This window comes from Canis lupus, chromosome 18 (genome assembly GCF_011100685.1).
Source record: "Canis lupus familiaris isolate Mischka breed German Shepherd chromosome 18, alternate assembly UU_Cfam_GSD_1.0, whole genome shotgun sequence".
Lineage (NCBI taxonomy): Eukaryota > Metazoa > Chordata > Mammalia > Carnivora > Canidae > Canis > Canis lupus.
The window spans coordinates 44444547-44729674 of record NC_049239.1 but is presented as its reverse complement, the minus strand read 5'-3'; the positions used below and the strand labels follow the sequence as shown (position 1 = coordinate 44729674).

General features: G+C 50.6%; 2 protein-coding genes and 2 long non-coding RNA genes across 17 annotated transcripts; 1 reads left to right on the top strand and 3 right to left on the bottom strand.

The window, feature by feature from the left end:
- Window positions 1-72426: 72426 nt before the first annotated feature.
- LOC111090973 lies at window positions 72427-97874 on the bottom strand. 4 transcript variants are annotated; one of them, XR_005373494.1, is made up of 5 exons: window positions 97674-97874; window positions 93899-94018; window positions 92226-93800; window positions 91532-91636; window positions 72427-75004 (listed from the first exon to the last, which is right to left on the bottom strand). It is a non-coding gene; the product is annotated as an uncharacterized LOC111090973 (long non-coding RNA). The 4 variants fall into 4 exon arrangements; XR_005373495.1 differs by lacking the exon at window positions 97674-97874 and having other exon boundaries at window positions 92226-92449; window positions 92618-93800; window positions 93899-96039; XR_005373493.1 differs by lacking the exon at window positions 97674-97874 and having other exon boundaries at window positions 93899-96040.
- Window positions 97875-98411: 537 nt separating this feature from the next.
- PRDM11 (PR/SET domain 11) lies at window positions 98412-191364 on the top strand. 4 transcript variants are annotated; one of them, XM_038563498.1, is made up of 8 exons: window positions 98412-98491; window positions 132432-132556; window positions 132931-133034; window positions 133606-133868; window positions 162946-163013; window positions 177878-178065; window positions 181896-182522; window positions 183708-185872. In XM_038563498.1, exons 2-8 carry the CDS (start codon window positions 132438-132440, stop codon window positions 185870-185872), a joined length of 3534 nt encoding a protein of 1177 aa, XP_038419426.1. In that variant the 5' UTR covers window positions 98412-98491; window positions 132432-132437. The 4 variants fall into 4 exon arrangements, with proteins under 4 accessions (XP_038419426.1, XP_038419424.1, XP_038419427.1 ...); XM_038563496.1 differs by lacking the exon at window positions 98412-98491 and adding an exon at window positions 104317-104701 and having other exon boundaries at window positions 183708-191364; XM_038563497.1 differs by lacking the exon at window positions 98412-98491 and adding an exon at window positions 131540-131826 and having other exon boundaries at window positions 183708-191364.
- Window positions 114381-130734, bottom strand: LOC102156860. 7 transcript variants are annotated; one of them, XR_005373492.1, is made up of 6 exons: window positions 130268-130734; window positions 130145-130184; window positions 129956-130056; window positions 129730-129820; window positions 117132-117304; window positions 114381-115422 (listed from the first exon to the last, which is right to left on the bottom strand). It is a non-coding gene; the product is annotated as an uncharacterized LOC102156860 (long non-coding RNA). The 7 variants fall into 7 exon arrangements; XR_005373487.1 differs by having other exon boundaries at window positions 129730-130056; XR_005373491.1 differs by having other exon boundaries at window positions 114381-115091; window positions 115349-115422; window positions 117127-117304; window positions 129730-130734.
- Window positions 191365-197677: 6313 nt separating the features above from the next.
- SYT13 (synaptotagmin 13) lies at window positions 197678-242206 on the bottom strand. Of its 2 annotated transcripts, none has more exons than XM_038563494.1 (6): window positions 241957-242206; window positions 212456-212681; window positions 209155-209289; window positions 207360-207661; window positions 203011-203140; window positions 197678-201342 (listed from the first exon to the last, which is right to left on the bottom strand). In XM_038563494.1, the coding sequence occupies exons 1-6, from the start codon at window positions 242137-242139 to the stop codon at window positions 201038-201040; spliced, it is 1281 nt and encodes a 426-aa protein (XP_038419422.1). In that variant the 5' UTR covers window positions 242140-242206; the 3' UTR covers window positions 197678-201037. The 2 variants fall into 2 exon arrangements, with proteins under 2 accessions (XP_038419422.1, XP_038419423.1); XM_038563495.1 differs by lacking the exon at window positions 241957-242206 and adding an exon at window positions 213144-213164.
- Between the last annotated feature and the right edge of the window lie 42922 nt (window positions 242207-285128).

Here is a 285128-nt window from a genome sequence, read left to right as displayed (position 1 = left end):
TTGCCACTTGATGCTGCACTTCAGCTCAGGGCTGCTGAGCTCAACCCTACAGGCCTCTGTCTCCACAGGCTGTGCATTTAGGTTCCTTGGGGTTTGTTTTCCAGCTGGAGTTCAAAGGAATGGAAGTGCTGGACACCAGGCTCCCAGGCAAAACAAAACAGAACAAACCGGTCAGCGTGGAGGAACTTTTATTAACTTACCAGCTGGCACCAGAGTTCCCCATAGGAGGAAATGTAACACTGTTTGGAAAAAAATATTTTGACAAGTGCTGGGGAAGGAGGTAAGAACTTGACCGGGGGTCAAAGCCTCAGAGCAAGGGAGGACACCGCCCTGGGAGTGGAAGGAAGACTTCAGAGCTCCCAGGGCATCCAGGACAGCAGCGGGGAGAAGCTGTGAAGAATAGTGGACTCATAACTAATATTTGTTGATACCTTGATCTGCTTGGACAACTTGAGGAATGTGAACACTTTGCGCTTCCCATACTGCATGCAGCAAGCAAGGTGCTTGATTACAAAACAGAACAGAAAGAAAAGAGAGAGAGAGAAAGAAAAGAGATAAAAGAAATAAAAGGCAAAGGGCAGATGGAAAAGAACGAAAAAGGAGGGACAAGGGAAACGTCTGGGGCTCGCTGAGGCCAAGCAGGCAACCTGCTGGAAGGTGCGTTAGCTATACAGAAGGCATGTAGGGCTTCTGGAAACAGGAGATCGGAAGCAACAGTGGCTCACACAAGACAGGCAACTCTTTTTCCTGGTAAGTAGCTGGAATGTCACAGTGGTTCTGCTGCATGAATTTCTCAGGCCCTCAGCACGTGATGCATGAAGGTACTCGCATCTCGACGTTGCAGCCAGGGGGAAGGGAGGGAAGCAACGTCCAGTCCCTGCAGCCCCGCCCCCCCAGAAGGTGCACACATCACTTCTGCTCACAGCCCATTGTCCAGAACCTGCTGGATCATCATCACACCTGTCTCCAAGGGAGCTGGGCAAAAGGGCTGAATTCTGAGCAACCACTGACCCAACCGAATAGTCTGTGACTAGAGGAGCAGAGGCGATGCTACTGGAGGGAGCCACAGATCTCAGCCACACACAGAGATTAGGGGGCAAATAGGATTGATGGGAAGGACCAGAAAACTGGTAGAAGCCAACAGTGGACATGGGGCAGGACCCACAGCCCCGGTCACACTAAAGCACAGGCTGGCTGGAGCAGGTCCCTGCTGCTGCCGCCGGGAAGGACTGCCCACCCATCTGTTCCTGCATCTTTGCACCAGGATCCAGAGGGGAGGTGTTCAGCTGGCAGAGGCAAAGTCATAAGCCTGGGCTTCAGTTGCCAAGGGCTTTTGTGGAAGGAAAGGGCCACCGGGTCCACCCACACCATGAGATAGAAAACTCCTCCCCATGGAAGATGGGAGTTGGATGCCTGGTAGCGTGCACTCCCAACGGGCCAAAAAAAAAAAAAAAAAAAAAACCCACCACAATGTAATACCAATTCACCATCTTCCGAGCCACCCTTTGAGATGAGCACCATGACCGCCCCAGTCTTTAGTATGAGGGGTAACATTTGTCAGCCACAGCTACAGAACTTCCCACAAGCTAGGCATGGCTCTAAGTACTTTACAACTTATCAACCCTTTTCACTTGTCTTAGTCCCAGAACAACCATCAAGGACAGGTGCCTTAGTACCTCCACCTTACAGAGACACTGGGGGGCAGGGAAGGTGCCCCTGCTCGGGAAGCTAGTAAGGTGCAGCCAAATTGGGATTTGAACCCAGGCAGTCTGACTCCAAATCCAGGCTGGCAACCTCTGCACCACACAGTCAGCGGAAGAGAAAGGCAGCAGAGCAAGGTGTGGGGCTGCGCCCTCTGGGATAAGGCTCATTACACACACACACACACACACTTTTTTCAAACAATTTTCAGTAGAAGATACTGGATTCATGAGTGTTCCGTAAATGTCTGTGGTTGCTGCTGGTTCTCAGATCAAGCCAATTTCATGGCAGGGTGAGTGACAGACCTTTCAGAGGTGGCCCTTCCAGGAAGTGGGGGCCCGGAGGAAGAGCCTCCCAGGCCCTCATGGGGAATTAGCCAAAGTATAAGAGAAGCCCTGGGACTTCATCAGGTTTCAGAACAAAGGGCAGAAAGCCAATCTCATTTAGGCCTCAGAGGCAGGGTGGCCAAAAGCTGCCAGCGGAGCTACCCAAACTCTGAAGCAGCCAGCAAGGGGCACGGCTGCCCGTACGTGCATACACACAACCACCCGGATCTTCAAGCTCGGCTGCTGCCTGTGAACTGGATTCACCCACGTGAATCTCACCTGACCGAGTCCTGACCCCATATTCCAACAGGGGTGCTCTAAGCAGGCCGCAGCCACAAAGCAGAAAGCTGAGAAACGAGAAAATAGCCCTGCATAACCCAACCGTGGACTCTCTGTCCCCAGATTCACCTCGATCATCCCGGGACTGACCCTGGGCTGCTGGGCTCTGGAGCTCTCAGGGACCTCGCTGACCTCAAGAGTAAATGGAATGGCCCTTGGGAAGCCCTGTTTCTGAGCCATTGCTGTAAGCTGCTCCAGGGGCCCACACCCCAGGCCATGGCAGATTTAAGAGCTGGAACGGTGGGAGCTGTAGGCCTGCCGTACACACACACACACACACACACACACACACGAAGGTGTCACTTGACTGCATCACTTACCATGTCCCCAGGCCGGAGGGGGTCCTACCCTTCTGGCAGCAGTAGGAGATTCAACCTCTGGAAATTCATGGGCCAAGGGAGTTTAGTTCTCATCACTACGTTACTAATTGTTATCATTATCATTCTTGTCTTTCAGCCATCAAGTCTTAGCATTCCCAAGACCGTGAACTCTATTAGGCATTTGTTGCCCTTGACCCTCCCCCAGTGCACGAGGTGGGGACCCCACACCCACCCTGCAGGTGGAGAAATGGAACATGGGCAAGATGAACTGACGCTCATGCAGTGCACAAAAGGAAGAGCCCAGTCCGTGCTGGCTGGAGTAGGAATAGGTAACAGGCATAGGTGATGGCTGGCCCTGCCGGGAGCAAAACAGCAATTTCGGAGGTCTTCTGGAAGAAAAGGGAAGGTTAGTGTGCTGACCAGCAAAACCATGTCTCCTCGAGGGCCCCTTAGCTCGGTCTCCAGGAGACACATTGGAGGGTTCTCACTGGGCCCAGGACCCCAGGGTAAGTTGTGCCTGATTTCCAGCAGCCTGCGTCCCCTGGGGGACTACACACCACTGCTCTGTGCACCAGGGGTGCATCTGGGAAGCCCTTTTTGTATTATGTCTTACCTGACATTTGTAATTGATGGAATGAGGAATGGAGAGCTAATCCAGGCAGGGGAGCCAGCTCACGATGGGACCAGAGATCCGTTTTTCTTTCATAAAAATAGGAGCCAAAGAGGCATGAAGTCTCTAGTTAATGAGTGCTGGGCTCTGGGTCTGCAGGGGCCTGTGGGATTGGATCCAGTTTGTACACCACACGAGGCAAAATTGGCGAGGTTATCTTTGGGGTCCCCTCTCCCCGCAGACCGGCAGACTCTTGCTTGCGTGCCTCGGACCAAAATTACAGGGGAAGGAAGAAGCCGCAAGGATGCAGAGCAAGTAAGTAGACCAGAAGAAGAAAAAGGAGAAGGAGGAGGAGAAGAAGGAAAGGAAGACCATGGAGAAGAAGGAGAGAGAAATAAAAAAATATTGTATGGTTCTATGAGGCCCGACACCAGTTCATTTCCATGATATCTGTACCGCCCGGGGCCTCACTTGAGCTATTTTGAGTGATTTCTATTTCTTGCCATGAAACCATCCCTCACAGAAAAATAGGAGCCAAGCACGGACTTGCAATCATAAGGTCTCAGAGGAAACATGAGCCATCTGTGGGATCAAAGCAAAGTGAGAGGCAGGGAAGTTCTATGGTAGCCTGTTTAATGGCCACAAATTCCTCCCATCCCAGCGTGTCCATCCCTCTGCAATATGATCTTGCTGAGTCCCAGCCAGAGGCAGGTCCTGTTTCTCCATCCCCTGGAATCCAGGCTGGCCTCGAGACAACAGAATCTGGCTGGAGTGAGGGTGTCGTATGAGTTTTGGAGCCCAGGCATCGAGAGGTCTTTTGGCTTCTGCTTTTGTCCTCCTGGGCCTCTGCCCTGAGCCTACTGCGTACAGAGGGCTGGGCTGGCCTCCGGGAGGATTAGAGACCACGCAGGGGACCGTGGCACCCAGCCCACAGCCGGCACCACTGCCAGCAGTACGAGTGAGGGCTCAGCCCTTCCAACCCTGCTGATCTTGTAGCGGACTGCAGCTGTATGCAGGAGCCCAGCAGACACAGCAGAGGAGCCCCTCAGACCATCAGAAGATAGCCTAGATCATTGTTTGAAACCATGAAGTAGGAGGCAATGTTTTTTATGTTGATAAACTGACACCAGTTCTAGAAATCCAGCACCTATGCCTGGGCTGTGTCCATAACCCAGAGGTAATCCATGCCCAGGTACTAGGACCCAGGAGAGGGGTGGAGGCTGGAAGGACAGACAGTGATGGAAGGATCGGTGGGAGCTGAAACAACCCAGAGGAAATTGCTCTTGGGGCCTGGAGGAAGGGGACATGTTGCATCGTGGCAGAGTAACTGGCAGGATTGTTACCTCCAGATACTGGGAAGATCGAAAATGTACCAAGTGGGGGTGCCTGGATGGCTCAGGTCATGATCCTGGAGTCCTGGGATGGAGCCCTACATGGGGCTCCCTGCACAGCAGGGAGTCTGCTCCTCCCTCGCCCTCTGTTCCTCCGCAAATTGTGCTCACTTACGCTTTCTCTCTCAAAATAAATGAATGAATCAATAAAATCTTTAAAAATAAAAAAAAAGGAAAAAAAGAAAATGTACCAAATGACCTTATAGGTCCGGCTAAGGAGACTTCCAAGCAAAATGTGGAGGCAGCCAATGAATTTCCTTTGCCATGTGCAATAAGGTATAAGAAGAGAGAAATGAGCTTAAGAGAGCTCTGTTCAGTTTGCAAAGCAGAATTTAGAGGCAATGGAAACCATCAGGATGTACTGAGTTGATAAAAGCCTTTCTTTTTATTTATTTATTTGAAAGGGGGCGGGGCAGAGGGAGAAGCAGACAATCCCAAGCAGGGAGCCAGAGGTGGAGCTTGATCCCACAACCCCGAGATTATGACCCAAGCTGAAATCAAGAGTCAGGGGCTCAACCGACTGAGCCACCGAGGTGCCCCTGTAAGAACCTTTATTAAGACCTCAGAATGGTTTAAGGCAGTGCCATGTAGCCTTCTCAGCTGTAGAAAAGAGTCTTTAAGAATCTTAGCTGTGCTGAAGTCTAGGACACGCAAGGTAGACAGAGAGCTATCTCAAGAAGAATGATGTGGCTCCTGGGGCATTGACGTCCCCAGGTATGGCTCATAAGAAACCCATAACACCGGAGACAGTTGTATTAACCAGACTACTGCTAGGTTGGACTGAAAAGAAATAACACAGTTCAAAACGAAGAGCCCTCTGAATTTTACAAACAGGAAACAGGTCAAGAAAGTGATTCAGTGCAAACAGTTCTTCTGGAAAAGGAAACACTCTCAGACAGCAGAGCCCAGAGCTCAGGGGGTAGGAGCCAAGAGCCGAAGGGCATGATGGACCCAGGGCCACCCCCAGGGGCAGAACCAGGCCCTAATCAAGGAGTGTCTTCTGTCCCCAGAGCAGAGGAACTTGATCAAAAGCACCTGGCTGGATCTCAGAATGGTTACGGACCAGCGATCATCAGGCATCTACTGTCCTTCCCTTTTCAAAACGGAATAGTCGATCTTGTCTCGCCATTGCACCCCGGAAGTGTGAGGTTAGGTAGGTTGCCCGGGGTGAAGAGGAGCACCATCCACATCCGGACCGGACCTCGACCACAAGACTCCAGGGGCTGAACCTGATGCTACCACTGGAGTGAAGCTTTAGGGTCTCGGGAGCTACACATAACCCGCTGAGGGAGGAAAGAGGCCAGAAGACGATGCGGGCGTTCTCTAAAGGCTGCAGATCCCTCCCGTGCCAGGGGACCCACCCCTCTGCACGACTGCACTGTCTCCCAGCAGGGATGGAGTCTGTTAATCCGTCCTCCTGCATGTAAGCTGACCTTGTGACTTGCTCCCACTGACAGAAGTACAGTTGCATGAGTCCCAGGCCTCTAGGCTTCTGCGTGGACCCTCTTGGGACTGTGCCCTGAGCCCATCATGCCGTGAAGAGGTCTGGGCTGAAAGACCACGTGGAGAGAGAAGGATCCTGGCGGGGCCCGGGCCCCAGCTGAGCTTCTGCTGAACACAGACACAGCCAGCAGAAGTACCGCCCGGTCAACTACAGAATGGAGAGGATAAATAAATTCTCGGTCTAAGCTACCAAGATCTGGTGCAGTTTGTTACGCAGCAGAGTCTAACTAAAAAATAGTTGCCCCCACATCCTGGCAGCCAGAGTGGAAAAGCTCCTGACCATGGCCTCACCGGGAGGAGGACCTCAGGGACCGTGATCACTGACGGTCAGGGTGCTGGGGCTCACCGATCACTCTTTCTGGGTTTTCCAGCTGGAACCAGACACTTTTTTTTTTTTTATATGGAGCAATTTGATCATTCTTTGCTTTTATCCAGCCCTCTGAGACAGTCGAGACCTAATCCAAAAAATAATCATGCACCTTGCCAAATTGCCGCAGCTGAATTTTCTGCCATTCTGGGTTTCTATGATTAAAAATAATTCATTTAATAAAAAGAGACTGGCAGAGAAGGAGGAAATTGGGCATTCTAGGCAGAGAAAAAGCTTTGAGCTGAAGTTCAGAGATGTGGTATCAAGGAGACCTGCACTCAGGTGCAAGTAAACAAGCTCCAGATTAACAAGGTGCTTGGCCAGTGGCTCCTAGACATCAGTGTGCATCAGAGTCACTCAGACGGTTTGTCAAAAACCCAGATCTCCTGGGGTTTTTATTGTGCAAGTCTCGGTGGTGGAAGGAAAGGCAAGAATGTGCTTTTCTGCCAAGTTCCTTTGTGATCTGATGATGCTGTTCAAGCTGGTTCCACACTTTGAGAACCATTGGCCTGAACTTCCCCCCTAAAGAAATGGGGGTGGGTAAGGTGACTGAAGCGATAGTTCAGGCCTCAGTAATGCCACCAGGAACCCAGAATCCCATTCTCTCTTTTTGGACATCCTTAGCTTATTGTTTTCCATCCTTAGGTTTAAGATCTCCTTGTCACAAGATAGCTGCTGTCGCGCCTGGACTCACATCTACATTCAGAGAAGGAAGAGAGTAGAAGTTGATCTATGGACTGGTGGAGTTTGAACTCTTTACCAGGAATTCAAAGCTTCAAAGCCCTTCCCACTACTACTTGCCCCAAGTCCCCCAGACCAGATGATCAAATATATCCCTAGCTATAAAAGAGTCTGGGCGATTGCATGTGGAGCCTTTTCACTTCTATGGCAGAGGCATGCATGGAAAAAGGGGTGGGAAACAAAGCTACAGTGCTTGTCATAGAAGTGAAGGTGGCCAAAGAGTCTGGAGGCAAGTCCTTCCCAGACTCAAGCGGGGGACACACTAGGCGCCCCATAAATGTTTATGTGTGGAATGCCAGGAGTAGATGCGGAAGAGCAGTGAGACAGGACGTCTTCTGCTCTCTGGTTGGATGATCTTGAACACGTCACTTTATCTCTGTGAATCCCTGTTTCTCTTGCTGTGAGAGAATCAGATGACCTCACTGAGTTGTTGTGAGCATTAAATAGGATAACATACACGAAAGGGCCCGGATGGAGCCTCTGGAGTGTGCAGCTCTAACAGTAGCCCCCACGGACGGAGGCCTTGCTGCGGGCTGGGCTCTATGCTAAACCTCTATCACCCTTTCTCATTTCCTCCCCACAATAGCATTCCCGTTCTTCAGATGGGAAAACAGAGGACAGGATGAGGCTTTTGAAGTCACAGGCTGGTGAGCGGAGAGCAAGGACCCAAACCCGGCCTGTCGGGCTGCAAGTGTGCACCCTTCACTACTCCTGGAGATTGTTTTACAGAAAAACAGGCCAATCCAGAGCCACCAAGAGCCCTTGCCCATCCTGCCCTCACCAGCCAGACTCGCCCTGGCTGTCCCCGGCCCTCAGTGGGACGTGGCCTGCAAGAGCCAGGCAGGGCCAGCCTCCCACCCGGACCACGGCGCCTGGCGGGAGTGGAGTCCTGCCTGGCTGAGTAGCTTCCAATTAGACTCGGTCTCCGGGCCAGGCAGGAGGCAGAAAGCAGGCGGGGCCCAGCGGGGAGCCCGCAGTTAGAGGGTAATTAGGTGTGGATGTGGAGCAGCTCCCTTAATGAGGAGGTTGTTCTGGGCGAGGGACACGGGAGGAGTGTCACTCCAGGCACCTGCTCCCCACTGGCATCTCACTCCGGGCACATGACAAAGGAAGGAGCGACGGGCATCTTTTGTGGCCCAGGCCCTGTGTGGGCCACAGGTCTCCTTTACACTCGCAATGCCTGGTCCATTGAGGAGAATCGCAGGACTCGAGCGAGGACACCCTCCCCAGGTTACGCAGCTAGGGAAGTGGCAGAGAGGTCGGAGACCCAGGGCTGTGCCCGGTCTCCTCTAGCGCACCGTTGGCCTTAGGCTCTTCATCTGCTCACGTCTTCTTCTCTCTCTCTCTTTTTTTTTTAAGATTTTATTTATTTATTCATGAGTCTCTCAGAGACTCACAGAGAGAGGCAGAGACACAGACAGAGGGAGAAGCAGGCTCCATGTGTGGAACCCGACGTGGGACTCGATCCTGGGACCTGGGGATCACGCCCTGAGCCAAAGGCAGATGCTCAACCGCTGAGCCACCTAGGCGCCCCTTGCTCACGGCTTCTGATGTTAGAGCACCTGACGGGTGCTGAGAGTTGACATCAAGGAGGAAAGCAAATTATTTACCACCTGGTACCCAGGGCTGGGAGATGAAAGAATTTCGATGATAATAACCAACCTGGCTGTAGTGACTGATGTATCACGGCAGAAACTTAGCCACTATTGGGTCTGCCTTTAGAGGGGGCGTTCACTTTCTAGGCCACAGGGGTGTGGCCAGAGAGGCCGCTGGGGCCCTCCCCCTCAACACACCCCTCACAGCACCCCAGAGCTGGCACCCAAAGCCCAAGGATGGGGTGACTCACACCTCCTCCCGAGAGCCGGCAAACAGACTTCCCCGGCGGGAGCAGCCAGCTCAGGGAAGCCCCCATCTGGCAGAGGCAATCTGTCCGTCTGGAAGAGGGTAGAGTATGCCAAACACTAGAGCAGCTGTGCCCAAAGCAAGTTCTGCAAATCAGAAAGATTGTCCTCAGGAAAGAGGGTTCCCTGCAGACGTTTGTTTGGGAATCGGGCAGGCTCTACTTTGCTCTGGAGAGTCACCGCCCGTGTTGCTATGATCCAGGTTCTTGGAAGTCCCCGGGTGGAAGGAGCCCACGCTGGGGCACCCCGACATAGTCTAGGCACTTCTAGCCACGGGGCTACTCACAGAGACCCCAGTAGGGCCTCGGAGGACATGAGTTTTCCTTGGGATACAGCTTTGGAAACACGGTTATGTGCAAATCCCTTCCCTGATCCCAGCAGCCTGGATGCCACCACTGGGCCACAGCTGATGCCGAGGAGCATGGGTAAGCGGATTCAGGGGAAAGGCGGTGATGTCTGGGGGAGCAGGGCCCAGTCTGCCTCCCAAGGGCACCCCCCCCAGGAGCCTTTTGTTCCCCTTGGGTGATCTTGGCCATTAAATAATCAAAGCCCATCCACAGACAAGGGACTCAACCAGGGCCTGGCCCTCCCCTCAAGGTGGAAGGAAGTGGCTTTGTTCTGTTTTGGTTTTTAAAGATTTTATTTATTTATTTGAGAGTGAGAGAGGAGAGAAGGTGCATGAGCAGAAGGGAGGGGCAACAGGAGAGGGAGAAGGAGGGAGCCCAATGTGGGACTCGATCCCAAGACTCTGGGATCATGACCTGAGCGGAAGACAGATGCTTAACCAACTGAGGCACCTCAGTGCCCCAAGATGGAAGAAAGTTTAAAGCTGCAACTCAGTAGTCCGGGAGTAGACTAGTCCCTCGGTGCCAAGGGCTCCGGACTGGAACAGACAGGATTCGAACACCAGCTCCACCTCTGACCAGCTGTGTGACCTACCGCAAGTCAACCTCTCAAACCTCAGTTTCTATCTGAATAATCGGATGGTGACGCTCAGCCCACAGGGTTATAACTTGATAATGACAATAGCCACACTCACATTGTCCCTTGTGCCCTGCGTGGCTCTCAGCACTTGACATGTGTCCACATTACTTCCCTAACAGTTCTACGCGGGAGGTATTGCCCCCCTGTTATAAGTGAGGATGCTGGGGTACAGACTGGTAGTGACGTGCCCAAGGTTGCACAGGTGATAGGTGGCAGGGCCAGGACTCGAACTCGGGGAGTCTGGCTCCTGAAGCCGCACTGTCACAGAGCCTGGCCACAGCAGACACTCGGCGAGTGGGAACAACAATTATGTCATTATCAAGAGATGCTGGGGGTCTGGGGATTGCAGGGTGGGGGAGCTGAGAGGAGCCCAACTAATACAGGATGAGAGAGAACAAGTCGAAGAAAAGGACACGGTAGGGGATCTCACCGCTCCCCGAAAGCGTGGCACTCTATCCCCTTTGGGTCTGATTTCATATCACAGTTACCACCACCCCATGCCCCCACGGCCAGGAGGGGAGGCCTCATGGAGGGCGTCCCGCCTTCCCCAGGACCACCGTGCATTGGTTGTTAGGGCCCTGGGGAGGGCAGCGTGTCTCGCTCCGGGTGTCATCTCTGTCCCGGTAGGAAGTGATGCTCCACGGCTGCATGTGAGCAGGTAACAGGGCATGTCTGAGCCCATGACAAAGACGCGTGAGCACCTAGATGGAGGGTGTGACCCAGTGACCGGGAGTGGGTGTGGGGATGGGCAGGGGGCAAGCCGAGGTGCTCTGTCCCATGGGACTGCCAGGGGCACTCAGCCCAGGAAGGAAGCTCTAGCTCTGCTCCCACGTTGGCCGAGCTCACCCCAAGGGGCAGCGTGCACTTCCAGGCTGTGGGGGTGTTCGTGCCCAAGAAGGCCCAGCCAGGCCAGGAAGGGGGAGCGGCACAGACAGGGCTTGAGGTGAAGCCCGTCGAAACCTACAGGAAAAACAGATATGCCTGGTGTGGAGCTGGGCGTCCGGGCCGTGGCTAGAGTCAGGCAGGGCCAGAAGCCCCGAAGCAGTGCCTGCCCGCAGCTGTCTCATCCCCGGAGCCCGGGAAGCGTCGTGAGCGTGTCCGTGTGTGGAAGCGTTGGCTGGTTTTGAGTGGAGAACACACGGCCTGAAGGATCTGGCAAGGGAGGCCGGCCCGGACTCCGGTGGGGGGGGCTCAGGCCAGCACGGGGGTTGGGGCCCCGTTTCTGCCACGGTTGGGGGCTGCTCCTGCTGCAAGCCCAAGGAGCACTCAGAGAACCACCAGTGCCCTTGTGGGGCCGTGGGAAGGAAAAGGAAGGTTTCCAGTCCCTGGGAGCTCAGAAGGTGGACATAAGAGGAGGCAGGAGACCCAGACTCCAGTCCAGACTGGGATCTCTGGCCTCCGTCTCCCCATCCATAGGGAGTGAGCGCACTGTTCCAGATGATCTCTGCGGGCCTGTCTGCTCTGAGGGCTTGTGAGTCTTGGGGCCCAGGGCGGGGAGGGGGAGTGGGGGAAGTTGTCACCAGCCCGGGATGCCTAGGGAGGGGAGGAGAAGTCTGACTGTCCTGGGGAAAGTGCTGTCTGTCTCCTGGGGCAGAAGGGAACCCGCAGGCTCAGTGCTCCCCCTGCTTACTTCCGAGGAGCTGATTGCAGCTCGCAGGCCCCTCCACCTGCCTGGGCCACCCGCGGCCCCTGGCAGACCCAGACGGCAGGGGACGGCAAAGGGCTGAAAGTCCCATGAGGGTGAGGCCCCGGGGCAGTTGGCCAGGGCCTTGCTGGGAAGTTTCCTTTGTTGGGAAACTTTTTGCCTCTGCATGGGTCTGAGCTCCGAGGCCCGGCCTCCGTGGTCCTCTACATCCAAACCCAGACAACCACTCGGCCCACTCCACTCACAAATCAGAACACGCTACCGCTTTCCTCAGGCCACTGAGGGGATGAAGGCTTTTTTTTTTTTTTTTTGGGGGGGGGGGGGGATGAAGGCTTTGAAACCACAGATTCAGGTCAGATCCTGCGTGACCTTGAAGAACATCCTTAACCTCTCTGAGCCTCCTTTCTCTCGGTTCTGACATGGAAGTAATCATGCTTACGTCTCCGAGGCGATTCAAGGACCGAATAGGACAAGGTCGATACTAGGATGCCTGACATGAAGCAGGACTCGGGAAATGACAGTAATTGCCATTAAGCCCAAAGTCCTATGTGACACTATCCCGGGCGTTATTACCACCTGCAGACTGATAAGGCCACACTCATTTCTCCAGCCCTGGTCTTCGGACTCAGACGACCGCACACGCAGCACCTCCACTCGGGCGTCTGCTGTGTATCTCACACTGGACTTGGCCAGTACGCAACTCTGGCTCCCTCTCGGGCTGCCCCCAGCATCCTCTCCTGCCTGCACGGCCCCGCCGAGTACCTGGGTTCCCTGCCAGAAACCTCTGGATTCTCCCCCAGTCTGCTCTTCTAATCTGTCAGCAAGACTAATGCTCTACTTCGAAGCATTTCCAGAATCCCACCACCTCCGTGGCTACTGTGTGGTGAGAATCATCAGGATTATCAGCCTCCTAACCGGCCCCTGGCTTCCTCCCCCGACCTCTCACCCCACACAGCGGCCCGGAGGACTCGGTTAACTTGGGAGTCAGGCCATGGCGCTCCCCGGCTTGAAGCCTGCTAATGGTTTCCCATCACTTTTTTCTGGGGTTACCTCCCTTCTCCTTCGGTGGGCCCAACTGTACTCCTCGCGGAAGGTCTTCGCATTTGCTGTTCCCTCTGCCGGGAAGAGTGAAGAGTCATCCCTCAGATGTCCACAGGGAGCACTCCTCACCGCGGCCGGACCTGAGCTCACATATTTCCTTCCCTGACTATTGTCTCTCAAAAAGCCCTCGCTCGGTCTGCTGCACCTGCCATCACTCCCTCTGAGGGCACGTGACATGTCAGTCCCCAGCAGGGCCACCCAGCAGAACCCCCTGAGATAGTGGCTGAGCCCCGGCCAACACGACTGAGGGCACAGGCACTGGCCACTTATGGTACTTGTGTGCTTGAAATGTGGCCATTGTAATGGAGTAGCTGAATTTTCTTTCTCCTTTTTAAGATTTATTGATTTAGGGACGCCTGGGTGGCTCAGTCGGTGAAACGTCTGCCTTCAGCCTAGGTCGTGATCTCCGGGTCCTGGGATCGAGCCCCTCATCGAGCTCCCTGCTCAGTGGAGAGTCTGCTTCTCCGTCTCCCTCTGCTTCTTCCCTCCACCACCCCCCTCGCAGGCTCATGCTCTCTCTCAAATAGATGATTTCTTATTTATTTGACAGAGAGAGAGACAGAGAGATCAGGACTGGGGAGAGGGGCAGAGGGAGAGAGACTCTCCAGCAGACTCTGTGCTGAGCAGGGAGCCCGATACGGGACTTGATCTCACCACCCCAAGATCACGACCTGAGCCAAAACCAGGCGTCAGACACAAAAAGCCACCAAAGCCAACAAAGCCACCAAGTGCCCCAGAACTGAATTTTCCATCTTATTTCATTTTATTTACCTTACATTTAAATAGAACCTGTGCTAGTGGTTTGCCCCCTTGTGGGCCCATAGCCTCAGTCCCTTCCAAAAGAATATATGCATAGATGGCATAGCCTTGTCCCTTTTGTTCACGGATATCTCCAGGGCCTAAAACATTTTCTAGCACATGTAGTAAGTGCTTAGAAAAACCTCATGAATGAACGCCTGTGTTATCACAGAATTACACTGTCCCACTCCCATTTACATGAATGAGGAGACAGGCCCAGAGAGGGTAAGTGTTCAGGGGTCACACACAGCAAGTCCATGCCCCCTGAATCAGACTTTCTCCCCTGCCGACCCCCACTCCGCTCCCTGGTGTTTTGTTGGCAGTGGGGGAACCGCTTAAACCCAATCAACCTGGGGATCCCTGGGTGGCTCAGCGGTTTGGAGCCTGCCTTTGGTCCAGGGCGCGATCCTGGAGTCCCAGGATCAAGTCCCGTGTCAGGCTCCCTGCATGGAGCCTGCTTCTCCCTCTGCCTGTGTCTCTGCCTCTCTCTCTCTCTCTCTCTCTCTCTATGTCTATCATGAATAAATAAATAAAATCTTTAAAAAAAATAAAAATAAAAATAAAAATAAAATAAATAAATAAACCCAATCAGCCTGATTAACCCCAGAGCGTATGAGATGCCAAACTCCAGGCAGCAGTTAGCACAGGCTGGGACTGCCCGCGACGCAAGACAGAGGGCCCGGTCGTGGGCTGGGGCAAGAGGACCTGGATCCATGGGGCTGTGCTAGTCACAGGCCAAGCAGCCTGAAATTGCTCAAGATGATAAAAACCCCAAAGTCCAGGAGACGGCTGACTTACCATTTATTTATTTTTTTTAATCAAGAATTCTTTATGGGTCCTGCTGGACCAACCCCGGGAACCAGGAGGCAACAACAACAAAAAAATCAAGTTGGAAATTTTAAAAGGAAACAGGAAAGCTTGCTTCCTGCTGGGTAGAGCAGGAAACTGGGATTTATAATTGGAAATGGAGAGGTGGGGAGGGGGAGCGTGGGGTCTGTGTGACCTGCAAATGCCACTGGCAGGAATAGTCCTCATCGCTGAGGTCAGCACTGCCCGGGGCCCTCTGGGAGCGAGGAGGACCAGGCAGCCCCAAGGCCCCGCTGCCAAGGCCTGCGTCCACGGCCTTGTCACCCCGCCTCGCTGCACCTGGACTTTCCCTTTTGTACAAGGACGAGAAAAGAGCCCACGCCACAGGTGACGACAGGACAATCACACAGGAGGTGGCCAACATGATTGGGGCTTAGCAGATGGCCCTGGATCTTAGTCCTGTCATCGGGGTCCCTCGAGCTGGGCCTTCCACAAGGTTAATCAGCCTGACAGGTGACAGTGACAGCCCTAAGGAGGAGCAGGCGCGTTCTCCACCTCCCCACCCACAGCAGCTTGGCTGCTCACTTCAGCAAAGAAACAACAAACAAAACAGGATACCTGCTGAAATTTCAGATAAGCAGCAAATCATTGTTTTCACATAAACATACTGAAGCTGGGACATATTCGAACTAAAAAACTGTTCATTGTTTCTCTGCAACTCAAGTGTAAGCGGGTTTTGTGCGTGTGTGTAGGCCTGGAGCCGGGTTGACAGTGGGACCTCGGATCCAGGGGCCCAGGAGCTGCCTCTTTGCTCCCCGCAAGGTTCAAGGGCACCCGGCCAGACCCACCCTCTTCCCGGCTCCACCCTGCATCACGCTGCCCCTTGTGATCCAACTCCCTTTGCCCTTGTGGCGCCCGGAGCACAGAGTGCATGGTTCTTCTCACCGCCACCCTCTTCCTCTCCCCCTCTTTCCTCCAGCCCTGCTGCTGGGGCTCCCTGTGCTCCTCATGCCCCACCTCCCACTGGAGTCAGTTGGCTCCACTGCTCTTTCTCACAGCCCTTGGACCTTTCCCTCACGACAGGCAGATACCATTCAATGTTGCCTTGTGAAATGCCTTCCTTTCTGGCTGCGGGGTGGCTTTGGCTCACCGCTGTACCCCAGCGATTGGCCCCCGTCCCCAAGTTAGCGGGTGCTGCAACCATCTGTGCCATGGAGTTGAACAGAAACTATTCCAGGAAGCGGGGAGGAGGCAGAGAAGGAAGGTCTGCAGCACTCATGTGCTCATACCCCCCAACCCCCCCGAGAGAGAAGGCCATTTCTGAACCGGGTCTTCGGCCTCTGGATGGGACAGGAGCCCGTGGTCATGGTCAAGGGGCCAGATGTCCCTCAGGAGCTCTGCACCCTGAGCTGCTCACTTCAGGCAACTCCTCCTCCCCAGGAGGCCCTATTCCCTGCCCCTACCCCTCCCCAAATAGTGCCTGACCCCCCTCCCAGCTCTGTTGCCGGGGCAGGCTTGTCACTGAAGCCTCAGATCCTCCTGAGAGAGATGCTGGACTCTACTCCACCTCCAGGCTGTTGTAGTCGGGGCGCCCAGGACCTGTCCTGTCCCCAGCACCCCGCAGTATCTGCACACACAGTACCAGCTCAGCGATGATCTGTGGGGTGAATGAATGAGTAAATGGCCTGTTTCCTCCAGGCCTCTGTGAGTTTTTCAGGGACTTTGGTGGGGGAGGGGGAAGAGGTGGCAACAAGCAGACGGCTCCTGGGACTAGGAGTGAGGGCTAAAAAGAGAACAGGATGCAGAGAAGGGGGCTGAAGCCACAGGCACGCTTCTCTCTACTGATGTCATCTTGGACCGAACCCAGCGGGCCGGGCTGGGTTATCGCAAATTATGTCTCCCCGGGCTAGTGTTATCATCTGATTTCTAGCAAATTACAGAATTAAGGGTGGGGTTGGCTGGGCCTGTTCTATATTTGGTGCTGGCATATCAGCAGAGCCAGCAAGAGCCTGCTGGGATTGTGCTCAAAAAACCTGATTAAGGTGGGTTTGGGCCAGAACATCACGTGCTCCCCTAGAAGGCAGGCCGAGGATCTCACGGGCAGGACGGGGAGGCTGGAGGGACCAGAGTCACTGGTCAGCCTGGGACCAGTGCACCCCCAGCCACTTATCTCCATTGACTCAAATAATGCAGCTAGCTACGGGCGAGGGTGGGGGGTGGCAGCTGGCAGATGCTGTGTTGCCAGAAGGTGTTGCTGGCACCTCTGATGGGGACGAGATTACGCCCAGCATCCAGGGAGATTGGGAACATGTGCAGAGAGGAACCAACGAGGCGCGAATGAGTACATCTTGTTGGAGCTGCAGGGGGGTGGGGGCAGGAAAAGTTGGGGGGGTGGCAGTGTGAATTAGAGGAGGGCTTATCTTTGCAGCCTTAGCTCTTGCTACCTGTAGAGGATGTGTCTGCTGTTTTTGCCTGCTTAGCAGTCATATCCCTCCTTCTGGAAACATCATCCTGGTTTTCCTTGGAAGAACTGCCCATCCCCCCCACTCTCAGCCTTGTTGTACAGGCAGGGCTGACACCTTCCCACTCTCAAGATGTAGGGGTGTGTCTGACTCCCAGTCCAGACAATAGCCCCAAGCTTGGCCTGGCTCGGAGATGGCTTGGCGTAGAAGCTGCGTTCAATCAGGGTCAGCCCCGGGACTTTGGTTGGGGTTGGTGGGAACAAAATGTTCTTCCCCAACCAAGCCTGAAGCAGGGGGGAAGGAAGCCCTGAGCTATTTATTTATCTCAGAAGGAAGCCAGTGCAAGGGAAGTGGGACCAGGAGATGGAATAAGAAAGAGTGAACCCTGGATCCAGCTGTGCCTGAAGCTCATCTCCCACACTTTTCTGATAACAGGAGCAAAATATTCCCTTTAAGCTGAGTTTCTGCGATTTGCAAATCAGAGAGCCGATTATCTCCTCTATTCCAGCCAGGGGAGCCTAGTTGCAAGTTCTCAGAAGATATCAGATACCAACCCCCCAACCTGCAGATGGTCACTCAAGCTGTAACCTCTTCCAGAAATGCCAGCCACACCTCAAGACCTCCTTTTGAAACCCTTCTCTACCCTTCACACAAACGGCACCTCTTTCGAGGAGCGGCCTGAGATGTCGCAGTCACGTTACTTCCCTTGTCACTCCCACCGTGGAAAGAGTGAGCTCCGGCATCAGGGTCCACGTGGTGGCCCTGAATCTGCATCATTTTTGTCTATAATTAACTCTGCCCTGAAGCCCAGCACCGTGCTGGCAGCATGAGCTCATCTCACCTGCACACCAGCCCCTCGACGTGATAGCTTTACAATCTCCGTCCCGCAGGGCGGCATTGGAGCAGACTGAGGCCTGCCCCGTGTCCACGGTGACAAGCGGGGTCAGGCGCCCAGAGCCCCATCTCTGGCTGGCTCTGCGGTCCTGGCCACCGGCCGGGTTGCCTGCACTCGCCCTGGGCGGGCGCACACCGAAGCTTCACTTCCTAGCAATCGTGTATCTCGGGGCAAAGGACTCCTCTGGCCTTCACCTGCTCTGGTAGGGTTGCTCTGATAAAACACGGCCCATTGTGGATCGTCTCGACCGTTTTTAGGTGTACGGTTCGGTGGCATCAGGTTCACTCACAGCGCCGGGCAGCCGTCACCCCGTCACCACCCCCCATCTCCAGCGCTTTTTCCATCGGGTTCAATGTCAACTCAGAACCCATTAGTCACGAAGTCCCATTGTCTCCTCCTCCCCTGGCAACCACCACTCTCCTTCCTGCCTCTGTGAACCCGACTGCTCTAGGTCGCTTCCTGAAGTGCGCTCATTAAGGATTTGTCCCCTGGCGACTGGCTTCTGTCACCTAGCGTATCGTCCTCAAGGCTCATCCACATTGTAGCACCTGCTGGCATTTCCTTCCTGTTTAAGGCTGGCTAATATTCCATCATCCTACCTGGTCTTTCTTTCTTTCTTTCTTTCTTTCTTTCTTTCTTTCTTTCTTTCTTTCTTTCTTTCTTCTTCCTTTCTTTCCCTCTTTTTTATAGTTTCAAGTTTTTATTGCAATTCCAGTTAGTTAACATACAGCGTGGGACCCCTGGGTGGCTCAGTGGTTGAGCATCTGCCTTCTGCTCAGGTCATGATCCCGGGGTCCTGGGATCGAGTGTCGCAATGGGCTCCCCGCAGGGATCCTGCTTCTCCCTCTGCCTGTGTCTCTGCCTCTCTCTCTGTGTCTCTCATGAATAAATCAATAAAATCTTTTAAAAGATAAAACATACAGTGTAATATTAGTCCGAGGATTCAGGATTCATCCCTTATATACAACACTTGGTGCTCATCTCAACCAGCGGCCTCCTTCATGCCCGTCGCCCATCTAGCCCACCCTCACCCCACCTTATCTTTAAATGGAGACCGGACTCCAAGTCCACATTAGGATTGGGGCTGTGGCCAGCCCACGCCCTCCAGAGCCATCTGGACAGGGAATGGGTAGGATGTCTCAGGTGGGGAGAGGGCACGCTCCTACCTGAGCCTGGAGGAGGACAGGCCCATGCTGAGGCCCCCCTTCTGCACCATCCCCTTCTGAAATCATTGCCTACCATGGCAGTGTCTCCACAACTCCTCCAGCCCGTCATGGGAGCTGGAGCGAGAGACCCTTCTCTCCTCTCCAGCCTGAGGAGCATGCACTCTGCACCAGGGGCTGTGCTGGGAGCCATCACTCCCACCCGCCAGCTCTCATCCCTGCTGCCAAGGAGATGCCCATCAGCAGGACAGCAGAGAGGAGACTGGGCGAGCCAAGTGCCAATCCAGAAACTCTTGGCTGAACTTCCAATGGCAAGATGATGCTTTGCCTTTCCTCAAGGATCTGCAAGGCGTCAATACTGTGGAGCAAGGAGATGAAACACTCAGTGCCAGTTCAGAGAAGCTGCCTGCGAAAACCCTGGGGAAGAATGAAGGCCACCAGCTGGTACTTTGGGCCCAAAAACCAGCTATGCAGAAGGACTCCGTTGGGATGGCGCTGCTTCTCTGCATTCCAGACTCTCCGGGGGGCTGAGCCAGGCTCGGGGCTGGGCACCCTGGAGGGCAGCGGAGGATGATAGGCTCCAAATCACCTTTGACCTCTTGGCAGGGCTTGGGTTTACCAGATTCAGTCCACTAAATACCCAGAGGAGTCTACAGCCTCGAGGACCCTCCAGAAGGCTCCCTCCTTTCTTCCAAAACTCTAAAAACTAGAATCAAAACAATCACTCAGTCCCTAAGCCCAGTGGGAAGTGGAGCTGGGGAAGGACTGGTGGTTTCACGGAGCTGCCTGAGGTGGCGGGAGGACAGCCACTCTCACTGTGAATGAGGACGATGTTGGGGCTACGAAGCTGCTGTCAATGTGACCCACCATGTAGGGGAGCAGACCACTCCCTGCTGTGGAAGATTGGAGGAATGTCTCAGCTCTCCCCTCCCTCCCTGCCCGTTAGAGCCCCACACCCACATCTTCTTTATCCACTGGGATTCAAGAGCTCACACGCTTCCCATGATGAGCACCGAGCACCGTACAGAATTGTTAAAGCCCTAATATTTGTACACCTGAAACTGATATAACATTATGTTAACTACACTGGAATCAAAATAAAAAACTTAATAAAAAGAAGAATTCTGTATCCACACCTTTTGCCATGGGACTTGGCTATAGATTTTCCATAAGGGAAATAAGCATCCCTGACGCAGGAGGTTGGGCCTGGCCCTATCACTTGCTCTGGCCCAGGGACTGGGAATGCGCTTACATGCTTACATAATCCGGCTCGGTCTCCTGTGTTTCTGCCATCTGCCATCCAAAGAACATGCCCCAAGCACTACCAGTCCAAGTAGAAGGAGAAAACCAGTGCATCTGGTGCAAACCCAGTGCCCAGCATAGAGCCACGCCTGGCCAAACTGAGCAGAGAGCTGCTGAACCAGAGCTGGCTGCAAACCCAGAAGTGAGAAAAATAATTATTAGCCTCTGCAGGGCCACAGAATGCTGCTGTTTGACCCTCGGCAGTACCGGAGCATCAGCTGACTAATACACCACACGCACAGATGTGTATGCGCACAACACAAATGCAAGCTCATCCACGCACACACACCGGATGTGCACCACATGCATGTCACAGGGACACAAACACAAACTGAGATCCACATGCAAATGCTCCCCCGGTGGCCGGAGGCCTGGAAGCCCAGTGTATGTGTCACTGATTGTGTGTGCAGCCCTCACTGGCCCTTCCGCTCAGCCCGAGGCTGGGAACCAGTGCTCCCTTCCTTCAAGCAGAAGCCTGGGGGTGGGGTGGGGGAGTGACAGGAGCCTGTCCTCACGTCTGTCCTCACAGTGACCCTTCCAGGGTGTGGCACACCAGCTCAAAGCCCGGTTTGAGTTCGTCCGATAGACACAGTCCAACAGAGTGGTGGGCATTTTCTCTGTGGACTCTGCGGACTCTTGGGGCCCCACCAGCCTGGAATTTTGTTCAGGAGTCTACTGGCCTTGCAAGGCAGGGGAGGGGGAGGGAGCCTGCTGAGCAGAAAGGAGGCCACATGGGGTGTGGGAGGCTGGGACCCCAGACGCTGCCTTGGAGCCTCGCCCTGCGCTGGGTGTGGGGAGCCCCACGGGCCCTCCCTGACATCCCATCTTAGCCTCAGGAAGGCAAGAGCACTTGTGGTGACAAAACAAGGCTCTGGTGTCAGACTGCTTGAGTTCAGCCCCTGCTCCACCCCTGCTTCCTTGCAGCTCCTTGGGTGGGTCCCATCATCTCTCTGGGCCTCAGTTTCTTTCTTTGTAGCCTATTTCAAGCCAACCCCAATTTGAGCCTCAGATTCCACGCCTCTCACACACAAAACAGTGTTCCAGAAATTCTTCCCCCTGAGAGCCCTGTCTTCATCCTTTCTGAGCACACTCACCTCCTTGGGGATCATAAGCACAAATACCATGTGTTACAGTGACAAATACCACCCGGACTTGTGCCCTGGCCCCCAGCCTCGTACCAACTTCGACTGCTTATCTCCACCCCGCCACTGATAGCTATCTAATCTCCATATTTCCTCATCTCAGAAAATAGGAATGCCCCCTTCCCACCATTCACCCCAACTCCTGGACAACTTGACAACTTCCTTCCTCTGGTGTCCCCTCCGGTCCTTCACCACTTCCTGTCTGTTCTACCTCCAGGATGTGTCCCTAATCTGACCACTCCTCACTTCCTCTCTCCCCCTTCCAGAGTGATGCCTGCGTGTCACTCCTCTGCCCCAAATACCAGCCCTCAGAGGTTCCATCTCACAAGGTAAAAGCCCAGGTCCCTGCTCTGAACCATAGGACCCAACATGATCACTGGGCTCTGCCAGAGAAGCTAGCCAGAGGGTCCTGAGCATCACTGATCTGTCACTGCCCCCCTCGCTCACCTACTATAGTCACACTGATCCCATACTGCTCCTCAAACACTTGGAAGGGGCACATCCCACCCTAAGGCCTTGACAGTGGCTGTTCCCTTTGGCAGGAGCACTTGGCTCAGGTACACACAAGGATCCTTCAAGTCTGTGCTCAGATCTGGCCTTCTCCTGATGCCTTTCCTGAGCACCTGATTTTTTTTTTTTTTTTTTAGATTTTATTTATTTATTTATGAGAGACAGAGAGAGAGAAGCAGAGACACAGGCAGAGGGAGAGGCAGGCTCCATGGAGGGAGCCGGATATGGGACTCTATCCCAGGACTCCAGGATCATGCCCAGGACTGAAGGCAGGCACCAAACCTCTGAGCAACCCAGGGATCCCCTGAGCACTTGATTTTCTATTGCAAGCTCCACTATCCTTCTGTTCACCAGCTCCTTCCCCTTGATCTTCCTGTCATGCTTATTTATGATTTTTATTATCGTTACCATTCTACATTGTAAGCTCCATGAGAGCAAGATTGCTATGTTCTTTTGTCACCTAGAACATGATAGGGGCTCAAGAAATACCTGTTAATGAATCAAGTAAAAATGAGGGCAGTTCTGCACATACTTCACTGGGTTTGGGGTTCAATGAGAGAGCACAGGTTGGTTGCTTAAGCTGGGGCATGTGGGTTCACACAGAAAGACTAGTCATAATGTTATTGTCATGGCTACCACCACCACCACCACCATCATCACCATCGCTATCACCATCATCACCATCGCTATCACCACCATCATCATCATCGTCACCACCACCACCATCATCACCACCACCACCGTCATCACCACCACCACCATCATCACCATGATCATCACTACCACCATCGTCACCATCACCATCACCATTGCCACCACCACCATCATCACCATCGCCATCACCACCATCATCATCATCACCATCACTACCATCATCACCACCACCACCACCATCACCATCATCATCATCATCACCACCACCATCACTATCATCATCATCATCACCACCACCATCATCACCATCATTATCACTACCACCATCATCACCATAACCATTACCATCATCATTATCATCATTACCATTATGACTATCATCATTATCACCATCATCACCATCATTATTACCATCATCATCATCACCAGCATCATCAGCAATAGCATCATCTTTTCTTCTCCAAAGCCAAGAGTAGAGTTCAGGATCACAGAGTATGGCCAGAGCTCAGGCCAACTGGACAAAGCCTCTCTTGATGACAGGTAGCGCCCCCCCCCCCCCCCGCCCCCCGCAATAAGACCTCAAGGTGGGATTTGGAAATTCCACACCTGGGATGAACTCTAAATATTCTCTGTCCAGTTTTCAACTTGTTGGTTGTTGTTCAGGGATCCTTGCTCAACTCAGAGTGGATGGCATCAGACTAATATGTAAAACAGGAAAGAGGGAAGAAGCTGTTCTGGCTGACTGGAGGGCATCTGCCTGGAGTCCTGCCCAGCCTCCTGGACCCTCAGAGCTTTGCCAAGTGCCATTTAAGAACCCCCAGCAGAGGTTCCCTCTTCCTCTCTCCATTCTACAAAAGAGGAAACTGGGAGAAGCTAGGTTAAGACCCTTCCCCAAGGTGGCTGGGGAGGATAGACTCCTGGGGAGCCGATCGGAGCCCCCCCTCCTGGTCTGTATCCTAAGACCTCCATTTTCATAAGTTCCACGTTCCTCCAAGTGCCACGCTCCATCCAGCCCATGTAATTGAGGCCAATTATTTAGTACAAAAGAACAGAGAACGTACCAGTTCATGCCTTTGTCCCCACAACAGGGCCTCGAACAAGGAGCTCCAACTGCCTTTGTCTCCAGAGATGCTCATTAAGGACCAGCTGAGCCCAGCCTCCCAGGGCAGGATTGGGCCTGCCAGGGGCAAGTTGTGATGGCCAGAGCAATTCCCTGAGGCCTTCTGGAGCAGGGGCCCTGCTGTGGGTACAGAGTTCCTGACATGAGACAGAGAGCTTCCAGGAAGCTGGCAGTCTGTGGGGTGCAAGAGTCAGAGCATCTGGGAACCTTGAAATGTCATTTTCCCTGCAAGCACTGGGGTCCTGATCCATAGGTGGAGGGGAGCCTTGGAAGTTTTAAGTTATCCCTGTAGAGTACTTAGCACAGTACCTAGAACATGGAGCATGCTAATGTTAGCTGCTTTTATCCATTTGTGATGATTACGAGGCTATTGTCATTAAAACAATAGTGTTAGCTTTGGAGTCAGCAGACCTAGGTTTGAACCTGGCCCTGCCCCTTACACACTACATGACCCTGAACATTTCATACAATCTCTCATCTATAAAATGTTCTATGATGTTGTATAACGTACAGATCTCAACAGTCCATCAGGAGAACAGCAGAATGGAGAGCCCTGGCAGTCTAGGTAAGAGACAGCCAGCCGTGCACCAAGCACTGAGAAAGTAACCGTTGGATCAGCCAAGGGCCTGTGCCTGCCATCACCCAGAGCAGCTCGGGAAAGAGAAGCGTTCACCTCTTTCGGCAGATGGCAGGCAGCACCGCTTCCTAGCTGTGTGACCTTGGCAGGCCACTTACCCTCTCTGGGCCTCGGTTCCTCATCTGGAAAGTGGGGACAAGGATGGCACCCACAGAAAAGACAAAGCTTCGGGAGTAAGGCTCAATCTTTAGTATTTGCATGGTAAGGGTTAGTTCTGATGGTTTATCCATCCCACTGTGTGCCAAGTTCTGCAAATGCATTTTTAAAAATATTTTTTTAAATTTATTTATTCATGAGAGATACAGAGAGAGAGAGAGAGAGAGAGAGGCAGAGACACAGGTAGAGGGAGAAGCAGGCTTCATGCAGGGAGCCCAACGTGGGACTCGATCCTGGGTCTCCAGGATCAGGCCCTGGGCTGAAGGTGGCGCTAAACCGCTGAGCCACCCGGGCTGCCCCTGCAAATGCATTTTAATACATCGAATCTTCCCAGCAACATTGAGGCGCATTTCCGATCTACAGAAGCTGAGTTCCGCACGTTTAAAGCAACGCGTCCAACCCCAACTAAGTAACAAACAGCAAAAACTGGATGCCAGCCCAGTTGCACCAGACCAAAGTGTGTGCATTGAACCCTGGTACCTACTGCACCCTGCCCCGTCCACCCTGGAAGGAATTCCCTACTTCTACCCGATGAAGGAAAAGGACTTATGGATGGTGGTGCAGCGGCATTTACGTCTTAAGGGATGGGTCTGACTATATCAGGGAGAAATTGGGGAAGAAAGGGCCCAGGTACAGCATGAAAAAAGGACTGAGGACCAGAGTGTAGGGCATGCATGGAGGATAGTGCATGGTCCCTCTGGTACAGCAGGTGGAGTGGAATGGGGTAACGGAGGGAGTCACCAAAACTAGGAAGCCCAACAGGCCTTGGCCCTGAAGCCTTATATAGAAGACCTTAGAGAAGTTACCCTTCCAGTTCCCTCCCTGCTCAGTGCCAGCTGTCACTGGCTGCACCTCTGTTTGTGCCAGCCCCCCGCTCCTTATCAGGACCTTGACTGCTATCCTCTGACCTACTGAGACGAACAAAGCCGTCCCTTACTCTCCGGTAGGCTTTCTCAACCTTGGCGCTATCGAAAATCCTCTTCTGTGGAAGGCTCTCTGTCTTGCCCACTTGCAGGATCCTAAACCTCCGCCCACCAGGTGCCAGGAGCACCCCGTCCCCACTGTGACAACCAAACAGGTTTCCAGACTTTACTAAATGTCCTCAGTGGGAGTAAAATCACCCTCCCAGTTAAGACCCACTGCTCTAGGGCCTCTCTCCCTGTGGCCCTCCTGGATCTGGGGTGGGGTGGGGCCCACTAGAGGGCAGCCCTCCTCCCCACTTCCAGCTGCTTCTGGAAAAGAACAGGCAGGGCTTCGTCCTGGGTTAACGACATCACCCAGGACGAGCTGGTCCTCACTAGAAAATGGATCACAATTGCGTTGTTGTAGCCGTGAAAGGACAGACACACTGTCCACACCCGGCACCCACCAGCACCCTCATCCATTACCGTGCAGAACCAGCGTGCACCACATCAGGGCCCGAGGCATCAATTTTTTAATAATGATAAATCTCAGTGATTTTCCAGAAGGTCAGCTGGCCCGGGGCAGAGAGGTAACTCGGCCGTTAAAATCTGATAAATCATCCCCAATCGCCCGTGGAGGGGAACAAAGCATTTTTCTTCTCTCGGTCACAGTTTTTATTATAAAGGCAGCAATAGTACAGAAAGTTGAAGACGTAGAGAAGAAAACATCCCTCGTCCTGCCTTGGGGACTGTTTGTACATCTGCATGTTTGGCGGGCATAGGCCAAATCTTCTGTAATTACAGGAGTAGGGTATACGCCGTGGGGATAGTCTGGCTTCTTTTGTGTTTTTATTTCAAACTGTGTCTAATGCCAAGAACATCTCTTTATGTTGCGCCATGAGGTCCACCATTCCAGGACGGTGGTGTTTATCCAAAGTGCGGCTTTGGATGACAAGGGGCCCATCTTCATGGGTGGGGCCCTTGAAGGTCTGTGGCCTCAAAACATAAGGATGTGGGGTTTATTCCATTGTGGGTCTTCGAAGGGTGATCAGTCCTTGGGTGGACCATGAAATCCTGCAGCTTCATAATTATAAAAATATGGTACTGACCTAAAACAGGGTTTTGGAGGACGAGAGGGTGGTCAGTTCCTTGGGTGGAGCCCTTGAGATGCTAAGATCTCAAAATTATAAGGAAGTGTTATTTGAGATCCCAAAGCCCTGTGGTTTCTAAATTTGAGAATGTGTGTTTTCCCACAGGGAGAGGTCAGCTTCTTGGCTGAAGCCACGGAACCCTGTAGCTGCAAAGGCCTTGGGCACCAGCACTTGGATGTCAAGTATTTTGGGGCAGAAACATGCCTTCCCAGGCCCGAAGAAGGCATGAAGGGTCTGCCACACAAGGGTCAGTGCAGAGCCTGCTCTGGAGGGAGATGCTCTGTGGGAATAGGGCCTACAGGACGCAACAGGCAGCCACGTGGGCAAAGATGAACTCTGGCCCTTGACGTGGGCCTGGCGACACAATTAATCATCTCTGCTTTGTGAGGCGTGAGAACCAGGGAAGAAACTCACAGAGTGGCCCTGCTGGAGAAATAACCGAGGGGTGGGAGACTTACCATGGGAGGTGGGCAGAAGGAGGAGAAGATGCAAGCGCGGTGCCCCCAGGGGAGGGGACGAGGGGAGCGGTGTGACTGGAGAGAGGTGAGGGAGGGATAGGGCACAGGTGACACCTGAGATGTCCTCTGAGGCGGGCCGAGGATGGCCTTGAGGCCATGGTGAGGAATTTGCCCTAGTCCCAGGTGAACCCCAGAATGGGTGGTTTGATGTTTTAGGACGACTCTGGCTCTAAGCAGAGAGCATAGCGTGCAGGGTGGTAGGAACCTCAATCATGCAGACAGGGACACCGGCCAGGAGGAGGCTTCCCTTTCCTCCGGGACAGAGAGGCACCGGCCCAGGGGAAAGAGACAGGGCGAAGATATTTAGCCACTCCTCTCATCGGTCCTGGGTTCTGGATTTGCAAATTCACCTGCTTGCCACAATTTATTTGTAAGGCCCCAAACTAATGCTGGCTGCGCTTTCCTGATCATTCGTGGACATGTGCAGACGGCGACACTGCCGAGTCGCCCTCGTGCCTACTCGCAGGTGAGGGCAAACGGGGCGACGATCCGCCTTCTGGGTTCAGCTCGTACTATAAGCAAGGGTCTTCGGGCGGCCTAGACAGTGCCGCATTTTTTCACCTTTGTGCTTTTTGTTGGTGATCTTGTTCTTTAAAATCATCTCCAGGTGTCATCTGAAGTGCCGTCTACTGTTCCTGAGCACGAGGAGGCTGTGATGTGTCTCAAGGAGAAAACACTTGTGTTAGAAAAGCTTCGTTCAGGCGTAGTGCTGTTGACCAGGAGTTCAATGCTAATGCATCAACATGTATTAGATAAGATGTCTTTAAAGAGAAACACACACGGGGCACCTGGGTGGCTCAGTCGGTGCAGCATCCAACTCTCGGTTTTAGCTCAGGTCATGATCTCGAGGTCGTGAGATCGAGCCCCGCATCGGGCTCCACACTCAGCAGGGAGTCGGCTTGAGATTCTCTCTTCCTCTCCCTCTTCCCCTTGTCCCCCCACCCCAATAAATGAATAAATCTTTAAGGAAACACACATAAAACAAAGTTGTGTACAGAATGTGGTTGAAAATGTGACCAGGAAAAAAATAAAAAGAAAGAAAATGTGACCAGGGGCAACTGGGTGGCTCAGGTGGTTAAGTGTCTCCCTTTGGCTCAGGTCATGATCTCTAGGTCCTGGGTTTGAGCTCCATGTCAGGCTCCCCGAGCCGGGAGTTTGCTTTTCCCCCTCCCTCTGCCTCTCTCCCTGCTTGTGCTCTTTCTCTCTCAAATAATTTTTTTAATCCCCCCCCCCAAAAAAAGGATTGAAGAAAAGAAAATGTTGTGACCAGAGGCTCACAGGACCCTAATCATGTGTTTCTCCTAGGAGCGAGGGTGACAGTATTCCCTAATTCAGCATTTGTGCAACTTTAGAGAACATAGTTAACGTGAATAATAGGCATCAAGGGGGCACCTGGGTGGCTCAGGCAGTTAAACGTCTGCCTTTGGCTCAGGTCCTGATCCCTAGGTCCTTGGATCGAGCCCCACATCAGGCTCCTGGTCCTGCGTCAGGCTCCCTGCCCCACAGAAAGCTTGCTTCTCCCCCTGCTTGTGCTCCTTCACTCTCTCTCTCTGTCAAATAAATAAATAAAATATTTTTCTTCTAAATAATGGGCACATAAATAAACGGCATCAATTGTATTTGAAGGTGGAATCAATGGGACCTGCCAATAGAATGAGAAGTGGGGACAGAAGGAACCAGAGAGGGCTCCCGTGTTCCTGCCCTGGCTTGCAGGCAGGGGTGGTGGCCACCAACACTGGAAGGCCTAGGGCAAGAGTACCAGCCCCTGGATCAAAGCCTCCTGCCACCTTCTCTTCCCACGTTCAGCTCCCTCTCTCATTGTCAAGAGCCCACACACATGCACATCCAAGCAATGTCCACACATCCTACCAGCAGACAGTCATCCTAGGGCTTCCCTGGGCCTAGGGGTGAGCACCAAGTCAGCTGTCTGGAGGGTGGAATTGGGGAGAAGCCAACTGAGCTGATGTCTGGAGTATTCTGGTTCCTGTGTACCTAGAGTCCAGTCTAGAAACAGGGGGTATGAATTCCAAGTGAGTGCACCCTTTTGAATCCATGGACTCCTCACCCCATGAGAGAGGTACAGCTGGAGGAGGGCCAAAGCAGGACCCCGCTTCAGGAGCCACTAGCCATTGATCACTTCAGAAGTGCCTGGTCCAAACTGAGATGGGCTGTATGTGTAAAAAAATACTGAGTCCTGAAGCCTTAGGACATAAAAAAAAAAAAAAACAAAACAAAACAAAAAAAAAACCACACCTCAGTCATAATCTTTATATTGATTTCTTATTGAAGTGATTAATATTTGAGACATATTAAGTAAAAAAATATATTTTTTTAAGATTTTATTTGTATTCATGAGGGATACACAGAGAGAGGCAGACATAGGCAGAGGGAAAAGCAGGCTCCCCATGAGGAGCCAAATGTGGGACTCGATCCCAGGACCCTGGGACCATGACCTGAGCCAAGGGCAGAGGTTCAACCACGAGCCACCCAGGCATCCTGAATAAAATATATTACTGAAATTAATTTCACTTGTCTCTTTTTACTTTTTTTTTTTTTTTAATGTGGCCACTAGAAAATGTAAGACTGCCTCTGTGGCTCACACCAGATTTCTTCCACACGATGCTGCTCTCAAGCGTGGGGCCCAAGGTAGGGGTTACAGCTGCGCAGGAGCTGAAGGCCAGGGTACTGGGGCACACATGTGGGTATGGAGACTCCTGTGGTAATGCTGGCTCTGCGTTCACCATCCTGCTGACAGCTGTCCTCTCGCATTTGATGATTATCAAGATTTTGCCACATTAGCCTCATCTGGGGTTCATTTTAATAATGGTGAAGATTTCCCCAGGTAACCTTTTTTTTTTTTAAGATTTTATTTATTTATTCATGAGACACACACACACACACACAGAGGCAGATACACAGGCAGAGGGAGAAGCAGGCTCCATGCAAGGAGCCTGACATGGGACTCAATCCCAGGTCTCCAGGATCAGGCCCTGGAGTGAAGGCAGCACTAAACCGCTGAGCCACCCGGACTGCCCCCCCCAGGTAACCTTTAGAAGGGCAAAAATGCCTACAAATTCTGCCCCCCTCCATGGAAGCAGGGAGAGAAGCAGGCTTCCTGCAGGGAGCCCCATGCATGACTCGATCACAGGACCCCAGGATCACAACCTGAGCCAAAGGCAGACAATGAACCACTGAGCCACCCAGGTGCCCCAAGATCTGCAAGTTGAGTGCAGAGTAGTGGAACTTCCTAGCCAACCTGCAGACTCATGAGCTATATAAATTCTTGTTGCTTTAAGTTATTAAATTTGGGGTTGTTTGTTATGCAGCATGAGCTAACTGATACAGTGATACAGATACAGATGAGATTTGAACTCCAGTCTGTCAGACTTGATTCCAAAGTCGAAGATATTAACCACCACAGTCTATTAATTGCATCCAAATGTTTCTGCTGTGAGGAGAAGTGGAAAAATACCAGTCTAATGAGGTGGGTGTTGTCACCTTCCCTACGAGCAAGAAGAATGGCTGCCCCATGCTGTGCCACCTTCAAAAAACACACCATCTGAACTTTTGGTCCCAGGATGAAAGACTAATAAGGAGGCTCTGCTGTCCTTGGGGATGACAATTACCCTTTGAGACACCAACTCGAGTTATCTTCCTCATTAGAGATTATTAACCTCATCTTTCTATGCCTATTGTTGGGACCCAGGAAGAGGCTGCTTTGCAGATCCCATTCTGCCTCGATAATTACCCATCATGGGAAAAGAGCACCTGTAATGGAAAGCTTCCTAATTTCCAGCATTTGCCAAGCACTCTATATTTGCAAACTTCTGAAAACCTCTATTCACCCAATTCATTAGATTTGCTTTTTGAATGAATCCAACAGCCACTTTGATGATATAATCACTATATTTTGCATTAGTGCTTTTCTCCAGGATATCTGTAAATTGTTCAATTTACAGCTATTTATCCAATACACCTCACTTGTGAGACCAGTGGCCAGGAGTCATGGAGGGAAGAAAGAAGCCTAGATTTTTATTCTCCAAAACTGGGACTTCCAGAGGGGCTACATTTTCTACTGCTGTGCAACAAACAACCATAAACACAGAGATTTCACATTCTGCACACATTTGTTATCTCAGTTTCTGTAGGTCAGAAGTGTGGACCCAGTTTCGCTGGGCCCTCTGCTCCAGGGTCTCCCCAGGCTGTGATCCAGGTGTGGCCAGGGCTGCAGTCTCATCAGAGGCTCAGCTGGGGAAAGGTCTGCTTCGGGTTCCTTCGGGCCGCTGGCAGAATTCTTCTCTTTGCAGCTCAAGGATTGAGACGGCCGTTTCCTTGCTGGTTGCCAGCCAGGGGCCACTTTCAGCTCTCAAAAGTCACCAACAGTTCTTTGCCAGGTGGCCCTTTCTGTAAGTCCTCACACAACATGCTAGCTTACCTCTTCAAAGCCAGAAAACCCCTCTTTTTTTTTCCTCTGTAGTCTGTTAAGACAGAAATATAATCACAGGGGTGACATCCCATCACCTTTGTCATATTCTATTGTTTAGAAGCAGGTCATAGGTCCTGTTAATGCTCAAGGGGCAAGGATTACACTAAGGTGTGGACACCTGGAGGCAGGATATCATTGGTGGTCACCTTAGGGTCTGTCCATGACAGGAGGCAGAGAACCCAGTGTCATAGTGCTTGGTAATTCAGAGCTCTAGCAAGCGTGCCCAGAATCTCAAACATCTATGCTCATCTCTCATGGTGGTGGCCTTCTACACACACTTGTGCACCCAGGCCCCCTGGCACACGGCACCACCACCGGCATTTCCCATGACCCCTCAGTCTCCTGGTCTTCCACCAGAAGAGGGGTATCTGGCCAGTTGAGGCTTAGTTGGGGGGTCCAGCTTGAAGAGTGGATCTCCCTCATTCAGGTTGACCTTGCACTAAGCAATAGACATTGAGTCAATATGAGTTGAACATTTGGAACAGAATTTGGCATTCTGCAAGAACTTAATCTGTGCTTTCTACCTCTGCCATTCCTTTTTTTTTTTTTTTTTTTTAAGATTCTATTTATTTATTTGAGAGAAAGAGCACAAGCAGGGGAGGGAGAGGGAGGAGCAGACTCCCTACTGTGCAGGGATCCCACAGCAGGGCTTGATCCCAGAACCCCGGGATCATGACCTGAGCCAAAGACAGATGCTTAACCACTGAGCCACCCAGGCACCCCTACCTCTGCCATTCCTGAAAAGGAGCTTGTAAGTCAGAGTTAGACCAACCTGACTTCAAATGCGCACGAGGCTTATATACCAAAGGACTGTGATTATGGGGAGACTTCTCTTAATATAACTATATTTGTAAAAAACAAAAAACAAACAAACAAAAAAAAAACCCTATATTTGTAAAGCAAAGCCTCACTCCTTTATTTTTGTTTCTTTTATATACCTTTTTTTTTTTAAACAGGGCACTGAGCTGAATACTTTTATAGACTATCTTATTTAATTCTCACAGTGACTTTTCTAGAAAATAAGTTTTAGGGGATCCCTGGGTGGCTCAGCGGTTCAGCACCTGCCTTTGGCCCAGGGCATGATTCTGGAGTCCCGGGATCGAGTCCCACGTCAGGCTCCCGGCATGGAGCCTGCTTCTCCCTCTGCCTGTGTCTCTGCCTCTCTCTCTCTCTCTATGTCTATCATGAATAAATAAATAAAATCTTAAAAAAAAAAAAAAGAAAAGAAGTTTTATTTTCTACATTTTGCAAAGGAGGATTTCAAATGACCCAAGAGGTTGAGTGTCTTGCCAAAGCCATACAGCCTGCAGTATGGCCCAGTGTGACCCCTAAATCCATGTTGTGAAACACTCAACTGGCCTGCCTTTTCCTTTCTTCATGATTCTTCAAATTTTGCCTTGACCCATCACACTGGATCCTATGTTCACTCATCCAGCTTTTTACATAGCCTTGCTCTGGGACCAGGGAGGCAACAGTCAGCCCTCAAAGTGCTAGGGTCCAGGCTGTCTCTGTCTCTGTCTCTGTCTCTCTCTCTCACACTCACACATTTATATTTTCAGATATAGCCTCTTTTAAAGAAAACAGATCAAAAAAGTCCATCAAACATTGCTCTGTTGAACAGTCTGAACTAAGTATTTGGACTAATCAGGAACCTGTTGTATTCTTCTCGCACCACTGCTACAGCCTGCTGTCTCCTCTGCATTCAATGCTTCGATGGCATCCAGGCAAGTCTCACAGCCTTCCAGACACTTCACAAAAGCCCAGTCCAGAGTGATACGAGTTTGAACTTCAATGTCTACTCCAGGGTCTGCCCTGGGAGATATGTAGGGAGATAGAAAAGTCACCTCTTCCCTTCTTTCCTGGAAGCAGGAGACCCCTCCCTGGGGATACCTCACCTCTTGCTGCAGGGACCCCCTCACTGGAGGATTCAGCAGGATGGCTCAGGCCCAGGGCTGACTCCAAGGCCCTGAGTCCTTGCCTCCCCAAGTGATGGGCACACATGCACTCACGCAGCTCCCCCATTCCTCCCCCAGCTCCCAATCTCTCTTGCTCTGCAGTCTCTCTGCTTCCCACCCCTGCCTGGATTAGAATAGGCACCGCACTCGCCCAGAGAGGCCAGGTGGATGGCCTCTAGTAGGCCCCCCTGTTCTCGACCTTGTCCTCTTGCATCCTCCTCACTCGACTTGGGGACTGGGACAGCCCCACTCATGCCCTCCTTGGCCAGCAGCTCGCCTCCCAGAACTCCTCCTGCATCCCAAGGCCTCAGCTGACAGAGGCCTCGCCGTGTCTGTGCCTCTGCGTCCGTGAGGGGCACCCTGTTTCTAGCCTCCTCTTTGTACATCTGCAGCTCCGTCTTCTTGAGGGAGCGCTCAGCCCCACTGTTGCCAGCTTTGTCCCAAGAGCGGCACCTCCAAGACAACGGCAGCGCGTGTCACCCGCTGTCACCGTACCTCACTTCCCTGGGCTCAGAGGGCCCCTCGGAGCAGACGAGCGCCTCTCCTCTCACAAGGCAGACGCTAAGCACTGTGATGATTACATGTCGCCCTGGAAGAGGCTGGATCTCGCCAGGCAGGGGACAATTTGCCTCAGGCAAGATTGCGGAGCCCTGCTGCTGGCCTGACACCAGCCTTCTCCAAAATACATCCATCAGCGGCCCCTGGTGAGGGCAGAGCTGGGAAGTCAAGTGAGGGGCAGATGCTAGGCTGCTGCTTTGATCTGCCAGGCTGGTGGCGGTTGCGGGGGGGGTCTGATGCTGCCCTGGGGGGGCCCAGCCCTGCCCCGAACCTCTGGACAGTGTGGGGTTTTGAGCCACTGTTTATTTCTCTCTGCTAAGGTGCCAGGCGGTGCCAGGTCCTCTGCTATGTACCATCTCTTTGAGTCTTGCTGACATCCTCGAGGTAGGACTCCCTTCTCCCCTTTTACAGAAGAAGGGACAGAAATTCAGAGCCACTTCCCCAAAGTCAGGGTGGGTAGGGTGGTAATGACGAAGCCAGGGTCTGAAGCAAGACCAAATTCAAAATCTGTGCCATGAACACTCTGCATGTGACTCCTTGCAGCGAGAGCACAGTGCTAAAGACCCTGACTCTGGAACCGAAGCCTTAAATCGCATCTTGGCCACTACGTCACTGTTCTGACATTGGACTTGTTTCGCGATCTTTCCGAGATACCTCTATTTCCTCATCCATAGAAGAGGCATCCTAATGGATGCCCTCCCAGGGCTGCTGTGAGGAACAAGTGAGACAAAGCAGGCAAAGTGCTTACAGTACCACCGTGTATGGGCGTTCATGCCGGGCACTGTGCAACTCCAGGGAATTGAGCAGTGCACAACTTCACAGCTGTGCTTGACAGCCCTGCTTAGCACAGTGCCTGACAGAGAGTCACCGCTCAGTAAAAGGAGCTCTCAATTTCTGGGAACCACTCACCACGGGCAGAGAAGAGGGTGTCAGAGAATGCCCTCTGGCTCTTCTCTTCTAGATGCCAGGCAGCCTGGAGGCTGACTCCTCAGCAGCACTCCCACAGCTCCCCAAGAGAGCACTGCCCTCGGAGTCTCGAGGAGACAGCTGTGAAGAGGAAGCAGAGGGCACCATGCTCAAGGTGAGCGTGGATGGTCCAGGCCTGCTGCAGAAGCAGTGAGTTCAAAGGTCTGCAGGCTTTGGCCTGTGGTCCCAAGCCCTCTCAGGAAAGCTGGGGGCCAGGGGAGGCCCAGGATGAAGGGGCTCATGGGCACCCTGAGACTTCAGATGAGAGAGCGTCGGGCATATGTTTCCTCTGGAGTCAGGAGCAATCCTTGGCACAGCGCCAGAAGCGGAGGTGAAGCACTTGCTCGCCTACTTGGGGTTCCGCAGCAAGAGCCCCGAGACAGAGCAGGCTCTGAGCACCTCGCATCTCCGAAGGTGTGGGAGGCGCAGAAAGAGTTAGTGAGTTAGTGGGAGTCAGGGTTCAGCTTGCTCAAGAAATACTTTCTATGAGCCACAGGGCTTTCCCAGATGATACATTAGTCCCAGAGGTGGTGAGACCCCCATCCTTGCAGGTATGCTAGCGGGGATACTGCAGAAGGGGTCAAAGTACCAAGTGAGCACCTTGGCCTAGGTGGCTTTCCAAACCTGAGTCTCAACTATCACCCTGACCTCTCCAACCTCCAACCTACCAAGTCAGCCAGTCGGCTGTACTCTGAGCCACGGGTAGACAGCAAGTGACAAGCACCTTGCTTTCAGGATCTGCAAGCAGAGACCACAGAAGATGGCTAAGCAGGCGGACAGAAGGGCAGAGAGGCGGGGATGGCATTTGGTTGCTTCTTGGTGGGGGTGGGGTGGTCAGGGACAGAGGGAGAGGGAGAGAGAGGATCTTAAGCAGGCCCCATGTCCACCCAGCACATGGCCGACACGGGGCTCCATCTCAGGGCCTGGAGATCATGACCTGAGCCAAAATCAAGAGTCCGGTGCTTAGCCGACTGAGTCACCCAGGCGCCCTGTGAAACTGCTTTATTGATATGCATGTTTAGTCTGTCTCCCCAGAGCAAATGCGTTTTGAATCCCAGGCCTGGGTGCTGCTCACCTCTGACTGCAGGTGTGCCAGCCATGTGGAGGGGCTCAGCGAAGACGTTGTGACCAGTTGCCCAGGTGAATGACCTATCGGCCTATATGATCCTCACTGCAACTTTGTGAGGCAGGTCCCCCACCGCACGGATGAGAAAAGCCCAGAAGGGCCTTCATAATGAGCCCAAAGCCAAACAGCTACTAAGTGGCAGAGCAGGTGTGGGATCCCAGGCCTGCTTGCCCTCAATCCGCACTCTGTACCACCAGGCCCCACTGCCCTGGGCCTGTTTTATTTTTTTTTTAAGTTTGTGTCTCTCCCTAGCTGGAGAGGAAGGACGCTGGCACCTGCCGCTCAGAACCAGAGTGATGGAATTGAGTCCATTTCCCGGTGTTGGGCTAGGGCTTGTGCGGGCTTAGCAAAGTGGAGCAAGAGTGTTGTCTGCAGGCCTCTGAGCAAGAAGCTCTTGTCTGAGTGTTTCTGGCAGGCCCTTCTAGAAGGGCTGGGGTGGGGGGTGGGAAGGAGACAGTGTGGAATCAGCATTCTAAGGCACGAAGAGACTAATCACAGATAATCACGGTCCCCAAACTCATCTTGGGTCAGAGGGTAGTTACAGCCCAATTATGGGCCAGAACAACTAATGACAGCTCCTGGCTCAGAAGGATGACATCCTTGACCGCAATTCTTACCCCTACGCCCACCTCCACCCCAGGGGCCCCCTAGATTGCGCTGCTACTTGCAGTGAGGCGAAGACTCACAGGACTCTTTGCACCCTGGGGCTGGAGCCTCTCCTGTCTGCCAGGCAGCCCCGCACCGGAGCCAGCCAGCCCAGCGTCTTCCTCTCCTCCACACCTAGGAAGGGGATGGGGGAGGTGAGCAGACAGGGAGAAGGACTGCCATGGCTTGAGCACTCAGGATGTGTAGGAAGTGGATCTGGTCCATGAGCATGCTAACCCCCAGGAGGACTCTCCAAATCTCCACATTTCAAATGAAGAGACAGAGGCTCAGAGAGGTTGAGTGACTTGCCCAAAGACACACAGCTAGTGAGTTCAAGGAACCAGTTTCAAACCCAGATCTTTCTGACCCCAAACCCATGTTCTTTTCAGGATCCTGGATTCTGCAGCATCCTCAAGGGTTAAGGGACGCTCATAGAGCCCGGAGGGAGCAACGATGTCAGCAGAGCCTGAGCCCCATCTGATGGCTTAAAATGCTCAATTCCTACAGGAGACACTGGAAGTGTAGATGTTGTGGACAAAGTGACCCCTAAGGCCAGGAAGGAAGTGACAGGATGGATGGTCAAGGGACAACCTGGAAGAGGCAGGAGGGCGGGGCAGTCCACTGTCACCTCCCAGCAGCAGAGCCAGGTTCTGAAGTCAAGGAGTGCTTGGGTGCGGGGAAAGGTGGGAGACAAGAAGCAAAGGTGGGGCGAGTGGGGAGCCTCGTCCTTGTGCTGGAGGGCAGGGGGCACACATAAAAAGCCTTTTAAACACATTCCCTACCATTCACTGTTCGGTTGACAGCCATTTGACACCAGGGCCACTTGACACCACTTCCTTCAATGCCTTCTGGAAGGAATCCTAACAAGGAGCATATTTACATGTTACCTTTGAAAACTGTTCCAAAAATAGCACCCACTTTGGCCTACCTCTTCCTCCCCATCCAGCCGCCTTCCCCATATTGTATGAGCTGTTTTCCTCCGAGGAACCAATCGGAACCAATCGCTAGCGTCATGGCTCTGATTGTCTGGCTGGCTCAGAGGACCAGGAAGCCAGCAGATGGGTGCGGATATGAAGACAATGCAGCTTCCCTGCTGGCTGGGCCCGGGGCTCAGCTGGGGGAAGGAAGCTATTAGGAGTGGAAGGAGTCCTCCCAGAGACAGGTGGGGGTGGGGGGCTGCTCAAAGGACAGGCTGCTCCCCTTGCAGTCTGGAGTGTTCTGGAAGCTCCCGGGGATTGGGGGTGCGGGGAGGGGCTTTGCTGTTGGTGTGGTTGGGGGAGGGTTTGGACCCAAAGGGGATGTCTTCTTCGGGCCCCAGTGTGAGTTGTTCTGTTGTCAGAAAGAGCCAGGGAAGGAGCAGGACGCAAAAGCACCCATTGAGGCTGAGCGTGGCTCCCAGAGAATTAAGTTATGACATGTATGTATGATTGGCTTATACTCAGTTTGGGCCTAGAGAGCTTCACACTCAGGATGAAAGAAAGGGAGAGAGGGAGAGAGAAGGAAGGAAGGAAAGAAGGAAGTGGGGAGGCACTGGGTTAAGTACCTGCCGTTTTGTCTTCAAAACAGCCATATTCAAAGGGACCTCCAAGGAGCACTTCGAAGAAAACTTGGCTGACGCTTCCAGCCTGGATAGCGTTGCTGAGATGCGCACATATAGGTAGCGACGCTGTCCAATTGACAACAAGTAGAGGAGAAGATGGGAGGGTCGAGCAGGAACCGCGGACCCACTATAAGGAAGAAGTTCCCACCCCTGCCCAAACTTCCATCCCTGGGTGGGATTGGCCAGGGGTGAGGCCAAGAGCCCCCAGGTAGGTTTTCAGGGAGTCTGAAGGAGCTAAGCTCCAAATACCCAACCCGGAGCTGGAGCAGACGACAGCTAGTTGGGGGTGGCTGTAGGGTAGGGGCATTCCCACCTCAAGGTACGTCTCCCAGCCTCCCCTGTGGCATCCCACTGCTGGGCTTCTCTATTGAACCAACGGAGTCATCCACAAATATTGGACTCACTTCCATAAATACCAGTAACTTCTTATGGGGAGAGGGAGAGGAGAACCCACCCTCTCCTCCCCCACAACCTGGCTGCCTATGGGAAGATACAGCGAAAGCATGTCTCACACCAAATTTGGCCAAACATACACACATTTATTAGTAAGCACACTATATTAACAAGGAGGGGTCCCCAAGGTGCCGGCTGTGTGACTCCACAGATACCCAGGTCCCTGGTTAGATGTTCCTTGCTTGAAAGATTCACCCGAGGCAGACGGAACAGTAGTACTCTAGTGCCCAATTCATGTGAGATTCTAGAAGGAGGCAGGCTACAAATTCTCCACCGATGGGCATGCACACTAGGCTTTCTGTAGGCTGTCGGACCCACTGGTTTCTAAGACCCTGTTCCCACAGGAGGGGCAGTGCCTACGCAGTATCTCCAGCCACTCTACACAGTGTTTACACCACTGCATTCACTGAGAAGTCACGGCTTCACCCATTATGCAAAGGAGCAAGCCCTCTGGTGCTGCCGGCAGGTAAGGCAACTAAATCCCGTACAGTCGACTTTTGAGTAACTCAAGTTTCAACTGCGTGGGTCTACTTATATGTAGAGGTATTTTGGTGTTTTTTTTTTTTTCCAATAAATACAGAAAGGCACAGTAGATGTATTTCCTTATGATTAATAACATTTTCTTTAGCTTATTGTGCGAATACAGTATATATAATACATACAGCACACAAAATGTGTGTTAATCGACTGTTGATGTTAATGGTAGGTAAGGCTTCCTGGTCCACAGCAGGCTATTAATGAAGTGTTTGTGGGGTAGGGGGATTTTTGCCTGTGTGGGGACTGCACCCCTCATGCCCCCTCTCCCGCCCCAGCACCCTCTGTTGTGCAAGAATCAGCTGTGTAGCCCCTATGAACTGTGGGCTTCTGAGGAGTCCTTCAGATGCTAACCATCCATCCCCCGAGTCTGTGCACGGGTTTGCTTTCACTAACTGCCCTCAAGGACAGTTTAAAAGGGAGGGAAACTGAGTGGGGAAAAGATTAGAGAGGAAGACAAACCATGAGAGACTCCTAACTCTGGGAAACAAAGGGTTGCAGAAAGGGAGATGGGGTGACGGGGTGATGGGCATTAAGAAGGGCGCATGATGAGATGAGCACTGGGTGTTATACTATATGTTGGCAAATTGAATTTAAATAAAAATAAATAAATAAAATAAAAGTAACAAAAAAGAGGCATCTGGGTGGTTCAGTCGATTAAGCGGAGGATCGAGCCCCACTTCGGGGTGGGGAGTTCCCTGCTCAAGGGGAGTTTGCTTCTCCCTCTACTGCTCTTTGTCACTATCTCCATCTCTCATGCAAATAAATAAAATCTTCTTAAAAAATTAAAAAAATAAAAGTCTCAGAAAAGATAGATCGCATCGTCTATCTGAAGCACCTGGAAGTTAAGTCGTAGGCAAGCAAGCGTTGGCTGTTGGGGGTGCGCCCTCCACCTAGGGAAAGTCATTAGGCAGGACGGTAATTTAAGGAAAAATCCTTCAGGGCTCGGGCCCATGACTTGGAACCAGATTTTACGGAGTTCATTGAAGTTTTGGCAGGGTTTCACAAGTGGTGGTTGTGCCCAGAAAAGACGACTTACTCATGGGTTTGCTTTGAGTTGAATAACTAGAGTTCAATTTTTTTTTTTTTTAAACTGACATTTCTGAACCCCGGTTCTCTCTGCAACTGGTAAGTCCGCTTGTGAATCTTTTTGTTTGTTTGGAGCAGGTTTTAGCAACCACTTCTGAGAAGTCTTTGAATGACTTAGTCCTGTTTACAAACTTGAGAGATTACACAGGCCTCAAACAATCCACGTTGTATTTATAAACTTAATGTTATGAGTGAGTGGATGGGGAGAGACCAGAGGAGGAGATGGGAGGTGGCGGGTAGGGGTGCTGGGGGTGGGGGGTGGTTCCAACAATGCTGGAATTCTCCATCTCGTCCTTGGTCAGGCTCTCTGGGCTTTGGGGACTTTTCTGAGAGTAGGGGATAACTCCAAAACATTCTTAGACTCATCAGTTAGATTCCCTTTCTAATTCCTTTGCCTGTTTTTAATTTTTAAGGAAATCTCCCTGGGTACTTAATGCTTTTTTACATCTAGTGAATTCAATGAGTGTAGGTGGTGAACCTCAAATTCTCTTAAATACTCTACCGCTGAGCCCAAGCTTAGAAAGATTTCAGCTTAAACTCACGCATTGAAGTTAATTAGGCAATTATATTTTAAATTGGAATGATTAGGCTCTCACTTTAATGGGCCAAATGATCTTGGCGTTGCAAGTAAGCATTTGAGAGAAAATAAAATATCACAGTTTTGATCGCCTTAAGTTGCTCTACATGTAACCCCAAATCGTCCTGGAGTTCGAAGATAGGCACCCATTAAGAAAAACCATTATTCCAGTGAATTGGGGCTGCCTAGCCCCCCCAGGAGGCAGTTACAGGCCGGCTGGTTGAGGTTGATGAGGGTAGAGAATTTCTCCTGGGATGTTACTGGGTTCTTGGTGGCTCCGAGGGCTTCCCTGAACCCTGTTTCCAGGTTCTCTGTCATGGGCTTAAAAAAAAAAAAAAAAAAAAAAAAAAAAAAACCAGCCCGCAAGGGCTTGTCTCCGCAGCTCCTAGCCCAATCTCTGCACTCTGCTAATACATACACTCCTTAATTCATCTGGCTGTGCTTACACAAGGTTGATTGCCTGCTTACATTCGCATGTTTCTCTTCTGACCCTATGTACACATATTTATCCCTCAAGTCAGGAGTCTTGAAGTGGATGGAATCTTCCTTCTTTTGCACTCTTAGGATATAACAACTCTGGAGACATTCTACATAAAACGCGGTCGGGCTGGATTTTCTCTCCTGCTGGGTCAGGGTTAGATCACTTTGGAGGAGGGCAGGGAGACCTCCGGGAGACCACGGGAAGGAGAAAAGGGAGGGAAGAGGGAAGACAGGGGAAGAATTTTAAGTCTCCAGGCTCAGACCACTTTGCTCGCCCTCACGTGGCTTCTTCTTCTCCTGTCTCTGCTGAGGCCAGCTCCACCTGCTTGTGCCCTGCTCATGCCCTGCTCCACCCTTGCTCCTTGGGGGAGCCCTCCCTGCTGAACCCAGTCCCCCCACCCCCACCAACAGGCTCACTGGATGTGGCCGTGCACCTGGGTCCTGGTGTGTGCAAGGTGGCTCCACAGGCCTCAGCGAGCTGCTCCTTCCATGAGAACCTATAGGCGCACCGCGCTGAAGACATCCAGGCAGGCTCTCCCTGGACGCCTCATCTCTCGCCTCGCCACGGCAGCTTCTATTTTGACCACACACTCACATGGATCCTTCTCGTTACTCACTCCTACGGTTTCCGGCACAACTGGTCCAGGCCGGGAGACAGCTCTGTTGAAGAAAACAGATCCGATAGCCCCCTGGCTTTCACCCGAAGCAGAGCAACATGTTGTTTGAGGGCTTAGTCCGTGCTACGTGTTACACACGCATTGGTTCATTTCATCTTTACCAGAGTCCCATGATGTTGGTTCATTAGCACAGAGAGGTTAAGTGACTTGTCCCAGGTCACACAGCCAATGAATAGCAACCAGATTTGGCACACAGGTCTCTAATTTCAGACCCTGTACATGTAGCTCCTAAACTACAGGCAGCACAGTCAGGGGCGGGAGCAGGCTTAGCCCAAGACCAAGCTGCCTGGGGGAGAGGCTCGGCTAGACACCAGGCCACGTGGAAGGCTCCGGTTGTCTCTAGGGTGCAAGTATGGCACGAGAGGAAGGTAAGAAGAGTCAGCTGCAGACGTTCCAGGGGGGGATCAGAGGGATGAGCAGGGTCTCCTGGAAGCGGGGAGGGCTGACTGACGGCCTGTTGGGCGCTGTGCTGGACCCCTCATCCTGGAATCCCTCAGACCCCAGGCTTCATGCTCTTTCAAAGAAGCGAACCTCTTTCCACTTTCGTACTTGTTGAAACTCCCCAAAAGCAGGTATTGCAACTAATAATTACTATACAGGCCCCCGCCCTGTCCTAGAGTCCCCATCCAGCCACCCCTGCCCCAGCCAGGACCGTCTCACCTGATCCTCTCTGCAATGATGCTGAAGACCAGCCCACTCCAGAGTGGGGACATGGGTGTGTCAGTGATGGAGCCGGCTTCCCATGGAAGTCTGTGACCCCCAAATCCCTGGGTTTCTAACCATTACCCTATACATGCCTGTTGGGTCAACATCAGACCTACAGCTGAGAGTTGACTCAGGTGATCAAGAAACCACATCCCTTACTTGGTGTCAGGCAAACTTGGTTTAAGTCTGCCATTTGCCAGGGCCTATATATGGGGGAGAAGATGGGAGTGGGGAAAACAGAGACTCAGAGAGGGTAAGAGACTTACCCAAGGCCACACAGCAAGACCACGGTGGCCCCAGGACTAGAACTCAAGCCCTGTTTGCCCAGGCTTCTTTCCTGCCCCTCCAGCCTAGTGCACCCCCCTATACCTCTGAGACAGCGCCCACCCCCCACCCCCAGTGCGGGCCAGCCGAACAAGCGCGTGCAGCCTGGATTTAGATGAGTGTGTTTCGCTTTGCCTGGCAGGCTGCTCAGTGATTGTTCTAAACCCGCGTGTGGGCTTCTCCACTCCCCCAGTCTTCTATTTCTTTCTACGCCCCCAAACAGTCTCCCCATCCCCCACCCTCCCCCCTCCAGCACCAGCACTGCAAGCCGCACTCAGCAGGTGTTAAGGAACGTTTGCTGCGTGAGTAAGGCATCGGACCATCTGCAGGGGCCAGAGTGGGTGTCAGACTCCTCCGCCCCCACCCCAGCGCCTGCTCCAGGGCCCAGTATGGGTGTCCCTCTGCAGGTGAGCCTGCTGGCACCCAAGCTGCCACGGGGGATGGAGGGAAAAACCAGGACTTCTGAGAGAAAGGGGCTTGGGAGGCGCTCGCTGTGCCTAGAAAGTCGGAGGCACGCTCTAGGCCAGGAAGGCCCGCACCCCTGGCCCGCAGCAGGGCTCCTGGGTGCCTTCCCTGTCTCCTGCCTGCGAGCCCCAGAGAACGGGAGCCCAGACGCCTCCCCAGTGGGCAGCCTCCGAAGGCACGGCGCCCAAGGGAAGGGATTGACACACAGCGAACATGGCCCCATTTTGAATTTAGAAATTGCGGGGACGTGTGAGCAGTGTAGGCAGCTGGGAGAGGAGAAGGCTCGGGCTCAGGCTTGCTCATCGGGCCAAACCGACTCCCTGGCATCTTTCGGGAAGTGGGGCGACGAGGCGCAAACAGTACTAGGATTCCTGATACTCGGGGCTTCCCCAACTCTGTTGCCCCTTGCCCCTGAGCTTCTCCAACTGGAATGTGCAGGATACACTGGGGACCCTGCAGGCTCCCAGGCCCCCAGAGCCCCAGATTCCCCTGCAGGAGGCCTGGTGCAAGGCGGAGGGAACTGGCCTGTGTCAGGAGCCCGCCGCACCCCCAGCCACAGGTGATTCCGGTGCAGGTGGTCTTTGAACCACACCTGGGGTCTTGTCCGCAAGGGCTGGAAGCACCAGGACCTACCTGGAAGAGGTTCTGGCTGCAAAGCTGGCCCCAGGGAATCTGGCCCCAGGGCGGCTCTGACAGCTCATGCAGGCTGCCCGTGAGCCAGAGTTGGTCCCCCCTCCCCAGAGCCCAGAGCTGGTCCCTGAGGGGCCACACCATCTGCCCCAGAAGCCCCAGACCCCTGCCTGGAGCTGGAGCTCCTGAGGAGGGACAGCAGTAAGGGCCCCGGGGAGCATGGGGAGTAGCCCCGCAGCAGAGGGGACGCACTGGGCCCCAGGAGAGGGGAGACTGTGCCGGAGAGGACGGGGTGCTGGCCGTCCCCCATCCCCAGGGCTAACTCTCCTGGGCCAGCCCTGGGGGTGAGGTCACAGGCCGCAGAGCTGGGAGGGCCAGGAGATCAGCGAGCCCCCTCCAGCCCCCAGCCCTCCCCGCCCCCCCGCAGACCCCAACCAGACCTCGCACACCCCACCCACAGTAGGGAGAGCCGGTTAAACTGGACAAAGCAACAATCCACAGGCAGTGGTTGGAGGCACGAGCACTGTATGGAGGCACCCTGGGGTGGGGGTCAGGGTGAGGGGGCCGTGCCTGGTACTAGCTCGCGGAACCCCCACACCAGCACCCTGATAAGTGAGTGCTCATGATATCCCCATGGCGGAGAAAGTTTAGGGACATTGTACCAGGATTCAGTTAGTGTGGGGCACAGCTGGGATTTGTGTTTGTTTGTTTGTTTGTTTGTTTGTTTGTTTGTTTGTTTTTTAAAGACTTTATTTATTTATTCATGAGAGACACACAGAGAGAGGCAGAGACACAGGTGGAGGGAGAAGTGGGCTCCACGCAGGGAGCCTGATGTGGGACTCGATCCTAGGACCCTGGGACCATGACTTGAGCCGAAGGCAGATGCTCAGCTGCTAAGCCACCCAGGTGCCCCCGGAGCTGGGATTTGAACCTGCGTAGTCTGGCTCTAGGCCTGCACCCTCACCCACCACACTGCACCCTCAAACATAACAACACAAAACCTCCCCAGGAGCCAACGGCCAGTGTCTGCGCCCAGGCACAGCGGACAGGGTTGAGAGAGCGCCACACATCTCTGTCTTGGCCTCCATGGTTCGGGTCTATGGTTCTATCACCTGCACACCCGCTAGCACGGAGGAGAGGGGAACAGAGCAAGGCCACACAGCAGGTCACAGAAGACTGAAGCCCAGAGTGGCCACGAGGTGCTCCCATTCGAATTCACCGTTTCATGCCTCCCTGAACTGGCCCATATTTGGGTCCGAAGCCAAAGGGTGCCACTTACTATTGTCTGAAAACTACCCGCCTATTCCCACCTCTGGGCCTTGGAACGTGCTCATCTCTCCCTCAGAAACATCTTTCCTTCAGAGTGCAGCTCAAGTGTCACCTTCTCCATGAAGCCCTTCGAGATTCTCCTCCAACCACGCAGAACCTGCCCTTCCTCTGCGGCAGAATCCTGAATCAAATCCCGGCCCCCCTCTCCCTGCAGGTGCCGCACGGATCCAACTGCATCACAGGTGCTCAGTGAGACAGAGGCACGAGTGGAAGTGAAAGCCTTCAGGATTCTGGTTCATTTACCATCACATTTATTCTATCAAGCTTTTTCTCCTGAAATTAAAAAAAAAAAAAAAAAAAAAGTGAGGGCAGCCAGGGTGGCTAATATCTCTAAAAAAAAAAAAAAAAAAAAAAAAAAAAAAAGGATTGTAGGCCTGCCTACGAATAAGGATTTAAAATCATATCAGCCACAGAAGCCTGATCTTTTCTCTCCCCAAGTCTGGTCTGCAGACCAGCTGCCTTCGTCCACCACACTGGGCTTCTGGTCCAACTCAGGCTGTCGAATTTGCAAGAATGTCCAGCCTGACGGACCCGCCTGAGCCCACCGCCACCCTGGGCCCTGTTGGGGAGGTCGGGGCAAGGGGAGACCAGGACAAATGGTCCTCTGCCTTCCAGGAACCGCCAGGCTAACAGCCAGGCCGGACACGCACAAACACGCCCACAAGCGCGCCCACCGCTCCAGAGATGGGCTCGTGGCCCAAGGCCTGCCGAGGAGAGGAAGTGCCAGGAGCCTTCTCCACTTGCACAGCCCAGGGTTCTCCTTCCTCTCCTTGGTTAGCACAGCCTTCCTCTCTGCAGGGCCTGCTAGGAGGGTGGGTGGTGGGAGTGAGGCAGGTGACAGCAAAGGTGGGGGTTTCAGCACGGTGGCGGGGCGGGGGGACTGGGTGTAGGAAGGGGCAGGGAGCCCTACACCGAGCCCACAGCAGCCCCAGCGTGTCCGGCTGCCCAGGAAAGCCATCCCAGGCCCGACGATTGTCCTGGGATGGCACCTCCTCTGGGAAACTGCTCGGACCTCCCAACTGCATTAAGGGGTCCCTCTGTCATGGTGCTGATGGCGCACTCCTGTGACTGTTTTTTGTCTGTCTTCCCCCCGGAGAACGGGCATTCCCGGGAGGAGGACACTTGTCAGATCCTGAGCAACCAGCACGGAGCCCAGCAGAGTTAGCAGCTGCACAGCCGCGAGTGAGGAACGAATGAATGAATGAATGAATGAATGAATGAATGAATGGAGTCGACGCTGGGGATGGGACTTGCAGGGCCTGCGTGCGAACAGGTCTCCGCTGGGAACACCTGTGCCTTCTTGCTCTTTGCACTTGGCATTTGACAATCACAAGTTCTGTATTTTCTTCTCCCTCCTACTTCGTCTTCTAAACCCTGATGCAACACTACACCTACACACACTCACACATATAGGCACACACCTCCACACAAAGCAGAGACACATGTACAGTTATATACACACAGACTTACCCACAAACTCTAGACGAATGACACGTACACACCATAGTACAACGATGCCCGTACACTGCACAGGGTAACGCGCTCGCACTCGCAGGCAAAGCACGGCTTCGGTCTCGCCTACTTGCACACCCAGCCCCACACCTGACACCCACGTACGCAAATGCAGACACATATTCCCGGACAAGCAGGCAGATAGATATACCCACCCCCTTCAGGGCACACTCTGCACCATGTGTTCGTTCGTGTGCTTTTCCATCTAGGGATTTGTTTCTCTGTCTGTCCCCTAGATCTTGCTCCACAACAATCAAAGCGCTTTCCTATGTTCGCCGACCTGCCAACCCTCGTTGAAGACTTTCTCCGGGGATCCCTGGGTGGTGCAGCGGTTTGGCGCCTGCCTTTGGCCCAGGGCGCGATCCTGGAGACCCGGGATCGAATCCCACGTCGGGCTCCCGGTGCATGGAGCCTGCTTCTCCCTCTGCCTGTGTCTCTGCCTCTCTCTCTCTCTCTCTTTCTGTGACTATCATAAATAAATTAATTAATTAATTAAAAAAAAAAAAGACTTTCTCTGCATCAGACCATGCAGGAGAAGATAAACAGGGCTCAGCCCTGCCCTCAGGAGCCTCCCAGTCTAGTGGAGGAAACAGACACAGGAAACACCAACCGTAAGGCCTGTGTGACCATCTGATTCGAGAACTATTCCGTGAGTAGCTGCCGGATGCTGGGCCTGTGCTGGGCTTTGGGAACACAGAGGTCAAGTAAGGTGCAGTGTCCCTGGCCTCGAGGAAGCTCCAGACCTGAGGGAAGGGGAGAGAGACAGGAGATGTACTATCTTCCTATAACATCGGAGAGGAGAGCCATGACAGCCCAGGGCAGGGAGTGATGAGGTCTGGCGGGAGCGAATCAGGGAGGGCTTCACAGAGAAGGTGGTATCGGGTTTTGTAGGATGCAGAGCAGTTCACTGTTGAGGACTTGAGCCTGGAACGGGGTCGGCACTGGATGCAGAATAAAGGCAGAAACGTCAGAGCCAGAGCCGTGGAGCAACGGTTCTGTGGGTCTGGATTCGGGGTGGGCGGTGGGGTGAGCACAGGGGAGAGGTCCCAGCTCCAGGCGAGGCTTGTGAGGATAAACAGGGGCAGAGAACAGCCTCTCCAGTGAGGTGGAGCAAAAGGGGCAGAGAATAGCCTCTCCAGTGAGGTGGAGGAAGCAGGCTCGGGGAGGCAGACGAGGCTGCCTCTGACCTCCACTGGGCTCTCTGCTGTCCTGAGGCCGCAAACCCCACGGCCCGTTCCCTCCAAATGAGACAAAGCTGCTCGCTGCTCCCCGAAGACATTAACAGCTCAGAGCTGGTGGGAGGCATTATTATCGGTTGTGATGATTATTCTCTGAAGTCCGGCTTGGAAGATAATCAGCAGCTCAGCAGGCCCCGGGGCTGGGGTGATTTGGGCCTTGGAGGAGGAGGGGCCTCCAGCCCTGGCCCAGCCCCCAGCCCCCCACCCTCCGCCCACCCAGCAGCTGGTCGGCGGCAGGTCTTGGTCAGGGGTGGGAGTGGGGGTCCGTGAGCCGGAGCAGGTCCCTGTGGGGCCGCCTCATTGTCCCCCTGCTGGCTCTTACCGGGAGGGTGTCCGCCAGCCACCCTCTCCTCCCGCCCTCCTCCCCGCTCCCCCAGCCAATTAGTCTCCGCCAGGCAATTAGCGGTTCCTGCTCCTCCTGAGTTTCTACTTCCCTCAGCCACGGCTCTGCTGCTGGAAGGGGCTGAGTCATTTTCCTGAAAGGAATGTCGCCTGAGGAAGTGGCCCCGGCTCCCCCTCTCCAGCTCCCACCCCCAGCTGTGCGGCCTCAGGCCAGCTACTTCACCTCTCTGAGACTCAGTTTCCTCACCTGTAAACCAAGGTGTTAACCGAGCTGGATAATGACAAGGGGCCCCCACTTGGACGAGCCTCTTGGCCACTCGGGGCCTCAGTCTCCCCCTTGTGAAATGTGAGGTCAGAGGGGTGAGGTCAGAGCCCAGCGACGACAGAGGGACCAATCTGGCCAGCCATTTCTTTTGACCAACATCTTATTTTCAAAAAAATTGCACCTGGGCAGTCTCTCCTTCTCTGTCCTGCCCTCCGCTCCCATGCAGTGTATTCAATAAACGTTTAAAAACATATTGCCGTTTGAAGTTGTGCTCCCCAGTTTGCCCAGGTCCCCTCATTTTCTACTGTCTCACTCCACCTACCTCCCCGTGACCCCTGAGTTTGTGACCCCCCCTGGACGAGCTGGTCTCAGAGTTTCCAAAGACCTCTTCTCTGGGGCTCTGTGGCTGTGGGCTCTGGGGTGGGCGAGCGAGGGGCACCTGGGTGCCCCAGAGGCCACTTGGCCCAGAGCTGGATTACTCACCCGTGGGAACTCCCTTCCGCCATCCAGACCCAGACCCAGACCCTCCTCCTCTCCCTGAGACCTTTGCCTCCTCTTGGTGTCCCAGCCCCAGGGCCCCCTGCTCTTGCCTGGGCTTGTGTCAGCTGGTTTCTCAGAGAACGCTCACATTTGATCACGCTGTCCTTTTGCTGGACATGGCCACCAACAGGCTTCATTGCCCTGTTCCCCCACCCACGCCGCCCTCACCCTCCATTTTCTGAGTAGCTCTCCTCCCCACGTCCCTGCACCTTGCAGAGGCTGAGCCCTGGGGTTCCTTCCCTGCCCTCTCCACTCGGGGAAAGCCTGCAAGGCTCTCTCCTGAGTCGCCTACTCTGGGAAGCCATCCCTGACTGCCCAGGTAGAGGTCAGGACGGTCTCTTCCGGACCCCCCTCGGCTAGGGCCAATGCCAGGGTTTTTTGTTTTATTATTTTTTTAAGATTTTATTTATTTATTCATGAGAAACACAGAGAGAGGCGAGACACAGGCAGAGGGAGATGCAGGTTCCCGATGTGGGACTCGATCCCAGGACCCTGGGATCACGCCCTGCGCTGAAGGCAGATGCTCAACCTCTGAGCCACCCAGGCGTCCCCAATGCCAGGGTATAGTGGGGGTGGCTGTGTCGGCTTCTCCTCCTGTCAGTGTATTCAGTAGACATTGAACACCCTGACCCCCCTGATGCCGGCCCGGCCCCGAGCAGGAGGGCAGCAACGCTGCCTCCATGGCCTTGTATCTCCAGAGCCCTGGAAGGAGGCTGCGCACGGTTAGGAAGTGGTCAGTAAATGTTTCTGGATCAAGAACAAAGAGGTGAGGGCAGCCTTGCCCACTCCTGCCCCAACTCATTTAAAATGCAAGAGGAGAGAGAGCCAGACAGCAGAAGCCCCACACCTCGGAACAATGATTCCCTCCCAACCGCCTCTGTAAGACATTACTGTTGACAAAGCACTTTGACATCCTCGCCACCAGTCTCTGGCAGGTGGGGGAGTCTGTGATGTGTCTTCCCTGCCCTGCACTTGGGCCCAGAGAAGCTGATGCTTGCTGGGAATCGTAGCCCCGAGCCCCCACCTCCCTGGAGACACCGTCCCCCTCTGCCAAGGGGGGGGGGGGCTGCCTCTTTCTCCTGTCGCTCCAATGGGGATGTAAATCCTTCTATGCGCTTCTCTGCGTCCCTTTGTCTTTATGTGTTTCCCTCAATCTCCTGCCTTTCTGTCTTTTTTTCTCCGGGGGGGGGGGGGGGGGGCACTCTTCTTTTGTGTGGCTGCTCCCAGCCTTTGTGTCTCTGTCCCTGTCTCTCTGCCTCTGTCTCCAGACCTTTTCCCTCCTCCTGAGCTGTCTCTGTCTGCCTTTCACTCTGTCATCAGCCTCACTTCTAGCTTTTACTCTCAGGTCCCATGGGTGGTGGGGGTGAGCAGCAGGACGAGGAGGGAAGAGACGTCTTCCCAGCAAGCGGAAAATGGGCCAATTAAAGCCACAAGGCTGCTCAGGCAGCTGAACAAGGAGGAAGCAGAAATAGCCCCAGGCGGGTCTAGCTGGAAAGATAGAGAAACTGGTTCAAAGGGCAAAATGGATGCAGAGTCCAAAGTCACCAGCGCTCCCTGGCCAGACCCCCAGGGGGTGGCACCTTCCCACCCAGACCCGGAGGGTTGGATTCTAGCCGCTGCCCAGTGAGGGGGCGAGTGTCCGGGCCTCACCCTCTACCCCTGTGGGACCTGGAGGCAGCCTCAGAGCCTGCCAGGCTTCCCAGGCCTCCCTGTGAGGGCACCTGTCCTCCCTCACAATATCAGGCTGGGCTCTGGGCTGGGCTCCCTGGTGGCAGCTGCCCCTCCTCACCCCAGGGCCTCCTCCAGCCTCTGGGGGTGCAGGGAGCTGGGAGAGGAGGGAGGGGGCGCCCCTCCCTACCAGTCTAAGGCCTTCTGTCTCCTGCCCTTGGAGCCCCAAGAGCCTGGGGCCTGCTCCACACCAGGGACTCCTGAGCCACGGAGGGAATGGCCACAGAACAGTGAGCAAGCCCCTCAGTTTGTTCCTAGGAGCTCAAGGTCCAATGGGGGAACCAGATAAACGGGCAACAACAGGTGTGGCCCAATGGGAGGGGGAAAGGGTCCCCAAGGAATCGATATCTGTCCCCAACCTGCAGAATCTGCGGAGGGGCCTGCACAGATTAGAGCAGTGGGAGCTGAAGGCTTTCTCAAGCAGAGGAAAGTGGAGGAGCCATGTAAGGAAATGAAAGCAGCCCCAGGAAGCTTAGGAAGAATGGAGGGAATAAAGATGTGTGTGTGTGTGTGTGTGTGTGTGTGTGTTGGCAGGGGTTGGGGGTGTTTGTAGTCCAAGCCAAGGAGCTTGGAATTTATGCTCGCGACACAAGGGAGCCATGGAGGGCTACAGGCAAGGGAGCAGCACCATGATATACTCCTTTATGGAGCTGCTGCTCCCTACAGGGGAAGAGAGGAGGACGGACAAGCTGGAAGCAGGTGGAGCAGGCCAAGCGCTACCACAGACCATCAGGGAAGGGGCAATGGGCCCTAAAGCGGCAATGCAAGGGGGTGGGGGGAATACTTGTAAGATGAATCAGTTACTCAATGTGTTGTTTTTCAGCTGGCCAAAGAGGCAGGGGCCATGATCCGGCCCAAGCCCCAGCCTGAACCCTCTCCCTGCTCCCCCTCTTCTCCCTCTTCACACTGCCTTCCTCTGAGACTGCCAGATTCCCTTTGACCTGCCTGGATTTATCCCACCTCTGTGCCTTTGCTCCTTTCATTTCTTCCTTCTCACTTATCTTAATCCTACGCATCCATCAAAAAGGTCCCATTCAATGTCCCCTCCTCCATGCAACCTCCCTGCTGGTGCTCAGGAAACATTATCTGGGCCACTCTTAGGACACAGGCCACTTGTGCCTTTTGTACCACTTTTTGTACCTACTCTAGGGTCCCCTATAAATTCAGCGCATCTTTAAAAGGGCTAAAATCTGGGTCTGATTCAACAGTCCTCAGGATAAGGCCTGAACCGGAAAGAGGTCTCCACGAAGGCTTGGGGAAGGAAGGAAGGAAGGAAGGAAGGAAGGAAGGAAGGAAGGAAGGAAGGAAGGAAGGAAGGAAGGAAGGAAGGAAAGGAGGGAGGGAAGGGATGGAGGGAAGGAGGGGGAGAGGAGCAGAGAGGGAGGGAAGGAGGGGCTGGGGGAGGGAGGAGGAGGGGGAGAGAGAGGCGAGTGAGTCTACATTTATGGGCTCCCTGTGCACGTGTGAGACTTGAATCCCTTTAACTGGATAATCCATTTCTCCGGTATTCCCTGCCTAGGTGCACCTGCAATGTTCCAATTTTCTGAGTCTGGTCCACATTCTGGCATTAACATCAGAGATCCTGGCTTTCTTCTTTCCCTAAGACTTACATAACTTTAACCTACTGCTTCTGCCTAGCCATAGAAATATATGGAGGGAGGGATGGAGGGAGAGGGGTAGATAATTGAGTGGATGGATGAAGTGAATGACCAAATTAAAAACTAAGAGAAGGGCAGCTCCGGTGGCACAGCTGTTTAGTGCCTCCTGCAGCCCAGGGTGTGATCCTGGAGACCCGGGATCGAGTCCCACATTGGGCTCCCTGTGTGGAGCCTGCTTCTCCCTCTGCCTGTGTCTCTGCCTCTCTCTCTCTCTGTGTCTCTATGAATAAATAAATAAAATCTTAAAAAAAAAAAACTAAGAGAAAATCATCCAAGAACTATGAATGATAAATTGTAAGAGATGTGAAACCAGCATTTGGTGGTGGCTGTCAGTCAAATTCTGGCCATGCATTCATTCATTCATTCACCTGGCCCCAACTGAGCATCTGCCATGTGTCAAGCATCATAGTCGATCCTGGGGATCCAGCAGTAAGCAGAATTCATGGTGCCTGCCCCCACAGAACTTAGAATCTAGTGAAGGAGACAGAGAAGAAACTGAGGAATTGCCAAGATGATAGAGCAGGACAAGCATTATGGTAGAGAACATGTGGGACCATGTGGGAAGCTGTCTGAGCAAAGAGGAGCAGTGTGCATCACACACTCATTCAGGAGTGTCAGGGAAGGCTTCCTGGAAGAAGTGACCTCTAAGCTGTGCAAGGAAAGACTGATGAGCAGCGAGTCGGGAGGGTAAGCAAGTGGGGCAGAGGGAACAGCATGTGCAAAGGGCCAGGAGGCTGATAGAGCACAGGGCAGATTTTGTTTAGGAAACTAGGAAAATTCGATCAATAGGAGCATAGAGTTCTGGGGTCAGCAGATGAGCAAAGAAGGGTAATGGAAGCCAGAATTTATTTATTTATTTTTTAAAATATTTTATTTATTCATGAAAGACACACAGAGAAAGAGGGGCAGAGACACAGGCAGAGGGAGAAGCAGGCTCCATGCAGGGAGCCTGATGTGGGACTCGATCCCAGGTCTCCAGGATCACACCCCGGGCCAAAGGCAGGCACCAAACCGCTGAGCCACCCAGGGATCCCTGGAAGCCCCAATTTAGAGGGCTCATGGGCTCCCAAGAAGCTCAGGCTCTGTTCTAAGAGCACAGGGTTGGAGTGGAATCCCTGGAAAGGTTCAAGCAGGGAGAAAATCTAATCACAAATGCAGGAAGACTATTCATTCCACGGTGCCTTTCGAAATTCCTTCTGTTAAGGCAGAAAGATTATTTTCTTCTTCTGTTTTCCCATAAATAGTGTTGTTGCCAAATCTATAAATCATCGGGGAAATTAAAAAAGCAGGAAATCTTGTGCTGCTTTTCTTGGCAATGAGAAAAACCAAGGAAATGAAAAGAAAATTAACCTCACACTCCGAATTTTAAGTTCCTTCTTGACCAAGCTGACACTGTTCTATTTCAGTTTTACCATTTCAAACGGTTAAAAAAAGTTTAAAGTTTAAAAGCCCAAGAGGTGAAAAGTTCAGAAATCAAAACTAAGACCTGTTAAAAGTATACTGAGTGTGGCTATAGAAAAAGAACCAGAAAGCCAAAGCCGCTTCTTTCGGTTAAACGGCGTATTTTCTGGCTTGGATACGTTTCAGAGATCCAGTGTTCACCAGGGCGGGGATTAACCTATTTCTGGGAGTGAGGAGTTCACATGCTAAATACAGGACCGCTTCAAATAGTTTAGGTAAATGCATTTTTTTTTTAAAGTACCTTTGGATTTTCTGATGTAGCAGCAAAAAAATAAGTACAAAAAACAGAGTTTGCTGTTTAAAGACAATAGACGCCTGCCCTGGGGAAACCCACCCCTAGGTAGCCAGCCTCCAGCACACCTCACTGATTCAGCAGGACAATGGGGTGACTAATAGGCAGGGGCATGGAGCATGGAGCGGTGGCGGGTCCCTTAGGCCGCAGAGGGTAGGGAAGGCCGCCCTCAAGAGGTGGCTGTCAGACCAGAGGAATGAGGTCGACCTTAGAAGAAACAAAAACAAGGGTGGTCCTAGATGGGAGGCCTATCAGGTGCCAAGCCCAGAGGCAAGAAAATACTTAAGGGAGATGAAAATAGATGAGAAGGTTGGAATCCCCCACAAAGTCACTGGCTGGGTGGATGCCAGCTGCCTGTGTGCTCCTTGTCTCCTGTCTGTGTCCGGCCTCTTTTTTCCTAAAGTCGGGGTGGGGGGTGGGGGGGGAAGAGGTGGTCCCAAGGCAGTTCAGGACCTGCCTCCTTGGTCTTCGGCCCACCTGTTCCCCACCTCCTGTCCAGAATGTCCTCTGGCTGCTAATGCCCCGGGCCATCCCGGGGATGGAATGCTGTAGGCACATACATTTTTTTACAAATCCAGCCATATAAGGGCTTGAAGTCCCTAAATAAACACTCAAAGCTCCCCCCTTCTACTCAAAGGAGATGAAGCCAGGGCTTGGGGCAAAGATTCTGGGTGAGTGGGGAGGGTCTGGAAAGAGGGTGGTAGGGAAGGGGCAGTTTGTTTATAGCTTATCCAGGTCCCCTCCCTCCAGGGTCAAGATCCCAGGCCCCTCCCTCCAGGGTCACTCCCCCCAGGACCCAGCTCAGGGCCTGGAGCTGCCCTGTGGGTCTCAGCCCAACTGGTGCCAGGAATAGGTCCAGAGTCAATCCCCGGGCATTTAGCAAAGATCTGGCTTTGGTTTTCTGTTTTTATATTAACTTTTTATTTTATTTTATTTTTTAAAGATTTTATCCTATTTATTCATAGACACACACAGAGAGAGAGAGAGAGAGAGAGGCAGAGACACAGGCAGAGGGAGAAGCAGGCATCATACAGAGAGCCTGACGTGGGACTCGATCCAGGGTCTCCAGGATCACGCCCTGGGCTGCAGGCGGCGCTAAACCGCTGCGCCACCGGGGCTGCCCTATATTAACTTTTTTAATTGTAAGTTTAAATTGTGAAACATATTTACATTAAAATAATGTATAAAACAGGGGCGCCTGGGAGGCTCAGTGGTTGAGCATCTGCCTTCGGCTCAGGTTGTGATCCCAGGGTCCTGGATCGAGTCCCGCATCGGGCTCTCCGCAGGGAGCCTGCTTCTCCCTCTGCCTGTGTCTCTGCCTCTCTCAAATAAATAAATAAAATCTTTTAAAAATTTATATAACAGGGACGCCTGGGTGGCTCAGTGGTTGAGCATCTGCCTTTGGTTCAGGTGGTGATCCTGGGGTATCCTGGATTGGGCTCCCTGCATGGAGCCTGCTTCTCCCTCTGCCTGTGTCTCTGCCTCTCTCTGTGTCTCTCACGAATAAATAAATAAAATTTTAAAAAATAAAAAATTTATAAAACGGACATTGTAAAGAATAAAAGCTCTATTAAAAAATACTTAAATTTAAGTTCTGATACTACCAGTCTAAGAAGCCACGTTGCCAGAGCTTTCCGAGCTCTGCACATGCTCCCCACCCCTCCCACCCAAGTTAGCCACCCGGCTGGATGCGGTGCTGAAGCCAGCCCACCCAAGACCCAGGAAGACGCTTGCAATAAGAATACGTGAGGTTTCTTAAGCTTGTAGCAACAAGGGGGCACACAGCCCAGGGAAACGCAGGGGTGCCTCGTGAGGGGGATCTGAATAAGCAGCCTGCAGGGTCTGGGCTTGTGCTGGAAGGACCCGAGGAGGGCTGGGGAAATGAGCCCAGGTCTGGCCCGAGTGCTGCCCAGAGATGACCTAGGAGGCTGGATGGTCACAGCAGGGCTGGCCTTGTCACTTCGAGGAGCTGCAGGTGCGCAATAAGGCAGTGAGAGGAGGGAGCCTTATCACTCGGGGGGGGTGCGATGCGCCCGGTCACCGTCTAACTCCGAGCATGAGCTGGGTGGATGGTGTTTTGGAAACACCATCTCTTCATCAGTAACAGAATGTCATTACCCTGCACTGTCTCTCACTCTCTGTGCCCGCCCAGGGGCTGTGACCCACAGGGGCTCAACACTGAGGGTCCCACCTGCCTTGTTCCGGCTCTCGGCCTTTGCTGGGTGGCTTCTAACAACCCTGCCGCTGAGCCTCAGTTACCCCACCTATAAATGGGAATAATAGTCACCAGCCTCAGTCATCTGCAGGGAGGTCAGTAAATTCAAGTGTTGCCCAAGTGGCTAGTATGTAGTGGGAGCTCAGTGAACAGAGATGGGGGGGAGGGCTGGAGAGGTCAGCGGGGTGACCTCCCACCCAAGCTGCTTCTGGATGCACTCTGTCCCAGTCTCTCCCAGCAGCAGGGGAGCCCCCAGAGAGTGGGGCATCCGGCAGTGAAGGGTAGGCAGCCAAGAGGGTGGATAGGGGAGGAGTTCTGACAGGAAAGAAGGATAAAAGGAGGGAAGAAATGAAATGCAGGAAGGAAGGAAAAAATGAAGGGGGGAGGGGAAGACAGAAAGACTCTGGGGAACAGAAAGAAGCAAATGACAGAGAGAGAACAGGGAAGCGGGGGCAGGAGGCTTGGGGGAGAAGTAGAGGCAGGGAGGCTGAGGGGGAGGACAGAAGGAGAGGGTCTCCCAGTGAGGACCACAGGCCAACCCTGCTCCCCATCCCCCTGCAGGCCTAGGGGGCGGGGGGGGGGGGATGCTTGGGGTGGGGGCAGGGCAGGCTGGCTTGCCACCTGCTGCCACAGTGGGATCCCACCAACCTGCCACTCCGTCCACTGGGAACAATGGGGAGCTGTCAGGAGCTGTGTCACCAGCTGCCTCCTCCACAGGAGGGGACAGCAATGTCTCCCTGCCCTGGGCCCCTGGGCCAGCTGCCAGCCCAGTGAAAGCCATGGGGGGGCCCAACAGCTGGGGCTCCCTCTGCCATGGCTCCTCCCCTGCTGGCCCTCCCCTTCCCCTACTTCCTCCAGGCCACCGTCCACAGAGGTTCCCCTATATCTGGCTGCTATGTGCTCATCATGGTGGGGGCTGCCTGGGGCAAAGTGCAGTGCGGAGAACACCAGGGTGTCAGGACACGTGGATTCCAGTCTCACCTGTGGCACTGTCGCAGAGCTGGCCCGCTGGCCTCACTATCTCTTCTCCCCTTCTTCCTGATGAGTGGCAGCCCGAACTCGGGGCTGGGCACATAGCTGTCCCGTGGAAAGACTACATTTCCTGCCTCCTTTGCAGGTAGGTGTGGGCACATGACCGAGTTCTGGCCAATGCAATATAATCACAACACCGAGGACATGTCTTTTTGGGGCAGGGTATGTTCTTTTTCAACTCTTGTGTTTCTCTGGAATGCAGACATGATCACTGCACCTGGGGCAGCCACCTTGGGTCATGAGGTGGAAGTTACGGTTGAAAATGGTAAAGCAAATTAGGAGCACCCTAGGTCCCTGATGATCGTGGAGCTGCTGTACCAGCCTAGAGTGCCTACCTCTCTGTTTACTGGAGAGAGAAATGAGCTTTTTAAGCTACCAATTTGGGGGTTTTCTTGTCACTTGTAGAGGTATATAATCCTAACTGGTAGCATCTGTAACTTATAGTATGACCTTAGGCAAGTCATTTTCTGCCTCTGGGCTTCAGTTGATCCCCTGGAGCAATGAAAGTTTCCAACTTGTAAACTATCTCCAAGGACCTTTCTTGTTCTGAATTTTAAGGTCAGCACCTAGGGCAGAGGTTCATTACTAAGATTAAAGGCCCCCGGGATCCCTGGGTGGCGCAGCGGTTTGGCGCCTGCCTTTGGCCCAGGGCGCGATCCTGGAGACCCGGGATCGAATCCCACGTCGGGCTCCCGGTGCATGGAGCCTGCTTCTCCCTCTGCCTGTGTCTCTGTGCCTCTCTCTCTCTCTGTGACTATCATAAATAAATAAAAAAAATTAAAAAAAAAAAAAGATTAAAGGCCCCCACCCCAACCTCCAGGGTGAACTGATTTTACAGCCTAACAACAGGCTCTGAAAAGTAGAAGTTTCCAAGAACTGAAGGACCGTCAAGACTGGGAGAAGGTAAATATATGTATGTGTCTCACTGGGGCCCAGGAGGTCTTACCTGTTCGGGTCCCTGCCCACCTCTCCCACCTCTTGCTGCCTACACGTGTCATACTGGCCTCCTTTTCAGGGCACCAAATTGGTACCCACCTCAGGACCTTTGCACTGGCTGTTCCCTCTGCCTAGAATGCTCTCCCCTCCAGATCCTCATTGAGGCCTCTGCTCATTGTTATCTCCTCAGAAGGGCCCACCCCAACTCTCTTATCTAAATAGGAGGTATCACCTTCCACTCCCTATCAAAATAAAGCTCAATGTTCTTTTCTGGCACTTACCGATAGCTACCATTTTCTTGATTATTTACTTCTTTTCTTCTGATTTCTCTGGTAAAACGTCAAGTCCATGAGAGCAGGCACCTAGCATGTTGACTGACAGGTCACCAGGACTCAGAATAGCACCCCATACATAGTAAGTGCTCAATAAATACTTGATGAATAAATATCGGTGAGGTTGGAAGGACAAGAAATGACAAGCAAATTAACTGACATTTATTGAGTGCCTACTATGTGCCAGCCACCGTGCAGGATGCTTTACGTGGGTCCTCACATTCATGCCTTCTTGACACTCTTAGGTGTTTCCCATCTGGAAGTGAGGTTCTTAGATCACAGGTGACTCAAACTGTGATCCCCGAGCTCTAAATTGTGAGACTGGATTTGACTCCTGGGTGGAGTCCAGTGGGTTTTCATTATCCTGGTCAGGCCTGGCCACATGGAGATAAGAGGTATCCTCAGATGTCCTTAATGCCTCCTGTTCAGCCCATCCTTTCACCACACTTGCTAAGCAGCAGCCTGTTGCCTTCCAGGCAGCCACTTCACTGGCTTTGCTTTTCATCGTCTTTCCCATTATCTTCTCAGGAGAATGTGCTTGAAGGCTGTGAAATCACAGAGGCGCTGGGTGGCGTGAGCAGAGAGGCTCCTTCCCACTCTGAAATGTGAGGATCCTTTCCTTCAGGAGAAGAAAGAAGATGTGTGATTTCCAAGCACATCCTCTGCCAGGCCTGCTTCAGGAACTCCACTCCTGCCTGCGTGCCTCACACCATCTTCACACCAACCGTGGCAGGGAGGCAGCTGTGTAGCCTCGCAATGGCGGTCTCATCCCTCTGGGCCTCTGTCTTCTCATCTGGAACGTGGGGACAATGGCAATGCCACCCTTGCAGGGCGGTTGGGAGGTCAATGGGTTGAAGGTGGGGCCAGGGGATTTGGTTTCCTTCAGCTTAAACCAAAGACATCTCCTTCAGCTAAATAGAAACACTCTGACCTCCATCCTGTGGGCGACCCCATATGTCTGCCTATAGCATCCTGGCATCATAACATATCAAAAGCTTGTGAATTTGAAGATTCCTGTCCATCCTGAGTTCTCTCCCTTCTTGACGATGTGACCTTAAACAAATCCCCCTCACCGGGCTAAGCCTCAGTTCCCTTGCACATCCACTGAAATTCTAAAATTTTGCTATCAAAGAAAAGTCACATTTCAGTCTCTTTTAATATGGGTCTCTGGGTGATGCATCCAAGTTTGGAGGTGCCTACAGCTGTGGGAGAGGATGGTGGGGAACATCATGACAGTTCTCCAAGGAATTTGGAAGGCAGGGGAAAGAGCCGCACGGGAAACATCACGTCATTGGCAAAGGTGCCAAGGAAATGTCAGAACAAAATGTGCTGGCTGAGATTTGGAGATGAACAATCCATTCCTGGCTGCCCTGAAGCAAATCCCAGCATCCATCTCAGGCAGAAGAATTAGTCACTTGTCAGTTCTCTTCAGCACCGCGGACAGCACCCCCAGAGTCACCTTTCAGGCCCCCCCACCAGGGCCCTGGTGTACCAGGCTCAGTGACTGGCACCGCTGCCAAAGGAAAGGACGGCCTTGCTTCCCTTATCCCCAAGAACTTACCATCTGGTTCAAGGGAGAAGAGTGACATGCAAGGGAAACTCACTCACACAGTGCTGGGTGTTCACTCGTGCTGTGGAAGGACCCTCCCAGCCAATGTGGGACTGGATTTCCATTCATGTGTTTGGCTGCTATTGAGCAGCCGCTGTGTGCCTGCTTCTGTACCAGACATCGTGGAGAAAAAATACAGATGAATGAAGACCGTGCCTGCCCTTGAAAAGCTTGCGGTTAGTGGAGGAGTCTAGAAACCAATAATTATGGGACAGATAAGCAAAATAGCTCCCCCTACTTGGGCGCTTACTATGTGCCAAGCATGGCATGAGGAGTTGCACACAAGATGATGTAAATGAGCTAGCTACTGCTTTTAGTTCTGTTTTACAGCAGGGAAAACCAAGTCAGGTGACTTGCCCAGGGTCACACGGTGATGGAAGAGCAGAGCTGGGACTTGACCGGGTGGTCAGACTCCAGAGTCTGTGACTGAAGCCACTACCGCAGTCCATGAGGCAATGGTGGGGAGGCATTTGGATAAACATAGAAGAGGCCAACGGAGAATGCCAGAGGAGAGGACACCTGGGCTGAATTTTCCCAGGTGAGGAAGTGGGGAAAGAGCAGAGAGAACAACTGGTGTGGAGCCAGAGGAACATAGCCCATTCCAGCACTTCCTTGTAGCTACAGCAAAGGGTATGAGGACAGAAGAGTGGTTAGAAGGGCTAGAGGGGTCCCCAAAGGTGAGCCCTTGAGAAATGTTGTACTAAGCCAGGGAGTTGGATTTCATTCTGAGAAAACAAAGGGTTTCAAGCCTTGAAGGAAGGTGTTCACGTTTGTCTTCTGGAAAGCAGGCAACAGTGAACTGAGGGGTGGACAGGACAGGGACCCTGGGTAGGTGGCATATCCAGCCAGGGGGCTTCTGAAGAACAGGTGAAGGAGGGGAGCTGGGGTGAGGCAATGGAGGGTGTGACCACAAGAGCCCTTGAGGAGGGCATGACCTTGTGGGTAGGACCAATGGCCCTGGCCACACACCTCCAGGGCTCATGCCAAGACCAAGAGAAAGGAAGCCACTGCCTGATTTAAAGCTTGTGCACTTTGCTCGTGGGCCCCTATTGCTCAAGACCTAGTTAATTTTAGTTTACAAATACCTCTGACAGTGTTGAGGGTCTGATTCCCAAATGCACAACAGATTAGAGGTGGGAAGTTTTACAGGATATAAAACTGTAAGTAAGAACTGATAAGAGGCAAGCTGATAGCAGTGAGAGATGCTGGCTGATGTTAAGATACCAAAACTTGAAAGGAAAAAAAAAAAAAGCAAAAAAGCATAACAGGGGTGCCTGGGTGGCTCAGTTAGTTAAGTGGCACACTCTTGATTTCAGCTCAGGTCATGATTTCAGAGCCTTGGGATCAAGCTATGTGATGGGCTCTGTGCTCAGCAGGGAGTCTGCTTGAGATTCACTCCCCCCCCCCCCGCCTCTGCCCCTCTGCCCACCCCCTGCTCGTGCTCTCTCTCTAACTAATAGATAAATCAATCTTTAAGAAAATAAATGAAAGCGGGGAATCCCTGGGTGGCTCAGCGGTTTAGCGCCTGCCTTTGGCCCAGGGCGTGATCCCGGAGACCCGGGATCGAGTCCCGCGTCGGGTCCCTGCATGGAGCCTGCTTCTCCCTCTGCCTGTGTCTCTGCTTCTCTCTCCCTCTCTGTATGTCTCATGAATAAATAAATAAAATCTTTAAAAAAAAAGAAAATAAATGAAAGCATAACAAAGTGGCATCCGTAGATTTCAGAAGCAGCAATACAACTTATATTAAAAGACACTCTGTTTAATAAAGTCGGGAATTAGGTCGTATTTTTTTAAAAATATTTTCATCCTAAGGCTAAAATAGAATTTGAAAGTTTGAGTAATTAAAAGAGCAAACCCTCAGCTCCACAGGTTGGCTAACTGCCCTTAGGATCCAGGGAACGGAAACCTTTTTGTGCCTTGCATTTTCAGGGCACCTTCCAGAACCCTGTCCTGACCCTCAGCTCACCTGATCCTCACAGCTACTCCACGAGGAAGACAGCAGAGGGGCCGTGCCCATGTCACAGGCGGAGAAGCTCACGCTCCTCTGTCCAGAGCTGCCCAAACCGTCCTTCATCCTCAGGGCCAGGCGTGGAGCGCAGGCGTCCGGACCTGCAGCTGGAGCGCCGCGGCCCCGCCCCCTCCCGGGCCAGGCCACACCCCCCGCAGGTGCGCAACACCTGCTCTGCTGCTGATTGGCTGCTGGGACGGCACTGAGCAACGGCCCGCCCCTTCTCGCGTCTACGTGTGGTGACATCATAGGCTTATTTGCATAGCCATCAGCCAATCGTCAGCGCCCCGACCCGGGCGGCCCGGCTGCCTGCTGCAGCGCAGGTGGTGCTCTGGGGCCTTGCGTGCGCTCTCCCACGGAGCGTGCGCCGCTGCCTGAGGTCCCGACGGCTTTTAGTCCCCTTCCTCAGATTAAGGAACTTCCGCGGCTTGGCTTCCCCCGCCTGTTTGTGAGCGTGGTCTGGCCGCGACGTCCGCCGCCCCCCTGATCCGCAGAGTTGACTGGCCGTGAAGGGTGTCCCTTCCCCCTCACCGCTCCCCGTGTGTCCCTCCCCCCGAAGCTGCGCTCGGTCGAAAAGGGGGACCGTACCTGAAAAGAGGAGGACCGTGCTTCCGTCAAGGGAATACAAGTAGCTGGGCTGCCCTGCTGGAGCCTCCAAGGAAGCTCTCGGGGCCCATTTGTAGGGGGACGTAGGGTGGTCACACTGCCAAGACTCCAGACACGGCCAGATGAGGCCCGCATGTAGCAGTCTGCCTTCTGGAAGGAAGGAGGGAAGGGAGGAGGGAGGGAGGGAGGGGGGGAGGGAAGGAAGGAGGGGGAGGGAGGAGGAGGGAAGGAGGGAGGGAAAGAAGGAGAGAGAGGAAGGAGCTTCGGAAGTCTAAGGATTTGGCCAAGGTCACTCAGATAAGTGGTAGAGAAGGAATTTGGATCCAAGAGTGTCTGACTCAAATACTAGGCTCTTAACAGCCCTGGTGTCTTCCAACAGGGGTACAAGGGAGCCCCAAGGACTTCAGCCTGAGGAGGCAGCTTCCCCGGACCCCTTCCCCCACTGCCCGTACAGAGGTGCAGACTCGCTAGCTAAGAGGAGCCCCTCCCCTTCCTGCCCGCATCTTCAAGTGCATCTTTGTCAGAGGAGGGGCCTGGCGAGGAACTTCAGCCAGGGAAGGCAAGCGGCCAGGCCCTTAGACCGTGGTGGGGCCTTCTGGGGAGCCCTGAGCTGAGGGCTCAAGTGGGTGCTGGGCCTCGGTCTGGAGCACCAAGGTACCGTGTGACCTGGGCCGTGTGTGAATCAGGAGCTCTGAAGGCTCTTCCTGGCCCGCCGGCTGCGAGGCTGACTTTCGGGGGGCTGGAGAGGCGCGCTGGCTGGACACAGGTGAGGGAAGACGCCAGACCAGCCTCCCAGCCCTCCCCCTTGCCTGCATAAGGAGAAGCACCCCCGCTGGGGCCCCGGGAGTGCCACTCTCAGGAAGAGAGGTAGAAGACCACCACCAGCCTCGGGCCCAGTCCCTCTCACTGAATCATCACACACGCGGGGACAGCTCTGCAGTCAGGGAAGCCTTCTGGTGGCGGGGGCGGGCAGGGGGCGGTGTTGGTGGCAATGAACTTCTCGAGCTGGCTGGCTGAATGGGCAGGCTGGACGGGAGAGTGTGCCGGGGAAGGGAGAGTAAATGCAGAGGCAGAGGAGGGACCAACTTTACCTCACTGGTAGAGAACACCACCCACTGCGACAGGGCAGGTGGATGACTCAGAGAGCCGGTGACGCAGGGTCCCACTAGAACCTGGGTTTCTTTGCTCCCAGCCCTGCGTTCATCTCAGCCTGAGCCCCAGCCTGCATCTCCACCCTTTTGTCTGTCCGGGTGCCAATGGGTTGGGGCCAGGGTGGGGGTCCCCTCAGCCATCTCTGCTGGCCGGGGCTCAGCATCATCACCAGCAACTTCCCCCTGCCTCGCCCAGACCTGCCCCCCAACCAGGCCTCAGCCTCCGTCTGGGTCCCTAGAGGCCGGCCTCAAGTCTCCACTCAGTCCTTTGGTTCCATCTGGTGGTAAATTTATCAAATGACAGTAGGTGGCCCTTAAGGAGAGGCTGTGGGGCCAAGTGATGGAGGAGAAGTTGGAGGCGGAGGGACAGGAGGAAAGTGAGAGGGGGGTGGAGGACGAAGAAGAAATCACTGCCTTCCAGCTTCCGGGGACCACTGTGGCCTTGGGTGAGAGACAGGCCACTCTTGGTCCTGCCCATCAGCAGCTGTGCACAGCCCCTCCCGGTGCCCCTACTCCTGTGTGAAATGAGCGGACATAACCCCAACTTTATAGGGTCACCTTTGCTTTCATTTGTTTATTTTTTAGTCATTGCTACACTCAGCACAGGACTCGAACTCACGACCTTGAGATCAAGAGTCGCCCGCTCCACCCCCTGAGCTGGCCAGGTGCCCCCGCGGGGTTACGTTTGGTGAGGTAGTGGCTGAAGGAGGGGGCCTTCAGGGTGCTGGCAGTGGTCTCCGTCGCGGTGCCGGCTACACAGGTGTAAATCGTCTCTGAGATGCACACTTCAGGCCTGTGCACTTTAAATGTTATAAACGTGTGTGTCAAATGTGAACAGGGGCACCTGGGTGGCTCAGTCAGTTAAACCTCTGCCTTTGGCTCAGGTCATGATCCCAGGGTCCTGGGATCGAGCCCCACATCAGGCTCCCTGCTCAGCGGGGAGGCTCTTTCTCCCTCTCCCACTGCCTCTCCCCCCACTTGTGCTCTCTGTCTCTCTAATTAAGAAATGAAATCTTAAAAAAATTAAAGCATGAACAATAATGCTACCGACCTTGCAGGGCTTTTGTGAGGACTCAGTGAGACCCCGTAACTCAGGGGCTTAGCTGGGAGCCTGGCACATGGTAAGGATGCCGTGAGGGTGACCACGATCACCGCCATCACCAAGCACTTTCAGAGACATCTTTGCTTCCAGCTTTACAATTCTGTAAATTGACCTACATTTCACAGCTGAGGAATTGAAGCTTGGTGAAACGTGCTCCAGATTGTCTGATTCTGTGTCCTAGACTCTTTCTCCTGGGCCTTGCCCTCAAGCCATCATGAGCCATCTGGGCAGCTCCAGGGGGCACCGCGCAGGGCAAAGCACCCGGTCCAGGTGTTGGCTGCGGGCTCCCAGGAGACCTGGATCATTTGGGTCACAAAGCACAAAAAGGGCCCCTCTCAAGCAGAGCGAGTGGGAAAGGGCCAGGCAGCCCATTGAGCAGAGGGTGACGAGGGCAGCATGGGAGTGTGGGCTGGGCGAGAAGCAGGGCAGATGGGGCTCTGCTGGGTGGCCAGAGACCAGTCGTTTCGCATGGGGGCATGGGTTTCCTCATCCGCACAATGGGGGTGAGGATAATGGGGGTGAGGATACATGCCCTTCCTGCTGCTTCCGTGGATTGCCATGACAGCCAAGTGACATGGGGGTGAAGACACTCCTGCCCTCCCGCTGAGCTGGCAGGTGGGCAAGCGCTGGGGACACTGAGGTTTGAATGCTGCAGACCCTACCCCGCCCCCACCCTAGCCCTCAGCCCCGCCCCGGGGTGAGCTGTGGCATGAACACAGCCCAGGGAAGAAACGGGAACAGAGGTCCAGGAGTGTAGGGTCCTAGGGCCAGACCAGGGACCTGCTGCAGGTGAAATGGGAAGATGTGGCCAAAGACACCGGAGAGCGGGGCATCCTGGAACACACACAGCCCTTTGGTTGGCTCAGATCAGCACCCACAGCCGTGGCTGACCCCATGCCCCCCTCCCCCCAGCCATAGTGACCCTGGGGCTCCGTGGAGGAAACCGGTTCCCAGGGTAGGTCCCTCTAGGTGGCCCTGGTCCGCCATCTAGTGGCCACAGTGAGCATTGCCAGGGCAAGGTAGCGGTGTCTGGTCCCGCCTTCCCCCTCCCGCAGGGGAGCTCCAGCCTCTGCGCCAATCTCCCCTTGAAGCGGCGGGGAGGGGGGAAGGGGGGCTGGGGGCGGGGAGGTCCTCGCTGTCCCCAGAGGCCCTCGGCTCTGGTGGGCAGCGTCTCTGAGCTCCCTGCAAAGTGCCTGTTGCCAGGGTCCAGTGCTACCGAGTGAACTGAACAGAGGTGTCTCCTGGGGGCACGGTTGGGCATCTCTGAGACCTTGAGGTCAGGTTGGCTCAGGACAGAACATTCTAACAGAATTTCCTCTGGGCAGCCCAGATCTTACTCCACGAACTCACAGATGTACAAGAAATCACCCATTTCAAGTCTCCTTCTAAATTTTCTTCTGAGTTCCTCCTCTTCTTGGTCTTAACCCAGGAGTAAATGTTCCCCAGCTGGGATGACACAGAAGTTTCTGTAGCCCCAAGGATGGAGGAAGGGCCTCTGGAGGTCATCGAGGCCCAGGAGCACCTGGTCCATGGAGACAGGGGTCTCTGCCCAGGTTGGCAGCTCCAGCTGCGGCCCAGCCTCCCTTGGCATGCTGTGAAGCCATTCCCCCTTGGAGGCCTTGGCAGCACTTTGGGTGCCCCAATGTGCCAGGATTGCCTTCCAGCTACTCTCTAGTCCTGCAGCCTCTGACTCTTTATTTATTTTAGATTTTTTTTTTTTTAATTCGTGAAACACACAGAGTGAGAGGCAGAGACAGAGGCAGAGTGAGAAGCAGGCTCCCTGTAGGAAGCCCGACAAAGGACTCACTCCTGGGACTCCAGGATGATGCCCTGGGCCAAAGGCAGGCACTCAACTGCTGAGCCACCCAGGTGTCCCGCCTCTGACCCTTTAGCAGGCAGGGGCAACTTTGTCTATGTTGCTCTGTCACTATCCACTTGCTCCAGTTTGTATTGCTGTGTTTCTTAACCAAACCCAACCTGGGGATGCCTGGGTGGCCCAGTGGTTTAGCCCCTGCCTTCAGCCCAGGGTGTGATCCTGGAGTCCTGGGATCGAGTCCCACATCGGGCTCCCTGCATGGAGCCTGCTTCCCCCTCTGCCTGTGTCTCTGCCTCTGTGTGTCTCTCATGAATAAATAAAATCTTAAAAAAAAAAAAAACGGTTTGCATCAGACAGCCACTTAATTTACCCTCATGATTCTAGGGGTTAGAAATTCGGACAGGTCACAGCCTGTCTCCGCTCCCTAATGCCTGGGGCCTTGGCCGAGAGGGGCTGGGAGAGATCTGATGGCAGAGCCGGGGATCATCAGAGGCAGCTTCTTCACTCAGGGATCTTGTGGTCAACGTCGTATATGGGCTAGAGCACTGTGGTGTCCTCTCTGTGAGGTCTGTGTGTGTGTGTTAGTTCCCCGCCCCCCCGCCCCCCCCCCCCCCCCCGCAAGGTGGCTGGATTCCAAGACTTTGTCCAGAGACAGCGAGGCAGGATCAATAGCCCACAAGGTCACACAGCATCTTCTACCGTATTCTCCTGGGTGAGGTGGTCACGAAGTTCCACGCAGGTTGAAGGGAGGGGCCCAGGCCCTACCCCTTGATGGTGGCGGTGTCGGGGTCATACCGTAGGAAGAACATGGGATGGGAAGGCATCTTTGGGAAGTCTGTCTGCCACACCACTGCACCCAGGTGGGTCGCTTGCAGAAAAGAATAGGCAACCTGCCTTCCAGCGTGCAATCCTACACTCGAGAAGCAAGGCAGCTGGAGCTGGGCACCTGCTGGGCTTGCAGAAGGGAAAAACCCGCAGTAAGAGATGGAAAAGTGAGCTCCGAGTGGAAAGCTTTACTGCAAGGAGGGAAGCCTCTCCAGAGCAGAGTCCAAGTTCTGGGAATGAGTTTCCAGGGAGGAGAAATGAAGCAGGATGGTTAAAGCCAAAAGACAGAGCTGTTTCTGTCCTAGAGCAGGAGGGAACAGCCACTGAGGGTGGCTGATGGGCTGGCTGTGCTAAGCTGGCTGAAGGTCATTCCATGAGGGCACCCGCCTGGGGCTCGGGGACCCAGGAGCCTCAGTGGAGCGTGTGATGTACAGACATCAACACCGGTTTGAATTGTGGCGCTCGGTCAGCTCTGCCCCAGAGTCGCCAGGCAACCCCGGCTTTGCGTGGACCCAGACGAGTATGTTGAGGAATGATGGAACTCAAAGTCCAGGCATGCAGAGGTGGCTAGGCTCAAGGTCATGGGGTCACACACCCCTGGTCTGCACCAGCTGTGTGACCTTGGACAGATGACGCCTCCACACCCCACTTTCTCACCTGCAAAGTGGGGCTAATTATAATGCGCAGCGTCGTGTGTTCTAGCCTATTGCGGTACAAGGTCTGAATCAGGTGAGGCGAAACGAGGACAGACACCACGACCCTTGAAAGCCCCTTAATTCCGCCCCCGCCCCCCCCAGCGTGTACCCATGTGTACACACGGTTTTGTGTGTACAACCACGTGGAGCGATTCTAATGAAAACCCAACTTGGAGAACCGATGAACTAGAACGAAGAGGGGCAAAGAGGTGGCCGGGAGCAGATGGCTGGCCTCTCCCGCCATCTGCCCATGAGAGAATGGCCAAGCCCTAGCGGAGTGGGGCACAGGGAGGAGGGTGAATGGGATTCTACTTGGCACCTTTGCCACCTGGCTTCTCCCTCTTCTGTTTCCATATTAACCCTCTGAGGTGGATATGTTAGATCTGCGTGCTCTCCGGAACATTAAACCAGATGACATGCATGGGGGCTCTCAGAGCAGTTGCTGGCACATAACAGGGGCCGGACTTGAGTCTTCATCTTTCTCTCTTGGACCCATGTTACAGGCCCGTTTTCAGCCAGGACAGCTGTCCCGGTTGTTAAGACATCAAAACACGTCCATGCCAGTTGGGAAATAATTGCTGTCCCAATCCCCCTGTGTGCAGCCCCATGTCCCAGTTTCCCAGGCCTCTCACCTGGGACTCCCAAATCTCCCCATGATCCAGAACCTTGAGGGGCGAACCCTGGTCCCACGGGGCCCCCAAAACCTTGTCCAGGCACTAGGCTGAGGTCTGTTCCAAAGAGTTGGTTCCGTGAGCTTCTGGGGTTAAATATTTCAGGGAACGCCCTGCCTATGTGCCCGCCGCTCAGTGAAAAGCTGCAAGAAGGAGCTGGCACCTGCTTCCTGCCCTTCTCAGTTGGCATGTCCTGCCGGGGCCTGCAGATCCCTCACTTGGCCCGGGTTCTGACTCCTGCCCTTGGGTCTGGGTTCTAGAGCCTGTGATGTCCTCCAGATGGGTTTGCACACCCGGGGAACTGGACAGGAGGCTGAGCTGATGCCGGCAGGGGCACAGAGCTGTGCATAGCCAGGGCCCAGCAGGAGCAGTAGTCTCTGAAGCGACCCATCTCCCCTCTGCCCTGCCCTGCAGCTATGGGGAGATCCAGGCCCAGGCCCCAGACCGTGGGTCCCAGGGCCTCTCTTCCAGCACTTTCTTAACTCCCCCCTGAAATGTTAATGCAAGAATGAGCAGGTTTACCTGGCAGGCCTGGCAACCAGCCCAAGGAACCTGACACAAGTGTGACATCTCTTTGAAGTCTTGGGTTTTGACTCAAAATTACATACAGATTCTGTACTCTGCTCCATGATGTTTCCTTTTTTGTTTTATCTAAAAATAGTGCTTTAAATTACTTCCACCGAAGTAAAGCAGTTCTCCGGGAAGGTGCCAGGCTCATCCTGTGACTTCGTTGACACCCCAGGCTCACTGTCACAGACTTCGGGGCACTCGGGGCTACAAATCTGAAACTGTCAGCCCCAGCCTTCAAGTGGGCTGGCTCTCTGACTCTTCATCTCTGACCTGTGCAGAGACACTCTCCGTGAGCCACCTGTAATTTCAATCCCCTCTGAAACTAGCTAACCCTGACCAGTGCCCTAGGGCCATCAGGAGAGACGAGCTCTTTCTGCAGTGGGCAGAATGTGGCCTTGGCAGTGCCTGGGACCATCGTTCCATTCCCACTCTGCCCGGCAGTGAAATCAGGTGGGCCAAGGAAAGGGGAGACCCAGCAAGCACCAGCTTCCTGATGGCACTGTTCGTTCTCTGGGAGCCAGCTGCATTCTGCTCTCCCAGGGGAGATGCCCATCAAGTCCTCTGGTTCTACCTAAGCTGCTAAGAGCTGAGCTTTAGCACTTGCAGCTGAAAGAGTCCTGATTAACCAACTTTCCTAGAGGGGGGGCCTCTCAGGGGATTTGCTCCTTCTCCCCAAATACTTGGAGGCCATCATGGGGTGGAGGAAGCCTAGGCCAGAACCAAGAGTGAGATCTAGGGGGTAGGATGGGCCAGATGAAGGATGGGAGAAAGAAATACTTTGAGTCAGATCCTTCCAGAAAGAGCAGGGCCTGCTTCATCAGATAGTGAGCTTCCTATCACTGGGGGCATGTAGACAGAAGCTGAGGGCCTCCAGGCAGGGAAGGGGTAGAGGGAGGGATGGGCTCTTAGTCCATGAGGTTGCTTCCATTCTTGAATCTCTGAGTCCATGATATATGTATTTTTTAAGATTTTATTGATTTATTCATGAGAGACAGAGAGAGAGAGAGAGGCAGAGACACGAGCAGAGGGAGAAGCAGGCTCCCTGAGGGGAGCCTGATGCAGGACTTGATCCTGGGACTCCAGGATCACACCCTGAGCCAAAGGTGGATGTTCAACCATTGAGCCACCCAGGCATCTCTGAGTCCATGATGTTCTAGGCCCTGGCAAAGGGTGTGACCTTTTTGCTCCAGTGAGGATGCCTGCCTCAAGTGACCATTCGTGTCTCAGCTGGAAGCACCATGTGGTCAGCAGGTGGGCACATGGACCACGTGAGATCTGTTCTCCATAGAGGTGAGGTAGCTGCTGTCCCCGCATCGGGATTCTAGCAAATAGGAAGACTCAGTGGCCCGTGCCTGCAGTTCTCGGCTGCTGCGGTGGTTTAGGCCCGGTGTGTGCAAGCATCCCCGCACCAGCAGTGCATACCAACTTGGCAATGCTAAGCTTAGCCTGAAGAATCTCTCATCCCGTGTCCCTGGTGGGACAACTTCTCCCTCAGGACAGATGAGACCAGAGCCAAAGAGTGGACCAAGGTGTGGTGGCTAGAAAAGTGTGCTTATGGAGGCCTGACTTCCCTGGATCCTACTCCAGCCCTGACTGAAATCACTGGAAAAGCTACCGGCGTTGGGGTGGGGCAGGAAGTGTGGATTGCTGGCGAGTTAGAATAAGGTCAAGAAGCAAGTGCACACCCTGGACTTTGGGGAATTTCGAAACACATCACAGATGAGGCCAGGTTGGAGAAAGAGTCTGAAAGGGACCCACAGCCCCACAGATGCAAACATCTGGTGGGCTGGTAGGGCCAAAGGGCTCTTCCTCAAATGTGGGCACCAGCACCCAAACGGAGGACAGGCTGCTCTGGCCGCCCTGGCACAAGGACCTAAACCACACATCCTGAGGACCAAGGTCCCCATCAGAGTGCCCCCTCACCTCCATCGGTGGCGTGCGCGCGCGTGCACACACACACACACACACACACACACACACACACACCCCAGGCTTCCTAACCAGCGCCTCTAAGCCAGCGGGGCGCCCTCCCACAGGCTTACTTCGGGCTTCCAGCAGAGGGCAGTAAAGTGCTCCCAGAAGAGGCTTCTTCCCCAGATTCGCACAGAAACCCTCCTGCTCTTTAGGCTGCAGGAATCTTGGAAATGACAACTCTCCAGACTCAGACCTAAGGGTAAGATTCCTTCTTATATTTACACAGCTCTAATTTTAGTCAAAGCAATACATCACTTTTTAAAATGTCCAGTGGTTCTTTAAGACAACAAAATCCAGCATTCTCCTCTTCCCACTCATGTCGTCCGCTCCCCACATGCAACCAAGCTCAATTCGTTGTTTCTCATGTTTAATCTCCGTATTTCTTTTTTAAAAAAAACATTTTATTTATTCATGAGAGACACAGAGACAGCGGCAGAGATATAGGCAGAGGGAGAAGCAGATTCCCTGCTGAGCGGGGACTCTGTTGTGGGGCTCGATCCCAGGACCCCGAGATGATGACCTGAGCCGAAGGTAGACTCAGGCGCCCCTAATGTCTGTATTTCTAAATAACCTGCTTATAGTTCTAGTGCTTGAGCTCTTTATTGTAGGCGTCACTTTGACTTAACAATGCTGGAAGGTGAAGATGTCTCTTTCTTACAATCTTCCCCGAGCCCCGAGCTGCCCCTTTGCACGCATGCATGCACACATTCTCCTATCTCTCCCAGGGTAATTATCTCACTATTTTTTTTATTAAATCAATATTCTGCATATGTATAGATTTCTGCAATCTTCAGACAGATGGAATGTTATTATTTGCCATCGTGATTTTCTACCCGATGTTGCTCCTAACCAAGATATTCATCACGTGGCAAAAAAGCGACAATGGATTTGGGCCCATAGAAACCACTACTCTTACCACAAACTCCATCACTTGGAAACCAGCAGCCTAACTGGAAAGTGGAATGGCCTTCAGAAGACTCCGTTGTGCTTCTACTCTAAAGACAACACCCTAGGAAGCTGAGGCTCTGTCTGAGGATGTGCAATATGCTCTCACTCGGCAATCAGTACAAGAATTTCCCTTCCCACATCCATAAGAACAGCACCAGAAAACACGGGCTGGCAGTGGCTTCTCTCTCTCCCTGTTACACCTAATAACCACCTGCACAATTTCTGTTTCTTATCCCCATGACGTTGAACTCTGCTGATTTGGAAATCTCTTTTCCCAGGGGAAAAACACTTCCACTGTGGAACACAGCAATGGGCCCATTTAGTTAGTTGATAAGCCTGGAAATTTCGGGTTCCTCCTGCCATTGAACCAACAGGGACAAGAGGTTACTCTACTGCCTGGTGTGATGGATCATGGTTATCAAATCAGACTGCTTAGATTCTGCAATGAATGGATGGACTGGGTCTGAAGCCCAGAGATGGCTTTCTGGGGACACCTCTTAACTCCCCCATGTCCAATAATAAAAGCCAACGTAAAGCTACCTTAAGCAAAAAAAGGCAGGACCATTGAAACATCAGACTGTTGCACAATTGGACAACACAACCATCTAAAGAATATGGAACATGACATGGATCTCAGAAGAAGGGAATTGTAAGGTCAGCTATGACCTGGTGAACAGCAAGGGAAGCAAGGACGGCTGCAATAATGTGTATTTGCTTCTTGCTTATTACGTGTGTGTGTTTATATTTGTATATATTGCTAATTTTCTCTTTACTGTCTCCACTTTTCCCCTTAGGATTTCATGAAAGGATTGTTGGTGATGGCTGATTTCACAATTTAGTCTTTAGGTCGCAGGATAGTCAGGTGAGAGTGTGATTCAACTTGAGGAGTAATTAATATCACCCACAGATGAGCGCTGTGACTGTCACTCCAGGGCTGGAAACAATGAATGTTAGGATGGTGTCTCCTCTTTTGAGACAGTTCCACGCCCACTCTTCCATGCTCTGCTCCTTGATGCCAGGCTCAATCTGAACATTTCTTTTCTCACTTGCCAGCTGGCTCTCTGCCATTTGAGGGTAACTAGCAGGAGAGCTGAGGCAAGAGAAGGAGAGAAGGAACTTGAATCCCTTCCTTCTTGCTTGCATCCATTCCTGTCTATATAACCCCAGCAAAGGCTGTTGACCTTGGCAGTGGCAGCTGGCTCTGGAGGACGTTGGTTCCTGTTTCCAACTTCCTTTGGCAGCCTCAGAACCAGTCTCATTGCATCCTCTTGGAGGTGCTAGCACCAGCTGGGCAGTGCCCCTTCTTAAGGGTCAGAGTCTCAGCTGCGTGAGACTCTCCTCTGAGAGCTTGAGATGCAACTAGCAGCCAACCCCAGCACACTCGGCCCAGAAGTCTAAGTGACAGCTCTGCAGAGAACCTCCTTTGAGCTCTGGAGATGCTAGCACTGGCATGGAAGCACCCCCTCCGGAGAGGTCTGAGTCCCTAGGGTACACCTCCTCCGAAAACATCTCTTTCCCTCCTCCCATAGCCCTGGGGTGACAGATGTTTCCAAAAGCTACTACCTCTGTGTGTCCTCAGAGTTTCTGTCCTTTCTTTTTGGTCCTCCAGGACCTGTTGAACAATCCCCTATGTACTTCTCTTGCTCTGATAATCAGTGTGCTTTCTGCCTTTATAACTGGGTCCCAGTGGATACAGCCATAGCAGGTCAATATGGTCAATCCCATGTCTAGTGCTTGGGGAAAAAAAGAAGGAAGATTGTGCTCAGATTCTTTATAAAAACTTTTAAATTTAATTTACTTGAGAGAGGGACAGAACATGAACAGGGGGAGGAGCAGAAGATTCCCCACTGAATAAGGAGCCTGACATGGGGCTCAATTCTAGGACCCCTGAGATCATGGCCTGAGCCAAAGTCAGATGCTTAACTGATGGAGGCCACCCAGGTGCCCCACAAAAACTTTTTTTTAATTATCAAATAGTTTGTGAAAAATTATTCAGGGGAGTAACATCTGGAGGAAGAAACCTGTAAAACGTTCATGAGCCACATAAAATAGAACTAATGGAGATGTCTACTGTTAGAGGAAGCAAGTCCTAATATTATAAAGATATCAAGCAATAATTGTCCGTATAAATCTACAAATGGAGGGGCACCTGGATGGCTCAGTCAGTTAAGCATCTGATTCTTGATTTTTGGCTCAGGTCATGATCTCGAGGTCCTGAGATAGAGCCCCATGTCCCGCTCCACACTCAGCAAGGAGTCTTAAGGACTCTCTTCCTATCCCTCTGTTCCTCCCTCTGCTCGCGTGCTCTTTCTCTAAAATAAATAAATCTCTAAAAAAAATCTACAAATGTAATGAAATTCCGTTCAATTTCCCTCAGGGATTTTTTTTTAAAAGCATAACCAAATAAGCCTAAAGTTTATCAGGAGGAATGAATTATCAATAGTCAACAAAGTATTGAAAAGAAGGGTAACCTGCATGTCAGTTAGTAAAGTAAATTACAAAAATACATCTATCAAAATAGTGTAAACTGGTTCCACATCCAGGAATAGTGAATGACTTTCATTGATTTCATTGATACTTTGATACACTGATTTCATTGATACTGCCTTCAGATAGTAATTATACACCCCGAACAAAATATAAAAACACAGCTATTTTGAGATACAGGAGAGTGAACAGAAGTCAGAAATTAGAGATACTGATCAAAAGACAGGAAACATTTTGAAAAATGGTTTTTTTGTTTTTTTGTTTTTTTCACCTGAGAGCGCTCCGTGGTCCATGCAGCCAGCGGGTGGCTGAAACTGACACAGAAGGGGCACCTGGGTGGCTCAGCAGTTGAGCATCTGCTTTTGGCTCAGGTTGTGATCCCAGGGTCCTGGGATCGAGTCTCGCATTGGGCTTCCCACAGGGAGCCTGCTTCTCCCTCTGCCTATGTCTCTGCCTCTCTGTGTGTGTCTCTCATGAATAAATAAATAGAATCTTAAAAAAAAAAAAAAAACTGACACAGAAGACTCCTTGAAACTGTGAGGAGTCATACCATAGAACTTGGGGCAGCAAAAGCAGATAGTATATGAGGGTGAAGGGATGCCTGGGTGGCTCAGTGGTTGAGTGTCTACCTTTGGCTCGGGTTGTGATCCCAGGGTCTCAGGATTGAGTCCCGCATCAGGCTCCCTGCTTCTCCCTCTGCCTGTGTCTCTGCTTCTGTGTGTGTGTGTGTGTGTGTCTCATGAATAAATAAATAAAAATCTTTTTAAAAAAAGAATATGAGGGTAAATCCCAGAAAGGATGACTCCATAAAAGGGGGAACCAACAAACTAGGTATAAACTCTACAAAATCCTAGGCTGATCCCAGAGATTCCAAGGTTACTGGTGAAAAGTGAGAATAGGAAGTCTGAAAGAAATAATGAAGATGGGATCCCTCGGTGGCGCAGTGGTTTAGCGCCTGCCTTTGGCCCAGGGCGCGATCCTGGAGACCCGGGATTGAATCCCACGTCGGGCTCCCGGAGCATGGAGCCTGCTTCTCCCTATGCCTGTGTCTCTGCCTCTCTCTCTCTCTGTGTGACTATCATAAATAAATAAAAATTTAAAAAAAAGAAATAATGAAGATTTCAGCTCCTGCCCCTTGGGGAGGAGACAGTGTGTAGTTTGAGTCCAGCTGAGTGACCTGATTGTTGGAATGAATATCAACATTCTTCATAGAAAGATAACAGATTCTGCATTCTCTCAACATCCCATTCACAGTAGAAAAATAAAAATAAAAAAAATAAAAATAATTACAGGACATGTATGAAGAAATAGGAAAATACGACCCTGAGTTCAGGGGAAAATAATTAACAGAAACCAGAGTTTGGGGGTGCCTGGGTGGCTCAGTCGGTTAAGTGTCTGCCTTTGGCTCAGGCCATCATCTCAGGGTCCTGGGATGAGCCCCACAACGAGGTCCCCACTCAGCAGGGAATCTGCTTCTCCTTCTCCCTCTGCCCCTCCTCCCTACTTGTGCATGTACACTCCCCCCCTTCAAATAAATGAATAAAATCTTAAAAAAAAAAGAAATAATAAAGAAAGTTCTTCAGGCTGTAGAGAAGTTATATCTGAAGGAAACTCAGATTTAGAGGAAGGAAGGAACTCTAGAAATGTCAAACATGGAAGTAGCTATTGAAAAAAAATGTTATTCTCTGAATTCAAAAGATATAAAAGATATAACTGGGATCCCTGGGTGGCTCAGCGGTTTAGCTCCTGCCTTCAGCCCAGGGCGTGATCCTGGAGTCCTGGGATCAAGTCCCACATCAGGCTTCCTGCATGGGGCCTGCTTCTTCCTCTGCCTGTGTCTCTGCCTCTCTCTCACTCTGTGTGTCTGTCATGAATAAATAAATAAAATCTTGAAAAAAAGATATAACTTAAATATCTACTATAATTTAAAATTATAATTTATATATATTATATAAAATATAGTTATATATAATATAAATTGTACTTTATATAATATTTAATTTAAAAGATATAATTGAAGTAAGAAATCATAATATTGTTTTACAGAGTTTATAATGTATATAGTTGTAATATATAGGAAAAAAATAACACAAAGAAATGGGAGATCGTTACAAAGTCTGGTGTGAAGTGATAAAATATCTCTGAGAAGCTAAGGATACATACTGAAAACCCTAGAGCAGTTACTAAAAAATAATGCAAGGAGGTTTAGCTGAAAGGTCAATAGAGAAAAGATTGTTTTTTAAATGTTTGATTATCCAAAATCACAGAGGAAAAAAGGAACAAAAGATGTATGTGACATACGGAAAACGAACAGCAAAATTGCCAGGCCTACATTCAACTATATGAGGAATTATGTTAAATGCAAATGAATTAAACATTTCAGAGCTTATCAGACTGGCTAGAGAGCAAGAACCTTTATGATTTTCTTGACATTTTCTTTCTCCTAGCTTACTTTATTGTGAGAATGCAGTATATAATACATACAACGAAAAATATGAATTAATTGATTTTTTTATTATCAGGTTTCTGGTCAACAGTAGTCAATTAGGGGTTACATTTTTGGGGAGTCAAAAGTTATATGCAGATTTTCGCCTGCATTGGGAATTAACCCACCTCCACATTGTTCAAGGGTCAACTGTACTTTGATCTAATCATTTGTAGAAGACCACACCAAACAACTGCAGAGTACAGTTGGTGCATATGAAACATTCACCAAGAAAGTCCCTGTGGTAGTCCATTAAATAACCCTCAAAATTTTTCAAAAAATTGAAATCTTAAAAAGGCTGTTTTCCATAAATAACAAAATTAAGTTGGATATTAACAATGAGATACATAGAAAATCCTCAAATAATTAGAAGCTGAGCACTCTGTCCTTAACTCATTAGCTAAAGAAGAAATCATAGAAAAAATTAGAAAATATTTTGGACTGAACAATAGTGAAAATACTACAACTCCAGATGTGTGGAAGGCAGCTAACACAGTGCTTAGAAAGAAATGTATGCTATTAACTGCTTATATTAGACAAGGAGAACAATTCAAATTCAATGCTGTAAATTTCCAGCCTAAAGAAATGAGGGAAAGATGACCAACTAAACTCTGCATAAACTACAGACTTCATTAAGAATAAAGTATCAATATTTACTCATTAACTGTATTGTATCATAGTAATTGGAAATGTGATTAACTGGGAAAATGGGGTGAGGGGCATGGGAACTCTATACTGTCTTTTCAATTTTTCTGTAAATTTAAAGCTTCAAAAATAAAATCTATTAAAAGGAAAAAATATTAGCAGATGTAATTCAGCCACACATAAAATGATGACACATCATGATCAAGAAAGGTTCTCTCCAGGAATGTGAATTTGTTTTAATCTTTCAAGATCAATCAGTATAATTCACCTGTTACCAGTTTATTCTATTAATAGAATTTGACAGAATTCAACATCCATTCATGATTTTTCTTAACTTTCAACAAATTAGTAGTGGATGAGAACTTCTTCCACCTGACAAAGGAGTGGATATCTATCTATCTAGTCTTCAGCTAATTTTATACTAATGAATGATTACATGTTTTTCCTCCAAAATCAGCAGTAAGACAAGATACCCACTCTTGTTACTTCTACTGAACACCATACAGATAGATTGAACTAGTACAATAAGGAAAGAAGAGAAGAAATACGTAAAGATTGAAAAAGAAGAAGAAAAGCTGTCAGAGTTTGTGTAGGATTGAAATGATCAATTTTGAGCACAGGCTGAGAATCTGGCTTGGCCCGAGCAGAGGGACTCTGGTGAGGGAAAGAGATATAATCCATTTTGGTAGTTGCCTGGGTCTGGTGCACTGTTTTATAAACTGAAAGAAGTCAAAATCCCAGGTCAGTATTCCCACATGGGAGATTTGCTGTGTTCTGGGAAGGCAGACGAAGCTAAGGTGCTAAACTATAGAGTGAAAACTCTTGGCTTAGGTGCTTAATAGACCAAATCATGCTAGAGGAGGGGCCTGTAAGAACCACACACTACTTTTGGACCTTTATGGAGTGGGAGATGAAAGAGCTAAGTGCAAAACACCCAAAAGGCAGATTTTCGGGGCTGAGGCAACAGAGAGCTTTCAGGCTTTTAATAAAAAATCTTGGAGGATCATAGCTAAAGAACAGAGATGAACCAGAAGTGGGCTGCAGCCTATTAATATAGCAATCCATTCATTACATAACTCATTCCTAGACTGAGGTGATCATCCGCTCCCCCTATTTTCCTAACAGAGAAAAGAAGAAATCCTTGCTACTGAAAGACATAATTTATATAGTCTCCATGGCCCCTTTACTTACAATGTCTGGCAGTGACAATTTAAAAAGTGGTAGACATGGAGGTAGGAAAAAGTCACCAAAAAATAAGAAACCCACTGATGGTCCAGATGGTGGAGTTAGCAGCCAGAACATAAAAATAACTATAATTAATACATGAAAATAAATGGAGAAAAAGATGCACTAATTGGATAAAATGGTAGAGAATTCCAACAGAGTGTTAGAATATTTTTTAAAAAAAATCTAATGACCACTCTGGAATTGAAAAAAAAAAATCAGAATTTAAGAACTTGTTGGATGGATTTAATAGTAGATTGGACACAATAGGTGATCAGATCAGTGAATTCAAATGAACTCAATAGTAAATATCCAAATTGAAGTATGTGAAGAAAAAAATACAGGGGTAGGAAGAACAGAGCAGAGAATAAAGGAAGATAAATATGTAAGACACATTCAAAAGTTCTCACACATGTCATTGGAGTGCCAGAAAGAAGAGAGAGTAATAAGGCACAATCAGTATCTGAGAAATAATGCCTGAGAATTTTCCAAACACCACAGATTCAGTTATATTCAGTTATATAAAGCACAGCAAGATTGAATCAGGATAAATATAAAGTAAATCACATGTAGGCTTATAATAAACTGCTAAAAAGTAAAGACAAACTGTAAAAGCAGTCAGAGGTGAAAGGAACCATTACCTTAAAATAAGTAACAGAAAAACTGACCACTGACTTTTACTAGAAACTATGGAAGCCAGAGGACAGTAGAATAACATTTAAGGTGCTGAAAGAAAAGGTTGCCAATTTAGAATTCTATACCTACCAAAAACTCCTTTAAAATTAGAGGTGGGATCCCTGGGTGGCACAGTGGTTTGGCGCCTGCCTTTGGCCCAGGGTGCGATCCTGGAGACCCGGGATCGAATCCCACGTCGGGCTCCCGGTGCATGGAGCCTGCTTCTCCCTCTGCCTATGTCTCTGTCTCTCTCTCTCTCTCTCTGTATGTGACTATCATAAATAAATAAATTAACTAATAAAAAAAATAAAATTAGAGGTGAAGTAAACATACTTTTTAAAAAGATTTTATTTATTCATTCATGAGAGACACACAGAGAGAGAGAGAGAGAGGCAGAGACACAGGCAGAGGGAGAAGCAGTCTCCATGCAGGGAGCCCAACGTGGGACTCAATCCCAGGTCTCCAAGATCAGGCCCTGAGCTAAAGGCGACGCTAAACCGCTGCCCACCCGGGCTGCCCCAACATACTTTTGTACAAACAAAAACACAGAACCATGACCAGCAAACCAGTACCAAAAAATATCAAAAGGAAGTCCTTCAGAGTGAACAAAATTAATCCCGGAGGGAAGGACAGAACTGCAGGAAGGAATGAATGGTACCAAAACAAGATCAATAGGTAGATGAACATAAAGCAATATTGATTACTTAATTGAGCAATAACAATAATGTATCCTGAGCTTAGAGTAAATGTATGAGCACAAATGAATGACAATGATAAAAGCACAGAAGACAAGAGGAGGTAAAGTTCTTGCTTTGTTCAAGAAGTAAAAGTATAATCTTAAGGTAGGCTACAATAATGCAAAGATGCAATTTAGATCCACCAGAAGAAAAAAAAATATATATCATATGCTGATGGAAATGAAAAATATAAAAGTAGTTGATAAACCAAGAACGGTAGGAATGGAGGAATTCAGGAACAAAGAATAGATGATTCAAATAAAAGTTTTTAAAAAATAAAATAAATAAAAATCAAACCACACGATGGGAGTGCTAAATCCAACCATATTAGTAAGTAGATTAATTATAAATGGAAAACTAGTGCAACTAAAATTTTAAATTGTCAATTTGGACTACAAAAACAAGACCCAACGATCAGTTGTTTATTAGATACACACATGATACATGAGGACAAAGGCTGAGTAAAAAATGAAAAGAGATATTGCCTGAAACTATTAGCAAACATCTGGTGATTATATTACTATCAAAGTAGATTTAAAGGCAACAAGTATTATTAAATGCAAAAAGGAAGAAACTTACAAAATGTGTATGCTCCTAGTTTAAAAGCCTCAAATATTTAAAGCAAAAATAACAAATTTTTTAAAAAGAATGGAAAAATTCAAAATCAGAGTTACAGATTTTAATACATTTATCAGTAAATGATAAAATGAGTAAGTAAGCAATCAAGTAGAAAAATACAGAATAGTTAAACAAAATGATTAACCAGCTTGACGTAATTAATGCATATATAAAAAATATATAAATATATATAAGACAGAGTGAAAACTCTTGGCTTATAAAATATAAAATGCATATATAAAATGTAAAAGGTCAGTAACTTCAGAATGAACAGTCTTTTTAAATACTTATGGAACATTTACCAAAATAGACTATATGATGGACCATAAAGCAAATAACAGAAATTTTCAAAGGACATATTCTGTGTTTCGAATTACACAGAATATGCTCTCTACTGGAGTGAAATTCAATTAAAAATCTATACAAAAAGATAGCTAGAAAATCTACAAATGTTTAGAAATTAAGCAACACATGGCTAAATAGTCCATAGGTCAAAGAAGTATTCACAATAACAGAAAATATTTTGAACTAAGGTCTGTGAAAAGCTTCTGAGATGTATCTAAAAATAGTGATTACAGGGCAGCCTGGGTGGGTCAGCATTTTAGCGCTGCCTTTGGCCCAGGGTGTGATCCTGGAGACCCGGGATCAAGTCCCATGTTGGGCTCCCTTCATGCTGCCTGCTTTTCCCTCTGCCTGTGTCTCTGCCTCTCTCTCTGTGTGTGTCTCTCATGAATAAATAAATAAAATCTTTTTTTTAAAGTAGTGATTACAGAGAGATGTATACCTTTATTGCAATTATTAGAGAAAAAGACACAAGGAAAATAAACTTTTCTAAACTTCCATCTTGGTAAGCTAGAAAAACAATACCAAATTTCATCTAAAGAAAGTAGAAGGAAAGAACAGATAAAGATGAAAGCAGAGATCAAATTGATAGAAAAAATAGACAATAAAATCAATATAGATAAAAGGTAGACTTTTATTTTTATTTTTTTTAAAAAGATTTATTTATTTATTCATGATAGACATAGAGAGAGAGAGAGAGAGAGAAGCAGAGACACAGGAGGAGGGAGAAGCAGGCTCCATGCCGGGAGCCTGACGCAGGACTCGATCCTGAGACTCCAGGATCGCACCCTGGGCCAAAGGCAGGCACTAAACTGCTGAGCCACCCAGGGATCCCAAAGGTAGACTTTTAAATAAGTAAGTAAAATCTATAAGCCCCTAGAAAGATCAAGAAAAGAAAGAGAGAGAGAAGAGAGAAATTACAAATTATATCACTGAGAAAAGAGATCATTACTACAGATCCTACAAACATTAAAAGATATGGTGATCTTAAGTACTATTTATTTATTTATGCCAATAAATTTGACAACTTAGATTAAACGAGCAAATTCCTGAAAACATAACTTACCATACAAGAAAAAGTAGAAATACTGCAGTCTAATATTCATTTAAAAAAACTGAGTCTTTAACTTAAAACTCTCCCTCAAAGAAACCTCCAGGGCTGGATATCTTTACTGATAAATTCCTCCCAATATTTAAGGAAGAAACGATGCCAATCACATACAAATACTTTCAGAAAACAGAGGCAGAGAAAACATTTCCAAACTTGTTTTACAAAACTAACATACTCTGATAACAAAATCTGACATTTTTATTATTATACGTTATAAGAAAGGAAAGGAAAATTATAGGTCAATATCTCTCATAGATGTAAATGTAAAAATCTCAAGCAAAATATTAGTAAATCAAATCTAGTGACATATGAAACAGGGAAATAAATTATGATGAAGTGGGTTAGTCCAAGAATGCAAGGTACTGTAACATTCTTTCAGTGCAATTCACCACCACATTACAAAATGAAGAAAAATTATAAATTACCTCAATAGATATAGATTTATTCTTTGACAAAATTCAATATCTGTTCATAATAAACTACCAGAAAACAGAATAGAAAGGAATTTCCTTAATCGAATAAATGGTACCTACAAAAAGTTAGCTAACAACATTTAATAGTGAAATAGTGAACGCTGCCTGCTGCAATTAGAAACGAGATGAGGAAGGCTACTATCCCTGCTTCTATTCATCGTTATACTGAAGATTCTAGCCAGTGGAATAAAGCAAGAAAAAGGAAAGGTATAAGATTGAAAAGGAAAGGTAAAACTAACATTTATTCATGTATGACATAAGATGGTATATGCCAAAAATTCAAAAAGATTTATGAACAAACTATTAGAATATAATAAACTTGGAAAGGTTGCTTAAACAAAGTGACTTCATAAATCAATTGTACGTAATATTAAGGCAAATTGGAAATAGAACTTTAAAATCTTATTTAGACGTAGATTTTAATTATTTTATTATTTATTTATTTATTTATTTATTTATTTATTTATTTATTTAGACGTGGATTTGTAAAAATCAAATGCCTCAGAAGGAAAGCAATGAAAAATTGCAGGATACACAGAATACTATAAAATATTGTTGAGAGAAGTCAAATAAGACTAAAAGAAATGGAAAGGCATTTCATATTTATTGACTGGAAGACTCAATACTGTTTCTCCCCAGATATCAATGATCTCTCCTACCTGATTTATGGACTTAGTACCACCTCAATCAAATCCCAGAAGGAAGTTGATAAGATGACTCTAAAATATACACAGAAATATAGAGCAACCAAAATAGCCAAAATGGCCTTGAAGGAAAATAAAGCTAGAGGACTGATACTCTCAGATATTAATACTTTAACTATAAAGCTACAATGGTTAAGAAGACTATATGGTTTTGGTGCAAGGATAAACAAATGGAAGAATGAAGTGGAATAGAGTCCAGCAACAGACCCACACTTCTATGGTCACTGATTTTTTTTTTTAATGGTCAACTGATTTTTGACAATAGGCCACTGCAACTCAAGGGATAAAGGATGCTTTTTAAATAAAATGCTCTGTTGTTCTTCCATCAATTGGCTATCCATATAGATAATAAGGAAGCTTGATCCCTACTTCACAACATGCACAAAATTAATTTGAAATGGATTATAGATCTAAATGTGGGAGACAAGAGTCCAAAGCTTTTAGTTGAAAACACAGAAGGATGTGTTTATAACTTTGAGATAGGCAAAAAATTCTCAAACAGGACATCAAAACCATGAGCCATAAAATAAGCTTCATTAAAATTAAGACCTTCTGTTCATTAAAAGACATCAGGAGGGTGAAAAAGCAAGCCCCACACTGGGAGAAGATATTCACAATACATATATGTGAAAAATCAGTAAAACAAAGTCAAACAACTCAACTAAACATTGGGCAAAAAACTTAATCACTCCATAAGAGAGGATGTCCAAATGACCAAAGAACACAGGAGAAGGTTCTCAACATCATTCTTCATCAAGAAAAGGTCAATTGAAACTACAATGAGACATCACTACATACTGTCCAGAATGAGTGAGGATAAAAATCAACAATACTGTTATCAATTATGTGGGCCACTTGGAATTCACTCACCTAATGTTGTGGGGAGTGTAAATTAATATGATTACATTAGGGAACTTTTTGATACTTTTCTATAAAGTGAAACACATACCTATCTTATCACCGAGCAATCTGAATCAAGGTAAGTACCTAAGAGATAGTACTATGCACATGTCCGTCAAAAAGCATACAAAAATTGTTTATAGTAGCTCTGTTCAAAATAGCCAATAATTGGACAAAGCCTAAATGCTCACCACCAGTAGAATGGATCCCTGGTAGTCACACAATGGGATACTACACAGCAATGAAAGTAGCAAAATTCTGCTATTCTCTACAATGGGGGTGAATCTCACAGATACAATGATGATCAAAACAAGTAGATGTTAAAATCCATATATTGTATGATTCCATTTTCATGCAGTTCAAGAATTAGCAAAACTAACTCGGAGTAACAGAATCGAAATAGTGGTTGCCTCTTGGGGCTTTTGTCTGGGTGGCATCTTCTGGAGCTGGAAATGCTCCATTTCTTGACTTGGGTGTCGGTTATATGGGAACATACAATTTGTGAGCATTAAACCTGATTTGTGCAATTTTCTTTATGGATGTTATACTTCAGTGACAAGTTAAAAAAATAGGATGCTAATGAGGAAAGCTGATGACAACAGGGGTGGGCAATGGGTATCTGCATACTTTGCTGGAATAATTATAAATCAATACAAAATATTGGAAGGAAAATTAAAGAAAAACCTTAATAACGGACATACTACCCAGTAATTTCATTCTTAGAAAATCCCTAGAACCCAACAGGCAAAGATGTGCGCACAAGAATGTCATGACACAAAGATGTGTGCACAAGGATGTCACTGTCATTATTACAACAATGTCCAAAAATTTGACAACACCTGAATGTCTCCAGACATGTTGAATACAATGCAGCTATTATAAACCCTATTACAGGGGAAAGGTTATGGATTTGTGAAGATGTTCCTGGTATATTGCAAAATTGAAAAGATCATTTGACTCTTGCTTCTCAATAAGGCATCCCTTCCTCCAGCTGCCTTCCATCTGCTTACATTGTGATCTGAGATTTCTGATGCCTCCTCCTTCTGCCCAAGGCGGGGGTTTGGGGTTCTGTTTCTTTTTTTCTTGTTGTTGCTTGAAGCTAATCTTCAAGAGAGGAGATGGAATTCTCTTCACTTCATCTTAACTTCCTTAACTTGGTAGGCACCCATGACTCTTGGAAGGGAAATCTTGTCCTGTCAGCATCCAATTATTATTCTAGGTAATATTTAGAATAAAGCTGAAAGTTTCCCCTTCAGTCTGCCTCCCTCAAAAATATCCCATTGAGATTTTTCAAATGGGTTTTATTAAAAAAAATTCAGATTTGCAGAAACATTGCAAAGATATTACGGAGTTCCCATATACTCTTCACCTAGCTTCCCCTGTGATCAATGTGTACATTAGTATGATATATTGGTTATAGCTAATGAATGAATATTGATACATTATTATTAACTGAAATCCATCATTTATTCAGATTCCCTTGGTTTTTCACCTGCAGATGTTTTGCTGTGGGATCCCAACCAGGATATAACCTTACTGTAGTTATCATATCTCCTTGGGTTCCTCCTGGCTCTGCCAGTTTCTCAGACTTTCCTTCTTTTTGATGACCTCAATTTTGAGGAGTATTGGTTGGGTATTTACAGACTGCCCCTCTCTTGTAGTTTACCTGATGTTTTTCTCATGGTTAGATTGGGGTCATGGGTTTGAGGGAGAAAGCCATTGAGAGTTTGATGGAATGCCATTACATTTATAGGATAATTGGAGCAGAATGGACATTTCTACAATACTGAGTTTTCCTTCAGGGACGTGGTATATTTCTCTGTCCGACTCAAGTCTTTTTTTTTACGATCGTCAGTGAACTTTTATAGTTTGCTTCTTGTGGACCTAACATATTTCTTGTTAGGTTTATTTCAAGGTATTGTGGCTATTGTGAGTAGGATCTTTCTAAAGATCCTAAATTACATTTATTTCTAAACTGTCCTTGCTGGTCTACTGGAAAGCCATTGATTTTCGTAAATTTATATTCTGACTAGCCATCCTACTAAATTCACCCATAGTTTATGATAGTTCTGACTTGATTCTCATGATTTTTTTATAGAACAAGAATCTCACGCAAATAACTTATTTCCCCCCCTTTTTAAAATATGTATGCATCTTAGTTAATTTTCTTTTCTTATTACATTCGTTAGAAGCTCCAAAGCAATATTGATTAGGAATAGAGACAACAGGGGCATCCCCGGTGGTGCAGCGGTTTAGCGTCGCCTGCAGCCCAGGGTGTGATCCTGGCGACCTAGGATCAAGTCCCACGTCAGGCTCCCTGCATGGAGCCTGCTTCTCCCTCTGCCTGTGTCTCTGCCTCTCTCTCTCTGTCTCTCATGAATAAATAAATAAAATCTTAAAAAAAAAAGTCAAAAAAATTCTTAAAAAAAAGGAATAGAGACAACAGGCATCTTTGTTTGTTACTGACATCAGCTTTTCACTTGTTTTTATGATGTTTCCTATAGGTTTTTGATAATCTCTTACATTTTGGAAATGTTCTTCTATTCTTATTTTAGTAGGAATTTCTATTAGGAATGAAAACTAAATTTTATCAATGCCTTTTTTGACATGAGAATTAGCTTCTTTTTTTTTTTTTTACATTATCTTCTTAGTACAGTGATTATTGCTCTGTTTTGTTTCCCTTCGTGGTGCCAATTTGCTTGCTAGACCAGGCCCCCTCAAGGAAACTTCTCGGCCAGCCTTTGCCCCCTTGCACCTGGGGAAAGCTCACCTAAGACTCCCTATACCTTTGTCCACCTCAGAAATCAAGGCACACATGTAGAGGTCAAACAGTGACCCATCAATGGTCATGGGGGCCATGGGAAAGGAGAAAGCCAGTTTGCTCACCCAGAACCATAGGAAAGGCACAGGGATAGGAGGGACCAGGTCCCTCAGAAGGTTAAGGTGAAGCCTGTGGCTGAAAATACAGCAATCTTTTTTCAAAACCTATGCAAGGAGCATTGAGACCCCCAGAGGGCCCATCCAACCCCCCTCATGGCAATTGAGGGGCTATCCCTCTCCTGTACCTGCAGACCACCAGAGATACCTTCTCTAGAGAAATGGATACAGGGAATCTTCTAACTTGATTTCACGAGGCACGAGGAGGGTGGGAAAGTGCTGAATTAAAAACAGATGCATGGGTGCCTGGGTGGCTCAGTTGGTTAAGTGTCTGACTCTTGATTTTGGCTCATGTCATAATCTCAGGGTTGTGCGATCAAGCCCTGCACTGGGCTATGCAATGGGCATGGAGCCTGCTTAAGATTCTCTCTCTCCCCCTCCCTCTACTTGCCCCCACCTCTCAAAAACAGAACAAAAGCCAAAACACACACACACACACACACACACACACACACACACACAGATGCTTAAGCAGAAGTTGGAGACTTCCAGCTTCCTCCCCACTCAAGTCCAAAATTAGGGGTCCATCTGACCTGGCATCACTTTGAAGTCACCTTGGACTAGACCCATTATCCCAACTCCCACCTCTGTCCCCCACATACATGCACACTGGTAGAGTGGAGGATTGCCGTTTGTCGAAGAAGGGAAGATGTACACCACATGGTCCACATGGGATCAACTCACTGTAGCCTTCCAGTAAGCCCTGTCTACAAATCCACCCACCTAGGCCCCACTCTCAAAAGGAAAAAGGCAGCCAAGTATCCCTGGACATCTGAAGAAAAGCCCAACATGAAAGAGAACACAATAAACAGAGGAGAAATCAGGTTAAGGAAGGAAAGAAGCAGGTAAAACAGAACGGTGGGATGGGGCAATATTCCTAGAGAAGAGAAAATGTTGCCTCCATTAAAAATAAAGGAAGCTGTAAGAACAGGTTTCTTACTCCTCTGTTTCTTAATAAAAATTTAAAAATATGAGAACTAAAACATTTTAAAAAAGAGCTTAAATGTTGAAAGATAAGGTCCTGGACATCTCCCAGAAAGTACAGTAAAAAGGCAGGAATTGTGGTATATTGATGGAATGAAATGTTACCCAATACTAAAAATTAACAGACTGCTGGTTCAAGCAATGGCATGCATTAATCTCTAAATATGCTGGACAAAGGGTTGTAAAACAAAACAAAACAAAAAACAAAAAAAACACAGAAACCAGAAACCAAAATAACAAGAATATGTGACAGAGGGGCGCATGGGTAGCTCAATTAAGCATCTGACTCTTGATCTCAGCTCAGGTCTTTTTTTTTTTTTTTTTAAGATTTTATTTATTTATTCATGAGAGACACACACACAAGAGAGAGGCAGAGACATAGGCAGAGGGAGAAGCCGGCTCCATGCAGGGACTCCAGGATCACGCCCTGGGCCAAAGGCAGGCGCTAAACCACTGAGCCACCCAGGGATCCCCTCAGCTCAGGTCTTGATCTCAGGGTCCTGAGTTAAGCCCTGCGTTGGGCTCCATGCTGGGTGTGGAGAGTACTTAGAAGCAGGAGGAGGAGGAGAAGGAGGAGGAGGAGGAGGAGGAGGAGGAGGAGGAGGAGGAGGAGGAGGAGGAGGGGAAGGGGAAGGGGAAGGGGAAAAATATGTGACAGAGGCCACAGGTATCCCACGAAGCCTAGAGGATTCACTATCTGACTCTTTTCTGAAGGTTTGCTGATCCCTATTAGAAGAAAAAAATGTCTCTAGGAAAAAACAAAGCTCTCTGCTCTATAATCTAACAAGTTTGAGGATGTTGAAAATTATAGTGAAAGGCATTCTCTACAGTGTTGGAGGGTGTATAAAATCTAGGCTGTTAAAAAAAACAAATAAAAAAAGATGAGCCTATTATGATCTGTTATGAACTCTAGGAAAAACAAAAAGCTGTAAAATAAAGGAAATTTAATTATAGTGTGTCTTTGACTCAGCAGCTCACAATACTCATGTGGTCATTACAGTGAAAACACAGAGTAGGAACACAACCCAACACTGAGATTTGACCAAATTGAGCCTGTGGCAGTGGTAGGTGGCGGGCATCAGGGAAAAGAAAATGAATTTAAAGTAGTGAATGAACTAAAGACTCGCATCTACCATGTCAGAAAAACCAACAGATAATGTCTAAAATTGATCCATCAACAGCTAGCAATATAAGCACAAAATTTAAGAATTTGGAGGCAAGTGTGAGCTGCGCCAAAATAAATTCCAGATGGGTCGAATATTTACACAGAATATTAAAAGTAAATTAGAAGAAAATTGAGGACAATGTCTTCACAGTTTCCTTCAGGAGAAGGTCTTTCTAACTATGCCCACGAAGCCATAAACAAAAGGAAAAACAAAACATTTGAATTTCCATATAGTGAAGAACATCATAAATAAGCTTACAAAAATTTTCTGAACTGGGAAAATAAGTTGCATTATATATTTCAAACAAAGGTTTTTGCTATCCTTAATACGCAAACTACATTTATAAATCAATAAAAAGACACAAGGTTACGAATTTAAAATAGACAAAGGATATGATCAAGCAATTCACAAAAGTCCAAGAGATTTGTAAACATGTAAAAATATGCTCATTTTGCTAACGAAATCATGTCCCTTAAAACAACAATGGAGCATATCACTTGCGCATCAAACTCTTGAAGATTAAGCATATTGGTGACATTTCAGGGTGTAGAGAAACCAGCCCCCTCATCCTGAGTCAAGGAGAACTGACACTGGTTCAATCTTCGGAGGGTAGTTTGGCAAAATTGCTTCAGAATGTACAGCTGGGCATACGCTTTGACCCTAAAACTCCACTTCTGGAACTTATTCCAAGGGAATAATGAGAGATGCACACAAAATAGACATGTAAGGACATTTACTGCAGCATGTTTACAAGAGAAGAATATGAACCAACCTAAATATCCATTTGTTTGTGTGTCTTTATGTTCGTCTTGCCTGGGTCCCTGTGAGCTTCATGTGACAAGTGGCTCTCTTGGGTACTATCCGGTGTGCAGTAGGTCTTAATGTTTTAGGAACGGATGGGTGGATGAGTGAGTCCATGAAAGAAGAGAGGGAAAGAGGAAAAACTATGTTGAAGGTTATTTGCAGTTATCTACTCTACTGATTCTCGCATTTCTTAATTTCATGTATTAGTAGACATTCCAAAAAATTGAGGAAACTAATTGCTATATGTTTGATCACTTTTTATTTTGCCAAGTAGGGTCACTGGGGGAAAAAAAAACCCCACGAAGCTACCTCCATCATTTGCATGTGAGATTACAATCAGTTCATAAAGGGAAAAACATTAACACCAAAATAATAGGGAATGCATAATCGCAAATATAAGATCCTTGTAGTTGAATAGATTTGCTTTAAGAAATGATCTACAGGGATCACTGGGTGGCGCAGCAGTGTGGTGCCTGCCTTTGGCCCAGGGCGCGATCCTGGAGACCCAGGATCGAATACCACGTCGGGCTCCCGGGGCATGGAGCCTGCTTCTCCCTCTGCCTGTGTCTCTGCTCTCTCTCTCTCTCTCTCTCTCTCTCTCTCTGTGTGACTATCATAAATAATAAATAAAAATTAAAAAAAAAAGAAATTATCTACATTACCTTATGGTTTTCGTCTCCTCCACAATCAGGGAGAAGTTCTTCTCTGGCAGAGGTGTCTCCATGGACCGGCATGTGAAAGCTGGTCTTTCATTTCACAGACTGCTCCACTGAGGCTCGGAGCAGATGTAGGACCCAGCTCTAGTCCCCCAGCAGCCAGATAGCAGGAGGAGGACCAGAACCCACATCTCTTGACTCCTGGCCTGGAGCTGTCTTCACGACAGTACCTACGACCAAGCAACGTGCCTGCACTTGCCTAGAATGGAGAATAATTCCCATATTCCCCTATGGTGGGCACTTTGGAACTCATTAAACCTGAGACCTGACCTGGGCATAAATTCTCTCCACAAGAGCCCCAGCCCTGACTTACATACCTCCAGTGGCGGGAAACTCACTATTTGCACCCTTTGGCTGTGGGAGTGGTTCCATTTCTTTGGCAGTTCTCCCCTCCTGCTTTGGCCTCGGCTGAAATCTGTCTGGCTGTGGTTGCACCCAGCAGTCTTGAATCTGCTCCCCCATCTCCATGGGGTCCTGCAGGTTTAGGAATGTGTGGCATTCAGGAGTCTTATCCTAGAGTTGGCAGGGACTGGAGAACAGCCTCTCAAGACCTCAGTCTCCACCTCTCCTTCCTTCCCGTTCCCTAGTGCACTAGAAGAAAAGAGCAATACCGGGAACATCTTTTATCAGTTGATGATTGAATGCAACATTCCCAACCCAATTTAGGGATGAGGAGACAGAGACTTAGGGATAGATAGAGGGTACAGAAGAAGTCCCCTGAGATGCAGGGATTTGCCCAGATTCTCAAATTTGGGAACAAGGCTCCACAGCTAGCCCTCAGTTCAAAGTCTCCCCCTTATCTGCTTTTTCTGCTTTTACCGATCTCCCAAGGCGCTGTGGGTTACAAACATCAGAAAATTATCTCTCAAAAAAAAAAAAAAAAAGAAAAAAGAAAAAAAGAAAATTATCTCTCACAGCTCTGGAGGCAGAAGTCCAGGATTGGGTGGCATCTGGTGAGAACCCACTTCCTGGTTCAAAGATGACCATCTTCCGTCCATCCCCTCACATGGTGCACGGGGCGGGGGATCTCTCTGGAGCCTCCTTTGGATGGGCGCTGGTCCCATTCGGGGGGAGCCCCACCCTCAGGACCTAACCACCTCCCAGAGGCCCCACATTCCTGATACCAGCACATTGGGGATTAGGTTTCAACATATGAACCAAGGAGGGGGGCACAGACATTTCACCCACAGCACCGGGAAAGGGAGTTTGGGTGTTTTGAGCTTCTCCAGTGGGCAGAGCGGAGGGCACACCCTGCCTCCCCACCGAGCCCCGGAAGGTGGGTAGTTCCCCAGTCCCTGGAAGGGACGTCAGATGGGCAACCAGAAAAAGAGAGATGCGTCCCACATCAGCCTCCTCTCTAAGGAGGGGTGGATTAAACGAGATGCCAACCTTGTCACCTGGCACTCCGTAGATGTCAGTCGTCACATGGCAGCCTAGGTGATTGTGTGAAACACAAACCCGTTCCCACGTCTCCCTGGCTTGAAGGTTGCCAGTGGTTTCTGTGCCTCAAATCAATCCACACTGTGGGAAAGCATGGTCCACATCCCTGCCCTTCCCCACTCATCTCCCTCCCTATGTGCCCCCCACCCCCACCCAGGCCACATTCTGGGCACACTGACCTGCTGCCACCTCGGCAAGGTCCTGCTTCGGACCCCTGCATGGGCAACTCTTCTCAGCTCTTGGTGGGCCTGGTCCCTTCATCTGTCCAGACCCCTCTGCTCCGCGTGGCCTTCCCAGTCCTGAGGGGGTGAAGTGGCTCCTTTGCCGCCACCCCACGAAGCCCCACCTCCACCCCAATCACCTGGAGGCTTCCTAAGCAGTTGTGAGTGGTGCTGGCTTCTGCAGAAAAGAGGGGTCTGTTTCCTGCCATGTCGTGACAGGAGGAAATAATGGGGGCTACTTTCGGGGAGGGAATAGGTAGGGGATAGCGGTTTGGGCTTCCTGGGGAGCTGGCAGGAGAGAGGCAAGCTGTTTGTCAGTTGAGCAAAAAATAGCAATGCTCATCTGACCCAGGGCATTAGGTCTTAGCCACCATCAGCAGCTGGGCGAGGAATCCCTTGGTCTTAAGCCAGTCCCTCCTTCCTTCCAAGAGAGGGATCCCTCAGCTGTTGGGCAAGTGGACAAGACCAGACCAGAAGAGGACCGTGTCTGGCTCAACACGAGGCCCGTGGAATGCTGGTCCCTTGAGAAACTCTTCCAGACGCAGATTTATTTTAAATGTTGATTTCTTGCAATTAAAATGGAGGGGGGCACATCTTTAATAGAGGACAGACGAAATAAAGCTGAGTCAGTTGGATTAGAAGTGGGAAAGAGTGAATGAGGAGGAAGCAACAGCCAAAGTTGTTGGGAAGAGGGGTGGAGTTTGGCTCTGAGCTTCCTGGCAGCCAGTGCAAAAAGGGAAACCTGATCAGTTATGGAGCTCTTCTTATTAGCAAAGGACATGCTTGCCAGTTCCACGGGTGAAATGCAGTTGATTTTCAGGTTTTGATTTTTCCAGGCACTAAATCTGAATGAAATTTCTCCCTTGAGGGCTTAGAAGGGATTATCAGTATATGCCATGAACAACATCCTTGTTTTATAGCAAATGTGGAAGTGAATCGCTAATGATCCAGGGGGCATTTAGCTAGCTAGTATCACTGGATGTATATTTTGCAGTATCATTATTAGCAGTGGGTAAGGAAAGTCTCAGATTAGCTTTTCTTTCCCAAGAGCTGAACTTGGTTCACTTAGAGGATCTCAGTCTCAGCTTGTTAGTACATATTTTGCGAGGGGAGGTCATGGGGTACCTACCTGCCTTCACATCACAAAGTTCTGGTCACTTCTTTTTGTGCGATAGACCCAAGAGAGAAATTTGGGAACTATTTTTACCAACCATTAGGTTGAAAAGCTGCATTATGGGAAAGGACAATGAATGAGAAGTGTCCAAGAGTGGAAGGCATTGAGCAACGGAGTCAAGCAGACCCAGGTTTGAATCTTATCCTACCTCGAACTAGCTGTGTGGCCTTGGGCAATTTTCTTAACCTCTCTGAGCATGGTTTTCCTGTCTGTAAAAATAGTGATGATCAGATCTGCCTTGGATTGTTGGGTCAAATGGAAATGTCCCAAAAGTGTGTGCAGTGTTCCCTTCACTTCAATCTCTTTCTCTCCCTCCTCTGCTGGTTTCAGGGAATTCAGGTGAAGCTCCCACCCTACCCCTGTTTCTTTGTTTCAGGCCCAACTCAGCCACAGAGGGAAGCTGAGGCCCAGCTTCACAAGATCTGCCTTGTTCACACCACGTGTGAACACCACTTGTCTGTGGCAATTACCTTCAGACCCCAGAGCCACTTTCTGCCCACACTCATCCAGAGCACCTGCGCCAACCCTTGAGTTGCCATGGGTTCCCTTGGGAGATGGTTCCAGCAACTATCTCAGCTTTGTTTCAGATTCCTTCCTGTGCATTGGTCTTGATTATGTCTCTATGGGGCAACTTCTTGCCGGCAGAACTTTTTGTGGGACCCCTGGTCCAAACTCTTCATGCCCTGCAGAAAGAAACTAGAGCCCACATAGGAAGAGTCTGAGCTCCAGGTTACATGGTCTGGGCAGGGGGCTACGCTCTCCGAGTATGACACTTGAAGCATCAGCTCCCCAGCCTGCAACGCTCTAGGTTCCACTTCACAGATGCAGCCTTGGGACTAAGTATTCCTGGCAAAGGGAAGCCAGATTGGGCCAAATGGCTGGACAGATTTAAATAGAAAACTGGCACCACAAGATAAAATTCCCTCCTTGCCTCACTTACCAGCTCATTCTCTTACAGGACCTTTTTTTTTTTTTTTTTTTTTTTTTTTGGCTTTCTGGCCTCATCTGCAGTTCCTCTGCCCACCACCCACTCTCTACTCTGGTCACAGAGGACCACATGTCAGACACCGTGGGCACTTCACCGCCTCTGGGTCTCTGCTTGTGCTATTCACCTTCTGGAAATGCCACCCTACTGCTGCTGGGAATTCCAGGTCCCTCGAACGGCATGCCTCTGACATCACTTCTCTGGCCGACCCTGCTCCTCAAGGGGAATGAACGGCTCCTTCCTCAGTGCTCTTCCCCTGCCTAAGCACTTGGCCTCCAGGATAATGCTTAGGGAAGCTGGGTGTGCGTTCACCACGGAACTGTTTCCAGTTAGCTGTGAGACCTCCATCTCCTGGCCAGATGGAGACCTCCTTGAAGGACCCGCTTCGCTATCTTGGTACTCCCCTGTACCCAATACCCTGCCTGGTGTGGAACAGATATACACTCTGGGAACTTTTATATTTGTATTGAATGTCATATGATGGTGGCATTCGCTACTGTTACTTGAGCATCTACTATGAGCAGCTTGGTGTTGGATGGGCCCCTTAAATACACTCTCATGGCCCCTCACACAGAGCCCGCAGGCAGCAAGGGCAATTCCGGTGCCTCCCTTTGCAGAGGAGGGACCTGAGGCTCAGAGAGGGAAGTCACTTACTCAAGATCACACAGCTAGTAAACAGCCATTGGATCCCAAGAAGCTGTGTTTTTGATGTCAAAGTTAAGGGGGGGGAAGGATGATGTGGTGCCTAAAGTTTTTTGCACACCCCACCCCCATCCCCAACATCCAGACTCCGGGACCTGACCGTGGACGCCCATCTTAGGGCCAGGGCTCCCAGCCAGCAGCGAGCTTGAGTGGGAACCTCATTCCCCCGGGGGGAGGCCTCCCTGGGGTGGTACCCAGCGGAGGCCGCCTGTGCCAGCTCTTGCAAGGGCTGCGATGGATTTTTTGAGGGGGCGGGGAGGGGGCGCCCTCACTGGGCAGCGCCCCACCTCGGCGCCTTCGTGGGACCGAACCCCTCCAAGCACCTCCGACTGGGGGCGCGCGGGGGGTGGGGTGCGGTTAGGCTCCCGAGTTCCAGCCGGCGTCGCACAGCCTCCCGGGGCAGGAGACCTTGCCGTTCCGCCACCAACCAGCCTTGCAGACAATGCCAGGAGCACGGGGTTATTTTGGGAATGGTTGTCCTGGTTACGCCATCCCGCGGTGTCCTCTGCCCCCATCGCCACCCCTCCGGCTTCGTGGGCGCCGAAGGCAGCGTCTCCGCCTCCCCAACACTTTTGTGTCTGTGAACGTTCCGCCCCACCTTTCCCTGGCTACCTGGTGTCTCCGTGACACTGAGTCCCATTCACAGATGGAGAAACTGAGGAACCGAGCCACCGCGCGCGGCTTCAACAAACGTCTTTCCCAAGTCGGCCGGGGGGGACCAGCCGGGCCCGATTCTCAGAATCTCAAAGCCTCCAACGAATTTCGATGTGAAGCTCACGTGCGAATGAGCTTTCCCACTGGAAACCGCAGCCCCACCGAAACGGTTAACATTTCGAGCGAACCCCCCCCCCCCCCCCCAGTCCCTTCCATACCCTGGGCTCACAGCGGGTCTCCCGCTTTACAACTTTAGTTCGTGTCTGCAAACTGCTGGGCATTCAAAGGGTTAAAAGGGACCCGGCGGGGGCCCGCTGCGCTGGGCGGGGTGTCCCGAAAGGGTTAAAATTATCAACGCCTTCATTCCCCGGGACCATCCTGTTCAGCGCGGGCAGCCTCGGGGCCAGGAGAGCCGGGGAGCCCCCCCCGCCCCCCCACGGAATGACTTCTTAAAATTCTAGAACTTTTAATTCCAACCAACCAAAAAAAAAAAAAAAGAAAGAAAGAAAAAAAGTGTCCCAGTTCGAAAGTTCTTTTAACCTTTTCTTTTTTCATTTATTTTATTATTTTTTTCTCTCGGTTTCTCCGCGGGCTAGATTATAAAACTCGCCGCCTCCGTGTGGGTTCGAGGAGCCAGGTTCCCCCCTCCGGGCCAGCGCGCGGGGCGGGGGCCGAGGGGGGCCCCGGGACTTCTCTCCGGGGCCGGGTTGGGACGCGGCTGCTGAGTCCCGGCTCCGGCCCCTGAATTGGGGGGTCCGCGTCTGCCCCAAACGCCGCTTTCTTCCGTTTTCCATGTCATTTCCTGTACTAATAAGATGGTGGTCAAAGCAGGGGAGGAGAGCAGCAGCGAGTCGCCGCCGCCGCCGCCGCGCCGAGGCTGGCGCTGAAACTTTGCCTCGCCGGGGACCAGCGCGCCCGCAGCGCGGCCGCTCCCGCCGCGGGGGCCGCCAGCCGGGGCCGCGCCGCCTCCGCCGAGCCGCCCGCCGGGCCGCCCGCGCCGCCCGGGCCCCGCGGCTGCCGCAGCATTCCCGGGAAGGTGAGTCAGCCCCGGTAGCCAATGTGGCCATTGAAAATGGCTTCGGAAAGCGCTCGGCAGTTTGCCAGCGAGCGCGGGGGCCGCCGGTGCAGGGGCTGCGAGCGGCTGCGGGGGGCGCGGGCGGCCGGGGGCCCGGCGCGGGCGGCGCGGGGGGCGCGGGCGGCGCGGGCGCGGGGGGCCCGGGGGTGGGGGGGGCGGCTCGTCCCGGCCCGGAGGTGGGTTAACCCTCGGCAGGTAGCTGCCGCCGCCGCCGCCGCCGCCGCTGCGGGACTCGGGGGCCGCCCCTCCGCCTCCTTCCTCCCCGCTCGCTCCTCGCTCGCTCGCCTTGTTACAATGTAGCCTTTTCTCTGCGCCGGCGTCCCGCCCGCTGACGGACGTGGCCGCCGACCAATGGGAGCGGCGGCCCGGGCCGGGCGTTCGGAATGAGAACGCGGTGACACGGGCGGGGCGGGGCGCGAGGGCGCGAGGGCGCGAGGGCGCGGGGCGGCCGCTGGCCTAGTTCTCGGGGCGCCTTCGGCTCGGCGCCCGCGGCGGGCGTGGGGGGCTCGGGCCCTTCGGGAGGCGGCGGGGCCGCTGCCGGCGCAGCCCTCGGTTTCCCGCGAAACGCGGCGGGGCCGGAGGCCGGCTCTTTGATGTATTTTAAGTCTTAGTTGCGGTGTCGACTCCCCGGAGTGTGGCCTCCCTCCCCCACTCGCCGTCCCCAAGGTGCTCTCGCCTGCAGAAACTGCAGAAACTTAGCGGCCAGTGACCTTTCTCCGGTCAAGGCCAGCTCGCCCTTAAGGCAAGTCGCTGCTAGGAGAATACACGTTCCCGGAGCGTTGGGCGATGCTGGCTGGAAAGTTGCACTGTGTCTTGGACGGGGTTGGGCCATAGGGGCTTGACCCCTGGGTTGGGCCGGGACTTAGAAGGGGAAAGATGTTAAATCTCTCTTCTTAGACGTTTGCTTCGTGTGGAGAGAGGCTGTGGTATATAATTTAGAGTGGCTCAGAGGATACACACCCAGTTCTTTGTGCTCAGGGACAGGAGGCAATAATGAGAGATTGCGCTCGATGCCTGGAAACCCGATAAACTTAGGGGTTTTTTGGTCTGGGCTGGAGCAAAAGAATTTTCCACCGAGCCTGATGCCTTGGACACCCAAGCTTGCCTTTGACCATAGGACCCTTGAGAGGAAGGGAGGTGTTGGGGGTGTGAGGTCTGCTGGCTGGAGTCTGGAACAGGCTGTGGTCTCCCTACCTGTGAGGCAGGGGCATGGTCTTCACCCACCAGCTCTCTGAGAGGTGGGCAGAGTGCTGTGTGGGCACGGGTCTGAACACCTGCTGGGAAGAGCCTGAGCTGGTCAGTTTAGTTTACTGAGGGGTTTCTCTACTGGAGTCCTTTCCCCTCTACTGCATACCTGCATGGCTTTGGGTTTGGCACAATTATCTTTGACCTCTCTGAACCTTGCTTGTCCATCCCGAAAATGGGACCAACACAGTCTGTCTGGCAAGGCAGTTGTGAGATTAAAAGCGATAGAGAGAAAATGCCTGGTGCATGCTCCACACATGATTTGAGAAGTGTTGTCTGTCTGGGATTATTGGGAACATGCTATCCCCCGGGGAATATCAGAATTGCCTGCCGGGCCCCACCCGGGACCGTCCGATTCCAAACTGACAGGGCCTCCAAGGAGCAGCTGGGGCAGGAGCTAGTTCTCTTCCCTAATGACATTCTCCATCATGAGGGCTCCCCTCCCTTGTCCCAAGAGCCCTGATCAGCTACTACAACCATCACTCAGATACCATGTTGGCATGAGTTAGAGTTCTGTCCTCTAGGCCCCTTGGATTCCTGTGTTGCATAAATGTGTTCTTGGTGTTGAGTATGACTTCAATTATCTGAGTCTTTCCTCACAGGGACTTGGATGGGGAAGCAGGGTTTCCCTGGTTCTAGGTCACTGGCAAGTATGAAGGAAGTAAAGACCACTGGACTAGGAGTCACAAGTCATACGTGCTTCTACAGCTGCCTCCTTGGCCTGTCCTCTTGGCTATATCGTTGTCATGACCAATACATGGCATCCAAGGCTGTCCCTTGCCTCCTAGCTCTCCTCCAGGACAACATTCAGAGTCTCCTCTAACTGTCCACCTGTAGCCTCTCCTCCGTGCCAGTCTCCACATCACAGAGTGATCTGTTCCAAAAGAGATCACATCAGGACTCATATTTCTCACTTAAAACACCAACAAGTCTTCCCAGTCGCTTTTGGGATAAAGAACCAAAATGCCACCCTGATCTAAAAGCCCTGGAGTGATCTGGCCCCGGCCGCTTCCTTGGCCTCATCTCGTACCCTCTTCTGGATCTCGCTGTACTCCCTGTCTTATTCTTTCCTGCCTGTACCGGCCTTCCTTCTGGAATACTGAAACAGTCGCCACCTAATGAATGAGTTAAGGCTAGCAAAGGGCGAGGCGGAGTGGGAGAGTGTCCGTCCGATGGTCCTTTAACCTATCCTTAGACATTTCCAGCTCACCCAGGCACAGGGTAGGATTGGATCTAGGTGCCCTTGTACTTGGGTGGGGCCATGTGGTGGGCCTGTGAGTTGTGAGCTACAGGGACACAAATCACTCTGGGCCAAAGCACTTAGTGGCTGGTGCAAGACCCTCCAGAGTGTTCTTTTCCTGTGGTGTGGCAACTAGCGGTCAGTGGGATGGTGGTGTTTTTGCTAGCCTGGGTCCCTGTGTCACCGCGTGGGATGGAGCCCCCTGGTGCCCCACAATGGACGTGCAGCTCTAGTGATATTTCAACTTTTGCTGTTTCAACCACTGAGATTTGGGGGTTGTTTGTTACCACAGCATAGCCTGGCCTCACCTGACTGGTACAAGGACTGGAGGAGCATTCCGGGCAGAGACAAGTACACACACAGGGACTCGGGAAGGCTCATCCTTAGCAGCCATGGTGACCCTTTTGACAAACAGATGTGAATCTATCAACCCCTGCCTGAAAAACCTTCGGGGACTCCCATTGCTGTTAGGAGAAAGACAGAAAAACTGGGGCTGCCCTCCAGACCCCGTGGGGACACTGTTTTGCATAATTCCATTTGCCGTGTCCCATCTGACATGGTGCTTTCCTCATGTTGTTCCCCTAGGCCCTGACCATGCCCCGCAATCCCCCCTGCTTCGGCTTCCTCATCCTTCATCTTTCAGCTTCCACATCACCTCTTCAAGGAAGCCCCCCTAATTAGATCAAACACTCCATTACAGCTTTTCATGGCCCCACGTCCCTCTCCTTTGCAGCACTCGTCTTTGTAGTGATTTTACAGTTGTGGATATGATTATTGACGGTGGTCTCCCCCTTTCATCACACCAGGAGCTCTGCGGGTACAGGGCCTGGGTTGGCTTGTGTGTGCTGCTGTATTTCCAGTATCTGCACACAAGACTTGCTCTTCCAAAGAATTCCTGAGCACTGACTGCGGGTTCGCTGTATTTGGGGGGCAAAGGACAGAATAGATGAATGCTGTTTCCCGGGTGTCAGGGCAGGGAAGGAGGCATCAGCCCTGGCGGGCAAACTGGCCTGTAGAGTACAGGTGTTACGCTCCCCATCCTTACAGGTGTCCGTGCTCCAGAAGGACCATGTTGCTGGGAGATAGGAGAGGACCTTCCAAGAGGGCAAGAGGGTGAGATTTAACAAACCCTGAGGCTTCTGCTGATCTGGAGAGTATATGATTCAGTGAAGGAGCCACAGAATAGGAGATCCAGGGATGGCGAAGATAATGATGATGAAGGCAGCAAATGTTTATTGAGGGCTAAATGTGTGCCACGTATGGTCCTGAGCATGTCTCTATGCAGGAAACAACTCCACAAGGTATATATTGTTATTTTCATTTCACAGATGGGTAAATAGGCCTCAGGAGCTGGACTAAAGGATCCAGGGTTGCACAGTGGTATGGCCAGGATTGGAACCCTGGCACTCTGATGCCACCTCCTTAGGGATGCCCTCTTAGAATGAGAGCAGGGAACCCCAGACCTGCCTTTGGAAATGCCACATGGGGTTATAAAACCCTTCTTGGGGAATATGTTTCTAGGAGGTAACACCCACCTAACATTGGGGTTTGTGCGAGTGGGTTGCTGGCTCAGAGCTCGTTGGTGGCCTTGGTGCCAGGGCCAGTCTAGAACCATCTGGTGCATCTCCACCCCTGCTGGGGCCTGAGAGTTCTTGGAGGCCCTGGAGCCCCATGGTCTCAGAGTGGGGCCTAGGAGAGGCTTCCCTGCAGCTGGCCCAGGGGCTGTGCCGGAAAAATAAGCCGTGCAGAAAGAAAAAAAACAATGAAGAAAAAAGAAAAATATGCTGTTATTTTTAAAAAGCCTGTTTCCTATTGCAGATTTGTATCTGTGTTGGAAAGCCCGATGTTCACGCGGTGCAGCCGCACTCGTGGTAGCGTCCCTGGCTGAGGTTCTGTAAGAGGGGAGGCCTGGGGCATCTTTCAGCCCTCCCCGCCTTCATCAGGAGGTCGGGGCACACTGTGCTGGGCTCGGAGGTGTATGTCAAATCCAGTTTTTGCCCCTACAGAACTCAAGGACCAACGTGGGAAGTGAGCAGTTAACTAGACAATTACAGATTCTAGCAGATGGGTGCAAGGCAGATGGCCACTGACTCTAAGTCAGGGAAAGCTTCCTGGAGGAGGAGGCGGCCTTTGATCTGGCTTTTGAAGGGTGAACAGACAGCAAAGAAGGGAGAGGCATTCTGGTGTGGGGTATGGCTTGCGCAAAGGCATGGGCACGCAGAAGGCTTGGAGAAGGTCAAGGAGTTCAGTTTCCCTTTCTAGAAATGGAGACAGTCATATCAGTCCTGTGCTACATTCTTTGGAAGACATTTTTTTCCTCCCTGTTCTCATGACCAAATTTAAGAGGAACACATATTGTGCCCCATGAGGCGTCTTCGACCTCCATTTGTGGATGAGGAAGCTCAGTCAAGTTCAGAGAGGTTGAGTGACTAGCTCTAGATCACACAGCTATAATCTAATCTTTCCAATCACTCTGAGAAACCCACATTTATAAAAGAAGCTTTAGGGGTCGCCTACCTGTGTCCTGTAACAATTCCCAGCAGGTTTCCTGGGTGCTGTAAATGTAGGGATTTGATTTATAAGCCCTCGGTTTACACAGCTGGTTCCAGGCCCCTCTCCCCACCTGGGAACCTCATGGGTGAGAACTTGCAAGCACACTGGGACAGACCAAGGGTCTCCAAAGAAATGACACAGGGTGAGGTGAGGGAGAAGTGGAAAGGGGATCACGGCAGAAGGCTGCTGACTCTCCTGCTCCCCAGCATCAGCCTCAGGTCCCCAGTGGGTGCCCAGGGGTGGAGACCCTGCATGCAAAGGCACACCTGGGCCTCTGGAGCCTTCAGAGCCTTTCTAGGGCTTTCCTTTCCACCACTCTCTCCAACCTCCTCAACTCGACCCATAAGGCCAACAGGGACTCTTCCCAACTTCACCTTTTCCCAGATCCCTTGTCTATAGCCCGTGAGGCTGGCAGCCCGGTGCTCATGTCTCCCATCTTAGAGCTGAGAAAACGGAGGCCCACAGAGGGGAAGCCGTATGGTGGAGGTTGTACCGTTTAGGGGGTGACCAAGCTAAACCCCAAATCTGGGACCCTTCCTCTGCACCCACCATCCTCCTGCAATCGTCAGAACAGGATGGGGAATTCTCAGGACTTTTGGCCCCGTCTCCAAATCCTGCTCTCCAAAAGGAGAGGCTGTGGGGTCACTGCTTGACTGTCCACAGTGGCAGCAGCTCACCCCTCCCTGAGCAGACCCCCGGAAATGTGCGTGTCAGGGCAGGGGTGGGGAGGGGGTCGTGGCCAGTGGGGCTTCTCCTTCCTGGGCTCATGGCCAGGGTTGGGGGCCAGAGTGAGACCAGCAGACAAGACGAGCAGCTTGACCTGGGCACCGAGCTGGGCTGGTATGGACGTCACCAAGCAAGTAAATATGGAACCACCCCCACAGTGTCAGCTTTCCCAGAGTGGCTTCTCCCACTATCTCTCACTTTCCCCAAGGGAAAGGGGTGAGGGCCGGGAAGGGATCCTGCTGCCCGATGCTCATGGGATGGAGATGGCCGACCTGGGAGGCTCTGGGACAGCCGAGGGGCATGGGGAGCAGCCCAGCGGACCCTCGGCCCCAGCAGGGAGTGAGCCTTTCGTGGGGGCGGCTGACTGGGACCCAGCCCGGCTGGACTCAGCATTGTCATGGCCCAAGGTACAGGGAGGGAGGGTGCTCTGGTGGTGGGTGGAGGTGGGGGAGGCATTTGCAAGCTGAGGCCTGGCCCTGACCTCACAGCCCAGCCCTTCCTTGCCCCAACCCAAACAGGACGGAGTTGTTGCAGGACAGGTACAGGACAGCCGTACCCCAGAGGAGAAGCCAGACCAGCCAGGGAGGCTGGTATTTAGAGAGGAGGTGAAGAGGTCAGAGGCTCAAGGTGTCCCAAGGGCAGGGGCAGGGTGCTTAGACTGGGGCAGGGGGATTCAAGGCGGTGAAATCTTCAAAGGAAATCAGCAAACTTGGCAGCCAGGGAAGAGTTTACCTCCTCCCAAAAAAAGGACATTGGGCCTTGGGTAGAGGAGAAGCAGAAAGGGAGGATACAGGGCCAAGTTTTGGGCTGGGTGATCCAGGCCTTTAAAAACATCAGAATAAATAAATAAATAATAAAAAACATCAGAATAGCCAAACTTGAGCGAACCTCGTACGTGTAGACGGGCCGTGTCTGAAGCAGTGCGCTGCCCCATCACGCTGGTGTCAGTAGCCTCCATTTATGGAGGACAAAGTGAGGCCCAGAGAAGTGAAGTGACTTACCCAAGGCCACACAGCTATGAACGGTTAGAGCTGGGACTCGAACCCAGGTCTGCTGACTCCAGAACGGAGCTTTTCTCTACTGCCTGGGGGCTGCCTCACTGTCACTGTACTGGGAACTGCTGTGGGAGGCTGCGCTGGGAGGGAGGAGGGAGCGTGGTCTGGGAGGCTTGCAGGCTCCAAGCGCCTGCCCCTGTGACGCTGAGTAGTACCGAGAAACTACAGCATGGGCCATCTGTGGCATCAGGCCGATCGGCCTCTCTGTGCTCGCCTGAGAAATGGGCAGCACAGCCTGGCACAGGTGCCTCCCGGTGTGGCTCCGTTGTTGGGACCTTCCCGTCCATTTTTGGGTCAGGAGACGTTCGTGGAGTTCCCCTTTGGGCTCCGGAGGGCCAAACAGAAACACATGATTTGATGAGCCCTGTACCCAGAGAGGGTGGTCTGCGGCCCTCCGCCCATCCGTGAGCTGCGTGTCGCTGGTCTGCAGCAGAGATAGTTACAACGCTGAGAGTGTCAAAAAACTCGTATCACAACTTGACATCACTGCGCCATTTGTTTTTTAAATATTTTATTTATTTATTCATGAGAGACCCAGGGAGAGAGGGAGGCAGAGACACAGGCAGAGGGAGAAGCAGGCTCCGTGCAGGGAGCCTGATGTGGGACTCGATCCCGGGTCTCCAGGATCACACCCTGGGCTGAAGACGGCGCTACACCTTAGCTGGGCCACCGGGGCTGCCCACTGAGCCATTTTTTAGTTGTAATTTACAAAAGCCTCAGTTGGCAACAGATTGGAAAACTTAAAAAAAAAAAAAATCTCTACCACAAATAGTGTGAGCAGCTCTGGCCCAGATCCTAACTGTGATTGAAGGTAGGAAATGCCCTACTTGCTGGAGGATGTGGCGGGGGAGGGGAGCAAGTCGTTCTGCCACCAGCGGTGGGAGAGGGAGAGCCTGGTAGGCTTCCCGGGGGAAGAGGCATGGCACTGGACCGTGAAGGAAGAGTAGAAGTTTGCCGGGTGGAGGAAGAGGGCTGGACAGTCTAGGTCCTGGGAACAGCATGTGCAAAGGCAGACAGCATGAGGATAGGGCGGTTCAGGGAAGGGCAAGCGGTCTCGGGTGTTTGGAGAAGAGGTGGAGGAGATGGCCTTGGAGAAGCAGGTTAGGGCCAGACTGGGAGGGCCTTGATTGCCAGGCTGAGGCGGGACTTAGAGGAAGTAAGTGACCAGAGTGTTCTGGAGACAGAGGTCCTGAGGTGGGGGATAAAGTCACAGCCGAGGAGGTGCTCTCAGTGGCCGAAAGGGCCATCCAGGTGGTGGTTGCTTCCATCTTCAGCCTTCAAGGACGGCTGTTTCTTGGTGCCTGCAGGCTAAGTTGCTGGGGAGCGGGCCTGTCATTGTCCCTCCTGAGGCAGCCAGCCCCGTGGTGGTGCTTTCTGCCTGGAGGCCCCCAAGTTGGTCCTGGCTGGACAGGCAGGCAGTTCTCGGGTGCGAGCAGCAGGCCTTCCCGGGCCGTCCTGGTCAGCAGGTTGGCATCTGGTGTGGTTGGCTGGCCGTGGCGGAGCCCCTTTATCCTCCTGCCTGATGCAGCCAGGGCTGTGAGCTGTCGGGGGGGGGCGGCGACTGCCCCCAAGGAGTCCAGAGCCACACCAGGGAGCGTGGGCAGGAGGAGACCAGGCGGAGATCTGAGGATGGGGTGGGGGTGGGGGCTGGCCCGGCACAGGGCCTGGTGTGTGATATGGTGTGGGGTCTGAATAGGAGGTGAGCAGTGGACAGCTTCCTCCTCGAACCATCCATTGGGTCAGGGCCGATGCCCGCACGTGTGGCCTGAGGAGCGAACACTTGGCCCAGGAGGCGAGGGATGGCTGGTGTCCCATCCCGGGCCAGCGCAGGTGAGCAGACAGCGTGGTGGCGGGTAGTTGCTGCCGTGGTGCGGCCTGGGGAGGAGAGAAGCCAGCCCTCCCTGGCTGGGGGCTGCTGGGAACAGACACTAGTGTGCCTGGGCCTGCATGTGGCCACAGGTCCACGGAGAATGCCGGCCTGCGGGGAGGGAGCTGTGGGAAGCGCCTCTCCTGCCAGCCCCACCTACACCCTCCTCCTCGGGGCCCCTGCTCAGAGTGGCCCAGCCTTCTGCTCCCCCCCCCTGCAGCTCCCCATCGGCTGGGCTCCCCATCAGTTGGGCCCCACACAGCAGGCTGGACTGTCTGGCTGCCATTCAGGGGGGAGTCCAGCTGCCCGGGATCCTGCAGGATGGGGTTGGGAGGCGTTTGCAGCCCGGCTGGGTCCTGGCTTCAGCGCCAGCAGTCACCGAAGAGCTCTGGTTTTGACAGTGGCCTAGCTTGTGTCCGGAGGCTTCAGGCTGGAGTCCTCGGACCTCTCTGGCTCTCTGCCTTGGGCTGGCCGCACACTGGACTCGGTGCTTGCCATAACCCTAGGGTCTCCCCAGTGTGGGGTCGTGTGGCTCTGGGGCCTGCCCTTTCTCAGAGCACTGGGTGGGACCTCCTTGCTTCTCCAGGGCCCTTCTCATCACAGGACACCCCGAGCCTGTTCTGTGTGGTCCATGCCACTTTGTGTCTCAGATCGGATCCTCCAGGGCTGCGCCCAGGACCCAGGGGCACGTCCAGCCCTTTGGCTCATTGCAGCCTGTGTTGGGCTCTCCGCGCCTGAGCTTTGCGCTTCCTCCTCCTAATTTCCCTTTGTGGATCCGTAGCCTGCCTCTGCCCCAGTTCCCTGGCTACTGGTGAGGCAAGGACTCTCTGGCCCAGCTCCCAGGGTCCCCGCCCCTAGTTTCAGGTAGAAACTGTACTCTTCCTTGGCACCTGCCAGTGGCTCCCTGCCCTCCCTGAGCACCCTGGCCCTCGGCCCAGGACAATGGCCAGGAAAGGCTCCACTGCTCTTTCGGGCTCAGTCCTGTCTCCTCCCATGGGTCCCTCTCCACCTGGAGAATCCCTCTACATGCTGCCTCCTGATCCCCGCCCTGGGGTCAGAAACGGGCCCCTTTCTGGCTGCCCTTGGGCTCCCAGACTTGCAGCCCATCTGGCTGCTTTGGGAACTCCGTTGTGACCGCCTCCTTTTCTCAGTGTCCGTGGCGTGGTTGGGGGCCTCACATTTTGTGGGAGTCCACAAAGAGGCTAATGTGGCTGATATCTCATTGTATTTATACAGCAGGCTTGGTAGTTAGATACTGTCCATCCATTTTTGCAGATGAGAGGGTTGAGGCGCTGTGGGGTTCAGTGATTTTGTCAAGGTCTTATGAGAAGTCAGGGGCAGACGCTGGGACCCAAGCCTGTATCTCAGCTCTTTTCTTGACCACATTGCTGTCTTGCCAGGTAAGGTAAGAGCTTAGTTGACCTTTGCTTGTTAGATTGTCAGGGGCCAGGGCCCTGGCTGGGGCTGGGGCTGACCCCATTGGGGACTGGGCTCACCATGTGGCATGGCTATGGCTTGGGCTCAGTGTCACAGGAGCCATCAGCCTTATGAGCGTTTCTTCTTCCTTCCTGAACTCTTGTCCTTGGTGTGAGGTTCTCCCAGATACACAGCCCCTACCCTGGGAGTCTAGGTTAACACCACGCATACTGGCCAGTGTTTGGGGGGCTGCTGGGACCCAGGGGCTGGGGCTAGGAGTCACAGGGGGCAAGGGGAGAGGGAGACACTGGTCTGTGCATCTCTGCCCAGGTCATGGCGAGGGCCTCCAGCCTCTGATGCTCAGTGCTTCCTTAAAGCCACTCTTGATGCAGAGAGACTAAGGGCTCCCCCCCCCCCCCCCCCCCCCCCCCCCCTGCACTCCCCTGACAAAGCTCTGAGGCTGAGGCTCTGAGGCTTGGAAGGCCAGCTAGCCCACCTGCCTTTGTGTTCCTCAAATTCTTTCGAATCACTCCACCCAAACGCAGATGCTTGCATACCTCCAGGGACCAGCAGCTCATTGGTTCCAAGGCAACCTGCTGTGTCTTTTTTATGTTGTTTTACTAAGTTTTAATTATGTAAGGAATATACAGATACATTTTTGTTGTACCGAAGTCCAATATGATTTAAAAAGCTAAGTACTATCTTCCTTCATAACTACAATATTCCAGCCTCCTCTGCAGGGTCAATCATCACGGTTATTACTTTGGTATATATCTTTCTAGATACTTCTCTATACATCCACTCACAGAACCTAGAGGAAGATGTGCTATTATAACACGCATGTGTGTGTCTGCGTGTGTACATGTTTAAATGAAGGGTTACATAAAAAAATAAATGAAGGGTTACAGATCACTGTGTAAATGCTTTCCTCAATGTTGGATCTAGGAAATCTGTCATGGTTTTACCTAGAAAGCTATCATAATTCCTTCCTCCTTCGTTTCTCTTCTCTTTTCTTTCTTTCTTTCTTTCTTTCTTTCTTTCTTTCTTTCTTTCTTTCTTTCTTTCTTTCTTATACACGGTAGTTTTAGCCATTCTCCTACTGCTGGACATTTAAGTTAATTCTAATTTTATTTCTGTGCCTCTCTGGGCTTATCTACTGCTGGGTATGGGAGCCTGTTGCATTTTTTTTTTTTAATAAATGATTGCACAATATTTAAAAGGCGTCCACTGAGACTTCTTTGGACAAAACCAAATGTCTCCCTGTAGGTCCCAAACTATTCCTGGTGTCTTCTTTAGAGTCAGAGAGAAAAGGCTACTCCCCTGTCTCCTGGTGGTCCCCAGAGAGCTGGAAATAGTAGCCATGGCTCCTGGAGACTTTTTTCCTTCACACTTGGGTATTTCTACCCTGACTCAAAGGGCATGTTTTTGGGTGACCCATCTCTTGGGTGGCTCTTGTGGTAAGTGGACTTTGGAGTCACTGGGTTCTTGGTCCTTGGTTCCAATCCTGGTGTTTCTGGGAAATCTCCTTAACCTCTGGGAGTCTCAGTTGTATCCTCTGTAAAATAGAGATGACAATAGCATCTGTGTCACAGAGCTTCTGTGAGGACCAAGGAGGCGGACACGGGTAAAGTGCAGGATGCTGTGCCAGGCACACAGTAAAATCCCACTAATACTCTATCCTGGGGGCTCTTGCCTGTCTTAGCTCCGCACCCCACTCTGAGGACGGGGGCCTGTGTCCCTGGTGGGCAGCCTGGGATGGCTCTGGCCTCTGCAACGGTTTTATCCCACTGTCCACTCGCTGATTTCCCAGAGGAGGCTGCTGCCTGGGAATGCGGCGGGTGATTGGAATACTTCCCGGCTCGGCCCTGCAGGTCCTGGACTGGGGCCTACGGGGAGGGAAGGAGGTCAGCCTGACCCTTCGCTCGGCAGTGGTGGCCGGGAGCCTGGTAACGTAACCCCACACCTCGGGCAGATTTACCAGCTTTCAATGGGGCCTGTTGTGGCCCGGGGATTTGATCTCTCTTGGCCTGCAGGGTGGGCAGGAGAAGAAAGCAGCTTGGGGCCAGCCTCTCCCCTGAGAGCCCTGGGGCCCGTCTGGGCCACACTGGCTGGTCCAGGCTTGGGGTTGCCTTTCTGCTCCGGGGCGGGGGGGGTGGGGGGCAAATCTCTGCCTGTGACTGTGTAGTTAGAGTTGGAAAGGATGGCCCTTCTGCTCTTCCCTCACCTCTTCCCCACTCTTCAGGTTCTAAACCACCTCTCATGTCACCTTCTCACCAGCTCATCACAGCCACCCTGTGAAGCGGGTTGCCTGGCTGGGGCCATTTCACAGATGCAGATGCTGAGGCTCAGAGAGGTGAAGTCTGGGAAAGTCTTCCCAGAGCCACACGGTTAGCCATCGGTGGCATTGACAACATACCCAGGCTGTCTGGATTCTTGTCCAGTTCTTTTTCTTGAGGCCACCTGCGCTGATAGTCTTGGCAGAAGGTGCCCCGCCGGGCATCCCCATGTGACCTCTTGTCCTCCGGTCAGTGGTGTGTGTGGTGAGTGGGCACGGAGGGTTGGGATTATCTCCTGAGAAGCAAGAAGCACCGTAGCTGGCTCGGGGCCCAGCCCTTCCCCAGCACCAGCCACAAGCCATCTCGGTCGCCAGTGCGGGGAACAGAGTGTGGCTGCTTCAGCTGCAGCCCTCTGCCCTGCTGGGGGAGGCTTGCTCTCTGTGGTGTGGGCAGGGGGCTGCAGCGACCCTCGGGACTCTGGGTGCTCCTCCCAGGGAAGCAGGAGAGCAGCCCACCGTTGGGTGGAGAAAGCAAGTTTCAGAGAGGCACAGGGGCTGCTCTGAGATGGCAGTTGGCGGAGGAAAAACGTGAAGCCCATGTCCTGATTCTTTGTTGTTGGGTCACACCAAAGACATTGAGCTGGCCTCAGTCTGAGCTATGAGCATGGCTGGTGGGGTCAGAGGGATGTGGGCTTGGGCCCTAGGTCAACAATAACTTCATATATTTTTTTTAAAGATTTTATTTATTTTTTGAGAGAGATTGAGAGACAGAGAGAGCACAAGTAGGGGAAGGGGCAGAGGGAGAGGGAGAAGCAGATTCCCCACTGAGCAGGGAGCCCAATGTGGGGCTCGATCCCAGGACCCCAGGATCATGCCCTGAGCCAAAGGCAGATGCTTAACCAACTGAGCCACCCAGGTGCCCCAAAAACTTCATATTAATTGAACACTTACTATGTGCTGGTGCTATTCTAAGTCTTGACCCATAACATTTCATTTAATCTTCAGAACAACCTTATGGGGTAGATACCACTAGTATTCTCCATTTACAGCCAAGGAAACTGAGGTACAGGTGGGCTAAGTGACTCCCTAGAGTCATATGGTGGTGAAACTGGGATTTCACTCAGAGGTTGTGTGTGAACCACCACAGTGCTTCTTAAGGCCAGGAGGACCCCCAGGGCCAAGCACACCTTATTCCGGATGGTACCTGATACATGGCAGGTGCTTGTTATACGTGTGTCAAGTGAATAAGCAACTCAATCTTTCTGGATGTCAGTGAAGTGAATACCAAGCCACCTTTCCCCCAGCATTGATGGGAAGGATCCACTCGGTGCGTTGATATTTGAAAGTGCTGATAAGCTCAGGACTCGGGCCATGGCTGCTCTGGTCACTCTGGGGAGACAGTGCCACTGAGCTGCTCTGAACCGTGTCCCATGAGTGAGTGGTGCTGCTCCAAGCTATTGCACTGGAGCTCACCTGCCTGCCCTGGGGGGCAGAGGTGGGTTCTTTCTGCATGGGTGGCTGTGGGATGTCACCCATGGCTGGCCTTGGGCTTCCTCTGGGCCAAGCCAGGGGCCAGAGGGGCTAAGGGTGAGCACTGTGACGGTGTTCGTGAGGGACCCTTGCATTCCTTGAACGCTCACAGCCTGCTGGGTGATTCACGTGCATGCACGCATGCACACACACCCATCCAGGTGTTTTCTTATCAGTTTCCTGAGTCTATTTTTCACCCAGGCTCAGGAGGTGAGGGGACTTGCAGGTTTCCGCAGGTGTAGGGTGGGATTCCAGTCTGCTTCCAGCTACTGCCTCAGAAGGAGCCCTCTCCAAGTGCTCACATGTCCCCTGTGGGTTCCAAAAGTATGAACAAATATCAGATATAACCAGACCAGGGTGTCCCAGGGGGTCTCTGGGGTGACTCCTGCCTCTGCTGCTCCGGCAGGTGGGGAATCCCCTCCCACTCGGATTTGCTGTCGTTCTAAACAGTTTTGACAGCAGGCTCTCTGTAGCAGGACTCAGGAGATGCTGTTCCGTCCTAGGCTCTGCCACGGGTTTGCTGTGTGGTCTCGAGTAAGCCCCTTCCCCTCTCTGGGCCTTGCTTGATGTGCAGCCCTGTAAAGTGAGACCACGGGCTCGCTGACATCTACTGTTCTGTGCCTCCATTAAGGGGTATGACTTATGCCCCACTTTCTCAACCCCTTTTTAAGACACTAGGATATTGGGGTCCCTCCTCCTTGCCGAGCTGGGACAACTGGGCTTGGTTCTGTTGTGGCCCAGTCCTGAGATGGTGAAAAGCGTGTCTTAGGACTTGCTGGGGAATCCCTGCTGGGTCCACTCCCCTCGGCCCACTCTGAGAACTCGAAGTTTGGCAGACAACACCCAGCATGGGGGGAAAGCACGGCTTTTGGAGTGCATGAAATCTGGGTCAGAATCCTGGCTTTGCCCCTGATCTGTGGCTGTCTGTCTGACTTCTCAGTGCCTCAGTTTCTCACCTGGGAAGTAGGGAGAGTGAAACTGCCCTCCCGAGGTTGAGGTGAGGGTGGAATGCTTGAGCTTCTCCCCAGCAACCCGCTGACACTCGGCAGGTCCCCAGTGACAGGCATGGGTCTGCTGAGTGTGGTGGGGCGGGGGTCAGGGATGGTTCCGGAAGCCTTGCCAACAGCCCCAGAGCCTGAGTCCCGAAATAGAAGACCCCAGAGACAGAGGCTCCTGATGGCCAGGCAGGAGCTGGCAGCGTGGGCCTTCCCTCCCTCCTGGGCCTGGTGGCTGCATAAATTACTCGGCAGCCTTTGGGCTAATTTTACCTTCTTGGTTTTCATGAATCATTTCCCATCCGGGGGCGTGTGAGAGAAATGGCCGTGGCTCTGCCAGCTGGATGCCCCAGCGCCAGCCGCGGTGAAACGGCTGCGGTGGGCCCAGCATGCTCTCAGAAGCAAGGCCGGGACCCCCGGGGACCCCCATGAGGGGCCATGAGGGGCCCCCGAGGGCTGGCTCCTTCTAGCCGTGTTCCCAGACCTTTGGGTCATCATGATTTGGAGTAAATGAGCCACGCCAGGTCCTGGAGCTGGAACTTGGGCTCAATCTCAAGGAATTTGGCGTTGTGTGGCCTTCCCGTGATGCCCGTCAGGGTCCCTTTTGGCCTCCGTGGTGAAGCGGTTGGTGGAGAGACCCCCGTGGCCTCAGGGGCTTTTGTGTGGCCGGCTCCAGGGGTTTGTACGAATGTTGAATTTTCATAGTGACCCAGTGCCAGAGCTGACGGGTCCTGACAAAATCAAACCCAACCCCCTTGGATGAACTGGGGCTCACACGGGGGATGGAATCTGTCTAATGTCTGGTAGTGGAAGAGGTCAGGCTAAGAGTTATTTACTGGCAGTGGACCCCTTTGCTCATGAACCCGATTTGACCATTATCATTCCCATTTTATTTTGTTTTTTAAAAAGATTTTTATTTATTCACGGAGACACAGAGAGAGAGGCAGAGACACAGGCAGAGGGAGAAGCAGGCTTCCTGCAGGGAGCCCGACGTGGGACTGGATCCTGGACCCCAGGATCACGCTCTGAGCCAAAGGCAGACACTCAACCACTGAGCCACCCAGGTGTCCTCTTATTCCCCTTTTATGGAGAGGTACCTGAAGGCACAGAAAGGAAAAGAATGCCCCTTCCCCCAATGACACAGCTGTAAGTGGTGAGGCAACCATCCGCAACCAAGCGGTCTCACCCCGGAGCCCCCATTCCCCAAGTTATCCACCACACTGCCTCTTGGAGTGGATTTCCAGGGTGGCTCCCACCCTCTTGTTTGCTTCGTTCACTCACTGAGTGTGTGTTGAGCCCCTGCCGGGTACCAGGGACCATCGTGGGCCCCAGGGAACTTGGGACAGAGGTCCCACCCCAGTCCCCCATCTTGCCTGAGGCCAGGTTCTCAGAGGATGATGTCCTCACAGCCCTGTGGCCTTGGCTGCACAGGCCGTGACCTCAGATATCAGCTGGGACAGGGAAGGCGCCTGGGTGACACAGGCTGGCCGCAGGTCTGAAGAGTAAGCGCCTTGCCCTTTGAGCAGGGCCCCCGCCACCCAGCTCTGGCACACTGTTGCCACATGGAGCCACCTGCCTGCAGTTGCCAGTTCTTCCGATTTTCCAGCAAAGTTGAACATTGGGTCTTTCCATGAAATCTTGTTTCTTCAGAGTTGGCAACTAAGGCAAAAATAAAAATTGGAAAAGATAAACCCAAGACAAAAACCAGGCACCAGTTTGTAACCTGTGGATTCTTTCTTCTGCTGCCTTTCTACAGGCCTGTCTCTGGTCGAAGCAGGTTCTAATGATCCCCCCAGGGCCACCTCTGTCAGGAAGTCCCTCCACTACCTGCCATGAAGCCCCTAGCCCACCCCCTGATTGTAGTTTGTCACCCCCCATGCTAGACTGCCACCTGGCATTAGTGGAAAAAGCATGACCTTTGACTTGGATAGATTCCAGACAGCTGCTGTGCAGCCTTGTTCAAGGCACTTGTCCTCTCTGAGCCTGTTTCCTGTGTGAAAAACAAGTAAAGTAGAACTGTACTCATTAGGTTTTTGAAAGGGTTTTAAAGACAGTAAAGACAGAAACTCAAGTCGATCAGGATTAGGCAAAAATGGATTTTATGGGCTCAGCAAAGTGCAAAGTCCAGGGTCCTGTTCAGCTTCAGGAACAGTTGGATCCAGGGCTCACACAGTGTCCTCAGGACTCAGTCTGTTCCTCTTACTCTGCTTGCTTCTGTACCGCCTCCCCTCCTAGGCAGGCTGGTGTTTGCGAGTGTATGTAGTGCCACAGTGGCCGGCTGCCAGCAGATCCATAGTAACGTTCCATTCTTTCCCAGCAGATTTCTCCAAAGCCCCAAAATTGCCCCTCGTGACTGGCTGGGCCCTTTACCCTTGCCTGCAGTGTTCACTATGACTTGCAGACTCGAATGCTGATTGGTTGGTCCTATCCCAGAATGGAGCATTTGGAAAAGGGGATTCTCCAAGGACACCAGGGTCCTTTGTGCCAGAAAGGGGATAGATGCTAGCAGGAAAACCTACAGACATTCTACTCAGGCTGCAAGTCTCATGAGGGCGGGGACCTAGTTCACCCTGGGGTTCCCAGCACCTAGGACAGTGCCTGGCATGTGAGGAAGTCAAGAGTGAATGAATGGATATCCTCCACAGTGCATGCAGACACCTGGCACAGAGCCTGGCATCAGCCACGCGGTGCCCCTCCTGTCTCCTTCCTGGAGGGCTGGGATAAAGGTTTTTCATCCTCGCCCGCTTCACCTGTCTGGTGCAGTGTCATGGTTCTGCACCGGCTGCTTGGTACTGAGCTGGCTAGCTCCTCTGGGGAGGCCCCAGAACACCCGTTTGTTAGGGCAAGCTTGACAAACAGTAAATATAATCATCGCTGATCACACCACCTTGCATTCACAGGTATCATTCTCCGAAATCATCTCATTCTTTGCTTCTCTACTGCCTGTGTCCACATAATTTATGTTTGTTACTGTTTGGCGACCGAGCTACAGATAGAGCTCCGATGTAAAAAGGGGCTGTAATCCACCCTCTGGGGTCGTGGGGGAGGATTAGGCGACAGAATGAAGAAGTGGAACACCTGGGGACAGGGCTGGCAGAAAGTGGGGGTTCAGGCAAGGCCAGGTTCCCTGTGAATGCCTTCAAGTCAAGGTCTCAGTCTGAGCCTTCCCATGGATACCTTAGTAAATGGCCGCTGAGGACACGCAGAGAGACAAACAGACGCACCTATACATGCACACATATGGTTAGGGAAGAACCCCAATCTGATGGCCAAGACTCTATGGGTCGGCAGGACAATGACTCCGGTGCAGTAAATAGCAGGATCATCACATGGTGGCCTTGGTTACTGCACCCCCAAGTCCCACAGGGTGACACAGTGGACCCAAACGGTGACTGTGTGGACCGTGGGTTACACAGCATCGGAAGAACTCGGGGGCCGGCACCTTGGGTAGCCAGTGCTGAACAGGCCGGTTCCACTTCTCTGGGGCTGAGCACCATGCTGCGGTCGCTTTAACCTACTTATTACCTATGTGACAAGCTACTGAGATGACTTGGGGTCAGAGTCTGGTGAGGCCTTAACAGTTTACATACTCAGCAGGGACACTCAGGACCCTTGGGGGACCGCCTGGCCCATCACACACACACACACACACACACACACACACACACACACACACACGGGCATGCACGCACACCTTACTTGTCGAAAGACGGGGTGGCGGCCTGGCTGCTGATGGTGAGCTCCTGTGGGAGGTCTTCATCACGCTTGGTGCTGACACGTACCATGGCTTTGAGCACCTTGCAGTTTCCAAGGGTACTTCCCAGCTTTTCTGTGTGTGTGCATCACCTAAGGCCATCTCTGGTGCAGGAGGCCTAGGAGAGGAGCACAAGACTGAATTTTATTTATTTATTTATTTAGTTAGTTTTAAGATTTTATTTATTTATTCATGAGAGGCTGAAGCAGAGGCAGAGGGAGAAGCAGGCTCCCTTTGGGGAGCCTGATATGGGACTTGATCCCAAGGCTCCGGGATCATGACCTGAGCCAAAGGCAGACGCTCCACCACTGAGCCACCCAGGTGCCCCAGGACTCTGCATTTCTAAGTGCCAAGTGATGCCCCTACTGCTGGTCTGGACCACACATTCAGAAACAAGGATTTAGGTGACTTTTGAGGTTTCTTTTAATTTTGAGATGCCGGGCAGGACTGGATGAATAGAATAAACAGCCAGTGAGAAGGGCAGGGGTGGGAAGGAGCAGTGAGGGAGGAGGAGGAGGATGAAGAAGAGACTGCAGGAGAGATAAAGGCACAGTGCCAGGTCCACTGCCCCCCCCCCCCACCAGACTCCCTCCATAGGCCTTCCCCTCTGGTCTCGTGATGTAGAGGGACTCCTTTCCTTGGAGTCAGAACACCACATGGGGTTTCACCAGGGCCCCACCTTGCTAATTGGAGGCTCTAGCCCCATGGGGCGGGCTAACTGTAGGTTTGAGAATGTGCAGGACACCCTGGGCCGGGGACAGAGAAAGGAGGGCCTGGAGAGGGGCAGCCCGGCACAGACCGTGGTGGTGGGTTCCTATCTCCTACCACCTTCCTCTGGGAGGCCCTGAGCAAGTTGCTCCCACTCTGGGCCTCAGTTTCCTAGCGAGGAAAGGAGGGTCTTGAATCTAGCAATCTGGATACAGGCTTTCAGCTCCGACAGCCTAGAGGAGGCAGTGGGATGCGAAAGCTCACTTTACCCAGCCCTACTCCTTAAAACCCACAGGGGCCTTGGGTGCGGATGGCTTCAACTCCCTACCCTGCCTGCCCTCTTCATTAGCATCATGGGGGAGGGGACCTAAGGAGCTGACCAAACTAGAGGTCCTGTGGGTGGCCAGCTTCTGCCATACCGGGCAGGCGGGCAATCCAGGCAGCATGGCCCTGACCATCCTTAAATGCATCTACACATTCAGGTCACTTATACTCATGACCTCCTACCTTCCTGCTTCATCATTTGCAAGTGCAATCTCCCTGAGGCCCTGGAAGCCTCAGCCCAGAGACCACCCCCCCACACACCGGCACACACCCCCTTCTCCGCAAGCCATATTTGTCTGTGCTCAACTTGATATCTGGTATCTTGGAGCTAGGTCAGCCTCGGGGAATTCATGTGGACTTCAGAGTTCCCTTCCAGGGGGTCAGCAGGTGCTAAGGAGGAGCCCCCTCTGCCTACCCTCCCTCTATCAGCAGATGCCTTCTCCCCTTCTGCTCCCTGCCTGGGAGGTGGCAGGGCAGCCTACAGCTTGTTTTTTAAAATGTTAATACTAACATGCCTTTCAAAATTTGTTGTTATACAAAACGAAGAGTATAATAAATTTCCTCCATAATCAATAACTCATAGGCATTACTAATCTATTTTTAAAATCAGAAATGCATGCATCTGGTGGAAAGCTCCATAAGAGGTAAGGCCCTTTCCTCCGCTAGCCCTCAGTCCCAGGAACAGCGGCTGTCACAGCTCAGAACTCTTTTGTGCAGACGCGAGCACGTATAAATGTGTATATCCTTTCTATTTTATTAAAATAGGGCATGTTTATTTTATATAACATTTATACAGCTTGCTCGCTTCGTGTCAGACGCCATTCTAAGTATACGGCAAATATTAACTCATTCAGTCCTCCAAACAGCCTTAGGTGCTATTCGCCAAAGCACAGAGAGGTTAAGGAAGGCCCCCAGCATCACACAGTGGTAAGTGAAGCTTGAGAGTAGAACCTAGGGAGCTGGGTACCGAGATCTATGCTCTTAGCGACCCCTTGCTGCTGCCTCTCTAATGATGCAGATGGTCTTTACCTTGGTTTTGTTTTCACCACCAATTACATAATCCATTCAACAAATGTTTATCGTGCACTCACTTTGCACCAGGCACTGTCCTACTTGCAGGGGATTCAGCAATAAATGGAAGATAAATATCTCTGCCTTCCTGGCGTTTGCATTCTGGTTGGGGAGGCAGAGGGCGAATAATATAAATGCGTACTACATCAATGTGATGGTGAGTCGAGCTCAGGAGAAAAGCCAAGCAAGAGGGATAGGACCCATCAGGGGATTGCAGTTGTATCTAGGTGGCAGAGAATGTGACCTTGAATTAAGACCTGAAGGGAGTGAGGGAGTGAGCCCTGCAGGTATCTGGGGGAGGAGCGTTCCCAGCAGAGGGAACAGCCAGTGCAAAGGCACAAGATGGGAGCACTGTCATGTTGCTGGCTGAGCAAGGTGGCCCCTCTGGCAGTGGTGGGAGTGAGGGGGGCACAGTAGGAAAGAGGTCACAGAGGGCAGACTGTGTCACTCTGGAGAGTTTGCTGTTGGCTGAGCTTTGCTCTGTGGAGGGTTTAGAGCAGGGGACCATTTGATCTGACTGGTTAACGGGGCTGGAGAATGGACAGCAGGGGCAGAGTGGCAGCAGGGAGACCATCAGGCTGCTGCTGCAGCCCTTCAGGCCAGAGGGAGAAGTGGCTCAGACCACGCTGGTGGAGCCCTTGTTCCATGACTTTCCTTCTTTGGAACAGCTGCCTGTTGTCCAGAGACCCCATTATTTATTTAACTGGCCTCCAGATGGACTCGTTGGTTATTTCCAGTCTTTTGCTATTCTAGATAGTGCTGCCGTGAAAAGTCTTAGACGTTCATCTCAGTGAACTTCCTAGAAGTGCAATGGCAGGATAGAGGATTATGTGCATCTTTTAAAGGTTCCCAGGCTTATACCACTCTCCTTAAATACACCAGCTTACATTCCCACCAGCGTGCGAGAGTGCTTGGGGTACAGCTTCAGGTCAGGCCTTGGGCTGAGGGGAGAGCATGGCTGGGGTGAGATGCTGTAGGCCCTCCTGGTTTGCTCTTTGGAGATCAAGGCACCATCAAGGCGGACCCTTTAGAGAGGCGCAGCCAGAGTTTGGGACACAGCCGGAGCTGGTAGGTGGGTGGTGTGCATGGTGATGGCCGCATGTCATAGAGACCTGTCCTGGAAGGGCCTGAGTGATACAGGAGCCTAACAGGAAGTGCAGAAGTAGGGAAGGTTCCAGGAGCAGCTGATTCCATCGACTGCCCAAGTCCACATCTCTGAGATGTTGTCCCGCACCAACTAGTCCTCTGATTCTCAGACACTAGCTGGTGTCCCACGGCTCACTGCAGTTCTGAGACTAACCACCCAGAGTCAGCACTGAATTTACAGATCGAAGGCTCAGTCCCACAAGACTGTCCCCATTTGAGACACCAGTTGCAGGTCCTGGGACACCCATGTTTCTGACCAACACATATCAGTGGTTTCCACAACCTCCTTCTCAGGTTCTATAATTTGCTAGAATGACTCAGAGAACTGAGGAAAAGTGCTTTACTGACAATCATAGTTTACTATAAAGGATACAGGCTAGATGGAAAAGATGAACTTGGGTAAGGTAGATGAGAAGGAGCATGGAGCTTCCATGCCCCCTCCTTGTGCACCCTGCCCCCCAGCACTGCTACCTCTTTCCACCCAGAAGGCTCTCTGAATCTTTTTTTTTTTAAGGTTTTATTTATTCATTCATGAGAGACAACAGAGAGAGAGAGAGAGAGGTGGACATATAGGCAGAGGAAGAAGCAGGCTCTCTGTAGGGAGCCTGAGGCAGGACTCAATCCCAGGACCCTGGGATCATGACCTGAGCCAAAGGCAGATGCTCAGCTGCTGAGCCATCCAGGTGCCCTGAGGATCTCGGAATCTTTTTTTTTTTTTTTTTAAGATTTTATTTATTTATTCGTGAGAAACACAGAGAGAGAGAGAGAGAGAGAGAGGCAGAGACACAGGCAGAGGGAGAAGCAGGCTCCATGCGGGGAGCCCGACTTGGGACTCTATCCTAGGTCTCCAGGATCATGCCCTAGGCTGTAGGCGGCACTAAACCGCTGAGCCACCGGGGCTGCCTGGCTCTCCGAATCTTGATCAAGAATTTTTTGAGGCAACTTATCGAATGAGAGAAAATATTTGCCAATCATCTATCTGAGAAGAGATTCATATCCAAAAGATATAAAGAACTCATATGATTCAATAGCAGAAAACCAAACAATCTGATTAAAAAATGGGCAGAGGAGCTGAATAGACAGTTTTCCACAGAAGACATACAGACTAACAGGTAAATGAATAAACATCACTTGGTCATCAGGGAAATGAGATGTTCCGACACTTGTCAGAATGGCTAGCATCAGGAGGGAGAGAGAGAATAAGCCCTGGCCAGGAGGACGGGAACCTTGGTGCACTGCTCTGGAAATACGAATTGGTGCAGCCACTGTGGAAGATGAGACAAAGCTTCCTCAAAAAAATAGGGGCACCTGCGTGGCTCAGATGGTTAAGCATCTGCCTTTGGCTTGGGTCATGATCTCAGGGTCCTGGGATCAAGCCTCACATCCGCTCCAGGCTCAGCAGGGAATCTGCTTCTCCATCTCCCTCTCCCCTTGCTCATGCTTTCTCTCTTTGTGTATCTCTCTGTCTCAACTGAATAAATAGACTCCTTAAAAAAAATTAAAAATAGAAATACCATATGATCCAGCAATTCCACTTCTGGGTGTTTACCCAAAGAAAATGAAAATGCTAATTGGAAAAGCTGTCTGCACCCCTATGTTCACTGCAGCACTATTTGCAAGAGCCAAGGCTTGGAAACAAGCTAAGTGTCCATGAACAGATGAGTGAGTAAAGAAGACGTGGTAGAGATAGCGGAGTATTATTTATCCGTATAAAAGAACGAAATCTTGCCATTTGTGACAACATGGATCGACCCTGAGGGCATTATGCTGAGTCAAATAAGTCAAAGACAAATACTGTACGATCTCACTTACCTGCAGAATGAAAACAAAACCAAACCAAGTTCATAGACCCTGAGAACAGACTGGTGATTGCCAGCGAGGGGCGGGGGTGAGGTGAAGCGAAATGCATGGAAGGGAGACAGAAGGTACCAACATCTAGTTATAAACTAAGTCCTGGGGATGTGATGCACAGCCTGGTGGCTATAGTTAATAACACTGTATTGCATATTTGAGTTGTTAAGAGAGTAGATCTTAAGTGTTTTCATCACAAGAAAATGAATTCTGTAACTATGACAGATGTTAATTTACTGAGATCATTTTGCAGTATATACAGATATGAAATCATTATGTGGTAGACCCGAAACTAATATGCTGTTGTAGGTCAATTATACCTCAATTTAAGAACCAAAGGATTTTTGTAGACCTCACTCTCCAGGCCCCTTCCCCTCCCAGAAGGTCAGCAGGTGGGCCCGGAAGTTCTAACGTTCTAATCCTGGGTTCTGGGGTGACCAGCCCTATCCTGAGGCTCTGTAGGGGCCCCGCCCTTAGTCACTCACTAACATACACTCAGGTGAGCTAGAAAGGGGCAACAGACACTCCTATTACTTGGGAAATTCCAAGGGTTTTAGGTGCTCTCTGCCAGGAACTGGGGACAAAGAACAAATATATTACTTATTATACCACACCTTCCCTCTGCTCCACTGTGTTAGCTTCATCTTGAGGGTGCTTTGCACAACATGGCTGCATGCTTTCTTGGTCAAGTCATGAAACTGAAGTCCTTTTCTTCCCTTGGATGGGCCTAAGTAGGTCAGGTATCTGACCTTAGAAGGGGAATGTCAGGTGCTGACTAGTCAAAGTCCAGGTTCCTGATCTAATAACTGGGGAGGAGGATGGTCTTGCAGTGGTCTTGTACCACTGTCTTTGATTAGTTGGCGTCCGCACCTGGAGCTGAGGGTAGGCCCAGCTCCTCCTGGATCTCTGTAGGTCCTGGGAGAGAGGTGTCCCACCTGAACAATGTCCTGTTCTTTTAAGGGGGAGGAGGAAATGGGATCCAAGTAAGCCACCAGCAGTGTCTACTCTGAGAGCAAACATGGGAAAAAGTTGACTCATGAACTTTTACATTGCTTCTCCCGACATCTTTTCAAAATCTTATCAATGATGGGGTCAGCCTGTTACCTTTAACAGGTTCTGCAGGAGGGACCACCTTGGGAGAATGTGTTCCACTGCCCACCCCCATCCCCCCACCCCTGGCCAGCTGTGCTCAACTGCTCTGCAGATGAAGGCCTGAAACCCAATTGTGAGCCTCGCTGGCTGGACCCCAGTTCCTCCAGCTGCAAAATCAGGGGCTATACTGGGTCCCAATTTCGCCCATGAGAGTTCTTTGCCCTTAGGACCCCTGCAGATATTTTTCCTTTGTTTCTACTAACATATAAATACATATGGAAAAATGCACATATTATAGAAGTGTGGCTCAATGTATTTTCACAAACTCGTACACCCGGTGGACCAGCACCAAGATTAACAGAGCATGACCGGCATCAGACAAGCCCCTTCCTTATCCCTTTTTCATTCTTCCCAAGGGTTACCATGGACACTTCTAACTAATACCATAGTTTTGCCCTTTTTTTTTTTTGACTTTACATGAATGGAATTATACAGTATGTCCTCTTTGGAGTCTCGTTTCTTTTCTCGCATCGTGACTACATACGATAGCAGATAGTGTGGTTTGGTTAGTCTCATTTCTGCACAGTAATCGACCCACCGAGCTATTTTGTAAACATAAAGAAGCTTAATGAAAATTTACAGTTCCCTGAAATCAGCAGGACAAATGAATGAACGTGCCAGATCTCTCTGCTTTTGCTTATAGGAGGATAGCAACTAACCAGTATGTTAACCCTGGTTATCACCTACCAGCATGACTAGGAAAAACTAGGAAAATGAATGAATATATATTTTTTAAATTTATTTATTTATTTTAGAGACAGAGGGAGAGGGCAGTGGGGAGGGGCAGAAGGCGAGGTAGAGTCTTAAGCAGACTCCCCACTGAGCACAGAGCCGGACACGGGCTGGATCTCATGACCCAGAGATCATGAGCTAAGCTGAAACCAAGAGTCCGATACTTAACCAACTACACCATGCGGGCACCCCGAAAAATGAATGAGTTATTATACGATATATTTAGTCTTTTCGGTAGACAATATCTTTTAAAATGGGGATCATAAGAAAAAGAAAAACAGAAGTCTTTCGTGGTAGAAATATCGGGGCTCTTACTGATCCATCAATCGATTTGCATTCATTCATCAAATGTGCAACAGATGCCACTTATATGCCTGGGGTTCAGTCTCTAATTTGGAGTCCTTCTTCCTCCCAACCAATTGGTTGAGTCTCAGCATCCAGTGACAAGTGGGTGAGGGTGTTGGAACCTTAGACATTGTCTTTAGCAATTTCTAAGTTAAAGGATTATAAAGAGTTCCTTTAAAGAGTGACTTTTTTCTCATAAGCAAAAAGAAGGGGAACTCTTTCTCTTTAACACACTGTGCCAACTAACCACACGTGATCCCGCAGAATATATTTTCCTAGACCTGTGTGTGCAAATCCATGTGTATATGTATTTCTAAAATGGAGTTATTTTGTATCTATCTTTTCACAGTTTTCATCTTTAAAAACAGATTTTATTGGGACGCCTAGGTGGCTCAGCGGTTGAGCGTCTGCCTTCAGCTCAGGTCGTGATCCCGGGGTCCTGGGATCAAGTCCCCCATCAGGCTCCCCAGAGGGAGCCTGCTTCTCCCTCTGCCTATGTATCTGCCTCTCTCTGTGTGTGTCTTTCATGAATAAATAAATAAAATCTTAAAATAAAATAAAAGCAGATTTTATTTTCTAGAGAAGTTCTAGATTCACAGTAAAATGAGGGGAAAGCATAGCATTCTCACAGTCTCCCTGGCCCCACATACCCACGATCTCCCCTGCTATAGGAGAGTGCCCAGAGTGGTACGTTTGTCACAACTGATGAACCTGCACCAACACGTCATTATCACCCAGAGTCCGTGGTTTACATCAAGGCTCCCTGTTGGTGCTGTACATTCTGTGGGTTTGGACAAATGCATGATGACACGTATCCACCATTACAGTGTCACACAGAGTAAGTTTCACTGCCCTACAAATCCTCTGTGCTCTGCATATTCATCCCTCTCTCCTGCTAACCCTGGGTGACCACTGAACTTTTTACTGCCTCCACAGTTTTACCTGTTTCCAGAATGTCATATAGTCAGAATCATCCAGCAGGGAGCCTTTTAAATGATCTTTCACTTAGTAACTTTCATTTTTCATTAACAATATGTTGAGCATGTGTTTCCATATCAATAAATATTCTTCTAAAGCATTGTTAATTGCTGTCTAATATTTCACCATGTGCTATATATTTTCTTTACTGTTTTCAAGGTGTATGTTTCCCCTGCTGTGTGTTTTTTGTTTGTTTGTTTGTTTGTTTGCTGCTACTAAGAATAGTGTTGCAGAAGACAGCCTTGTAGGTAAATCTTTGCATACAGCTTAATTATGTCCTTAGGATAAACTCCTAGATTTGGGGTTGCTCCTACGAAGGTTTTGCTCATTTCAAGTCTTTTGATATGTATTGCCAAATCGCCCTCCAAAAAGTTCATACCGATTATTTTCCAACCAGGGGCGTGTATAGGGTATTTTCCCCCACTCTTGCCAACTTGGAATATTGCTGAGATTTTTAAATCTTTGCTAATAGAGGTAAAATGATGTTTATTATAATCTATATTTATTTGGTTATTAAATTTTGTGGTTTTCCATAAAGCATGTTGGCCATTTGTCTTTCTTTTACAAATTCCCTTTTAAGTATTATTTTCCTTTTTTTTCTGTTGGGATGAACATCTTTATAACAGACATTTTATTTATTTTTTTAAAGATTTTATTTATTTATTCATGAGAGACAGAGAGAGAGAGAGAGAGAGAGAGAGAGAGAGAGAGGCAGAGACACAGGCAGAGGGAGAAGCAGGCTCCATGCAGGGAGCCTGACATGGGACTCGATCCCAGGGCTCCAGGATCACGCCCTGGGCTGAAGGTGGCACTAAACCGCTAAGCCACCAGGCTGCCCAACATAGACATTTTAAAAGTATTTCTCCCTTAAAGGTAGTAACTGCTAATAAAAGCCCTCTTTTTAATGTAAAAAAAATTTTCATCAGTGTGTCCACCTGATGTCTGCTCTACTTTTAAAGCAACAATAAAATGAATGATAATAAGAACTAATATTTATAGAGTGCTTATATGCCAGGTGTTTTGGTGTATAAACAGCCCTATGAGACAGGTTCTGACTTCAGTCCCATTGGACAGGTGGGAAAACTAAGGTAGGAGTGGTTAATTTTCTCAAGGTTATATAGTTTGCAAGTGACTGTGCTTGGTATCATTTGATTAAGAAAACACATGGTGACATTCGGCTTCTATGAATTCAGTAACATTTTTTAATTTTTAAAAAGATTTTATTTATTTATTCACGAGAGACCAGAGAGAGAGAGAGAGAGGGAGAGAGAGAGGAAGGCAGAGGGAGAAGCAGGCTCCATGCAGGGAGCCCGATGCAGGACCCAATCCCAGGTCTCCAGGATCACACCCCAGGCCGAAGGCGGCGCAAAACCGACAAGCCACCTGGGCTGCCTGAATTCAGTAACATTTTAAGACCATTTTATCATTTACTTCATCCTAAAAGTATTTATATACATTTATAAATCTGTCTTATGTATAAATTAAAGGCACATAATTTATTCCATCTAGAGGCAGTGCTTCTCGGGCATATAATTCAACGGTTCCCTGTAACGATTCCGTGCTCTTCCTCTATTTACCCCCATGGTTTACTATGAAGAACCGTGTTGAACCTTTCATTTTTCAAGCTGAGGAAACTGAGGCTCAGGGCAAGGCAGGAACTTGCTCAAGGTCACCTAAAAAGTTTACAGCACAGCCAGGACTGAAACCCAGAGCTCGGGATACCCAGCCCAGGTCACTGGGTGGCTTGGGCCAGCCCTCTAATCTCCTGTCCCTTGGTCATCAGAGAGAACAACACAGGATGCTGTGGTGGCACCGGAGCTGACCCTCGGATTCTCATGGGGCCAGCCGCTAGGAAAACCAAGTGGGCACAGATTCCCAGTCCTCAGGCCACACTAGCTGCCGGGCATTCCAGGACCCTGGCGCCCCGCCAAGGGTGAAAACAGAGCTGCTGCCCTCCTGAGCTGCATTCTGCCCCCCCACCCCCTTGGGTTTGCATCTCATTGCTGGGTTTGCAACATGCCTAATCTCTGCATGTGCAGACTCAGAGGAGCCAGCTGAGAGGGAGCATTGCCAGCAGCTTGGAGTCCTCCCTGAGGCCTGCAGGCCAGCCCTCCCCCAAGCCCCTCAGTGGGCAGACAGGTCCAGAGCAGACTGCAGAAACAGTTGCTGGAGCTTCAGCCAGCTCAGGCTTCCCAGTGCCCGCTGAGATGGAACCAGTGAAGGACACTAGCCTGTGGTGTTCTCCCTCTCTTCCCCAGTGGAAGTCTTGCCACCCCCCCCCACCACCACCACCTTCATTACAGACACAGGAAGGAGCCCTAATGCACATCAGTCATGCAAATAAGGCTCGGTTCCGGTTCACCAGGCAGCTGGACCGCTCCAAGAATGGAGGGAACTTAATCATGCAGTCAATAAATAAGCCTCAAATAATGAGTACTCTGAAAGCCATCGTATTTCCTTTTTTGCGCTAGCCGCCAGGAGGCTCAGCAATGAATGGGCGGCTAGATCACTAGCCATCTGACAACAGATTCTTGGTATAATTGGCATCAATCTTTCTCCATGAAATCTTTGTCCCATTGAGTATGTGTTTGTGTTACAAATCATCACGGTTCTTTTACGTGATGAAGGTGGGATGTAAGTGAAAAGTAAAATATGAAAGGAAATGGGGATCCCTGGGTGGCGCAGCGGTTTGGCGCCTGCCTTCGGCCCAGGGCGCGATCCTGGAGACCCGGGATCGAATCCCACGTCAGGCTCCCGGTGCATGGAGCCTGCTTCTCCCTCTGGCTCTCTCTCTCTCTCTGTCTCTCAGTCTTTCATGAATAAATAAATAAATAAAATCTTTAAAAAAAAAAAAAAAAAAAGGAAATGGCCAGTAGACATCTCTATCTTGAGGTATAAATGAATGCTTTTCTCAGAGGGAATGGTTTTCCATTTAAGACTCAGAAAATGTCTGCATGTTTCTTTTCCTCTCCCTCCTTCTTCCCCTCCATCCCTTATTTTCTTACTCTTGCCTTTTCCCTCCTTCCCTTCCCCTTTCAGGTCTCTCCCCTCCCCCCCTTCCTGCTCACTCCCTGCCTCTGGGCGGCCAGTTTAATACTAATATCCTTTACAGACCCAGACCCGTAGCACTTGGCTCTTCCCAAGGCCTCGCCCCAGCCTTTACCTCATTTATTCCTTATGGGGATTACCTGGCAAACAGGATGATTTCCATTTTACCAATGAAGACAGAAAGGCCTGGCGAGTTTAAGTGATGTGTGTGTGCTCAGAGCATACACTTTAGGACTTCTTATCAGGTTCAGGTCCCGGACTCAGAATCTAATTCCATCACAGTCTCTGCTGTACCTCACTGCCTCTCATTGCCAGCCTCACCCACTGGGCCACCCACCCTGCCCTGCTAAGATCAGTGAAAGCACCCAGAAGAGAAGAGGATTCAAAACAATAACCCGCCCACCTTGTCTTCCTTTCTGAGATCTCTTTTAGACTTGAGATTGTCAGTGGGGCCAGTAGGACATATTAAAGGGGGTGGTAAATTGCGACATGGGTCATTTGGCCGTTCATTTGGCCAAATATTGAGAATACACTGTGTGCTAGGCAAGGCTGAGACTAGGCTAAGGCAAGAAGTCACCTAAGTTGCCAAATTCAAGGATGTGTTCACTTTCAGGTGCCATTCCTGCCAAGGGCATGACCCAGAGAGGTGGGGTGCCTCCTTAAAGTTTATGCCCTAGCACCTTGCTGGTCTTTCACTAGTTCTTGCCCTGGTATCAAGGCACTGTTACAAGTGCCAGCAATGCAGTTTTTTCAGTGGTGAGCAAAGGTGCCTGCCCTTGTGGAACTTATAATGTATTGTGGCAAACAAGTATTCATCAAATAATCATGCTAACAAAAGACTGTTCTAAGGCTGACAAGTGCCACGAGGTAAGGGACGCGGAGCTGGAGAGGGTATTATGGCTCAGGAGGTTGGGAGAAGTGAGGGAGGGCTGAAGGATCCGTGGGATTTTTTTTCAGGTGTGCTGCAAGTGGAGGACACAAGTTCACAGGTGCCATGGCAGGGTGGGGGTGGCATGGGGGTGGTGCTGGTGGAGGATGGAGGGGCCAGAGCAGGAGAAATACAAAATGGTCCCGAGCAGTCTTTTTCTAATAAAGTGCCACAGTCTGCAGATGACTGACTTAAAAAAACAAATCCAACCCAATGGAGAGAATTCAAAGCCACCCCTTAAGGAGGTCACGTATACCCACCTTCCTGATCAGCTTTCTTCAGGTGCAGATATGCAGAGACTGTGTCTAACTCTCTCCAAACTCATCTTCTTCCATTTCCGTACGGCAGCATCTATGATAGAATCTAACATTGGCCACATTTTCCAGATGAACAAACGGGAGCAGAGAGAAGCTGGATAACCTGCTGTCTCAGGCGGCCATGACAAAATGCCATAGACTGAGTGGCCTAACAAGATTTCTCTCTCACAGTTTTGGAGGCTGGGAAGTCCACCATCAAAGTGCCAGCCAGTTTGGTTCCTGGGGAGAGTTCTCTTCCTGGTTTGCACACTGATGCCTTCTCGTCCTCACCTGGTGGAGAGAGAGAGTGAGCAAGCGAGCTCTGGTGTCTCTTCCTCTTCTTAGAAGGGCACCAGCCCTATTGGGTTAGGACTCTAACCTTGTGACGTCATTGAGCCTTTATCACCTCCTCTCAGGCCCTGTTGCCAAATACAGTCACATTAGGGATAGGAATTGGGGTTGCGGGTGGGGGCACACGAATTCTCAGTCCACTAACACCCACCAACCGCTGGGATTTGCAGGCAGTGCTCCTTTCGGAGACCTGGGTCTCTAACCACCAGACCGAGCCACCTCAGGATGTGCTGTGTGTGAATGTTGCCCATCCAAGTGACAAGTGCTCCTGGGGCTGGAAGCGTTCCGTGATCCTTTACAAATAAATCCGTGAGACCTTGCCCAGACCCAGCAGCCGGGCTCGGGGGCGGCCTGAACCCACCCCAGGGTGATCCCGGTGATCCTTCCGGGAGAGGTTGGGCTGAGAGTGAGGCCCGGGGGCGAACCAGACCTGAAACATAACGCTTGAAGCGGGGTTCCCCTGTCTCCAATTTACTCGGAGCAGGTCCCCGGCTCCAGTCTAGGCTCCGTTAGGAATGGACTGCGTGACCTTGGGCAAGTCCCTGGACATCTTGGCATCTTCCTGCCCTAGGCTCCCGCCTCGGGGACCTCAACCCCGGCCCCCCACGGCGGGGGGCATTCCGTGGGCCGGGAGGGCGGCCCAGCGGCAGGCGCGGAGCCTGCCCCCCCACCCCGCCGGCCCCGCAGGTGCCCGGTCCCCACCCCCGGCCGCGCAGGTGGGGACGGGGCGGCGGGGGGCGGGCGCGGCGGCAGGGAGCCGAGTGCCCGGTGGCCCGCAGGCCGCGCCGCAGCCACGCCGAGTCCGCGGCGGCCGCAGGGAGGGCGCGCGGGGGGCCGCCCGCGCTCGCCGCCGACCCGCCCGGCCCCCACCCCCCCGGCCCCGGCCCCCGCGGCGCCCCCCGGCCCGGCCCCGGCCCCGGCCCCGGCCCCGGCCCGCGGGGGGCTGGACTCCCGCCGGGCGGGCCCCCGGCCGCCGCCCCTCCCGGCGCCCGCTCCCGCTCCCTCCCCGCGCGCCCCCCTCCCGGCCGCCAGCCAACTGCGTGCCCCCGGGGCCGGCAAGAAGCCACATGCCCCCGCAAGGAATGCCGGGCCTGGCGGGCGGGGGGCGGCGCTGGGCAGGGCCGGGCGGGCAGGGCAGGGAGCTCCCCGCCGGGAAGGTTGGTGAGACGGAGGGCGGCCCGCGCCCTGCCCGCGCCCCGGCCCCCGCGCCCCGCGCCCCGCGCCCTGCCCGGCCCCCGCGCCCCGCGCCCCGCCGCGCGGCCTCACACTTTCCCCGCCGGACACGCGGGCGGGACGGGGCGGGGCGGGGGCCGGGGCCGGGGCCGGGGCCGGGGTGCGGGCGGCGCGGGGCGCGGGGCGCGGGGCCCGGGGCGGGGCGACTCGGGCCGCCCCCGCCCCCTCGGCGCGCCCCCGGCCCCGCGGGCTCGGCGGAGGGGGCAGGCCGTCGTGTTTCCCCGCACCCCTCCCAGCCGCCGCCGGCTTTGGGGCCCCGGTGGGGAGCAGGGGGCTGATTAGCCGAGGAGCAGGGGTGTGGCCAGCGGGGCCCCGGGTAGTGAGTCACACACGCTGCTCGCCCAGTCCCGGGCCGCGAGCGCGGTCCCGGCCCGAGCCGCGCGCCGCCCTGGCCCGAAGAGTGTCCCCGGGCTTGGCATGAGGACCCCGGGGTGCCGAGGGAGGGGCTGAAGCCCGGCGCGGTGGTGGAGGAGGGCGGTAAGCGGGCTGGGGAGACTGCCCCGGAGAGCGGGGAGCGGGTGGGGCTGGGAGTCGGGGCGGCCCCGGCCCGCGGGGACCCCCAGGCCCCGCCTGTACCTGCTCTGAGCTGGCAAAGCGGGCCTGGCCGCATTCCCTGGCAGCCTCGGGGTGAGGGGCTGCGCCGCCGCCTCTGCGGCCCCGTTTCATCTGCCAGCCCCCCTCTTGGCCCCAGCTGGGCTTGAGTGGGTCCCTCCCCTGCTCCCAGTTGCAGACTTTGGGGCCGAGGCTCCTGTGGACTCCTGGTACCCTTGCCCTTTAGTCCTGGGGTCCCTGGCTGTGCTACCCTAAGGCCTGCCCCCTGGCCTGAGCTGCCCCCCGGCGGCCTCTGACCCCAGGGGGCTGGTGGCTCCAGTCTTCCCTAGGACCAGCCCGGGATAGAAATGGCATTTCCTCTTGGCTGGGCTACAGCTGTTTTTGTTGTCTGTGTTCTCAAGCGCTTCCTCTGGGGATGGCAGGGAGGGTAACCAGACTCCACGGGACCCCCGCTTGCCCTCTCTGACACTCACCCTTCTTCCCCTGTCTCTTTGATCCTCTTCCTGCGCCATCCGCCTTCGCGTCCCCAGGACAGAATGACTGAGAACATGAAGGAGTGCCTGGCGCAGACCAAGGCGGCCGTGGGGGATATGGTGACCGTGGTGAAGACCGAGGTCTACTCACCACTCCGAGACCAGGAGTATGGCCAGCCCTGGTGAGGCCCTTATGTGGGGACAGGAGAGGGAAAAATGGGGAGTCTCCAGGCTGGGTGGGGTGGACGCCCCCCGGGCGGGGGGAGTTCCCACTCCTGGCCCACCTTCCTTAACTTTCTCTGGGCAGCTTCTGGGAGCAGATGTGAACGCAGGCTCTAGAAGGCTAGAAGAATCCACACCGCGGCCCTCGAAGGCCTAGGCCCAGGTCTCAGAACTCCTTCACTATCCCCAGCACTGAACGGGCAGCCTGGCTGGGACTCCTCCGCCCACCCCGCATCCCCGTGGCCTCCTGGCCTGGTCCACGGCTCCTCTGCCCACCAGCCTGCCACTCTCTGATGGCTTCTTTGCTTTCTTTACCGGCCCCTGGCCTGGCCAGCTCTAGGAGACCAGACCCCTCAACCATGGAAGTGGAGCCCAAGAAACTGAAGGGGAAGCGTGAGCTCATCATGCCCAAAAGCTTCCAGCAAGTGGACTTCTGGTGTAAGTGGAGCTTGGGGCTGTGCCTGGGTTTCTCCTCCCCTCACCCTACACCCACCCCGCGCCCCATCTCTGCTTAGGGAACTTGCAGCCACCATAGTAATGATAGGTACTCGCCCGTTATGTAGCAGACGCAGGGCCAGGCTTCTGTGAATCCTCACCGTGAGCCACCGAGGTGGCTTTTATTGGTCCCATTTTCCAGGTGAGGACACTGGGGCTTGGTGAGGTTCAGAACCTTGCCTCGGGTCCCCCAGCCCACAGATGCACACGGTTGCAGTTCAAACCCAAATCCGTCTGACTCCAAAGTTGTGCTTTTTACTTAAAACAAAGGCAGCTACTGGCTTCCTTCGCATTGGCAGGCATGTCCTTGGAGGCCCCAGGGAGGGTCATGGGTTATTACCACGGAAGACTCAGGGGCCTGAGGCTGGCTGGGGTGGAGCCGATCCCACGCAGTGTGCTTCTCACTGCCCTCTGCCGTCCTCAGGGTGGGCTTCCCTGCAGCCCCTCGCCTCCGCCGTGGGCGTCCTGCCTCCCTGCCGCAACTGAGGCTCTTTCGCTCTTTCCATCCCTTCAGTCTGCGAGTCCTGCCAGGAGTACTTTGTGGATGAGTGCCCGAACCACGGTCCCCCAGTGTTTGTGTCCGACACGCCAGTGCCCGTGGGCATCCCAGACAGGGCTGCCCTCACCATCCCGCAGGGCATGGAGGTGGTCAAGGAAGCCAGTGGGGAGAATGACGTGCGATGCATAAATGAGGTCATCCCCAAGGGCCACATCTTCGGCCCCTATGAGGGGCAGATCTCCACCCAGGACAAATCAGCTGGCTTCTTCTCCTGGCTGGTGAGTGTCCCCGGGCTGTGCCACTGTGCCGTGGGAGAGGGTGCTAAGGAGCGAGCCTAGAAGGAAACCAGCAGGGGGAGCCATACGCTGGCCCAGCCTGGCCCAAGAGCTTTCCTGCCATCCCTCCAGGATGTGGGGATGATGGATGTTGCTCTCCCCTTGCCCTGGCTGAGTGCTTGCCACCCTGGGTGGCTGAGAGCCGCGCTGAGGAGCCCATCTGGCCGTAGTCAGCAGAACCAGTGACGGGGCTCGAGGGAGCCCATGGCCCGCCAGCCAGGCAGAGCGCAGGGTGACTTCCCCGTGAATGTTCATGTGTGTACGTCTGGTGGGCCCCACAAAATGTTGTGGCATTTACGAGGGGTTTACCCAAGCCCTCCTCTGGAGTGGGTGACTTGGGTCTGGGGGCCACAAAGCAGTGATGCCAGGTGCTAGGCTGGGCGCCAGAGGAAACATGGCCCTTCATGTTCAGGGAGTGGACAGTCTGGTGGGGAGAACAGGCACTGGACAGGTACGTGCACATGTGATCATTACTACGGAAGGGGGAAGACAGGACATTCTAGGAGCAGAGGGAGACGGTGGTGTTCATGGTGCTCAGGGACCTGGGGCCTGGAGCCAAGTTCATTATGTCAGGTGACTTTGCTATTTACTGTCAAACGTGACCTTGGATGAGTCATTTAACCTCTTTGTGCCTGTTCTGTAACAGGATAATCACAGGTGATGGTGGAGATGAAATGGGTTAACATTATGAAGCTCTTAGAACTATGCCTGCTTTCAGGAAGCTTGCAGTGAATATCTGCTATTATTATTGTTGTCGTTGAGGGGTTTGGGCAGGATTCCCTTCAGCCTGAGACTTGAGGAATGAGTAGCAGTTATGGGAAGGGAGACAGAAAAATGCTGTGTGCATACAGAACAGCTGAGCAAGAGAAACTCCAACAGGTCTGGTGTGGCACTAGCAATGAGCCCGAGAGGCAGAGAATTCCCACCAGATGGCCAGAACAGCATGTGCAAAGGCCCTGTGTCAGGAGAGAAGATGGCATGTTTGCACAACTAGAAGAAGATCATTGTGCCTGAAGTACAGCAAATCCAGGGGCTGCGGGGGGGGGGGGGGGAGGTGAGACAGAAGCTTGGATGTATAGGGCCCAGTAGACCAAACTGGGACTTTTGCTCTTTAAGAACACTGAGAAGTTTCATTTATGTTTCGAAATGGTGACTTTGGCTGTAGCCTGGAGAACAGATCGGGGGTGGGGACATTGGTTGAGAATGGATGCCTACAGCTAAGTTAGAGGTTATTTTCTACATCGGTGATGGTGGAGGTTTGAACTAGGGTGGGGTGGCAACACGGAGACAGGTGAACTAGTTTGTGACCTGTTTCAGAGATAGGCGAGATTGACTTGGAAATAGATTGATTGGCCTAAGTAAGGGTGTGGGAATTGGCCAGGACAAGTCCTTCAGAGTTCCGCTCTCAGCAGGTCAGGAAGGCATCTCTGAGAAATGGAATGCAGGGCAGGACCTGGGTGGAGGTCCAGATCTCCATTCTGGTTTTGGACTGACGGCAAGGTACCCAGTGGCTATGTTAACTAGGCGGTGAGCTACATGGGTACGGTGCTTGGAAAGGAGGTTTAGAGATGTCACTTCCGGAGTCACCTGTGCATAGGGGTCAGTGGGGTTAGAGATGCAGAGGGCAGCCCACAGGGAGAATAGGTGAACGAGAGGTGGAGAGGGTCTACGGTGAGCGTTGAGGAACTTCAGTGATGTGCGGGTCCAGCAGGGGAGTGTGATCCTGCAGGGGCGACAGGAAGAGCAGCCCAAGAGATGAGAAATGCAGAATGGCCAATGGTGTCGGATTCTGCTGGGAAACAGGCAAGAGAAGGCCTCAAAAGCGTCCCTTGGGTTTAGTGCTGGGGAGGTCACTAGCCACTTTATTTAGCAAGAACTGTTACTGTCAGACAGTGGTTCTTAACCCGGGGCGGTTTGCTCCCTGCTCCCCTCACCCTGGGCATTTGGTAATGTCTGGAGATGTTTTGGCCATCACGACTTGGGACGGGGAATATGCTACTGGCATCTAGAAAGTAGAGGCCAGGGGTTCTGCTAAACCTTTCATAATGCACAGGCTGGCCTCCTACAACAAAGAATGATCTGGCCTCAGTGGTTGATGGTGCTGTGGTGGAGAAGCCCTCTGATGGGAACCTTGTTAGAACCCAGGTGACCAGTGGAGCCACTTCTTAAGAGGTTTGATCAGAGGTAGTAAGACCAGTGGAGGAGAGACAGGAGTTGGGAGGAGATGGCTGCAGGCAGATGCAGGGGCAGGGAGCTTTGTTAAAAGAGGGACAAACAAACCTTGAAAAACCTGGTGGGAGGGTCCTACTAAGAGAACCAGTTGCATATCGAGTAGAGATGAGGCTTGGTGGACGAGTTGTTCTATTATCAAGAAGGTTCAGGTGAAAACATTGCATACAGGAGGGAGATGGGTCAGCATTTTTCCTATCACTGGAGGGACATCCTAGAGGCCTGGAGCAGATGGAGGGAGGGTAGTGTAGTAGGTCTAATTATGTCCCCGCCTTCCCCAGAGGATGGCCATGTCCCGATCCCTGGATCCTGTGTGCATGTCCACTTAGACAGCAAAAGAGACTTTCCAGAGATAATTAAATTAAGGCTCTTGAGATAGGGGTATTATCTTGGATTATGGGGGAGGGGCATAGAATTACAAGCATTTTTATAAGAGGGAGGCAAAAGAGTAAGAATCAGAACAGATTGGAAGATGTTATCCCGCTGGCCTTGAAGATAGAAGAAGAAGCCAGGAGCCGAGGAATGCAGGCAGCCTCTAGAATCCTCTAGAAGGCAAGGAAGTAGAATCTTCTTCCCTCAAGCCTCCAGGAGGAACTCAGCCCTTCCGACACCTTGATCTGAGGACTTCTGACCCCCGGAACTGTGAGATAATAAACGTGCCATGTTTGAAGCCACCGTATTGTGGCCATTTGTTAAGCGATGGGAAATGCACGCAGTGGGCTTCCGTGTCTGGGGGCGGGGGCGGCTGCTAACATGCGTGGAGAGAGCTGGCCTGAACCAGGGGAGCGCCGAAGCTGAGTTCAGGTGGGATATGTGAGACGCCCAGGTGGCCTGTCCAGGGGCACACTGGTGCGTGTGGGGCAGCCAAGGACAGAGGCCTCCGTGTAGGGAGCATGAAGCATGTCAACGGATGCGGCTGAGACCCTGGGAGGGGGCGGGCGGTGGGGACAGGTTTGCAGAGAAGCGGGAAGACAGCTGCGGGGCTGGAGCAGCGCACGGATCTCTGTGTCCTGGCCACAGGCAGTTCTGTGATGGAAGCTTTGCTGCCTGGGATTGAGGTGTGAGTGGGAGGTGAGGGGAAGGAGCCAGCAATGGTGCCTGGCTTGTTTTTAAAAGTCTGGCTGCCGGCGAGCAATGATTATATGCCAGCTATGTGCCACATTCCTCCTCCGACAGTCCTGTAGGCGAGGGTCGATCCCCTTCTGGTTCAGGAGAGGACACCTGGGACCGAAGAGGTTCAGTCTGCCACCCCAGCTCCCATGGCTGACACAGCGTAGACTGTGAAGATAGCGCCTCTCCACGCTGCTGAGCTTTAAGGATGGGAGGACAGGAGGCCTTTTCCCAACCTAGTAATATGGAGGCAGAGTGCTGCTGTCTTGTCTTGTGGTTGTAGTCCTGCAGAAGGCTGTAGGGCCAGGGATAAGGGGAATGGATTTTGACTGAGCAGATTAGAGATGAGTCTGGAAGGATGGGTAGAAGTTCAGCAGAGGTGAAAATCTAGGCCTATGCCCAGGAAGGGACCCCCGCCCCAAGAATCTACAATTTGTGACAGCCCAGCTCAGCAAGCTTGGGATCTCGAAAGCAGGCAGCTTCCCCAGGTTTGCAGCCTGGCCTGGGTCCGGGGTCTGGAGAAAAGGGGAAAGAGGAAGCCCCAGAGTTTGCAGCCTGCTCACAGACCAGCTCTACCAGTCGAGAGTGGGCGTGGCCTGCAGTTCAGGGACCAGTGGCCAGCAGTGTTGCTCCCTTGGAGGTTTCTTCCTAGGGCCTTGGAGCTGGGGGCTGTGACATGTGGATGAGGGCAGGGAGGGAGTGGCTGGAGGTCAAGGGACCATGTGGCGGCTTTCACCTTTGTGAACCAGAGAGGTGAGAGGCGTTGAAGGCCGGGAGAGAACAGATGTGCAGAATGGCTCAAAAAAGCAGGGCCTCTGTGTGTGTGTGTGTGTGTGTGTGTGTGTGTGTGTCCTCAGTCAGGGTTTCAGTTGTGGAAAAACAGGAATGAGGTACAGCTCTGCTGGCTCAGGTGATGGGTTGGTTGAACGGAGGGAGGTGGGAAGGAGGGTGGTGGTGAACCACACACTGATTTTGGACCAGGAGCTAGAAGCATCACATCCCAAACAAACTGCATTCATTTGTCAAATCCTGTCCCAAACCAATACTCGATGTCCTTTCTTGACCTCTGCTTGCCTTCACAAGCTCTGGCCTTCGTCCAGCACAACACATTTCCTTCCACAACTGCTCATGTGTACACACTGCTCCAGTAGAAATAATGCTGGGGCCAGTAAGAAGCATACCTGTTCACGTTTCTTGAGCACAGACAGTGCTTCAGGTCTGTGCTCAGCACTTGACAGCACAATCTCATTTGGTCCTGATGATGCCCCCGTGAAGTAGCTATTATTCTGTTATTTTACCCACTGTACGGCTGAGAAAACTGAGGCCTGGAGAGGAAAGTCATTCTGCACAAAGCTGAACAGCTAGCAAGTAGCTGAACAGAGGTTCCAACCCAGCAGTCTGGACTCCAGAACCCACCCCTCCCATTCTGTCTCCTGGTCCTTCTCCACCTTCCTTACTTATCTCGTCTATTCCTGTCTGCTGGCCTTTGGCTTTGTTGTCCTTATCCTTCCTGCCCAGCAGTGGTTCCCTCTCCATCTCCCCTCAACCTAGAAGAAGGCTGGTCCCATGGTGCCCAGTGTGGTGTGGGGCCAGGGCCTGCATTTAGATGGACCCAGTGACCATTTCCACTTCGCATCTCTCCACAGCCTGGCCTCTTCTGCAGGGGTTTTGCCCTCACTTCTGGCTGCTTAGAACAGAAATGCCACCTTCCTCTGCTTTTTCCTCTCATTGGAAATGATAAATTCCACAAATCATAGCCAGGGTTGCCAGGCTGCCCTCAGACCCCAGCAGCTAGAGACGGTGCTGCTGACCCGAGGTGTTTGGGAGTGCATGCAGCTGACTGGTTTGGTAACAGGCAGAAAAAAGGGGACGCCAGCAGAGGGTGTCTACATTTCTCCCTTGGGGCTCAGTCTTGTTCCAGAAGGGATTTAGGGTAGCCTAGCAGGATGCATAAAATAGAACACCATAGCATATTAAAACTGGGAGAGACAGAAGAAAGAAAAGCAAGGGCGGAGCCAAGAATGAGGCTAAAAATGTACGCCACAATGACCTGCATGTGCACTTTTAGTTATGTGGGGTCCAAATCTTGCAGCCACTGGGATATAGGCAAGCCCAATCAGCTATCTGGGCCTTCTGTCGATATCATGAAGAGTCCCCAGTTAACTCCTGGGAAGGTCTGCCCTTCTGGGTACTGGTACTGAACAGGAGATTTCCCTAGGGGTCCTTAGAAAGAGGGCGCTGCGGCGGGGGGGCAGGGGTGTGTGTGGCTTTGTTCACCTGTAGTCCATCAGCCCTTCCGCCTGCTAGCCTCCTACCGTTCTGGGGGGAAACCGAGGGGAAATGGTATTTGAATGTATTTTCCGTTTCAAGTCCCATGGTAAAATGGAGGTTTATTTTGAAGCTTGAAATTGGACATGCAAAAGCTCGTGACACAGCCTCCCAAACAGAGTCTGAAAAAAACCCCTGAGTGACTGGGATAGATGGAAGCGTGAGCAGACAGTTGAAATGCCCATGAGATGTCAGCGGGAAAAGGCAGGTGTCACCAAGTTTGGGAGAGCTCAGAGAAGGGAAGAATAATGGGCTTCTCCAGGAAGAAAAGAAAGGACATTTAGAGAGAGGTTGGCTAGTGTGCGTGTGTGTGTGTGTGTGTGTGTGTGTGTGTGCGCACGTGAGAGAGAGAATGAGCAGATGTTTTCCATGCTTGTTTGCTAATTCCCATTAACTCTTTATTTTGAGGTTTTCAGACCCCTTAGAAAAGTTGTAAGAAGAGTGTAATAAACACCCATACACCCTGCATCTCATTCTCCCACTGCTAACATTTTATAGCAATTGTTTGAATCTCTATAGATACCTACAGGCACATGCATGCATACACACATTCTGTTTTGTTTTGTTTTGTTTTGTTTTCTGAGCTGTTTGAGATACAGTTATCTCAAACCTGGTTATCTCAAAGCCTAGGACATCAGGCTTGTGGGGCCGTGCACTCTCCATCATCACTACACAACTCTGCCGTCGCAGGATGAAAGCAGCCGGAGACGGTACACGAATGCATGAGTGTGGCTGTGTTCCCATAAAACTTTATTTTTAAAAAATATTTTTACTTATTTATTCATGAGAGACACAGAGAGAGGTAGAGACGCAGGCAGAGGGAGAAGCAGGCTCCATGCAGGGAGCCTAATGTGGGACTCGATCCCGGGGCTCCAGGATCATGACCTGAGCCAAAGACAGACGCTCCACCACTGAGCCACACAGGTGTCCTTCTAATAAAACTTTATTTATGAATGCCAAATGTGAGTGCCCCATAAGTTCAAAGGAAATTCGAATTTCATCTACATTTCACCCGAAAAGTCATAGAAATGAAACTAATATGAAAAAGCTTTTCCTTGATCATTAAAAAAAATGCAAGAACCACCCTTCTCTCACAGCTGTGTAAAAGCAGATGGGGGCTGCATTTGAACTGCAGGCAGTAGTTTGCTGACCCCTGTCCTGTGTCACCACAATAGAATTAGTATATGCAGGAAATTAAACCATAGACACGACAGTGTCTCAACTGCAATCCGTATTCAGATTTTCCTGGTGGCGTGTGACCTTTGTAGTCTGCCCCCCGATCCAGGACCCACTCAAGCATCACAGACTGCATTGAATTGTCATGTGTCATTAGTCTCCTTTTTCCTAGAACAGTTGGCCTGCGTTGTTCTTTCTCTTTCAGGATATTGACACTTGGAGAAGTCCTGGATAGCTGTTGGCAGAATGTTGCACAGTTTAGGTTCGCCTGATGGTTTCCTCATGATAGATTCAGCTTGTAGAGTTTTGGCCCGAAGAATGTTGTGTCTCTCTCCCCGTAGGTTGCAGGAAGCATGTGAAGTCAGTTTGTCTTATCTTTAACCCAGTGGTTTTAGCAACTGTTGATGATTCTTGCCTGCATCATCAATGATTATTCACGGTTTAAAATGATTTATGTTCTATAATATTTACTACGTGACATCCTTCTGCAAAAAAAAAAAAAAAAAAAAAAGATGCTCAACTTTCTCCTCCCCCCATCCTTCATTTTAAAGTTATTTTTAGCGTCAGTATGGACTCTTGAATCCTTTTTTTCCCCCTTCAGTGTGTTCTAGTCCATTCCTGTCATTATTCATTCTGATGTTTAAATTGTCCTAGATTTGGCCAGCGGGAGCCCATTCAGACTGGCTTCTTGTCCTTATTTTAGTACTTCCCTTACTTTTCTGGTGCACAAAGATGTTCTAGCCATCTCTCCTAGGAGCCCTAATTTGTTATAGTGGAAATGGTGTGTAGAACTCAAGATCCCTGGCACTAAGTGTGCGCGTAGTTACTGGGGTCTCCTTGCTTCTAGACCTGAACTAGGTGTTGAGGGATGAGTTGCAGTGAGTGCCCTGAGGCACTGAGGACTGAGGGAGCACAGAATCATGAGCAGTGAGCACAACATGTGCAAGGATCCGGGGGCACGAGTACTGTTGTGGGGGGCGGGCAGGTGATAGGGCATAGCAGAAGTACAGAGTATACTTAGAAAGAAGAGTGGAAGATTATGCTAGAAAAAAGTTGCTTTTCTCATATTCTAAGATATATGGACCCTTAAAACACTCTCGATTCAATATCGGCTTTTCCAGGAATAAAAATATGCAGCTCAATCCTAAGATTCTTCTTAATATCGGAAGCATTAAATGGGTTTGCCTTGTTTAACTCTTTGACAAATGCTGGTTGTTTGGTTGTGGATCACAAAGCAAGGCAAGACTCCCCCTAAATATGTAATATGCTGGTGAACCAGTTTGGGCTGGAACTGGCTGTAATTCTCAAAATCTCTTATTTTGGAATAAAAGTAGAGCATGAAGAGCTATTCTGAAGTGGCCTAGTATTTCCAGAGTGAAGGAGCCCCTAACTTGACCTTCACCATTCCTTGTCTTCTCAGCACTTCTGCTGCAGTGGTGTTTCTCACCTTTGTCATATTGAGGTGACTTTTAAGAGATGCATATAACTTGGTGGCTCAGTGGTTGAGTGTCTGCCTTCACCTCAGGTCATGATCCCGGGGTCCTAGGATCGAGTCCCACATCACACTCCCTACAGGGAGCCTGCTTCTCCCTCTGCCTATGTCTCTGCCTCTCTCTGTGTGTCTCTCTTGAATAAGTAAATAAAATCTTTAAAAAAATAATAAAAATGCAAAAAAGATGGGTATAACTGTAGTCGCTGTGCTGTTCGTCACCTCCCCAGGGCTTACTTATTTTACTTTGACCATCTTTGCTCATTTCACCTACTCCCTACCCTCTGCCTCTGGGAACCACCAATCTGTTCTCCACATCTATGAGTTCAGCTTTTTGATTTTTTAGTCCTCATATACGTGAGAGCGTACAGTGTTGTCTTTGTCTGACTTATTTGACTTAGCATCCTACACTGAAGGTCCATTCTTCAGTGTGTTATTGCAAGTGGCAAGATTTCATTCTTTTTCATGGATGAATAATATTCCGTCGTGTATCTCTACCACATCTTGTTTATTCCTTTATCTGCCGAGGGACACGCGGGTTGTCTCCACGTCTTGGCTGTTGTCAATAATGTTGCAGTGAACGTATGGTTGCGTGTTAACTTTTCGCATTAACTGTTTTCATTTCGTGCTGATAAAGTAGAATTGCTGGTTCACATGGTAGTTCTATTTTTAAGTTTTTGAGGACCCTCCCTGCTATTTTCCATGGTGGCTGCACCAATGTATATTCCCAAAGCTGTGCCCAGGAGCTCCCTTCTCTCCACATCCTGGCCAGCGCTTGTAGTCCCTTGGCACATTGACGCTAGCCATTCTGACAGGCCTGAGGGCATATCTCATCATGGTTTTGATCTGCATTTCCCTGATGGCTAGTGAAGTTGAGCACCTTTTCCTGTGCCTGTTGGTCAGCTGACTTTTAATGTTCATTGGGTGGGGAGGGAGGGTGTCCCAGTGTTACATTAACCTTATGTTAATGTTATTTGAAAAGGTATAAGCATAGATCTAGATGAAACATTTCTTAGAGCTGTTAAATAGCTATAACTATCCAAGACAGATTTACAAATATCAAATGAACAGAACGATACAAACCAACGTAATTCAAATTAATGAAATCAGTGTAACGTGTTTGATGATGTTTAGAACAAAATTGTTGTTTTTAGGATGACCATGGTGATGACTACAGACACCCAGATTCTTTGGTATTTGGTGTTCCCGTGCTTTCATGTGCCTTGTGACACCTTTATTTTCTTTGTCTCTATTTGAGACACTGGGGAATCTTTTAGTGCAACTGCCTCTTTTCTTTGCCAGAATGCATCCTGTGCTTATTAAGCTTGCGTTTGCTTTTTTTTTGCACCAGCTTGCAGCAGATAACAATAATTGGTTGTAGGGTCAGCTGTGACCATCTAGCAGGCTACCTCCAAATTCAGTGGCAGAGAACCTGGGTTGCACACTTTTTGTGTAAAGGGCTAGATAGTAAATATTGTAGGCTTTGTGGATCGTACGTGTCCTCCTCTGTTCTGCCCTGGTAGTGGGAGAGTAGTCATAGGTGTGGTGCATTCTAGTAAAACTGTTTATGGATACCGAAATTTGAATTCTATATACCTTTCACATAATGAAATACTCTTCTCTTGGTTTATTTTCAACCACCAAGAAACGCACATTCTTGGCTGATGGGCCATCCAACACAGGTGGCAGCTGGATTTACTTTGCAGGCCATAGTTGGCTGACCCACAGTGTAGAACAGCAATCCTTTATTCTTGCTCATGCATCTACTGGCCACACTGCAGTTCTTCAGTTAGTCTGGTGTGTTTGCTGGTGGACCGTAGGAGTCTGATTTAGCTGGGTGAGGCTGGGCCTCTGTGTCGCCAGCCCATGGGGCGAGCTTGTTGCCTTGCCATGGAGCCAGGTCTACTCCATGTGCATTTGTTCTGGGCCCAGGCTGAAGGAGCAGGGGCTCCCTGGGGAAGCTCTTCTCCGGGTGAAGGCAGAGGCCCCAGAGGCAAGCCCACTCTCGCAAGCACATTTCCAGTCTTTGCTTGCTTGGTGTGTGCTAACTTCCCATTGGCCAGAACAGTCCCAGAGATGAAGCCAAGGTCAGGGAATCAAAGAAGTCCAGGCCACCTGTAAGAGAGAGCCTAGTGCAGAATCACATGACCAAGGCCCATGGAGAGCGGTGGGAACTGGGGCCACGAATTCAGTCTACTACAGGTGCCAACCCCGCCACAAGCATAGTACTCTTCACGACAGAAATCTCATAGTGATTCCCACATGTGGATTTTTCATTTTAATGAAAACATTGAATTAAGAATTCCTAGAGCGAGCTTTTGGATCTTGAGAACATATCCAAGGATCTCGTTTGAGAGACACTAATTTCCAGTGAGCTCCCTGGCTTTAATAATAGGGAATGTGGGTATTCTGGTGTTTGAAGATTCCTTTGGGAAGGGCCTTGTTGGAACCCGATTCAGCACTCTTAAATCGCCCCCTGAGGGAGGGGGTCCTCAGCTAAAGCTAGTGAGGATTGGAGGGCAGCAACAACCCTAACAGCCACCAAATAGTTGCTGTTCATTGGGCGCTCAAGGATTTGTGTGCTGTAACTCTGTATCGTCACAACCGTGCTCTCAGAGGGATGTACTTCTCCCCCCTTGCTCAGATTGGGAAATTGGAGCTTCAGGGAGCCAGGTTACTTGTCCAAGGCCATGCAGCTAGTCCTGGGGCCAGGATTTAGAACTAAAGCTCCAGCTCCTAATCTCTAACGCCATAGGTGCATGCCCCCAGGACATCCTTGGTCTTCCCACTCTCACAGAAACTTCTAATTGTCTAGGGAGTGCTTTGCAAGCAGATAGTATAAGGTGGTTTCCCTTTCCTTGTCTGATTGCTGCTGCTTAGTATTTGGAGTTTTTTTTTTTTTTAAGATTTTATTTATTTGAGAGAATGAGGGAACATGAGTGGGGGGTGGGCAGAGGGAGAGGGAGACAAAGCAGGCTCCTTCCCAGCCCCTGCTGAGCTTGGAGTCTAACGTGGGGCTCGATCCCAGGACCCTGAGATCATGACCTCATGACCCAATCAAGAGTCAGATGTTGAACCAACTGAGCCACCCAGGTGCCCCTTGGCAGATTTCTTAAAACCACTTTATTGAGATACAGTTACATACCACACAATTCACCCATTTAAAGTGTATAATTAGGGCGCCTGGGTGGCTAAGTGGTTGAGTGTCTGCTTTCGGCTCAGGTCGTGATCCTGGGGTCCTGGGATGAAGTTCCACATCTGGCTCCCCGCAGGTTCTCCCTGCCTGTGTCTCTGCCTCTCTCTCTGTGTCTCTCATGAATAAATAAATAAAATCTTAAAAAATAAATAAAGTGTGTAATTTAGTGTTTAGTATTTTTACCACTATATGCAGCCACTGCCACCATCAGCTGTAGGACACTCATCGCCTCAAAAAGAAACTCTATCTTTAGCTGTCCCGCCACCTCTTCCTCTCCCCTCTCCCTGGTCCAGCCCTCAGGAACCACTGATTTAGTCTGTCTCTAGAGATTTCCCTGTTGTGGACTTTCGTATGAATAAGATAGGAGATCATTGAATTCATAGAAACAAGTGTGTGGCCCTTTGTGATTGGCTTCTTCCACTTAGCTTGATGACTTGCAGGTGCATCCATGTTGTGCCACATTATCACTATGTATGTAGCATTATCCTTCCTTTAACGGCCTTTCGATTCCATCACTTGGGCACACCACATTTTGTTCATCCATTCATCTGTCGATGGACAGTTGTGTTGTTTCCATCTTTTGGCTCTTGGAACAATGCTACTATAAATGTGTGTGTATGGGTTTCCGTGCACAACACACAGACATGTTTTCTCTTGGGCATCTACCTGTCAGGTTTAATCCGATTGGTAGTGAAATGAAATAGAGAGGCCAGGCAAAAGTTGGTCGAAACAGGCTTTCATTTATTTTTAAAATTTTTATTTATTTATGAGAGACACACAGAGAAGCAGAGACATAGGCAGAGGAAGAAGCAGGCTCCATGCAGGGAGCCCGATATGGGACTCGATCCCAGGGACTCCAGGATCATGCTTTGGGCCAAAGGCAGGCACTTAACTGCTGAGCCACCAGGGCTGCCCCAAACTGGCTTTTAATGGGACGGGCTCTGGGGCAAGGTTCCTCGGCCCGCAGGGGAGGGAGAGAGTGGGCAGTCGGGCGCAGGGAAGCACAAGCAGGCTTTTTAAAGGGAGAGGAATAAGGGGTTGTGTGTCTGTAGGGGGTGATAGGTATTAGGGCATATTCCTGGTGAAATCGGGATGATAGGTATTAAGGCATATTCCTGGTGCAATCGGGATGGGGCAATAACTGCCCATGCCCTTATATGGGGTCTGGGTAAGGTGCGGTTCAGGTTTCCTGCATAGGTCCAGGCTCCCCCTGATGACGTGTTCTTGGGCTCCTTGGGTGGTCTGCTGGTGATGGGAAAGTTCTGAGGTGGGGACCACAAGGTGGGGGGGTCCACTGCCATTTTGTTGGTGCTTCCCAACCGCCCCCTCCATCCCGCCAGCCCAACATTCTGATCATTTTGTTATAGGGCGTTGGTTCAGATCTGGCTACTTCCTGCTGAGTAGGGGGCATTGTGGGGTCCCTCGGAAGTGGACAGGCAGGAGTAGGGGTGTAGGAGGGGTTGGTTGACAGATATCCGAGACATTTCGCGAACTCATTCCTGGATGAATCAGAGAACGCAAGGGGCCACCGTTAACAGTATACCAATGATTAGGAGTGGGCTTGGGAGGGGGAGGAGCCGTGTGGTTAGTGGGGTCTGCGACCATTGAGGTGTTGGACCGCCGGGGTGGTACCAGCTTTGGAGAGACTCACGAACTTTGGCGAGGGTGTGGAGATTGGTCTCCACTGCACCTGTTCATTGATGTAGTAACAGCATCCTTCATTGAGAAACATGCAGGCTCCGCCCGTGTCTGCGGTGAGCGGGTCCCAGGCACATAGGTTCTGGAGGGCCATCCTGGCCACTGAGGTCATCTGGCGTTGGAGGGAAGCCGGAGACTCTGCCGAGACCTCGATGGCCACTTGAAGCCTTTCAGATAGCTCCTGGTGGAATCTACAGAGTGGATTAAGGTCCCCGTCCCCAATCCCGTGGCCACCAGGGTGGAGGCCAGGGAGACCCCGACAACTAGTGGGAAAAAGACCACTCATTTCTGCTTTCCCGGGGGGCTGGTAAGGAGGGCTACTTCTGCCTGACTATAGAGAGTTAATCGCGGAATCAGGGAGACAGGCAGACAGAGGAAAGAGGCAGAAGTATTGAGAGATTAGAAAGGGGGCCATTGCACCAAAAGAAACCACTGATGGGGCATGATGGGAGGTAACATTTGACAGGGTGACGTTGCAGAGGGAAGAGTTAAGGGTGGAATAACAGAAAGAGAATTGGTGGTTGAGAGGGTCAGTGAATAAGGGAATGTTATGGAGAGAGGGAGAATGTCTCAAGGTGTGGGTGTGGGGTTGGTGCAGTTAAATGCATGAGGGAGGGGAACGGCTACCAGGGGGTCTTTGCCCAAGGTGGCACAGATAAAACAGTGGGACAGGTTGCCCATGCTGGAAAGGCTGGCGAGGGAAGTGCCTTGTTGGATAAGTTTATTTTATTTTATTTTTTTATTTTTTTATTTTTATTTTTTTTATGATAGTCACAGAGAGAGAGAGGCAAAGACACAGACAGAGGGAGAAGCAGGCTCTGTGCACCGGGAGCCTGATGTGGGACTCGATCCCGGGTCTCCAGGATCGCGCCCTGGGCCAAAGGCAGGCGCCAAACCGCTGCGCCACCCAGGGATCCCGCCTTGTTGGATAAGTTTAATCCAGGAGAAGGGGCCCTGGTCCTGAGCTGGGTTAGCCTGTAGGTGGGTTTGGAGAAGTTGTTCCTGTGCATGTAGTGTGAGCTTGGTTACTTAGGGTGGATTGGATTTGTGGAAGTGAGACCTGCGCGTATGTTCTATAGATTGGGAGAGAGGCGGTAGGGTAGGAGGAAAAGGCCAGTGGTATAATTTTGCGGTTACCCCCCGTCGCCCAGCGGGAATCCCAAGGGTCCGAAATAGTTAGGATATACTTGTTGTGTTGTAGAAGCGGCATCGTAGGTCACTGGTTGCAAAGGTGCCAGTGAAAGGGTCCCGACAGAAGTGGCCAAGGTGATGAATATTACAGTAGCGATAAGAACAGCCTCCGTAGGTTTCACCCCAGTAATTGTGGCAGGTAGGATGGTCTGATCATGGGTGAAACAGATTATAGGATCAGAGCTGGATAGAGGAATTGACTGGAAATGTGGGATGGAGAAATTGATGGCAACCCCAGTGGTTGACAATCAGTGGTAGAAATAAGGCGAGACCGAATTCCCTGGTCCCAGGTCTCTGTCATATAAAACCTCCACCTAAACCCAGGGTCAGTGGTGGAGTGACTAGGAGATAGGACCAGGAGGAGGAGGATGGTGCGAAAGCTGTATTTGAGTAGGTCCCAAAGGTTGTGTCGTCCATACATCTTGTGAGGGCGCTCGCTTTGAATTTAGAGATGTGTGCCCACGGGTGGTATTCTATGAGTTTGGTGGCCGTGGGGGTCATAAGGACCACTGTATAGGGACCAGTCCACTTAGGCTGTAAAGTTTCTGGGTATAGTTCTTTTAGCAAGACACTATCCCCTGGGGCCAGGGCTGGGGGAGTATCTGGTGTGGATTCTTCTGGAGTAGGGGTGAGTGAATCCGCATGGGCCCACAGGAGGGCTCTTAGAAGAGTTAGGTAAGGCAGGTAAGGATAGGAGAGGAGGAGGTGATGATGGAAGATTTTGAGTGAGCAGGAAAGGCTGCCCATAGAGAAGCTCAAAGGAACTTAGACCCGAAGGCCCTCTAGGGGTAGCTCTGAGCCTTGTTAAAGCCAGAAGGAGAAGGGTTGGCCAGGACAGGCGGGTTTCAAGGGTAAGTTTGGTGAGATGTTCCTTGAGAAGGCCGTTGGCCTGCTCTACCTTACCCGAAGACTGGGGGTGATATGGGATATGGAGTTTCCAGGTAATATTAAGGCTCTCAGAGACTTGCTGGGTGATGCTGGAGATGAAAGCCGGGCCGTTGTCAGATTGTAGGGTCCGCGGGAGGCCGAATCTCGGAATGATGTGTTCGATGGGTACTGTGGCCACCACATCCGCTGTCTCCCGAGCTGTGGGACAGCCTCTATCCACCCTATAAAGGTCCTTAGTGGACCCTATAAAGGTGTCCACTAAGGTTAATAGGTAGCGAAAGGATTTATGGCGTCGCATGTGGGTAAAGTCAAGCTGCCAGTCCTCACCAGGTTGGTGGCCACAGAGCTGGTGATTGGGTCCCGGCCTGCGAATTCCCCCTTGAGCGTTTACAGTGGAGCAGGTTTTGCAAGACTGATGCACCTCTCTGATAACCTTTCAGAGGTGTGGATAGTGGAAAAGGGGTTCTAGGAACTGCTATAAGGATTGATGTATGTCTGAAATGATGATGGGAGCTAAATGGTTTGGAAGAGCGAGTTTCTTTTGAATGAAGATCCAGCCTTTTCCCCCGGCTATTCCTCCCATCTCTTTTAGTGTCTGAGTTTCCTAGTCTGTGTAAGAGGGGGAATGTGGTGTGTTAAGGAAGAGGAGGGGAGCTTGTGGGGGGGCCTAAGCGGCTCGGAAAGTGGAGTCGGCTTTGTTGTTGCCTCAGGACACCGGGTCCTTGGAGGATTGGTGTCCGTGACAGTGGACAATGGCTACTTCAGTGGGAAGGCTGAGGGCCTTGAGTAGTTTTGAAAGGAGGGGCCCGTTGATTATGGAGGTTCCCTTGGTGGTAAGAAACCCTCACTCTTGCCAGAAGACAGAATGTGTATGTGTGATGAGGGAGGCATATTTGCAGTCAGTGTATATGGTAATTCGTTGCCCTTTGGACAGGTGAAGAGCCCTGGTGAGAGCTCTAAGTTCTGCCTTCTGGGAGCTTGTCCCGAGGGGGAGGGAACTGCCTCTAGGATGGCGTCTAGGGTAACAACGGCTTATGCTGCATGTCTCTGGCTTATGCTGCATGTCTCTGGCCGATGAGAGAACTACCATCCACAAAGAGGATTCAGGTCAGGGTTAGGGAGGGGTTGATCGGAAACTCCTGGATGTGGAGGGGTCAGCTCTTCCAGGAGTTGAGGGCAGGAAAGGGAGGGTTCTGAGTTAGTAGAGGGGGGAGGTAGGAGGGTAGCAGGATTTAGATGAGGAGAAGTTGATAGATGTCAGGATTTTTTATGAAGAGGAGGGGAGTAGAAACAGTGGGTGAGGGAGAAAGACGAATGGTGGCCTTGAGTTTGTGTAGGATATCCCGGCCGAGGAGAGGAGCTGGGCAGGAAGGAATTATAAGGAAGGAATGTGAGAAGGGGAACCCAACCAGGCTGCAAAGAGGAGTGGGGCAGTCCGTGGAATAGAGGAGGTGCCATCAATTCCCACCACCGCTACTGGAGAGGGAAACTGGCCCCCGAGTAGGAAGGCCAAACAGAGTAGGTTGCTCCTGTGTCCAACAGGACTTACCCGCTACCTGGAGCAGGACCCTGGGCTCGGCCTGGGTCGGGGGGGCAGGGGGGTGTCCGAGTCTGGGCCCCATCAGTCATCGTCCAATCCGAGTAGTTGGAAGGCTGGACTCACAGGCGCCGATGATCCCCTGAGACCCAGGCAGGCAGATTTCCAGTGGCCCATCATTCGACAGTGAGGGCACGGCTGCGTTGGCTCCTGGGGCTCGGGACATTGAGGGGCCCAGCGTCCCGTCCCTTGGTGACGCATCCGAAGCAAGCCCCAGGCAGGGTGCAGTTGGATCCCCCTTTCTGTGGGCTCCCAGAGTCCCCGGCCGCAGGGCTGCCACCAAGGCCTGGGTCTGGATTGGACATTCCGCTGGAGTCTAGCCTGCCTCTGAAGTTCAGCCGCTTCCTCTCGGGTGTTAAAGACCTTAAATGCCACTTTCGCCAGGTCGGGAATGGGAGTTGGAGGACCCTCCTCAGCAGCCTTTAATTTTTCACGGATATGGGGGGAGGACCGAGAGATGAAATGGGCCACCAAGACAGCAGCCCCGGCGGGGGAGGCAGGCTCCGGCGAGTGTACTGGGTTAAGGCCTCAGCGAGCCTCTGAAGGAAAACTGCAGGGTTTTCATCTGGGTTCTGAACGACTTCCTGGAGTTTGTCATAGTTGCAGGCCCTGTTAGAGGCTACCCGAGTGCCAGCGAGGAGACTGGCCATCCTGGCCGGCCTGACAATCCCGGCCGGGCCCCCTGGAACCCGCACAGCGACACCGGCCTAATGGCCCCAGTCGGCGTGTTCCCAGCAGCGGCCTGGAGAGGGTCCCCGTCCTCCGGTGTGAGGGTGGTGGTCCCGACAACATGCCAGTCATGCCAAGTGAAGTCCTATGCCTGGGCCAAATATTGGAATTCCTTGATGTAGTTTCCCGGGTTAGCGGAGTACGAGCCCAGCGCTTTTCGATTTGGGAAAGACCTTGGAGTGAAAATGGGACGTGAACACGTACAACGCCCTCTGCCTGTGCCACCTGTCCTGAGGGATAGAGTAGGTCAGGGGAGGAAGAGACCCCGTGGGATCTTGTGCGGGTAGAGATCGGAGGGCAAGAGGTGAAGGCAGAGGGTCGGGGATAGGTAAGGGGTTTGGGACACAGGGGGAGGGGGGGCAGGAGGTTTCGTAGTAAGGAGGAGGAGGATAGGAATCAGGGGCTTTTGTTTTGGGGGCAGAAGGAGGCGCCAGAAGGACGTGAGCAGTCCCGAACTTTGGGAGCAGAGGGAGGGGCGAGAGCGGCGGTCCCAGAAAGCCTGCACGTGTGGGGCCCCGGTCCACTTGCCCTGGCGTCTACAGGGATTGTCTAGATCCATGAGAATTTGGTAAGAGGGCGTTTTCTGAGATCCTGTGAGAACCCCAGAGTTTCGAAATTGGCCAGTAGACAACCCAGCGGAGTTTCGGGGTCAAATTTGGATTGGGCAGTTCCCATGATTCCCGCCGGGTAACCCAGAGACTGAAAACAGGCGTCCCCGTTTGCAGCTCAGGGTCACGGACAGAAACGGAGATCACCGTGAGGACGAGGACGTCTCCGGATCCCCAGGGACCGGCGGAGAGCCACCTGGTGGCTCAGTGGAGGTGCCCTGGCGCGGCCGCGGCTTCAGGCAGGACCACCCGGACGGAGGCACGGAATCGGGAACTTACCCGGCGTTTCCAGCGGCTGGGTTCGGTTAAGGTCCTGGTGTGAGACGAGAGAGGCTCCCCACCAGCGTGCGGCCTCGATCTCCTCCCGGGTTCCGGCACCAAACGTCAGGTTGAATCCGATCGGAAGTGAAAGGAAATAGAGAGGCCAGGCCAAAGTCGGTCGAAACCGGGGCGAGGTTCCGCGGCCCGCAGGGGAGGGAGAGGGCGGGGAAGTTGCGCGCAGGGGAGTGCAAACGGGCTTTTAAGGGGGAAGGGGTTGGGTGTCTGTACGGGGAGGTAGGTATAAGGGCATATTCCTGGTGAGATCGGGATGATAGGTATCAGGGCATATTCCTGGTGAAATCGGGATGGGCTGATAACTGCTTATGCCCTTATATGGGGTCTGGGTCCCATTTTCACTCCAAGATCTTTGCCGAATTGAAAAGCGGCTGGGCTCCTACTCTGCCAACCCGGGAAACTATATCAAGGAATTCCAATACTTGGCCCAGGCATGGGACTTGACTTGGCATGATTGGCATGTTGTCGGGACCACCACCCTCACACCGGAGGACAGGGACCCTCTCCAGGCCGCTGCCCGGGAACCAGGGCCATTTGACCGATGCCTGTGCCGGTCGGTGCTCGGGCAGTTCCCGCCGGGGGTCCCTGAAGGGCTTATTGGACTGGGTAAGGTGCGGTTCAGTTTCCTGCATAGGTCCTGTCTCCCCCTGATGACATGTCCTCGGGCGGTCTGCTGGTGATGGGAAAGTTCTGAAGTGGGGGCCACAGATGGGGGGGTCCGCCGCCATTCTTTTGGTGCCTCCTGATCCCCCTCGATCCCCCTCGATCCCCCTCGATCCAGCCGGCCCAGCACTACCTAGGGGTGGAATTGCTGGGCCACTTGATAGTCTCTGTTTAATCATCTGAGGAACTGCCAGACTGTTCCAGAGCAGCTGGACCATTTTGCATCCGCACCAGCAGTCTGTGAGGGCAGATTCCTCCCATCCCTGCCCCATCCCTGCCGACACTTGCTGTCAGCCGACTTTTTGATTCTAGCCATCCTCGTGGGTGTGAAGCGCTGTCTCAGTGTGGAGCTTTGCTTTGCTCTCTGCCTTTTTTCTGACTCTCTTGTTCATTTCTCTGGTTACTGGGGACGAGCCACCCATGACAGACGTGCTGCTTGTGCTCTGGACAACTCCATGGGTGCTTTTCACATCAGCCCTGTCAACTGCTTCCCTGTTAACCTGGAAGACCCTTCACATCTGCAGCGTATTTAAAGTTTGTTTCTATTTACTTTCCCTCTGGCCACTGGCCCATTCTAACATCACTGCTACTCCAGTGCTCTTGCCCAAGGGCTCAACCCACTGGTTTCACCAATAACCACATTTTTTGAGGTTGAATGTGTTCAGAGTAGGGGGTAGTAGTTGGCCATGAGATTGGTAACAAGGCCAGGGGGGCACTCTTACAGGCCAAGCAGGGGGACTTGAGTGGGGGAAGAGCTGTCTGAATCAGTTATGGGGCTCTGGACTCCCATTCCTACCACTTGAGGGACGTGCGTCTTGGGGTTAGGTGCTTATTCTGTTGGAGCACTCATTCCCTTATGAGTTGTGAGTATTGATGCTTGTTGTGTGCAGGTGCATAACAGGTGATGAACAGATCACAGACCTCTTTATTATCTCCAGTTAGCATCACATGGGCGTGGTGAGTGATACTACAGTGTGTGAAACCTGGATGCAGAATTGAGGATTATATGTAAATCTGCCTCTTTTACTGGGTCTCCAGGCCTCTTTTGAAATTTAATAAAAGAGAGTTTTAGAGCAATAAAAGGAGGCACTAATTCCATTATTAATCTGGTTCTTAAGCAGCCGGAGTCACCTAGGAAGTTACACTCATATACCAATATTCCCAAAATGCTGTGCACATTTTAAGGGACCTCCCCTTCGCCTTGCCAAAGTCCAGCTGTGGACACCAGATTAGGCGACCAGGGCCTAAGTAGTCTCAGAGGTCCCCCTTCCAGCTCAAGTGTTTGGTTCAAGCTCAGGTTTAGGCCGGCCTCTTTTTTGCTCTGCCATTTCAGTTTGCTAGGCTGGGACGTGGCTGGAGAACCAAGGCCATGCTGTCTGCCTCCTGGGGTTCTGGGAGGAGCATCTGAGATGTGCAGAAGTGCTTTGTCAACTGTGAATAGCTTCATAAATCATTTTTGTAACTGCTTTGCTCAAAGAAGAGGTGCAGGGCTGAAAATCAGAATGCTTGATGGATTCCACGGGTTCCTGGAAAGTTGCAAGCAAATCAGGTTTTTGAAAATCTAATCTCTGCAGCATCCGGTGATGGCACCAATTCAGAGGAGCCCAACAGCGAACCCTTGGTGGCAGCTGACGTTGTGCCACCAAGAGGGATGTTCCTCTGTATTAAAATGCAGATCTTCACATAGTAAATCTGCTCAAGCCAGCAGCAGAACTGGAGGTTCAGAGGTCCCCCCGGGACATTCCTGGTTGATTCTGACGAGGTCATTAGGGGCAGCTTGGGGGTAACATCCATCTCTCTCCAGAGTGCCTAAGAGGTGGGCTGTACCAGCCGAGATCAGAGTCTGAACAAACTCTGGCTTTACCGCACATTTCTTTGGTGGCAAATTACCTCGTTGCCCTGAGCCTGTTTTCTTATCTGCAAAATGGGGATGATGATTACAGCTACTTCACAGATTAAGAGAATCCAAGAAATGGTGTGTCAGAGTCCATGGCACAGTGAAATTGCTTTTTTGTTTTTGTTTTTAAACTATTTCTTTTTTTTAAGAAAATATTTTATTTATTTATTCACGAGAGACACAGAGAGAGAGAGAGGCAGAGACACAGGCAAGAGGAGAAGCAGGCTCCATGCAGGGAGCCCGATGTGGGACTTGATCCCAGGACCCTGGGATCACAACCTGAGCCCAAGGCAAACGGTCAACCGCTGAGCCACCCAGGCATCCCTCTTCCTTCCTTCCTTCCTTCCTTCCTTCCTTCCTTCCTTCCTTCCTTCTTTCTTTCTTTCTTTCTTTCTTTCTTTTTTCTTTCTTTCTTTCTTTCTTTCTTTCTTTCTTTCTTTCTTTCTTTCTTTTTTAGATTTATTTATTTATTTGAGAGAGAGAACGTGTGCATGCACGTTGGGGGTGGGAGGGCAAGGGAGAGAGAGAATCTCAAGGAGGCTCCCTGCTGAGCACAGTGCTGATGGGGGGGGGGGGGGTGATCCCATGGTGCTGGATCCCACCGACCCGAACCAAAATCAAGAGCCAGGTGCTTAACTGACTGAGCCACCTGGGCACCCCTGAAATTGCTTTTTGAATGGGAGCCACCGGTGTTCCATTCCCGATGTCTTTGTTAATCATTACCACAGTCAGAAATAGCACTCCCATCCACAAGGGCCATGCTTGCCCCCGGGGCCTAAAGTCAGGTTTTATATTATTTTCTGAGGATCTGTCTACATAGAATCATAGAATCTGAACTTTAGACAGAATTTTAGAGGTCATAGAGGACAGATTTCCATTCTGTGGGGAAATGCTTCCTTCAGCCTCCCTAATGGAGGGTCATCCAGGTACTGCTTAAATACTCCCTGTAACAAGAAGCTCACCACCTCATGAGAATACTCACTCTGCTGTCAGATGGTTCTGCTTGCATACTCCTTGTGCCAGGTCAGGCCTGTGCCCTGTAAGTTGTCCTGGCTCTGCTCCTCCCACAGGGTGGGCCTCCCCACATCTGATGATGGCTCTACTTTCACTGGCCTCCTTCTCCAGACTAAGGGGCCCTCTTCCCATGCTGGTTGCCCTTCTCTGGTCAGGCCCAGACTCTTAAGGTCCTTTTCACATCACGGTGTTCAGAGCCCAGGCGGGTGCTAGGGAAGTGCTGGGTTTGGAGGGGCCACAAGGAGGTGACCTTACAAGACAAGGCAGGGGAGACACTAGGAGGCCAGCCTTCTGGGGGCTTCGTCCGGAGTATCAGGCCCTGTCTGGCCATTCCTGGACCACTGTAGTCGCAGGGCTGGAGGCCTACCGCCTGCTCTCTACCCAGGACGGTCTGGTCTTTGCAGTGACACATAACATGGTCTGCAAGTCCTGTGTGATCCTGCCCGCTCCTGCTCCTTCCAGCTAGAACACCCTCCCCTTCCTCTTCTCCAAGACCTCAGCTCAGATTCTGTGTTTCCTAGGAGGGTCCTCAGCTGACTCCCAGATGCAGGCTCTGGCTCGGAGTTCCCCTTTATACAGGTTTACCTGCCACAGTGCTAAACATGGGACATCACAGTGGCCTCTCTTCTGTGTCTCCCTGGACTGTGAGTTTCGTGAGAGCAAAGACATTGTCTCCCCAGATCATTTTATCCACAGAGCTTGTAGCTACTTCCTCAGTGATATTTGGTGAATGAATGTATAATCGAATGCTTGGTTGGAGAAAATCCTGATTGGTGGGAAAAATAAGGCCAGAAGCATCTGTCAGTAAACCTCCAGATCTGAAGCCAGCATCAGAGGCCCTAGGCGGTTGGTCCCCTTGTCCCCCACTGCTCCCCCCAGGGCTTCTCTGCCCAGGTGAAGCTGTAAAAAGGCAGATCACAACAACCCAGTGTTCACCCCAAGACCTCCCACTGCCCAGAATTAATGATAACTAACAATTGGTCTCTTCATTAAGAGATCAAAGATTGTGATTACAGTCATGATTGAAATGCTAGTAATGACTGTTTATTGAGTGCCTCCCACATGAGTCATTATGGCAAGGTTGGTTTTTATCCCATTTTACTGATGCAAAAGCTGACACAAGTCCAGTGGAGTTGCCTGCCCAAGACCACTCACTTATCAATGGTGAAGCGGATTCTTCTGGCTTTGTGGTCCTTACTACCCACAGGGTGCTCCTGTTACTGGCTGTGGGGCCTAAGAGATGCTTTTCTTTTTCCCCAGGAGAGAGAGGACTAATCAGAAAATGATAGTGTAGGGGGGTTAATATAATGATAAAATACAGGGTTCTATGAAATTCCAAGGGAAAGTCCCTGAGGACTGGGGCACCATCCAGGGAGACTGTTGGGGTTTGGATGGGTGATGAGGGGGAGTGTAGAGCCTGAGCCGCATGTCTTCTCTTTTTGTCTATCTGAGAATTTTAAACCACAAAGGCAATGTAGCTTCATAGACAAAGCAAAAGCCTTGTTCTGCTTTCTTCTTTTGTTTTCCTCTAGAGGTAACTGGAGTTGAGTGCTCAAAATGTGTTTTCCAGACTTTCTGTGCACACACAAACACATGCTAGTAACGTGGTAACGCCTGTGGTGGGGGGACGTGTGCCCATTTCCGTGGTGTAAGTGCTCCCGTCGTGGCTGATTTCAAGGTACCAGCGTGAGGTGGGAGAGATAGGCAGTAGCAAGTGTACTATGGCATTTCTACGGTACAGATACATTAAATGCCCATTTCCCTCAAGAACACAGATGATATAAAATAATAAGGAAGTGGTAAGCTTTGAGTATTTATTACCTTCAAAGTATTATTTCTTGAATTGTAAGTTTATATAATTTAATTTCTTTTTTAAATATTTTATTTATTTATTTGAGAGAGACTGAGAGAGAATGAGAGAGCAAGCACAAGCAGTATGGAGGGGCAGAGAGAGAAGCAGAGTCTCTGCTGAGCAGGGAGCCTGATGTGAGTCTCGATCCCAGGACCCTGGGATCTTGACCTGAGCCAAAGGCAGACACTTACCTGACTAAGCCACTCAGGTGCCCCTATAATTTTATTTCTAGTAACAGCTGTATTTAACAACTGGTTCATGAATTTCTGGAAGATTCAGCTCTCGTTAGCCAGTACAAGCCAGCTCCAGCACAGTTCTCATTACCTTTCAACTAAAATATTAACATTATATAACTTTTCCTTAATTCATTTTTTATTTAAAAGGCCCTTCATCCAATCATTCACTCATTCAACCAGTGGTCAATTGCCAAACTGCCAAATAAACACCATCAATATCAAAATTGCACCATGCAATTAGGTCTCTAAAAGGAAGTGACAGGTGATGTCATAGAGATAGTGGTGTGGAGGGCTGTGTGTAGGAGGTCAGGAAGTGACACGGGGAGAGCCTACTTTAGGTTCAGGTCGGGAAAAGCTTCTTCTGAGGAGGTGACAGAAACTGAGACCCAAAAGATAAGAAGGGACCAGTCATGAAAAAATCAGTGGGAAAAACGTACAAAGGATCTGTTCACTGGGATGCTGTGTCTATGAATTTTGCAAACATGCAAAACTGTCATACATTGTTTCTAGAAATCTCTTTGTGTAGTAAAAATGAGAAGGCTCCCTACCAGCTTCAAGATGCTGGTTAGCCTTGGAGAAGGGTGAAGTTGGAGGCGGAGAAGGTCTTCAGCTATATCAAGGTGTTTTCTAGAAGCAAGCGTGGTGGGGAACATGTGGCCGGAGGTAATTTTTGTTGGTTCTAGCTAATGAGTACATGATTGTCAGTCACATTATTCTTTATGATTTCTGGATGCGTGAAAAATTTCAGGACTATTAAGTTTTTAAGAGTGGGGCAAAAGGGTCGGAGGCTGTGAACCCTACCAGTGTAAAGGCTCACTGTCAGGTCCTTGTGGCTGCAGCACATGAAGGGGAAGAGGAGGTTCAAGGTGGGAAGGGAGGCAGGTGTGGGCCTTTGAAGGCTGTGACCACGAGTGCAGATTTTATTGTAAGTGCTGCTGCTGATCATTGGTGAGTGACCTGAGGTGCTTTACATTGATAAAGATGACAGTGGCTGCTCTGAGGAAAACTGGTGGAGACTCAAGAGTGCCATCAGGGGGCAGCCCGGGTGGCTCAAAGGTTTAACGCCACCTTCAGCCCAGGGCGCGATCCTGGGGTCCCACATCAGGCTCCCGGAATGGAGCCTGCTTCTCCCTCTGCCTGTGTCTCTGCCTCTCTCTCTCTTTCTGTGTGTGTCTCTCATGAATAAATAAATAAAATCTTAAAAAAAAAAAGCGCCATCAGGGAGGGGAGTTAGGGTCTCCTGTAGTTGTCTGGAAGAGAGCTAACGGCTCAGACCAGCATGGAAGCAGAGGACGAAGTCGAACGAGAGGAGCAGTTTTGACATCTGATGGCAAGGACTTGTTGAGAGATTGGATGGGGAGGTGTTGAGAGAGCATGGGATGAAGAATGACTTTCTTTTTGTTGTTGTTGTTGTTGTTGTTTTAAACAGGCTCTTCAGGATATAATTCATGTACCATACAGCTCCCCCATGTGAAGTATACATTCACACTGGTTTTTGGTTGTAGGGATGGCTTTCTTTTTGAAACCTGAGTGGATGGTGGTTTCAGATCCTGCAATGAGGAAAGTAGGAGAGGAACAAGCTTGGGGGTGGGACCTGGGGGGAGGGTACTTTGGGGGGAGGTGAGTTTGAGGTGCTCATGAGACACCCAGGGAAGGGAAGTCTTGTGGGAAGTCAGATGTTCACACCTGGGGCTTGAGGTGAAAATTGCGAGTAATGAATAAGTTGAGAGTCTGGAGATGTGAATATCCAGAGAAAGAGAATAGGTAGAGAAGCTGTGTGGAGGGGGCAGGGGAGCTTCTAGTTCAGATGCATTGAGAGTTCATGCTTTGTTCTACCCCCCACCCTTTTCCCCCCCAATGTTACAACGAGAGTTGTAACAAAAAAAACAACTTTTTTACTTTTTTGTAAAAAAAAAAAAAGATGAGCCTTCCTCGATCCCCAAGACCAAAACTCCAAAACAAATGAAGACAATGTTCAAAATATGGCCTCTGAATATCATTGGCAAATGAATTCACTCTAAAATGAAAATTATATTCTGAAAATGAATTTAAAATAACTCTTTAGGATTCCTATCAGGAATAGGTTTAACTGTCAGTAACTGAGATTCTAAATAACAGTGGCTAAAAAAAAAAAAAAAATAACAGTGGCTCAAGCTAAATAGGACTTAAGTTTTCTATTATGAATACATTCTAGGACTGATGTGGTGGCTCTGCCTTCAGGAACCAAGTTTGACCCCAGCTCATCACTATCTCAGTGCTTGGGTAATCTTCATGTTTTAAGTTGGTTGCTAGAACTCCAGCCATTACATCTGCATTCCAGGCAGTAGCATGATGGAAAGGCTGTATCAGCTGTCTTTTGAGGAAATTTTCAAGAAATTGACACATGACACTTGCACCTACATCCATTTGGCCATAACTTAGCAAAGAAGCCAGGAAATATATTCTGTTTTTTTTTTATTTTAAAGTTTATTTAGTAATCTCTTGACCCATCGTGGGGCTAGAACCCATGACTGTGAGATCAAGAGTCCCACGTTCTCCTGACTGAGCCAGCCTGGTGCCCCAAAATGTATTCTATTATTACAGGTAGCCAGGTGCCCAGTTATAATCTAGGGATTCTGTTACTATGGATGAAGGACACAGTAGATAATGAGGGATAATTAGCAGTCTTAGTCTTAGGATCCTTGAAGAAATAAAGGAAGGATAACGTGCATTAAAAAAGAACAAACAAAAAGAACAAAACAGTGGAATTTAAAATCTCTGCTCTTTGAAAGATATCATTAAGAGGATGAATAAAAAAGCCTTGGATGAGGAGAAAACATTTGTATATCATACGTCTGATGATGGGCTGGATCCAAAATATATATTTTTAAAAACTCTCAAAACTCAGTAATAAGGAAAAGACAACCAATTTTTAAAATGAGCAGAGATTCAAATCAACTCTTCACCGGAGAAGATATGCCGCTGACAAGTAACTGCCCAAGAAGATGCTCGACATCATTAGTCACCAGAGAAATAAAGTTAAAGCCACATGAGATACTGCTTCATGACTATCAAAATGGCTAAATGCAAAAGACTGTCCATACCAAGTGTTGGCAAGGATATGGACCAGCCGGTGGGTCCACAGGCTGTTGTACGGGGAATGTAAAATGTTGCAACCACTTCGGAAAACAGTTTAGCAGTTTCTTAAAAATTATACGTAATCCTACGGTGTGACCCAGCCATTCCACTACTAGGTATTTGCTTACAAGAGATATGTGTGTCTACAGAAAGACTTGTAACTGGATTCTCTTAGCGGATTTACTTGTAATAGCTAGAAACTAGACAGGACCCAAATATCCATCAATAAGTAGATAAAAAAGCAAATTGTGGCCCATGCACACCATGGAATACTGTACAAAGGAGTGAACTCTGATACTCCCATCAGTGTGGACAGATCTCAGGATAATTGTGCTGAGCGCATGACTCCTATTTCATTTATATAAAATCCTAGAAAATGCAGAGTACTCTATAGTGACAAGTAGCAGCTCACCGGTTGCCTGTGGACTGGGGATGGGAGGTATGGAAAGAGACAGGTGTGGAGCGATTCTGGGGCACAAGGAAGCTTGGGGGTGATGGATATGTTTGTTTTCTTGATTGTGGCTACAGGTGTATACAGTTGTCAAAATTTATCGGATGGCACATAATATTCCCGTTATAGGTCAATAAAGCTGCTAGGAAAGGGAAAAGAAGGAAGGTGACATTGGGAATCAGAGAGTTCGAATGAAGAAAAGATGGATATTAAGATTCTGGGAATAAGTATTCATTGCATTAAAAATGCTCATTTAAAAAGGAAGGAAAAAGAAAGGAAGAATGTTAATATGTGGATAAATTTTCGACTGGACACAGCCAAAGAGAGAGTTAGTGAATTGGAAGAGAGTTCTGAGGAATATTCCCAGAGCACTGCCCAGAAAGAGAGAGAAAACAGAGAAAGGTAGTTAAAAGACCTGGGGGATATTCTCCAAATGTGTTTAATAGAAATTCTACATGAAGAGACTGGATAAAATGACTGAGATGCCGTACTCACAAACATCAGAGTTTTTCAGAATATTCCAGAATTGAAGAAGAGCTGGTCTTCTTCAAGTAATATGAATATTACTTAGTCTTCACCAAGTAATATGCTCGTAATGAGAATTTTAAGGAAGTCAGTCCTCCACTTTGGAACCACAGAGGGAAACTGCAGAAAATTCAAAATGAAGGGAAAGTCTTAAATCTTACCCTCACCAGCCTATCTGCAAAAGAACAACAGTAGGTTGCTGAACGGCCTATGGCAGCCTTTTGGGCAATCTTCCACGGGCTGAAAGAAAATTAAACAGTCTGCCAAGAACTCCATACCCAGCTGAACTCTGATTCAAGAGTGATGAGGAAATCAGGACATTTTATAGATGAGAAGAGCCTAGGCCAGCCCTGCAGCCCTGGACCATTTCAAGGTTGGGAAGAAGAGGAACCCTCTCACCTCTGCTCGATCATCCACTTCTGGCCTCTGTTTTTCAGTCTCTGCAGGGCTACTAGCAATGCTGCTCATCAGCCATGTTGCTGGGTCTTCAATTAGGACAGGAGAGGGGTTGGGATTCCTGGCCCTAGCTCAGTTTTCAGGCCTGTAGCAATAGGGACATGGTAGCAGGAAGGCAAGAGGAAGGGAGGTGAGGTAGCAGAGGTGCCAGGCCGCTCACCCTGGCTTGGGGAGGAGCCCAGGGACACGAGAACCTCCCTGGGGTGGCTTCTAGACTCTCTCTCTGTCTTCCAGATTGTGGACAAGAATAACCGCTACAAGTCCATAGATGGGTCAGATGAGACTAAAGCCAACTGGATGAGGTGAGTCTTGCTTTCTGCTGATTTCCTGGGAGCCTTGCCCAAACTCTGGAAAGGAAGCCAAGGGAACGTGCTAGGGCCTATGGAGTCTCCAGTGGTGGAGGCCTCTAGGGGCCCCAGGACTGCTGTTTGCAGGGTTTGGGATGTGTGTAGCTCTGGGGGATCCTCTTGCTTCCCCAGCCTTCCATGAGGGGGCTCAGGAGGAGGCTTGTGGGTTACTGAGGGACCCCTAAAGTCTGCACATTCATCCCTGTGTCTGGAGTTCCCAGGGTCCCCAGCTCTGGGGGTGTCTCTCCCCTCCCAGGACTATGACCCCTCTCACAGTACAGGCTCCTGCTGTAGGGGAGCAGGACACCTCCCAATGCAGCTGCCAGCAGTTGTTTACATGGCCCCTGTGGAAAAGGAGGCTTCTGGCACAGTCTCTCGCTCAGTCTTTGATGGTACTTGCTGCCCAGGCTTGAGTGCTTTCAAGAGTGGTTTTGCTGTGGTGCAGCATTTGGGACAGAAGTTTGCACCAGAAGAATCCTTCCTGGCCAGCCAGAGAGAGCGGGAGACTGGCCCAGGGTTGCCGGGGGGTGGCTGGTCTGAGCCAGAAACGGAGGACCTGGCCCACAGCCCTCCTGTCAGTTCTGAGCTACAGGCCTGCGCAGGGGGCCGGGGCCCTGCCCAGAGGGGTCAAGCTTGCACCAGTGCCTACTTGGAACCCCTGTCTGGGCCCCAGGAGCCGTGGCTGGGGGTTTACATCTGGGTTGGGTGGGAAGGGAGGCCTTGGATGGCCGGGCCAGGGACACTGTGGATCGGGCCCTCTGTCAGGCGTTGGTGCAGTCCTATGACCCATGGCCGCTGGGGGATGCGGGAGAGGTTGTGTTTGGAGGGAGGGCGGTCAGGAACTTCCTCAGAGGGGGTTTGCTGTATTTAAACTCTGACACCTTCCAGGCCAAACAAGGAGAAGTTGGTTTGAGGTGGGGAGGCTGTGACGAGGTCTGCTGTCTCCTTCCTCTTGCTGCCCACCTGCGCTCCCACCTGAGAGCTGTGGAGGGGGTGGGGGCGAGAGGGGCTGCGGTTTACACTCTTCAGAGGGCCCTAGGGTTTGTCCTCTTATTTGTCGGAGCCGCTGTTCTCACTGCCACTTAAGAGGAGCAGAAGCAGAGGTGCCCAGGGACGGGTGGGCCCCTGCCTTGTGGTGTAGGGATAGCACTCCCTCCCTCCAGCCCCATTTCCCATCATCCTGTTGGCCAGTGCCCTGCAAAAGGGGCTCTGAGAAGGCCATGGACATGCTCCTAACTGCCTTCTTCTCCCCAAACGCTGGGTGCTGGTCATCTCGGCACCTGCAATTCCCTGCTCGTTTGCAGAGCCGACCGTGTAACTGGGCTCCCTCGATGGACTGACCCTCCCGGTCCTCCCAGGACTCACCCCTTCCACCGTGGAAGCTGGCTTTTCTGCTATGATGGTTGAATGAAGGCACGATGTGCTGTGAAGGGCCCAGATGCCAGAGGAGGGGGCCTTCGAGCTGGGCCCTCCAGAGGGCCAGGATTACATTTGAGGGCACTGTGGCCAGAGACACAGAAGTGGGGACCAGACCCCCCGGCCTGGGCTTCTGTTCCCTGTTGCTCCCGTCTGGCTCTAGGCGAGCAAAGGAGTGTCTGAGCACAGTCTGGCATCGGGGCCTTTCTGCACCGTTGCTTTGGAGGCTCTGGAAGCTTTACCGGCAGAGATGACTGTTCCATCCTTCCACCCATCTCTGATCTTGCACCTTGGGGACAAGGCTTTACCACAACCCCAAAGAAAGACATCATCTGTACTAACTGAGCAATCACCTGACACCCCAGAGATTCTGACCTGTCGGGCTGAGGATGAGCTCATGCTATGGGTATTTCTAAAGCTCTCCATAGTGATTCTGACGGCTCGTGTTAAGAACCCCTACTGTATACTGACCTTCATGCTACGGTGCTAAAACTGAGGCTCAGAGCAGGGCAAGATCTTACTCAAGATCGTGCCGTCAGGGACAGAGCCAGGACATGAACCCATCTCTGGACTCCTGGGCCAGTGTCCTTTCTGCTTGTGCACAAGGGCCCAGGCAAAAGCATGGCCTCCTGGGCTTTGTTGTGGGGTGGGTTCTGCTACTACTACCTTGCTGGGATGGGGTCTGTCCCCATCCCATTCCATCCTATCTGCCAAACCCGATCTGATGCAAGATGGCACCAGGGTAATCCCAGCTGGTGGGCCATTATTCGCTCAACCAGTAGGTTGGGGTTGGGTATGCGGCTTGTTGCCATGGGGATGTCCCACTGGTGGTAGTTGGAGGGGAAAGCTAGTGCATCCTGGCAACCTGCCTTCCCCTTTCATGTGTAGCTTCCTTTTGTAATACCTCACCCCCGTTTGCACATACCTTCACTTGTACAACTTAGGGTCTTGTGCATGATTGAATGGAGTTGGCTAGTTTTTTCAAACAATTAAGTGGTGGGTGGGGAAGAGAATGTGCATCAACGTAATGAGTGTTGACTATATGGCCTCCCTCTGCCAGGTGCTCTGCATTCATGAAATCGGTGGTCTGAAACCAGGGGCTGTTTGGCTTTGAGGCATGTTGAGTTGTCACAGGTCTGCGGGTGAATGCTACCGGTTTCTATTGGGCAGAAGCCGAGGATGCTGAGAAATACCCTACATGGCCCAGGATGCCCCTTCCCTCTCACAAAGAAGTTTCTAGCCCCAAATGCCAATCGTGGTGAGATTAAAAAGCTCCACGAATTCCTCCTGGCAGCCCTGGGAGGTGGCTCTAGAATGACCACCCTCATTGTATAGAGGGGGAGGCGGGTTTGTGCAGGACACTCAGTGTCTAGTTCCAGGTCTACCTGAGTGTGGGGCCCAGGCCCCTGTCACTGTGTTGGCCTGGTAATACAGCCCCAGCCTTCCTTCCTCCTGAGCTGTGGTGTTCTGGGGAGGTGAGAGCGGCAGGATCTTTGCGCTCCTAGCCTCTCACCGCAGTTTTGGGAGCAGAGCAGCCGGAGGAGTGACTCGGGCTCCAGGGTTTCCCCTCCATACTTTGGGTTCCTCTCTTGGGTGGTTCTTGCGAAGATCTTAGGCAGGCAGCCCCTGGCTACTCTGTGCATATGGAAGCCAAGGTCACTCCTGGCCTGCATCAAAGCAGAACTTGTCTGTCAGTGGGTGCTCGTGGACCGCTCACGTTCTACCCGTGAGCCGCCAAAAGGCCACAGCAGCCCACCCCAAAAGGAGCTCCTCTGCCCAGACGGAGGGGAGCCTACACACACCCAGAGGTGGGGACCTGGGGGGCACTTGGGAGCCAGGGAAGGAGCCGAAGAGAGCCACAGGGTACAGAATGAGTTTTCTGTGACCACACCCTAATTACGGGCATCACCAGCGAGGCCACACACCAGGAAGCCCGCTGTAAATAGTCTCCCTGTTTAAATATTCTTCCTGTGAGCCATCTGTCCGGGCGATGGCCTGGTCCTCACCCCAATAAGGACCCTTTGTTCCTGTTTAGGGCTTTAAAGCTCTTTTCATCACTCTGCTTTCCCCTCCCTAGTAACAACCCCGAGGTCGGTGCAGTTGTTCCGACCTGGCCGGGGACAGGGGCCGGGAGAGGCTGAGTGACCTGCCCTGGCTCTCCCAGCGGGCCCCGGCTCAGGCAGGGCCGGACACCGAAGGCATCTAACTCGGGCCACGCTCCCACTCGCTCCGCCGCACCTCTCCTGCCCTCCTGCCCTCCGAGGAGTAGTGGAAGGGGCCGCTGGCTAGGAGGAGGGTGTAGTGGTGGTGAGCAGGCCAGGGTGCCCAGGTGCCTCCTGGCTCCCCAGCTGGGGGCCGGCAATTAGGAAGGAGGAGGACCACCCGCACTGACGGTCATTTACCCAATTGTGCTTTGTGGGATATTCAACCCAAGGAATGTGGCGCCCCTGGCCGAGCGCAAGAGGAAGCCCAAGTTCTCCAAGGAGGAGCTGGACATTCTGGTCACGGAGGTGACCCACCACGAAGCGGTTCTCTTTGGGAGGGAGACCATGCGGCTGTCCCATGCCGACAGGGACAAGATTTGGGAAGGCATAGCTCGGAAAGTCACCTCCGTCAGCCAGGTGCCCCGCTCCGTCAAGGAAATTAAACACAGATGGGATGACATGAAACGGAGGACCAAGGACAAGCTGGCCTTCATGCAGAAGTCCCTGTCGGGCCCCGGGGCTGGGGGCCGGGCCCCCACCATCGTGCTCACTGCCCACGAGAGGGCCATCGAGTCAACACTGCTCACAGCCCGTTCCGGGCACAGCTTCCCCAGGGCCGAACTGGATGGCACCGACAGCCCCTCGACCAGCTGTGAGTACCACCTGCCTCCCCTCCCTGGGCTCTGGCTGCCTGCCCCTGGCCAACTCCTCCTCCTCCTCTCCCAGCCCCTGCCCCTGCCCCTCCGCCTCCTCCTAGGCCATCCCCCCTTCCCTCGCCTTCTCTCCTGTCCTTCTCTGGATGAGTCCAGTCTTCCCAGGCACCCTTCCCTCCTTCTCCTGCTCTGTCTTCCCCACCCCTTTCCGTTCATTCATTCTAGAATATTTCCTGAACTCTGTGCCAGGAGCTGTGCTGGGATCTGGGAAGACAGAGTTGTATATAAAACCTCCACTGGCCCTGCTCTGGGGTCCTCCCTAGACTCGTGGGAATACGCGAACTTGAAGTCATCATACAAGGACAGTCATAGCGAAGGGATGAGGGGTGAACACCAGAAGTCCTAAGAGCGGGCCGCCTTCCTGGGCGGATGACCCAGGCCACTTGTGCAGCGCCCCTCGGGCTCTGCAGGCACGAGGGCAGTGTGCGGGCTTAACGCTCCGCTCTTGCCCTGTTAAGTTCATAATAGTGTTTGAACCAGGTGCCCTGTATTCAAATTTCGCATTTGGCCCTGCCCTCTGAAGGCCAGGGGCCGAGGAACTGGCTCTCCACGGGGGCAGGGGAGGGCTCCCAGGAGTGAGAGGCGCAGGGTGAGTAAGAGTTAACCAGGCCTCGGCATGGGGCGCGGGGAGGGGAGCGGGGAGCCTCCAGGCTGAGAACTGCATGTACAGAGGCCCCGCATCAGGAAGGCGCTTGGCACGTTCCAGGACAGAGAGGAGCCAGGGAAGCCCAGCGTAGCAGGCGAGGGGGAGGGGGGCCGGGGAGGAAGCCAGCCAAGTCTTCAGGGCCCAGGCCATGGGGGGGGGGGGGGTGAAGGGGGAGAAGAGGGGATCGGTCCTTTCTCTCTCTCTTCCTAACATCTTTACATCTGTGTTCTTTGCTGAGCTTCCGCGCCGTGCAGCCCCCTCCCACTCTGCCCTCTGCCCCTTTCTTCCCCGCTAGGGCCCTCTCTCAGTTCTGCCTGTCTCACCAGGTCTGCTCCCTGTCCGGACTGCCCCCACGTCCCCCTCCGCCTCTCTTCTGCCTCCTTCTCCTGGGCTTCCTGTGTCCCAGGATGGACTTGGATGCTGGGGGCCTGACTGCGGAATCTCCTGGCCCAGCGGGCTATAGTTGGGGCTGTGGTTCCAGCTGGGGCCCACCTGAAGCAGGGAGCAGTCAAGGCCCTTCTGTGCTGGGGCTGCACCCCCTTCGGTTGCTCCTGCACACACACACACCTTTCACACTCAGCCCACGGTCCCAACGGGAGTCTGGCCTCTGAGAGATGGAGTAGGGCAGGAGGACTCCAGGGAAGTCAGCGACTGGCCAGCCTGGGGAAGGTGGTTCAGAAAGCCCCTGCTTCCCTTCCGAGGCCCCTGGCCCTGGCCGTTGGGATAGGGATTGTGCTAATTTCCTGTTTGGCTGGGGCTCCTGACAGGTGGCCATTCTGAGTCAGTTCTTGGGGACTCAGAAAGGAGCAGAGACCATCCAGTCTGACTTCCTTGCTATGGAGACAAGGCTGCTGAGCCCCAGAAGCAGAGGTGGCCCTGAGCTAGATCTGGAACCAGGGCTCAAGCCCATGTGTGCCAACTCTGGTCGGCCAGCTCCCTGTGAAGCAGTGTTTTGTTAAGTTTCAGGGTGATTCCACCCAGCTCTGAGAAAAAGAAGGGGGCCTAGAACACAGGGAAGTCCATTCCCTGAATCCTGCCCTGCTCTCTCCTCCATCTCCCTAAGACAGAAGGTAATGAGGTTACCAAATGTGACCTGGGCTGGGCAGGGGGCCCAGGACCCCTCCACTGCAGGCTGGGCCAGCCCCCCTTTCCCAGCCAGTCGACCAGCTGTTATAGCACGAGGCCAGGGGCTCTGTGGAAGGGGGCCCTGAAAGGGAAGGAGCACCATCTCCTCCCCCCGTCCTACTCCTTCCAGCCCTGCCATGCCAGAATGGGTGTCCTGGGATCCCCAGGGGGTGGGGTGGGGGAGGCAGCTGTCCCACCAAGTGCGGTTATGAGTGACTGGGCTCTTCCTGTGCGGGCCCAAGGGAGGCCCTGGAACCCTGGGGAGGCATGCTTGTGGCTGGGGGCAAGATGAGTCTGTCCTCTGTCACTTCCTGGGGGGGTGGGGCGGAGGATGGTTCTGAATTTAGCCCCTCTGGTACAGGCAGGGAACCTGTATATATTTTTTTTTCCGGCCATGGGAATCAGCTCATAGCCTTGCTCACAAGAGAGCCAAGGCCCAAGGGCACAGGGGCTAGGCCCCTCCCTGGGACTGGCAGTCGGTGTGAGGGTGAGAGCGATGTGTCTACCGGGGGTGGGGGGGCACCTGGGGGTCGGGGGGCCATCAGGGCTGGCTGCAGAGGCGGCTCTCCTGCCCTGCACCCCCGGGCCTGGCCACTCCTGCACCATCCCCCCCCCCCCCCCCCCCCCCCCCCCGTGGCGTAAAGCTGCAGATTCCTGCAAGGCCACAAGGTGGCCCCCGCGAGTCAGAGTCCGCCTCAGGGAGGCTGGACCACAGAGCAACTTGGGGCAGGTGCGACTCTAGGCTTTGCCAACCAAGCTCCTTCCTGTCCGGTCTTCTGTTTAGTGCCCTGGATAGCCCTGCTTGGTGGGCAAGGGGCGGGTAGGTGGACAGCGCAGGCATCATCTTTGCAGAAAAACTGAGTCACAGTGAGATGAAGGGAGAGACCGGGTGGACCTGCCAACACTGGGCCTGGTCTCCAATCCCCTGTCCCCAGGCTCCCCCACAAGAGTGGTGCTGTCCCTGCAGGAGGAAGGGGGCCCGGGCAGTGCTGCACCCATAGTCCTCCCCAGGGGCGCCTGGCCCGCGAGCCTCGGGGATGTGGGGAGCAGGTGTTTCTCTGCGGGCAGGCCTGAGCCCAGGGCTGCACCCTTTCTCTCCGTGGTAACCATTTGCCCTTTTTTATTTCTTGTCCTTCAAGATGACGAAGACGAGGAGGCACCCGGGCCCTCGAGGCAGCCTCTGCGGGTGCCCCTTCAGCGGTCAGCGGAGGAAGAGGCCCACCTGGCCAGGCCTACCTTGGTCCGCTCCTCCTCCTCCTCAGACCAGTCCGAGATGGTGGGCCCCAAGCCAGAGGCCCTACCCCGGTCGTCGGCCCAGGCCCAGGCCGCCTGCAGGACCCCTCGGCCACACCCCAGCCCGCCCGGCCCAGGCCTTGACTGGCAGCTCCTCCATGCCCACGTCCAGCAGACTGAAGCGTTCCAGCAGTTTTGCCAGGAGCTGGTGACCGTGCACCGGGACATGGCCAACAGCATGCACGCCATCGGCCAGACCATGGCCGAGCTGACCAGCCGCGTCGGCCAGATGTGCCAGACGCTGACAGAGATCCGAGACGGGGTTCAGGCATCTCAGCGGGGGCCAGGCGGGGTTGCCCCCGTGGGCTCGACCCCTCAAGCCGAGGCGCCCCCAGCTGAGCCCCCGCAGGCTCCCCCGGCACCAGCCCCTGCACGGACTACCAGGTCTCGGAAGAGAAAGCACAATTTCTAACGCAGCCAGTCCACAGCAGGAGGAAGAGAAGTGGAGAACGGGTGCCTGGCCTCGAGATGGGAGCCAGTCTCTCATGTCCAGGACCAATGACCCTTGTAGGATCTTGGGGAGACCGCCATCTGCTCCCCAGGTGCAGGTCGGCGGCCCTGGGCTCCAACAGAGTGTGTGCATTGAGCCCCACTCCCTCATCTTTGGCAGGTGCTGAAGATGCGGGAAAGCTGCCTGCTTGATGCTTGCTGGCCCTGGAGCGGCGGCCTCCTCTCGGTCGGCACCCACGGCGGCGGGCCTTGTGGGGAAGAGGGGAGCAAGAGCGGGGAGCATCTGAATGGAAGCCTGCTTGCCAACCTCAGGGCTGCCACAGCCGCCTCCCATGCCCTGGTTCTGCTGCTTCCGAAGCGGGTGAAGCTTGAGGATGGGCAGGGGGAGCTCAGTCCTTCCAGGAGGGGCCCGTCCTCCCCTTCCCTAGGGCTCCGAGCACGGCGGGTGGTGCCCCTGCCTTGGCCTTCCGCTTGCCCTTGCGGTGCGTGTGCTCAGCTGCTGTGCTTGCCTCTCGTGGAATGGGGAGAAGAATGGGATGGCGTCGGAGGAAGGAGAAGATTGCCCTGGCGTTCTTAGAGCACCTTATGCTTTCCCTGCATTTGCAGATGTGTGATCTCAGTGGGTTCTCAGGACAGCTGGAGAGGCAGCCCAGCCGGGTATTACTGTCACCACCATCACCTGCATTTCATAGATGACAGATGACACAACAGTTAGTCGCAGGGTGGGGGTGGGGGGGCAGGACCGGAAGCCGGGTCTGTGGATTTGTCCAGCTCCCCTGTCAGAGGCCAGATCTGGAGTTGGGAGGGGTGTTGGCTCCTGGCCTCAGCCCGTGGGAGGCAATAGCAGCGTGTAGGAGGTGAGTCCCCCACCCTGCCCTGGCTCTAAGGCTGACAGCCAGGGCGCTGGGGAGAGCCAGGACCACAGCCTCGGCACCCACGAGGTGATGACTCCTCCTCTGGCTTCTGGAAGAACCCAGCAGGGCTCCTGTCCCATCCAAGTTCCAGCATGCCTTGCCTCCGCTTGCTTGGGCTGCATATGCATTAGCTACACACATCTCTAGCTTCAAGTTTCATTTTGGAGTGTGCAGAGGCAGCCAGGTTCCTGGAGGCAGGGAGGGAGGCGGGGTGGCAGTGGCCAGCTTCGCTCTGACCCAGGTATAGCTCAGCTCTGTGTCCTCTTTGCTCCCTGGCCTGAGGCTGACCCCAGCAGAAGCTGTCCTCCCCCAGCCCTCCTGTCTCCCACGTCTGCCCCCCCTAGAGCCGTGGTGGGGGCTGGGAGGACAGCTCTACCCAGTGCCCTGCTGTGGCTGTTCCAGGAGTGCTGCTTCTAAACCCAGACCACGCTTTGTCCCATGTAGAGAGCATGGGGGACAACTGCAATGTCCCGGTGTCCTCAGCTCCATCTCCCCACTCTGTGGTTCTTTGGGGGTTCCTGCTACCCCAAAGCAAACACCCCCCCATCCGACAGCCCAGTGGCTTGACTATTGCCTGGCATTCCCCTGCCCTCCAATGCTGGAATCAAAGATTGCCTTCCCAAGTATTTTTGTTAAGATGGCAATAAAAAGAAATTGATCTCACACTTGGAATGCACCCAGTCTCCAGGATCTTTCTTTGGTGTATATTCTCTTTCTTCGCTTCCTGTGAAAACCTCAAGGCCCCCAGAGCAGGGGTTAGATGACTGAGGGAAAGCATGCCGGCCAGAGGGGCTCCAGTGCCCCTGGCATTTCCCGATTCCGAAAGTGCTCGGATGCCCTGTATATTGGGCACCGTGCTGGCTAGCCCGGCGAGGGAGAGAACCGAACCGATGAGCTGAGTGAGGCGAAGCAACCACATAGGAAACCGTTCAGCCGTTTTTAAAGTCTCTGCACAGCAAAAACAGGATGTTGCTAAGTGAGTTTTACCTTTTATTCCCTAAAAGAAGTTAGGGGTCCTGGAAAAAAAATCCCCATTTCCGGCGGGAGACCCCAGAAGGGTCAGGGGCTATCCGTTTGGCACTGTGTTTCAGGGACCACTATGAGGCATGAACTGTTTTTTGGGTGCCTCCCCACTGATCCTGGGATCTGTCACAGGCAAGACCCTGCCCACCTAGATCTGAGGCTTTCAGAGTAACCACAGCGGTTCCTCTGGGTCCCTTTGGGAGTCTTCTGAGAAGAGAAGGGGTCTCCCAACCTGGGCGTTGCCCTGGCTTTCTCCCAGTCACACAGAGAGGTCCTCCCAAGCAGGAAGTCCCCAAGATCTAGCGCCTCTGGAACGTTCCAGCTCGCCTTTGACCTCTCGGAATCCAGGTCATCCTCTTCTGTTCCTGGCCAAAAATCACGGCCATGGAAATCAAACTTGTCTGATTTCTGCAACAGGCAAAGAGACTGAAACTGGGCCCAGAATCTTCTCCAGCAAGGTCTAGGTGCCGTGCAGTAACTGGCTGGCCCCCCGCTCTGGTCCTGGGGAGGGAAGGGATCAAGTGGAAGCAAAGGGGGCAGAGAGATGAAGAGCCTGTGAACTTCAGATGAAATTTTTTTAGTTTCTTTTCCTTGGCTTCCGTGGGGCTTGCGGGTTTAGCACGTCAAAACAGGAAGGCGAAACTGGGGCCGTTGGTTGGAAGTGAACGCAGAGCCAATTTCAGCGTAAGGGGAGTCCCACCCAAGGGTCCAAGGCCTCTTGAAAGGCTGAGTGGGTGATGTTCGGTCAGAGGCCGGGTGACCATCTGGTGGGTGGATGGATGCATGAACCGAAGACCTGCCCACCTCAGAGACCTAAACTCATGAGAAAACCAAGCCCAGCCTCTTCTCGGCCACTCTTTCCCATTTCTGGCTCTGTGACGGGTGCAGTTTCCTTTCCATCGGAGACATACCCGCTGAGTGGGAACGTCTGAGGCTGACCTCTGTCTGCCCCGACTCCAACAGAATGGATGCCCTGTGGATTATTTTCTCTCTTCGGTTAGAACTGATAGTCATTTCCTGACCCAGCTAGAAAATAGGGTGCGTTTGATAAGGCACAGTGGGTGAGGTGTCAGAAGTGTTGTCTCAGTGCTCATCTGCCCGGTACCCAAAGTCCGCAAGGAGTTCAAAATAAAAACAACCCATTAGCATCGTGAAACGTCCAGTCCAGAACACCCCCCATCACCACCACGGCCATCCACCCCCTTGATAGCTTCAAAGGTTGCCAACTCTGTGGGTCTGATTTGAAAAGCAATCAGATGAGCTCTAGCATTTATAGAGTGGCCTGCGCTAGCCATTTTCTACCTTCTTCTGACATACTCGGTTCCTGTTTTCCAAAGAAGTGGTGACCTGGAAACTCAACAGATAGAGAGATGTTCACTCCCTAGAAGCCTTGTCTCCCAGGGAGGGCACTTGCTCGTCTGCAGCCATGGAGTAGGACAGGAGTTGCTCTTCCTAAAGAGAGTATCCTAGACAGGATTCTGGGAGTGGATCAAACCATGGGGTGTTCCTGCAAAATACTTAAAAGAGGAGATCTCTTTTGAGGTAATGTGTGTTGGGGCTTAGCTGGCTCCATTAAATCTCTTGACCGGACGGGTTGTTACGATTTGCTGAGAGTTGCCATAAATGTCATTTTTCAAGTGCCAAGTTTCGAAACAACCAAATACAACCAGATGCTGAGCAAATTTTGATCTGTCTTAGAGGATTGTGATCAATGCAAAGATTTGGAGTTCTCTTCCTAAACCTTGATTCTTATTGGGCAGGAAACCACCAGGAGGTAGAAAGGGAAATTGACCTGAATCCGTCTAAACCTTCGGATGTAGTCTAGAAGTTGCTCTTTTGAAGAAATCCCTGATAGTTACGTGTGCCTCATCTCTTTTGCTGCTAAAGTTGAATGCCTGAGGAAGTAAGTCTAGCTTTTAGAGCTCAATGATTGCTTAAACACAAGAAAAAAAAAAGAGAGAGAGAGAGAGAAGAGTGTCTCTTTCCTTGTGCTCTGTGCTCCAAGTGATTCTTTTGAGAGAAGGTGATTGAATGGTTTGCCGTCCGAATCTGGGAGTAGGAAAGTTTGGATCTACCCCAGTTCTGTGCTAACCACAGGGTGATTAATTTTGGATGTCAGATCCCAGGCTTTCACTAAATTGGGGGCTGAAAAATATTTTGCACATTCAGGAGGACTCTCAGATCCGGAGAAATGCAGACCCCTGTGCTGGAGAGTTGCAACTTGGAAATTGTGGTTCGGAACAACTTCACTAGGCCAGGGGTCCTCTTTTCCTACCCCCGAGTTCTTTGTTAACGGCGTCACTGGGTGTCATGGATATCACAGTAGCGTCTCCAGCTCAGGGCGACCAATGCTCATGTGCTTGTCAGCAGGACAAGCACAGATGCATTGAGGCTAAGTTCAGAGACCCAAGCAAGTTCTGGGGAGCTAAGCACCACCCATCCTTGCAAGTGTGACCGCCACAGGGTGGAGCTCATGGTTGCTCCTCCCAAAGGGGGTGGGGACTCTTGACCCACTTGGCCTTATCCCCACCACCCCAGGGTCTGTGCTGCAGCTGTTGACAGCTGTAGTGGTCCCGGGACTCTAGTGATCCCCCTTGGAAGGTCATGGCCTCCTCCAGGGCCAAGTAGAACAGAGTCACAGGGGACTGTGCCCAACCACAAGGGGCAGGATGTGCTCAAGCTTGCAGTGCCTGAGGCTCGGTGAATGTAGATTCACAATGCGGCTGGCCGCCAGGACCTGCCACCAATACTGGTATTGGCGTTCGGGTGTGTCTTTTTTTTAGGGGGTGGCAGTGGGGTGGGGGGAGGTAACTGTAGTAATTGCTATAAGGAAAATTGGAAAATGCAGAAAAAGATGATAAAGTAGATCCATCCACCTGTAACGATAATCAGTGGTAAGACATGGGTGTATTTCCTTCGAGTAGCTTACTGAGGCTTGTTTTTAAAGCACGATTGGAACCGTAGGGTAAATAGTGTCCAGCCCTACTGTTCTCACTCTGCATTCTATCAGGACCATTTTCCCCATGTCATGAAAGATCCTTTGAAAACGTTTTTCTATAGATGAGTAACACTCCATCGTATGAATATACCACAGTTTACTAAACCATCGCTCCAATATTAGACGCTTCGATGTTTTTGTTTTTGCACAATGATACAGGCGGGGTGGTGGTGTGCAGAGTTTGTCTACTTGGTCTGCATCTTACAGTCCTTTTTGAAATTTTGCAAAACTTGTGACAAAACACACATAAATTTACCATTTTAGCGACTTTTTTTTTTTTTTTTTTAAGGGTACAGTTTGGTCGCATTAAGTTCATTCGCATTGGGCAACCATCACCACCATCCATCTCCGGAGCTCTTTTTATCTTCCCCAACTGCAGCAAGATACCCATTAACAGCTAACTCCCCATTCCCCTGGCCCCATCCAGGCCCCGGGCCACCACCATTCTACTTTCTGTCTCTATGAATTTAACTACTCATATAAGTACCTCGTATAAATGGAACCTTACGGTATTTGTCCTTTTGTGACTGGCTTATTTCACTTCGTGTGTGTCTTCAAGGTTGATTCACGGTATCGCATGTATCAGAATTTGCTTCCTTTTCAAAGCCGAGTGATACGCAATGTATGTGTGTTCCACGTTCTGTTTATCCATTTACCCATTAGTGGACACTCAGGGTGCCTCCACTCCTAACTGTTGTGACTCCTGCTGCTCTGAACGTGGCTGTACGAATACTTGTTCGAGTCCATATCGCCCCTTTGTTTCCCAAAGGGCCGTGCCAGTTTATTCTCTACCATTAGGATGGGAGATGCTTTTCTAGCCAATATGGATATTATCACTAAAAAAGAAGAGAGAGAGAAATCCGTGCCAATGAGACAATGTGCATCCTTGTGTTTCTTCTTAGTGATGCTGAATACTTTTCATTTGTTCATTACCCACTTGGATTTTTTTTTTCTGTGAATTCTTGTTTACCCTGGACTGCTCCAAAGACGATTTTTTGGGTTAAGCCAGTCAGACAGACTTTGGTTTCTTCCCTGGTTTTTGAGACAAAGCATAGCATAAGGAAATAAGTTTATTTTTGACTGCAAGTTACCTAGAGGCTCGCATAGCACAGATCTTTAAAACTCCAAATAATTTCCTCTGGTCTTTATGTTCTACATGCCTCTGTATCTCTGTAGGTGTTACGCCATCTCGTCTTTTGGAGGTGGCAGGTTGGATGTTGGAAATGTCATTTCAGGGAGAGTTGGGTAAGGGAGAGATCCTGAGGGTTTGGCGGAACTTTAAAGGTTATCTGGGCATTGTTGAGCTGAGTTCTAGTGAAAACATAGACCTCAAAGCTCCACCTCCCATTTATTAGCTGTGTGACCTTGGGCAAGTCACTTACTTCTCAAGTCTTAGTTTCCTAACCTTAAAATAACTTAGATTAACAAGTGGCTGCTAACCTCTTCCAGGTTCTTCCTTTTCTTGGTTCTTCCAGAAACCAGGGCTAGACGCAAGCCCCACCTTATTTACCTTTATCTTCTGTCTGCATTGGACACCCACTTTTTAAAGATACTGATCTTTAGCATTTATTAATTGACTTTTTGGGCATCCTTGTCACATGGGTTATTTCTGCTGGGCTTTGTGAAATACTGGAAAGAGCCCAAGAACCCCACACTTAGCACCATCAGAGGCCTTCGGGTGTCTGGGAACCCCTGCACTTAAAAGTTAGTGAGGAATAAATGACACGATCTTTCAAGTTTTCGGTTTGTATCTGGTGTTGAATTTTATATTTACCAGAGCCTGGGAGGTAGGCAGGGCAGCATGTCTAGTCTCAGAAAACAGATACTTAGAGGCTCGGAGATTTGCTCAAAGTCACACAAAACGGCGATGTTGAGCCCAGGGACTGGTCTCGGACAGACAACTGTCCTTACACTTTGACACGTGCCACCTGCTGGTGGTCCTCTGACCTCCAACCCCTGCCCAGCACCATGCCTGGCCCCAGCAGGCACTCGCTGATGAGTGGCCCGTGCGTTCTTACCTGTCCCCCTCGCCCCCAGGTACGTGGTCATCTCCCGGGAGGAGAGGGAGCAGAACCTTCTGGCGTTCCAGCACAGCGAGCGCATCTACTTCCGAGCGTGTCGGGACATCCGGCCCGGGGAGCGGCTCCGGGTCTGGTACAGCGAGGACTACATGAAGCGCCTGCACAGCATGTCCCAGGAGACCATCCACCATAATCTGGCCAGAGGTGAGTGCCCAGCCCCCCCCGAGGTGAGGGCCACACCTGCCACCGAACACAGGGGAGGCCGGAAATGCTTCTCTGGGAGCTTCCTAAGAGGAAGCCGTCCTAAGAGGACGGATGGGAAATGCAGCATACCAGCCATGGGGAGACCCAGAGGGACTTGGGTGGAGACAGGTGGTCTAGGTGTGAGCAGCAGCTCTGGGCAGGGCAGCAGGCACTCCCATGTGTTCTCCTCCCTCAGAAACCCTGTTACAGACATTTTAGAGTATTGAGAGAGATGAGGCCCCAAAGGCAAGCGCATAAATTTAATCAAAATTGATCCTCTTTCCCCAAGTCAAACTGATGGAAAGATGCTATGACGTCCCACTGTCCCAGCTGTAGCTAACACTACGTCATATGTGCAGAACAATGCCCACCTTGACCACTGCAGGCCCTCAACTGTAAGTTTCTAATTCTAATGGTCCCATGTGGACTATGATCCCCAGCTCACAAATGTAGAAATGGGACATCAGATATGTCCAGTGACTCCCCCAGGGTCACATGGCTAGGAAGGGCAGCGCTGGGCTTCTCATCCATGTCTGTCTCAGCCCAGGATCTGACCTATAAGCTGTAGTGTTACATGACCTCCCTGACGAAACTAGTTTCTTGTCATTAGTAAGTCTTAATGACATGCTGTGAACAAACAAGCTCTATTAGAAGGAGGAGGCTGGAGGGAGGTGGGAAGGTGACCTTAGGGATGGATAGTGCCCAGGAGATGAGATGTTCATCCAGGCTCCATTTAAATGAATCTTTGGAAAGTGGCTTAAAATATTCCCCAGGCCCTAGCCCTTTGCCTCCCTACCCCATCCTCAGCCGGGCCAAGGCAAACTGGCGAGTCTGGCTCCTTCTTTCAGGGGGCCCTTCCTTGCACTAAAAAAATACATATTCAAATACCCAGAGTCCATGTGGTTCCAGGAACCAGGGCTAGACCCAAGCCCCACCATATCACATTCTGGACCAACCTACTTGTTGGAAATATATCTTCATGTGGAGTATGAGTGGAGAAGATGAACAGGGGTGGGGTGGCCCATTGCAAGTAAGCTATTTTAAAAAACAAAACAGAATGAAGCAGATTATGGACATTGAATGCACAGCTGCTGCCTGACTTGGTAAAAGGTATCTGTGATCGGATGGGCAGTGAGGAGACCCAGTAGACATACTCATCTCTTGTCTTCTTCGGATCTGGGGTTCTGATTTCACTCGGGAAGGCATGTTTCTATGATGAGATTGCCACGGTTTCCATTTGACCTCTGAAGATGCCTTCTGTAAATGTGTCTGATACATAGTAGGTGCTCAATTATTCTTTGCCGAGCGGATAAAAGAAGAAATGAATGAAAACAGCCAAGAAGTCTCTAAAAGAATCCTACCACCAGAAGAAAAGAAACCCGAGAGAAGTCATATCTGAGGACCCAGGTTCCATCCCTTGGCCGTAATCTTCTTGAATTCTTCTGGATTTGTAATGTCTTTCCCCTCACCCCCAGGGTCTTCTCCAAAGCACCTGAAGCCGCAGTAATCCTCAGAGAGCCCAGAGACCCAAGGGGAATGCTCAGAGAAGGGAGTGAGCTTTCAGGAGTGGTTCAAAGGAGGCGTGGCAGAGAGCTTTGAAATGAAATCCACGAAGACCTGTGAAGATGCAGGAGGAAGGAGGGTCTGTTCCTGGCAAGGCTGAGCAGTAGGAAACTGAAAGGCACCGTGGGGCGGGGCCAGAGCAGTGGTGAGGCTTGGTCCTAAAGCTCTTGGGAGCAGTGGTGAGCTCTGTGGCCTTTAGATGTGTAGCTGTCTCTAGCCTGTAGCTTTGGCAGATTCTGAATAGTTAGTGGAGGCTCAGATCGGTGTGCCAGCCCTGCTCTGGAAAGGGGATCCCTTCACTCACTCACTGAAGTTCTTGCGCGGAAGGAGGTTTCTTTGTAATTGGAGGCTGGAGCCCTGAGAAGGGCCAGAGCATGAATTATTAGTCCTTCATAAGTAGGGCTATTACTCAGAGCCCAGAACTGCTTCCTGAAGACAGTGTAAATTATGCCTGGGTGGTGTTCTTGTAAGAACAGGGTGCATCTAATACGTGTATTCAAAAAATTTATGTTATTTGATCTACATTGAGTCACTGATTCAATGGTGTTTTCCCCATTTTTTTACGGAGGCTTTGAAATCAATTTAATGATACTTTAAAGGTCTTTATCGGCCCTTAGATTTTTCTGGAAGCCTTGAGTCCAAAGAGGTCTCCCACTCATCCTAGGGAATCTGAATGACCTTGTCTTTTGAGCAGAGAGGCCTGAGGACTCCCTGGGAATGTGTAGCCTTGACCTCCCGACATCCTCAGCTCTTTGCTGCCTGATTGGTCCGGGAGCAGTGAAAGGGTGGCCCTCGATGTTTAGAGATTCTGAATGGGCAAGTGTCATATCTGATCTGTAATACAAACACGTTGCATTTTTTACAAGCGTTCATCTCCATCCTTTCTGCCCCTCAGCCATTATAGAAATGTAGGCTGTGAGAGCCACCTGACTTTCAGGGGCCTTGAACATGAGATTGCTCCTCAAAACAGTCATGTGAGGACAGAAGAGGGGTGTCCTGAATAGGTTACCCCCTTTTGTGCCGTTACCTGTAGGAAACCCGGATTCATACAGGGCCCAGGGCCCAGCACCCCTCATCAGCTGCAAGAAGCCAGGGCTCCGTCACAGCCTGGAACTTCTGGATCGCTCCCCGAGATCCGTTGGCCTTCACTCAGAGGTTTTTAGCTAATGCAGCTTTCGGAAGCCTAGTTGCAAAGTGTATTTGGGCTAAGTCACTGCCCAGAGTCATCTTGCAGGGCCCTGCCCTGACCTAGGAAGCCTCTGAGATTTCCTGGCCCACAGGCTGCTGTCAGGACCTTCTGAGGGTCCCCCTTTAGCATCGGCACCCCCAGGGAGCACACTTCTGTCCCAGTTGATGAAACCATGTCCGCCGTTTTAAAGCATCAGGCTAAAATTACTGTTGGGAGGTCACCGATGTTTTTGAAGTCAGTCATTTGATGGAAAGAGATAGAAAAGGGAAGGTCCTTTGAATGATCAGGTAAGGAAACACGGCTGTATTTCAAGAACGCGTTGGGTCAGTATAGTCACGCACTGCTTTTTATCTTGTTGGGGGCTCCCTTCTCTGCCCCCTGGGAGCCCTCAGCCCCCCGAGGGGCCCCATCTTCCCTTTCCCTCCTGCCTTAGTTGTCAGGGAGGACCACAGACGTTCAGGTCACTTCCTCTCATGGGCACCTCTTCTTCTGATGTCCTGGAGAGTTAGGATGGTTGTCATGGGTTGGACTTTGCCCTGCCGTCTGGAGAGCAGTCAGGGAGCAGGAAGGAGCAGACCTGGTGTGTCCTGTGTACCTTTTACCAAGTCGAAGCAGCCATCATCCAATTGCCAGGACTGGACGAGAAGCCTGGAGGGTGGGGATCCATATGCACCGAGCTCTGAGGTGTGTTTCCATCTGCCCAGTTGGACCGGTGGGGTGTCACCTTCTAGGCTGACCGCACTTCCACTTGCCCTCCCCTCCAGCATTCCCTCCACCTATGAATGTGCAGCTCATATACATCAGGCTCCCCTGAAATGGTCTTTTTAGAGAATTCTTCCCACTTTTTTCGGGTCCCACTCTAGACCCCGGGATCCACCAAGTGACTCGCCTCTGCCTTTCGGTCATGCTTGCCCCACAAGACCAGCCCCCAGAGGGATGTGTCAAGTGGCTTCCTAATAGGAGGCCCACTCTGTTTCCTTTTGGTTTCTCCACTTTGGGGCTCTTCCCCCCTTCCTCACAGCCTGGTTTTGCTTCCTAGGAGAGAAGAGGTTGCAGAGGGAGAAGTCTGAGCAGGCTCTGGATAACCCAGAAGACCTGAGGGGTCCCATTCAGCTCCCCGTGTTGAGACAGGGCAAAAGCCCGTACAAGCGTGGCTTTGACGAGGGGGATGCGCACCCCCAGGCCAAGAAGAAGAAGATCGACCTCATTTTCAAGGATGTGCTGGAAGCATCACTGGAATCCGCCAAGGTGGAAGCGCACCAGCTGGCTCTGAGCACCTCGCTGGTCATCAGGAAAGTCCCCAAGTACCAGGACGATGCATACAGTCGGTGTGCCATGACCATGTCGCACGGCGTGCAGAATGTCAGCCGGACCCAGGGGGAAGGGGACTGGAAGATCCCCCAGGGGGCTTCCAAGGAGCCAGGCCCGTTGGAGGATGAAGAAGAAGAGCCTTCATCCTTCAAGGCCGACAGTCCCGCCGAGGCCTCTCTTGCCTCCGACCCTCACGAGCTTCCCACCACCTCCTTTTGCCCTAACTGTATTCGCCTAAAGAAGAAGGTCCGGGAACTCCAGGCCGAACTAGACATGCTTAAGTCTGGGAAGCTTCCTGAACCCCCGGTATTACCAGCACAGGTACTAGAGCTGCCGGAGTTCTCCGACCCTGCAGGTAAGTTGGCGTGGATGAGATTGTGGTCGGAGGGAAGAGCAGCCGGTGGGCAGTGTGAGGGTGGCCTGGCGCCCTCTGCGGGAGCCACCCTCGGGGGAGGGGGTGGCCTAAGGCGTGTCATGCTGCGGCGGGCTCCGGTCGCAGCCCACGCCCGCAGGTGCCTGCCTCTGACGGGCTGCTCCGCGGCGCCCATGGGATACTTCGTGTCTCGCCCTTGTATCCTCCTTGTCAATAAAGGAAGTTCCACTGCAGGAGGGGTGTGTGCTGTGTTCTTGACCCGTTGCCTTTCTCTGCCGATCCTGGTGGTGTCTTAACCCTACACTCAAAACTTCTAACCCCAATCTTTGTCTCCCCAGCCCCAAGCAGGGCATCTCGTGGGGGAAGAGCTCCCAGCCTTCCCGAACTCAATCCTGGAACACAGCCTCGTGCTTCTCTTCCCGAATTACGTCCTGCCACACATGGTCCTGGCTCCCCGGCCTGGGATTTTAGAAGGACTGGGATACAGGATGTATGGCCGCACACCGTGGCCCCTTTCTGTTGGCTGCCTGGATCTTTTAGAAGCGGTCGACAACCAGGAAGGTTTTTTTCAGTACACAGCTGCAGCTGAATCCCAGTATTTACATAGCATTTCCTATTTTAACCACATCCCTGAGCTCAGAATGAGGTGTTTCAGATATTCAAAGCATGCGTCTTAACTAAACTGCATTCTGATCCTGAAATAAGCCGAAGCTATGGCAGGCTGCCTTTGTTCGAGGGCAGGACGCCTCCCCGGACCATGTTAGCACTGAGATAAATGAGCCCCATGTCCTGGCTGTGTGACTTGGGAATGCTGGGTGTGCCACCTTCACTCGGGCAGATCTGCTCTGGTGGCCGTGGCCGTGGCCCAGCTGCCCCGTTGCTATAGAAGGTTGAGTTCCTTGAGCGCCCACTGGTGGAGGGTAAAGGCAGGCAGCCTGGAGCAGGTGTCCACCCTGGGTAATCCCCAGAGAGGAAACGTCACGCGTGGATAACAAGAGCAGCTATTTAAAAAAAAAAAATCTAGGCTGGGATTCAGTCCATCGTAGGAATTGGCCTTTGTTTCACCCGTGGTGGCTCTGACCTCTCGGGCAGCGTTCCCATTCATTCTGGAAAAGCCCGCGTTTCTGCCACCAGAGTTTAAATGCTTCCTTCCCATTTGTCTTGCAGCCTCCGAGAGCATGGTGTCCGGCCCTGCCATCATGGAAGACGATGACCAGGAGGTCGATTCTGCAGACGAATCCGTCTCCAATGACATGCTGACTGCCGCCGACGAGCCCTCCAAGATGTCATCTGCCACCGGGCGCCGAATCCGACGCTTTAAGCAGGAGTGGCTGAAGAAGTTCTGGTTCCTGCGGTACTCCCCGACCCTCAACGAGATGTGGTGCCACGTCTGCCGCCAGTACACGGTGCAGTCCTCCCGCACGTCGGCCTTCATCATCGGCTCCAAGCAGTTCAAGATCCACACCATCAAACTGCACAGCCAGAGCAACCTGCACAAGAAGTGCTTGCAGCTCTACAAGCTGCGCATGCACCCCGAGAAGACGGAGGAGATGTGCCGCAACATGACTCTGCTCTTCAACACCGCCTACCACCTGGCCCTCGAGGGCAGGCCCTACCTGGACTTCCGGCCCCTGGCCGAGCTCCTGAGGAAGTGCGAGCTCAAGGTGGTGGACCAGTACATGAACGAGGGCGACTGCCAGATACTCATCCATCACATCGCCCGCGCGCTGCGGGAAGACCTGGTGGAGCGCATCCGCCAGTCGCCCTGCCTCAGCATCATCCTGGATGGGCAGAGCGACGACCTGCTGGCCGACACGGTGGCTGTCTACGTCCAGTACACCAGCAGCGATGGGCCCCCGGCCACGGAGTTCCTGTCCCTGCAGGAACTCGGGTTCTCCAGCACCGAGAGCTACCTGCAGGCACTCGACCGCGCCTTTTCGGCCTTGGGCATCCGCTTGCAGGACGAGAAGCCGACCGTGGGCCTGGGCATCGACGGGGCCAACGTCACCGCCAGCCTGCGCGCCAGCATGTTCATGACCATCCGCAAGACGCTGCCCTGGCTGCTGTGCCTGCCTTTCATGGTGCACCGGCCCCACCTCGAGATCCTGGATGCCATCAGCGGGAAGGAGCTCCCCTGCCTGGAGGAGCTGGAGAACAACCTGAAGCAGCTGCTGAGTTTCTACCGGTACTCGCCGCGCCTCATGTGCGAGCTCCGCTCGACGGCCTCCACCCTGTGCGAGGAGACGGAGTTCCTGGGGGACATCCGGGCCGTGAGGTGGATCATCGGGGAGCAGAACGTCCTCAACGCCCTCATTAAGGACTACCTGGAGGTGGTGGCCCACCTCAAGGACGTCAGCAGCCAGACCCAGCGGGCAGACGCGTCCGCCATCGCGCTGGCCCTGCTGCAGTTCCTCATGGACTACCAGTCCATCAAGCTCATCTACTTCCTCCTGGACGTGATCGCCGTGCTGTCACGCCTGGCCTACGTCTTCCAGGGCGAGTACCTCCTGGTGTCCCAGGTGGACGACAAGATCGAGGAGGCCATCCAGGAGATCAGCCGGCTGGCCGACTCCCCGGGGGAGTACCTGCAGGAGTTCGAGGAGAACTTTCGAGAGAGCTTCAATGGGATTGCCATGAAGAACCTCAGGGTGGCCGAAGCCAAGTTCCAGTCCGTCAGGGAGAAGATCTGTCAGAAGACCCAGGTGATCCTGGCTCAGAGGTTTGATTCCCGCAGCCGGATCTTCGTGAAGGCCTGCCAGGTGTTCGACCTGGCTGCCTGGCCCAGGAGCAGCGAGGAGCTCATGAGCTACGGCAAGGAGGACATGGTGCAGATCTTTGACCACCTGGAGGCCATCCCCACCTTCTCCCGGGATGTCTGTAGGGAGGGGCTGGACCCCCGGGGCAGCCTGTTGATGGAGTGGCGGGAACTCAAGGCTGATTACTACACCAAAAATGGCTTCAAGGACCTGATCGGCCACATTTGCAAGTACAAGCAGCGGTTCCCGCTCTTGAACAAAATCATCCAGGTCCTCAAAGTCCTCCCCACCTCCACCGCCTGCTGCGAGAAAGGCCGCAACGCCCTGCAGCGGGTTCGCAAAAACCACCGCTCCCGCCTGACCCTGGAGCAGCTCAGCGACCTGTTGACAATCGCTGTGAACGGCCCGCCCATCGCCAACTTCGATGCCAAGCGAGCCCTGGACAGCTGGTTTGAGGAGAAGTCTGGCAACAGTTACGCGCTGTCCGCCGAGGTCCTCAGCAGGATGTCCGCGCTGGAGCAGAAGCCGGTGCTGCAGACCGTGGACCACGGGTCCGAGTTTTACCCGGACATCTAGGGGGCCGGCGTCCCAGAGTTCACTAAGCTGTTGAATATTTTTTTAATCTATACTCATAAGCTTTGATATATTATATAAATATATATTATATTATATATATATATACATATATATATATATATATAAACCCACACTGAAAATTTTTAAAAACCAAGGTGACGCGTCCACCAGAAGCCACTGGGAGCTTTCACAAAGGAATGATGTTGGAAACGGAGTCTTGTCTACAAGATCTGGCAGCTGCGACCTACGTGGCCATCCATCATTTTCACTCACAGAAGCACGTGCTGGGGACACCCGCGTGCCCACCTCACAGCCAACCAACAGCCTAAGCTAAAATGACGGGTCTCTGTCATCACCTTTAGGTGGTTTGTTTCATTTATGTTTTTGCTTGGGGGTTGAGGGGTTTGGGTTTGGGATTATGTTCTTGCCTTTGCTTTTCTCATTTGGTCGACGATGGGGGTTCTGGGCCTCCGCGTCGACATGCTGGTGGAGCTGAATCCCATCTCTGGTTTCCGATGGGGTGGGTATTGTACCTGGATCGGGGTGCGTGACTCCTTCCCCCTCCCACCTGATTTCAGCCTCAGAGGTTTGTATTCATTTCCTGATGAGCGTTCTTTCACTGTCTTAGAAACAAATGTGTCGGTCAAACTGTGACACCCACCACTTCCCCACCTCGATCTCCTCTCCGGTCCCTGGGTTACGGATTCCCTCCTTCCAGCCCCCTGGATCCTAATTACCTGTTATACTGAAGGCAAAATTGCCTCACAACCAAGCTTGAAATCCTGGGGAAGGGATAAGGTGTGTGGGTGGGGGTGGGGGGATTTTTTTTTTTTTTTTTTTTTTTGCATTCCTGTTCTTATACGGCATGGGGTAAAATAATATAATTCCAGTCAGATCCAGGACTGTGGGGGAATGAAGAGCCAAGAAATCCAGACCCTAACAGGGCAGTGATTTTTGGCTAAAAGCAAAGTAAAATGAAAAGTATGTATTCCATTTACATGGATTATTTATGCTCTGTCTTTATAATCACGTAACGTGTTGGGGATTTTTTTTTATTATTATTCCTTTAATAATCAAATGCCTGCTCTAGTTCAGTGGCAGGAGATGTCAATGCAAGTTGTGCCCTGGGTTATGCGTGACTCAAAGGAGGGTCTCTAGAGCTTGAGGCCTTCTTTTGTGACAAGGCTGGTACCAGACCCTTCAGCCTGGCAGGAGGCAGTGGGAAACCAGGCATTGAATCTATGCCTGGAAATGCTTCCTTTTTTGAACAGGGTAGAGATGTCCTAAAGAAATGGTATAAACAAGAGGTCAGACAGGACTCTCAAGGCAACAGCCTAAACACACACACACACACACACACACACACACACATGCACGCCCACGCACCTGCACACACACAACCATGATATAAGCTTTAGAAATAGCCACTTGCCTACTCCCTGGGGCAAGTAGTGGTTTAAGCTAGAGGAGTCTGATCAATGCTCTTTTGTTCATTTAACTACCAGTATACCTCGCAAGGGAGTTTTAAAAAAAAAATGTGCGTGAGCTGTTAAAAACTTCTGTTCATGTTTCCACATCTGATTTATGCATATTTGATATGCAGAGATCCTGTACTGTGGATGCAGGTCCTATCTGGGGGACGGAGGAAGAGCTGCATTGTCCGTGGTCAGTTCTGCTGGGAGCCACCCCTCTCACTTGGCAGAGGGTGGGCAAAGGATGGTGTGATCTGGCCACAGGCAAAGCCCCGTGTCCCCAACCTGCTTGGCTCAGACATAAAACTGTGGTGGCTTCCTTCCTTCTTGGTTTATCTTGTCTCCGAGGCCTCATGCCACTGTTGAGAACCATAGTGGAAATGTCATCAACACTGAACATGTCACTTCCCCTTCCTTGTCCTGCCAGTCCCTTCACCCTCCACACGTCCCTTTCCCCCACCCCTATGGTCTTGGTGCTAAGATAACTTTAGAATCATTGCTGCTAGTCGATAGCTTTTCATTATATAAATATATTATATATATATATTATATATTATTTTTGAAACTTTTTTGTTTGTTTTCAACAGTGATGTAGCATGTTAAAAAATACAAGAAACAAAAAAACAGGTTTTCTCCAACTGTCCCACTGCCAGGCCTCATATGCTGCCTTCTTCAACAAATCAATGCACCCCTGCCTGGTGACATTCACCCGCCAGCCTCCTCCCCAGGCCCGCAGACTTCCCCACCCTCCTCCGAACAAGGAGAGAGCAGGAACTGGCAAGGAAATGCCCAAAGCTCTTTCTGAGGCTTTGGAGTTCCCAGCTTCAGATCATGTCCGTACTCCAAGGTGGTGTGCTCCCCACCCCCCCAACCCCCCTCTTCCCATCCGGGTCAGTACTTGTTGTCAAGTGGGATACTGTTGCAAAGCACAAGGTTCCAGCTTTCCCTCCCTGACATCGTCTCCATCGCACACACAAACTATCGCGTCTGTGGGGGCTTTCTTTGAACATCGCACAGGCTAATAAGTAAGATGGGTTGAGGGCAGAGATGGCTGGCAAGGGGGCCTTGGCGGGGGCCAGAAACAGTAGGTTGGGATGCTTTTTTCTAGCCACCAATTGCCTTACACCTTCTCCTTTTCCCTTCTGCTCCTCTCCACCTGCTACATTGGGAGCCATGCCCTGGGTCACTTATTTGAAAACCAGGAAGAGAGAATTCTTGATGTCTGCCTGAGTACTAGTCAGGGCTGTGACTGTTTCAAGAGGCCATGGCCAAAATCAGCGCAAATTTTTATCCAGAGGGGAGAATAAATCCTTCGGGCCTGTGCCAGCATCTCCCCTGTGTCTCCCGAGAGAGCTGGGAGCCGGTAGCCTGCCTCTGAGCTAGAGGTGTGAGCTGCTGCTAGCAGCACAGGACGGCGGGTGGTCACCTGCCGAGCCGGGCTCCAAGCCTCGGGCAGGTCGAGCTCTCCTGGGGGCATTTCTGGGTTTGGCAAGACGCTCTAAAACTCTGGGTGCTCGTGACTTATGTAGAATCCAGCCAGGCCTGGGCCGTGCCAGGCACTCTGAAGGCCACTTTGCCTCGGGACAGGGAGTAACCAGGGAACAATGTGGGTGACACACCACTGCAATTTACACAGGGTCTTTTTCAACCTGGTTGCTTCCAGAAGGCTCAGTGCTTCCATCCTGTGAATGCTGCATGTGATTTCTATCATAGGAGTTTCCACTCTTCTGACTCCTTAGGGAAGACCCTTGGGTTAATGGGACCCACAGGGTCTAGCCTAGGGAATCAAATGCTTATGTAGCCTAATCTCCCTTTGATGGGCATGAAAAGCTGTGGCCGGGCGGTCCTGGCATCCCAAATGTGGTCACTTCCGAGGAGATAGAGCCCTTTAACTCAGCCACTGGCTTAGAATGACATGTTCGTCTCTGGGGTTGAGACTTGTCCTAATTGGGCTGGCTGACTAGGGACTTTCTTTGGCTCATAGAGAGGGGTGGGGAGGGAGTTCAGGTTCATGGCCATTTGTGCCAAGCTGATACATTGCAGAGCCCGGGAGCCACAAGCCCTTGGGATGAGATGGTTTGCTTCTCCTCCGTGGAGGGAAAAGACCCCCATTTGCCATCTGCTATCTGTGAACCCCCAGTACAGCCCAGGCCTGTCTGCAGCTCTTGCCATGTAGAATCCCCACGTTCTGCCTGCCTGGTTGAATGTGAGAGTCCCGGCATCCAAAACACCAGCTTTGTATTTTATTTTATTTTTACTCACGACTGCCTGCGACATCCGGTAGTACAAGGCAGATCCTTGCTTTCTCATCCTCGCTGGAGAATGAGAGCAGGCTTGAGCTCCAGGGTGTCTGCAGGGCCAGCTTTGGTGCTGGGCCCTGAATCAAGAGCCCCAGCCCCCACTACATGTTTCCATGTTGAGTTGTCTTGCTGAGCCCCCTCTCCTTGACTTGCTTATGTCGACCCCGTAATTTGGAGGAAGGACCTTGTAATTATTTAAGGTAATGTTTAAATATTACCCATTTGTTTGGACGTGATATCAAGAAGGAGGAAAGAGAGAAAAGCATGTAGGGGGCTGAAAATGATCGTGGCGACCAAGAAACAGACTAGAAGCTTGGCCCGGCCAGGCTGTGGGGCTGCCGTTCACCTGGAGCCCCGCCGCAGGGTCCAGGAGGCGGACTGGGGGTTGAAGTGGAACTTCTAGATTCCTCCCCCTCCCTTTCCCCCCACCCCCACTCCTCCAGGGATAGGAATTCTGGATCCGGATCTGGTTTTGGCATGTGGTCTGGGTGGATTTCCAAGTAGAATCATTCTTTTTTCTAGGTCCCACACTCAGTTTGTGCAGAGGGCTCCAGTGACACTGGACCTCATGTCCCTCCGCCCCGTCCAGTGGCTGCCCTAGGCAGGCCAGCCTGGGGCAGTGAAAGCAGGGAGGCCAGGCCTCCTTAGGTGGGAATGGCGAGTTTGGACAGCAGGTGACCTTGGGACAGTCCCATTCCAGATGCCACCCTCCTGAGGGAGGTGGTGCTGGGTCATGGGTTCTGCTCACGGTTTCCTCCTCACGTCTTGAGGAATGAAGATTTTGTCCAGAGGCACCCAGGGCCCTACTTCTGCTTGGAGGGAGACCCTCTCTTGCTCTCTGTTCACAGGGTCCTTTAGCTAAGCGGATGGAGCTGTGATATTTCTGGGAGCCTTTGCCGTGATCTTGTGGGTTAGCCAGAGGGAGAAAAAGTGCCCTTTGGGGAGGAAGATGGTACGGCCCTCCTCTTCCATCTGGCTTTCGGTCCCCTCCCGCCCCATCCCCTGAAGTGGTGTTTTCTGGAAATACCTATGCAATCCAGTCTCCCTAGGAGAGCGAGCGCATGGAAGCAGGGGGTACGTGCAGTGTATAATACAAATGCTACAGCATATATATTGTATATATGGACATATACAGTACGGATACACACAGAGTAAGAGATTAAATCACGTCTATATATCTATAAATAATATCCTATATATTTATACATTTCTATGTTTTAAATAGATATAAAAATAGAGTCTATAGAGAGCTGAGAGAGCAACGGGAAAGCCTGTCGCGGGTCGTGGGTCGTGCGGAGGGAGCTGCGGGAGCCGGGCAGGCCGGCTTTGCTGGGACCCAGCGCAGCAGAGGACAGTCCCCGGGTCCCCGCCCTCTCCATGCACTTTCTCTCCTTTGCGGGAGGAGACCCTGGCGCCCCAGCTCCCGCCGCAGAGCCCCCTGTGTCCTCCTCACCCCGCACCCCTGCAAGTCAGTGCTGCTTGGCACTAGGACGCGGTCTGGGGCCCCCGTGGAGGGACCACTGCACAATTCCCCCCACCCCCACCCGCACCCCGGGGAGGAGCAGCACCGGCAGCAATAGGAAGGGTGCCAACTGGCCCGGAGGGGGGCCCAGGGAAGATGCGGGGAGGGGGGGGATGCCGCCCTCCCCGCTTAGGTGCTTCCGCCGCCCCGGAGGCCCAGCCTCTGCAGCGAGGCCGCCCAGGCCGGGCCCTGGAGGGGCAGGGGGGTGGGGGGGAGCAGGGGGCGGGAGGGACGCACCCCGCGCCCGCCCTGGTGCCCCCGGTGGCCCCCTGCGCGGCCTGTGCTGTACTCAGGACGACGCTCTCCCCGGCCCCGCCCGCCTGGCCCTCCGCCGCCACAGCAGGCACGTCGGGCTCGCTGCACTGTGTGTCCTTCTGCGACTCGGGGCAGCGGCTGAGCCGGACGCCCCACGCTCACGCTCACCCGCCCTCCCGGCTGGGCTGCTCCCGCGGCGGAGGGGACGTCGGCCGGGGCCTGGTGCGGGCTGGCGCGGCCCTGACCCCATCAGCAGGCGGCCCGCTCCCAGGGCCGGGACGTGGGACAGGAGGGGCCGATGGGCCGCAGGGGACAGGCCCCAGCCCCCCAGCCCCGCGTCCTCTGCGCCCCAGGCCGGCCCGGGCCCTCAGCTCTCCAAAGGCGCTTACCTCTGCCCCCAGCCGCCTCTGACCCCGTCCTCCTCTCTCCTGCCATCTACCAACGTACCTCAGTCTCCAGCAGACCCCCCACCCCACCCCCGGAGTCCGGGGCGGGTCTGCTCAGCCGATGCCGCCTCCCCTCCCCTCCACATCTGCCTGGGTCTCCTTGAGCCACAGCTGGCAGCCAGCCGGGGCTCGGAACACCTTCAGTGCCTCCAGGGGGACCAGGCCGGCCGAGCCTTCCTGCCGCGCCGGTGGGCCAGACCCGTGGCCAGGGGTGGGCATCCCCGGGAAGCAATCCACGATGCACTGTACCTCAGAGAGAGAGCATTCCCTGGGGCCCGCGGGCACCCTCCGTCCAGGGGAGGCCAGCCGGTTACAATACTGCTCACCCGAAGACGGGGCTGGGCTGCCCTCGGCGCCCCTCGTCTTCACTCGGGTCTCTGGGGAAGAGCCAGCAGTCTGATCTGCTCTTTTTTTGGGCCCTCTCTCCTCCTCTCCACCCCCACGCTGCTGAACCGGTTCATTTCAATCACAAAGGAAAAAAAATTAAGTGGGGGTGGGGGGAAATACCTAGGAGTCTATTATCATATACATATTAATATGTTAATACTTTCTTTCTTTAAAAAAAAAAAACCTCTTGATGTTATTATTTTGCAGACTACGCTTTATAGTACCTGTGTGACGGGACCTAGAACACTGGATACAAATAGAGCTATGTTGGTTTATCATAATATGTACGCAGAAACTTTCCTTTTGTCATATTATCCTTGTAATGTAAGAAGATTGTTAATAAAAGCATTTAAATTTACTCACCCAGGTTGAATCTCTGCCTCCTTGCCTCCATCCCAGGCCCAGGCTTTGGGCAGTTCAGAATGGGTCCCATTGCAAGGGCTCCAGTGTCAGGATAGGAGCCTGCCTGCTACCAGATTGGAAGGAACTAGAAGGGACCTCTAAGCCCCTGTCTGTCTGTCTCTCTTCCCCCAGTTGAGTCCATTTCCAGCAGGTAACCTACGTGCCTCACCCACCTTTCTGGCCAAGAGGAGGTGTATATAACTGAAACCATTTAAAATAAATCTACCTGCCCCCGCATGCATTTATCCCACAGAAGCTCTTGGAGGAAACACACAGAGCTGTTGCAGACGGATCTCCCTCCCACTGCCTTGCTCTGTTCCCCACCTGCAGACCTGGTCCTTGAGGCAGGTCTTTCCCCAGTGGTTTGCTAATGGCATTGACATGGCGGTGAGTGATGAGTGATGCTTGGCCCAAATTGTTTTAGAATGAGGGTGGGCAGAAATTCAATAAAGACGCAGATAAGTGTTTTTATTTCTTCTCCTCAGGATGCTAAGCTCTCTTATTCTCAGCTTCTGCCCCCTTTTGGAGGGTGTCCCTCTCCTCCCTTGTTAACCTCTGCCTTCTTAGTGTCTGCTGTCCTCTTTCCTCCAAGCCTGTGACCCTCCCAGGACGCCCGCAGTTTGTCACTCAGGGGCTACCTGTCGTGAAAGCCACTCCACAGTTCCCATGGAATGTTCTGGTTCTCTTCTTTTTCCAGAGGAGGGGGAATAGGGAAGGAAGGAGCAAAGGGCCATCGCTGTCCATGTTCGACCAGCCCGGTGAAGCAGGGTCAGCCGGCACTCCACTGCTAGCCAGCCAGATTGGGCGTACATTTGCAGCCACATCTGGAACCTGTGAATGATTCCATGACTCGGAAGCAAGGAACGGAAAGGTCCTCCATCTGCACTTGGCCGAGGATGGGGCGAAGACAAAGTCTAGCCTACTCCCTTCCTTCCCCCTTCTCCCCAGCTGCTCCCCAGCAACTCTCTCCAAGATTCAAAGGACAAGTTGAGTTCAATTCGGAAAGAAGACTCAGGACACTGGCTAGTAGCCCAAAGACCTGAGGGGCTGCTATGTGACACTTTTTACAGCAATCTTTTGAAAACAGACCTAGTCATGGCATCCTCTCTGCTTAAAACTCTCTAGTTTCCCATTGCCCTTGGAGTGTGTTCCAAAGTCCTGAGCATGACCATCACCTTGCGCAATCTAGCCCCCGCCTATCTCCTGCCCTCAGCTTGTGTCCTCCACACAAGGCTCCAGCCACGCTGCCCGCCTCTGTGCGTCAAGCTCACCAAGCTCCTCCTCTCTGCCTCAGGACCTCCCACTACCCCGCACCCCCTTCCCGGGATGGGTTCCCCCAGGATGGGTGTGTGGCTGAGCTCTTCTTGTCTTTTAGGGTCAGCTAAAATGCCACTTTCATTCAGAGAGGCCGTCCCTCTCTAAATGGCCACCCTCAAGGCATTCACTGTTCCTTGTTCCTCCTGGTATTTTCTTTCATGACATTTATCTTTATTTGCCCGTGTGTGTGTGTGTGTGTGTGTGTGTGTGTGTGTGTTCTTTGGCTGGTCCTCCTCTAGGTCATAAAGCCCACAAGGGAAAAGTGGAGTATTTTTAATACCACTGTGTGCAGTTCCTGTCACATAGTAGGCATTTAATCAATGTTTATTGAAAGGATAAACGACTGACTTTAAGCTGCACTTGATAAAAGTATAATCCCATTAATGTTATATTGGTCACAGGGGAAGTCCTGGAGACTTCCACTTCATCTGTCTCTTCATTCAATCAGGATGACCCTGGATCTGACCCCTGCCTACATCTGGCCTTGACCCAGCCTCCTCTTTCTACAAAGCTGGGGATTGCCCCGAGATGCTTCCTTAAGTTATCTTCTGCTCCAACTTGCTCTTGGCCTTTGAATAATGGGCCCTCCCAATCCAGGCTGGTGTCCCCTCCTTTCTCGAGAAAAGAGAACTCTCCAGCAACTTGCAGCTTGGTAATTCTCAGTGCATGGTTCTAGGCAGCATTTTAAAGCCACTATGAGGGCATCTGAGTTACCTTGGCAATAAAGACCCTGGGTCACTGGCCAGATGTCAGAGCCTGAACTTTAGGATGAGAGAACACCACATTCAGTCCCCCCTCAGCCTCTTAAAAGCTGTGAGACCTTGGGCAAGTCACTTATCTGAATCTGTGTCTTTAATGCCTAACACAGAGCAGTGGTCTCCTACATGCTGTTTATCATTATTATCATTAGACTGTTACCTCTCGGGTCAGGATGAAGTAGGTGCTGGGAAGTTATATGGTTTCCCACAATCATCCTCATTCACCCAGAATTCCCACAGCTACCCTCGATGAGGGGTTGCCTGTGACTTTTAATATAGAGCCCCCTATGCTTACAATGGCCACTGATTTGGACGCCTCTACCTGAATGGGGGTCACCTTTTCCTTCTCAGCCTAGTGACCCTCAGAGCTGCTGCTGCTCAGAGCTGCTGCTGCTTTTTTTTTAAGATTATTTTTTCATGAGACACAGATAGAGAGAGAGAGAGAGAGAGAGAGAGGCAGAGACACAGGCAGAGGGAGAAGCAGGTGCCATGCAGGGAGCCCGATGTGGGACTCGATCCCAGGTCTCCAGGATCAGGCCCTGGGCTGAAGGCGGCGCTAAACCGTTGAGCCACCTGGGCTGCCCAGGGCTGCTGCTTCTGCTGCAAAAGTCCATCCCACCTGGCTTTCAAGGGAAGAGGGGCTGCAGAGTAGTTTTGTTTGCTTTTGGCTGGAAAAACAAGTTTCTCCTTGCTTGTCCCTGGTTTGAGCCCCTGGATTTCTGAAGCAGGATTTCTGCCCACACCCACTTGCCAATGGGTTGTGCTGAAACACCCCAGAGACGTGCTGGGAAACTGGAACGGAAAACCATGCTCCACTCCAGCCTGGGCTACTTGTAAGGAGGCCACATCCAGCTGAAGAAGAACCTTCCCAGGGCCCTGAGCACACAGCAGCCACCATAGACTGGTTCCCTTGGTGACGCCTGGCTTTCAGCCCCAAGACTGACTTCCTCCCACCTCCTCCCAGGTAGGTGTCAGCCTCCATCTCTGGCTTGGGGGAAGCTTCTGAGGTTCTTGCCAAGCACCATCTGTGCTGGCTCACCTGCAGGAGGAGAAGGAGGGGAGGATGGAGGCAGTTCTTCAAAACTTGCACCAAGAAGATGCCCAACCTCCTAAATCTATCCATAGCGAATCCTGTGGCTCTAGCTTCGGCAGGTGTCTGCCCTGGGAGACAGAACAGATGAGGGTTCTGAGCTTCTGGAATGGTGGAGCTTCCAACTGGCTGTAAAAAAATAGAAACTCTTGGGTGGAAGATTACCACCAGTTCCATTAGCAGCGAAGCATACAAGAAAAGCCTGACTCAGAGCCTCAGGTGACATTGGATGTTGTCTCAAGGAGTGGGGGTGGCTGTCAGGAGGGACTATCAGAAGGTGCTAGGGGGACCTACCAGGCATGGGGCAGAGAGAGCAGATACACAAGTAGGTGGGTTTAGTTTGTTTTATGCACGAAACAGGAGACCAAAGAGATGAGTGAAAGGTTCGCTGTTGCCAGTCTAGATCACAGAATCGTAAAGCCTTAAAGCGAGTGATCATCTGGTCCAAAGTCATTTCACAGATGTGGACGCTGAGGCCCAAACACAAGTGACTTGCCCAAGGCCTCGGAGGACATAGCCATGCTGGGTTGTAGGTTCTCGGCTCCTACATGCAGTGCTGTAGACTTGAGTCTATTTTCTATGCAGTGGCAGAGCTTATTATTTAAGGCAGTTCAGTGGAAAGCCCTGTAAAAAGTGATTAATAAACTCTTCTACTCTCATCCAGACTCTCAGATATTAGTTTTAGGCTCTGGTGGGCCATATTCATAGTTATCCACGAAACATAGTCCATATATTTGGCTCTGTGGGATAGGACCCACTTCTCCTATTTAATTATGAAAATAAAAATCCTGGTTGTCATTACAATAGAATAACTATGTGTTTAATATAAAACAAGGAATTGCAAGCACAGACATCTTGGGGCTTTCTTCATGGATTATTTCTCCTTTATAAGAACTTTGGTCTTAATCAGCCCTGGCTAGTTCCCTACTGACTATAAAATTCAGGCCCTGCCCTTTGCCTAGTGCCAGAGGCTCTTCCTCCAGAGGCCAGGGCTGTAGCAGCCACCTGGAGGACCTAGGGTGACACAGTCCCCTTGTTCCTGCCCACCTTCTGGAGCGCAGGAGAACCATTGGCTGCTGCACTGATCTTCCAGTGGTGGGAGTATTTCTTTTGGGGGATGTTAGAGAAAGAAGTCTCTAGCTCCTACCTAATTTTTCTTCTCGAGAATGAAGTCAGAGCCCCAAGAGGCCATGGCCAATGCTTGCATCCCTGCTTGTATGTAGCCGCTTTGATTCGATGCTCAAGCAAAGCCATCAGGGTGCTTGAGTACACACACACATGTGCACATGTACACACAGAGAAAACTTTATGATTTGGCAGTTCTACTCACTCCCATAGGGACATACCTTAAAGAACCTCGTACACAGAACAAGAGGACATGCACAGTAATGTCCCTAGCAGTCCGGTAATAGAAAAAACAAAGCAACATCTCCATGTACATCAGTAAGAGAATGGGATTGTGGCCTCCCCATACAATGGACTAGGATACAGCAGCAAATAAATCAATAAGTAAATAAACAAATGAACTAGAGCTACCTATGTCTGCGTGGGTCAAGCCAAAAATTCTAATATGGAGCCAAAATAGTGGGATGCAATCTAAATCACGTCGAAAACACACACAAATACTCTTACGCTGCTCAGAGTTGGCAAATACCTGGAGTGAAGGGATGAAGACTTGCTTGGGGTGGGGAGAAACACGGCGGTCTCCTGAGTGAGACCGAGGGCTCTTGGATGGCATTTGCCACATTTCGTAAAACTCAGCAGTGGCTTGTGAGCGTTTATCAAATTATTGTTTGTGCATTTTATAGGTGTCAAATATTAAGTGAAAAGGAAAAAGAAAACACCGGGCACCTGACCTAGTTCGAAATTATTTATTTACCACTGAAAGGTTTTTCGCTCCCAAGTATGACACCAGACATAGGACTACAATGTCTCATGCGTCTTTTTGTGCTTCGGTTCATGATTGCAAAACAAACACACACTTAGCACTGACAACAGGAAACACAGGCAGCAGAAACAAATCACAAGGACTAGGTCTCTCTTTTGGGGGTCCTCGCCTCGATTTGGCTTAGGCCGTGGCTACCTTTCCATCCCAAAGGAACTGCCCCCGGAGAGCCTCTCTTCCAACTTACCCTCTCTACACAGCGTCATTTGGAGTGATGGGTCACTCAACCCACACCAAGGTCATCTCTCAAATTGAAATGGATAGACCCGTGCCAGGTCTTGACCGATGGGCACTCGGCCAATACACACTGATTTGATGTGAGAAGTGGAGTCACGGATTAATGAGGGTGGACTCCCAGTTCTCGATCCCCATCACCGCATCTAGGAAAGAACCAGGTCATCCTGGGGGCCCCAGCCCTGTCTATGATGGGTTCTCACTTTATTTTCACCTTGTTCCATGCCCTTTCTAGAAAACACTCCCTGACCAAGTACAAGCTGCTCCTTTCAAAAATGATCAGTTGATTTCACACAAGCTCAATTACTTGTGGTTGGTAGTAAATTGTAAATGTGTCTGGTACCACGTACGCGGATGCGAAGATTACTGAAGTCTGTCGACTTGGCAGTCTGGGCAATTTACAATTCACCAAGATGGAGTTTTGGTGGAAAATCACAGCAAATATATTCTCTTCTAATCATTAGTTACATTTATACGGAAGCTACGAGCTCTCATCAGGTGGAGGGGAGTACTCACATGTGAATGTTCAGGCCGACTGCTGAGATGGCAGATGCTTTTATCATTGAGGACTCAGGGCAGACTGATTTTTATGTCACTTCCATAAGGTGTCTTTTCCTGTCTACTTCCCTAACCAATCTTCATTCATTAATTCATTCAACAGATATTTAATGAGGCCCCACGAGCTAGCTTTATTCTAGGTTTCTGGAACACAGCGGTGAACACAATGGGCAAAACCACCTGCAAGACCTATCTTGTTCCTGCGCATGGCTGCTAAGTGAGATGTTCTGTGGTGGCATTTGACTCCTATCAGGGGCAATCTTTAGTTTGGAATCTGGAAATCGAAATCCTTGAGGTACAAAGGAATGGATGACTGGGATGGGATGGGATGGCCATGGGCAGAGTTGATATTTCTGGCATCAGAGGCTCCCCAACCCACCTCAGACATCCTTCAGTACAACTGTGGGGCAGGTGCATAGATTTCTAAGGAAGCAGAACCCATGTTTCCTGATTTTCAGTCTAGAATCCAGACTTTTCTACATTGGAGTAGCGGATGTTGCCAAGAAGAGAGTACTGGTCAGCCCACATAGGAAATGTTTTGTTTTCTTGTGGCCATGCCAACCAAAACCGGGAGACCAGAGTGCGAGGGGAGCCTCAATAACATGTTATAGGAAATTACTAACAAATGCTTTGCCTAAAAAAAACTTGGCAGGAGGTGGCCAACCTTAATGAGCAAGATTTCCAATTATCTGAAAGACTTTCCAATTAAGCGGGGATTCGATATTTTTTTTTGTTCGGATGCTTTTCTACAGCACAGAATGGGAAAGTCATGACCAACGGTGATGAGGCCCCTGCTCCGGTTCTCATGGAGAGGCCAAGAATGGCCTGACTTGTTGCAGGCATGAAGCATGGCCCTTACCCACCTCGCCTGGGGGTTCCCTTGTAGATCACAGGACTGGGTGACAATTGAAAGCCCAGTTTGGATATCAGTAGCGACGAGCCCAAATGCAGAATCCACGGTTCTGGAAGTGCCTGGGATGGTTCTGGCACCTTCCAGTCATTGTCAGCTGCCATCTTGAAGCTTAAAGATGATCTGCGGGTGGCCACAGTTTGTTTTTAGCCAGGGAGCGCCTAGAGTTTCTGAACGCTAGTTCATCATTCACAGAGCTAGAGTTGCCATGTCATTGGGCCTATTTTACAGGTGGCCAACAACAGAACCCAGGGATCCTGGTTCATGGGCAAATATTATACCCACTCAGCAAGATTCAGCATTTAATTGACCATGTGGACAGCTGTTTGGAATAAGAAGGTAGGAATTTGAAACCTAGCTGCTGGTTACTTACTGATGAAAGTGGCGGCCCCGAAAATTGAGGAAGGGAGGCACATTTGCAAAAGACTCTCTTTTCTTATTTCAAGATCCCTTCTTCTCTCACTTCCACGTAGCCAGATACAATGGACTAAATCAATATGTGCCTCACACTGAATTCCTCCCGAAATGGCTGCAATGCTGAGAAAGATGGATCTGTCTCAGAGGGTCACTTTGGTGATGCTGGTGGGTGTGACAACTAGCGCCTGGTGACGACCAGGGGATCCCACCTATACCTTGTTAAGGAAGATCTCCCCGAGTATAACATAAACTGATTTTGAGATAAAACAACAGAGTTCTTCAATAAAAAGCACAAAGTTCAATCCAAGAACAGGATCTGAAGAGCACAAATGAAAACATTAAGAAATAAAATAATTAAAATTAAAAAAAAAAAAAAAACCAGAGAGGCCTCCCAAATTTCACACAGACAGTTGAGATGTCCAGCATCGGAGCTGGCTGCCCCAGGGTGTTGGAGTCCCGACCGGGACTCTGGGAAAACCTGTCTGGAATGTCGCAGAAGGGATTTCTCCGAGTGCACTGCTCCAACCTCTGCATCAAAACCACATGGTGCTTGTTAAAAATGCAGATGCCTGGGTTGTGGCCAGGAATATTGATTTGGAATGTCAACAGGTGGGCCCCGGGGGATCTGCTGGTGATCTTCACACACTAAGGTTCGAGAACCTCAGTTACTGGGTTACTGTCATGGGTCAGGGGCACAATTTCATGCTGGCTAAGAGGTCATCCCACCTTGACACTCCCTAACTCTAGGAGTTGATCCAGGATACTTTATTTCCTCCATCAGTTTTGAAATGCTTATTTTTAAAGACCCCCATTCTTTGTAGACATTATTCCCCACATTAAACTTTCCCTGCATCTGGCCTGACCCCACCTGCGAAACCTGCCCATGGGCTGTATTTGACAAGTGTCTCTTCCACTGCACAGATGAGCAAAATGCACTCTGCAGTGCAACCCAAATGTCCTGTTTCCACACACTGCCCTGCTCATGTTTTTGAAACAAGAATGTACTAAGAGAGGGACGGGGTCTTGGCCTTTGCAAACACATCTGTCTCCTGGGTGTCAGAATGAGGATGGGGTACAAAGAGGACGTTGCAGAGAAGAGCAGGGCTGGACGGGCCGGGTTGTGCCCGAGAAGGGAGGAGCCCAGGTGGCTGGCTACAGATGCAGCTGGTGCCACATGGCGATCTGCCGGCGAGGGTTCTTGAGCATCTCCTCCCAGTGGCTGCGCTCAGAGCCCGAGGCGTGCAGGCCCAGGCTGCAGTGGCCAAGCGCACAGCTCTGCCCCTCCTCATCCTGGCCCAGCACCTCCAGCTCCACGCTAGAGGCCTGCAGCAGCTCATCGGGCAGCTCGAACATGATCATCTCGTTCCACACGGGGTTGATCTTGTGCTTGGCCCGTTTTGTCTGCTTCTTCTTCAGCTTCTGTGCCTGATGCTTTAAGGTCACCTTGACAGAGACATCTGGGGGAAAGAGAGAGACAGAAGGGTGAGCTTGTGGGGTGTGGTGGGCCCAGGGTGATGCTCCTTCCTAGGGCTGGAGAGACAGCATCTCTGGCTGAAGATCTACACCGAGGCTCCCCCTCTCCAGGCCCACCCCTTTCTGCAGCCATCACTAGGTTATGCATTTGGTCAACAATTATTAAATGCCTACCCTGAGGCACTAGACCTGGGGGTACAGCAAAAGTTCTTGCCTCCATAGATCTTAGACTGTAGTGTGGAAAACCAACAACAGTATAATACATCAGGGTGGTCACTGGGTGGCCCACGATTGGGTCAGGCTGGAAGCGCAACTTGCCATGCACCCTTGCAAGTGTCTTCATGTCCCACATCAAACCAGGTCCACAATAATGGCTCAGGTATACTGCAGCTATGATTTTCAATTCAGACCAGAAAAACTGAGCCATCCCTATGCCTTTATCCCATCGGTTCTCCATCCAAGCATTTTTGTGGATTATTCAGATAGAAGGTCTCCTGCTGGTTGGTTCAGTTCTTCTCTTCTGTTGGTTTATAAATTTTACTTGAGCACCCCAGCTTCATAGGGTGAGGGTGAGGGCAGACTGCCTTGGCCCCCACAGGTACTGCACCACTAGAGCTGCCCCCCCCCCCCCCCCAGGACATCAGCACAGGTCACAGGACAAGCTTGCATGGAACACCACAAGGCTCAGAAGCTGGATTATGTTTTCATTAGTCAAGGTTCCTGAAGCTAATGCGAGAATAATTGTTCCTCGGTATTTATGGCTATAATTATCACCCCCGGGTGGCTAGTTTGTTATTTCAGCAGATAGATTTGAGAGACAGTGTTGTGTTGTAATTGTCCTGACAGGAGCTGTAAAAAAAAAAAAAAAAAAAGAGCAGGAAGCAAAGAATTGTCTGGAGGGGATGAGGAAAGGCACTGAATTCTGACACTTTGGCTGGGGACTCTGTCGGCAAGACCAGCTCTTCTGATTTCATTTGCCCCAAATTCAAAGGTTCTGAATGCGGTGGTAATTCTTTATTTGTATCCTGCTATAAATATCTGTTTATTTATATCCTGCTATGAACACTTGGCTCTGGGTCCAGGTATCACGCTGCTAACCAGTGCTGCTTGCTTTCCTGCTCTGACAAGAGAGCCTCTTTGGTGCCCAAGACTCGAGGTCTGTGCTGGGGGATCCAGAAGGAAAAACTGAGGCTTCCAGAATGTTGAAGAGATGCTTACTTGGGTATATGGGGCACAGACGCCCTAGCTTCGGGCCGCCTCAGCCCATGCACCCACACACCTTCTGTCAGCACCCACACTCAGCTGGTGTGGGGGTGGCAGGTTGGCAAAAACTGAGAAGAAAGAAGAGACTGGGGTGGGTGTGGGGCACACAGTGATAGCGAGCTAAGACAGGAGGGCAGCCTGGCCTTCCTGACAGCTACCAGTGAGGTGCATCCAGCCCAGTGGGGGTGACAGGCTGAGCTACAGTCCAGATACTCCTCTCTGTGGCTACGGTTCGATCCTTAGTTTCTTCTGATCACGAGTAAGACTGGTTCTTCACATGTGGGTCTGCAAGGTAGGGAGCTCTAGATAGGGCGTACCCAGGCCCGAGGAAGGGATTGGCTCAGGGGTAAATGATATGAATTTAAAGAAGAGCGTGTGATCTCACTCACCCTTTCCCAGGAGCGCCTTGGACTGGTTCGAGTGGAGGTTCTTGGCCTTAATGAGCACGACCAGGAGGCGGTTGGCAGCCGGGAGGTAGCTGATGGACACAAGGACCTCTCCAGTTCCTGCAGATGGCTCCTGAAACAGAGAGGATGATGTAGGGGAGCTGCACTTAGGGGTGGCTGCTGACCCATCAACTAAAGCTGAGGCTGGGGTCACACTGGACTTGTACCCGACAGGCATCCCAGAAACCTTTTACCCACCAACAGTACCTTCCCGCAGAAGGGAGGAGGGCACAGAGGAATTATGGGCAGCATGTGCTTTAATAAGAACTTTTCATTTGCACAAAATGTGATTTTCTGAATATCAAGTATTCAAACCCAACACAGAAAACAGATCAAAGAGATGACACTTAGCATGTGGCAGGGGCAGAGGGCCAGGACCCCTTCTGACCCTTCACTACCACCACCCCTACAAAGTCTTGGGGTATCTTTATAGAACACTAGGGTTCTAGGGGACACAGTTTGAGAACCATTGCATCCACCGGTCAGGCTCCTGGGGCAGTGGGGAGTTGTGATTCATTACTCTGTTTGAAAAGATAATTCTTTCCAGCCCCTGTAGGGCTGAGAGTCAATAATGTGATGTACGAATGCTGAGCAGGGCCTTGCTTGGTCAACAGAATGGCCAACTGTGTCAACAGAAAAGCTGGGCATGCAGTGGTAGGAAGGGCCCCAGAGACCACTGGCAATAACCACACTCTGCGGGAGGTAACGGATGCCTCCGTGAAGCATCCAACATGCCTCTCCTCCGTCTCTGGCTTTAGAGCATCTCTGCTGAAATTCCTACAAGAATTTGGAATTTTGGGATGCCTGGGTGGCTCAGTGGTTGAGCATCTGCCTTTGGCTCAAGGCGTGTTCCCGGGTCTGGGCATCGAGTCCCACATTGGGCTCCCACATTGGGAGGAGCCTGCTTCTCCCTCTGCCTATGTCTCTGCCTCTCTCTCTCTTATGAATAAGTGGTTAAATCTTTAAAAAAAATAATTTGGAATTTCAACAAACCCACCGAGGGACATAAATGACCCAAAGAGCCCCCTAGGAGGCAGATGTCTGTCACTGACCCAAGTTGGTACTGAGGGTATAGACTCTGGCACCAGACCATCTGGGGCTGAGCTCCAGTCATACCATTCCCTCGCTGTGCACCCTCCAGCACGCTACCTAACTTCCCCACGCCTCCAGTTCCTCGTCTGTAAAATGGGAATAATAATATATCCCGCCAATGGGCCCGGCCCACAGTAAGCGCCGTGGAACTATCCGCTGAGATTATCACCATTGATCATCAAGGAAGGACAACCAGCACTTTTTGAGATGACTAAGTGGGAATATTGTTTCTGGATGAAGAGGAGCCAGTCTGGGTTTTGGGAGGGGGGCTGGATGAGGCTGGCCAGCCCTCTGCCCGGGTCACCCCTGTCCTCTGTGGGAAAAAATATCTTCAACCTGACCCCAGTGATTCAAAAGGCCCTGAGTAAATAGGTCACATGACAAAATGATTCAAGAGCTGCCAGGGACTTTGGCAATGACAGGAATAATAGCAGCTAAGACTAATTAAACACTTACTATGTGCTCGGTGCAATTGCATCATCTATCCCACTAGGCTGGAAGCTCCACAAAGCCACTGCCCAGCAGGTAGCATCCAGCTGACACACAACAAATACTTGTGAGAAAGAAGAGTGAGACATCCTACTGAATCTTGACAACAACCCTAGCGACACTAATCTCATTCCCATTTTACGCAGAAGACCTTGACTCTGAGAGGGCACGTCACTGCCTGAGGTCATGTAGCCAAAGTAAGGGAAGTAGCAAAGCCGAGCCTTGAACGGAGGTCTAGTCTGACACCGAAGCCCGAGTCCTAACCCGGGGCTTTTCAGACGTCTCATTCCACAGTGAAGGAAGTGGGCTCAGGGACCTGTCCGGGCACCCAGAGGGGTGGCAGCAGGGCTGCATGGACCCCAACCTCCCGATTCAAGATCACTTCTTGGAGGTCCACGGTTGGCCTGGGCTGTAGCTGGGGACAATCCAGCATCAGCGTCCTGTCTCCCCTAAGCCAGGTGAGAGGAGTCTGGGCCCGTCAGCTGGTGAAGGGCTTGTCAAGAGCCCCGGATGAGCCCCACCGGCTGTACCACAGCCCGGCGATCTTAGCAGCCTCTACCTCCTCGGCTCTGCTGCTTCAAGTACCTGCCGACAAAAATAAGGCTTCCTTCACCCTCACCCTGCCCCCGTCTTTCTCCTGGGCTCTCCATGAGTCATCCAAGATGCCCTTGGAGTGGGTTGCTCCATGATCCTTGGTGACGCACATGCCACATTTTGGCTGAGCGTCTTCTGGTGCGAACTGGGGCACGGACAGCCCCTTGGTTAACCCATTCTGGCCTAGAGGAGAGAGGCTCCGGGGCCGCAGCCACTTGAAGGTTGCACCCATCTCATTCACATCAGCTCACACGCTCCAGTTGGGGCCAGGCCCACCCACCCTCACCCGCCTGGGGTGCCAGGGCCTACGTCTGCCAACATGCTGCCTCTGACATCGCTCACAAGCGTGGAAGCAGGCTAGTGGGCCATGAGGGTGAGGGTGTCTTTGTGGCACGGTAGCACCTATGAGCATGATGCTGAGGACAGTGAGCACGCCGTGATGGGATGGGCTTCCTCTTAATGACCGCTGTGTCCCCAGCTCCTGGCACCTGCTGGAAACCGGCAAGGTATTCTTGGGATGAATGAACATGTTTTGCTCTTCTAGGAGGGAGGGACAGCCCATCCAAGACTTCCCCCTGGAGAGGCTAGATCGGCCCCCATGGCACGAAAGTCTCCAAAGCCCTGGGGGAGCCCCTCCACTTCCAGAGAAAGCTGGTTTACCAGCTGAATAAACCAATGTGTCAGATCCTCTTCCCCGGCTGTGATTCTGTTCAAGTCCCAAATCACACACTCATTAGAGAGCGTGCTTCGGAACAGCCTGGTTCCAGCTGAGAATGGCTGTCAATTTTTATCGACTTTCTGAGCCTGGGAAAGAAAGAAAAGTAAGGCGAGGAAGAGATGGTAGCAGAAAGGAGGGGGGGCAGGTGTCCCCATCGGCCGGAACCATCAGGAAAGGCTGTGGCCAATGGGGCCTCCCATGCAGCAGGGCACTTCCATGGCACCGTGGCGAGGACACAGCACCCGACCTACAGCCAGACCAACCTGGCCGCAAGGCCGAGCTGGTGGCGTCCCAGCTGGGTGACCCTGTATGGGTTACCCAACCACCCTAAGCCCCAGTCCCCGTGTCAGTAAATGAGTCACAGCGTCGTTTCCACCTGGCTGCTTTGAGAAAGAACTGAAGTGACGTTCCAAGCACAGGGATTGATAGATGGTGAGTACTCGAAAATGAATGCCCTTTTTAGTATTTTTATTACTCGAGCACAGGAGTCACTGAATGCTTTCTGTGAAGGGCCAGGCAGTAGGGCTTTGTGGGCTAGGTGGTCTCCCGATAAGGCACTGACCAGCTGCTTGAGACTGGTCCCCAGAAGGTTCCATCCATGGTGGCAGGCCCTGACCCGAGGGCCTAAATAACCACACACTGTCCTAGGGTCCTGACCTCTCCAACCCCTCGCTGCCCAGACTGTGAGGAACAATGGCTTGCTCCCAAATGACCCCCCTCTGAACAGTGCAGCCTCTCGGCAGACCCCTCACATCCACTCTCGGCTCCCCCGGCAGCAGAGGCGTGGGGAGAACTGTCCCAGGGCTGGTGGCCACAGAGAGCTCTGAGCTCTGGGGCTGCCCCAACCCAGTCCGTCCTTCAAAGCTCAACACAAACACCACTTCACACCAGGCCTTCTAGAACCCTCCATCAGGGCACTTCGGTTAGGCCTCTCTTAGATGTCCTAGGATTCAACACAGGTCCAGTATCATTGCTTTCATCGTCACTCGCCTGCTCCAATGTATCCCTCTGGCCTGTAAGTTCTATGGAGAGAGGGGCTCTATGTGGTGTCATCTCCGGTGCAGTGCGTGGCGCACAGGAGGGACACAGGGAGCGTCCCATGAACTCAGATGGGGATATTACTGTCAGCGTTCGAGCCAATACACTCATAACATGTTTTCCGTGATGGCAGGGGCTTCTTTGCATGGCAAGCTAGACGCAAAACCAGACGCCAGGAATTCCACAGCCTGGGCTATGCGTCTGCTCTAGCCTTCCACCCGGTTCACCACTCCAATCTTCCTTGCACGTGCGCATCACGCACACCCACACACTGGGAAGGTTTGTGAAACTTGCTGGCCCAGTGCCTCCACCCCAAGCTCCACTACCAGGTTTCACCTTTCCCGGCAAGGGGTTACCCTACCTTAACCGAAGTCTTCAGCTCACCCCACTGGGCGGCCCCCAGAGGCACAGACACCCCGTCCAGGCCCAGGCGGAGCTCCCCCACCACGCTGTGGCGCGAGAAGCGGTCGCAGGTCCGCAGGGTCAGCAGCAGGGTGGCTGTGGGCAGCTCCTCCTCCGCCAGGGGGAGCACCAGGCCTTCCTCCCAGGTGGTGTGCAGCTGCCGCTTCCTCAGAGCCGTCTGGGCCTCCACGGTCCGGGTCCTGTTGGTCACGCTGCCTTGGATGTAGCAGTCACAGCCTCCGTCGTGGCCGCTGGTCACAGCTGCAGCCAACGAGACAGGGCAGGGGAGAAGCACAGGTGGGCCCGAGCTGCCGGGTCCGGCTTCGTGGTCGTGACCTCGGGGTCTGAGAGCCTCGGGCTGACCACCGTGGCTTTGTGGAATCACCTCTCAGTGAGACTCAGAAACAGCAGCTTCCCCGAGGTGGCCAGTGTCACACACACTGTCCCCAGACCACAGGGACACTATGGGGTGCTTCCCAGAGACCCACCCTCTGCCTATGAGGTGTCCCCGGGTTGCCAGGCCCCACAAACCTCTAATGACTTCTGTGCTCTGATACTGTACCTGTTTGTTCTGTCCTTTAAACATTTACCACATAACCACTGGTGACACGACTCGCTTGGCCACTACCTCTGTCATTCTCTTATTCTAAACTTGGGTGTTTTTAATGCTTCACAGTGTGAACTGATCCAGAAACTTGTACCCGTGATGCTCTTCTGGCTGGCTGCTCAATGATCCCCTGGGAAATGGTAGCTGACCTTTCCCAGGAAGAGAAGGTGAAAAACTGAAGCCATGTGTCCTGCTAGAACTTTCCACCAAGCTCCAGGGGAACTGGGGTTTAGTCCTGACTCTGGCACCAATAGCTGGAGTGATCTCAGACAAGTCACCTGATTGCTAGGCCTCAGTTACTAATCTGCTAAATGGGACTGTTGTGAAGACCAAATGTCATAAAGTATGTGAAAATGCTAAAAAAAAATCTTGAAAGAACATAAAAAGGAGAAACACTCCCTAGAAACAGAAAATTTAATACAGAAGGCCAATTTCTCCTGCTCACAGCTCCCAGGAGCCATAGAATGGTCCACTGTTAACCTCAATTCCTTTGCAAAGCCTCAGCTTTGTTTGCTGATGGTAAAGTGAACTGGTGGGGTAGGGAGACCAGGGACATCCTGACCCCCTCGGAAAGACTGCCCAGTTCTTGGATTTCAGCAGCTTCACCGCCCATTCAGAACACCCTCCACATCCGGCACAAAGCCCCATTCAATGTCAAAGGCACCTGCGGCAGGGTATGGCTAGCTGTTCACTAAAACCCCCTTCCTCTTTGTGCCGAGCACCTGCTAAGCCACATGTCCCAGGCTCCTTGGCAGCCAGTGGCCATGTGACCGAGCTCCAGGGGCGAGCAGGAGTGACGCATGTTCTGTGCAGGCCATGCAGGCTTTTAAGGGACGGTTGTGCTCTCTCCCTCTTCTCCCTCTCTTTCCACCTGCTAGGTTCAGATGACAAGGAGGCCTGGGAGGATTACGGAGCCCCTGATGGAAGGAGCCTGGTCCCCGAATCCCCTTTTGGGAGAAAGATATTTGCCAATCAGGATTCTCCACTTTGGAGGTTATACGAGAGGGGCCGGGAACTATACACACATTTCAGGGTTCGTTCATTACAGAGTGCTCCCTCGGGCCACAGATGCTCTCATCCCCCCTGCCCAGCTCCTCCGGGGGAGACGGACACATGGAAGCCCGTGAAAGTCAAATAAAAGTAATACCTTCCAGACGAGTCACAAACAGTTCTGCTTTCTGCTGGTCATAGTCCAAGCGGTAGTGGAGTTTGGGGGCTTGGTTCCAACTGGCAGCCTTTTCTGGGTTCCAGGCCTCCATGACACACACATCCTCCACCACACCTGGTAAGAGAGGTAAGGCCGTCACTGCCACCCATGCCAGGGACCTGTCTTCTAGATCCTGTCTTTCCCATCTGCCACCTATGCCATGAATATAAACCGAAGTCTCTCTAGCTGAGTGCCAAGTCGTGGTGGACACATCAGAGTGATGCCTGATGTCCTGGGATTATATATTTTTTAATATTTATTTATTTATTTATTTATTTATTTATTTATTTATTTGTCACAGAGAGAGCACAAGCAGTGCTCTCACAAGAGGGAGAGGGAGAAGCAGGCTCCCCGGGGAGCAGGGAGCCCGACACGGGGCTTGATCCCAGGACCCCGGGATCATGACCTGAGCTGCAGGCAGATGCTTAACCAACTGAGCCACCCAGGTGCCCCTGGGTTTATAGTTTGAAGGATGGTCACAGCCTAGTGGCCATGATATGGGCTTTGCTGTCACACTTGAGCTGCCAAGTGATAGTTACGTGACCCTGGACAAGTGACTTCTCAGTTTCCTCATCTTTACACTGGAGTTAATCATAGTCCCTCTTTTCTAGAGTTACTTGCATGAAATGAAGTAAAGCGGGGAAAGTACATGGTCCAGGGCCCGGCCCACAGTGAGCTTTGAGTAAGGGAAATTGTCACAGCCTGTGTGGCCCTGTCGCCTTGTTTCAGGCAAGCCAAGCCCAGCCCATCTCCACCTGTCCCAGACTCTAATCCCTGCTCCTCTCGTGTTCACAGCTGGAGATAAGTGTGAAAGAGTGAGGCTGCAAGGGGCAAGTGGATGCTGGGGAAGGTCAGGGGTCGTGGTGGAACTTCAGGGGAGGCTGAAGAAATGCTTGTGGAATGAATGAATGAATGACCGTATCTTTAATTCAGAAGTTCCTAAAAACACAAATATTGCTCATTCTGTACCTCATTTGAACAGGAGCCAAACATCTGGGAGACTGTCATGAGTCAAACATATTCCAAGAATCAGAGGATTCAGCAGCTGTAGCAGACTCCACTTCAGGCCAATTGGAATTTTTAAATTTTTTTTTATCTTCAGAACAAATTTAGAGAGTAGATATTTAAAGGACTATTTAACTTCCAAATGGTTTGTTATGTGGTGAAAAATTCCCCTGGTGCATCTAAGTAAGGAACAGATTGACCAGGCTGTGACCAATGAGTAAAACAAAACCAACACACACGCAGGACCCATGTGGCTTCCAAGGGCGCCGCACGGAGGACCACAGCAGGGTCAGTGACAGGAGGGGGCCTGCCTGGCACCCAGAGCTCTCTGCTCTCAGATGACCTCAGCCTTCAAAATCAAAACCAGACCAAAGCTGGCCCCACTTGGTAATGCAGGGATGGATTCAGCTTCCAGAAACGGGACGCTGAGCTACACAGAGAGCTGAGGATCGTCACGGCTGGGAGCAAGACATGTCCAGCATCCTGGGGACAACATCCAATAGGCACCCCCATGCCTCTGGCCAATACTGCTGAAGAATCAACTCCTGATTGCTTTCTGTCGAGCCAGTGCTTGGCTTCCGGGGTGGGAAAAAAGAATGAGGAATGACGACAAAGAGAAGATGAGCTAATGTTCTGAATTCTTCAAAGTTCCAGTCTCTGACACACTCTCCTGCTCTTCGTGGTGGAGAGCAACCGATCCTGGCTTCATCAGAGCTTTGAGAAATTACGATTCTGATCACTACCCCCAAGGCTCCTCATGCAAGCTCTTCCCCACCCTCCAAGCTTAAGCTCTCAAGTCCTCCATATTAATATTTTTAGCTCTCAAGTCCTCCATATAAATATTTTTATCTCAAGTCCTCCATATTAAATATTTTTACCTATTTAAAACAGGCAGGTTGGATCACCTGGGTGGCTCAGTCTGTCAGCGTCTGCCTTTGGCTCAGGTCATGATCCTGGGCTCCTGGGATCGAGTCCTGCATCAGGCTCCCTGCTCAGCAGGGAGTCTGCTTCTCTTTCTCCCTCTGCCCCTCCCCCTGCTCATGCTCTCTGTCTCTCAAATAAAAAGACCATCTTTAAAATAAAAACAAAATGTAGGCTGGAGTCTAAAAGTGAAGCAGATTCATTCATGCTACAGGCGCTACATGAATCTGTTCTTCAAGAAATGCCAGGCTAATCACCATGGTCCTGGGTAGGTCTGGGTGGAAGGGTGTCTGTCCACTGGCCACATGGGGTACACCTGGACCCGGGCCAGGAGATGCACAAAAATCGGGGTCAATGTCAGAGCTGCTTCCTCTACTGCCATCTCCTTGTCCAACCACATGCACAAAACCCCCAAACCACACAGCCATCCATTCTCCCGGCCGTATTTCTTGCCTCCTTAAGAAAGCCTGAATGCGGGCAGCCCCGGTGGCGCAGTGGTTTAGTGCCGCCTGCAGCCTAGGGTGTGATCCTGGAGACCCGGGATCAAGTCCCACATCAGGCTCTCTGCATGGAGCCTGCTTCTCCCTCTGCCTGTGTCTCTGCCTCTCTCTCTCTCTCTCTCTCTCTCTCTCTCGTCTCTATGAATAAATAAATAAGTAATCTTAAAAAAAAAAAAAAAGAAAGAAAGAAAGCCTGCATGCTCCTTTGGGTTAGGGACATGTCTGCTTTGCACATCTGCCCCAGAGCCCAGCACAGCACTGTACCCTGAACGGTGTTCTATCTTGAAGTCCACACTGATGAGAAGGAGAGAAACACAATAATAACAATATGTTGTGCTTACATCCTTTGGGCCACACCCTGGGATGAGTACTTTATATACGTTATTTTATTTACACTTCACTACAGCCCTACTGGGCAGATAATTCTGCAGTCCCATTTTTGTGTATAAGGAAAGTGAGGCCCAGAAAGGTTAGCAACAGGACCAAGGCCACACAGCAAGTACATGAAAGGGCAGAGACTCGAACCCATGATGCTGAAAGCCCACGATCTAATCACAACTCTTCTGCATGACTTGGAGGACCCTCCACTGCCCAGTGGGAAGCTGGAGGTCTGGGAGGGAAGCAATGCAGCAATAGACCTGCAGGAATAAAGCACCGTAGCTCCGGCCCCAGGCCCACCTGCTTGCCCAGAGTCCAATGCTATGGATGCTGGGGCTGGCCATGTGCGGCATCTACAGAGACGCCGTTAGGCAGCCCCCCTCCCGCCCCCTCCCCCAGTCCTGCCTATAAAGGAACCGGGGGCAGGAGACCCCTACCATTCTGAGGAAGGATGAACAGCTCCTCTGTGACCTGCCTCTTGAGGCGGCTGTCATTCGGGGCCTGGGGGCTGGCAGGTGCAGCAGGCTCCTCCGTGGGCTTCAGAGTGTAGTCCGCATAGTTGATGACCTCCGGGGCTGTCACAGCCGGCCTGGGTCCGTAGATGTCTGGGAACTTGAGGAGGGCTCGGGGCTGGACGGGCTCCGTGGACTTTTTAACATTGAACTGCAAACACACATCGCTCGGATTAGTCCATGAGGGGACCGGGTCCCGCCTGTGTCCTACCCACAGAGAGGAGATGCCGTGATCTGACGTTTCATGAGAGGCCGAGGGAAGACTGTGGTCCCTTTCCGCATTTAGGGGCACCACCTAAGAAGTCAAAACGGCATCTCCGAACCCACCAGAAACCACGACATCCTGAGTGCCATTTCAGTCCTGTTCATCCATGCCCCCTCCTGCTGCCCACTGGTCCTCTGCTGTGCCCCCAGGGGATATCCGGGACTGTCACCTGTGCTGCTTGCCTTCCTCCCTCTTCCACCCAGTGGCTCAGAAGTACCAGGATTCCCACCACACTTTGAACAAAATCCAAACTTCAAGCAGTGACCTATGAGCCCCTGCCCAACCCGGCCCTACTCACCTCTCTGACACGGCCCAAGAATCCTCCCTCCCACCCCTCCAGCCACTGACCTTTCTGCTTCTCAAACAGGCTGAACTCTTTCTGGGTCTGATTTCTGGCCCCCAACTCCTCCCCGCCAAACCACTCCCCACCCCGGCCTGCTATAAATTAATTCCCTCCCTCATGCCTGTCCCCTCCCTTTCACCACATCCTGCTGTTGGCTTTATAGCACTGAGCTCACCTTCTATTGTTTTGTTATGGGTTGGCCTGTTTGGCCATTAGCGTGGGGCTCCATTAGCAGGGGCATTAGGTCTTGTCTTCCTCCTTCTGTGTCCCCGGTGTCTGCTCAGAGGGAGTACACAGCATGAAACTATGGCTAAGGCTGCCATGCTTAGCTGTATGGTTTGTGCACCGCACAAAGGAGCCTAGATGAGGGGCAAGCGGGGCAAATGCAGTCTGTGCCCGACTTGCCCAGCTGTATGCCCTGAGGTAGGGCCTTAGTCCATCCAGGGGAAAGAGCGTCTTTTTCTTTACACAAAGGCCCACTCGCTTGTGAAGCTTTAAATCTGCAGGGCTGCCTCACACAGAGGAGTGGAATCTTCTATCTTTGTCTCTATTAGGGGCTGAGATATCTTCTACCTGAGGGATTCAAACCGGCCAGGGGTCAAGGCTGCTTTCTCTAGTGACAGCAATGAGCCAGGGGCTGGGGAGTGGGAGCAGGGTTAGGGCTGGGGGTAATGTGGTCCTGGAGGGGGACAGCACTTAGAAGCTTACGCTGCTGCAAAGTGTGTGTGGACAGTGTTTGCACACTCGACATTCGCCTATCCCAGGAGAAATCCTGGACATTCTGTCCTCATTGGCATCTGTCCCTGATCGTTGGTGAGGGAGGCTGGATCTCAGTGAGAAGGCATTCCTAACTGTCCTCATCAACTAGATAACAAATGAGGGGTGCCCCAGGGCTCAAAGGGGCCAGAGGCAGGAGCTGGTTGTCTCCTGGCCACCATGCAGGTTGCTGCCCAGCCCTACAACGCCCTAAGGGACTTAGAGGGGATAAAACACTTCATTCCTCTCTTGGAAACGACAGTACGACCAGCAAAGGCACCTCTATCCCCATCTCTGCTGAGTGTGCCTGGCATCTCTGACTTAAATGGAACAAAGCTGCCCAGGAGCAGACCGTGCGGGCGGCAGCAGGATTACAACCCCAGTCAGCCTGGCTCCAAAGCCCACTGTCACTGTGGCTCCGACCTCCTTCCTGAGCCTTCCAGCCTTTACAGGCACAACACCCACCCATCAGAAAACGTCTGTCACTGTCACACATACTGACCAGTACCCCACAGAGGGACCTGTATGATTTGCAAAATCAGGTCCCCTTTGCACCCCCACCCACCGCATTGACTGCATCACTGGGCATCAGGGGCCCTGGTTTCTGGCACTGCCCCAACCGCCAGAGCTGAGCAACTCCTGGCAGGTCATTTCACCCCTCTGAGTTGTCACCTCAAGTGACAGGCGATTTCAAGGCTTGTTCCACTCCCACAGTCTGATCTACGAAGAGGTGAGAGATACACAGGTACAAGTGAGTTGGGGAGTCGATCACACACTGGAGAGTAAATAACAGGTATATTTGGCAGTTGGTTGGGGGGCAGGACAGAAGCAGGCAGCAGGCAGTCTGGGGGCGAGCGGGTGGTGCGTGCAGGCAGCAAGCAGGCATCTGAGAGGCCGGGGAGGGCTTCAGGGAGGAGCCTGGGTGGGAGCTAGACCTCGGGGCATTGGAAAGTGGGGTACGGGTCAGGGGGGATAGGGGTGGAGGAAGGCTGTGCTCCTGACCTGAGGAGCCCCAGGCCCCGAAAGGAGACACAGAGCAACGGGCTGATGTCCCCATGTCTTTTTTCCTCCACCAAGTGGCGCCCACCTCCAATATTCCATCCAAGGCTGAGTTACATATATTAATTACACTATCGTACAACGAGGAAACAGAGGCTTGAGAAGTTCAAGGTCATACAGCTGACAAGTGGTATATGATAGGGCCTCCAGATACTTTGACTGCAAATTTGCATCACTTCCACTGCCCTGCAGCTGCTTTAAAAAAGAAGAAAAAAAAAAAGGAACAAATTCCTGTTTGTCTTGGACGCTGGATGCTAAGTGACGATGGCAGCGTCCGGGTTCGGGCCACTGCTGCTCCATCCTGTTCATCAGACAAGGGCGCTCGGCTTCCCACGGGGACTACTGGGCACCCAGCGCCTTCTCGGAGCCATCCTGTCACTTGCTGGGTCCAGAACTACGTCGTTTGGCTGGTTTGGGGGACACTTTTGTGGTTTTACGTTTGGTTTCAAACCCAGTTCAATCCCTTTGGAAAGAGGGCTATGCTGATTGCCTTCCAGTTTGATCACATTGGGCCGGTTCTGCATTTTTCGTAGGAAAATTATCACCGGGCTCGGTTCTGACTGAGGCTCCCTCTGTGTTGCCTCAATTCTCCACAGAGCCTGGGTCGGCCTTTCTCCCTACTCTGCACATGAAGCTCTGACGAGAGCTTCATGTGCAGCCCCAGAGCACAAAGTCGGGGTTTTCCCAGCTGTCTGCAAATATCTGTCCTGTCCGTGCTGCCCTCCCTCCAGATCGCCAGGTTTCCTGAGTCGCACCCCAGCCGCAGCTGTGGGGTGGCGGGCAGGGACCTGTTTAGCCTGATCCTATCAGTCCTCGGGTACTGTTTCCACCACAGAGGTTGGCACCTGTCCTGGAAAGCCAACCCGGACAGAATGGAAAGCCTTGCATTTCACGGTAGGAGAAGAGATCCCCTCCCCGGCTGGACAGGAAGCCTGTGGCCCTATCTGGTGACTACGGGATAAGCCGGCCTTCAGCCAGCGTGGACGTGGTGGATGGCAGGGTGGGGAGAAAAAAGGAAACTGTCTCCGGTGACGGGATCATTAAGCCCCTGAATCACTCAAGCCTGGTATCCCACCTCTGTCCCTCAAGTCACCCGAGCAGTACTGTCCGTATTGCTCAGGCTGGTTCGGAGGGAGGTCTTTGGGATTTGCAGCCGGGAGCATCCTGAACTGATGCCCTGCATTTTCAGTGGGCGTCCCAGGACACCATGACTGGGGTAGAGAAACCGCCAGGGCTCGGACACCATTCCCACCTCCTGAATGTCCCCGCACCCGGCCAAGGGCGTGCTCGCTCGCTGTCTAGCCCTGCCCTGCCCTGGTAAGATCCTGTGTGGCGATGGCTCCCCGAAGTGGAGAGTGATTTGCAGGCCTTAGCTGGCCAGAGAGCAGAGTCCGATGACTGCTACATGACTCTGTTCAAGCAGGAAAAGCAGCAGCTGATTACCTACCCCGTTCTCTTGTACAAACTTTATTCCTTGCATTTCAAGACTCTGGTTCCACCAAATCTTTCACGTGCATCTATGTTTCCACTTTAAACAGCTGGAACTCCAGTGGCCCAGAAGCAGAAAAAAGGTTTGGGAGTGAGGGAGGGGGGCTGGGAAAGCATCACGAGTGGAGCACAAGCAAGAATGGCTGGGAGGAGGGGGGTACAGGGGAGCAGATCCTCAAACAAGGGCTTGCGTTCAAGCCTAACCCCGCAGGGCGAGACGGGCAGGATTTGGAAGTGGGGATTCTCTCTCCAATGTCCCTTGAACTCAGGGTGGAGATACCCACGCAGAATGAATCAGGGGGAAGCTTCCAGAGGGGTAGGCATTCAACAATCAGGGAACGTCGACCTGTGCTGGCATGGCAGGTACAGAGATCTCTCTGATGTGTCTCTGCAGGTTTTCCCTGCCTCACCTGTCTCGGGGCCGGGCCTTGGGCCACTTGCTGCTGCTGAGTGTGGACTCTGAGCAGCTTCACGGGGCACAGCCCCACTGCGCCTTGTGGTCACGCCCACCCCACTCCCTTCTTGCCATCTGCCCTGGGGTTTCTCAGGGGCTGCTGAGCCTGTGAGATGCCCAGGGACACTCTGGGCCCGCCCTAGGGCAACCCGGCTGTGCCACGACTTAATACACCCCCACGTTAGAGGGTCAGGGGGGCTTGACCACTGCGAGCTGGAAGCCAGACCTGAATTCTTCTCCTCTCCTCCTTCCTACCCCTCCCAAAAGTATCTCCAGTCACCTCTGGGAAGCTGACACCTCCAGCAATCACCCTGATGCCAGGTGGTGGCTGGCTCGGTAACGCCCCAGTGTGTGCCCTCCCCGTGCTCCCCCCCCTGCATCCCTTTGCACTTCCTGCTGCAGAGCAGCACAGAGGCCTCAGAGCAGGCTCAGTTTTCCCTAATCCAGGCTAAGACAGATGGTGTGGGGAGGAGGGGGCGAGCCTTCATTTAATGAACAAATATTTATTGAGCCCTGCTACAGGCCAGGTCCTATGCTAAGTGTTAGGGACACAGAAGTGAACAAGACAGACACTGTCCTTCACTTATGGGGCCTGTGTTGGAAAAAGAGAAATTAATTATGCAGTTAATGATCTGTAAACAAACGCTTAACCTTACCAGAGATGTTAGGTGACCCCTTTTGCGACATGATTAATTTTTCCACCTGAAGGCTGTTTATTAAATTGGGCTTTCGTGCTAGGGCATCCATCTTAAAGCATCACAGCACCCAGGACGTTACGGGTGGGCGAAGCTAACTCTGGCTAGAAATGGGGACAGATGGCTTCATCCCTTATCCTTGAACTTTAAAAGGAAAAAAGGAGAGGACAGAGGGGAGAGAGTCAAACCTAGAGTATTTGGATCATGTCAAACACAGGCCACTGCAGCTGCAGCTGGGGTTTGGGGCTAAGCACAGCAAAGCCCCCCTCCAGCTGGGCTGGAGAAAGAGGCTGCCAGCATCTATCACTCTGGGCTCTGAGGCTAGTGATAATGCACCCTAACGTGTCCCAGAGTCTCAGATGGAGCCTGGTGGTTCAAGCTTCAGAACAAGACGGTGTGGCTGGAGCCCAGGTCCTGCCAATTACTTGCTATATGATCTTGAGTCTGATTCACTAACTTCTCTGTGCTCCCAGTTTCTTCATTTATTAAATGGGGATGCTAACAAGAACACCTATGGCCTGGGGTCAGATTGAGCGAACCGAGATAAAGCTCCTAGCACCGAGGCTAGCATCAACAAACCCTCAACAAATGTTGGAACTACTTGTTTAACCCTGGGGTCGAGACGAGTGCTATATGCAAAGTGGGGTTCGTGCATTGGGGTCTGTCCCCGAACTCTTCTGTGATTCGGTAAATGGGTGTTAAGACAAAACAGGTTCTTCTCCCACAGATGGTGTGAGCAGCTCTGGTGCAGACCAAGCTTCTCCCACTAGAGCTGCTGGCGCAGGTGGCCCTACAGTGGCTTCCAGGACCCCTCACATCCTCGTATGCACCCCTTTGTGTAATTCTCTTCCCCTGGCTGTGGGCTGGACCTCGTGACTCGCTTCTGATGAATAGAATATGTGATGAGATGTCACGTGTGAGATTAGGTTACAAAAGAATGAGATTTCATCTTGTCTGCTCCCTTTGACAAGCAGGCCGTGATGTTGAGAGCTGCCTGGGGAGCATGGGGAGACCCAGGTGGCAAGGCCTGGCAGGAACTGAATGCTGCCAACAACTTGGAAGTAGATCTTCCCCAGTCAGGCCCTGAGATAACCGCAGCCCTGGACAATGCGACCCAGAGCCGGATGACCCAGCTATGCCAGGGCTGGATTCCTGACCCTCAGGAACTGCAATCTGGTGTGATTTTGAGCCACTAATTTGGGGGATAATTTGTTAGATGGCACTATACAACTAATGCATCTGTTTGGGAGAATTTTCCAAGAAGCCATAAAAAATGTAAACTATGACACATCTACCAGAATGGCTAAACTTCAAAAGAGTGACAATATCAAGTACGGGCAAGGATGGGAGTTCATGGGAATGTTCATACACTGCTTGGAAGAGAAAACTGTAAACCACTTTGGACAACTTGTACTTTCAGACAAATTCTATCTACCCTATGGTCCAACCATTGTACCCATAGGTATTCATCCAGAGACAATGAAAATATTAGTAACTTTACTCATTCCAGCCCCACGCTGGCATCACCAGATGTCCATCAACAGGAAAATGGGTTAAGCAAATTGTGGCATAGTTTTGTGATGGAATAGTCCTCAAAAATAAAAAGAAATAAATTATCTGTGTGCTCAACAATAGAGAAAAATCACAAAAATGTGCTAAGTGAAAGGATGTATGTCACGATACGTAAAAATATATACTGCATAATTCAATTTTTTTTAGTTTTTTTTTTTTGCATAATTCAATTTTTATCACTAGTGCTTAACTCAGGGAACATTTGCAACGTCTGGAGACGTATTTGCTTGTTACAACTGGCAGGTGGAGGCTGTTCCTGGGTGGAGGCCAGGAATGCCGCTAACCATCCTCCAATGCACAGGACAGAGCCCTACAACAAAGAATTAATTATCCAACCCAAAATGTCAGTAGTGCCGACTGAGAAACACTGATTTACAAGCAGTTTTAGAACAGGTAAAACTGATCAGTGGTGATAGAGATCAGAACAGCGGTTGCTTCTGGGAGAGGTGAATGGCAAGAGGCATGTTAGAGGTGTGGTTACAGCCCACGGGATAAATATTGGTCAAAATTGATTAAGCTATACACTTCTAAAGTGTGCATTTCACTGCATGTGAACTGTACCTCACTAATAATTTAGAGAGAAGTGGATATAGAGACAACCCCTCCTCCCCCCCCCCCCCCCCACACACACCTCGATCCAACCTGGTGAATTAGGCTTTCTGAAATGGGCATAAGAATCTGAGTGTTGGGACGCCTGGGTGGCTCAGTGGTTGGGCACCTGCCTTTGGCTCAGCTTGTGATCCCCAGATCCGGGATCGAGTCCCGCATCGGGCTCCCTGCGAGGAGCCTGCTTCTCCCTCTGCCTATATCTCTGCCTCTCCTCTCAATCTGTGTTTCTCATGAATAAATAAATAAATCTTTAAAAAAAAAATCTGAGTGTTCAGCAAGGGTCCCAAGTGATTCCTAATACAGCCAGCTCAGAACTGTTGTCTATGGACTTCTATTTAGGATCCAGGGGTCTCCAGATCAGTGTTTCTCAACTTTCCTTTCAAAGCAGCTCTAGGGGCAGAGAAAGATAACACATCTTCTAGGGAAAGGGAAAGTCTTCTGGAGCAATTGGGAATCTTTCCTGAAATCTCTAATTCTATCATGAAAATTAATGTGCCTTTTTGTATCTAGTGCCATGCGATTGGTTTAGGATGGAAATGTTTTAAATTATCACCAGGAAGGAAAAGTTGCCCTTGTCTATTTTGTGACTTGAGATATTTCCCAGGACACTGGCTCTGCCTCCAACACCGCACCCCCCCCCCCCCCACACACACACACAGGCTCTCTCCTAGTAGAGAAGCAGGACTCTCTCCCTAATGTCTGGACAATGGGCAGTAAGTCCATCAGGTCAAGCTAGAAGTTAATGGTGAGAAATGGTCATTTTGCTTCTGGGAAAGAACCAACTCCTGGAGACCGAGACTGTGAGTGGGAATTCCTTCCAGTCGTATATACAATTCTCCCAAAGAGAACTTGGGGTGAAGTCATAGAGGCTCTTCACCAACCCAAAGGCTTGGTCCCCACTGCCCATTCCCTCGAGAGAGCATCTCTGCACACCCCTACAACTGGTTGAAGCTTTACAGCTAACAGGCTACTTGTTAACAGCCTTGTAGGAGTCAGGCCATGCTCACTGCTGTGTAACAAACAACTCCCACACCTATATGGCCGAGCACAAGAAAAGCTGGTTTCTTATAGTCTTAAAAGGTCTACCGGACCTTCTCAAAACTCAGAGTCCCGGCCTCTTCCACCTTGTGGCTCTGCCGACCTGGGCCCGGCACTGTGTAGGTATTTGTTCACTGAATCCCCACAATGACACTATCAGGAAGTGCTCCTAGGATCAATTCTCTTTTCCAGATAGGAAGCACCATCAGCTGGTGAGTGGAGGGGCTCGAGTCAAACCCAGACAGACTCACTCCAGAGCCCTACACCGACCGCTCTGCCCCGCTTCCTGCCCCCTTCTCCACCTCCTCTCATCTTCAGTCATACTTTACTGCTCACTGGTGTTTTCCTTCCATGGAGACTGATGCCCAGGCCACTGGGTGGCCCCACTGCCCCAACGCCTCTACGCACCTTTGATTGAAGGAACTGGGTTATAGGTGCTGCTTTCTCACACTTGGATATGCATAATTCCCACCTGCCGAAGTGAACAATTCAGATTTTTCTGAAACCCGAAAGCCCAGATGTTTGATTCAGAGGTGTTAGGTCGAGCCTGGGGAACCTGCATGTCTGAGAAGCTCCCCAGCACGGCTGTAATGTGGGTGGTCCCTGTGGCCCATGTGGGAACACCCCGGTTTTGGAAAGGCCCCAGAAATTCAAGTAGGATAGGTGTAGACACGGCCTTGGTGTGGTGAGCACCTCCTGGACACAGCCTCCCTGTCTCTCAGCAGGTCCCCTCGGGTCCCCAACTACTTGTCTGGTGGATCCCCCACTCCAGGGGAACTGCTGGTACCAGACCTCTACTTCTTAGAGGCTTATGGGCAAACGCAGGGGGTCAGGCCCCAGGGGAGGGTGTATGCTGGGGAAGGGCGTACTTCCAGCTGCAAGGTTGAAATTCACTTCGAAGGAGCAGCTTGTCTTCCGGTCCAGGCACCACACAGTGTTTCCATGGCAACCCAGCCACCGTTACATCTTTCAATACCCCTTCCAACACCTCCTCTTCTGTTTATTACAAGTCTGTACCCTCATCCCTTTTCAAATCCCCCTCCCTGGGGACTCACCTACTTTCTTCCCCATCCTTTGTCATTTTAAAACCTAAGAAGGCTCCTCTGTGGGGCCCAGGACACTCCCCACCCCCTCGCTGGTACCTCATGCGACAGACCAGGAGATGCAATAGACGAGGAGGTCTGTCAGTGAATTAGCCTTGCTGTCAGTTGGGTAAATGTGCTTCTCCACCGGACAAGAGTGAGACACAACGAAAATAGCAGCCAGCCCAGTGCCAACCCTTTCCCTGCTGGTAGTCGTTCAATCATCTGTTCAACATTTACGAAATCTCTAGATGCTGGTCGGCTGTAGGAACAACACTGTCCCGTCACTTCCTTTGTGGGGTGAGCATCGCCAGTGGAGAAGAAAGCAAGAAGTCACTAGATGCAAAAAAGGCAGTATCAGAGACAGATGGTGATGGGAGGGAGGTGGGAGGGAAGGGGATGCAAGGCTAGTGTTCTCGAACCCCAGCATGTGACCATGGAGCCTGCAGGCTTTACAGCCTGACCATGTGCTTCCCTGCCTGGGAGAGACCAAGGAACCAGAGCTACGATGGTCTGTTACCTTTCTAAGGTGTTGGGTAGATCTAAGGAGAAGCCACTGGGGCTGGGGGGACCCAGTCCCACCTCTGCCCTCTGACCCCAGCTGTCCATTCATGCATTCCATTGGTCACTGTTGGAGATGGAGAACCCAGTGTGACGGAGCCCGCAGCAGACGCTGGTCCCTGCCTGCCCACACTGCGTGTGTGGGGAGGAGTGGGCAGTGGGGGATTCATATAGTAATAAGTGCTATGATGAGATCAGCAGTGGGAGACAGGGTTTATAGGAGCACATCGAATTGCCGGGCGGGGTGGAGCAGATCTCAGGGTGGGCTGTGTGTGTTGAAGGGAGGAGGTTTTCAGGAAGATGCAGAGGCTCTGACTTTGGGTTGGGCACTCCTGGAAGCAGGAGCAGCGGTTTGACAGTGGAGAGGTGAGGGGAAGGCAATCTGGACCGAGGCCGTGGCTTGAAAGGCCTCATTGTGTTTGGAGAGCAGTGGGTACAACTAAAGCTTAAAGCCTCCTGAAGAGGAGGGGCAGCGAACACTGCCCTTCTCCCAAAATTTCCCAGAATAAGCAGAATTTTAAAAAAACAAAACAATTCTGGGGGACTGGAAGCCGCAAAATGGCCAGATCCTGCCTAGAGATTTCTGTCTTCTAGGTGGTCCCTGCATTGATGCCATTGGTCACATCACAGTGCCTGAAGGGCGCTGGCCTCCACCTCTTGACCACTGCCTGCGTGCATGCCCCATGCTCCTCGAAGCACTACAGACTTTACCTCACACAACCTCACACAACCCTAGAGGTAAGTGCCTAATACTTTCCCTATTCTACACCCTAATATGAATAAATAAAAACCTAGTATCAAAGAAGCCTAGTTCTTCACAAAGGAGGAAAATGGGGCTCGAGAGTTTGCAACTTGTCCAAGATCCTGCAGCAAATGTAGGGCTGCTTTGGCCTTGGAAGCAGATCCACCCACAGCCAGGGCTGCTGACCATGACACCGCAGGACATGGCTCTCCGGGGGCTGTCTCTGGATCCCAGCCCATAAACAGGTGGAAATGGAGAGGTCCAGCTAGGTGCTTTTGATTTGCTGGCAGGCCCCGTACCATTAGACGGATAACTCCACTCCCCTCCCCACCCAGTTGTCTGGGCCTTTTTTTTTTTTTTTTTTTCTAAATGAAGTGTCTGGATGTTTGGGCATCAGCTTCGTTATTCCTCTCAGTTTTGGATACGGGCTTGGCATCCTTCGTGCTGAAAATATGTCTGGTCTGTGACATGAGCCAAGACAATGGCAACACTATGTTGTCACGTCATCAGCATCGGTCATAAGCATTGTTTCAAAGCCAGGATGGTTTTCAAGGTCAGAGAAAAACCTCTGACCAGGGGTTCAAACTCAGTCTTGTTATCCCAATTCCCCCATCCTCATCCCCCATCTCCAGCCGCTGTAGCAGCACTGTGGCTAGTGGGTTTGAATCCAAGCACAATCTCAGCCAGCCTTTAACAGTCAGAATCTGCCCCCTGCACCCCCTCTATTGGTTTCCTGGGGACTTCAAAGTCTTTCTGTGAAACTGTGTCCATGTATAGGAGGAAGATCTCAATGCTGCATCATCAATGATTTCTGTAGTACGAGAACACAGACACTTAATGTTGGTTTCTGTGGCCTTAAGCAACTGTCCGTTTGAATATATCAGACACTTTTTCTCACTTTCTTATCTGTGGGTGCCATGTCTCTAACGCTGGAACGTCATTTGGGTATGAAAGGCTGAGAAATCTGGTGATAGGCTGGTTTCCTTGGCACTGAATTCAGGATCTTCCTTCAGAACACCTATGGGATTTTTTTGATTCTATAATGCTTGACGATGAAACTACTGACAAAGGCAGCAGTGTTTTACCTTTCCTTAAGCAGATATATTACCAACAATAGCTAAAGTACTAAAATTTGATACTTTCTTTTTCCCATTAAAAAAAAATCAGAGCACATTCAAGGTTATTCCCATAGTAATACCTCCTTCACACATTTGCATTCTGATAAGCTTTTCTTAGTGGGAGAGCAAGAAAATTCTGTAAGACCCTTGAGCATGTGAGCGTCATCCATCACAGGTGATGCCTCGTGGAATACAAGTGCAGAGAGTCGCTAACTGAAGACATCCATCCACTTCTGGGCAGACACTTGCACAGCACCTCATTTTCTACCCTCGTGGTTTAAAAAACAGCCAAGTTGTGAAGTGTGGCTTCCAAACAGGACCGTGACTGTTTTATTAGATCCTCCTTAGATTTTGGTTTTAAGCCCCAACCCTCCCATTTCTAGACAACCACACAGAAATCTGCACACACTTTTTGCCTACTAACTGTGTATCCACGCGCCCTTAAAACCCGTCCTCAGGAAGTTGACCATGCCATGGTGCAGACGAGATATTTCATATACGGGGAATACGAACTGCTCATGCTAGAACTCTCCTGTGTCCGTGGCAGACATGACTAATAAGTTAAAACATTCTTTCCTGCTCTGCTCAGACAGGGCCTGTTCAGCTCAGGGCTCCGGAAGCTGCTACAAATGGGTAAGAATTGGCACCCAAGATGAAAGCTAGGTGGCTTCCCTGCTGCATATGTATAAGAAGATAGTAAGTGTTGAAGGTAATCCTGAAGGGCCAGGTGTCTAGACTATGAGCTGCAAAAAACCACCGAGGAGGTTCTCATGGTTTGTGAGGTCAGAGAAAGCTTCCTGCAGGAGGGGCTCAGCCCAACATTCAAAGATAACTATGGATAGGAGAGGCAGGGGGTAGGGCAGCCCGGGTGGCTCAGCGGTTTAGCACCGTCTTCGGCCCAGGGCCTGATCCTGGAGACCCGGGATCAAGTCCCATGTCAGGCTCTCTGCATGGAGCCTGCTTCTCCCTCTGCCTGTGTCTCTGTCTCTGTCTCTGTCTTTGTGTGTCTCTCATGAATAAGTAAATAAAATAAAAAAATAAAAAAAAAAAGGAGAGGCAGGGGTAAACCATGCTGGAGGCTAGGCCAATGGGAACCATGCCAGAGCCTAATGAAAGCAGGTTCTAAACAATGAAGCCTTGTGCAAACAGGGCCTTAGCACTGTTGACCCTGACCTCTGCCAATGTATAACCTCTCTTGGTGATGCACAGACTCTCCCTTTGTCGTTATTAATTATCAGGGCTGGTAATAATAGCTAACATTGAAAACCCTATCAGTAAGGGTTTGGGCAGGAACAGAAGGCACACTGAAAGCAGACCACTTAGGAGAGTTTCATAAAGCAGGTATTTACAAAAGTGTAGGAGGTGGAGGAAAACAACACAGGATGGAGACTTGCCAGGAGCCGGGAGTAGCTGCGCACGGTTCATAGCCCTGGACCTGGCCTTCGGGTGCCAGGGCACGGGAAGGGGGAGGCTAGGGAAAGGGGGTGAGATTGGGCGGGAGTGAAAGATGCTGAGAGTGCTCTGGGTGCAAAGGGATGGTTTCCAGCCCAGCATCTAAGTTCTGGACGCTGGATCATCCATTTGAATCCCCACAATTCAGTGACAATGACACAGTTAAGAGATGGCCACACTGATGCACTGACAGGTGAAGTCATTAGCCCGCCATCGAACAGCAAGCAAGGGACAGACTGCCATCAGAACCCGAAGCCCGAGTGCCTCATGTCCTCCAATCATCTCGGCATCACATCAAATTATTTTACTATAGTCATTTTTAAAAAAGATTTTATTTATTCATGAGCGACAGAGAGAGAGAGAGAGAGAGAGAGGCAGAGACACAGGCAGAGGGAGAAGCAGGCTCCATGCAGGGAGCCCGACGTGGGACCCCAGGATCAAGCCCTGGGCTGAAGGCTGTACTAAACCGCTGAGCCACCCGGGCTGCCCTACTGTAGTCATTTTGATCATAACTTAATTATTAATATAAATTATTAATCCAATAACCGTTTCACGTACTGTTGCAATTAGTGCAGCCTTGCAAAGGCCACCTGGAGGAGTCATGGGACCTTGGTCTCCAGTGGCAGCGGCGGCCAGGGTCACCCTTCTGCTCCTGAGGAGGCCAGGGGCCCCGACGTGACTCCGCCAGGGACAACTCACGCAGTCATGTCAGTTGCCTGGATCTCAGGCAGCGGCTCAGGGCACTGCAAACACACCAGCGGCCTCAGATACTAATCCTTCTGGACACGAAGCCACGGGCACAGCCCACCACGGCAGGCAGCCGGCCCGACTCTCCCCAGGGCCTTCAGAAGTTACAGATTCAAGGTGCTTCTTCCTTAGCATCTCATGTTTCCCTAACGTGCAGAATTCCAGAGACATCACAGGACGGGCAACTGCTGACTTAACTAGCTGGTCTTAATAATTCAAGTCCGTCGATCATTCTCTGTACTGTGGTGAGGGAACCGAAGGACACTTCTGGCATCTCTGACCCTGGTGGGCACTCTGCCGTCGGGGCACCTGCAGGCACGGCCCCCTCTTCCAGCCACTGCTGGCCGCCCCCCGCCCCACAGCTGTTCTCCCTCCCACCCCTAAAGAGCCTCCACACCAGGCAGCCCTGTGCTTTCTCTCCCCCTTCTTCACTTGGCAGCCTTCCCACCTTAATCCCACAGTCCATCATTTCAACACCTTTTTAGAGTGCAAAGACCCCCTGGCCTTCCCACCCTTTCCTGATGCCTTGTGCTAACACCCCAACACTGGCTGAACCCGCTACACCGCGATGCCTACACCTGACAGCCTTGCACCACGCTAGGTCGCTCTAGGGGGGTGGTCCCCCGCCAAATTCATGGTCAGCAGCCTCGAACTGGCTCCCAGCCCTGCCCCGCAATCCTACCCTCCCCGTAACTCCTTCCCCGAACCCACATTTTGGACCTCAAGCTTCCTCCACAGACAAGAAGCAGCCAGGACGACGAAGGCCCCCTCGCATCCTAACAGACATGCACCTGCTCTCCGTGGGTAGAAGGACGCTGTGGCCGCCCCAGTCCTGTTACATGACGGCAGGGGTGCCTCTCGCTCTCCTGCTGGGGACCGGCCCTTCCAGCCCAGCCTGGCACCTGTCCCCACGGCATTTGGGTTACTTACCAGCTCTCTCTTCCTCTCTCTTGAATGTTTACCTTTCCCTTTCAACTGACTCCTCCCCTAGCAGCTTTTTTTTTTAAGATTTTATTTATTAAAAAAAAAGATTTTATTTATTTATTCATGAGAGACAGAGAGACAGAGAGAGAGGCAGAGACACAGGCAGAGGGAAAAGCAGGCTCCATGCAGGGAGCCTGACGTGGGACTCGATCTCGGGGCTCCAGGGTCACGCCCTGGGCCGAAGGCAGGAGCCAATCCACTGAGCCACCCAGGGATCCCCTCGCCCCCAGCAGCTTTTAAATGTGCTCATCAGTCCGCTGGCTCCTTGTCCCCTACTCAGCCACCATCCTCGCCCTCTCCACACACCTCAAAACAACTGCCAGTACTCGGTGCCCTCCTCATGTCCTCACTCTCTGTCCGTGTGACAAGTCGTTCCCAAAGGGCCCTGTCAGCCCAGGGAAGGTCACGGTTGGTCTCCAAGGTCACCAATGACCTTCACTCTCATTCCTATGGATTTTTTTCAGGCCTACCTTCCTTGACTTTTCAGGGGCAGGTTCACACTTGATGATTCCCATCCTCTTAAAAAAGCTTTTTTTTTTCACCTGTTAGTATTATTCCTCAGACATCACATTCTCCAGATTCTTCTCTTTCCTCTCCGGCCACTTGTCTTTCTCATGAAATGCTGGTGTCCACCGGTACTTCCCAGGCTCTTTTCCCCTCTCATTCTGCTCTCTGGCTAGGTGGTCTCAGCCGTGCTCATGGCTATGTTGGTTGCCTCTTACAGATGACTCCCCAACCTGCATCCTCGGCTCCCCGATATACATCACAGCCATACTGTGAGCTCCGGACCTGCTAAACCACTCCCACTATTGACATCTTCTTGCAAATCGTGCAAAGACTCCTCATGCTTTCCTTACACAAAAGTGAACCCGGTGACTTCAAACCCGCTATTGCTAAGTGTTCCCTATTTTGCTAACTACTACCACCATCCAGCTGGGTAAGTGAAAAACCTCAGGTGTCATCCCTAACTCCTCCCTTTTCCTGAAGCCCACACCCAAACCATAAGCAAAGCCAGTCGATCTATTTCCTAAACATCCCGCCAAAGCACTGCCACCATCATATCAGCCCAAACCATCACAGTCTTTCTCCAGGCCTCCCCGTGACCTCTCTCTTTCCACTCTTCCCCATCCAGAAGGATGGTTTCGCAGCCCAAATAGGGCCATGCACATCTCACTGAAGACCTTTCAGTAGCTTCCACTGCTCTTGGGATAAATATCCAAACAATTATTGTGGCCTAGAAGGTCCTGGATGCCTCTGCCCTGGCCTGACTGGCCCCTTCACCTCACTCCCTCCTATGCTTTTGATACTCTTCCCACTTCGACCTTCATCCAGTCCCTCCTGAGTGATATTTGTTCTTTCCACAGGGCCTTTGCACATGCCCTATGCCCAGAAGACTTCAAATGTCATCCCCAACACCTTCACCTAGCAAATACCACTAACTGTATGTCAGGAGGGTATGCAAGACAGTTCATTTGGGGCATGGGAAGAAAATAACAGATTTTCACTTTATAATGTTATTTTTATCTCATTGTTTTAAAAGATTCATGTTGTGCATATTTTATTATGTATATGATCTATTAGTAGAGTAATATATATAACACATATGAGAATATATATACGCGTTACAAAGAATTAATATGTACAATATACAAGTTCACATGCTCAAATTTTTTTACTGAAAGGAGTCTCCAAAACTGTTGATGTTCAGAGCAGTAATCAACTATCACTTTTTGGGAGCCCTCCTACCTGCCTCACCACACCTAACACAGCTGTAGATTTATATTCACTTGTACAGCTGCTTGGTGAACATCTCCACCCCTTAAATCTGAGCTACAGGAAGTCAAAGACGTTGTCTGTCTGGTTCCTGCAGTGTCCCCAGTGCTCAATGCCTTGTACATAGTAGTTTGTCAAGAAAATGTTTTTTTAAAAGAAAGACTATCCTAGAAGTAGAATGTTCATGCTCTCCTTCCCATCCTCAGGGAAGCCTTTTCATTTCTCACACCTGGAACGTTTTCATGGGCTCTCTCTTTCCTGCATAGTGAACATACTCATGAATCACTACTCTCATAAAAGATCAATAAGAAAACGATTTTGAGATACTTAAAATATGCTCGGAGTAGTGCCAGGTGCTGAGTCTGTGGGGTGCTTTCAAAAGTTACCTCGTTTAGCCTTTAATATTACCTTAGAGAACACGATCATCATCCCTGCTTGTTGATGAAAAAAGCAGGATTCACAACAGTCAAGGTCATTTAGGAAAATGGTAGAGGCTACATTTAAATTCAAAGTTTGGGATCTAAGCCTAACCTGTTTCCTAGTCTAACTCAGCAGCTTGATCATAAAATTAACAGTTTCTAGGGCAGCCCCAGTGGCCCAGCGGTTTAGCACCACCTTCAGCCCGGGGTGTGATCCTGGAGACCTGGGATCGAGTCCCATGTCCGGATCCCTGCATGGAGCCTGCTTCTCCCTCTGCCTGTGTCTCTGCCTCTCTCTCTCTCTGTATCTGTCATGAATAAATGTAATCTTAAAAAAAATTTAACAGTTTCTAGATTCTAAGAAGCAATTTCTTCTTTTGAGGGATCTCAAAAAACTCGATTGTTACTAAGCTCTCTAATCCTGGCGGGTACCCAAAAATCAAATGCAAGTCTACCATGTAGTGATTCCAAATGGGTTACCAAACCTCACGTCCATTCCTTTCTGTTCTTTGTTTCTGCGTGGTTTGCAATGAGGTTGTTGAGCAAAGGGCAACCATCATGTTTCTACTTAAAGGATCTGTTCACTTGAAAGGTGAGAGAGGTGCTCCTCCCGAGGGCGCACTGGCAGGGACCGTGTCCCAAAGCCCTTCATATCACTGTTGCTGTTTTGCTATGGGGTCTCGTGCCTTGATGTGCCACGCTGCCCTCACTGTGTCTCTCTGATGGACTTGCCCTTTCTTCTAAGTGAAGGAACTGAGCTGGAAACCGAAATGCCTCCCAGGATGCTTGAGGATGGGCTGTGGGAAGGGAGAAGGGGGTCAGCTCTCAGAACGAGCTGAGAGCAAGCAGAAATCACTCTACATTTATGGATGTTCCCATGATGTCTTCTATGTCCCAGCCACATGGCTTTCCCACAACCTGACATTCATCTTCAAACTCTGTCCTCTCCAAAGAGGACTCTTCACTCCATTTGGAAAGCAAAGTCTCCACTATCCTGCCTCAATAAGCCACACCCTTCTCATCACACCTTTCTTAGCAGCAAATCCAAAACTTCGTGGTGGATGATGCTCTTCCAAGTAAAACATGCTCTACCGTAGGCATTAACCCATTGGCTTCACAGCTGAAGGTTCTTAAACTGTCCCGACATTAGCCAAGTGAACAGAGACTCGGAAGGGAGGAAAATGAACAGAAGATGAGGCCGCCATGCCCTCCAGACATGTCTCCATTCCCTGCTGTGTCACTAGAGGTGAACACCGAGATGCCTCCGCAAGCTTGGCACCTTCCTCTTCGCGCCTGTGCTTGGGATTTTTACTTGGGTTGCAAGCAGAGGCAGTAGCCTGATGGATCCCATCCATCCATCCATCCATGCATCCATCCATCCACCCATCCTTTGACCTAGGAAGCCATTCAACACTTCTCCTCGTTCTCTGGCCATCTGCCAGCCCTGCTCAGTTTCCCTATGAAGGAGCAATCCATCTTGGACTTACTGAGTGGAGGGCAGGGGGAGCCCATGAGATATAGCAAAGTGCCCTGAGGTCTACACCAGGTGGACGAAGACTTCCACAAAATTCTTGTAGGACACTCACCACCCCTTTACTTACTCATATTCATGTACGCAACTACTATTTGACTCTGATCTGTTCATGGAAAGGTGCTAGCTAGCAAATTTCAGAGTGCGCTCTCTGATATTGTTATTTTATTTATTTTTTAAAAAGATTTATTTATTTATTCAGGACAGAGAGAGGCAGAGACACAGGCAGAGGGAGAAGCAGGCTCCACGACGGGAGCCCGATGCGGGACTCGATCCCGAGACTCCAGGATTGCACCTTGGGCCAAAGGCAGGCGCTAAACCGCCGAGCCACCCGGGGATCCCCCTGATGTTGTTATTTTAAATGAGAAAAGTTATAATGCATTCCAAATCCACCCAAAAACCTCAATCAACTTCCCAAAATATCACACCCTTAAACATCATGTAAAAATCTCCCAGGGATTTTCTATAATATACATCAATTAAAACACCTTTTACTTAATTAACACTAGGGGAGCTCCTCAGTGGGAAGGTTTGTGTGCTTGTGCAGCAAATTGACACCACGGGGGACCAAGGGTCCTCTTGTGGCATCGCACTGGTCTGATAATGTCAATACTTAAGGAAATGAAAGTGAAAGATAGTAAATCCCCTCAACTGGACCTGGGTGTTTTAGGACTCCAGGTACACGGGTGAAGCCGATTAGGACCCATGAGGGCTAAAGCTCAAGGGGGGAAGGGTGGGGAATGTGACAGTGATAACATGCAATGTATTTATTTTTATTTTTTATTTATTTATTTTTTTTTACATGCAATGTATTTAAAGGGTGGAGCACCAGGTGCAAGCATGCTCTTTCAACTGGGGAGCCAGGACTGCCCCACACGGCACTCCTCCTATAAGACTCAGAAGCAATGAAATATTTTTACAGGTGTGTCCTTGTGGATTCATGGTCATGGGCATTCCACACAGAGAGGAAATGTTTTAAAAACTTGCCAGATACTGATGAGCACCTTAAAAATAAGCACCCCTTGCCGTAGCGGGATAAGGGGTGGGGGGCAGCACCTGGGAGGTTCAGTTGGTTGGGAGTCTGACTCGATTTCGGCTCAGGTTGTGATCTCAGGGTCATAGGATCAAGCCCCTCGCTAAAAACCTGATGCCTGCTGGGATTCTCTCTCTCTTTCTCTCTGACCCACTGCTGGTTCCCTCTCTCTCTCTCTCTCAAAAAAAAAAAAAAAGAGTTTGGATTTAAAAAAATTAAAAGCCTAAAAAATGTCACAATGAAATACCACTTCATACCCACTAGGATGGCTGTAACAAAAAAAACAAAAAAAGGAAACTCACAACTGTTGGCAAGGATGTGAAGAAATTGGAAGTCTCATACATTGCTGGTGGGAATGTAAATAGCGCAGCTGCTATAGAAAACAGTTTGGCGTTTCCTCCAAAAGTTAAACATAGAATTACCAAAGGATGCAGTAATTCTACTCCTAGGTATGTACTTGGGAGAAGTGAAAACAGGTTGTCAAATACTCGTGGAGGGACGTCCACAGCCACATATTCACACTAACCAGAAGGCTGCTAACAAACATTGGGAAATGTTGGTTTGGGGGATGGAGGATAGCTTTAAGAGGAGAAATGTCAAGAACGAAGGGATTCTCCACGTACATGTCAGAACCAGCATGCACGTGCGCACGAAGGGCCCTCTCTAGCCACTGTCCACCCAGATGCCCATTGGCCAATGAAGGAGACACAAAGTGAGGACTATACACATACTGGGATATTACTCAGCCATGAAAATCGAGTCCTGGTACAAACCACAACGTGGATGAACCTTGAGAACACAATGTTAAGTGAGAGAGAGCCAGATGCAAAAGGTCACATATTTTATCACTCCAAACATGTCAAACATCCAGAACTGGCAGATCTGCAAAGACATAGGGCAGATTGCTGGTTGCCAGGGGTGGGAACAGAGACGGAAATTGAATGCGTGTCTGCGTAATAGGTGCAGAGTCCCCTTCAGGGGGAACAAAGACGTTTTAGAGCTGGATGAAGCTGAGAACAAAGTGCTGGAATAGTAGTTAATTTTATATGAATTTCACCTCAATTTAAAAAAAAGTTTTGAGGGGCACCTGGGTGGCTCAGTCGGTTAAGTGTCTGCCTTTGGCTCAGGTTATGAGGATTCCAGGGTCCTGGGACTGAGCCATAGCGTCGGTGCTCAGCCAAGAGTCTGTTTCTCCCTCTGCCTCTCACCCTGCTGGTTCTCTCTCTCAGTCGCTCTCAAATAAGTAAATAAAATCTTTTAAAAAATGTTTAAAGTTTTTAAAATAACTATAACCTTTGTATTAAGTGCATTTTAAGTGCATTTTCACTTATCTGGTCTCTTCTTCTATTAAGTCTGCCTCACACAGGCATTGATCAAGTTCCATATGTGAATGAAAAAATAAATGATGGGCAGCCCAGGTGGCTCAGCGGTTTAGCACCGCCTTCGGCCCAGGGTGTGATCCTGAAGACTCAATCCATGAGATCGAGTCCTGCATCGGGTTCCCTGCATGGAGCCTACTTCTCCCTCTGCCTGTGTCTCTGCCTCTCTCTCTGTGTGTCTCTCATGAGTAAATAAATAAAATATCAAAAAAGAAAAAAGAAAAAAGAAATGAGTAAACCTATCTATTGTCTACAATGCCTTGCTTGGCCCAGTCCACTCCCTGGCCTCATCGTACACCAGGCCTTGCCTTGCATTCTGGTCTTCAGGCACATTGACCTTTTGGTAAAGTCCTCCTACATGTGAGATTTCTGTCACAGGACCTTTGCACGGACCATTCCTCTGTCTGGAGCCCTCACACCCCTCTCCATTGCCCTGGTTAACTCCCCTTCCAGTTCAGCTCTCAAGTGTAGCCATCACTCTGTCCAGGAAAGTCTTATCTGACCTTCCAGATTGGGTCAGGCCCACCTTACAGTCTCATAGCACTAGAACTTTCTCTTTAGACCACTTACCACTATTGCATTTTCACTTATCTGGGCTCTTCTTCTATTAAGTCTGGACTCCCCCGTTACAACATAAATTTCATGAGGGCTGAGGATGGGTGAGCTATTATTGAGGCAGGAGCAGTTACTACTATACCCCCACCCTCGAGCACAGTATGTGCTCAACAAACATAATCAAGACAGAAAGGGAGGGATGGAGGGGAGAGGAAGGAATATATCTAGCCTTTTCATCTGTTTGGTTTCAGAAATCTAGGAACACATTGTTTCTTAACAAACTGGCTATCGAGGGCCCTTTGTGTGCATGTGTACACAGAAAATCCCTTGGTTCTTAACATTTATCCCCATGAAGCTATTCTCCATCCTCAAAGCAAGGTTTCCCAATGTTTGTTAGCAAGAAATAGCTCCGGAGGGAGTGAATGCAGTAACACTGAGCTGTGCTGATCACTGGAAGATTGAAGGTCCAACAGTGTGGGTCGTCTCCGGGCGTTCTGATTTCTCCTGCCGGCCTCCGACTCTGGGATGGCCAGCCACTCTTTATCCTGCCTCCTCTTTGTCTTCTGGGTCTGCTGCTTCCCCATCTGCCTCATCTCTGCCCTTCCTTCTGACTTTGCCTTACTCCCCTCGGATTTCTCCTCTGGGTGTTTCTTCCATCACGCTCCAACGGCCTGTCTATTCCTCTTCTTGCACCCCAGGTACTTGCTGGGAACCGGGGCCAGCATCTGAAAATCTGAAAATGTCTAAAGATGCAGTGATTTTTTTTCTCATGATGTTAACACGAGGTGCCGTGAACTGTCAGTCTCGTGAAGAGAAGAGCCGGGCCCCTGAATTATCTACAATCTCCATCAGAGGAGAAACGAGCAAGGGAAGGAGATGTGCTGGGTCTGGGATCTACGGCTGGGAAGGGATCGTGGACACAGACTTAGCGTCCACATTGTATTTGGAAGGGCCTGGTGTTTCTGGCGGGTGTGTGCTCATCTCTCTGAAATAATCTATGCTAATTTTTTGATGAAAAATTCATACTGTCTTCCATGTTGCTAAGCAACCAGCCCAAACATGTTTACCATGTCAATCTCCCCGGAGGGCCCTGGCTGCACCCAGTGACTGAAGCGTCATGGACATAAGAGGCTACAAAGCCATCTCAGGCTTTGGGAAAGGTTTCTGAAGCTGACCTGCAAAAAAAAAAAAAAAAAAAAAGCCTACTTTTGACACTTTGATGCCATTATCTGGGGAAACAAAGTGGTTCAAGTGTCATTTTTAGTAGCTTTTCTCTGCTAACCTCCAGCCTCCTGGTCAAAAGTGTGGGATCAGGAGCCAGACTTCCTAAATTTGATTCCCAGCTCTGCCACAAAACATTGCTTCAGTGCGCTGTGTTTTACTTTTCCCATATGTAAGATGGAAATAATAATTCCCCATATTTCATAGGGCTATCGTGAAGATAAAATTAGTATGGTTAGAGACAGCCTGGCACACATATAGAAGCCCACAGAAGTTAGTTACACTATCACTGTCATCTTTTACTCTATGGAAATGCTTGTTTTTTGTCTGTTTGTTAATATGAACAGGAGACTTTGCCAGCTAGGGGATCAGCTGAGAAATTAATCCTTTAAAAGGGTAAGAATCGGGCACTGAGGGGGGCACTTGATGGGATGAGCACTGGGTGTTATGCTATATGTTGGCAAATTGAACTCCAATAAAAAAAAAAAAGTCACAGGGTGAAAGGTACAGCATAGGGAATATGACCCATGGAATGGTAATAGTGCTCTATGGGGACACATGGTATCTATGCTTGGGGTGAGCGCAGTTTCAATAAACATAAGTGTCAATTATAAAAATAAAATAGAATAAAAAAATAAAAGGGTAAGAATCCACAGAGGGCAGTCCTTAGAGCAGCTCAGAGTCGCATCGGCTCCAGGAGTGGGGTTAACAGTTCATGGGGCCTCCTGTGACCACGGGGGAGCAGAGGAGACCTTGGCAGAGCAGCCCAGCCAGAACAGGAGAAAGTCCTTTGAGCTGAAGGTGGGGATGCCCCCTCGGAAGGGTTTCCATGTCCCCTGCACCTGCCCCATCGTAACGTGCTTCATGGCGATTGCTGGCTTCATTGTCTCCTCACTCAACGGGAAGAGCACATGCCTACCTCTTCGTTGCTGCATCTCACTGACTCTTAACAAAGGAACTTTTTTTTTTAAGATTTATTTATTTATTTATCATAGACAGAGAGAGAGAGAGAGAGAGAGAGAGGCAGAGACACAGGAGGAGGGAGAAGCAGGCTCCATGCCGGGAGCCTGAAGTGGGACTCGATCCCGGGACTCCAGGATCACGCCCTGGGCCAAAGGCAGGCGCTAAACCGCTGAGCCACCCAGGGACCCCCTTAACAAAGGAACTTATTAGCTAATGAAATGCAGCAAATGGGCTCTGATCCATCCACACTCTGGTAAGTCTGAATTCAGACGTGTGATTGGAGACAATGTGGCTCCAGGGGTCCAAGGAAGAGAGAAACAAGGTGGGAGGGCCACGCTGATGGTCTCGAGGCCCAATTCCCAAAACGGAGGGGGCCCCAGGAGGAGCAGCAAGAGAACAGACAAGGCCAGGGAGGTTGTATGTGATGGATTTCACACACACACACACACACACACACACACGCATGCACACACACACTCATACACACTCATACACACACTTACACTTACACACAAAGAGGGCCATGTCTCTTGATTATAGCCCAGAAGTCCTTCTGGGGAGAAAAAATAGTGATTTGATACTAAGTTAATGTTTACAAACCTATCACAGCACGAAAAATTTTAATGGTAACTATTTCGAGAAAAGTGTACAAATCATAAATGTGGAGCTGGGTGAATTTTCTTTCACAAAGTGAACAACATGCTCGGGTGACTAGCATCCCATCCCCATCAAGAAGCGGAATGTGAACAAAATTGCAGAAGCTGTCCTACCACCACCAGGCCATCGCCTGCTCCCAGTGGCAAGACCGAACATAAACTGGGCTTAACTTCAAATCTGGTGGAGATAAAACCTTCCTGCTCTGCCCTTCTTTGTGCCTTTGCTCTTCCTCAGCGTATGTCACAATGTGACAACTTCATTCACAATGTATATTCGAGGGTTGTCACGGGCCCAGCATCACACTAGATATTGTCAGGGACACAAGAATGATGAAAAATGCACTCCCTGATTTTGGGGGAGAGATTTCTATCTTTATTATTGGATACAAACTCAACACTTGTTGACATTATCAATAAAAACCTAGAATTAATTTTTTCATGTTTGCTAAAGTCTGAATGTCCGTGTCCCTCCCCAAATTCATCTGTTGAAATTTAGCTCCCAAGGAGATACTACTAGCAGGTGGGCCTCTGGGAGATGGTCAGGTCCCGAAGGTAGAGCCCTCATAAATGGAACTTGTGCCCTTAGACAAGTGGCCACAGCCAGCTCCCTGGCCCCTTCCCCCCAGGTGAAGGGGGAGATAAGGGGGGATACGGCAAAGTCTATGAATGGGCTCTTGCCGGACACTGAATCTGCTGGAACCTTGGTTTTGGGACTTTCCAGTCTCTAGAACTGTAAGAAGTCCATTTTTGTTGCCCAGTCTGCATTTTGTTATCACAGCCCAAACAGACTGACAGCGTTCCATGGAAACCCACTCTACTGGAGGGAGAATAGGACTGTATAGTTTGGTGGTGAATGGCAGTGAGGACCCGGGGGACATGGAGAGAAGAGGCATGGAACCCCTGCCGAGGGTCCAAGCAACTTGGCTAAAGCCTCTGACCACACGTTAGCTGCAAGGGGACAGCACCAGGGTCACCCTGGGGACCTCTGAGACACATTCAAGAAGATTCACTTTGAGAGTACAACAAGGTAAGCACCGTGCGGGGAGAAAAATCAGACATTAAAACCAAAGCTTTCTGGAAACAAGACTCTTGCTGAGTGATGGGTGTCAGGGGGTCTGAGCAGTGGGAAAGAGCAGTTCTCCATGCTCACTCTTTATTACTTCAGTTAGCCAAAAACAGGGCTTCTTCTGAAGGGCCTCAGGAATAAGGTGAGTGGAAGCCTGTGCAGAAAAGGAAATTGAGGCGGAAGGAACCAAGGGGGCTTGGCTACCTTTCAATAGTCGATTCTGAAGCAGTGGTAAAGGGAAGATGCTCACATGCATGTGCGTGCACACCCATCCTGCTGCTCTCTGCCCTGTTTCCTCACTCAGGCTCCCTGGTCACTGCATAATCACCAAGCTTTGAAAGCTGGGATGAGAGCAGTGAATGAGGCCCTAGGCGATCCTGCCAGACCATGAGTGGACTGTAGGGAAACTGAGTCCTTGTGTTCCCCCCTAAAGGATGGCACCTGGGTGAGGGCGATGGATTGTCCAGGAAGGCAGGATGAAGGGTCCAGAGAGTGTATTTTGGCAAGGCAAAGACAAACTATGAATTGAAGCCAGCACGGAGACATGAAAGGTGATGGATGACGGACAGCTCCTGCCCTCGCCGTCCTCCCGCTTAGCAGAGATTCTGGGTTCTTTTTGTTCCACGAATTCTTTTAGCTCTCCAGAGAAGCCCTCTGGACACATCCTCAGAATGTTTGCAAATCAAAGACATCGGACTACAGAGGAACATCTAATAAAATCAGCTTGTGAAATGGCTCTATGTGTGCCTCTTCATCCATTCGTTCACTAACAGGATCTGGCAGGAGATTTAATAAGCAGCAATGATCGAGAACTGGCGATGAACATAAACGATCCTGTGGAGTATCCACGACAGCTGTAGTTGCCTCAAAACTACCTGTGATTTCCCTTGGGGACCGAGTCACAGATATTGTTAACACTCCTGTGGTTGCCTTGTTGATACTCCTCCTCATAGGCAATGCTAAGATTCAGCTAGAAGTTAGTGAAAACAGAGGCGTCACTTTGTCCTATCCAAGATCACGGACCTCTTAAATTCTATCTGCAGACCCCATAGGGAAGTCTTTGGACCTCAGGTTAAGAAACCCCAGGGCAACTTCCAAGCTCTTCTCAAAAGCACTGAAACTTCAACAACCTCATCCAACCATATGAGACCTGAATAGCCAAGGAATTTTTCCAGGAACTGCAACCAGTAACTTATAGAGACCCGGGTGGTCCCCCTGCATCCTACGGACATGCGGTTCTCAGTGTATGGGAGTCTGGAATCCAGTTCCCAAGCCCAATGCCCTTCCTTCCAGGAACACCTTCCAAAAGCCTTCCCTGACTCCTCCCTTCATTGTCAGCATGTGTCCCTTCCATCACCCTGCCCTCATCTGCCACCCCTAACACCACCTCCTTTACTTATTTTGAAATGGTAATTGTGTTGGCTTTTCACAGTTTACTCTTTCTGGGTCAGTGGCTGAATCAGTCTGAGCACAATGGCAGCCAAACCAGTATGGTGAGATCTCCCCTACACCACATACGGGCCCACAGATTCAGCCCGGGTTGCCCAAATCCTTGTCACTGAGGGAACCAGATGAGGGAATGTGAAGGATGGGGCCTCACGTATCCGCAAATGTTTACCGTGGCCCTAGTGAGCTAGCAGTACAGTGTTACAAAGGCGTGGTGCGTGCACTCACATGGGGAGAAGTGACTCCGGCAATGATCCCAAGTGGACATGGGGATGCCTTTACTTGTCAACAGTTTCTTATTAGACACCTGCTAGGTTCCAGACATTGAGGAGATGCTGGAAATACATAGCATACAAGTGGACACAAAGGATCACAAGCAGTTATAACGAGTACTATGAAAGAACTGGAAGGACAATAGAGGAGGAGGTACTTTGTTCCATATGGCGGGAGACAAAATCTTCTGGAGAAGGGGAAATTTAAACAGAAAGAGGCTTAAGGATGAGAAGAAGACATCTGTGTGAAAAACCAGAGGAAAATGGCCATGAAAGCTGGGGGGACGAGGTCGTCTTTATGAAGGATTGTGAATGCGCAGAAGGTGAGATTTCAGGTGATTGGACAAAGGGCATGAGCTGGGCTGGAGCGGTAGACACCTGCCAGATCAAGCACGTGAGCGAGTGGAGTGGTTAACAGCACGGATTCCAGAAGCAGACCAGCTTGGCTAGAATCCAGCCAACTCTAAAACTTCTCTAGCTGTGTGGCCTTGGGCAAGTCACTTACCCTCTCTGAACCTTAGCTTCCTCATCTTTAATTAAGGATCATCACACATGTCCTTCATTGGCTTGCTAAGTGCATTAGGAATAAAGCACTTATGGTGGCTGACGTAAGGGCATGCCATGTAACGGTTAGCTAGGACTTGTTCCGAGCTCATCGAGGAGTTGGGGGAGGGGGCTTGAGCCGAGAAGAGACAAGAGCTGGGGTGTCTTTAACAAATTATTGGCCCTTGTGTGGGCTACTGGTCATCAATAAAACATAGCTGGAAGGGATTCCAGAGGTCATTCACACCAACTCCTTCCCCAGGGCTTCTCTCTGGGAAGGGGACGGGGACAGTGCCTGAAGAGCCACCTCTGTGAAAGGCACAATGGCCTTCCCTTAAAGCCTGAGGAGCCATCTCTGTGAAGGGCACCATGGCCCTCCCCTAATGCTGGGTGGGAGAGAAGGGTGGGAGGCAGCAGGCTACCACTTCTGAAGGGCTCATCCATGCCCTCAACCCCCTGCGGGTGGAGAGCCCACCGTTCCCACCTCAGATGGTTCTAGAAGGGTCCCGTGTCCCGATGCCTCGCTGGCTCCTATTCCTGCCAGTGTCAATGTCACTTTTCTGGGATTGTAAGTGCCTCAAGGACAGCAGCCATTTCCTTCCCCTTTCACTACCCGGTGACTGACAGAGGCCCCAAGCACTGAGTCTCAGAGCTTTTGAATAATTGATTGGAAAAAGGAAGGTGGAATCACAGCATTTTTTTGTGCCTCTTCCAGACCTACGAGCTCCACAAGGGATCGAGCGGAGCCTCGGGAAGTGTTAAGTCAGCAGGGCCAGCCTTCCTCAAACACCCAGGCAAGACTCTTCCTCCGGGTCCCCACGGGCCATTCTGCACTCCCCACCTCAGGAACGTGTCCTGTGTAAGGGGGCTCCTTCCAAAGGGGTCTTCCGTAGACCCCTTCTGCCGCACTGTACAATGGGGACACCACCCATTTCCTGCCCCAAGGGGCTCTGGGTACAAGCCAGTGGGGGTTGGTTAAAAGCTCTCCTAGGGGTATCTTCAGAAATATCCTAGGGGAGACCACAGCAAGCCCCTCTGGCTGCAGGGAACTGAGGGCTGGGAGGGGGCGCAGGTCCTCAGGCTCCCCCAGATCCACCAGCCTCCCCCCAGACCCCAGGCTCTCTCCGCCCTGCTGCCCAGCTGCCCCATCTCCAGCTCCCACTGGAGCAGCAACCACCTCCCCTCTCGTTTCCTCCTCCTCGGCTCAGTGCTTTCCCCACAACAGACCCCCCCAACTTCTCTCTCTGGCCCCATCTCTCTCCCCCCTAATTCTGCAAGCTCCCCCCCTTCCCTCCCAGCGGCTCAACTCCCCCTGCAGCCCCGGTTCCGGCCCAAGCCCCCTTTCCCGTTCGCCCCCCTCCCCCTTAGTGCTGGCTGACCCCGTCCTCTCGCGCCCCCATCCTCCCCCCACCCCGCCTTGCGGACCCCTCGGCGGGTCGCGGGTCCTCGCGCCGGTTCTCCGCCCTCCTCCCCGCCTCGCTCGGCGGCGCAGAGAAGGGGGCGGCTGTCGGCACCGGGTCGGGCCCTGCAGCCCCGCGGACCCCCCCCCCGCGGACCCCCCCGCGGACCCCTCGCGCCGGGAGGCCGGGGCCGCGCCCGCTCACCTGTTGGGCGGCCCGGAGCACGCCGGGCCTCGCCTTCTCCGGATCGGGGTCCCGGTCCCGCTGCAGCAGCCCCTTCTTGGGGTGCATGTGCCGGCACAGGCAGGTGACCCCGCACAGCGCGAGGATGCTGGTGGCCGTGCCCAGGGTGGCGCCCAGCGCGATCACGGGCACCGACAGCACCATGGTGCGCGCTCCCCGCGCGGGCCGTCCGCCGCCGCAGCTCCGGGGATGGGGCGCCGGCTGCTCTCCCGCCGCCTGGGGGGGGGGGGAGGGCGGCTCGAGGACGTCAGAGGAGGCCGGCTCTCAGCTCCACGTCAGCCGCACCCCTCCCTCCGACACGTGACCAGACCCCCACCCCGACCGCAGCCCCCGTCGAGATGGGTGCGAGCTCAGGGGCGCCTCGGGCCGTCCTTCTCGCTTCCTGCGCGCGGACGCGGGGCCCCCAGAGGGGCAGGAGCTGGCCGAGGTCCCCCGAGGAGCGGGCCAACCGGGGCCCCCACCCGAGCCTGCGGCTCTCCGCTCTGCCCAGGGGTCCCTCCACCAGACTCGTGGCCCTTCCTGTGGCGGCTTCTCTGGCCCAGGAGGCTGGACAGTTGGGGCCCCCGGGAGATTTTCAAACACACAAAGCTGGAGATTTCCCATCTCTAGAACTTGCCCTCTGTCTGCTCTGCTGGGGGGGCGGGGGAGGGGGGCAGGCGACAGGGGGAAGGGAATTGCTGTCTGGGTCGAGACTGTGCCCACCGCCTGGCGAGGGTCACTGTGCCCATTCTGCACCTCCTTTAGCATGCTTCATGGCCTCATTTGATCTGTGGGTCTCCGTGGGCTTTTTTTTTTTTTAATGATTTTATTTATTCATGAGAGACACACCGAGAAAGGCAGAGACATAGGCAGAGGGAGAAGCAGGGAGCAGGATGGGAGACTCTATCTCAGGACCCCAGGATCACACCTTGAGCCCAAGGCAGACACGCAACCACTGAGCCACCCAGGTGTCTGTTTACACATGAGGAAGCTGGGCTGGTAGGGGATGCTGGGTGGCTAGGAAAATCCAGTCATCCTGAGCTCAGATTCAGGTTGGCAGATTCCAAGTCCATGCCTCACACTCAGAGAAAGAACTTGTCTTAGAAGGACGAAGAGGAACACACGCAGTGGCTAGGGATTCACACTTGATTCAGAGAGGGGGAGATCGAAGAAGCATGTGTAGAATGAGGGGAAGTTAGAATTCCAGGCATGAGGAGACTTAGATCAGAAAACAGTGGTTTTCCCTGTGTTGTGTTGTGTGGAGTGTTTCATTTAATTCAGCAGGCAGGGATCCCTGGGTGGCCCAGCAGTTTAGCGCCTGCCTTTGGCCTAGGTCATGATCCCGGGGTCCTGGGATCGAGTCCCACATCAGGCTCCCTGCATGAAGCCTACTTCTCCCTCTGCCTGGGTCTCTGCCTCTCTCTGTGTGTGTCTCTCATGAATAAATAAATAAATAAATAAATAAATAAATAAATAAATAAATAAATAATAAAATCTTTAAAAAACTAATAATAATTCAGCAGGCATTTGGGGTGTCTGCTGTGCTCTAGGTCTGCAGGGCCCGTGCAAGACAGGCAAGCAGACAATTTCATCCACAAGGGGGCTTTGGAATTCCCATGAAGCCAGTGGCTCCTAAATCTAGGGTGGCTCCTGCCAGACCTTCTGCGCTCCCTTCTGTGTTAAGGGAACCTTAACTACTCCTGCATAACAAACCACCCATGACTTAGTGGCTTAGAACAATCATTTTGTTGCTTTTCATGATCTTGTGCGTGGACTGGGCTCAGCTGGGCATTTTTCCTGTTGCCAGTGTGGTGTCCTGGGACTGGGCTGGACTGGGCTGGGACATGCAAGATGGCACACCACACGGTGGGCAGGTGATGCTGGCTCCTTCTGGGGGCACAGCTGCCTGTCAACCAGTGCACCGTGGTTCTCCTCCATGCTGTTGGAGCTGCATGGCAGCCAGGTTCCAAGAAGAAGGAAGCAGGAGCTGCCAGTTCTCCTAAGACCTGACTTCAGAAGCTCTAGAACTTTGTTTCATTGGTCAAGCAATCATTTCCCCCTAATCCTCTCCCTACAGGGCCTTACAAAGGATGTTTCTGAAATGCGAAGCTGATCCTGTCACTCCCATGCATAAAAGCCTTCAAAGTGTCTCCAGTGATTAACACCAAGAGCCCCCAGTTAAATCCAAAACCCTTTGTGAAGTGGTCCCTGCCCATCCCTTCAGATTCCCCTCTCCACACTTTCCAACGCTCTCTTGAGCCCCAAGGAACTTGGGATTCATTCATCAAGCTACCGTCTTTAGAGCCTTCATACCATCACCTATGGGTGCATACAGGAGGTACTCAGTAACTGTTGAAAGGGTGAATGACTCACCTGATCATCTCATGCAGGACTTCCAGTGGCTTGGAAGGAATCCCGTTTGCTAAGTGAGCTCCATTTCATTAAACTGACTCTTCCACAAATATTTATTATGTGCCTGCTGTATGCCACGCACATTTTCCCACTGAGCAACATTTGCTGTCAGCTATGGAGCTGAAGTGCCTCCGTCCCTGGTGGTAGACTAGCATTCTCTTTCCTAAGAGTTTCCCTTGGAGGTTTTCTTGGCTCCTGGGCCTGGCAATGCAAAATGTTCTGGGGAACTAAGAGGTTTAATTAATGCTATCAGTCCAGATCTCCCATGCCTGAGCTGCTCTCCTGGGAGGCCCTTAACACTCCCTAGCAGGATCTGGGGTGGGGGCAAAGGGAAGGATGAGCACTTAATTTTAGACATTGTCTGATGGAGATCATACACCTGCCATGTGGTTCATCGTTACTATGGTTACTGGGATGACAGCAGCTGCAGTGACCTTCATTTTTAACAGGCAGAGGGACCCCAGCCCTAGAAGAGCTGCTTCTCTTTTGCCTCTTTCACACACAGTGAACCCATAGGGCGAGGATAAACCTCAGGGGATTTGAAATCCAGTTATCAGAACTCTGCGTCACCTTTGCTACATCCCATCAAGGATGCGACTCTGGCTTCTTGCTATCCAGGCAGTAGCCTTTGATGACAACTTTCTAAGAAAAGGCATTAGTGGATTCCTTTGAAAAATGGGACCATCTCTATTGAGAAAGGCAGATGACAGACAGTGGAACAATTGGGACATCTAAGGAAGAGCCTGCAAATCATTAAAAAAAAATCTGGGGCCCTCAGACTGCCAAGAACAGAGCATGATGCTTGGGGGAGCTTCTGGAAGGCTGAGGGGTAGATCTCAGAAGATTTTCTGACCTCTGGATAAAATGTCAGCATTGTTATTTTGATGGATATTTTACTTGTTGGGTGATTAAATATTCTGAGCAACCACTCTGAATTTCTAAGGTATTAAAATGCTTTTACCTGGGGGTAAGGATTTCAAATATTGGAGGTTCTCTTATCCGCAAACATTTATTGTGTCTGCATGTAGCACTAGGCAGGAGAGAGGAAAATAAACAAGCAGAACGACCAAATTTTAACATTGGAAAGATCTCAGACATCATCTTGTAGGAGCCTTTCAACTGACCAAGAGGGAAACTGAGGCCCAGAGAGATTGTGACTTGCCAAAGGGCAGAAGGAGTTAATGACAGCGCTGAGGCCTTTTAGGCCAGGGTAGATGCAGTCCTGCTGTAGTAAGAGATAACCCTAAAACCTCAGGGATTAACACAATAAAAGTACACCTTGCTCCTATCATAGCTCAAGGAGGGCCAGATGTCTCAAACAGGCAGCTCATCTCCAATCAGTGACTCAGGAATTTGGGCTTTTGCTTCCTGCCACCATGCAGATGGAGAAAAGAGAGAGCACTAAAGACCACTTGTGCCATTTTGGAGGTCATGGCTGGAAACAGTAGATAGTTCTCACCCCATTGCACTGGCGGGGATTTGGTGACATGACAAAGCTAACAACAGAAGAGACTGGGGAGAAATGAAACATGAGTAATAGTAGTCTCTGCCACAGATGCCAAAGCTTTAGATTTCTATCTCTCTGATTCATTAATCCAACAAATATTTTGAGTTTCTACCATGTACCAGGCACTGTGTGGGCCAATGAGGCAATGGTAGTGAGGAATATCATTCATCAGACGAGTACATGCGAAGTTACAAGTGTGATAACAAGTTCAGAAGGACAGGTTCAAGGTTGGGATTTGATTTGTTCTGAGACACCAAGGAAGCCTTCCCAGAGGAAGTAACAATGCAATTAGACTGAGTTCTAAGAGAGTAAAGTTAACTCAGCAAAGGAGGAAGAGTGTTCCAGGCAGAGGGGCAGGATGTGCAAGGACCCCCTGGAGGAACCACATAGGCCTGGAACCACAATGTGCTAGTCAACCAGTTAGTCCGAGGGAAAATTTGATTTTCAGCATTTGTTGATGTCTCTGGTGCAAATAATCCCACTACAGTGAATTTCCAGCTGCCGCCACATTCCTGAATATTTCCCAGTTGGCTCTGTAAGTGGTAGGAGCCAGGTCCAGTGCACACCTGGGAGAAACTCTGAGATGAGCCTGAAAGCAGAGGCAGGGGCCAGACCTCGGCTAGTAGGCCATACTGGAAGGCCATTGGATGTTTCTAGGCACAGGAGCGTGATATGATCAGATCTGTTTTGAAAAGATCCCTCTGCCTGCAGTAATGAGAGTGGATTGGAGAGGGACAAAGGGGGAGCCTGGTGGGCCAGAGAAGTTGCCAGAGCAGGCATCCAGGAGAAGGATGCTAAGCTTCTCTAGGACATGTGTAGTCATATGATGGGCTAAAGTTGTTGACGGCATGAGGAGAAGGCTGTACGGCAGGCAAGGCCCTTTCTCTGCTGGTCCCATGTTTCAGCTCTCTGTGGTTAAACTCTCAATTTATTGAATTGTGGTTAGCTAGATCGCTGCTAACTGGAGGCTCCCCAGCCTCTGGCCCTGTTGGAGGCAGGATGTGCAGGAGGAAGCTGCCTGGGAGAAGCGGGTGGAGACCTAGGGCCCCGCTGCAGGGTGATGAAGACCCCACAGAGCTGGCTGGAAGTTAGGTGAGAAGGTCAGGAGCTCAGTTGAGGCTCGGGAGCAGGGCCCACCCCCAAGACCCCCACTCTGGCTCTGAGCACATCTTAAGACAGAAGGAATGAAGGAGCTGGATCTGAGATCCCCTGATACAGAAATCCAAGTCTGTAAAAGGTAGAAAAATATTCTAGAGTTTGAAGAAATTGCAGCATGCTTCCTGAACACCGCTAGTGACCACCTGCCCGACAGGTCATTTCCAACAACCCAGTGTGTGTTCACACCCCTGATACCATCTCAACACGAGATGAAGTGACACGTTCCAGCTCTCAGAACTCCTTAATTTCAGCCCATCATTCTTGGACTTAGCCCAAAGTCTCCCTTTCTCTCCACGTTTCTAGAATATGCAAAGATTATAGGACTTTGTTTAAAGGGTTTCGCCTGTCTGGTTGGGAGGAACTACAGTACTTGTTCAGAGATGCGGTGCTTAACTTTGTGGGGGGACATAGATCCCTCTGAGAATCTAATTCAAGCTATTTTCCTTTTTTTTTTTTTTTTTTTTTTTTTTTCAGAAAAAGTCTTGAAGGGCACCTGGGTGGTTCAGTCACTTAAGCATCTGACTCTTGATTTTGGCTCAGGTCATGATCTCAGGGTGGTGAGATCGAGCCCCACATGGGCCTCTGAGCTGGGCATTGAGCCTGCTTGAGATTCTCTCTCTCCCTCTGCTCTTCCTCCTCCTCCTCTGCTCTCACCCCTCCCCCCAAGGCTCCTGCTCTCCCTCCAAAAAATAAATAAATAAAAAGAAGAAGAAGAAGAAGAAGAAGAAGAAGAAGAAGAAGAAGAAGAAGAAGAAGAAGAAGAAGAAGAAAGAAAGAAAGAAAGAAATGCTTGAATGCAAAATTTTTTAAATTTTGTATGTAAATCTAAATTGTTCAAGGACCATGTGACACCTTCTAGAAGTTCATAAGCCCCAGATGAGTAGTCTTTTATGTGACCGCAAGAATAGTGGGCCTGAAATCAGAAGAAATAGGTTCAAACCCCTGTCTTTACGTGCACTAGGCTGCATGACCCATTGACAAGTAACTAATTTTTTTGAGTCTTAATTTCCTTACCTATAAAATGGGGATGACCATGTCTACTTCATGAGGATGACCTGAAGCCTAGTGCTGTATAAATAATACAGGATGCTCAACCAATGTTCATTTAAGAATTAAAACAATCATTTGCACCAGATCCTTTAATTTCTTAATTAAGCCACTTAGCCTAGTGAAAAGAGCATATTTTGAAGTCCTCCAGGTACGTGATGTTCTAGTTCTGTTGCTTATTAGCTGAGAGACTCTGGGTAGATTAGTAGCTTAACCTGCTTGAGCTTTAGTTTCTTCATGTATCAAGACTGAGGTATATTGTTTGCAAAAATGATTGCAATTATTCCCCCCTCGTCCCTCACCTGGGTCCATATCCCTTTGCAATATGACTTTGCAAAAAGGTGACGGTCTATTGCTTCGCTCTTTATTTTTTATTTTTTAAAGATTTTATTTATTCATGAGTGACTCAGAGAGAGAGAGAGAGAGGCAGAGACATAGGCAGAGGGAGAAGCAGGCTCCATGCTGGGAGCCCGATGTGGGACTTGATCCCCAGACTCCAGGAACACACCCTGGGCTAAAGGCAGGTGCCAAACTGCTGAGCCACCCAGGGATCCCCTGCTTCACTCTTTAATCTGGGCTGGCTTCATGACTCGATCTGGCTGATAGACTGTAGTGGAAATGCCATTGTGCCAATTTGAAGCTTTGATTTGAAAAGACCTCGGAGGCTTCCTCTTTCTATCATAGGACCCTGCCCAGCACCCATGTGGAGAGATTCAGGCTAGTCTGAGGGAGGGTGAAAGACCAAGTGGCTCAGGTGTCTCTGCAGCCCCAGCCTGCAGCTAGGCAATTCCCAGAAGCAGAGCTCATCACAAATAATGACCAAGACCAGCTGAATCTAGAGTGACCCAGCTGAGCCCCCACGAAGTGCCAATCACAGAATTATAAAGTAAATTAAAATTGGTTCATAAGTGTTTGTTATGCATCAAGATGAACAGATTCAAATGCTAAATGAAATCTAGCCCTTGTAGGGTTACCATCAGGGTATGTGAGGCACCTTGCATGGGATCGAGTACCCAGTAAACGGCTGTGATTATTAGTCCCAGCTCGCCAAGGCAGCCTGCCTGACCAAATACTTCCAGTAATGCTCGATGGGTACACCCACTCCTTACTAATTGTGTAAGAATCGAACTTGGGGGCACCTGAATGGCTCAGTCGGTTGAACGTCTGCCTTTAGGCTCAGATTATGATCCCAGTGTCCTGGGATCCAGCCCTGCATTGGGGTCCCTGCTCAACGGGGAATCTGCTTCTCCCTCCCCCTGAATTCTCATTCTCTCTCCTTCTCAAATAAAAATCTCAAAAAAAAAAAAAAAAAAAAAAAAAGAATCGATCTTGGTGACTGCAAGACCTAAGGGTATAGTCGTAGTTCTCTGACTCAACCTCCACTGAACTAACTTTCCAGATGGGCCCAGGCTCTCCACTCCTTCTGAATCTCTTGCTGCCGGTTGAAGCCTCATGGTCAGCAGCCCCCTCTCTACTTGACCTCAGTCTTCCCTCCTCTTCCAATTGAGTTGTATACTCACTTAGGGTGAGTTAGGTTTGTCTCCAAATCTTTTTTTTTTTAAGATTTATTTATTTATTTGAGAGAGAAAGAGAAGTGGGGAAGGGCAGAGGGATAGAGTCTCAAGCAGACTCTACACTGAGCATGGAGCCCGAGGTGGGGCTCGATCTCATGACCCTGAGAGCATGACTTGAGCCAAAACCAAGAGTCAGACACTTAACTAACTGTGCCACCTAGGCGCTCCTGTATCCAAATCTTTTTATGACAGTTGATCTCCTTATTGCATTATATACTTTAATTAATATGTCAACTAATGAAATAGAAGTATGAGGGAGAATTAGTTCTGTGGACACTAAGGTGAGTACTTTGGAAAGACCCATAAAAGTACTTTGCCTTTAGAACTATTGAAATAGGTATGGGCAAGTTATCTGGGAAAGGTTGGGGGAAATCCTAAAATTCTAGGATTTTGCCGATTAGATTGGCAACTTTCTCTAAGTTCGTCCTCCACTGTGAAGAAGCACGACTGGATATCACAGACAATGCCTCATGGCTTGTGCGACAGGAAGTGGGGTTAACATTTACAAAGTGCTTCCTACATGTCACGCATGGTTCTGAGCATTTTATCTGTTCTAACGTATTTGATAACCTTTAAGAAAGAGCTCTAATCAGCAAGAGGTGCACAAAATAATGAAAATTATGATTTGGATGAAAAGAAAATGATGATTTAAATGAAAAGGAAATGCTTATCATGTTTAACTTCTTATTGAAGGGGTAACCTCAGGGTGGTAAATGCGCAGATTGTAACTATTTATTTTAATATTTTATTTATTTGAGAGACCGCACAAGAGAGAGTGAACAGGGAGGGGTGGAGGGGCAGAGGGAGAAGCCAGATGGAAGGGCCAAGCAGGAAGCCAGATGCCCGACTCGATCCCAGGACCCTGGGATCACAGGCCTGAGCCAAAGGCAGATGCTTAACTGACTGAGCCACCCAGGGTCCCCCACAGATCATAATTTAGTGGATTTTTACCAAGTGAGCAAACAGCTATCTATCCTGCACCCAGATCAAGAAACAGAGCGTACTCCCATCCCATTGATGGTTCATGCATTGTTTTGTAGGATTCCTGTTTTGTAGGATGTTTGATTCTAAACATCAAAATTTGTAGATGGGCTGAGCAGCCCCGGTTTCCCCAGCGGGGGCCCCTGGTCAGACTTAGCAAGCTTCTCTGGAGATCCTCCCTCAGGGCTGGGCAGAGGGCCCCCCATGATGCCCACGGACGGGCGGGTGCTGCCATCTAGTGGACATGAGGGGAAATGGACCCTCCCCTCCAGGGGTTTTTTACTGCCAGCATCACCTCCCCTAAGAAGCCTTCTCTGCCCACCTTATCTAAAATGACCAGCTCTCTGCCCTTCATCTCATCACTCCCTGCTTCCCCCTTTCTGCTTCACTTTTAACATTATTGAATAATCCATATAGTATTTCTTGCCTGCCATGTTTGTCTTGTTGATGGCCTGAGTGTCCCTTTTAGAATACAGGCCCTAGGAAGGCAGGCATATGGGTCTGTGTCATCCTTTGATGTATCCTCAGCCCTAGAATAGTGCCTGGCACATAACAGCACCTCGCTAAGTGTGTTGAGTGGGCAGACAGGAGCCTGTCCCTGTCCCACGGCCCTGCCGTGGGGCCTTGACTCAAGCCCTGAGACTTGGCCGCACCCTCATGCACAGCCTCTTTGCAAGTTCCTGTCACCCTCCCACCCCGAGTCCCACCCAAGGGAGGGCCTGGAAACCCCTGGAACTATTTAAACTGCTCCAGGGCAGGGGAGAGTGGGAGGAGCCGTGGCTGGGATCTCTGGACACCTGAGTGTGTGTCCTAACCTGGGCCAGAGGCCAGATGAGCTGGACGGTAGTGCTGTGTCCTGGTCAAGGCAGAGGTCTGCGGCACCAGTTTACCCTGAGCAAATCCGGGTTCTTCTTGCTGAACTAGCTGCAAAGCACTTTATCTTAGTGAGGCTCACTGACTTCACGTCTATAAACAGAAAGAATTCAGTAATAATAATGGGTGGGAAGTGCTAGGATCCCATGCCTGGAACGGGCTTACTGCTGGACTGTTGGAAATTATTGGCATCACATTGAAATGTGAGGACAGACAGGGAAACTAGAGGTCATGTAGCCCAGGAGAAACCTTTATTGTTGTTAGTGAAAAACACCACCCCGCACACACAGTTTTAGGTGGAAATTTGACTTGTAAACAAGACAAGCCATTCTGGTGGAGGGGTAGGGAGAGTCACCTGGGGCCCCTCATCACCAGGGCCCCCTCCCCACCTTACACACCATGCACCCCTAGGATCTTCAAAGCCCCTCCAAAGCACCTGTAAAGCCACTCATGGTAGTTGGCATCCTCATGTTACAGTTGGAGACACCAAAGTCCAGAGAGGAGAAGGGCTTTGCCCGGGCCACACCTGTGTTAGCTGGTTGGGCCGAGTTCCCAAACTTTCCGAGTCCACGACCAGGGTTCACTCTAGGCTCTCTGCTACCCACCAAATCTCTCACTGGTTTTTCTTAGCTGGCCAAGGTGGGGGCAGGGGTGTCTCATGGGGGATGATCTCCTTTTCCCCCCGCATTTAAATCACGGTGAGCTTTAAGGTGGAGCAGGAGGCACTGGGGAGGTTTTTAAATAAAATTTGATGGCACATTAGAGAGGGAATCTCAGAAACAAAATCAGGTTGGTGAGTTTGAGAAGCTCTACAGGCAAGGCCAGGGTCAATCTGGTGTCACAGAGCAAAGACACTGGAGGAGGTTCTGGAATTATGAAAACGTGAAAAGTACCTTGTGGATTGCTAAGTGCTGAGTAAATGACAAGATGTTTGTTAGGATCAATATCATCATTACACTTTATATTACACTTTATGTTAATCAACCAGGCCTGGGAGCCATTCTAACTAGAAGGGGAAGACTTACTGCCTGGAGAAAAGTTACAAAATGCCAATTTCTGGGCCCCACCCGGAGAGAGGCCATTCCCGGTTGCCAGAAGGCCTGCCTCTGAAGAGCCATGAGATCTGTGCCTTCCATCACTGCCCATGAGGAAAATCCCTTCCTCCCTGCTCCGGTTCTATGTTGGAGCTGAGAGTTACTCATTGATCGCTCATCACACTATTTACATCCAGGTCTCCCCCTCACAATTTGAAGGGTTCATCATTAACAAAAGTATCTCAGGAGCCAATGAAGGTGATTCCCCTCTTTTCTATAGCTACGGCGGGGGCAAGATCTTTCTTTTGAAAATAATCTGATTCGAGATGATGTAAAATTGAGCTCATTCGTGAGACTATCAACCTTGGTTTCTGTGCAATGCAGAGATGGGTGGGAAAGTGGCTGATAATCTCCGACCACCGATCCCTTTCTTCCCCATAAATGTGTGCCACCCCCACACTGACAGGTGGGGTCCCGTTTCCCGCACCTTTGAGGCGGGCTGGCCTTGGTGATTTGCTGCACAACAGTACGCACAAAGGTGACACCCTGAGACCCAAGACTAAGCCTCCCAGCTTCTGCTGGTGGTGAGCTTCCGGATTCTGGGAAGGCCAAGTACACGCAGGGGGAGGCCACGAGACTTCAAAGATTGCCACCGTGTCCTACAGAAAGGACCCTTAAGAGAGAAACCTGGGATCTGGACCAACCATGTCTCTGGTGACAATGCTGAACTGGGCGCATCTGCATTCACCCAGAGCGTACAGACTTCTATGCTCTGGCACATGAGGGCAGGACTGTGGGGCTCTCTTCTTCTCCCGCATATAATGGGAACAAAACAAAAGCCCATGATTCTGTTAGATTTCTTATTTTAATAAATAAGTGAAGCGTCCTTTGTCATTTCAGTTAGCATGGGAAGTATATATGTTTCAGCAGACTCCTCAGGTGGCACTGGTGTAGGTGGTCCAAGGTCCATAATTTGAGAAACATAGTTACCTTGGCTGTGCCTCAGGGCCAGGGTGGGTTCACTTCATCCTCCCTACGTGCCACCCACTTTCTAGTTACATCTTTGCCCACCACCACGGGAGCCGCTTGCATCTCCCTCCGGCCTTTTTTGACCTGTCCCTAAGTCACCTGGGTGCAGGAGAGAATCAAGGACCAGATCCACGGTCCCCCTGCCCCATTGCCTGCTGCCATCACTGCCCTTGGCTCAATTCTGGGCATCTCCCCATGGTCTCCATCCATAGCCACCTGCTGAGCTCAGAGCCTGACTAGCCCTGTCTCTCTGGGTCAATGGCACTATGGGACCTCAGGCAAAGTCACTTCTCCTCTCTGACCCTCCAGTTGCCTTAGTCAACCCCACAGGGCTTTATATATATATATATATATAAAAGAATATTTTGGGGCACCTGGGTGGCTCACTGGTTGAGCGTCTGCTTTTGGCTCAGGACCCTGGGATCGAGTCCCATATTGGGGTCCCCACAGGGAGCCTGCTTCTCCCTCTGCCTATGTCTCTGCCTCTCTCAGTGTCTCTCATGAATAGATAAAAAAAATCTTAAAGAAAGTATTTTATTTTATAGTTAGATAACTACAATTATTCAATCATGAGACATGTACACCTGTTGGGCACTGCACAATTGCTTAATCCTCATTTTTACAGTGTAATGAGGTATAATTGATATACAAAAAACCTGCTCATATTTAATGGGCTGTTGCAAGAATTAAATGAGTTAACACAAGTAAAGGGCAGTCACTGCATGAGAAGGGGCTCATGAATACTAGCTGCTACGATTGTTGTCATTATTATTATAAATCAGCGTTTCTCCAACTGTCCCTCCATACCTAGTATGGGCCTAAAGGACCTGAAGGAAGAGCAGCAAACATGCATTTTCTTGAAAACCTTTATAGTTTTACCATTAAAAAAGTAATGTGATTTTGCTTTCTCGTCCACCATGGAGTTTTATTGGCTCTGAAATACAGTGTTATGAATTGTAACAGGAGGAGAAGCAAAAGTTGGCGCCAGGTTTCTTCTGTGGCTTCTGTCCGGTGGCAGCCTCCTAATTTGAAAACCTCACCTTTGAATTGCAAATCTCTCTTGACCACCCTCTCCTTGCTTTCCTCCCCGTGAGGTTATGACAGCTTCTTGGCGACCTGGGGCTGAGGCTCAGGCCAACTTGCCCCTGTTTACAGAGTGCATGGAGGTTACAGAGGCCAGAGTGGAGTCAGACTGGCCAGGGTTCAAACCTCAGCTGCTCCACTCAGAGCTGTGGCTACTTGCTAAAAACTTTTTTCTGTCTCAGGGCACCTGGGTGGCTCAGTAGTTCGCATCTGCCTTTGGCCCAGGGCATGATCCTGGGGTCCTGGAATCAAGTCCCATATTGGGCTGCCCACAGGGAGCCTTTTTCTCCCTCTGCCTGTATCTCTGCCTCTCTCTGTGTGTCTCTCATGAATAAATAAATAAATAAATAAAATCTTTTAAAAAAATTTTGTAGCCTCTGTGTCCTCATGTGTAATATGGGAGGAGAATGGTTAATATTGGGGTTGTCATGTTGTAAGGAATAAAGTAGGTCATCTTCTGTTTGTATTGGTAGGTGTGTGTGTGTGTGTGTGTGTGTGTGTGTCTTCTCAACTCAGTGATTCTCCACTGGGAACAGTTTTGCCCTCCAGGGAACATTTGGCAGTGTCTGGAGACATTTTGGGAGAAGGGAAGTTGCTACTGGCATCTAATTGGTAAAGGGTAGGAGATGGGACTGAACATCCCACAATGCACAGGACAAGCCCCGCTCTTCAACAAAGTTTATGTGCCCAAGATGTCAAAAGAGCCAAAGGAGAGGAACCCTGTCCCAGTTAGAATTGAAGCCCATATGGGAGGGGCTGCTATTCGTGTTCACTGCTGTATCCCCACACCATAGCAGAGTACTTGGTCCTCCATAGACACTTGCCAAATGGAGGAGGGACATGAATGAGTGACAGCCAAGATTCTCAGTGAGTGGAGATGTCTGTGGAGCTGAGTGGGTGTGTGTTTCCCTGCCTGAACTCAGGAGAGTTTCCCTCCAAACTCAGGAGAAAGGATCCCCAGGCTGGGTGGAGGTAGACGGTAGGTGAGGGTGAGCATTTGGAGGCTGGATCTCTCTGGGGGCTAATGTTTGGTGGAAGGTTCACGTGGTGTACCCCAGGCATATAATTCCAGAAATGCAATCAGAAAACTCTCATGGCGCACCTGGGTGGCTTAGTGGTTGAGCATCTGGCTTTGGCTCAGGTCGTGATCCCAGGATCCTGGGATCAAGTCTTGCATCAGGCTCCCCATGAGGAGCCAGCTTCTCCTTCTGCCTATGTCTCTGCCTCTCTCTGTGTCTTTCATGAATAAGTAAATAAAATCTTAAAGAAAGAAAGAAAGAAAGAAAGAAAGAAAGAAAGAAAGAAAGAAAGAAAGAAAGAAAGGAAGGAAGAAAGAAAGAAACTCTTGCACACTGGTCATCCCAAGCAGAGGTTTCCCCTCAATATCTCCTGGAAGCAGGGTCCCTGGGAGCCCTCAGTAATTTTGAGTTATCCTAATAGGGGCTGGAGGGAGTGCTAGGCTAGCTTTGCAAAGCTCTTAGGGCGAATCCTCTGGAGTCTGCTGATTCCAGTACTTCCTTCGTTCTCCTCCTCCTCCTCCTCCTCCTCCTCCTCCTCCTCCTCCTCCTCCTCCTTCCAGACCCAAATTCTCCCTGTTGGGGGAGAACATTCTCGCTGTTCCCTTCCCATAGGGTAGTAAAACTCAGCACATGGGGAGGGTGCAAGGTGGAGACGAGGGTGCTGTCCTTGAAAACCACATCTTCATGACCTTCCTAATGAGTCCGCAGAGCAGCGGCTGATGGAGAGGCCTTGGAAGTGGGGTCCAGGAGCATCCACCAGCCCAGTGATGGCTGAGGGATTTCCATGCCACTAATGGGGTCTCATTCAGGCTTTTCCGGGATATAGGTCTGAGCTGGTACTTCCAGGCTTTGGGAAGTGCCAAGTAAGCTTTGACATCAAGATATGCATTCATTTAAGAATACATGTTAAGAACTAAATTTCATTTTATTTGAACAGAAGAAAAGGAAATTGAGGTTAGGCTACATGCTCTCTGAACTTCAGATAAATGCTCTTCTCTTACAGAGATTAATTTAAAAGATTCTTTGAAGGTGAAAAAACAGAGTGTGGAAAAATCAGGAGAGTAAGAGTCATTAGAGTTGTTGGTTTTTTTTTTTTTTAATGGCACGTTTTTATTTGAAGCAGCATAGACTGATGGCCTGCCCAGCGGAGGAAATTAAGCACCCTTGGTAATGTTCCCACCTTCCTTCCTCACCTCTGGATGCTATTATTAGTGACTCCGTCCAAGTTTATAGCACTGACATTGAGTTCTGACACCAAAGCTTTTGTGACAAGCTGTCCATCAAATTGTTCACCCTTTGTTCTCGCTGGACTACTGTTCTATTCCCGCTGGACTACAGTTCCCAGGCTCCCCCGAGATCAGGACGCGCAGGCGCTCTAGACAATGGCCCACGGGCTGCAAGGCCGCGTGCAGCTTGCTGGCCTGGTGGGCGAAAACCTCAGTGTGTGATGCTCCGTGGCTGCTTGGAGGTGTGAGAACCCAGCACCCCTGAACACTGCGGGGCCCCGGGATGGCAGACACCTGGAGCCCTGACTCACCACTCGGAGGAGAGCCGCCTGCCAATTCAGAAACAGCTATTTTGGAATTTATATGTTCCAGAAATAAGCTTCCATCGTGTTATATATTTTCGGTGTGCTGATCAAGGCAGTTAACATGACCTTAACCAGTATCTTTGTTCTACTAAATGGACACCATGATCAGGGCACCTGGGTGGTTCAGTTGGTTAAGCATCTGCCTTGAGCTCAGGTCAGGATCCCAGGGTCCAGGATGGAGGCCCCCCCAGGAGGGCTTCCTGCTCAGCGGGAGTCTGCTTTTCCCTCTCCCTCTGCTCCTCCCTCTGCTCATCCTCTGCCTCTCTCACTCTCTCTCTCTCAAATAAATAAATATAAAATAAATAAATAAATGGACACCATGATCACTGCAGTTTTTCCAATTCTGGTATTTTTTTGTTTGTTTGTTTGTTTGTTTTGTTTTGTTTTGTTTTGTTTTTTGATTGGTTGGTTTTATCCACAAGTAGATTCTTTCAGAAGAGCCCATAATAATAATGATGGCTAAGATTTACTGCACTCTTACTATGTGACGGACACTGCACTAATTGCTTTACATGTATTAGTCCATGTAATTTTTGCAACAATCCTATGATGCATTAATGTCTTCCCCATTATACAGATGAGTAAGTCCAGGCACAGAGAGGTTATGTAAGATCAGATAGCTGATAAGTTCTAGAACTGGATTGCACAAGTTCAGGCAGTCTTGCTCTGAGCACATTTTCCTGCATCTATAGGAAACATTTCAGGGTGTTATATTCCTAAAGTTCGTGTATGGTTCATTGCATTACTTCTTATACTGATTGCTTGTAATACCCTTTTCCATGGTACCAAATTCTTGGGATTTATAGAACCTCTTCAATCTCTGTTTTTTTTCAGGTATCTTCCTCTTGGGATCCTCCATCTCCTTCTTCCCAACTGGACTAAGTGTTCTCCAGGCCTCTTGTCTCTGGAATCTTGGAACTTACTCTCATCCCTCTCATGTGCCAGGCATCACATCTCCCCTTTCTTGTTTTAGTCCGAGAAAGAGGACTTGATTTGCTGGAGCACATCCTCAAGTAACTTCCTCAGAAAAATGTATGTGGGAGACAAATGGTCAGAGGCCTGGTAAATCTGAAAATGACTTTTTCCTTCCCTTCAGACTTGATTAAACTCTTTTGACCACTTGGACATGGAATTCCAGACTGAAAGTCATTTTCTCTCACAATTTGAAAGGCTTCCTCCATTTTTTTCCCCAGTGTTCAGTACTTTTGATGCTAGTCCGAGTTCCATGCCATTGATAGCAATGTATTTGTATGTTTGTTTCTCTCTAGAAGTTTCTAGGATCTACTCTTTATACTTGGTGTTAGAAAATTTCACCACAACAGGTGTGGGTCCCTTTCTGTTCACTTGTTGGACATTCTGTAGGTGCTTTCAATCTACTTTTGTCCATAAGAAGGTGTCTGGGTGGCTCAGTGGTTGAGCATCTACCTTCGGCTCAGGTCATGATCCTGGGGTCCTGAGATCGAGTCCTGCATTGTGCTCCCCCACAGGGAGCCTGCTTTTCCCTCTGCCTATGTCTCTGCCTCTCTCTCTCTCTCTGTCTCTCATGAATAAATGAAATCTTAAAAATAAATTAAATAAATAAATCCTTGTGTCCTTTGCCCTGGGGAATGCTTTTGTGCTCTTCACGTTTCCCATTCTCTTTCTGGAACTCGTATCACTCAGATGTTATATCTCCTCAGTCAATCTTTCATGTCTGTTATTTTTCTCATATTTTCCATCTCTGTTTCTTCATTTGTTTGTTCTAGCTTCTGGGAGATTTTCTTGACTTTTTATTTCAAACTTGTCATTTTTAAATTTTGACAGTTCTCCTTTTACTTTTTGAATGTTCTGTATTATGACATCTTCATAGCAACTCTTAGTTTTGCTGGTTGCGACACATTTGCAAAGCTTTCTGCAGAAGTTTCGAAAACCATCCATCACCTGAACTAGCTCTACTTCCCTTAGAGTCAGTTTTACCACTGCTTTTACACTTTCTCATCCTGTTACAATTTTTTTTCTTTTTCCTCCCTGAGGGTGTACTCATTTTTTTCTTTTGGATGAAACAATAAAAAGCTGATGGGGAGCTATCTACATAATTTATTGACTGGTGAATGTAGTCTCACTGGCATGAGTCAAGGAGCTAGTTTTTCCACTGAGAGACTCTAGAATATTTGGTTGCAGAGCCCACCAATCCTAAGAGTGGCCACAGCACAGACCTGGGCCATATTCTACCCCTTGACTACAGTGTTTGGTTCAGTGAGAACTCCATCCTGAGGCTTTCTTTAGAACCAAAAAGGAAAAGAAGCTCCTAATACTAGAATTGATGGCTGTACTACTAATGCAGATCTGTGCTTGCCAGACACAACCATGTCACAGGAGGCTGCCTGGGACACATGCCCATAGGGGATGGAAAAACCCAGAGATGAAGAGAAACACCAACTCCTGGATTCAGCTATGTCTGAAGTGAGCCCAGTCTTTGATGGCATGAGCAACTACATTTTCTTTTCCTCATCTTACCCAGTTTGAAAAAAAAATTCCTGTTACTTGCAACCAAAAGCACATAGCAAAATAACAACAAAACCAACCAGTTGCCTACTGACTTTGGGAAATCCTTCTACCTTTTAAAACTCAGTCTCAAAAAAAAAAAATAAAATAAAAAAAGTAAAATAAAACTCAGTCTCATCTGTATAATGAGAGTGATGACTCCTGCCTCCCTCAAGGATACAGCTGAAGGCCAAGTGAGAGACTGAATGTGATGACCCTATTAAAAACTATAAAATTCTTTAAATTTTAAGCATGTAATATTGTAATGATTCATCCTTTCATTTGAACCCTTTGGTGGGGTTGGGTTTTTCTTTTTATTTTTTTTACTAAGCAAAAGAATTGCTAAGTCTCTGTTTCTTTGGAAAACAAAAACTAACTGAATCTAACTAAACTGACTTGGGCCTTCCGGTTTCCACTGGAAGGAGGGAGGCTTAGGTTTCGAGTACTTGGCAGAGGTGCTTCTCTAGGTGGGAGGTGGAACACATGACTTTCTTACTCAGTGTTTGTATAGTGCTTTGGACCCACGAAAGGCCATGGAGTCTCTGAGGTTAATCGCTATTGATGCTTAGTGAACCATAAAACCCCAATTTCCTGCCTGTACCCCCAGCCATAAAATAACAGTTTTACTGCAGCTTGTAAACACCCCCTTGGTCACAGGCCCCACCCCCAGATGCCTGAGGGGCTGGTTAATGAGCATAAGGCAAGGCCTCCTGGACAACATTTCCCTTCCCTCTGTTCTCCCTCATTGGCTCCTCTGACTTGCTCCCTGAGTAGAGATGGGGGTTGGGGAGGGGAGCTCTCATCAGACTCAGGCCACCACACAGACCAGAATTCTCTTTAATCACTTCCCCATGGGCAGGCCGGAGTGGGGTTTGTTCATTCATTCTTTCTTTCTTTCCTCCTCTCTCCCTCCCTTCCTTCTTTCTTACTTTCCTATCAAGGCATAATTACATAGAGTAAATTTCCTCCCTTTTAGGGTCCAGTTCTATCTATATGTTTTGATAAAGGCATCAAATTGTGTAACCACCATCAAAATCAAGGTAAAACACATCCCCTTTGGGACACCTGGGTACCTCAGTCAGTCAAGCCACCGACTCTTGATCTCAGCTCAGGTCTTGATCTCAGGGTCATGAGTACAAGCCGTACATTGGGCTCTGTGCAGGGCATGGAGCCTACCTAAAAAAAATGAGCACCCCCATTACCCCAAAATATCCCCCCTTGCCCCTTTGTAATCAACCCCTCCCTCACACCCTGGTCTAATTTCAGCCTCTATAGCTTTGCCTTCCCCAGGATGTTATACGAATGGAGTCATACAAAGCATGAAGCCCTTTGCATCTGGTTTCTCTCACTCAGCAAAGTACATTTGAGATGTAGCCACATCATCATATATAGCACCAGTTTGTTCCTTTAATTTTGTTTATCGTATCGCATGTGTGTACCACGGACTGTGTGTCCATTCATCCGCCGAAGGACGTTTGAATTGCTGCCAGTTCTTGACCATTACGACTAAAAGGTTCATGGTTTTGTGTGAACATAAGCTTTCATTTCTCTTGGGTCCTATGGCAAGTGTATGCTGAACTTGACAGGAAACCGCCAGGCCATTTTCCAGCGCGGCTCTACCACCTTGCATTCTCCCCATCCGTGGAGGAGGCCTCCAGGTGCTCTGCATCCTGGCCAGCTCATGTCAAGAGTGAGCTTCTAAACATGCAAATCTGATTATTTCAGAATGATTTCATTTTTTAAAAAATTGCTTTTAGGCTAAAGATCTTTACATGCCCCCAGAGACCTTCCTCGCATGGTCTTCTTCTTAGCTCTTCCTCTCGCCCCTGCCTTCTCCAGGCTAAATCTCTGCCTCTCCATTCCCAGGGTGCTTTTTCCTGCCCCGAACCCTCTGCCTAGGATCCTTGAGTCTGCTCTTTGCTAGACTGACTCCTCAAGCTTTGCATCTCATCTCTAATGTCTCTCCCTCAGCTAATTTTCCTGAACCGCCCCACACCGGATCTGCATTCCTCTGTAGGCTTTCCCATGGCACCCTGTGATTTTTCCTTCTTAGCACTTGTCACGATCTGAAAACCCACACTTCTCTCTCTGCTCATTAGCTTCAGGCTCATCTCCTTCCCTCTCGCTGTCCTCCTGATGGCAAGAACTGTGTTCCCTTCGCCTCCTATTGTTTCTCCCCCTTCCCGGTCACCAAGTGAAAAATAGTGAAATCGTTTCCAGCTTCATGGCTTATACTTTTTGTGTTTTGTTGAAGAAAACCTTTCCTACTCCGAAATTATAGTGACATTTTCCTATATTTTATTCTAGAAGTTTTAAACTTTTATCCACCCCACCCCACCCGCATTTAAGTCATTAATCATTCTGGGATTTATTTCTGTGTTCAGTGGGAGGTGAGGATCTAATTTGATTTTTTTCCATTTAGGTAATTGATTAATTGACTAGCCCATCTTTTTCATATTGATTTGCAATGCAACCTCTGGCAAGTATAAAGTTCCCATGTTCATATGGGAATATAAGTCTTCCATATATGTTTCTGGGGTTGCCATTCTGTTCCATTGGTCTGTGTTTCTATCCGTGCACCCATACCACACTATCTTAGTTACTTGGCTTTACATGAAGTCTTAATAACTGCCAGGACAAACTCCACTAACTTTGAAATTGTCTTGGCTTTTCTTGCTCCTCTGTATATATTTTTAGAATCTATTTGTCAAGTACAATGAAAAACCTTTTGAAGATTTTGGTTGGAATTGAATTGGATTTAGAAATTAATTTGGAGGAAGTTGGCATATTTATAATGTTGAATCTTACCATCTATGAGCATAGCTTATCTCTCCATTACTGTGGCCTTCTCTAATGCTTTTTAATCAAGTCTGACTGGTTGCTACATAAAGAGCTTATAAAGCTTTTGTTAGATTTATTTTTTGTTTACTTTTTTGTTGCTATTATAAATGGAATTTTTAAAATGACTTTTTCTAGCTCAGTGGTGCTAGGACATTGAAATGCATTTTATTTTTGCTTATTGATCTTATATGCAACAACCTTGGCCAGACTCTTAGTTCTAATAATTTGTCTGTAGCTTCTCTTGGAGTTTTCTATGTAGATAATTTTGTTTCTTCATGTTCAATCTTTATTTCATTTCTTTTTCTTTTATTACTCTGTGGCTAGAGCCTCCAACTGAATATTGAATAAAGGTATTCTCTACTGATGCAATTTCTTTTTCAGGTTATAACCATAAAGAGTCTATCTAGATTCTCAATTTCCTTTTTCTTTCCTTGTGTTTTATTTTACCCATTTTCTGTAATTGGTATGCATTACATTCATTTTTCCTTTTATTTTCTTCAGAAAAAATTCAAGCTTCTACAAAAGTTAAAAGAACAGCATGATGAGTACCCATGCACCTTTCACCTACATTCACTGACTATTAACATTTTGTCACACTGGTTCCATCTTTATGAATATAAATACACACACAGAGAGAGAGAGAGAGACACAGACACGACACACACACACACACACACACACACACACACACTTCCCTTTTACCAAACCATTCAAAAGGAAGCTGCAAACATCGAGGTATTCACTCCAAACACTTCAGCATGCATATCCCAAGAATAAGACTTTCTATACAATCTCATCACTATTATCACACCCAAGAACATTGATATTACTTCAATAACCTCATCCAACATATAGTCCAGACTCCGAAGTCTTTCTTTTTTCTTTTTTTTTTTTTAATTTATTTATGATAGTCACAGAGAGAGAGAGAAAGGCAGAGACACAGGCAGAGGGAGAAGCAGGCTCCATGCATGGGGAGCCCGACGTGGGATTCGATCCCGGGACTCCAGGATCGCGCCCTGGGCCAAAGGCAGGCGCCAAACCTCTGTGCCACCCAGGGATCCCCGAAGTCTTTCAATTATCCTCAAAACCTATTATGTAATTTTTTTTTTTAATCTGGAATTCTGGGCAGCCCCAGTAGCTCTGGGCCGCCTTCAGCCCAGGGTGGGATCCTGGAGACCCGGGATCGAGTCCCATGTCGGGCTCCCTGCATGGAGCCTGCTTCTCCCTCTGCCTGTCTCTCTCTGTCTCTCATGCATAAATAAATAAAAGCTTTTAAAATATCTGGAACTCAATCAGATTCTACCCACCAGATTTGGCTCTTAAGGTCTCTTTTGCCTCCCCTAGTCTAGAACAGTTTTCCCTCTCTTCCTCGGTTCTTGATTTGGCTTCTTTCAATGATCAGTATGTTGTGAACTTCTATCCCGAAACATGTGTCTTGGTGAACAGATACATATACCCAGGAAGGGAATTTGTTATTTCTAATATATCTATTCTATTCCATGTGCACTTGAAAAGTGCGTGGCTTTGGTCACTGGCAGCTTCAGTGTTCTCTATATATTAACTGGGTCAGGTTTGTTAAGGGTGTTTTCCAGATCTTCTTTCTTCTTCTTCTTCTTCTTCTTCTTCTTCTTCTTCTTCTTCTTCTTCTTCTTCTTCTTCTTCTTTCTTCTCCTCCTCCTCCTCCTCCTTCTTCTTCTTCTTCTTCTTTCTTCTTCTTCAAGATTTTATTTGCTTATCTGAGATAGAACAAGAGAGAGATCACAGAAGGAGAAGCAGACTCGCTGTTGAGCAGGGAGCCCAATGTGGGGCTTGATCCAGGACCATGAGATCACAACCTGAGCCAAAGATAGACACTTAACCAACTGAGCTACCCAGGCACCCTGAAGCTTCCATATCTTTTTTTTTTAAGATGTTATTTATTTATTTGACAGACTGAGACAGAGGGCATGTGCACAAACAGGGGTAGAGGAGCAGAGGGAAATGGAGAAGCAGACTCCCTGCTTAGTGGGGAGCCCAATGTAGGACTCGATCCCAGAACCCTGGGATCATGGCCTGAGCTGAAGGCAGACACTTAACCGACTGAGCCGCCCAGAGGCCCTGAAGCTTCTACATAATTAAGGTTTTAGTTTTGTTTTGTTTTGTTTTTTGTTTTTCCTAACTGTTCTATCAGCAACTTAGCAAAGTGTAATAGAATTTCCTGCTATGATTGTGGACTTGCCTTTTTCTTCTGAGTTCCATCAAATTTGGACTTTCTACATTTTAAAGTCATGATATTGGGGACACACAGATCTAGGACTGTGATATCTTGCTAGTCTATGTGCCCTTTTTTCCTATATAATGTCCCTCTCTCTGGTTGCACTTCTTGTAAGGTATACTTTGTCTGACATAGTCTTTGTTGTATCAGGTTTCAGCTGGTTCCAATTTACATGTTGAACCATTTTTGATTCATTTCCATTTAAACTCTCTGTCTTCTTATGTTGAAGGTATGTTCTGGTTCACACACTCCCTTCTGGAGTTTTGGCTCCATGTGGGGTCTCTAATACAACTTCCCTGCTGGGTTCCAGGCTGTTTTTGGCATCTCCTGGCCTCTTATAACCCAGGCTCTAGCCATCAGGGAGGAAAAGATATTGTCTTAAAAAATTATTTTAATGTGATTTTTATTTTATTTTTTTATTATTATTTTTAAAGATTTTATTTATTTATTCGTGAGAGACACACAGAGAGAAAGGCAGAGACACAGGCAGAGGGAGAAGCAGGCTCCATGCAGGGAGCCCGACATGGGACTCGATCCCGGGTCTCCAGGATCACGCCCTGGGCTGAAGGTGGTGCTAAACCACTGAGCCACCTGGGTTGCCCTTAATGTGATTTTTAAAGCCATTTTATTGAGGTATAATTGACACACAAAAATGGTACATAATTCATGTATACAACTTGATGAGTTTGGAGATAAATATATACCCATGAAAACATCACCACAGTCTATGCCATAAATAATCCATCACCTCCCCAATTTTCTTCCTGCCCTCTTAATTATTATTAACTATTATTTTTTGTGATAAGAGCACAACAAAGGTCGACTCTCTTAGCAAATTATTAAATGTACAACGTAATATTGTTAGCCACAGAAACTGGGCTGTGCAGGAGATCTCTAGAACTCGCTCCTCTTGTATAACCGAAACGTTGTACCCTTTGACTAATACCCTCTCCTGTTCCCCTTGCCCAGCCCCTGGCACCTGCCATTCTACTCTCCTGCCTGCTTCTGTGAGTTTGACTTTTTATGATTCCTCGTATGAGTGGCATTGTGTAGTTTGTCCTCTGCGGCTTCTTTCACTCAGTGTAATGTCTTCTACATCCAGGTTGTCACAACTGACAAATTTCCCCCCCTTTTCGGGGCCAAATAATATTCCATTGTCTGTATATACCACGTTTTCTTTACTTACTCACCTGCCGACGGACACCCACATTGATTCCATGTGTGGTTACTGTGAATGATGCTGCGGGGAACACGGAGTGCAGAAACATCTCCGAGATTCTGGTTTCAGCTCTTGTGAGTGTCCACCCAGAGTGAGACTGCTGAATCCTATCGTAGTTCTTTTTTTCAATTTTTGAGGAACTTTTGAGCAAACGCTGACTCCAGGACTTGCTTCCCTTACCCTCTGGTTAGCATTTTCTGGTAGTTACTGCCAACTCAATCATGCTTTAAAAAAACATTTTACTTATACTCTCTCAAGCACTTTGGGATCTTTGTGTACCGAGAAGGGTTTGTTTTTGGATACTTGTTCCAGAACATTTCTGAAAATGGAAGTCTCTTCTTCCTCTCGTCCCCAACTGGGCTATTTGTCATCTTCTTATCAATTGGTAGGAAATCTCTACAAATTACTCTTTTATCTAGCATATGTAGTATAGATTTGTCCTCCCAAGCACAGTCTTTGTCTCCCAGCTTTGTTTGTGGTATCATTATTTGTAGAGAAAAATCGAATACTTATAAAATTAAATCAGCCTGTCTTTTCTTTATGGCTCCTGGGTATCCATACCTTACCAAATAAGGTATCACCCACACCTACACTTCATTTAATTTAAAAAAATTTTTTAGATTGCTACGTTAAGTTTTCCATCCACGTGGAATTTATTATTGTAGACAGTGGACAGAAAGGATCTGACTTTATTCAATCCAGGTGCAGAACTAATTATGCTGGCATCATTTTGTGAATAAACAATTCGGCTCAGTGAGCTGAAATGTCACCTTTATTATGCATTATGTGCTCACATGCCCTTGGGTCTATTTTTGGGCTCTCGATTTTGAGCCAATGATATATTTGTGTACTTTGGTGCCAAAATCAGACTTATTTTTGTGGTAGTACCTTTAGATCTAAGTTTTATTATTTCCTAGGGCTAGTTCCTCCTTACTATGACTTTTCAAAATTTTTCTTGGCATTCTTGAATATTTATTCTTCCATATGAATTTTTAAATTACTTTTCCTGTTCCAAAGATCGATTATATCATATTATTCTATTTTCGCATTATATTTTTATACTAATTTGCGAGGCATTTTTCTTTCCATGCCCTCCTTTCAACTTTCTTGGTATGTCATATGGTTCAATTGCAGAGTTAATATGCCCTGTCCATGCAACATGCGGACTTTTCTGTACACAGTCTCACGTCATTCTCACTACAATCTCCATGAAAGGATTATCTCCATTTTAGGAGAAGTGGGAGGACAGAGAAACGCCCCCAAGTTCATTAGTTAAGCACATGCAGGGAGTTTAGCCCTGGAGTCCTGGATAACACACTCACAAGGCCATGTGGGCATCTGAGAATTTGTTCCCAATGGCTTCGAATTTATTCTCATGCTCGCATTTTCTGGTTGAAAGTCTTAGGTTTTTAAGTGAGTAATTGTCAAAAGTCCACTTTGGGTACAGTAAGAAATCTGCTTGGGCACACCTCCTGGGACAGATTTCATGTCAAAGCCTGGACCAGCTGTTGGTGGGGGGTGGGGGGTCCAGTGTTCATTTACTTTTACCGCTTCCCCTCCCCAGTTCAACCAGCAGCTATGAGAGTGTACCCAGTGCCGGCAAGTGTCAGCCTTCATGTGTCACTGTGGGAGATCAGAGCAGAGGAATTGAGCTTTGCCTCCAGGAACTTACCATGTGGTTGAGGAGCTATGGACACAAGGGAGAGGCAGAGATGCAAATCACACACCAACACATCCAACACTGGACTCGGCTGCACAGTTCCTGCTAAGTCCTCACTTCTAATGCCTGGAAAGGTAACTTCTCTGAACTGCCCTATTGTGCAAAGGCATCATGATTTTCTATTTATTTCACATCTCACCAGATATTCATTGTGAATGAAGAAATGAGAAAATGAACAACACAGAAGGCCAAGAAACAAGAGTGATGAAAACTATCTAGTTTACATGTCAATGTAAACAATGCTCTCAGTTGGAAAAAGAAACCCAATCAGGAACACATCCAATGGAGATCAGTTCTGTAGAATCATCTTTGAAATAAAGAAGGGTATTTTATAATCATGTTCTTATGAAATGAAAGGAAGTGTCTTTCTGGGGCAGTGGGCAGAAACAAAGGCAGCTCTTTCTCTCCTTCCCTTGTCCAGACTCCTGCCTGCGAAGGGGACATCTTGGCCTGGGATGTCAGGAAAGGACCTGGGACACATGGTCTGGTTTTTACTTTCTCTCCTGCTGGCTTGGGTGTCTCCGCCACCTGCTGGAGGACTCTGCATCAATATTTATTTTTTTTCTTTTAAAGATTTTATTTATTTATTCATGGGAGACACAGAGAGAGAGGCAGAGACACAGGCAGAGGGAGAAGCAGGCTCCTTGCGGGGAGCCTGATGTGGGACTCGATTCCGGGACCCCAGAATCATGCCCTGAGCCGAAGACAGATGCTCAACTGCTGAGCCACCCAGGTGTCCCTTATTTTGCTTTTCAATTGGCCCGTTTAGCTGATAGTGAGTTCATTTCAAACTGAGATAGTATCTCCTAATTTAAGACTCTTGTTTTTCAAAATTATGATGCTTAAAGCTTAGAAGGAATTAAGTGATCATTCATTCATCATTTCCCAAAGTAATCTGTCAAAATTTATATTCCTCAAGATCTTAATTGATTTTCCACCAAAAAAAGGAGGGTACTATTCTGAGGTCAAGAAGGCTCCGAGACACCGAATTAAAGAAACTGAAGAGGTTTCTTTACTGCGGGGTTTTTAGGCTCTTAACACCCTAATGTGTACTTGAACTGCAAGGAGGGGGCCTCGTCAGAATTTCCTTTGGTGAACCTAAGTTGCACCATCTTCTTGGGACATACTATTCCACGGAACCCAGTGTAGGTAACTCTGATCTAATCCAATCCTCCCATTTTACAGATGAAAGATGTGAGCCTCAGAACAGAAGATGGCTTGCTCAAAGTTCCCTGTTAAGTAGTAGCAGATTCTAGAATCCCGACCCTGAATCTGGGGCTCTTCCAGTTAAATAGCCCATTCTTGCTGAGCTGGAGTGGATTGAAAGGCAGACACCATAACATCTGGGGTTAGATATGAAATAAATTCTGTTTTTGCAGAATAGGGCAGTTCAGAAAAGAATGGTGGGGAGATCTGCAAGGCTGGGGATTCCCCTCCTCTCCATGTCCCCTCCTCACCCTCTAGAACCCTCCATGACTCTACCAGAGCTCTGTGATAAGGGCCTGGAACTCACTCTCTGGCACACAGTCTCAGAGCCCAACTGCCCGGTGCCCCTGGGATGATGAGCAACCCTCTCTTTGGTCTTAATAGGCTTAAGGCCCCATGGTGGAGCTCAAGCCAGACTTCCTGGAGCAGCAGTTCTTTTACGTCTTGTGGTGAAGGCTCCTCCTTCTGTTTCTCTGCTTCCTGCAGAGGAATCACTTTTTATTCATATTGAGGAGAAATGGAGACATAGGTCAGGTTAAAAAAAAAAGAAAAAAGAAAAAAAAAAAAGCCAAGGCTCAGTCCCTGCAAAGACTGGGTCTGGTTTTTCTCTCTGCTTTTCTAAGTCACATATTTGGTGTCTAGAGACATCTGGGATTGGAACTCGGGGAACCCTAGACCAGCACTCTTCTAGGGAACAAGCCGGGCAGGGCAGGGACAGAGCAGGGACTAGGGCTTCCACCAGGGTCACAGACTGAGTGTGGGGAGAGAGTGTCAGGATAAAAATCCCAAACAGGGTGACTCAGTAGCCACGGATTGGATTCTTTACTTTCTTTCATTAATTTATTTTATTTAAATTCGATTAATTAACATATAGCGTATTATTTCTTTTAGAGGTAGAGGTCAGCGATTCATCAGTTGTGTTTAACACCCGGTGCTCATCACATCGTGCGCCCTCCTTGAGAGAGTTTGGGACACGTGCTTGGAACAAAGTCCCCTGTTCATCCATGAACCGTTGTCTGTAGCCTTTGGGTCTCAGGTGTCTGTGGGGCATTCCCCCGTGTTGGGGCTGATCTGGAAGGGGTGCTGAGCCTCTGAGAGCCGCATCAATGCTCTAGCAAAGCCGGGAGGGAGGCTCCTGGGAACCACGGTGGGTGCTGGAGGGGAGTCTCGCCGCTGGGTGGCGGTGAGCCGTGGAGGCAGGTGGAGCGGTGGGCTCGGGGCCACATCCCGCCTGCCTCCCCCCATGGTTGTGGGGCTCCCAGGGGATACCGGGCGTACAAGCACTTTGTAATGGCACAGCACTCCACATGAGAGCCTCACTATTGCCGCATTGGCCTTTTTACTCTGCATGCTGACTCCTGGGGCTCTCGGGTCCCACGCCAAGGGGACATTCTTCAGGGCCTCCTGCAAGACCCTTTTGCTCCCGCTTCACTGGGTCTAAGCGACTCCACCCTCAGAGCTTGTCCGGGAGAAGCTGGGGTGGCACTGGGCCTGCTTTCTGGGGAAGGTGGGTGGGTCATCTCCCCTCTTTTTCTCCTGATCCCTCTTGCTAGCTTGGCCTACACAATCCCAGGCCCCAACATAGTGCAGGGACCCGGGAGGGGAGCCAGAGGGAGGGGAGCATGAAAGAAAACCTGAGTGGAGGGGATCCCTGGGTGGCTCAGTGGTTTGGTGCCTGCCTTCGGCCCAGGGCCTGATCCTGGAGACCCAGGATCAAGTCCCATGTCGGGCTCCCCACATGGAGCCTGCTTCTCCCTCTGCCTGTGTCTCTGCCTCTCTCTCTTTCTCTCTCTCTCTCTCATGAATAAATAAATAAAATCTTTAAAAAGAAAGAAAGAAAACCTGAGTGGAGATGGGAAAGTGTCCTGAGAGCTTAGGGTGTGTCTGTGTGTGTGTGTCGGGGGGTGACCCCTGCCTGGCCTTCCTGTCCTGTTCTGGGCCTGGCCACAGCTGGTGTCTCTTGCAGCCATCTGTGTGGGGAGCCCCCGATGAGACTGTCCCTGCTGTGTCCCTGGGCACCCACAGTACCGACCTCTGAGCCTCTGGCTTCCACCTTCTCCTGACCAGCCTCACTTTGTTGCTCTTAATGCTCACTCCTTGGTGCCACTCAGGCTCCCCCTCGTTCTTTACCCCCGTGTCCTGAGTCCCCCACCTCCCACCCCCAGAGCACATGCAGATCCTAGAACCTATGCCCCAACTGACCCCACATGACTTCATTTGCTGGTCACTACCCACCACCAACCCTCTCTACTTTCCACGCCAGACCCCACTCACCAGGTCCTACCCCACTGCACTCTGGCCCAGAGAGCACAGCCCTGGGCAGCCCCTGCAGGGTGGGGGGGGGGGGCTCTTTGCCCCTACAATCCCAGGCTCGGACCACTCATGCCTGCTGTTATTAATTTTATTTTCTGTATTCTTAATGCTCTGGCACCTGGGGCCCCACTGACGGGGAAGGAAGGCCCTCTCAGGGCTAGCCAGTTCTTAGAGATGGCAAATCTTTTGCGCACGAGGGTGCCTTTCCTAGGCACACCCATCAACCCAGAGGTCTGACCTGCCAACTACCTCCTTCACTGAGCTCTCACAGGCTGAACCAATATTGTCTGTCCTAATCACTCTAGGGTCATGTACCAGACAGCTCAGGACAGCCCCTACACCCTGGAGCCCCCTGGAATTATCCAAACTGATCAGTCCTAAACCAATTGAGCTTGGATGCCTGGCCTCAACAACCCATTCCAGCGAAAAACACAGCGAAGGCTCTTGCCCATCTTTCCTCTCGATCCTTCTGTCTCCTCATCAACCCTGGTGCCTCCCCACACAGTCTTCATGATGTGACATACTTCCTGTTTCCAGAGACCTGTGACAGTCATTTCCATGTCTGTGTGTCTTACATACCTGATTAAAATAAATCCTGGGTGCATTTTTAAATGTCTGTCCGGGTTGGCCTTCTCCTGGTGGTGTGCACCTGCCAAGGACACGTTCCTTGTGGTCTTCCTGTGTGCTGCTTTCTCTCTTGTCCATGGGAGGTCTCTCTGTGTCTGGGGACACTCTGCAACCAGGATGCTCAGTCCAGGTGTCCAGGAGCTCCCGGAGATACGAGTTGCAAAGAGAGTGGGTTTTCACATTTGGAGGAAGAGAGGCTAAAGGGCAGGGGCACTTCCAAAAACACAGGATCCTGGGACTACCTTAGAGTCACTTGCTGATGAGCAGGACAACTGAGTCCCCTCTGTGCTGCTTGGGCAAACACAAGAAGCTGCCCCAAATCCCAAGACCTCGGGGAACCATTTGCCGTAGATACGGACTTGTTCCTCTCTCTGCGCAGTAAATATCTGGTGGCTGCTGTCATGGTTTCTGATAGCAATTCCCCACTAGAACCTTCCTGGATTCTTCCCAGTCCAGTTGCAGGCTTGTAGATCTTGGGCCGCAACCTCTGCATTACCCCAAGGCCCATCCCCAGCACTTGCCTGGAAACTTGTGCCAATCACAGCCCTGCTTCAGGCTCACATCCAGTCCAGGACCACCTTGAACCCTTTGCCTCACCCCTACCATCCTCTCCTTCACCCCAGATTAGAGCCAGTAAAGTGGCCATCCTTAGGTTCCAGAAGGAAGTACAGTCTCTCACCTTGACTATGACTCAGTGCCCTAATGGCACTGGCTGTGGAGACAGCTGGCAGGTTTGAGGGGCGCGCCCTCTGTGATCTCAGGAAAGCCAGGGCGTTCCAGCTCCCAACTTTTCCCAGCATAGCCTGGTTTCTGCCTTTGGAAGAAGGTGCTTCTTCTGCTCATCTAGACCCTAGAAGATTCTCCTCCATTCCTTCCCACGGCAAAAGTTGCCCTCCCCCCAAAAAAAGTGTCAACTCATTTAGAGAAAATCTGTTAGCCTCCTACATCTCTGAACAGGGTGGGCTCTTAGGTGGTTATTTTTCTCACAGGAGCATGATGTCTTCTACATGTGCCCTGTGTGATATATCGGTTTATAGGATCCTGGAAGCTTGGGCTTAGAGAAATTTAGAGCCTAGCTTCCGCCTTTGCTCAGTGTCTACTTTGGCTTCCAAAAAATGGCCAAGGTCAGGGGCTGGGGGTGAGCTTGGACACTTTCACTGTCCTGGGTTTCTTCATTTGCACCTGTTCTGTTTTACCATTTTATTCACATATCTATTTTTAAATGAAATACTTAATTTTTACATAGTACAATCATTGCAAAAGAGACAAAAGAGAAAAGTAGTATAAACATGCCCGCAGGCTTGTCAAAGTGAGAGAACGCAGGGGACACAATCCCAAGACTGGCTTACCCAGTTGTCCCTTCCAACGCTGGACAGCTGTAGGCGCGGGGAGGGTTGCATAAGAAAAATATGAAGAACGCTTTGTTGATGGTCATAAATTTACAGTATGCAATACTTCTTGGAACTCAATGTTAATACGATTGAGCTGACACCAGAGTTAGCAAATTTACTTAACTTGGCCATGATTTTGAAACAGATATGCTTTTGTTTCAAAGTCATATCTTCCCTCTAAAAGACATGAACCAGTTATGTCAACATGGATGCATACAATAAAGGAAAAGGAAAATTCTTTTTAGTTCTCAGTTCAGTTATTGGAAAGCTTTTTTTTTTTTTGGTGGTAAAATAAATATAATAAAATTTACCATTTTAGCCATTTTAAGAGTAGACAATTCAGTGGCATTAAGAACATTCACAATGTTGTGCAGCCTTCACAGCTACCAACTTCCAGAACTCTTTCTTTTCCCTAAAAGGATATCCCATACCTATTAAGCAGTCACTCCTCATGCCTCCCACCCTCCTGACCTGGCACCTAATACTCACTAATCTCCTCTCTGTCTTCATGGATTTTCCTATTCTGGATATTTCATGTAAGTGAAATTATAAAACATGTGGCCTTTTGTGTTTGTTTCTTTCACTTAGCATCATGATTTTGGGGTTCATGCTGTAGCATGGGTGCAGGGATCAATACTTCATTCCTTTTTATGGCTCAATAATTTTCCATTGTTTTGAATATCTTATGTTTTTATTCATTCATCAGTTGATGGAAATTTGGGTTGTTTCTACCTTTTGTTATTCTAAGCAGTACTGCTATGAAATTTGTGTATAGATTTTGTTCAAACACCAGTTATTAACTCATTTGGTTGCATGTCTAGGAGTGGGATGCTGGGTTATATTCTGTGTTCAACTTTTTGAGGAGCTGCTACACTGTTTTCCACAGGCCACACCATTTTATAATCCAACCAGTCACATATGAGGGTTCTAATTTTTCCACATCCTCTCTGATTCTTGTTATTTTCTGTTTTGTTGATTTTAGCCATCCTAGTGGGTGTAAAGTAGTATCTCCTTGTGGTTTTGATTTGCATTTCCTAAATGACTAATGACTATGCATCTTTTCATGTGCTTGTTGGCCTTTTGCATATCTTCTTTGGTGAAGTGTCTTTTCAAATCTTTTGTTCATTTTTAAATGGATTCTTTTTTTTTTTTTAATGAATTGTAAGAGTTCTTAACATGTTCTGGATGCTAGACTCTCTCATCAGGATTTGTAAAGATTTTCCCATTCAGGGAATCATCTTTTTCTCTCTTGAAAGGGTCCTCTGATGCACAAACATTCTTAATTTTTATAAGGTCCAATTTATCAATTTTAAATGTTTTTTTCTTTTTGCTTATGCTGTTGGTGTCATATCTAGGAAACTACTGCAAAATAAAAAGTTATGAAGACTTACTCCTATGCTTCTTCTAAGAGTTTTTATAGGTTTAGTTTTTATGCTTAAGTTTGATCTATTTTTGAGCTCTTTTCTGTATGTAGTGTGAAGAGGTCAATTTAGTTGCATCACATGTGGATATCAGTTGTCCTAACACCATTTGCTGAAGAGATGAATTTTCCCCCTCATTGTATTTTCTTGGCATTTTCCTTGGGGAAATCAGTTTATCTTAAGTGGTTAGTTTATTTCTAGCTCTCACTTTTAGAAGCTAGTCATACATAATCTATATGTCCATCCTAAGTCAATACCACACTGCTTGTGTTATTGTTGCTTTATAGTAAGCTTTGAAATCAGAAAGTATGAGTTTTTTGAGACTACTTGGGGGTCCTTGAAATTCTGTATGAATTTTAGGATAAGTTTTTCCATTTCTGCCCAAAAGGCACCTGGGATGTTGGTAGAGATTTCATTGAATCTGTAGGTCACTTGGGATTATTGCCATCTTAACAATATAAAGTCTTCCAACCCTCGAACACAGGATTTCTTTCCATGTATTTAAATCTCCTTTAATACATTTCAGCAATGTTTTTGTTTTCAGTGGAAAAATAGAAGACAAGGAAATCTTTTAAAGTCATGACATGAGGCCAGTATTATCCTGATATCAAAGCCAGAAAAAGACATCACAGGAAAATACCTATAGATACCTACTATATATATACCTACTATATATATATACCTACTATAGATCAATACCCCTTATAAATAGAGATACAAAAATCAACAAAATAGCAAACCAAATCCAATAGCATATTAAAAGGACTATCCACCATACCCAAATGAGATTTATCCTAGTAATTCAAGGATGGTTCAATGTATGCAAATCAATGTAATACATCCCATTAATAGACTGTAGGGAAAAAATATGTGGATTAATGCTGAAAAGCATTTGACAAAATCCAACACAATACTCACAATAAAAACACTTAGCAACTAGGAATGGAATTGCTCAACCTGGGGATCCCTGGGGGGCTCAGTGGTTGAGTGCCTGCCTTTGGCCCAGGGTATGATCCTGGAGTCCAGGATTGAGTCCCACATTGGGCTCCCTGCACGGAGCCTGCTTCTCCCTCTGCCTGTGTCTCTGCCTCTCTCTGTGTGTTTCTCGTGAATAAATAAAATCTTAAAAAAAAAGAAAAAGGAATTGCTCAACCTGAGAAAGGGCACCTATGACAAGCCCACAGCTAACATCATACTCAATGGTGAAAGACTGAATGAAAGCTTTTCCCTTAGGATCAGGTCTAAGACAGGGATGCCTGCTTTCACCACTGTTAGTTAATAATGTACTAAAAATTCTAGCCAGAGTAATTAGGCAAGAAAACATAATGAAAGGCATCCAACTCAGGAAGAAGTGAAAGTATCTGTATTCCTTTGGCAGAGGGGTCTATTAATAGCAAGCGTTCTCTTCTGATATTCTGCTTTTATACTTGAAAAAAAAAAAACCCTCCAGGTTGACAGTCTCTCTGGGCACTTTTTTAAAAAAATATTTATTTATTTATTTTAGAGACAGAGGACACAGTGGGAAGGGATAGAGGGAGAGGGAGAGAGAATCTCAAGCAGACTTCATGCCCAAGACAGACCCTAATGCAGGGCTCAATCCCATGACCCTGAGATCATGATCTGAGCCAAAATCAAGAGTCAGATGCTTCACTGATTGAGCCACCCAGATGCCCCTCTCTGGGCACTTTTAAGACACTGTTTTACTCTCTCTTGACTTCTGTTAGGACTGTAGCGAGACTGGATGTCAATCTAATTGTCTTTCTTGTTTAACAGTCTTCTTTTCTCCCTATTTGCTTTAAGATACTATTTTTGTGTTTGGTGTCCTGCAGGTTCACTGCCACAGATCCAAGCGTTGGCTCTCAGGGTCACCTGTGCTTCTCAACTTTAAAAGAATATAATTACATTGGGGAAAGTGGGCAGTTTTCCAGTAAAGGGAATTCCCAGTCATTCTGAACCCATGGCACAATGGGAAGACTTGCTAAAATTATATGTACCTCTTAACTCAAGATTCTCCCTTCAGCCGGTGAGCAGCTTCCTCTGAAATAAAGCCCAGATCTGCTGAGGTCAGTCTCGAGAGGAAGAGGGTCCCAGAAGCTAGAGGAGTAGGAAGAAATGGGGTGTGATCTTTCCTCTCTGTTGTTGAGTTTGTGCAGAGCTGGGGAATAGTAACTGTGCTCTAACACAGGGCGACTGTCCATTTCCGTTAGCTCAGGAACAAAGACCCCATATTGACATTGCTACATGAATGTCACTTCTGGCAAGGACCTCAGCCACTAGTTATTTTTTTGGGGAGCCTCTAGGGGTAAAGATAGGGTCACACAACAGTCATGAAATATGAAATATTACTCTTCTGATGTTACCTCCTGTCCTCAAATTGGTTCTGGGAACGAAGGTGCTTTATGGGCTCAAGAACTAACCTTCTCAGCCAGCACAGAGGCCTCCCCATATACTTTCTGCACTTTGAGGGCAGCCCTTCTGCTTCATTTCTATCCCAAACACAGGCAGGTCTGGCTCAGAGCTCAGGCCTTTCTGCTATTCTGGAACTGACCCAGTCACCCAAAAAGTGCCTTCATGACCCATTATTCTTCATTCTGTTAGTGGTGGGAATAACAACAGGCACCAGTTAGCACCACCTGTGTATTCACAGAGCACTGAGACCCTATGGGGTATTTCCTGTTATGATACCCATTTGACAGCTGAGAACACTGAGGCTCTGAGCAGTCACATGGCCCTTCGGGGTTGGAACCAATGTAGCTGTCCTTCCTCATTGTACTTTACCAGAGTAGAGTGAGGAACCAAGATTCACGTCCACAGACGTCTCTTGGTCTCCCTCAGCCTCTCTGCCCTCCTCAGGTCTAAGCCATTCTTTTATCTTTTCTTCCTTCAATCGGATACACCCCAATGCTTATACACACTCCATCTGGTTCAGTCACAGAGCTGACTTTCAGGGTGAAACCAGTCTCCTTTCTTTTCAGTAAAAAACTACCTTGACCTTTAAACGCAATGCCCATCATTCCCTTATGAGGCCAAGCTGGCTCTGGCCTGAGAACAAACAAGATGGTGACACATCAAGTGGGTCATTACTTTCTGCCCATTTCTCTCCCTTCTGCCCTCTGGACTGTCTCATAACTTTCTCTCCTCAGCCTCTGACCAGTGCTCACCTGGACTGATTTTAGTGAAGCAAACCACAGACTTTGCAATAGTTGGTGGTTTCTGCAAAAAGCCTGTTTAGAACAGAGAAAACCTGGGGAATCTCAAAGCCCAAACAAGTTTGGTCAAGTTAGAAAATGTAACATAGCAAGTCAGTCCTGCAGCCCCAGGAGCCTGGGGGGTAAGGGTGACCCGACTTTCTACACTCAGCTTTCTGTTCTCATGTTGGACAAGTTTCTGCACTTCAACCCCAGACACAACCTCTAGATGCACAGCAGTAATAGCTCTTGTCAACTGAGCTCTTGCAGTGTTCCTGGCTCTGTGCTGTGCACATTACGTGCATTCATCATTTGGTTGTAGAGGGGTTTGAATGGTGGCCCCCAAAAGACGTATCCATATGCTAATCCCTGGAACCAGTGAGTATGACTGAATTTGGAAAAGAGGATTTTGTAGATGTAGTTAAGTGAAGGATCTCAAGATCATGCTTGATTATCCAGGTGGACCCTATCAAGAATGCCAAGAATCCTTATAAAAGACACACAGAGGAGTGATGTGAAGAAGCCCATGTGAAGACAGAGGCAGAGCCTGGAGTGATGCAGCCACAAGCCAAGGAGCCCCTGTAGCCTCCAGAGGCTGGAAGAGGCAAGGAAGGCTTCTCTTCCAGAGCCTTCAAACAGAGCATGGCCCTGCCAGCACCTTGATTTTGAATTTCTAGCCTCCAGGATAGTGAGAAAATTTCCTGTTTTAAGCCACCTAGTTTAAGGCAATTGTCCCAGTAGCCCCAGGAAACTAATGAGCTCCTTGATGACCCTGGGACGTAGAGACTGTTATCCCCCATTTCACTGATGAGGAAACTGAGGCACAGAACCTGTCCAGGGTCCTAAGGGCAAGAAAGAAGTAGCGCCAAGATGAAAAACCAGGCCAAATGATCACAGGGACCAGGCAGCTAGCAGCTGTCGAGACTGCCTTCTATTCTGCTAGAATGTGCTAGAATATACCTGAAGTAAACTAGCACTCTACTCCTAGTTTGCAGATGAGAAAAATGAGGCAACCGTGGAGGAGTTAACAGGGTGGGGGACAGAACTTGTATGGCACACTCAAATTCACAAGCAGGCCCTGTGTCCATTATTTTGTTTTGTGGTCACAGCCAGCTGGAGCAGCAGCTGTATGATGCCCATCCTCCAGGTGCAAACACTGAAATGGCAGCTCTTGGGGGGGGAGGGGCTATTCGCTCCTGCTACCCCGTGTCAGTCCCCAGGCAGGCCGAGAGTGGCTCTGGGAGGTGTGGTGACATGGCCAGCCGCACACAGCCTGCCATGGTGGGCCTGGAACCCAAGCTCGGTTGTCTAACTCAAAGCACTGGAGAACGGTGGCAGCTGTGGGACAAGGGAGCTGTCCTTAGAAGACGGGAGGTGTTGAGACAGGTGGAGATAGGGCAGAGGAGATGAACTGGCAGCTGCTGTGCTGTGGCGAGAAGGGCCTTGGGGACAGGAAGGCGGCCGGGAGCCAGGCTGGGGAGGGAGGCCCAGCTCTGCTCCACCACTTCTTTTCTCTGGAAGCCAGCGCCCCCTCATTGACAACCTCATGGACCTGAGCCATTGAAGACACCCTGCAGTTCCAGGGCCTTCTTCATCCTTCAGAAGTCAGACGGGAACTCTGCAAGGCACAGCTGTTATCAGGGTGGCTCATGCTAGTAGACGCAGTTGCATGCATTTGCCGGCTCGGTTTTAAGAGCTGGCAATCCGATTTCTAGGCTTCAAGGCCATCAGGGTCACAGGCAAGAGGCTCTTCCTTTCTACCATTTGGCCTCTGCCTCCCCTCCCTTCTCCCTGCACAGAGCTGACGGTGAAGAGGCGCTTTCCTGAGATGCAAGCAATGGGGTGGGGGAGTGAAGAAGATTGTGGGGACTGCCCTGGCCAGGAGATAAGATCTCGGAGTTTTAGTCTTCATTCTGTCTTTGTTAGGGATAGTGATGATGAGGCTGGGTGCTGGCGTCAGACACACCCTGGTTCGAATCCCAGTGAGGCTCCTTCTGGACTGTGTGGTCTTGGCCAAGTAACTTAACCGCCCTGAGGCTATAAAATGGGAATCATAATAGTACGTAAGCCATAGATTTGTGGTCGGTGATGCAGTGAGACCATGCACCCAACACAGTGCTTGGCACCTAGTGAATGTTGGGTACAGGGTCATTACCGTATCACAGGATCCTTACCTCTCCTTCCTTCTCCAGCTCCACCCAGCCACACTGCTGGGCCAGCTCAAGTCCAACCCTCTTCCTCTTGTGGGTCCTTATTCCTGAACTCTTGTTCCTAGGCTCTTTCGAAGCCTGGTTGCTTTTCTCTTTCTTTCTTTCTTTTCTCTCTCTCTCTCTTTCTCTCTTTCTTTCAAGATTTTATTTATTTGAGAGAGAGAGAGATTGAGAGCACGAGCTGGGGGAGGGAGACGGAGAAGCAGACTCCCCACTGAGCAGGGAGCCGGATGTGGGGACTCGACAAGACCCCAGGATCATGACCAGAGCCAAAGGCAGCTGCCTAACCAACTGAGCTACCCAGGTGCCCCATCTGGCTGCTTGTCACCTTCAGATGGGGGAAATGTCATTTCTACACGGTGCTTGCTTCTGACCCTCCACCTGTACGACCCTTCCCCACAGTTGCTGATAATGTAGTTGGTTGCATCACTTCTCACTGTCCATGTGCCGCAGAGGACTGCAAGCTCCGTGCAGGCAGGGCCCCTACCTTTCTGTCCCCTGATGCACCTCTGCCGCCCAGGCAGTAACAGCTGTGACAATGAATATTCAATTACTTGTTGGCTTAACGGTGACCGATATCCGATCCTAATGAAAGAACCAGGCTGCATTTTTCCATCAGAAAAAGGAGGATGTTGGAATAAAAGACTGAAACATACTCTTCCCCAAGTTTTTCATAGACTCTGAATGAATGAAAGTGGAACCGAGGGAAAAGGCAATGGGCTGCCTCAGAAATGTGGCCGCTTGCTGCCCTCTAGCGCCCCGCATCATGAATGTCACCTTCTCATTTCCCCTGGTCGGCTTTCTCGTTCCCCCCAGAACTGGTAAAAAGCAGCCCACTCCAGCAGAATAAAACTTCAGAAAGGAAAAGAAGTACCTTTGAGCGCTCTGCTAGTGTTTTCTTGCATTTATGCAACGGCCAAAGAAAAGGGGCCAAGTCTTCTTCATCAGGGGACACAAAGTGCTCAGCCTTGGAGCCAGAGAGGAGTGAGATAATGGGAAGGAAGGCGGGGTGGCACTGGTGCTCCCATCTCCTCTTGGGTGAACTCGAGCATGGTTCAGCCCTCTCGGGCATAATAACCTCTACCTCACACTTGTAGGGTTAGATAATGTAAAGTGCCTGATGTGGGTAGGTCCTCAGTAAGAATTAGTGCCCTCTTGGCTCTTGATACATTTTGTGTGAATGAAATGCACTCACATACGTAAAGGAAAATGTCACAGCCCAGGAGAAGGAGAGCCTTAAATGGTGGATAGATGCACGGGAAGCTGTGTTGTATCCTGGGAACAATCCTGGACTAGTTGAGAGCTTTAGGATCTCGATTTATTAACCTTGACACATACTAGCTGTGTCTCACCACTCTGGACCTCAGCTTTGTCATCTGTGAAATGGAAAGTTGGTTGATAGAATCATTTAGAGGCACCTGGGTGGCTCAGCGGTTGAGCGGTTGAGTGGTTGAGCATCTGCCTTCAGCTCAGGTCATGATCCTGGAGACCTGGGATCGAGTCCTGCATCGGGCTCTCCATAGGGAGCCTGCTTCTCCCTCTGACTGTGTGCCTGCCTCTCTCTGTATGTCCTTCATGAATAAATTAATAAAATCTTTAAAAAAACAGAATCCTCCAGAAGGCACTCAGCTTCCAGTAGCTGAAAACCCACTGATATTGACTTAGCCCAGGGACTAAACCTGGTTTGCCACCTGCTTTTGTGCAGCCCATGGCCTAAGAACATCTTTACAGTTTAAACAGTTGAAACCAATCCAAAACAAGAAATATTTCATGACATTTGAAAATGATATGAAATTCAAATTTCAATTTAATCCAGCCATACTCCCTCGTTTACACATTGCTTATTTATAACTGCTCTCACGCTACAATGGCAAGGCTGAGTAGTTGGCTTGAAATGCTGAAAATATTTGCTATCTGGCCATTTACAGGGGAAAAAAAGGTCCCACTCCTATGGTAACCAGTAAAGATGTTTAATTATCTCACATAGCAAGGAGCTCAAAATGATGGGGCTTTGGGTCCATTGCTATATCCTTGCTGTTGTCATGGCCTTTCCTTCGGGTCACTAGATGGCAGCTTCAGTTCCATGAGTTACACTCTACATTCAAAACAATGAGGAATGGGGAGAAAAAGGCTTTCTCCTGCTACTGCTCTTTTAGCCAGGAAAACACACAGACACCCGTGTCCTAGAGCCCGGACAGGAGGCTTCCCCCATCCCGTCAGCCAGAGTTAGGTATCTGTAAATCCTGAACCAACCACTGGGAAGAGTCAACCTGCCTTAGCCCAGTGGGGCCACACAGGACTCATCTTCCCTGAGAAGTGGGGACCCGGGCCATTTATACAAACAAAGCCAGGGTTCTGGCCGCGGGGAAGAAAGGGAGCAAAGGGCAGTGTGTCTGCCCAACTCACGACGACTCCTTGCACTCCTGGCATCTCTGGTAGATGTCTGATCCTTTCTAGAACTTATGTGTGAATGCTGACTTGAATCCACCCTGGAACTCAAGGATGTGTTTGTGAGTGACTTCCTACATTTAGGATGGTTTGATCTTTCCTTTCTTTAAGTGTTGCTTGGTTTGAGGCATTGCCATTAGTGATTTTTCTTTCTTTCTTTTCTTTTTTTTTTAAGGATTTTCTTTATTTATTCATGAGACACACACACACACACACACACACAGGCAGAGACACAGGCAGTGGGAGAAGCAGGCTCCATGCAGGGAGCCCGACATGGGACTCGATCCCGGGTCTCCAGGATCACACCCTGGGCCGAAGGTGGCGCTAAACCACTGAGCCATCCGGGCTGCCCATTAGTGATGTTTCTTAATGAAAGTCCTCACTTGAGGGCCCCCTCTTCTGCCTCCTGGTATGAGAAAGCTTAGGAATAGGCAGGAGGCGCTCCCAGGGTGCTGTCATGGCCAGGCCCACCCATGGCTGGATGGAGGCGGATGAAGCGTTCACCAGGATGGCTGGCCTGGCCTCTGCACACTCTTGAGCTGCCTTTACAGAAATGCATCCTGCAGTGACCCTACAGTTCTCTCCAGCTGGTGGAAGAGGAAACAACTTCGAGTATCAAATGGGAACCATTTGAAAGGTGAAACAAGAAGCAATTTCATAAGGACTTCCATCTAAAAATTCTAGCCTCCTTGTTGTTAGAAAGGTAAGGAGCTGCAGTTACAGACACAAAGGAAAACATCAAAGAAATGGAAGGGGAGCCGAAAGAACTCGCATGGCAAATAAAAACTGGGTCAGAGGCCCCAAGAGAGGAGCACAGTCTTAATACACACCCTCTAACCAGAAGGCAGATGGTAGCTTAGAGAGAAAATTCAGGAACAGTGGCGTGGGGAGCTACAGTGCTCCTGAGAAGGAGGCATGTCCTTGAACTATGACCTCTTGATTTGGGGGTGGGTTTCCTGCCAGAGGATGCTTTTTGAACATTCTGTAACTGGGGACTTTTATGTGCTTAGGGAAAACTGTGAAAAAATTCAAGCTTCCCCCAGATAGGAGGAGGGGGGCTCCTTCCTGACTGTCACGACTCAAAGACACAATTATCACGAATCAACAGACACAATTGCTCTGCCCCTCAGTTCCTTCACCTGGAAAATGGGAATGTTAGAGCCCACCTGGCTGACTCGGTGCCAGTCCGATCCCCTTCCAGACTGCCTTCTGTTCTGTGGCAGCCGGAAAGCTGGAAACCCAGTTCCTCAGACTCCTTGGCAGCTGAGCTGCAGGCCCGTGGCCTGGTGCGCACCGATCCGTTGTGTTCACTCAGGACTCAGATGTGGAAATGAACAGGGGAGGAAGGCGGCCACAGGCTGGGAGAGTAGACTTTCTGAAAAGCACGGAGGCAGGGGTGTTGGGCCCTCTGGGGAAATGGGGGAATTTGGCACATTCAGGCTCCAACACCATGGGTGGCAGTTGGCAGGTGTCAGCAGCAGAGGGCTTTCTTTTTAAAAATTTTTATTTGAAGATTTTATTTACCTATTTGACACACAGAGAGAGGTAGAGTGAGAGAGAGAGAGAGAGTGAGAGACCACAAGTTAGGGTGGCAGGGGGTTGGTCAGCAGAGGGAGAGGAAGAAGTAGATTGCCAGCTGAGCAGGGAGCCAGATATGGGGCTCGATCCCAGGACCCCAGGATCAGGACCCGAGCCAAAAGCAGACACTTAATGGACTGAGCTGCCCAGGGGCCCCAGCAGACAGTTTTCTCTTAAAACGGTGAGTGGGAGCATTTGGAGGCTCTGTGTACCAAGGGTTGAAAGTCCTCACTTGAGGGCCCCCTCTTCTGCTGGGGGGTCAAAGTAGCATCAAGCTTGGTTCCTTGGTCATCCCAGAAAGTCCATAAGGTGCCTATAATAAGTGAACTTGAATAGATGTCCTTGGGTGCAAATTTGCTAATGCAGACTCTGTTGCCTCAACTAAGGACCTGGAGCTCAACCACGAGCAGAGTGTGAGGTCAATGCCTGGCACCTGGCGAATCCTCACCACACGCTGGCTGACATCCTGTATTATTTGACTCTTCTATGAAGAGAATGAGGCATCTGCGCTTGCTCAGCAGCACATGTTTAGAGGCCATCCGCTTCTCTCCAGCAGAACTGAACTCTCACAGCCCCTCTGTCCTGCCGGTGGACACTTAACCGTGCCAGTCTGAGGGACACCATCCACACCTCTTCCTCCCACCTCCCAAGTTTGAACTTTCATCTCCTTTTGAGCAGGAGCATGGCTCTTTTGCCATGGAACATTCTACCCCAGCGTACAGTGTGTAGTATAAAATCTCTGTTCTGAGTCCTCCAGACTCTTAATGTGATGTAGTTTTGAGAAAAATGTTTTCTTCTCATGAAAAAGGCCTGATTTTTCCCCCCAAAATGTCTTCAAGACTTTCTTCACCGAATATGTGGGGAACACTCACCTGGGTCAGGACTCAGGGGCTGGCAGAGAAGGGCC

Excerpts from the sequence above, each read along its gene's own strand:
- PRDM11 (XM_038563496.1), top strand. The coding sequence starts at position 104,411 with ATGGACGTCACCAAGCAAGTAAATATGGAACCACCCCCACAGTGTCAG. Across the intron at positions 163,014-177,877 it reads ACTAAAGCCAACTGGATGAG|GTACGTGGTCATCTCCCGGG; the intron begins GTGAGTCTTGCT and ends CCTCGCCCCCAG. Across the intron at positions 178,066-181,895 it reads CCACCATAATCTGGCCAGAG|GAGAGAAGAGGTTGCAGAGG; the intron begins GTGAGTGCCCAG and ends TTTGCTTCCTAG.
- SYT13 (XM_038563494.1), bottom strand. The coding sequence starts at position 242,139 with ATGGTGCTGTCGGTGCCCGTGATCGCGCTGGGCGCCACCCTGGGCACG. Across the intron at positions 207,662-209,154 it reads GTTTGTGACTCGTCTGGAAG|CTGTGACCAGCGGCCACGAC; the intron begins GTATTACTTTTA and ends CGTTGGCTGCAG. Across the intron at positions 203,141-207,359 it reads AGCTGAAGACTTCGGTTAAG|GAGCCATCTGCAGGAACTGG; the intron begins GTAGGGTAACCC and ends TCTCTGTTTCAG.